The following is a 282,323-nucleotide window of genomic DNA, read 5'->3' as shown; positions in this document are numbered from 1 at the left end:
TTTATGGATGCCATGCCCTTAACAGGTTATTAAAAGATGTCTTTCAAGTTACACTGCTGATTGTTGAGGTTAACAGCAAGGAAATGCTAGCTGTTGTTAAATAAATCCCAACTATTAATAGTTTAACACCAAAAGACATGTGTCTCACCCCTATAACAGACCAGTATGAGTGTTCACAGTTGGTGGGAGGTGTTCCTCCATGCAGTGATTCAGGGACCATAGCCTTTCCATCTTTTGGCTCCACTACCCTCTAAGGCTTCATCATCATCACCTGCCTCCATCATGGAAAGGGAGAGGATGAAGAAAGAATATTTATTTCTTAACTGCATTGGCTTGGAACTGGCATACAGTACTTCTCACACTCCATTGGCAAGAACTGTTCATATTGCCTCACCAGGGACAAGGACAACTTGGAAACTTAGTCCCTGGTTGGGTAGCCACTTCCTGGCAACACATCTATGCCATTGAGAGGAAGAGCATGCCTTTTGGTAGATAGCTGTCTTTGTCTCCTCCAGACATCTTAGTGCCACTTTAAAAAATAATCCCCTACATAGAAAACTGGAAAATGAAAATATGTGTGGGATGCAGGTAGAAGTGAAGCTGAAAGGGAAATATATAGCATGAAGTGCTTACATTTGAAAAGAGGAATGTCTCAAATCAATAACCTAAATTCCTACCTCAAGAAACTAGAAAAAAGACAAGATAAACCCAAAGCAAGCAGAAGGAAAGAAATGATAAAGAGTAGAAATCAATGAAGTTGAAAACAAAACAGAAAGTCAATGAAACAAAAACAGGTTCTTTGAAAAAAAAAAACCTCTAGAAAGACTGACAAGGTAAAAAGAGAGAATACACAAATCACCAATATCAGGAATGACACAAGGATATCACCACAGATCCTACAGCCATTAAAAGGATAATAAAGGAATACTATAAACAACTTTACACTTATAAATTGATAATTTAGATGAAACAGACCAATTCCTTGAAAATCACAGACTACCAAAACTCAAGCAAGATGAGATACATAATCTGAAAAGACCTATAACCATTAAAGAAATTGAAGTCATAATTTTAAATCTCCCATAAAAAACCCTCTAGGTCCAGGTGGGTTCAATAGAGAATTCTACCAAGCATTTAATGAAAAATTAACACCAATATTATGATGCCATCTCTTCCTGAAATAGTTGAGAAGAGAATACTTCTCAAATCATTTTATGAGGCCAGTATTGCCCTGATATAAAAACCAAAGGCAGCATGAAAAAAAGAAAACTACAGACCAATATATTTCACAAACATAGAGAAATCCTCATCAAAATGTTAACAAATCAAATTTATAACAAATATAAAAAAGAATTATATACCACAATCAAGCAGAAAACATTCTACGTATGCAAGGCTGTCTCAATATTCAAAAATCAATTAATGTAACCCACCATATCAATAGGCTGGAGAAGAAAAATTATACGATCATATCAATCAATGCAGAAAAAGCATTTGACAAAATCCAACATCCATTCATGATTTTAAAATAGCCCAGGACTTCCCTGGTGGTCCAGTGGTTAAGAATCCACCTTCCAACACAGGGTACCTGGGTTCGATCCCTGATCGGGGAACTAAGATCCCACACACCACAGGGCAACTAAGCCCGAGTGCCACCACTACTGAGCCTGCACGCTTCAACTAAGACCTGACACAGCCAAAAACAAACAAACAAAGTAATAAATAAATAATTTTAAAAAATAAAATAAAATAACCGAAAACTCTCAGCAAACTGGGAATAGACGGGAATTTCTTCAACTTGATAAAGAGCATCCGCAAAATATCTATAGCTAATAGTCCCACAAATTTTGATATGTTGTGTTTTCTTTTTTAGTCAGTTCAAAATACTTTCAAATTTCTGTTTTGACTTCTTTTTTGACCCATGGGTTATTTAGAAGTGTGTTATTTTCCAAATACTTGGACATTTTCAGAGATCTTCCTGTTATCAATTTCTAATTTAATTCCACTCTGATAAGAGAGCATACTTTGTGTGACTTCAGTCCTTTTAAATGCAACGAGACTTTTTTAATGACCCAGAATATTGTCTATCTTGGTAAATGTTCTGTGTGAACTTGAGAAGGATGTGTATTCTGCTATCATTGGGAAAAGTGCTTTATAAATGTCAGGTCAAGTTAGCTGATAATGTTGTTCAACTAATTTTTGTCCAACTAATGTTGTTAGTCTTCTACGTACTTACTGATTTTTTGTCTAGTTGTTCTATCAATTATTGAAGGAAGGGTATTGAAATCTTCAACTATAGTTGTCAACTTGTCTATTTCTCTTTGTAGATCTATCAGTTTTTGCTTCAAGCATCTTGAAGCTCTGTTATTAGGTGCATAAATATTTAGGATTGTTATGTCTTCTTGATGAATTGACTCCTTTGTCATTATTATATACCTTCTTTATCCCTGGTAACATCTTTTGCTCCAAAATCTACTTTGTCTGATCTTAATATAGTCATTCCAGCTTTTAAAATTTTGATTAGTGATAGCAAGGTGTATCTTTTCCCATCCTTTTACTTTTAATCTACTTGTGTCTTTATATTTGAAATGTGTTTCTTATAGAAAGCATACAGCTGGATCTTGCTTTTTTATCCAATCTGACAATCTCTGCCATTAAATTTGGATATATAAACCATTTATATTTAAGGTGACCATTAATATGGTTAGGTTTAAATCTACCATCTTGCTATTCATTTTCTATTTGTCCTATCTGTTTTTTATTTCCCTTTTCCTCTTTTTTTTTTAAAATTTATTTTATTTTATTTTTTATTTTATTTTATTTTTGGCTGTGTTCGGTCTTCATTGCTGCACGCGGGCTTTCTCTAGTTGCGGTGAGCGGGGGCTACTCTTCGTTGCGGTGCGCAGGCTTCTCATTGCGGTGGCTTCTCTTATTGTGGAGCACGGGCTCTAGGGTGCGCGGGCTTCAGTAGTTGTGGCACGCGGGCTCAGTAGTTGTGGCTCGCGGGCTCTAGAGCGCAGGCTCAGTAGTTGTGGCGCACGGGCTTAGTTGCTCCGCGGCATGTGGGATCTTCCTGGACCAGGGCTCGAACCCGTGTCCCCTGCATTGGCAGGCGGATTCATAACCACTGCGCCACCAGGGAAGGCCCTTTTCCTCTTTTTCTGCCTTCTTTTGGCATAATTGAATATTTTTAGCATTCTATTATATCTCATTTATTGGTTTATTAGTTATAAGACTTTTATTATTTTAATGTTTGCTTTAGGGTTTGTAGTACAACTTCAATTGATTACAGTTTACCTTTAAGTGATAATATACCACTTCATGGAAAGTGTAAGAACCTTACCATAGTGTGTTTCCATTTCTCCCCTCCCATCTATTAAGACACCGTGAGTTCCCAGCATTGCCTGCAACTCCAGTCTAGTACTACAGGGCTCATTCTAGCTTTCCCACTTTCCATATTTGTATCTCCACTCTCTGGCCGAGAGAAACTGGGCTCCTGTTGTTTCATGCCCTCTGTTGGACACCAATCTCCTCTCTCTGTGGGCTGCCATTTACCTTGAGTGTGGGGCCTGACACCTCCCGCCCCACCCCCAACCTAATTAGGGTCTGCAGGCTCCCAGCAACCTACCTTGTTCACATCTGCCCAGTGGATTTGGATGAAAAAAGGAAGGAAAAATAAAGTAAGTATTGTATAAAGATGGGAAGGGAAGAGGAAGAGCCAGAGTAGTCGGTGAGACCTTTCTAGTGTGAGCAGGTATTACAGGCTCATCTTGTCCTTTCTTTTTACCCAGATTTGGAATCAAGCAAAGAGCCCTACCTCCTTTTAGTGACAAATGGTGTTTAGAGACTGCAAGCTGGGAGCTGAATACTTTGCTACTTGTTGCTTATTAGTTTCTAGGTTGTTTTAGTGGACAGACCTGGGAAATACCTTTTGTTTTAAAAATAAAATGCATAATGAGTTTATATTTATTTATATAAATATAAATGCTTATATTTCTAGCTTAAATTTAGGGTGATTGGGTTTTTACTTATCTTTTTTTGATTTTATATTTGTTTCTTTTTTCTTTCATCCTGAAAATCTTGGCTCCTAAAAACATTACCATAATTACTTATTAGTTTTATCCATATATATAATTATATGTAACATATATTTTATAATATGTATTATAATATAGAATATAGTATATTTTATTTATATTATATATTTCAGAAAAATACCAATATTATTGCTAACAATATGATTACTGGAAACAATTTAAGATTTATTTGCTCTTTTTTTTAATCTTTGCAGTATTTTTTCTGGGATGTATGGTCAAATTATTTTTTCTTGAAATAGTTCCTGAGTGGTTGAGCCATCAACTTTATACACAGTTACATCTATTTGTTTCCTTTTGCTTTATTTATTTATTTATTTATTTATTTATTTATTTTATGTATTTAGTTTTGGCTGCGTTGGGTCTCCCTTGCTGCGTGCGTGCTTTCTCTAGTTGCGGCGAGCGGGGGCTACTCTTTGTTGCGCTGCGTGGGCTTCTCATTGCGGTGGCTTCTCTTGTTGCGGAGCATGGGCTCTAGGCACACGGGCTTCAGTAGTTGTGGCACGTGGGCTCAGTAGTTGTGGCTCACGGGCTGTAGAGTGCAGGCTCAGTAGTTGTGGTACATGGGGTTAGTTGCTCCGTGGCATGTGGGAACTTCCCGGACCAGGGCTTGAACCCTTGTCGCCTGTATTGGCAGGCGGATTCTTAACCACTGTGCCACCAGGGAAGCCCATCCTTTTGCTTCTGTTTTTTTAGGGGATTCTTTCATTTCAATTTAATTTCAGTTTATAATTAAATAAGGCAGTTACATGGTTCCAGAGTCAAAACTACAAAACAAGGTATGTTTAGAGAGGTCCAGTTCTACCCCTATCCTCTCTACACTGTTCCCTCTCTCCCACTTTGTGTGATCCTATTTTTTAGGTTTTCTTTCTTTCTTTTTTTTTTTCCTAAAGAACTAGAATTTTATTTATTTATTTATTTATCTATTTATGGCTGTGTTGGGTCTTCGTTGCTGCGCACGGGCTTTCTCTAGTTGTGGCCAGCAGGGACTACTCTGTTGCGGTGCGCGGGCTTCTCATCGCCATGGCTTCTCTTGTTGTGGAGCATGGGCTCTAGGCGCATGGGCTTCAGTAGTTGTGGCACGTGGGCTCAGTAGTTGTGGCTCACGGGCTGTAGAGTGCAGGCTCAGTAGTTGTGGTACATGGGGTTAGTTGCTCCGCGGCATGTGGGATCTTCCCGTACCAGGGCTCAAACCCGTGTCCCCTGCATTGGCAGGCGGATTCTTAACCAGTGCGCCACCAGGGAAGTCCTTGGTTGTTTTCTTCTTAAGAAGGAGAAATTACAGTGTATTTGCACGTTTGTACACTGATGGAAATGACCCAACAGCAAGTGGGGAATGATGCAGGAGCCAGGGAGAATTTCCAAAGCAGCAGCTTGAGTTGGCAAGAAGGACAGGATACGGCCCCAGGAGAGGTCCCGGAGGGGCGCGGGCAGCGTAGGAGAGCAGAAACTTATTGAGTTCCTGCTATGTGCCAGGCATTGCGATAGTGCTGGGAACTCAGCAGTGGGTAAATGACAACTCACTGCTCTCGTGGAGTTCACAGTACAGTAAAGGGAGATGGACAGCAAACAAGGTAAATAAAGATAAAAAAGACACTGCAGTAGTGCCAAAGAAGAACACAGGCAGGGAGGGAGACGCAGCTTGGAGAAGGTGCCATTTTAGATGGGGTGGCCTGGAAAGACCTCCCTAGGAGGGGAACATTTTAGTGAAGCTGGGAAAACGGTGACAGGAGGGACTGTCATGGATATTGGTGGGGGGACAAGGCTCAAGGCAGAGGGATCAGCAAGTACCAAGTCTCAGAGGGGAGCGAGTTTGGCTGGAGAACCAGCAAGGAGGCCAGTGTGGCGAGTGGGTGAGCCTGAGAGAGAAGGGGAGGAGGCTGGACGGAAAGTAACAGGTGGGGCGGCAGCAGGTCCTAGAGAGCCTGTGAGGGCTCAAGGACGCTGGCTTTGACTCCGAGTGACACGAAGGGTGTGCAGGTGGGATGCGACCCGGCTTATCCCTCTGCTGCTGAGCACAAGCTGGGGAAGGACACGTAGGCAGAGACGGGCGCTTGGTGGGGAGGCTCCACGGTGAACCAGGTGGGAGACAGGGGCTCGGAGGGGCCCGGTGGCGTGGAGGGGACGTGAGGGGCTGTACTGTGGGGATACTTTCAGGTGGAGGGGTGGGGTGTGAGAGGAGGCGGGGACATGGGGACGACCCTGAGGTTTTAGTCTGAACAAGCAGAAGGATGGAGGCAAGGGATCTTGAGGGATCCTGAGTTCTTTGCTGGCCGGTTCTCCTTTTCCTCAGGAAAACACAGCAGGTGGGCGAAGCAGAGAGGGGAGGTGGGGATATTCCCCAAGGAGCGGGGGCAGGGACTGGACCAGGTGGCAGTGGGGCCCTTCGGGGTGGGCGGTTTGGATCGTGAGTGAGAGCGGTCCGCGGGCATGTGTGTCGGCCTCCAGCCACCTTGGGGAGAGTGGGCGTGTGCACAGGTGGGTGGAGGGTGGGATCTGACCAGAGCCGGGCTCTCCCCAGGCAAGTAGGATGAGGATGGAGAGGGGGGTCCAGGTGTCAGAGTGACTGTGATGCTGAGTGAGGATGGGGTGAGGGTAAGATCATGGCTCGTAGGTCCTGAGGCAGGCAAGGGTTGTTGGAAGCAGGAATCCAGAAGCAGGAAATGGGTGGTAGGAGGTGGTGACAAAGAAGTGCTGGAAATTGAGGGGCTGAAGGATCTGGGCACAGGTGCAAGGTCTAGAGCGTGCCTTGGGTCCTTGGGCTTCGACGAGGACAAAGCCATTGAAGGAGAGAAAGTGAAGGACTGAGAGGCCTAAGGACTATCGACACGGATTCTGGAATCACTGAGAAGACAGGAGCGGTTGGTGGATGGGACAGTAGGCCATGCGCTAGGATCTTCAAGGGCCGGGGGCGGCGTGACCTGGAGGTCTGGGTGCCTGCCACCAGGAGAGGTAACAGGTGACACGTAAGAAGAACTGAGGACGAGAGGCGCAGAGGGAGGCTTTGTAAGGAGGAGGGAGGAGAATAGTCCAGAAACAGCCGCGAGGAGCAAGGATGGCACAGACCCGCTTGCAGGCCCAGTAGCACCAGAACTAAACAGAGCTGCTCCCACCTCCCCACCCCGGAGGGCTGCAGCGGAACATGTGGATTATACCACAAAACTCGGGTTAGTCCCAGGGGCCGTCGCTGACCACCCTCCTCCCCGCCCTGGCCTGGTCGTTCCCAGAGAAGGGAAGCAGATCGGGAGGAGGCTGAGGTGACCGCAGCCTCAGTGTGTGCCTCAGTTGGTTGACCTTTGTCATCCCTGAGCTGCGACAGGGACCCAGATCTTCCCAGACCGTGCTCCTCTCCCCACCCCACCTCTGAGCCGGTCTGACTCAGAGGCCATTAGAAACCTGATGGGAACCTGGAACCCCACTCTCAGGTGTTACCCAAGGGAAATGGAAACTCATGGTCACACGAAAACCCAGACATGAATGCTTATAGCAATTTTATTCATAATCACTGAAATCGGGGAAGAGCCCGCATCCTTCACCTGGAGGGACCAGCCACTGCGGTCATCCACACCCGAGCACACTCGGCGGGAACCCCCCGCGATACGGGGGAAGCCACGCAACAGCTTGGACGGACCTCTGAAGCGTATGTCCAGTGAAAGAATCCAGACGCGATAGGCCACGTGCTTGCGATTCCACGTCTATGAACCTCTTTTTGGAAAAGACAAAAGGAGAACAGGCCAGTGGTTGCTGGAGTCTGACCAGTACAGCTGGGGTCTGACCACAAAGGGGCTGCAAGAGGGAATTTGGGAGGTGATGGACTGTTTTTTTTTTTAATTATCTATTTATTTTGGCTGCACGGGGTCTTAGCCGCGGCACGCGGTATCTTCGTTGCGGTGTGCGGGATCCTTTTTTTTAGTCGCGGCAGGCGGGCGCCTTAGTTGCGGCATGCATGCGGGATCTAGCTCCCTAACCAGGGATCGAACTCCGGCCCCCTGCATTGGGAACGCGGAGTCTCACCCACTGGGCCACCAGGGAAGTCCCTGGAATGTTCTTTATATTGACTATGGTAGTGGTTACACGACTGTACGCACTTGTCAAAACCCAGAGAATTATATACGCAAGAGAGTGAATTTTACTGTATGTAAACTTAAAAATAAATCTTTCTAAAAGTTAAAAAAACCCCACAAACCTTCATTGTTTCCAAATAAAGGAAGAAGAAAGTTGTGATACATCCACATTTAGGGATTTTAAAACAAACCCAATCTCATCATTTTGGAGCCTTTTATCAGAGAGGGGGAGGAACAAGTATTCAACAAGCACCTTACTAAGATTTGGTGAGTAGCCAGGCACGTGCTAGGACCTCGTGTGTATTTTCTTGTTTAATTCTAACAAAATTGGGAGGGCAGGATTATTATCCCCACTTTACAGATGAATAAACTGAGGCTCAGAGAAGTGAATTACGTTCAAGTCAAAAGGAAGATGGAACAGGGATTTGAACCCAGGTCTGTAGACTCCAAAGGGTATCATGGGATAACAGGTAAATGTGCTTTTCTATTTTCCAGACTTTTCATAGGTTATGTGGCTTTACAATAAAAGGTTACCTACTTCTCTCTTACTACTCCTTGTTGTAAAAGGGTTGCTCCCAAGTGGATTCAGAGGTGTTTAAAATCCCTTACCTGCCTCTTCTTCAGGATAGTCATCATCCTTCCTAATGATCCCTGCTTGGTTTCTTTATTCGGTGTATTCGTTTCCTGAGGCTGCTGTGACAAAGTACCACGAACTGAGTGGCTTCAGACAACAGACATTTGTTTTCCCACAGTTCTGGAGGTTAGTGCTCCAAAGTCGAGATGTCGGCGGGGTCACGCTCCTGCTGAGGGTTCCGGGGGAGAATCCTTCCTTTCCTCTCCCAGCTTCTGGTGGCCCCCAGCATCCCTTGGCTTGTAACTACATCACCCCAGTCTCTGCCTCCATCTTCGTGTGGACTTCCTTCCTGTGTCTCTGTGTGTCCCCTCCTCTTCTTACAAGGACACCAGCCATTGGATTTAGGGCCGACCCTAAATCCAAGATGATTTGATCTCGAGATGAAAGGAACTAATTATATCTGCAAAGACCCTATTTCCAAATAAAGTCACAATCACAGGGGGTTAGTCTTTGAACATATCTTTTGGGGAACACAGTTCGACCGACTACATTCAGTAAGACTGTCTCAGAGAGGGCAGAGGGAAGCTGGAGCCCCGGTGCTCGCTGGTGGCCCTGTAGCCTTCTCTGTCCTCTGCTGTCACTCCCAGACCTCGGGCTGGGGCTGCGCCTCACTCTCCCCATCTCCTCTGTCCGGCAGGCGGGGGGAGGGCAGCTAGTGTTGCCACTTAGCAGCAGAAAATCACAAAGTCACCATTCCTAATAAACCCCATTGCTTCTCCCTCCTTCCTTCTCCCAGCAATTTCCCCAGTGGTGTCTGTGGCGAAACAAGGCGACGGGGAGAAATGGGGGGGAAGGGAGTATGGATTAGAAAAAAGCCTGACGAAAACATATCCTTTTATGATGGGGGCGGTTCTGCCAGTTTTTGCTGGGCCAACATCCTCCCCTGCTCCCCCTGCCGCCCCACCCCACCCTAGGAACAGCCTTGATTGTCCTGTGGGGACTCCTGCCCTCTCCAGGTCATTTAATCGGGCAGGGCTGTCCCCACCCGCAGCTGGCTTCTTTCAGTTTCCTGCCCTCTGCCTCTTCCCCCAGGGCCAGTCCCCACAACCCCACCCCGGGCAGAGAAGATCAGCAGATCTTTGCTTTTCTGCAGCCTTGCCTGGCCCTCCCTCCTGATTTAGCTGACCGGCCAGGCGCAGGCTGGAGCTGCCCACACGGGCCTGCCCACCAGCCCGAAGCAAGACGCATTCAGGTGAAAAGGGTGAGGATGGCCCTACTGCAGTAAAAACCAACAAGCCCAGTTCCCTGGCTGTGTGTGGCTCTGTGCTTTATTTGTTTGCAGGTCAGAAGCGTGAGGAAGGTTGCAGGTGAGCCTGAGGGTGTAGACCCCTTTGGGGGAGAGGGACTGAGGGGTGGGAGGGCGGGGGTGATGAGCTTTGTCTTTATAGATCTTTGATTATTACACTTTCTGAGCTCTGATTTCACTCTGTCCCCCAGCATCCCCACTGGGTCCTTGTTTCTGCCCTGCTCTGTTCTCCCTCCTTCCTCACCCTTGGGATTTCAGAGCTTCCATCCTGAGCCCTGGTCCAAGGTCCACTGCCACCACCCACAACCCTGCCTGCCAGGCCCCTGGCTCCCTGCCCTGACGCCCGCAGCTCCCAATCAGGGTACCCCTGGCCTTTCTGTTGCTGGATCGACCTATGAGCATCCTTCACAGTAACTCGTGAACTTGCCACAGCTTCTCCGATGCCTGGCTCCCTTCTCTGAAAACTTGGGGAGCTGCTACCTTACAGGGGTCTGTGCACAAGGGAAAAAAATGGTTGAAAAAATGCTTTGTAAAACTGGGATTTGCTGTCAAATGAGAAAGCTTATTACTAAAGATGTGAGATGCAGAACACTTAACCAGCACTGAAACAATCTTTTTTTTTTTTTTTTTTTTTTTTTTGTAAGGCTGAGCAGAGGGGCCATGGAATCCAGGATGTCAGGACAGAGATGCCAACTTGTTCTATGCTACCCCAACGCCCCTCCCACCCCACCCCTCCCATCTGACGGGGGGGGGGCGGGACAGAGGATCCCCACCCAGTGAGGTTCACCGCCTCTCTGACCCTCTGCTAAGAGCATTCAGCTGACCCTCTGTCCCTCACGGTGGTCCTGGCAAAGGGGAGAGAGCCAGGGGCTGTGGGGGCCATGGCGGGGGCCCGTGAGGGATGAAGGGGCTGTCAGAGAGCAGGGCATCCATCCAGTATCAGCTTTGGGGCTTCATCAATATCTTGCCAGGGTTGCAACACGTACAGTTCTGCAAGATTCAGAATAGCCTCAAATCACCACATTTTCGGAAAACGGATTGAAAAGCTGATCAAACAGGACGTTTGATGCCAGGATGAAAGGGGAGCTGGGTCCTGCACGATCGAGTTGGAGGCAAAGTGCGGGCTGGAGTTCTCTACAGCTGGAGGAGGAGCCGTCAGTCATCCATCAGGTCTGAAAGGAAAGGGAAACGAGGCCGGAGCCTTGCTGCTGAGGTGGCCGGGTGGGCTGGTCAGAGCGCCCCAGTGTGGAGGGGCAGGCCCAGGCCAGGGCGGGAGGCTGGCGCCCCGCCTGCTGGTAAACCACAGCCTAGCGGGAACTGGTTCAGAATCCTGATCAGAGATGTCACCCCTTCTCTATGCCTGGGGAGACGAGGAGCTCCCAGAACCGGGGCTCCTGGGCCCCCCTGCAGAGCCCCAGACGGAAGGACCCCCGAACAGAAGTGAACAGCCCCACGCACATCCACGGGCTCTCACACTCACAGGCATTCCCTCTCCTTGCGGCTGTTTTCTTCTCCTCATCGGCCTCACGGAGGAGGAAGGGGAGGCTCAGGTCGGACCCTCATGACTTGCCCAAGTTCCCACAGGTAGGAGGAGGCCGGGCCGGGCCTTGCACCCAGATCTCCTGCCTCCAAGTCCAGACTCAGTTTCCTATAAGGCAGAGAGGCCACCCCTACCTGCAAGGGTTATTTCCAAGGCTGCGCCTTTTGAGAGAGACGGAAAACTAGCGGGAGTTTGGCTGCCGCATCCTCTTTGGGGCACTTTCTCTGGAACAGCCAAGGGGTGGCTTGGCTCCGCCTGGATGTACCTGCTCAGTCAGTGCCATTCAGTAAAAACACAGGCTTTGTTTCGGCCACTGAATCGCAATATGCAATTGCATTGCGTTCACATGACCATAGGTTTCTGTAAGGTTTGCAGATGTGAGACGTTTTAACCTCAGTTAGTTAAACCTCTTTCCCCTCGATTCCCTTCCCTTCTCTCTTCCAGGTGGCTGGTGCTGGACTGGCCCTGGGTTATGTGGCTCCCAGTTTCCTCCACGTGGAGGCCAGTTCTTGGGCTGTTGAGGGTCCAGATGGCTTCCAGGAATTCTCCCACCGATGAATGAAGAAGAGGGCATCCGATGAACACGATGGAATAAGGTTTAAATTTCCTGGTGATTTGACATGAAATATTGACATCAGTGAACATAACACATAACTCAAAATAGGTCCCTGCAGAGAGGACATCACAACGACACTGGGTATCGAGGGTCGTCCATCCAAGGAGCAGGATGGTCCCCGTGTGAGGAAACTGGACATGCCCTGAATTCTTCCTGCTCATCTATGAAGGAAACTTGGTCGAAGTTTATATTCTCTCGATAGAATATGACGTTCCAGAATCCTTGTCCAACAAAGAGGTGATCAGTGTACAAAATCACAGGGAATGCCTTATAGAGGTGGTCGGGCAGTTAATACAGAATATTTTATGTTACTGAGTTGCTTGATGTTTATGGTTTTGTCAGCCTTTTAGAACTTGTAACTTGTGAGTTCTGTTCTCACAAGAAGGGGAAGTTAATATTCACAGTCATACCTAAAATAAGCTTTGCAGTTGTAGGGATTTTTTTCCAGTGAAAAATCCCCTTGAAACTGTAAGCCTCAGACCCCAGTTTCCTCTGTGCTGAGAGCAGGCGGTTTACAGAGAAGAGAGGGGCTTGGTCCTACCACTGCCTCGCTCTGGATCCTGGCTGGCTGGGCTCCCCAGCTCGGTTCTTTCTCTGTCAACAGGGGGATCGTGTCCCTCCTGGGGGGCTGTGACATCACGTGTGTAAAGTGCCTGCAGGCCTCCTGCGTCCGTAACAGATGCCAGTTCTTAGCTCCTTCCCTCCGCCTTTTCCTGGTCACATCACAAAGATGGTTTCAGTTCCTCCCATGGGCCCCGCTAAGTGGGTGAGTATTATCTTTGCCTTTGCTCTGAACTTCCGCATGGAGAGTGGATCCCAAGAGCCTGAGAAAGCCTTTTTCTAAATCAAAATGACCTGTGAACCATCTCAGCCAATGATGCGAGGGGTTGGGATCAGAGTTTCGAGACAAGGAGGGGGTCTTCTGAGACAGTGCCTCTCCCTTCGGGCCGCCCTGATGGGCCTCTTCAGGGAAGGGCAGGCTTTGCCACGTGAGAGGCAGACGTTAGTCAACATCATGAGTTACTTCAAAAGAGGACCCACGTGGGGGGGTGGCTTCTGGGGCATAGAGGGGGCACAGCAGAGGGTCGACCAGCAGCTCAGGGGAAACAGGGACCCAGAAGGAGGTAGGGGATTCTCAGGAGGCATCTGTCCAGAATGTGGGCGGGGCCATGGTCCCATTGACCTCAGTCCTGGTCAGACCCCAGCTGGGCACCAGGGAGATGCAGGCTGGAGGAGCCCTCTATGGGGAAGGGTCTGGAAGCTGGGTGGGGGGAATGAACAGGACCAGGGATGTCCTGTCCTGAAGAGGGGGAGGCAGGGGACCATATCCCCCTGTCCTCACCTGTGAGAAGGAAAGAGACCTGCTCGGGAAATGGAAGAAGAAGGACCTGGAGGTGAAAACTCCAAGGGAAAGGGCTTCCCTGGTGGCGCAGTGGTTAAGAATCTGCCTGCCAGTGCAGGGGACATGGGTTTGAGCCCTGGTCTGGGAAGATCCCACATGCCGCGGAGCAACTAAACCCATGCGCCACAACTACTGAGCCTGCGCTCTAGAGCCCATGAGCCACAGCTACTGAGCCTGCATGCTGCAACTACTGAAGCTGGCGCGCCTAGAGCCCGTGCTCCACAACAAGAGAAGCCACCGCAATGAGAAGCCCGTGCACTGCAACGAAGAGTAGCCCCTGCTCGCCGCAACTAGAGAAAGCCCGTGCGCAGCAACGAAGACCCGACGCAGCCAAAAATAAATAGATTAAAAAAAAAAAAAAAAGGAGGACTTGTATCCTTCTTAAAAAAAAAAAAACTCCAAGGGAAAGACTTTTCATCCAGGGCAGGGGCGGCTCCGTGAGCCTGAGAGCCTCTCGTCATGGGCGGAACACAAGCAGAGGGAGGGGTGGGGAGGGGAGGGAGCAAAGCCACAAGGGCTCCAGGGAGAGGTGGCAGGAGCCCCAGGCCGCCTGCAGACCCCAGGAAGCCCACTGAGCCCATCCCCCCTCATCTCCTCCTCCCCCAATATGTTCCCCAAACAGCCAAGGCCTCCTGCCACCCTTCCCACCTGACCCCAAGCTCAGCTGTCCCCTCAGCTGCCCGGACCCCAGGACCATTTGTTAGTCTCCTCCCCTCCCCCTCTGGGGGGGAGGGGGCAGGATGGTGTCAGAGGGGACCCTTGCCTGGGTCCAGGCCCTGGGCCGGGTGACAAAGGGCCTCCTGCCTACTCTGAGGTCAGCTGCATCTGGCAAGGAGCCCAGCCCCGGTCCCATGGGCAGCTCAGGGATGGCCACGGCCTGCGCATGGCTCATCTTCCAGAAGGTGGTGACACAAAGATCAGCAGATAGATTCAGGGAGGGAAGAAAGGAAAAGAAATGGCCAGCAGGGCGCGGGGATGCGGTGACTCAGGCCCGGGCTCCCAGCCAGGCTGGGCCGCTGCTTAGGAATACTTTCACCCAAGTCCAATGAAAGAAGCCTGAAAGTACTTTCCTTTGGGCTCCGTGGGGGTGGGGGAATTTCCTGGGGAGGAGGTTTCCGGGTGAGTGAAATCTTTGGGCTCTCAGGCTGCTGCCCATCTGCTGTGACCTGGTGGAAATTTCACGGCGCAGCATCCAAAGGTCTAGACTCAGCTGACTTTTTCCCTTCCTTTTTCTACCTGGACGAAGGGCAGACTGTGGTCTTCTCGATCAGCACGCCCCATGAAGATTTCTGGTCCTAAAAAGCCCACAGCCTCTCCTCAGTGTTGCAGGCGGTTTTGTAAAGAACGGGATTTTCACTCCAGTGAACGCAGGAAATCTCTTTACTTCCAAATGAGCTGTCTTCTGGAGAAAGTCTTTCCACTCAGAAACCGTGTCATAAATGATGCCGGGCTTCCAGGAACAGCCAGGAATCTGCTTAACTCAGAGTGTGGCTGAAAATCTGTACATGTGAAATGAAAACAGTAGGAATCTGTACTAGTTGCAATACCAGTAATTTTTTAATAGAAAAATAAATGGTTTTATTCATCTGACTGTTGACACTGGACAGAGAAGGTAACTTCATCAGAGGATGGGGGAGAAGGGAGTCCGTCCCAGTCTGGCTCCCCTGGACCCCTCTCCTGTCTCAGCTTCTTAGCCTGGACCTGACGTCCCAGCCCCTCCTGCCAGCCCTCTCTCTTCTACTCCTGGAGCATCTTACCAAGACTCTGTGAATGCTGTGGCCTTGGTTTCCATGGCAGGCTCAGCCTGATCTGGGCTTGTGTCCCCTTCACACTGGGTTCCCACTGGGTTGTGACTTAGATGTGTGGGTGTCAAGCTCTGTCCTAGATGGAAGGTGCCCAGGACAGGGCCTGGCCCAGAGCAGCGCCCTGGAGATGTTTGCTGAATGAATGAATGAGCGAACCAAAGTTCCTTGTGGGTCATTGGAGGGACTTCTGGACTCCTGTAGGAACTAGAGGTGGTGGCCCGGGTTCTTTGCTGTCTGTGGACCTAAGGCCTTCTGATCTTGAGCTAGGTCTCCCCAGGCAGAGGGTATGAGGGAGTGGGCCTAGACACAGTTTGATGGGAAGAGAAGTGAGAGGAAAGGTACCTCTGGGCAGGGTGGAGAGGGGAGAGCAGAGCTTTCCTGAGGGGTCAGCTGGTGGGAGAGTTCCCTGCTGCTGCCCAGCCCCCTGCACCCTGCTTTGAAACCTACCAGGGGCCAGCTCGAGGACTCCAGGCTGCCTGGAAGGCCTCCCCTCCTGTTCCCACTCCCCACCCTTCCCGCGTGTCTCCCTGCTGCCCCCAGACCCGTCCCCCAGGCAGAGTTCCTCATCCATAACCGCACACCTTTGGGGGCTACACCTGCCTCATCTCCTGATGCTGGACCCTTGTTGTTCTCTGCAGAACCTGCTCCCGTCCGAGCCGCCGGCCCACCTCTTGTAAAGAGACCTACTCGAGAGAGGCTCAAAGGCTTAAGGCAAAACAGCTACTTTCAACCAACATCTCATTCTTTGCCAAGCACTCTCACCTCTGTTACCACAACTGTTCTTCATCCAATCCGTGCAAGGTGGGTATTTTACCCCCATACTGTAGGTGAGGAAACTGCCCCCACTGGCTTAGGAGGTAAGGTTGGGATGCAAATGGAGGGAGCTTGTTCCAGTTCCACCACACTGGCCTTCCAAGGGGGGAGGGAGAAGGGAGGGAGGACAAGTGGAGGAGAAGGGGGGAGAAGGAAGGAAGGAGGGACGACCCAGCCTCTTTGAAGGGCTCCTCCTGGCCAGTGGCCCCTTCAGAGCAGGCCCCCTGGAGAGCTGCCCATCACCCTGCCCACAGCCCCTTGGAAATCTGCCTTGGGAAGCACTTCGGGCAGTTTCTCAAGTGTGAGAACCAGCATCTGTTAAAACACAGGTCCTCTGGCCTCCCAAAGCCTTGTGGAGCTGGATCGCTGGGGTGGGACCAGGAATCTTCGTAACGAGTGGCTGCCACACACCCCCCTCTGCCCACAGGGAACTGAGGCCCTCTGTCCCAAAGAACCATAAAACTGTGTGAGGTGACAATGCATGAATTAGCCTCAGGGGAAGCTAATTGCTTCCTTAATTGGCTGAACTCTCTATGGGGAGCCCTGCCAGGAAAGTCCCCGGTTGTCCCTGCAAAGCCATGGACTGGTTTTCCTGGCGCCCAATAACTGGCTCCTATGAAGCTTTCCCAAGAGGAATTTCTAAGGTGTTCCCAGCCAAAGCAGCTGTTAGGACAGAGTGGGGCGGGCTCTGAAGGAGGCTCCTGTGGGTGCCCAGGAAAGGCATCAGGGAGGCAGGCGGGCTGGGGCCCTACAGCCGCATGCCCTGACCTCTGTTCCCACAGGCCCCCAGCACATGCCTGGTCCTGCCTGCCCTGTCCACCCCCTGCCCCCTGCGACTTTATCATGTGGCCTCTCAAGTCCTGCTCTGACCTTGCTGAGTAGTGGCCTCTGGGCAGCCCAAGACCCCAGAGAGGGAAGAAGCGACCTGGAGAGGAAGACGTCACAGGTGAGAGCCACATGTGCCACCAGGTGGCGCCATCAGCACAGGACAACCCAGGGGCTGTCCTCGTGGCTGGAGGGGGTGGCAGCTTGAGTACGGGACCTTCAAGCTCTGGTCCCCGCCGCCCAAGGACCTCCAGTGATTAGCCTCCTGGTCGGTGCTTGTCTCTCCTGGGGACACAGTTGTACCAAGAGCCTAAACCTAACAAGGCCTTGGCACGTGGTGAACATGGAATAAAGGTTGAAAAACGATGCCACCTTTGTTTTTCAGATCTTCAGGATTATTTTCAGTGTGGCAGGAGCTGGGGAGGGGGCACTAGCTCCTTGCTGCCTCCCCCACAACAGAGTTAGCAAGGAAAGTCTTATCTAACTCTGGGTATATGTCCAGTAGGAAAACCCTGCACTCTGGTCCCCTCTGTGACCCCCAAGCAGGCCACTTACTCTATTTTTCTCCATCACTAAATGAGGGTTGTAATACTAGCCCCCCCGGGAGAATCAAATGAATTGCAGGAGAGCATAGTGATTAAAAGCGCAGCCGAGGAGCTCAAGTCCTTGTTCCACTGCTTACCGGTTGTGTGGCCTTAGGTTACGTGGCTTACAGTCTCTGAACTTCAGTTTCCTCATCTGTAAAATAGGGGCAATAATAACACCTACTCACATGAGGTTTCTATGAGGACTGAAGTATTCAATACATGTAAAGCCTTTAGAATGGTGTCTGGCATGAAACAAATATTTCATAAACAGGCCAAAATCGGAGCAGCTTGAACTGCGAAGGGACTTTGGAGATGGGCCAGGTCAGCATTCCAGGCCAGGCAGGCATCTTCCAGCAGCGCGCAGGGTGGGTGGTTTGCACAGCTACAGTAACAGAGAGCTCATTCCCTCCCGAGAAAGTTCACAATTAGATGGGTCTCGTTCGACTGAGTTATAGCCAGTCCTCAGGCCCCCTGGGCTTGGTGGTCAGGTCCACTCTCAGAGTGAGGTCAGCGGTTGGGGGGGGGTGTCCGTCAGCACCACCCATCTGCAGGCTGCTACATGGTGCAGAAAAGGGGCCTCCAAGGCGAACATGAGTATCGCTAGGAGAGGAGGGAGGCTGCCCTCCACACCGCTGTCTCCAGTGCGGGGGTGCTTGAGGGAGAGGATGGAAGGAAACAAGGAGCCGACCCAGCTGCCTCTGGTACCCCAGGCAGTGGGGACGTGGAGGCCCGACAGAGGGGACATTCTCCATCTCGACCACCAGGCCAGTTGAGAGGGCGTTCTCAGGGGGCCCCTCCAACTGGTGGGCTCCTCCTGGTGCCGGCGTCTATACGGAGGAAGTGACTTCCTGCAGGTGGGAAAGGGAGGAGAGTGGTCCCCTCCGGCTTCCCGTGCACCCGCTGCCCACAGTGCAGCCTGGGGAGGAAACGCAGAGAAGACACGGCAGATCCTGAGCATCGGAGCCAAACGTGGCTCCAGGGGCCTCACCTCACTTGCTCACTCACTTGGGGCAGTTGGAAATCCTGTCTGGGGGTTCTGTTTTCCTCCCTAGACAGGGAGCACCATAAGGGCAAAACTATGATTTATGTTTTGTACTACCACTGCCTGGCATACAGTAGGCACTTAATATGTGTGTGGAGGCCAGCAATTGTGGTCCAGTTTGGAAAGCTTTAGTCTTTGTGTGGACAAGGCGCCTTAGGACTGCAGGGGATGTGTGTGCTCCCCCATTTCCTCTTGCTTCACAGCTGCCACCTCCTCCATGAAGTCCTCCTGGGTAGCCCCTCCTCCCTCCACCTCAAGTAGTTCACTTCTTCCCCTGCCTTCCTCTTTGCTCTGTACACACTTCTGCCATTGAGGCGGGCTGGAGCAGTGGTTAGGAGCAGAGGCTGGGGTCATCCTCATAGTCATTTCCCCTGGACACATTTCTTAGCTGTGTGACCTTGAGCAAATTTTATTTTAACCTCCTTGTGCCTCAGTGTCCTTATCCGTAAAATGGTAGTGATGATAGTACCTGCCTCGTAGAATTGCAGTGAGGATTAAATTGCTGTGTAGATTAAAATCATTTTGGATGGTGTATGGCATTGAGTAACTGCTCTGAACTGCCATGTGATTGTATAATTGTGCTGATTATAGTTCTCCCCCTGCCCGGAGACATGGGCTCCTCGAAGCTGGGGTCTTTCACTTCTGCATCCTTCTGTTGAGGCCAGTGCCTGGTGAAGAACAGGTGCTCAGCAAAATGATGGAAAAAGAGGTGGATGGATGGATGGCTGGACAGGCAGACAGATGCCTGGACAGGAGCAGGAGCTGAGCGCGCCGGCCCCGGGGCCCTCGCCTGCAGACTCAGCTGCGGAGGCCTGGCCCAAAGGCCGCGAAGCTCCTGGCTGCCCACCGGAGATGCCGACAGAGCCTCATGTCCTCTGCTCTTCCTTTCACCCACGTATTCGAAGCTCCCACCAAGGGCAGGGAGAGGAGAAGCCTGGGGACCGAAGTCCAGCAAGTTCATTGCTCAGTGGCCACTTCAGTGAGAGGAGGTGGAGAGTCCTGAAGAAAATGAGGTTTCTGAATGTGCTGTGGTTTCTCTTCCATCACCCTTGTTCCTGAGGCCCAGACAGTACAGCCTGGGCCCGCTGGCTCCCCACCCAAGGTCCATGCCTGCCTCTCCCCAGGAGACTGGGTGGCTTCAGAGCATCTAGGAAACTCAACAATGACCCAAGACCCCCAGCCACTTCTTTTCAAGTCACATCTGCCGGGGGAGGGCATGGCCCTCCTCCCGCCCCACCCTGGAGTCCAGCCATCCCACGGGGGCCTGAAGGGAGCCTACTATGTGCCAGGCTCGATGTTAGGCACCTACCTTCAGAGCAAGCCTGGGAGGGAGGCACTTTACCCCCGTCTTATGCTCATTCATCCATCATTCATGCACCAGTATTTATCGAGCACATACTAGGTGCCGGCACCGTGCTAGGCTCAGGGTGGGGTCAGAGGTAAAGAAGACAAACAGGAGGCCCCAGGCAGGCAAGAGGCCGTGGGCTGGACTTGGGCTCAGAGGTGGCAAAGCTCCTGGGGCTCCGAGCGTGCAGATCCAGAGGTGGGCTGCGCCGTTAGGGGGCCCAGGGCCTTGTGTTGGTGGCCGGGGGAAGGTAGAGCAGCCCCGGAGTGGACAGGCAAGTGTGGAGGCAGAGCCCGGGTCCGTGTTCCGAGGCTGCCTGGCGCTCGGCCGCCTCCCGATGCCGAGTCATAAAGAGACCCCAGAGGCACAGACTGATGCCTTTATAGTGCTCCCTCCGTGCGTGGAGGCATTAACATGACGTCTATCACCATGGCATCGAGGTGCTTAGACAACCTGCTCCCCCCAGGAGCTCGGAAACAGCGTGAAGCAGATTATCTGTGTCTCACCGTGACATATGCTATCATGTATCACTGTGATGGATCAACAGTCAATACCACTGGGGTCCCCGCCGCCCCCCAGCCGGTAGGAAATGTCTGGTGTTCATACGTCTTCCTCACCTGGTGGGCGGGCCCTGCTGCTCGCCATCCTCCTGGCACTCCTGGAGTTGGCGGGAAACGGCTTCTGGTTTTCATTGTTTGTGTGCTAAGTGGCTGAGGAGAAAGCACTCAGACGAAGGGCGGAAACTGGACCCCGTCCTGCCATCCCTGGGGCTGCGTCAGGCGTGGGGAGAGACGTTCCGGCTTCACACAGCTGGGCACTGAATGCCGGCCCCAGGTACCCACCCTGATCTCGGCAAGTTGCTTTGCCTCTCGGGGGCATAGTTTGTCAAATTGGGATAAAAACCTTTATCTTGAGGGTTGATGGGCACTCATGGGGAAAGGAGGGGACGTGCTCAGCTTGTGCTGAAACTCATCACCTTCAATTCAGCCAGCCTTCCTCCCGTGCCAGCTGACTCCTCCCCGCCACCCCAGACCCCTTCCCTCTGCCACTCTGGACACGCGGCAGACCTCTGTCCCCCCACGTTCGGCTCTGCCCGGTGCTGGGCTCCAGAAGGCCAGGCCGAGCGGCTCCCAGTCTGCGGGGGAAAGGGGCCCAGGCGGCAAAGAATTACCTGTGCTGGTGCCTGTGGAGGGGAGCACAGGGGCTGTTGTTCTGGCTGGATGGGGAAGAGAGTCACGTGTCTCCTGGTGGGGAAGGGGTGGCTCAAGTTCAGGGAAGCTGCAGGGAGGGACGACATCTCATTTGAGGTCGGTCAGAGGGGAGGCGTTGGCTGGGCCTCTGCAGGGGACCCAGGGTGGCCTTCGCTGGGCTAATGATGGGCTTTTTGGCCCCATGGAAGGCTGGGAACTTGTGGCGCCTGCCCTCCCCCTGACGGCCTGCCCCGTCCCATCCTCCCGACCGCTTCCACCCCCTGCTCCCACACCCAAAGCCCTACTCTTTGAGGAGCACCTCAATCCAACGGGCTCCTGGACTATTTCTGGGGGGAAGTTTCTGTGAATGGGGTTGGTTTTTTGTTTTTGTTTTAAAGAGTTTCAGACGTGAGCAGCTAAACCAGCCCTGGAAATCCCGTGGAAATCCTGTGCCCGCCTCTGTCACCAGTGTCTTCTGGACAGGCCACCAGCTGGAAAGGGGCCGAGGAGGGGAGAAGCCCACCCCTTCCGGGGGGATTGGGAGGCCTAGCCCCTCCCAGCTCTTCTCCTGGACAAGTGTGAGCCCCAGATCCTCACCTGGAGGCCGGCCACCCGGCCTGGGGCTGTTCCCACTACTTGAGTGGAAATTCTGGGGTTATTGAGAGGACAAGGGGGCCAACTGAGGCCTTGAGGAAGCGGAAGGGCGGGCGGCCAGGGAGGAGCTTCTTGGCTACGCGAAGGGGAACTGTGGTTGCCAGCAGGCTGTCCCCTCTTGTGAGCTAAAGAGGAAGGAGGGACACTGACCCGGAGGCCCCGATGGAGAGCGGGCCTCCTTGGTGGCGGGCCCCGGCGGGCCGCATCCCAGCCCCCCGGCTCCCGGGCTTGTTCCTGCTCTCCTGGACCCTGCAGCTCGCAGGCACAGGTGCGCCATCCTCCTCCTCTCACGCGCTCCTCGCTGGCTCGTGTTGCCCCGCGGCTAATTCCCGGGACCTGTCTCGGGGGATTTGCTGGTTGCGTTTGAACATTGCAGACTTCACAGGGGAAGCCTTCAGGGACCAGGAGATGTTTAGCTAAGGTCTCGCCAAGGTGGCTTTTGAAGAGGTGGGGGGGGGGGGCGGCAGGGGCAGCGTTCCCCACCCTCGCTGTTGGAGCAGCCTCCCTCCCAGCACGGCCTGACCTCCTGGCCCTTCAAAGAGGTGGGTGGGCGTTGCTGCGGCCTGGGGGCATCCAGTTGGGTGCGGGATCCCTGGGGAGGGACAGCCCACTCCCAAGGCAGCTTACAGTGGAGCCACCGCATGGGACCTGCGCAGGGGTGGCCCCTCTTAGCCGGGGGAGGAGGGAGACAGCTGCTGGCCATGGGAGCGCAGTGCCTGGGGCACAGAATTGCCGCCGTAGCCAGAAAGGGGGGCACCTCCCACGTCCTGAAATACAACCAGAGGCCACATCATTACTTTCCGGGGGCTGACACTGTGCCCCTTTCCTGGTCCCAGGTTCCCTCAGAAGCTGGGTGGCCTGGATCCAAGCCAGGCCCTGGGATGAGTGGCTTTGGGGCGAGTTCATCCAGGCCAGGGAACTCCCAGGAGCGTCCCTGGCCAGGGCTGCCCACCCCGGGGTCCCTGAGGCTCAGTCTCACCTGGGCAGTGCCGACCTTCTGGTAGCCCCAGGATTCCTCCCACCCCGCTGTGCAGGCTAGGTGCTTTCCTTCCCATTCACCTTGACTTTTATGAGCCTTCCAGGAGCTGCTCCCCACCTTTCTACTTCATCCTCTGCCTTTCGGTTATACCATAAACAATAACAGCTATTCTTATTATCATGAATTAGCCTCTTTGAGCACATAAGCTGGGCTTCACACGCGTACTCAGGCCCCCTCGAGGATCCCTTGGGGTGCTGTCCCCACTGGCACCACTTAGGAACCGGGAAATTGAGGCCCAGGGAGGCCAGGTAGCTTGCCCACGGCCTGGAGGGTAAGTAGAGGCCAGGTTCAGCCCCGAGCCAGGACCCTTGGCAGTGGGCTCTGGGGGTCCTCTTACCTTTCTTTGTAAAGAACATTCTTCACAGAAAAATCTACCCCCCTGGGGAGGCAAGACTTGACTGTGTGGTGCCTACTGCAGGCCTCGAGGCCCGGCCCCCTGTGAGGTCATCTCCTTTCATCTGGGCATCTCACACCCCCCCACTCACCCACCCATGGACAGATGCAAAGATGGCCTGAGGAAATGTGGCTTGTTGGTGACAATGTGTTGGAACTCCTACTTTTTCATTTTTAACTTAATTTCCCCCCAGTTCCCATCATTTCTCTTTGTGTGGTCCCTCCTCCCCAAAAGGGACCTGGCACATCCTAGTACCTGAGTGGAAGAGACTTTTCGGGGTGCTGCTGTGAAAAGCATTTCTGTAACTCTCTTGACTGCAAAGAAACAACAGATTTTTTTTCCCCCAGCATTGCAGCAAACGTTATACAAAAGAGAAAGTCTGCTCTTTCGCAAGAGGTGGAAACACCTTGTGGTCTCCTAGAAACTCTCTTAGTTTGGGGCAGCGCCTTGCAGCATGCGGGATCTGGGGCCTTAGTTCCTCGACCAGGGACCAAACCCATGCCCCCTGCATTGGGAGCATGGAGTCTTAACCACTGGGCCACCAGGGAAGTCCCTTCTAGAACCTCTTGGAGCAGCAGACAGCACCCCATTATTCCTGGTCCTTCCCCTCTGGGCGCCTGGCTCTGTCTCTCTGCTGTGCCACACCCCTTCCCCACCCTCTTCTCTCTGAGCTTTGAGGGTTTGGTGGAGGGAATCCTACCTCTCCCACGTCCCCCAAACCTCCCCTGACCTCACCCATCAGCCTGGTGCAAACAGCTCCACCAACTGCCAGCACCAAGACCCAGCCTGTGGCCTCAACTGTGTCCACCGGGGGCCTTGTGGAGCATTGTCCATGAAGCTTGGACTCAATGCACCGTTTCCCTGAACCGCCTGATGCAGCGTTGAGTGCAGGCCAGGGGCGTTCAGCCTGAGTTTGGGTCTGAGCTCTGCAACTCATCCTGGGCCCCTGGGCAGGTTCTTAATGTTGCTGTGCCGTGATGGCCTCATCTGTCAAGTGGGTGCGACAGTAGTGCTTGCTGGTGGCACATCCCCAGACTGAGGCTAGGGCATGTGGTTAGGGCTCAGAGAATGTCAACCACCTGCCAGCCTAGAGGAGCCAATCGAAATGCAAGATTCAGTTGGCTGGCTCTACATCTTGGGGAGCCCATGGGTTCCTTGGGGTCACTTCGACTTTTCCAGGGGTCTCCAGCACACCCTCGGATGGCATCTCAGGACCTCTGTTGCTCCCAACCCTCCTCCTCCTGCTCTCCTCTGGTCTCTTGAGCCCTCGGCAAATTCTACTTTTCTCAAAGGGTGTAGCAGCCACCTCTGGTCTCGTGGGCACCTGCTCTCCTCAGAGGTGAATCATCTGAGTCTGAGGCTCAGCTTTCCTGGGAGCAGCTGCACACCTGCTCTAGCCCTGCTTCCACCAGGCCTCAAGTCACCTCCAAGGGCTCTGAGGCCAGACAGACCATGTTCAAGTCCTGCCTTCTTATATTGACTGCTGTGTGACCTCAGGCAAGTTACTTAACCTTTCTGAGCCTCCGTGTCCTCAAAAAAGTTAGTCCTCTTTCTCTCCCTGGCCTTTCCAGAGCTCTGGGCTGTATTTATTTCTCAAATGTTCATTGAAGAGGACCAGTTCTAGGCACTGGGGGGAACCTGGTGGTGAACAAGCCACAGCCCCCACCCCAGGCCTGGTGGAGTCCGTGAGACTCACCCGCAGAACAAGACCCGAGGCCAGAGTACCGATGCAGGCTTGCCTCCCCGCCCCCTTTGTTGTCCACAGACGCTCAGGAGCCTGCTGCCTCCCTTCCCGCAGCTCTGGGCCTCTGTCAGGACTGGCCTCTGCTTCTCATCTTCGTCTAATCGCAATAAAGAGCTTTCAAGGCAGGCAGGCGAGAAGCACCTCTCTGCTGGAGGTGGGGCAGCGGGAGTGTTGGAAGGGGAGACAGGGAGGAGACAGAGCAGGTGGGTGGGTGGCAGGCGCAGCATGAATAAAGGCTGGGAGGCCAGAAGGCAGAGCCAGGGGGAGGGAATGGTGAGAGGTTCAGTTTGACTGTGGAGGGTCTCTTAGCAGAGCTGTGGGATACAACTCTCACTGGGATATGATTCCAGGTGGCTTATAAATGCTCGTCAGGGAGGGGTTCAGATGCCATTCCAGTTGGTCCTATTGTCATTGCTTTCTTTTTTAAAATTGTGAAATAGCATACATACACAATAAATACAATAAATAAAGAAACACAATAAATAAGTACAATAAATATTATAAAACAAAATCCTGTGTGTCTACCACCCAGGTCAAGAAAGAGAACATTCTAGTGCCCCAAAGCCTCTGGACACCCCCAAGACAACCCCTCTCCCCTCAGAGGCACCACGATCCTGAATTTGGGGCAATTGCTTCCTGGCATCTCTTTATACTTTTATCCTTTAGTTTGCGTCCCTAAGTAATATAGATTAGTCTGGCTCATTTTGTTTTTTTTTTAATTAATTAAATTTTTTTTTTTTTTTTTGTTTTGTTGGGTCTTCGTTTCTGTGCGAGGGCTTTCTCTAGTTGTGGCAAGCGGGGGCCACTCTTCATCGCGGTGCGCGGGCCTCTCACTATCGTGGCCTCTCTTGTTGCGGAGCACAGGCTCCAGACGCGCAGGCTCAGTAGTGGCGGTTCACGGGCCTAGTTGCTCCGCGGCATGTGGGATCTTCCCAGACCAGGGCTCGAACCCGTGTCCCCTGCATTAGCAGGCAGATTCTCAACCACTGTACCACCAGGGAAGCCCGTCTGGCTTGTTTTTGAACTTTGTATAATCAGAATGATACTGTGGGTGTTCTTTGTGACCTGCATCTTTCACTCAACATTATGTTTTTTTGTTTTGTTTTTTTAAATAATTTTATTTATTTATGTTAAATAATTAATTAATTTGGCTGCTCCAGGTCTTAGTTGCGACACGTGGATCTTCATTGCGGCGTGTGGGATCTTTAGTTGTGGCATGCGGACTTCCTAGTTGCGGCATGCGTGCAGGATCTAGTTCCCTGACCAGGGATCGAACCTGGGCCTTCTGCATTGGGAGTGTGGAGCCTTAGCCACTGGACCACCAGTGAAGTCCCTCAACATTATGTTTTTTAAGATATATCCAGTTGACGGTCTATGCCATTTTATGAACCCTATGCCATTATATTATGAAAAATAATACAGACACAGAAAAGTACAATACCTATTAAATAAATAGTCCTGTGTGTCTACCACCCAGCTCAAGAAAGAGAACATTCTAGTGTCCCAAAGCCCCTGTACCCCTCAACCTGCACAAGATACCCCCTCTCTTGAGCATCTGTGGATTTTAGTATCCATGATGGGTCCTGGAACCAATCCCCCGTGGATACCGAGTGATGACGGTATCCCCTTTTCCGTGTCCATAAGTAAAGTTTTATTGGAACAGAGCCATGCGTAGCCATTCACGGCTCATCTATGGCTGCTTTTGCCCCACAGCAGCAGAGTTGAGTAGCTGTGATAGAGACCATATGGCTCGCAAAGTGTAAAGTATTTAGTACTTGGCCCTTTACAGAACATGTTTGTCAACCCCTGCTGTGGAGCGTCCCATTGAATGAATATACTGCGATCTATTTAGTTATGATTGACGTCCCAGGTGTTCCTGTCTGTGGCTGTGAATGCTCATGTGTGGTCTCCAGGCACACGTGTATTCGGTGCCTCCAGGGGCTATATTCCCATTAAGGCTGCTTCTCTCTGCGCTGTCCGCCTCCCTGTATGGACTGAGCTTCGAGAGGGCAGAACACGTGTGGACTTACTTGGCTTCGAGTCCTTGACTCCCAGCATGGCGCCTGGCGCCCAGAGGATGCCCAGGAAATACTAACAGTAACAGGATGAATTCAACTCGCAGCCAGACAAGCCCTGGAGTTCTGAGCAGGGTGGAGGTGTGATGCCACCCGGAGAGGAGTGACAAAACCCTCCTGATTCGTGAATGAGGGAGTGGATGTCGGGGTGCTGGGTAAACATAAGCCGGGAAACAGTATTTGACCCTACACCTGATTGCTTGCTTGTTAAGGATCTAGGTGGGGCCTCACGGTAGTGGGAGTACGGGTGTCAGGCACTGGGGTGGGGGCCAAAGCCAGAGGAAGGGAAGGGGGCGATTGAAATGAGCCTGGAGAGGTGGAGGGAGAGGGAGTAGATGTGATATTGGCAGGTGCAGCACCTGGCTTCCTGGCAAGGACAGTGTGACCTACGTGGGTTTGAGTCCTGGAAGACTTTGGCCAAGTCACCTGACCACTCTGAGCTCCTATTTCCCTGTCATGGCACTCAGTACCCTCCTATGCAGGCCTCTTGCCAGTGACAAGAGGAGGGCACATCCAGGACCACCGATGGCCCCAGGGCTGGCACCTGGGACCCCTCAGGGAAGGTTCGTGGGTCTCCATTGTGGGGACAGGCTGCCTGGAGGAGGGGGTGGGCCTGGTGAGTATCTTCTCCCCCGTCAACACACACAGCCACCCCAAGCCTGCGTGGGCTGTGGTGGAGACAGGGTAGGGCCAGAGCTGGGGCCCTCTTGAGGCTCTAGGCCTGGTCCCTGCTTGCTGCTCATGGGCAGGTTGTGGGGTAGGGGTGGGGGCGGGAAGGAGGCACCAAGTGGGTGCGACCCAAGCTCAAGTGCAGGTTTGGCCTCCTCCCATCAGGCAGCCCATCCTCAGACAGTCAGGCGAGGCACTTGCTACAGCGTTGGTCATAGGGTCCAAGGGTACGTTTCCGAAGGCAAGTTCATACTTGGCAACACATACCAAAATTTAAAACATGCATACCCTTTAAATCAGAACCTCCCCTTCTCAGACCTGTCCTAAGGAGCTAGGGGCCCAGGAGAGAGTGTGTATATATAAGGATGATCACCCCTGGGTCCATGGAGCACAGCTGCAGACAACCTCATTGCCATCAGCTGGTTCTTGCTGCAGAGAATTTCGATAGAACCCTCCCCCTCCCCCCCCACCCCGGCCCTGGGCTACCCTTTCCTCCCAGGTTCCTGCCCCCCTTCGCCACACCCCACTTCGAGCCATGCTGATGACTGTCTGCCCCTGAGCTTTTGCTCCTGCTCTTCCCTTGGTCTGGAAGGTGTCCTCTCACTTGCCCACCTGGTGACTCCAACCTGTTGGTCAAGGTCAAACTCTGGTACTTTCTTACTTTCTCTGTGGTGCCCTTTCTGGTCAACTCTCCCAGTCCCTGACAAACCAGCCTTGCTCCCCAGGGTGTTCACCTGTGGTTCTGAATGTGCAGGAGCTCAGAGGTGTGGTGCATGACTGAGCTTACCGGGGGCAGGTGAGGGTACAGACAGCCAAGGAACAAGTACCCAACCTTAGGAGGTGGCTGTGTAAGAAAGAGAGAAGGGGAAGGCTGGAGAGGAAGGGGTCTATGGGGCCAGGGTCAAGGCCAGAAAGAACAGGAGCCACAGCTTAGCCGCCAGGGTCTTTGCTGACCTCCTGGGTGGAAAGCATCAGATGTTGGAAGGGGAGGGGGTGGGACAAGAGGGAAGGACCAGGCTGGCAGACTGGAGGATGTGGAAGGGGTGGGAGAGGAAGATGGAGGGCAGTTGAGTGATTTTGTGCCCGGAGGGTATAGGATCTTCGGGGAGGGGGAGATTTAAGAGAAGTCAGGATAAAAGTGTGATCTGGCGGAGGCATCCGCAGGAAGGAGTTAGTGTGTTGTCAGCCAGAAGCATTTATATTTTAAAAGGAGGCTGGAGGTGGGGGACGCCGAATCCCACAGAACGAGTCACTAACGAGAGGGTTTTAGGCGGCTGAGGAAGGCTGTTTGGAGCTCTCTAGTATTTCTCTTGTCATTTCCCTAACATCAAGTGTGATCATGTCGCTTCCCAATTTTGAGGCCCACAGAGGCTCCCCAGGTTTCCAGGACAACATTCAACCCCCCACCTCCCCCTGGCCCCCGCTCAAACCCTTTCTTTCAACTCCACCACGGCTCTGGAGTCCCCCAACTCCTTGGCCTGTTTGAAGCCTTGTAGAAGCTTCACCCAGGAGCTTTCCTGTGCTTAAACCCCCTCGCGTCGACCCTCCCGTCTAAACCTGGCCGCCTCCAATGACTCTTCCTTCAAAGCTCAGCTCGGTAAAGAGATGGGAAAGAAAGATCAAAATGCTCACAGCTGTGATGTCACGGGGGGGTGGAGAACTGCACACAAGCTTGACGTCCTTCTTGATCCTTCGCTGTGGTTTCTAGAATTTATACAGTGAGCACGCTGCGCTTTTATAATGCGGGGGGGAGGGGTGTGTGTGCCCTAAAGAGTTATAATTTAAAAAACAAAGTGCCAGCTCCAAGGGTCGCCTCTCCAGGAAGCCCCTGCCCCTTCTGTCTGGGCTGGGTCTCCTCCACTGGGCTTCTGCCATCCCTGAGACTCCCCTTTATCTCACCACTTTCAGCTTCGTCAGGCAGGTCCCTTCCTAGTAGCAGTGGGACTTTGGGGGGGACACACATTCCTTGCTGAAGGAGGTGTCCTGGTGGGGTCTATCCCCCTTGCTCCATTTCTCCCCTTTCAGAGACAAGGAGCAGGACCTCTCTCCACCCGTTGGCTCTATCATACCTCCACCCCATCCTGACCCCCTACTTTAAGGGTAAAGCCAGTTGTAAAGGGAGAAACAGAGTCCCCAGGCCACACCCTCAAACGAGCTCCAAAGTTTGAGCGATTTGCCTTGCAAAACAGGCCAAAAGGGAGGTGACTGCTATAAAAATACCAGTTAACACCGGTGAAGCTTGTGTATTTCTGGGACTAAACATTTGACATTCTGCCCTCGGTTTGTGTCTCCGTGTGGTCGCTGTGCACCCAGGGTCCAGAGTCTGGAGGCGTGAGAACCGCACGCAGGCAGGTGTGGAAATGCCCTCCCCCCCACCCCCAGGCAAGCCACATCCGTGAGCATCTTTGTCATTCGGAGGTGCTGAAAGATGTGACAGCCAGTCTGATGGCAGCGTTCCGAGGGCATCAGCGCTAAAAGCTCCAGGATACACACACTCTGTTCAAAGATTGCCTTCCAACGACTGCTCTGTGCTTCTCCCTAATCAGCTGCTTGGCCACGCACCGTCATGTTTGATGTGTGTGTCCCGAAGGACGCACCTGTTTTTCTGTGGCATCCTGGGATTCATGCTCAGGCAAATGGCCAGAGCTCTGTGATAAAACCAGCAGCCCCGCATCTGTGTCTCCCTAGCAGCCCATCAGAAGGGCCTTGACAAAAAGGCATGGCTCTGAGAGACGCCAGAATTAAATTGGAGGGCAAAACTCCATGCCTAAAATAAAGACCGTGGGAACTGCTTTCTTCTGTAGCTGGACAAAGCGTTTTCATTTAAAAATTGACCTAAGTTGGAATGGATACCTTTGATCACCACCTCTGGGCTCTCATACCCTTGGCTCGGTGCCCTAGAAGGGATTGAGTTCCAGGCAGAGGGGGAAGCTGGGGCCAGGGCCTGGCTCTGGGGTTGGTTGCTGAGAGGAGCAGTGAGTGGCCCAGGACAGCTGGAGAGACCGGGGAGGGAGGGGCGTGCGGGGGAGAGTGCCAGATTCTAGGGGCGAGAGGATGTGAGTGCCGCGGTGAGGGAGGGACTCTGGCTGGCCCTGCCACAGCACCAGTCTGTACAGGCCTCATGGGGCCACTGGCTTCTGCTCTGGGAGCCACAGGCTATCTTGAGCTGGGCAACAGTATCGGTCCCCCTAATGCTGCAGGGTTGGTCACCATCCTCAGACCCCCTTCGGGCTGTTAGATGTGTTTCCCTATTAGATGACCCAAATTTAGGGGAAAGGCCTCTGAATTTTTGTCTCCCTTTGAAAGAGGGCAGTTCTTTCATTTGAAAAGTTTTTTCTTTTGCTTGCTTTGAGACTTTAACATTGTAGCCCAGGGTAGTGGATAAGAGTGCGGGGTTATCTGCTCAAAGAGACACAGCTTAAAATCCCATTTCCTCCACTACTAACTACTGTGCCAATTGGGCAAGACTCCTCCCTTCTCTGAGCCTCAGTTTTCTCATCTGCAAAAGGGAACACGCCCGGTGGAGGTTAGTCCTTATCATCGGAGGCTTGACAGCAAAGGCTGAGGGTCTGTGCTCTACGGGCAGGGCCGTGCACCCAGGAGTGGCTCAGGGAGGAGGTGAGCGAGTCCTGCAGACTGAGAGGGTGACTCCACAGCCTGGGGAGAGGAGGGGAACAGAAGGGCATTCTGAGCAGCTGGAACAGTGTGGGCAAAGGCTCAAGAGCCTGGTAGACTTGGCGTCTGTCGGGGAGCGAGTGAGCGAGGACCGAGGGCAGCTGAGTGGGGCTGCACAGGGCCTGAGGGAATGAACTGGATCCGCCAGGACAAGGACTTAAAAAAATTTTGTTTAACAGTGGCCCAAAGTTAAGGGATGCACGTTACAGCGTGACCCTGTCTGAATCCAGTTGTAGGAATATAACAAACCAGAAGGTCACAAACAGCGTCCTTACTACCAACGAGATGCTCCATGTTCTCTTTTTTTTAATTGCGTGTCTTGACCCTGTAAATTGACTTCAGACTCCTTCCTGGGCCTCCTCTGGTGGCGCGTCCAGGCAGGGCCAGGCAGGGCAGGAGCAGGATGGCTGGTGGATCCCCCTCGAGGGCAATGCCCGGCAAGCCTGGCTGGGGAGAAGAGAAGGATGGGTGCTGGAGCTGTCAAGGTGGAAGAGGAGGCTGCTGTGCTGGGCATGGAAAGGTCTGATGGCGTGGGCACCCCTCCCACGCCCAGTCAAGCTCCTTGATTACAGATCCCTCCCCCAGAGATGCAGCATGGAGTCCCTGGGCTAGAGTGGGGAGTGAGGCACCGACTGCCAACCAGCTCCCAAACCCACAGTTCAAGCGCCCACAGATTCAAAAGAAGAACCGGAAAAGGGAGGAATCAGGCACCAGCGGGTGGTAGATAAAGTCTTTCCCAACAGGGGCGGCAGACAAGCAGGCAGGATGGGGGAGGAGCAGCAGGAGGGTGCTGGGGGGGAGGGCTCTCCCGGCTCAGAGCCCCCTGCACACACACTGCTCAGCCAGGCAGGCGAGCCTCGAGGGCCAGGCCCAGGGTCCACGCCCCACAGTGTCGCCTACCCCCTGGTATCCGGCCCGGCACAGGGCCTGAGGTGTTAGACAGGCTTGCGGCAGGAGGCAGGGAGTCCTTGGGGGTCCTGTCATGCCCGGACACCACCCTGTGCTGCAGTGCCCTGTGCTGTGGGCTTCTCACTTACATGGGCAGAAGAGTCAGGCTGGCATTTGCCTTTCCACGTTCACAGTGAGGACTTAGGACTGGTCTGGCTTCCCTGCCTCCTTGTCACTGGGGAAAGGCAGCCTGACCCTGTGGCAGGCATGCTGTGTTCTTGGACCCATTTTATCTCATGACAACTCTGCAAGTTTGGCATTGTTTTTCTCCCCTTGTTGCAGGGAAGATACCGAGGTTCAGAGAAATAAAGTCACTTGCCTAAGGTTGCACAGTTTTTTTTTTTAAATTAATTAATTTTATTTTATTTACTTTTTTGCTGCGTTGGGTCTTTGTTGCTGTGCACGGGCTTTCTCTAGTTGCTGCGAGCGGGGGCTATTCTTCGTTGTGGTGCGCGGGTTTCTCATTGCGGTGGCTTCTCTTGTTGCAGAGCAGGGCCTCTAGGTGCGTGCGCTTCAGTAGTTGTGGCTCACGGTCTCTAGAGCACAGGCTCAGTAGTTGCGGTGCACGGCCTTAGTTGCTCTGCGGCATGTGGGATCTTCCCAGACCAGGGCTAGAACCCGTGTCCCCTGCATTGGCAGGTGGATTCTTAACCACTGCGCCACCAGGGAAGCCCAGGTTGCACAGTTTTTAATGGCAGAGCCAGGATCCAAACCCAGGCCTGCTACCTCCGGAAACTGGTCTTCTCCCAGGCACCCCGCCCCCGCCCCCCACCCCTCCCCCTGCCCCCCACCCCTCCCCCCGCCATTTCTGTTCAGGCCGCAGGCTTCCCAGCAGTCCCTGGAGCTGCCAATAAGTGAGGGATGGAGGATGTACCAGCCCTGAAAACACCATCTCCTGCAAAGTAGGAGTGGGCAGGGCCTGGGGGGTAGCTGTGCTGCCCAGTGCAAGCTTCTGGGTGCTTGCAGTTGTGTGGGGCTGGGGTGGTGGCCCTGGGGAGTGGAGCCTTCCCAGACGCCCTGCTGCAACTCTCTCCCAATCCTTCTCTGGCTGCCCTGCTCCCAGCCTCCTCCCACTCGCCATGGACCTCACCCAACAGGGCTGCACCCCCTCCCGGGTCCCGTACCATCCACATTGACCCAGGCTCACAGTTCTCCCATCCAGAAAAGCTCCCCCTGGACTCGACCTTCAAATTCTCCCTGCGCCTCCCGCCCCCTCTTTTCCTTTCAGACCTGCATCGGGAAGAGCAGCCACCTCCAGCCCCTTCTCCCTCCTGCCACCAATCCATCCCTCCTGCAGAAAACACGCCAGGCTCCTTGAAGTGCTTTCCTCCCGGTGCCTGTCCGGGCCTAGGCTGCACTGGGATGCACAGAATTATCCAGAAGCAACTTTGTGATGCTCCTGCAGCCCAGATCTCTTGGTGTGAGGAGATTCCTCCGCGCCTGGAGCTGCTCCAGCCATTCTGAGCACGACAAAGCCCTGCGGTCACTTACTGTCGCACATGAGTTCTTCAAGTCTCCAAACCCGAGTCACAGCCAAGATTCAGAACTGATTGACACTGAACTCATTCCTGGGGCCATGGGGTGAGAGTAAGGGGTGAGGGCCCTCTTCCCTCTTTCTCTGCTCAGATCCCCTCTTCGAGCGTCCCCACGTGTCAACCGGGTGGAGCGGGAAGGGGCGAGAAGCCCTGCCCATCAGGTGTGGCGGACACGGGGCCTGTCTCTGGGTGCTTGCAGGGTGTGGAGTGGACTCTCTTGGGCACCTTCGTGGCCACTCAGGGGCCCCCAACCGGGCTCCTGTGGTTCTCCCTCCTGCTACAGCCTCAGGAATCCAAGGTCCACCCCGGTCCTCCACCCTGGGCCGTTTACCCCTCTTGGCAGCCCATGAATCTAAGAGAATCCTCAGGCTGGCTCACTCGGCCCTGGCCCACCTTGTCCCCTGGGAGACACACTCCCTTTGCTGAGCTAGGGACAAAGCGTGATGCAGCTGATACAGGGCCTGAGACAGACGCCAGCCAGTGTGCCATCCCTGTGGCACTCAGGGGGCACACCTTAAGCTCTGTGAGCGTCCCAAGGAAGCCCCTCTGCATCTAGGGTGAGGAGCAGGCCCCCGCAGGGCAGGTTGGGTGCCCCAGCAGCTCTGTCCAAGCCCCCTCTTCACCCACACTGTCTGGTCCGTAGTTTCCATGGGATCTTGCAGCCGTGCAGCCACCTGTCAGCCTCCAACTGTGAAAAAGTATGCCTCCTACCAGGGGTCTGACAAACCGGTCTCTTTAGCATCTGATGTCTCCTGTGCTTGGTGCCACCACGAACGCTCACAGTCCGGCACCGGTCACACTTGGCTGGGTCTGACTCCGCTGCCTGGCCTGAGTGCTGGCTTTTCTTCCTCAAGCACAGTCAGACAAACTTGGGTTCAAATCCCAACTCTACCATTTAGGAACTCTGTGGCTTTGGACCTCTAAGACTGTCTGTTTTCTTCTGCAAAATGGGGTTGCAGTCGTTGCCTCATAGAATTGTCACGGTGTTTATTTTAATTTAATTTATGTATTTATTTATTTATGGCTGCGTTGGGCCTTCGTTGATGCACTTTCTGTAGTTGCGGCGAGCGGGGGGCTCTTCTTCGTTGTGGTGTCCAGGCTTCTCATTGTGGTGGCTTCTCTTGTTGCGGAGCACAGGCTCTAGGTGCGCAGGTCTCAGTAGTTGCGGCACGCGGGCTCAGTAGTTGTGGCTCACGGGCGGCATGTGGGATCTTCCCGGACCAGGGCTCGAACCCGTGTCCCCTACATTGGCAGGCGGATTCTTAACCCCTGCGCCACCAGGGAAGTCCTGTCATGGTGTTTAGTTGACATAGGGTCTGTGTCACACCGAGCCAGAATATGTTTTCTTTGCCCTCTGTCCTTGGGCCAGTTCTGGCCTCACTGTACATGTGTGTTCCTGCTTCTAGACCCCCAGGGCATCACCACCCCTTCGTCTCCTCCCTAGTCACAATTAGTGGTTCCCTCCCCACCAGCCTTCCCACTCCAGGCTCCGTCCCGTCCCTGTTAGATTGGGGACATTGCCAGGGCAGGGAGCCCCTCTGGACCTCAAACAGGGCCTGTGATCTAACTGATACTCTTAAATGTTTGCTGGAGCTGCAAACAACTGGTAGCTGAAAAGCATCTGTGGACTCAGGAATTACCCTGAAACTGTCTGTAGCACGGAGCCTTAACTGGGGGATGCTTCTAGGTGGCAGCCAATTGGAGCAGCCTGGACCCCAGAGGGGCTTCTTGGAGGCACAGGTCCAGGAGAGGAGGTGGGAGCTGGGCTGCCATGGTCCAGGCTCTGGGGTGCTGACACCCAGTAAAAAGAAGGGCCACTGGAAGCAGTTAGCTGCATGCTCAGGTCAGAACCCAATCGCCTTTGCTGCAAGAGCAGGCCTCCCGTCCTCCTCCTTGTTTCTGGCCTGCTGTCTCCTGATTGGCTGTCCTTACTGGTCCACAGAGATGGCCTCATCCCTTCACTTTTTGGAGACAGCAGTTTCACCTGAGGTCTGAGGTTCTCTCTGTGGCAGACCTGAGCCAAGACCATACACTTCCACAATCCTGTCCCTCTGACCTTAAAATAACAAATCCCAGAAGAATACAGAACCATGGTCATCTATTTTTATAGATTTCCCCAGAAATGTAAAAGATTGGCTTAATTGCCCTAGCAGATTCCTTCATTTTCTAGAAAGATACCTCAGATGGGGATAATTTTTTAAGACAGTTGGATGAATGTCTTCCTGCCAGGACAAACAGGAAGGTGGCCTCGCCGTGCTGACAGCATGTCCAGCCTCCCCGGGCCTGGAGTGGCCTCTTAGATACGGGAGAGGAGGACAGGAGGCCCTGGGGGAGGGGGAGAGGCCTCGGCGTAGCCACTTTCCCGGTGGTTTTGGTTGGGTTCCAACCTCCCAACCCTCACGAGGAAACACCAGCCTGTTGCTGGCGCTTGACTGGCTGCCTCGCAGGGTCACCATGAGAACCAAATGAGACGAGGTACGTAAGAGTTGGCAAGCGGTTCCTGAGCTGAGTTTGGGGGGCTAGCTAGGAGTTGGCCAGGTGAGGAGGTGGCGGTCCCAGGCAGAGGGGACAGCAGAGGTGGCTGCAGAGCGGGGCGGTGGCCTGTGTGTGCAGGAAGGACACAGCATGGGCTGGCGAGCACTGCTCATCTCGCCTTCTGTCCTTCTCGGCCCACCTGGGACCTGGGGGATCGTGCACACCCCCCCTCCCGCCGGCTCTGCACCCCTACCTTGCCCCTGCCACACCTCAAACCTCAGCCCTGAATCAAGCCTCCTTGTTTTACGACAGAACGAATATATCGTTACAGCTAAACAACAACCACTACCAGCCCAGAGATCTAAAGTGCGGTGTGAAGTCCTCTCCCCACCGCTCAGCGGAGGGGAGCCCCCGGGGCTGGCTCAGTGGCGTCTCCATGCCTGAGCATCACATATGACAAAGTCAACCCACTGTGACATCCAGACACGCCAGTCGATTCCCTGGAACTGGCTTGAGTTCTTTGGGGGAGGGGGTGTCTCTTTAGTTGCTCCCCAGGAAGCTCAAAATATCAGCTTGGCCCGAGCTTGGAGGGATTAACGGGTGTGGAGGGCCGTCTCCGCCCCTGTCGCCGAGTCTCCCAGAGGGCCTGGCCTCACCTCCCTTGAGGATCCGGCCCAGGGCTGAGCTGAAAAGACCCAAGAAGAAACCAAAGAAACCGGCCTGGCCTCCCGCCAGACGCACACCGACCGCAGGTGGGAGGCCGCGCCTCACTTCCCCAGCCAGATAAATCCCGCTTCTCCCTCCGAGTGGCTCCAACGCATGATCTTCTCCTGATTAACAACCTGGCCAGCGTGTTCTTGGCTGCTCGATGCCGACCTCAGTTTAGAGCTGTCTGTTGTTCAGCTGCAGGAGAAGGAAGGTGCTGGGGGACAGGGCATGTTGAAGCTGGCGGGTGGCTTGTGCAGCTGAAGTCCGTGGTGGGGGAGGTGGCAGCTGCTGGCCCAGCACAGGGTCTGATCAGCGCCTCAGGGCCTGCGGGAGGGCGGGCCGCCCAGCCAGGCAGGCTGCTGCTTTGGGGGCTTTCAAGCTGTTTTCCTAGGTGCCTCTGATGAGAGGGGGGTGGTGCATGGGGGCGGGGGAGAAGACAGCTCCCAGAGAACTGCCTTCGTCATGCTCACGGCCAAATGGCTGCATATGGAACACCTCTGCGTTGTTGGAAAACTGCTTCTGGGGCGTTGCTTGTTATAGTCTATAAAAACTTGACAAATTCTTCTCCAAGCTCAGATTCAGGGAGAGGTTTGTCTCTCCTGATTGATGCCTGGCATGCCTCCCCCTCAGGCTGGGGAGAGCCCTGGGCAGACCTGCCTCCTTCTGTGTGTTTGTCTATGCCAGGAAGTGCTTCTTCCTGCCAGGAAGCGTTTCGTTGTTTTGTTTCCTGCCTCTTTCCTCTCTACTTCTCACCCTTCACCAGCTTCGGGTTGTCTCAGACCTGTGCTTTTATCCAACGTGGCTTCTTGACCTTTGGGAGAGAGAGTGGTTGGAAGCGTGGGGTCTGGGGTCTTCCAGCCCAGGTTGGAGGGGGGAGGAGGTGGCAACTCCGTTCCATACCTGCAGAGAAACTGAAAGCTAGCGGCTTGACCTCCCTGACCCCAGACTCTTCTTCTCTGTAAAATGGAGCTCTTACACACTTGTGCCTTGGGTGTGTTGGGAAGTATAGAGTCACAACGTGTAAAACACCTGGACACCACCTGCACACACTGAGGGCGTGGGATGTGTGTGAGCCACGGTCCTCAAGGGGAAGCAGGGGATTGAAGCTACCACTCTCTCCTTTTCCTTCCCCTGCAGGAGGGCAGTCAGTGACCCACACCGGCCTCCCCATTGTGGTCTCTCTGGCCAACAAGGCCGTTTCCTTCAGCTGCAGGATTACCTACCCATACACCCCCAAGTTCAAGGACTTCACAGTCAGCTACTTTCATGTGGACCTCCAGGGCCAGAGGAGCTCTGAGGAGAAGACCAGCTGCAAACCTGGTCCAGGCAGAGAGAACCAGACCAACACCAAAGAGTGTCAGATCACCCCCAAGCTGCCTGGCGCATCTGCCACTGGCACCTACTACTGCTCCGTCCGCTGGCCGGACTCCACGGTGACGGGCAACGGCACCTTCATCCTGGTCAGAGGTGAGCTTCCTCCGCGGCCCTTCCCAGGGCGAAGGGCCCAGAGGTTTCATCCGGCAGACTTTGGGGCACAGGAGCCGAAGTGGGGAACGTTTGCCTCGTTGCTCAGCTTTGGCAAAACAGAACAGAGCAGCCTCGGGGAGCCCCTGGCCGCACAGGTGTGCCGAGACGCCCACCTTTGTGTGGCAAAGGGCAGAGGCCTGGGGTGTGGATCTGCCCACCTCTGGCAAGCCCTTTTCTCAGGGTCCCTTTGGCACTATGAGTCGGGTGAGCACAGAATGGGGCATGTGCACGTGTGTTTGTAGAGACCTGTGAACAAAGACACGGCTCGTGTACACCTTTCTGGGGACAGATTCCTAGTTTTCATCACATTCTCAGAAGAGTAATGACTCCAAAAGGTTAAGAACAGTCTATCACTGAAGTCATGATTCTCTGAGCCACCTCTGTGACTCCCACTGGTAGGGGCCAGGGTTACAGAGTCCCACGGACCTGAGTTTGGCCCCCAGTCCTGCTGCTTGCCAGGATGTCACCTTGCACCTACTCTTCATGGCAATACCCTGCCTGGCAGAGGCTTTTCCTGGGATGAGTGAGATCCTGAATGCCAGGGCTGGCGCCCAGTAGTAGGATGTGCTAGTTAAATAACAGACGCTCATGTGCCTGGCATGTGGTTGGCACTCCGCAATTTTTGGCCAACCAGGCGGACAGAGGGGTGGACAGAGGCATGGAAGGAGAAAGGGGTGGATGAAAGGCTGGATGGCTCAAGGGAAAGGGCTGGGCTGTGCTCTCACCTACCCCTGGTGCCAGCCAGCACCTGCTAGGCCTTGTACAAACCCACCCCCTTCACCCTCACCACTCCTGCCCGTATGATCGCTACTTCACGTGTGGAGAGGAGGAGGCCCCAGGAGGCGAAATGACTCACCCAGGTCCCATAAGCACCTCTCGGTGGAGCCAAGGCACCGAGGCAGGGGCACCTAAGAAGCAAAGGATGTAGTCCTTACCCTTAACAAGAATCAAGGCAGCAAACATAGAAACATAGCCGAGGCGAGTGTGGGAAGGAGGACCTCAGCAGAGGCGGGGTCTGGGGGGTCCTGGTGGGGGAGAGTTGTAAGTAGGGTTGGGGGTGGGGTGCGTCTCTCCCAGACAACTAACGTCTCTGCTTCCCTGCCCTCCACCCAGGCACAGGGTACCGAGAGCCCCCGCAGGGCCCCCAGAAGCTCCTGCTTGTTTGCTTCATCGGCATCCTGACTGTCCTGAGCATCCTGGCCACGGCCCTGCTGCTCTGGAAGAAGGTAGGGGCTGCAGGCACACGGCAACGCTGCCCCCACCCCACTCACTGTGGCTTAGGGACGCCACCCCATGAGGGGGTGCCTGGAATAGGTGTTCCTCGTGGCCACTTGCACCAGGGCCCCCTCCCTCGCCCTGCCCTGTGCTGCCAACTCATCAGCACCAGGTCCTTTCTGATCTTGTTGCAGGAAATCAGGGCTCTTGAGCCTTTTCTGGGTCATGGGTCCCTCTGAGTGTCTGATGGAAGTCGTGAGCCCGCATGCTTACCATTTCTAGCTCTCCAGATTAGGAAACCTTATCTCAGATTTTCTGGATCCCCAGCAGCCCAGAAGGAAGGAAGAAGCATTTCCTCAGGGCCGCTGGGGGCCAGGCACCCTCCCAGGCATGCTCTGGTTCGCGTCCCAGCGTCACTCGGTGAGAGAGTTTTCTTCCCACTTTACAGCTCTGAAAAGTGAGGCTCAGAGAGGCGGTGACTGGCCCTTAATATATTTCCTCCCCACCCTGCTGTTCTTCCAAGGATGGGTACAGGCAGGACAGCTGTTGTTTGCCCTCACTGAGCAGCTCCCAGGCTGCAACCTTGGTGTGGACACAGTACCTGGGCTTCAGGCAGGGGTGCTGAGGGACTCACACTCCTTCTGTGGAACCCCCCCACTTGGCTTACTGTGTGACCACACAAATGCCTCCCGTGAAGTGTGAAGCACAGCCGGTGAGGGCAGAGCAGGGTCAGAGCAAGACCCTTGACCCTGAGCCCTCACTTCAGCCCCTGCTCTGCAAAAAGAGGATTTTAATGACTGATCTCAGTGTCCTGAGAGGCCAGGGAGACAGTGGTGCAGAGTAGGTGCTCAGTAAAGTCTTGAAGGGAGAACAGGAGAGGCTGAACCTCGAAGCCTCAGCTTGACTTCAGATCCCAGCCCCTCCTCCTGCCACACGGCCTCGGAGACTCTGCCTCCTTCGTCCCTCTCCCTCTCGCCTTCCCTCCTCACCTTCCAGGAATAGCTGTTGAGTGTCTAGTGTGTGCCAGGCACTGGGCTAAGTGCCAGACGCAGTGGAAAGCAAGACAGATGCAGCCCCTGTCCTCTTGTCAAGTTTCGACCCTCTCCGAGTCTGTTTTCTCCTCCAGAAATGGGGGTAAGGATGGATCCCCACCCTTACCCGAAAAGGGTGGAAGAGACCACATTTGCGAGTCACCAGCTGGGGCCTGACCCCTGGGGGAGCACAGTGCATGGACACTTCCTGCTGTCCCTCCCTGCACTTGCTGTGAGAACCTGGTCTTAAAGGAGAGAGAACTCAGGAGGCCAGAAGCTGCTGCTGGGTTTGTGTTGCCAAAGAAGTTCCCAGAGCTCCCCGGAGCTGGATCCAAATTCGGACGTGGCCCCTGTAGATGCTGCCCCAGAACTGGATGGCCAGCGTTTGAACCATGAGCTGAGCGCAGGAACAAAGCATGCAGTGGGAGCCCTGGCCAGAGACAGGCCTGGCAGCCAGCCGCGGGGGCCGAGAGGACAGGGCCGAGGAGGAAGAGGCATGGAGGACGCCAGGAGCACATCTGATAAACGAATCAAAGCCGGGAGCTACTGACTCAGAAGAGGCAGATGATTCCTGTCCTGAGAGCAGGTTCGAGGGCTCACGCTCAGCCTGGGGTCAAGGTTGGCTCCCCGGAGCAGGCAGCCTCCGATGCTGATCTGTCCTCATCCTCGCAGGGCATCAGACACAGCAGGTCTCCCTCCTCCATGGCACACTCCTTCCTTGGTCCTAGGATCCCCCGGTGGCCCTGTGCTGGGTCACCCACATTTTCGTGGCCTCTGAACATTGGCACCTCCCAGGCCCCTTCCTCAGAGCTCTCCTCGTCTGTCTACGCTCCTCCGTGACTGCCCCGCTCCCGGGATTACAGTCCCACCCAATGTGGCTGCCCAGAGCCCCCCACCCCCACCCCCGAGCTCCCCATCACGTCCACTCCGTGTGGGCACCCACGGGCGTCTGCACCCACCTGGTCAGGAACAGCACTCCTTAGTCTCCCCAAGTCGGTCCCAGCTCAGCACATGGCACCAGGCCCCCAGATGCTCAGGCCAGAAGGCTTGGTGCTGTGTTTGCCCCCTCCCTCCCCCGACGGCTGATCCCTCGGCAAGTCCTGCCCACAGTCTGTCCAGGATCCAGCCCCTTCTCTCCTGCCCCAACCCCCAGCCCCGGCTTCCATCACCCCTCGCCCAGAATGTGGGTCTCCCTGCTTCTCACTTGGTTCTTCTTGCTTTGCTCCCCACACCCTTGCTTCTGTGTCATTACCGTCTCCCCTACCAGAGCATAAGCCCCAGAAAGAAGGGACTTGGTGTCCCCAGTGTCTGTGGGACCCTGACACATAGTGCTTATGGAGGGAATGATGGAGTAAATGAGAGCTGAGACCTGAAAGATGAGTCAGAGGTGGCCAGGCTGTGAGGTGGGCAAGGTGATGGTATCGCTCCCATTTCACAGAGGGGGAAACAGAGGCTCTACAGGTTTCCTGAGCTGCCGATTGGTTTATTCATTTGAAAATCACAATTGGAAGGGTAAATGTTGATGGTCTGGGACAGGGCACCCAGATGGGGCAAGGCTGGCTCCAAGGAGCGTCACTACCCCAGTAATAACATTGCACTGTTTCCATGGCCTGGGACACTTCCTCAGACTCCTGTCCTATGTTCAGGGCACAAGCAAGCCCTGAGAAGTCTGCCCCAGGCCCTGGCAGACATGGACTCCTTCTCACGAACCCACAGTGGCACTTACCTCCCTGGCGGCCCCACCAGCCTCAATAGGAATGCCACGAGGCCAGGCCTGGGTCTTGCTCACCATGGGGTCCAGGAGAGCCCCTGCCCATGAGCCCACACCACCAGCCTTGGCAGTGAAGTAGGTGGTGCAGGGGAGGGGCACTAGATTTGAGAACAGAGCATCTGGGTTTGATCCAAGGGCACTCAATGACTAGCTGGACAAACCTGTTTCCCCCTCTGGCAAGTGGGAAGTCCATGCCCACCTCCTTAGGCTACTACGAGAATTAAATGACAGTAAGTCCCAGAGTTCTTTGTAAACTGTAAAGTGCTGCCCGGATGCGTGCACCGATCTGTCTGTGAGACCTACACTTTCAAACAGAACAGGGGAGTGAAAACTCCAGGTACTGTCAGATCAGCATCTTGGTGAATCACACAGACCTGGGTTCCAATCCTGCCCCTGCCACTTCTGGCTCTGTGACCTCGGGCAAGTTGTCAGCCCTCTCTGAGCCTTCACAGCCTCATGGGTGGAACAGGGATGATATGAAGACTGGTCTTGCAGGTTTGTTGAGCGGCGCAGGAGATAAGGCAAGTAATGCCTTTAGAGCTCCACCTGGCCCCCAGTGAGGCTCCAGGTAGGCCTGAGCCATTATTATGCTGTGACTGGGGTGGCGCTGGCTTCTGCCTGAGTGTTAAGTAGCTCTCGAGAGCTAATCCCAAGTAAATGGTCCGGGGATTGGCAGGAGGCTAGGGTTTTTAATTAAGTCCTGCCCCGAGATGAGGCTGTGTTGCTTCACTGCTGGCCGCGTGGTGTGCCTGAGATGAGGGGGGCGTCCGGACAGCCTCCCTCTGCCTTGGAAGGAGCTGAGCCCTCACCCTCCCGAAGGCCCACTGCCCCGGCCTCCACGACCATTAGCGCTTCACGCAGCACCCAGCGTGAGCTTTCTGAAACCACTTTCTGATCCTGGCGTCTCCTGGTTAAAGCCCTCAGATGTTTTCCACCGTCCACCCTCTTCTCGAAGCCCAGCATGGCCATCCTGACCCAACCAGGACAGGTTCGCCTCTCCGGCCACGCTGACCGTCTTTAAATTCTTCCAGACCTGCTGCCTCTGCCTCTCCTCCCTCTCTTCCAAACGAACTTCTCAGCCTTGAACATCCCTTCCTGCCAGGCGAGGCGTCTGTTCCCTCCCGTGCGCCGGAGGCTCTGTCCCTGTCGGTCAGCGCATGAACCACGCGTGGTAAAACTGCCGGTTCATTGTCCGTCTCCCCACCGGGTCTTAAGCTCCGGGAGGGCAGGGATGGTGTCCCCTTCTTCACACCGCCTGGCTAACCAGAGTGTGTGTGGTTGGCCAAGGGCCACATAAGTGGCACACGAGTGTCAAGAGTGCTTGACTTCCTCATCACCTCCCTGAATCTGTGCAGCAATCTCACAAAGGAGGGTGATGGCTGAAGAAACTGAGGTCCAGAGAGAGTAAGTGCTTGAGTGAGGCCGCAGAGCCAGTGAGGGGCAGAGAGGGACTGGACACCTGGTCTGGCCTGCGCTGGCTCACTCAGCAACACCCACAGTAATCGGCTGCAGCCGGGGACCCCGTCACACTGCTGGCACTGTGCCCTGCAGCGCCTCCCTCCCCAGAGCCAGGCACTGGGTGGTGGGCAATTGCCTCGCCGGGATCTTTATCATTTCCGGTGTCCCCGGGCAGACGAGTGGTTCGATGTAGGTCTTGCAGGTATTTGCCCCGTTTCCCTGGAGAAGTTGGATGGAAGGTGCTGAGTGATGCACTTCTGAGTGGCCTCATGACAGTCTGCCATCCTTTCCTCTGGTGGGGTCTGGTCGGGGGTGGGGAGAAGGAGAGCCTCTGGTCCCCAGCCCTGACTCCTTTCCCCACAGAGACAGATGCAGGCTCCACGGAAACACACTGCCCAGAAGTGCCCGGGCCCCAGCGCTGCCAGCAGCCGGGAGCAGCCCCCAAACGAATCCATCTACACAGTGAGTCCTCCGCCCTCTCAGGCCTGGCTCGGGGTCTGGTTCCCTGGCTCGGTCGGTGCACCAGCTGTGTGACCTCTCTGTGAGCCTCCACTTCCTCACCTGTAAACTGGGGACAAGAATTCCTGCCTGGAGGGATTTCTGTGAAGGTGAACCGAGGTTACCAGTGTGTGGCCCTGGCCCCTGGAAAGAGTGTAGGTGTGAGGTGCCACTGGGGTCCCCTCCTTGGCGTGCCCCTCCACTTCTGGAATGAGGGGCAGTGAGGGCACAGTTGGTGAGGAATGAAGAAAGGTCCTTCATCTGACCAAATGACGTTGACCCGCTCACCAATTCCTTCCTGTTTTTATTGCACAAACAACATTGGAGCAACAACAAGAATCACAAAAAGAGGAAAAAGTCAGGCAGTGTCCCATGCCCTTAACACAACAATGGTTTTCAATTCTTCACACTCGCCTTCCCCACCACACACACACACACACACACGCACACACTGTTTTATGTCCTTATGGTCAAGCAGAGACACGGCTGGGATGCTGTTCATTCCCCCCAGCCCGGCTTGCCCATCTGGTCAGCACGTGGTCACTCTGCCCGGTGGCTGGGATGGTGACAGACATTCTTTTTTCAGTTACATCTATTTTAGTTGAACAAGTAACATGTGCTCATTGTGGAGAAAGTGAAGAATAAATGCCACCCAGTGTCAGCTGGGGTCTCAACTCCACGGGGCCTCCAGCCGCCAGGTAGCGGTCTTGACTCCACACCTGGGAGGTGCACAGCCATGTCTGGGTCCTGCAGGTCCTCCAAGGGCATGCTCTGGGACCCTGCCTGTATGTGCTGTAGCTGTTCCTGTCCCCACCACCCAGACTCATACATGAAACTCAGGTCCTTCCTCAATGTCCACAAAACCCCGCACAGAGGGTGCTCAGAATATGGCCCGGTTTACTAAGGATGAGGCAGATGGGGACGAGGCAAAGGCAGCGTTCCTACAGGGCAGCGCCGATAACCCCAAATAGAACATAACACGGCCAGTTCTCATGGGGCCTTCAGCCCCTCCACCCCAGGGAATTTCCAGCAGCCACTGCTTCCCACGTGGCCCCACACTTCCCTATATTCTCTCTTCTCTCCCAGCAACTCATCGTGGTATTTTCCCTAGGAGGAATTCTGGTGTCAGCTGTTAAATAAAAACATTTCTCTCTCTCTCTCCGTACACACACACACACACGAGATCTTTCTATATATATATCAAAAAGAAGAAAATAGCCATCATCCTGAGCCTATCTTCTTCCAGTATAAATACTAGTAACATTGACCTCTATACCTTCCTGTCTTTTCTGTAAATACATACAAAGAGACTCATACACACACTCACACATACTTTTTTTAAAAAATTGGAGTAGTACAGCTATTTTTGTTCATGTTACAATATCTCATGAACATCTTTTCACATGAATAAATATCCTTCTCTAAGATTACTTTTAATGGAAGAGACTCACTTTTGCATGGAACATCTTTCTTGCCTGTGTTTAGACTTCTCTGAGGCTCAGGCTGACTTATCTGGAGTGTGAGGAAGAGGTCCAAAAGCTCTGCCAGGTTGCAGGGTGGCTTCAAAAGGTTTTAGGGCTGGAAAGGAGATGTGAAGGGAGGCCGCAGACTCTGCTAGCCCTTGAGACCAGTCCCTAGCTGCTGGGGTTGGACCTGGGCAGATAAGAATGACGTTAACAAGAGCAATGATGATGTCACGAAGTCATTTGTTGAGTACCTACTACGTGCCAGGTACCGTGGTAGGACTTTACACCTGTTATCTCATTAATACTCATAATAGGGCTTCAGGGTACAGGTGTTGTCCCCATTTTAATTTAATTTTCTTTTTTTTTAAATTTATTCATTTATTTTTGGCTGTGCTGGGTCTTAGTTGCAGCATGCAGGCTTCTTAGTTGCGGCATGTGGACTCTTCAGTTGCGGCATGAGGGCTTATTAGTTGCAACATGCATGTGAGCTCTAGTTCCCCGACTAGGGGTCGAATCTGGACCCCCTACATTAGGAGTGTGGAGTCTTACCCACTGGACCACCAGGGGAGTCCCTAATTTTATTTTCTAATTGTCTATTGCTGGAATGTAGAAATACGATTGATTTTTGTATATTGACTTTATATAGAGAGTAATCTTGCTGAATTCACTAATTAATTCTAATAGTTTCTCTGTGAATTCCTTTGGATTTTCTATGAACCCAGTCATGTCATCTATGAATAATGGAAGTTTCATTTCTTCTTTTTTAATCTTCATACCTTTTATTTCTTTTTTTCTTGTTTTATCGCACTGCCTCAGACAGTGATGGCGAACAAGACTGGTGACGGTGGACAACATCCAGGGAAGGATTTTTGTATACTTCTCCTCTACTTTCTTTGGATGGATACTTAGATCACTGATTTTCAATCTTTCTTTTTTCCTAATTTATGCACTTAAGGCTATGAACTTCCCTTTATGTATGGCTTTAGTTGTATCCCACAAGTTTTGATATGTCATAGTTTTGTTGTCTTTCAGTTTAAATTTCTCACTTGCCCCATGAGTTATTTAAAAGTCTTTTGCTTAATTTTCAAACGTTTATTTTTTAGTTATCATTCTGTTTTTTGTTTTTCACGAATTCCACTGTGATCAGAGAATACATTCGGTAGGATTTTAATCCTTCGAAGTCTTTTGAGACTTGCTTTATTGTTGGCTTGTATTTCATGTGCATTGTGCATGGCTGAGTGAGTGTTCTATATGTGTCAGTGAGGACAAGTTTATTGATTGTGTTGCTAAAGTATGCCATATCCTTATTGATTTTTTTGTCTATCAGATGTTGAGTGAATTGAGTTAAAATCTGCCCATTTGCTTGTAGATTGTATATTTCTCCTTCTGATTATGTCAATTTTTGCTTTTTATTCATGTGAAAAAATGCTCATGATATATTGTGACAGGAAAAAAAAGCTGTACTACTCCAGTTTTTTTGTGTGTGAAAAGTTGACCTATTAAGGAGCACGGATTTGGAGTAAGCCAGACAGACTGGGGTTCAAAGCCTAGTTCTTTTTTTTTTTTTAAATAAATTATTTATTTATTTATTTAATTTTTGGCTCCGTTGGGTCTTTGTTGCTGCGCGCGGGCTTTCTCTAGTTGCGGCGAGCGGGGGCTACTCTTCGTTGCGGTGCACGGGCTTCTCATTGCAGTGGCTTCTCTTGTTGCGGAGCACGGGCTTTAGGCACGTGGGCTTCAGTAGTTGTGGCTCGTGGGCTCAGTAGTTGTGGCTCGCGGGCTCTAGAGCGCAGGCTCAGTAGTTGTGGCGCATGGGCTTAGTCGCTCCGCGGCATGTAGGATCTTCCCAGACCAGGGCTCGAACCCGTGTCCCCTGCATTGGCAGGCAGATTCTTAACCACTGCGCCACCAGGGAAGTCCGAAAGCCTAGTTCTTTTCCTCATGGGTTCTACTTAAACTTTCTGAGTCTAGGTTTCATAACCTTTAATATAGGGCTAATGATACAGTATTACATTTACAGTTTGCAAACATGCTATGATTTCTTCCATTTTAAATTCCTTATCTTGAGCTCACAGCCACCTCCAGTGACCCTGTCCTTTCTCGACGACTCCTTATAACAGATCTGTCAAAATTCCCTGTCTTCAGTTTCTCTCTCTCCTTTCCGACCCACTCAGTCAGGCTTTCTGCACACCTCTTCTTTCTGCCCACCAAAGCCTTCCTTCTCAAGGTCACCGTTGACCTCCACATTGTTAAACCCAGTGGTCAGTTCCCAGTCCTCATCTTTCTTGATGAGCAGCATCTGACACCATCGAGCTCTCCCTCCTCCTGGACACACTTTCTTTACTTGCTTCCGGAACATTCCACTCTTTCCTAATGCCCCTCTGACTCACTACCATGCCTCCTCAGCCTCCATCCCTGGTTCCTTCTTAGGAACCAGAGAAATCCTGACCTCTAAACATTAGAGTCCAGGCCTGGGGCCCTTTCTCTTTGATCTTCACTCCCCTCGTTGGGAGTGAAGCAGCCTCAAGGTTTTGAGACCCTCTACACTCTGACAACTCCCGAATTTATACGTCCAGCCCAGGCACCTCCTCTGAACACCAGAAGCAACTGCATTTGGACCCCTCATCGGCTTCTCTCTCAGACCAATCTCCAGTTCTTTACCCATCGAAGTGCCTCTTCCCACGGTCCTCCTCATGCAGTGAATGGTTGCTCCATCCTTCCTGATGCTCAGGCTAAACATTTTGAAATTGCCCTTTCCTTCTCTCCTTCCATCACTGCTCATATCGGATCCATCAGCACATCTTATTTCGAACATATCCAGAATCTGACCCTTTTCACCCTCCAGGGCTGACGCTGGTGGGAGCCACCACCATTTCGTGCCTGGAGTCCTGCAATTGGTTTCTAATCAGCTGGCCCATTATTATCCTTGCCCCACAGTCTGTGCTCCACCCAGCAGGAGAGGAGCGATCCCATCCAAACGTAGATCACATCCCGCTCTGCTCAGAGCCCCTGGTGAGTCTAGGTCCCCCGAGAAGCAGACACCAAGACAGGGGTAAATGTGTGATCGTTTTATTAGGGAAACCACCTGTGAGAGAAAATGGAGAAGACTGGGAGAGCCGTCAGACTCTTGCAGATCTCATCCTGGGTAAAGGAAAGGGCGAAGGAAGGCAGAGAGGATGCACCAACCACCACACCATCTAGGGAAGCTTCAGCAGGCCATGGGGAGCCCAGTCAGAGGAGCCCCAGGTCTCCCAGGACGGGAGGCTGTGACGGCATCCCTGCCGAGCTCAGCCATTGGCTGGCGGTAGCCCACGGAGGGGTGGCCTCTGTGCACATGTAATGATGAGTTTCAGAGCCCAGCAGCTGGGACCCCGGGTCGATGCTGATCCCTGGAGCTGGAGGTCTGCGGATCACGTTCTCATGACCGCCTCTGCCGTCTAGTGAGATAGATTCTGTCTCACTCAGAGTCAACACCGGAGCCCTGACAGTGGTCTCTGAGAGCGCTGCCCACAGGCCCTCCCAGTGTCTCTCCCCTCACTCACTCGCTCCAGGCACACTGGCCTCCTTGATGTTCTCCAGATGCACCAGGCTTGCCCACCATGCCCACCCCGCAGCGGGGCCTTGGTGTTGGCTGTGCCCTCCCCTCCAGAGTGTCCTTTCTGGAGCCGTCCAGGGGCTGCTCCCTCACTCCCCAGCTCTCTGCTCAGAGGGCACCTTTGCAGGGAGGCCTTTCTGACCTCCCCACCCTCTCCATGAGCCAACATCCCCATCTTCCTTCTCTGGGTCTCTGCGTGGCCCTTACGGCCACTGACTTCTTTCTGATTGTGGTCTGCCTGGTGCCCTCTGCCGCACCAGCCCAGTACCTGGCACATAGTAGGTGCTCAGCGATCAGCTGAGTGGAGGCCTGTTCTCAGCTCCCAGCTGGCTGGGGTTCCCTGGGGCTCGGTGCTGGGCACAGAGTAGGTGCTCCATGGCGAATGTGGGGCATCAGCACTATGGTTTCACGCTCCCCGGAAGCATCTGGACACTACCCCCCCTCAGCTGTGTTCCATCCTCTGCCTGGCCCAGTGCCTCATTCTTGCTCTCAGCCCCCAGCCCTCCCGCTCCTCACGGCAGCAGGAGGGGCCTTTCCGACATACCACTGATGCTGTCGCTTCCCGCTCAGAAACCTCCAGTGGCTCCCCATTGCCAGCTCCTCAGCCTGGCACGAGAGGCCTTCATTGGAGGCCAAACCCAGCCCTGCCTCACCAGACTCCTGTCACTGCCGTGGGCTGTTTACTTCAGACACGCCAGGACCTTGACCTAGAGCAGATGTGCTCTGTCTCTCCTGAGTACCACTCCTTGCTCAACAAGGCCCCCAGATCTCACCCGTCTGCCCCGCAGAGGGCATCATGCAAATCTCAACATGCAGGTGTCCATGAGAGCACAGCTCTTGTGTTTCCTTGGTGACAGGGGTGGGTATTACAGGGGGACCAATGTCCAGGACCCTCAGATTAGGTCCTGGCTCAGGGCAGCTGATTTCAGCTCTGGCCTCAGCCCACCTGGACAAAGGCCTTGGCACGGACTTCACACCTCTGCTAGGGCTGGTGACCACTCGGCTCAGCATCACTGCCCATACTGGGCAGCAGGAGGCAAAGGGCTCAGAGGGCCTGGATCCCAGACCGGTATCCCAGTACAGCCCAGCCCAGCCCAGCCCGTTCAGAGGCCTTGCCTTCTCCCCGCAGGCATACCCTGAGGGAGGCAGTCCCCATCACCATCAAGGAAGGCCAAGAAGGTATCCTGTTGACAAGGCTGCCCTGCATTTCACAGCCTAGTGATGCAGGTCACTCCCTGCATGCAAATGCAGCCCAGCAGGTCAGGACTTGTCAGAGGCTTCACTCAGCAGCTGCTAATTGGCAGCAACTTCTGCAGCCTCCCCTGCCCTCAGCCCTGCAGCTGCTCCAACCCACAGCATGACCACCCGCAATGTGGGGCACAGGCCTGTGGGGTCCCAGGTCAGGATGCTCTTCTCTGGCTGGGAAATCACTTAGCTGTGTGCCCAGGCCAGTGGGAGCACATGGCGCGGAGGGCGGAAGGGGCTGTGTGACCTGAGACATCTCTGGGCCTCTCTGGGCTAATGCGTGGTGGGCAGCCCACGTGGACTGGACACGAGGGAGAAGGGAACCATCTGTGGGACCCGAGATCTGCTCTCCTGCTGACATGTCAGCCAGGAGGCCCTTTTTCTCCCTTCACTCTGTGACCAGAAACATCCAGCTTGGGGGGCTGTCAGGTCTGTGGATCCAGGTCTGGGTACACAGGCGGTGGAGGCCCAGGGCTGCTGAGGAGCAGATTCCCATCCCGTGTGCCAGGCCTGCCGGCAGCGGTTAGTGCTCTGGGCAGGCATGAAAGCCCAACAGGCCAGGGCAGGCCTTGGAAAATGCCTTTCACCGGAATTTGGGCTCCTCCCTGGGACAGCCTTGCCCCTGTCCCTACCCGGAGGCAGGTTGGAAGCCCCCCTTCCAAGACCCTCCCCCTTTCTTTTTTTTTTTTTTTAATTTTTCTTTATTTTTGGCTGCGTTGGGTCTTCATTGCTGCATGCGGGCATTTTCTCTAGTTGCGTTGAGCAGGGGCTACTCTTGGTTGTGGTGCGCAGGCTTCTCATTGCAGTGGCTTCTCTTGTTGCGGAGCACGGGCTCTAGGCACGCGGGCTTCAGTAGTTGTGGCACGCGGGCTCAGTAGTTGTGGCGCACAGGCTTAGTTGCTCCGCAGCATGTGGGATCTTCCCGGACCAGGGCTTGAACCCGTGTCCCCTGCACTGGCAGGCGGATTCTTAACCACTGAGCCACCACGGAAGTCCCGACCCTCCCTCTTTCTGACGCAGAGGTCCCTAGGGCAGCCTTGCCATCCCTGTGTGTGATGCCCTTGAAGTGAGGGTCTCCCAAGTGCCAAACGGCTTATTACACAGGTTTTCACGCCCCGCTGCCTCTCGGAGCCTCCTTCCCCTCACCCCACCTCCCCTCCCTTCTCTTGCCTCAGAGCACCACCTGTCTCTCCAGCCTGCCTCGGCAACCCCTGCTTGCCTGTTGCCAGGGAAACCACCTCCTTGGCAACCAGCCGGCATCCATATGACATGTACACGTGGGAAGGAAAGGTTCCTGCCTCTTGCTTAGGCTGTTGGTAGCTCTGTTCTGACATCCCCCAAGGAGCAGCATCTGCCCCTTGCCTGGGACTCCGGTGCCCATCAGGGTCTGAGGGAGGGTCCAGGCTGTGACCGCAGAGAGGGGAGGGAGGCATCAAGCCTCCCTTGATGATCATTCAACAGTTATTAAGCACCTGTGATTTGCCAGACCCTCTGTTGGGCCCTTTATGTACAATATCTCATTTAATCATCCATTGAGCCTGAAAGAGAGATACAATTATTCCCATTTTACAGATGAGGAAGCTGAGGCACAGGGAGGTTCCAGGGTTGCCCATAGCTGGCAGGTGTCAGAGCTGAGAGCTGAACCTAGGCTTGTCTGATTTCAAAGCTCTGTCTCTTTCTACCATCCTGAGGCCTCTGGTCAGGCTGTTCAGAGCTGGGCCAAGAGTGAGTGTGGCCCTAAGACACACATCTAGCTGAGCGAGAAGCCCCCTCATCATAGCTCATTTGGTGCTGTTCTCCAAGTGTGCCAACCACAGCTACAGTGACCCAGCAACAAACCAAGCACAGCTGTGGGAAAGGAGTGTGACTCCAGCGGGTACCTAGGTCATCTGTGAGCACAGGCTGGGGTGAGGGGTGAAGGGAGACCTAGAGGGGTGGATGCGTGGGTGGGACCCTCACAGGGACAGGGCTTTGGCCCAGGGGAGTGAGGGGGTGCTGCCAGGAGAGCATCCTATTGGAGCCTTGGCCATGGGAGTCACATCCGGGGGTTGCTGGCTGCACCAAAGGAACTAAGGACAGGCAGGGACGGTGGGAGGGGGCCTGGGCCCTTCCTCTTGCCAGGTAGGTGGGGGCCTGGAGAGCCCACCGGGCTGAGCACAGGCTCTACTAGAGCCTTGAGGTGATGTGAGGGGGTGGCAAGGGGCACAGAGAGGAGTGGCACTGTACCAGTGGGGAAGGGGTAAGATGCCTCTGAGAGGGAACGGCAGGTGCACAGGTGCAGCCGTGTGACTGCGAGTGGCGATGCGGGGGGCGGTGGGTGTCCCCTCACAGGTCTGCCCGGCCCCTGGGCTCCCGCAGGCAGCGGGGAGGTATAGCAGGCCGCTGCGGCCGGGGCCCTGCCCCTCTGTTCACCCTTCTCTGACCCTCCCACATCTCCTGCAGGACCTGCAGCGCCGAGAGACCGAGGTCTACGACTGCATCCAGAGTGAGGCCAGCAGCCCGCCCTCCCCCCAGGACCTGCTCTCCCAGGTACGCAGGGGCTGGGCAGCAAGCCTCCTCTTACTCCATTTGTCCTGCTCCTCATCTGGGAAATGGGGCCAATAGGACCAGAGGAGCGAGCCACCTGCTGCTGAGTCAGAGCCCTCTCTCCGAGGCAGCTGGCCTAGTGGTTAGGAGGTCTGGTAGATTTGAACCCCTGCTCCACCCCTTACCAGCTGTGCAGCCCTGGCCAAGGGGCTAACCTCTGTGCCTGCTTCTCCTCGTCTGTACACTGAGGAGCCTAACAGCACTCACCTCCTGGATTTGCCATGAGGATCAAATGCTGTACTGGGACCCCGTAGGCGCCGTGCAAGATGAGCAATCGTAACTACCACTGAGCATGGTATAGTGTCTACACTGGCCAGTAAAGCAGGGGTGTTTGGCTTCTAGCTGTCCCCAGGCTGAAGGTGGCTAAAGCTGGGAGCTGGAGTCTACACTGATGCCAGCCTGGGAGGGTCTGGACAGGGCTTCGTTATTATCACGATGGGGACTAAGGCATATCACTTGATCATGATTCTGTCTCTCTCTCTCTCTCTCTTTTTTTTTTAATACATTTATTTATTTATTTATTTATGGATGCGATGGGTCTTTGTTGCTGCACGCGGGCTTTCTCTAGTTGGGGCGAGCGGAGGCTACTCTTCATTGCAGTGCGCAGTCTTCTCACTGCGGTGGCTTCTCTTGTTGCGGAGCACGGGCTCCAGGAACGTGGGCTTCAGTAGTGTGGCACGCGGACTCAGTAGCTGTGGCTCACGGGCTTAGTTACTCCGCAGCATGTGGGATCTTCCCGGAGCAGGGCTCACACCCGTGTCCCTTGCACTGGCCGGCGGGTTCTTAACCACTAAGCCACCAGGGAAGCCCGATCATGATTCTCTCTTAAACCTCAGTCTGCTCATCTGTAAAGTGGATGAGTGACACTTTACTGAAAAATCACTGCCCCTGAATTCAAATGAGTTCCACGTTAAGTAGCATCTACACCAGAGCTTTGGACACCATCAAGTGCAAGGTTGGATTCAGGAGCTCAAGGGCTGTGGGTAGGCACCTTGGAAAAGCCATCAGGAAGTGAGGGGAGCAAGTGCTTGGCCCCGCTGGCCCAGGCTGACTCTGTTTGTTGAATCTCCTATTCTCAAAGCCCTTTCTATACTCATCCCTGAACTAGGCTCTGACTGGAGGCAGGGCTTCCCCAAGGATGTCTGGGCGGTCCCAGGCAGTGCCCACCATGTGCCAGGCCCTGAAGTCCTGGCAGGATGACTAGAAATGTTCTGGCCCTCCAGGATCCTCGGGTCTGCAGGAACAGGGTCACTGATCTTACAAACACGCAGAGACATTTGTAGCCACCTGTGAAGGGTGGACTCTGGGGAAGGACTAGCCCAGAGATGGGAAGGGGGCTCTCGGGGATGTAGAGTGAGGAGGAGGTAGCCAGGGAACAGGTAGGATGGAGGGAGCACCCCAGGCAGAGGGAAGAGCACCTGGGGAGGCCCAAGGCAGGAAAGAAGAGGTCTGTGGGGTTGGAGGGCGGAGAGCAGGCATGGGCTAGAATGATGGGAGAAGAGGCTGGTGAGGTGGGCTTGGGGACAAGGACAGGTCTCCCTGTCAAAGCTGCTTGGGAAGCCATCTGTTTGTCTGCCTCTGCCTAAAACTAAAGTTGTGCAAGTTTGTTCTTTTCCCTCCCTACTGTTTTTTATTTCTTTTTTTTTTTTCCAGGAGAAACAACATAGATTTGAGGGTGACAGTGAATTTAACCTGGTCTATGAAAATCTCTAGGACAAGCTCTGCCTGCCCATGGGTCTTGCCCTGGATCAGAGGCCCTGGGGCAGCCTCTCCCTCCAAAGGACTTGATGGGTACCAGGAGCGAGGCCCCAGGGGTGCCCCATCACCTCACACCCACATTTAAGAGGGTGCCCTCTTGCCTTGGCTGGCCCCGCCCCCCGTTCTGCAGCCCGGCCACACCCACCGGGTGTGCCACATCTCCGGACCTTTACCCAAGCTGTTCCCTCTGCCAGGCGGGCCCTCCCTCCCTCCCCAGGGGCTCTCCTGAACACCACCCAGAGCCCTTCTTACCCTCTCTAGACACACGGGCTCTCTTGCACCAGCCTGAACCACCAGGAGGTTTCAGCCAGGGACCCTTGTCAGTACTGTGTGCACAGGGGTCCCAGCGTAGATGAATAAAGGAGCAACTAGGCAAATGGCCCCCGCCTCCCCGCCCCCTGCCCAGCTAGGCCAAAGGCACAAGGCGACCACACTAAGTAGATTAGGGGGCTGGCATGGGGGGTATGGGGTGTGGGCAAGAATGAACCATGCAGAGGCTGGGCTGGGCCGGGCTCGGGGACAGAGCTGGAGGCCGGGGAGGTGGCTAAGTGGTGGTCATCATTCTGGGTGCCTGGGACTGGGAGGGCCCGGGCACACGCAGGAAGCTTTCTGCCTCCCCCAGCAAGGACCCCAAGGTTGTTTCCCATCAGCCTGGCCCCCTACACTCCGTGTGCCAACTGCTTCCTCACCACCCCCTGCTCACCACCACCTCAAACCTTCCCCAGCCTCAGGGTCTCAGCTGCTCCTCCTTCTACCCTACAGCCCTGTTCCCCAGAGTCCCCCGCCCACCTGGCCTATCTCGACCCCTCCCACCTCCTCTGTGTTTATCTGCCTTGTGCCCCAGCCCCGGCCCCTGGGGATCGAGGCCAGCCCAGCCCCTTCCCTCCTTGCCCAGGGCTGGTCCCAGCTGCCTGGAGGCCAGCCCTCTCCGTTGTGGTATAGCTGCAGGGCTCTGTTCTTGGGCCTTCCCCTGGGGTGGGCGGAGGGGCCCTGTGTGCTGCAGAAGCTCAGGCCCCACGGCCCCTCAGTGTCTGATCCTGAGCCATTTCTGCTGCTCGAGTGTTCATGTTACCCCTCATTTCACCTCACGGCAGCCCCGCACGGTAACCTATCTCACAGGCAGGCCAGGGCTAAGCGTGGGGCTCACCCAGGCTCTCAGGCTCTGAGCCCTCCCTCCCCTGCTCTCCTCCATCCCTCCCTTGCTTTCCACTATTTGGTCATTCGTGCAATGGGCAGGCCAGTCCTCCCTCCACACACCCAGTGCTGCCCCCAGAGGTCCCTCAGGTGCCCTTGCACACAAACCCCAATGTGCCCGGGAGGATGGTGGCCCGAGGCGCAGGCCCCGACCAGACCCCCGGGTGGCTTGTGGGTAGCACCTTCAGCCCTGCAGGTTGGCCCCCTCCCCACCCCGCGCCCCCGCAGGGTAAGGGCTGGGAGCGGCAGGGTGGGCCTGGGCTGACGTCAGGAAGAAGCCCCAGCCCCTCCGCTAGGGCTGTGTGGGGCCCCCTTGGGCCCACGGGACGGTTCACAGCCTCTCAGCTTGGTTCTGAGCCTGGCCTTGGAGCGCACAGCAAGGAGGGCTCTGAGTGGAATCACGGGGCTGCGGGGAGGGGCCCCCGCTCACCAGAAGGCAGTTTAAGGAACTCCCAGCTTGTTTAGGGAGGCGAAGCTGCCTGCAGCAGAGCTGCCTTCCAGGCTCCTGACTCGGTCAGCCTGAGGCAGAGGCCGGGGCTGGGGTCCGGGTGAGGGAGGCAGGCCGCTCAGCGTGCAGCGGAGCCTCTCCAGGGAAGACCAAAGGCAGCAAGACCAGGAGGAGGCCGCCTCGCTGGGCCCCGGAGCGTCCTCAGCCCCTGGCCCCAGACCCTCAGGCTGGGAATCAGCCTTTTCCGGTTGGCCCCTGGGATAGTGCGGGGAGCCTGGAGAGACTGCGCCCTCCGCCCTGGCCCAGCCCCCTGCAGTCCCCTCTCCACGAAGCAGCCAAAAGATCCTGATGAGATCTACATAGGACCATGGCCCTCCCCGTGTGCAAAACCTCCCACCGTTCCCACCTCACTTGGAACAGAATCCCAACTCTTCCCTGCGGCCTGTGAGGCCTTCAGGGTCCGACTCATCGCCCCTCTCGTGGACACAGACGTTGTCAAGTGTGGTGACCAAGCTCAGTTCAGGGCAAGGCTGGGCAGGCGCTGAGGTCTTCAATGAGCAAGGAGAGAGGCAGGGAGGAGGGTCAAGGTGGAAGGGGGGACCCTCAGGGGAGAATGTTCTGGGACACCCAGCATGGAGCCAAGAAGACTAAGCACCCCTCATTCCCCAGCCCCTGGGACCGGGAGCCTGCGGAGAGGGGCTGGTGCAGGGGTGAGGGGTGGCCGATGACTGCAGGGGGTGCAGGTGGCCACGAGGGGGGAGGAGGGGGCAGAGGGGGCCTCGAACTGAGCTCCTGGAGGGCAGGTCTGCGTGGACCCCGAGTGGGCGGAGGAGAGAAGAGAGAGGAGCCGCCCTTGGGGGTCATCCGGGGCTGGGTGGCCACTGGCCTCTCTCGAATCCCAGCTCCACCTCCCAGCAGCCATGTCCACCTGAGCCTTGGCTTCAGTGACAATCAAGACGCTGAGTGTTGCTTAGAGAGGACAGATGGGGAAGCCCCTGCTCTGCAGAGGCTCAGCGGGTGTGCGTTTCCTTCTCCACTCATCCTTCAGGAAAAACAGGCTGCCAATGGGCAGTGCAGAGGGAATCTGCTAAATGAGGGGCAGGCCTCCCTGGAGGTGGGGACCCCCCCTCTTTGGCCCCCTGCAGGGAGCACCTGGGGGTGGGGGCGAGGCAAGCAGAGAGGCGTGTGTGTGTGTGTGTGTGTGTGTGTGTGTGTGTGTGTGTGTGTGTGTGTGTGTAGTGGTCTGGGCCCAGGAGGGGCCTTGAGAGGGCCGGAGAGGGAGAGGGGCTTAGCCAGCAGGGAAGGGAGGGGAGGGGGCTGAGGAGCGACAGGTGAGACCCAGGTGAAGGGGAGCCTTAGACCAGGAGGGTGGATGGCAGCCTTCCTGAGGGTAGACCCCTGGGCCCAGAGCTTGTAGCAGAAGCCCCTGGCAGCCCCTGACGGCCAGGCCTCGGGCCCTGCTTCCTCCCGTCCGGACCCCGCCCCAGCCTCACCACAGGGGGGCGGACATGTATGTCAAGGTCTCGGCCGATGCTTCTTTCTGCCTGACCCGCCCTAGCTCTGACCTGGGATTTCCTACCATCTCTAGGTCACACCCCTGCCACCCTCTTCAAGGCCTCTGGGCATCTGAACCATCTCAACCACTGCTGACACCCTCAGCCTCCACTCGCCTCTCCAGGGTAGTGGCTCAGAAATGGCCCATTCTGCCCCCTCGGGCGGGTTTCAGCCTCCAGTCCTCCCCGCTGCTCCTGCTCCTCTCAGCACTTGGAGAAAATCATCCCTGGAAACCAAACCCAGCAATGCAAAGTGGGTGTGGGAAGCGGTTCCCCCTCCTCGGAAACAATTTCCAAAGGATTCTGCAAAGCAGAGTTTCCATGGGAACATGTGCTGGTTACACTGGAAACCTCGGTGGGGCTGGGGTCCCCTTCACAGCACATGGAAGGACCTTGGCATGGGGGCCACGGCCAGGCGCAGCCGTTGCATTTTGGCCACCGGGCCTCACTCACCAGAAATCAAGTTACAGGCAAATCTGCCTTTTTTTCCCCATTCTAATTGAAAGGCTATGCTCCGTTCTAAGGATGCCTCTGGGATTTCCAGGATGGATTTTTATGTAGTTCAATAGTTTTCTTGGCAGAACGCTCAGCCAGGAGAGGCGGGCTGTGGCCTCGGCTCAGCCAGGCTAACAGAGTGCATCCCTCCCGCACGCCAGGGGATGTCATTTGCCCACCTGAGGGGCTTCCCCAGACCTGAATCCAGACTCTAAGAGCTGCGGACAGTGGCAGGAGGCACTGAGACACCTTCCTTCCTAGGTGCCTTCCTTGACCTGCAGTCAGAATTGTGGTCTCTGAGCCTTGATGGCGCGTGGGTCAGGCTAACCGTTACTATTCTCTGCACTTGGTGTTGGCGTGTGTTTTGTATGTGTGTCTCTCCGCAGGGGACACAGGCATGTACTGCAGTAAAACACGTAGACACTACAGCAAAGCGAAATTCTCTTTGATGTTCCTGCCACCTCCCAGCCTCCATCCCAATCCCCTCCCCAGAGGCAACCCTGGGTCATTCGGGCATATTTTCTTCCGGGCTGTTTTTATTGCATCCACATACCTATATGCAAACATAAAATATATAGTGTTTGTGTGGGGTTCTGAAAAGCTTAAATGGAATCATCTGTAGGTGTTATTTGCTCTTGCTTTGTTCATGCAGTCCCACGTGGTGGGGATCTGCCGGTGACAGCACACAGGAACTGCCAGACTCTTTAATTACAGCAAAGGATTCCACAGGACTGATGGATCCTAATTCCATCAGGCCCCTGTTAATGCCCTTTTCAGTTGTTTATGATTTTCTAACCTCACAGAAGGTGCTGCAGGGAACACCCTTGGACGTGTCTGCAAAACTTTCTCTGCAGGAAATGACGAGAAGAAATCGCTGGGGCCCAGGGCGTGGACATTTACTATTTTAACGGACACTGCCAAATCGTCGTGCATGGAGGTTGTACCGGTTTCTGTTGTTCAGACTCTTTATCTGCAAGATCTCATTTACTCCTGAAAACACACTGCGAAGTGGGGGGACTTGTCTCCCCATTTTACCAAAGCAGAGACTGCGATTCAGGAAAGCTGACTGGCTAAAGGTCATGTAGCACAGAAGGGGCAGCGCTGGGCTGGTTCCAACTGTGTGCAGGCAAAGGGCAGCGGGGGGGAGGCAGAAAGAGCCATGGAGGGACTCTGTGCCCCCCAAGCTGGGGGGCCCATGAAGGGACAAATTTCCTTAAGAATATTGCTCAGAATTGTGGGGATCCGGGGGTGTCCTCCTGCCCCTTAGTGGTCTATTTCCTTGGGGAAATGAAGGCACGTCAGTAGGAGTGACAGGGCCAGGCCTGCCCAGCTGCCCACACCCACTGTGGGGCCTGGCCTCAGGCAACCTGGATGTTTGGATCCCAAGCCTCCCCTGGAAATTTCCAGGCACAGCACGCCTGGAGGTGTGAGCTGCTTCTTGGAAGCTTTATAATCTGGGGTAATGCTGCTGTAATTGGCATTGTTTTGCATTTACAATCCTCTCGTTACCTGAAAACCTACTCGCATTGGCTATATCTAGAGAGGGTTTAATTTTACCACTCTGTGGCCGTTGAGAGGCTGAGGAGCACAGGCTTTTTCTCTGTCACCCCCTTACCCGCCCCATCCTGCTTCCCCAGTGAGTGCCACAGGCCCCGGGTGGTCACATTCTGGCACAGCCCTGTACCTGGCTCCCCACCATGGGCCCCGGCTGATCTGGGGACTGCTTTTCTCCCTAGTTCCCCCTTCCTTCCTCCCTCGAGCCCACCCATCTAGTCTCCAACCCCTCCTCTTTCCAGCCCTTCCCAGTTTCTGCCACCAAATTGATCTTCCTATAGCACAGATCTGACCATGTTACTCCCCTCTCAAAACCCTGCAGTAGTTTTACATTTATGGTCAATTCGTTTCAATAAACAGGCCAAGATAATTCAATGGGGAAAAACAGTCTTTTCAACTAATAGCGCTGGGAGAAACGGACATCCACACGCGAAAGGATGAAGCAGGACCCCTACCTTACAACCCGTACAAAACCTCATAGTGGCATCCACTGTCCACAGGTTGGAGGCTTGACCCCTCAGCCCTGTATACAGGGCTCTTACAATCCCTTCATTCTTTCAACATTTGTTCAGCTCCGACTATGTGCCAGGCCCTGTGCTGGGGCTGGGATAAGAGACAGACAGTTCTGTCCTCATGGAGTCCATCAGCCTCCTTTCTGACCAGCTCCCACTGGCCCAAAGTCACCCCAAGTCCTGTCCATGCCCCAATCATGGCTGCTGTTCCCCCTGGTGCCAAACTCCCCACCTCTGAACCTGAGCAGGAATTCCTGCTCAAATGCCACCTCCTCCACGAAGCCTTCCCTAAAACTCCCTCCCCCCACCAAGCAGTTTCTTCATCTCTCTGACTGCTCTGACCTCCTTGCATTGAATCGGTTCACACACATCCCCAGGAGGGTCTGAGCTCCCTGAGCATGGCAGATACCTTACTCGTCTCTCTTTCTGCCTGACGCATAGCAGGGACCCAAGAGCCATTTGCTTAAAGAATAAATTCAACTATTCCTTTGCTGGTGATTTAGTGCTGGTTCTTGCTGGAAAAGGGAGAATGATTTTTTCCCCAGATTTCCAGGAAGCGATCTCTAATTAGTAGGTGGCCCATTTTACGTATGTGAAAATTGAGAAAGACATGTAGCTGCACCCACACCACCAGGATAGGCAAGGCAATGAAAGTGCAGGTGGTGAAAAGGCAGCCCCCTATCGCCTGATGGGAAGGGGCAAGCTCTGTGCTGGACTGTTGGAAGCCAAGCCCAGGCGCATCAGACAGGCCAGCAGCGGCCCCTCGCTTCACCTCCGGGCCGTGGAGGCTGTCAGGGGCTCCGATCAGTCGATGATGCTGATGCGGGCCCGTGGAGCGCACGTCAGGGGCCGTGAGCCCTGTTAGGGTGGTCCTGCTAACTGATCCCAGAAGCCTCTGTCACTGCCAGGGGGATGTCTCAGCCCACTCAGCAATGTCCTGCCTCAGGGGCTTGTAGGCCAGGCCAGACAGCCCTGACCATGCGGGGCCTGGGACCTTCCAAGCAGCCAGCAGGACTGAGCCCAGTGGGGAGTGTGGGGTGGGAACACTGACGAAGCCCTGTGGGTCCTAGTGTCCAGGCTAGGTCACAACCACCCTGAGAGTGGCTGGCTTGGTAAGGAAGGCTCAGGGTGCTCAGGCCCCAGAAATGGCTTCAGAGTTAGTGATCTGAACCGCTTCGCTTGGTTGCCTTCTGTGATAGGCTGAATAATGCCCCCCCCCCCCACAACAAGATGTCCACCTCCTAATTCCTGGAACCTGTGAATATTACCTTATATGGCAAAGACTTTGTACTTGTGATTAAGGATTTTAAAATGGGGAGATTATCCTGGATTATTACAATCACAAGTGTCTTTATAAGAAGGATGCAGAGGGAGATTACAGACAGAAGGCGGAAGGCAATGTGATGATGGAAGGAGAGAAAGAGATTTGAAGATGCTACCTTGCAGGCTTTGAAGCTGGACGTAGAGGCCATAAGCCAAGGAATGCAGCTCTAGAAGCTGGAAAGGGCAACAAAACAGGTTCTCCTCAAAGCCTCTGAAGTGCAATGGCCCTGCAGACACCTTGGTTTCAGCCCACTGAAACTGATTTTGGATTTCTGGCCTCCAGAACTGTAAGAGGAAAAGTGTATACTGTTTTGAGCCACCAAGCTTGTGGCAACTGGTTATAGCAACCTAGGAGTCGGATACACTTTTCCTCCTGGAAAAGCCAATTCAGCCTCCCAGGCCCGCCCCCCGGTCAGTGGCTCACTCCCACTCTGTGCTCCTTGTGATGCCTCCTCACGGCTCTGACCCTGGAGGTTGCTGCAGCCACAGCTTCTTTGCTCACCCCAGCCTTGGCCTCTCCTCTCACTCCCAGCACTGACCTTGCCAGGTTGGCGTCATCTTCCAGTTGCCCAAGGACATGCACCAGCTCTAGGGCATGGCAGAGGAGGAAACTGAGGCTCAGAGAGGGGCAGTGAATGCCTGAGGTCACTTAGCTGGCAAGGGGCAAAGCCGGATTTGAATTTGGGCCTGTCTGATAGCAGAGCTTGTGCTCCCAACAACTCCTCTCCTGGTGGACACTTGGTAAATGTCCCTGAATGAGTGACAAGACAGGCAGACACAGTAACCCCACGAAAAACACATCGTGGGAAGGGCTATGGGATCCACAAGGAGGGTGGTAACTGTGCCTGAGCAAACCAAGGAAGGCTTCCTGGAAGAGGTGCCCTTGAAGGATGAGGGCACTCCAGTAGAGAATATTATGAGCAAAGGTCTGAAGATGGAAGGAGTGAGATGGCAGGAAAGGTGAAGCACTGGGAGGAGCCTGGAGAGATGACACCAGGCCCAGGTCATGAAGGGCCTTGGATACCAGGCTGAGGCTGAGGAGCACACAGAGCTTGGGCAACAGGAGAGCGAAATCCCCTACATCGTTCTTTAGGAGGCAACTCGATTGAGTTGCTCTGGGGAGGGTGGCCTGTTCCATTTGGAGGCTGCTGCCTCCAAAAGCAAAAGCTTTGGGGCTGGGACTGAGACCGAGGAGGTAGAGGTTGGGGCAGGGAAGCAGACTCTAGAGCCACTTTGGAGAGGGGACAACAAGACCTGGTGACCTACTGGCCTCAAGGCATAAGGGTGAAAGGATGTCCATGCCCCCATCCAGTGGACAGAGGCTGGTTTCAGTAAACAGAACCAGATGTACAGCAGTAGAGAGGCAACGTGGGGGGAAATCCAGGTGGCAACCAGGGGGAGGTGTCCCGAAGGCAGCCGAGAGAATGGGTCAGGACTCAGGAGACAGGTTGAGGCTGCAGAGGATGGGGAGAAACTGGGAAGGCTGTGGTGGCCACAGTGGCAGGAGGAATGAGATAATCAGGGAAGGTGTGCTGAGAGGTGACCAGGGCACCCGTGGTGAAAGGCTCTTAAGGAAAGGTCTCTTTCCCTCCTCAGCTGCTGCTGCTGCCCCTGGGTGCCAACCCCAGCACTCATCTGGGTCCGTATGGAATTGGACCTTTCCTGGTGGGCTCCACTTTAGGGAAACCTGATAGCAAATTCCAAACCAATAAGAGCAAGTAAATGAGGGGTGATTACTGACAATAGGAGAGGGTACACCACAGGGTGCCTCCAAATAGCATCTCCTCCAGTACGTTTTAAGTGCTTTATAGGTCATTAACTACTTGACAGAGAGAGCCTGACGCTTAAAGCAAAGAATTCTGCGCCTCTGCCAGGGAAAATCAATCAGAAATGAAGATAGAGCATCACTGGCATTAAGATGTACAGGGTGGGCAAACGGGATTCGATTTACACATAATTTTAAGGTCCTCTCCATTGTGTAAAGTGAGGCAACGTGTATTTGAGGCCATTTATAAATCCCAAACTGGAGTTTAGAAATATTTAACTTCCCCGCTGCCTTTTTTTTTTTTTTTTTTTTGTTGTTGTTAATGAAATATTTCAAAGATGGGAAAGTACGGAGACAGGCTTAAACATCTAAGCCCATCACCTGATTCTGTCAAATAAAACTATAGCTATATAGCTAAGACTGAAGCTTTTAAACATTACTTGTTTTTTTAAAATGTTGTTTGTTTATGCTTCCTGGCTTTTCAAATTCTATCTTCCCGCCCCACCTCTTCAGGGAGACCTGAAGGCTGACCACCCACCCCTGCCTAAGACATCACTCCTTCCTCTGAAATCCGAGAGTAATTACTGCCTCTTTAATTAACTTGGCAATTAATCACCACCTGCTTGTGAAACAGCTTTTATTGTCCTTGTCCATCTTGCATGTGGGATGCGGGTGGGGGTGGGGACCAGGCAGGCAGGGGGAGGAGGGAAGGCAGGCTGGGCTCTCCTCAGGGTCCCAGGCTGAGCAGGGTCTGCTGGAAGGAGAGGCTTGATATCCAGGGGGTCAGCTCCCTCCTGGCTCTGTTTAGGCAGCTGCCACGTACCAGGAACTGAGATGAGCTGGAGAGAAGCCCCAAAAGAGCAGTGGGCAGCTAGGAGGGTAACCTACCCTGTGCAGCTTCAGGGCCCCTGCTCTTCTTGCTGCTCCCTTCTGACCAGAATGGTCTTTCCATATTGGGTCTGGTTGTGGGTTGCATTGTGACCCAAAAAAAGATACGTTGGAACCCTAACCACCAGTACCCGTGAATGTAACCTGATTTGGAAATAGGGTCTTTGCTGATGTAATGACGTTAAGATGAGGTCATACTGGATTAGAGTGGGCCCTAAATCCAATGACTGGCATCCTTATAAGAAGGGCATGTGAAGACAGAGACACAGGGAGAACTCACTGTGCCACCAAGCTGGCTCCTCTGCACACCTGCATCTGACTGCCCAGGATCTCAGCATTTCTTTGGTCGATTAACCCTCCCCCACCCAACTCCAGGAGCAGCTCCTACATCCTCCTCTGTCAGAGGAAGCTCTCTCCCCTATCCCATATCAGAGACCACCCTGCAATCAAAACGACTCTCTTGGGAGGTGGAAGTTCCCAAGAACTGCCCTCCCCCCAGAACAGCATGCCTGCTCAAGTCAGTTTACTTAATGATAACCCCTGGGGCTCCCCCAGGAAAATCCTCCCACATGCCCGCAAACCCTCAGAAGTGGGCAAGGTACACTGGTTTGAGCAGAGTGCTTTTAACTTCTGCTGTGATTGCGGGGAGGGTGGGGGGGAGTGGTCAGAGAGGGAGAGGGCGCTGCAGGCTACCAGGATTTTAACACGAAGGCAGGGCTGTCTCACTCATACTGCCAAACACAGCGCTCGGTGCAGCCTGTTCATTGAAACGATTCACCTTCTAACCCATCTGCTCTAATCCACTCCCTTTTGATAGATGGGAAACTCAGGCCCGGACACTCCACAGGGCATCGCTGTGTAGGGATCTGAGGTCCAGTGATGTAAGCATGTCCCAAGTGACAGCGTTTCTCTGCACCTCAGTCTCCCCATTCTAGAAGGAGAATAGTAATACCACCCTCTAGGGATGTTACCAGCCTTAAAGATAGCTCTAAAAATCTATATGTACATTTTCCATGAATTCAATCAACATCTTTTGAGCACTTCCTGAGTGCCAGGTCCTGGGGATACAGCAGTGAGCGGCACAAACCCGGTGTCCTGACTTCAAGGTGCTACCTATTTGGTAGAAAAAGACAAAGAAACGCATTACCCTCGAGGTAGTTAAGTGTTATGATGAGGTGTACAGAAGCAGTGAGGAAAAGGATACAGATCTCAGGAGGACCCAAAAGAGTAGTGGCGGACACAGGGGGAAAAAAAAGTCAAAGAATGGATGCCGCAACCCCACACCCCCACTGTCTGAACCCCTTCTTTGCCTTAGCCAATCAGGCGCCAGCATCGCCGGCCTGCCGACTAATCAGCAGCCGGAACAGGAGCTCTAGTCGCAGACCAAGGCTTCCCCAGGGAGGGCGGCCGGAGCCCGCGTGCCCCGCCCCTCCCGGCCCCGCCCCTCCCGGCCCCGCCCACTCCCCGCCTAAGGCCCGCCCCACCACGGTCAGCCGCGCCTGCCCGGAGTTCCCTGGCCGGCGGCCGGCCGCTGGGGCCCAGTATTGTCTTAAGGGCCGAAAAAAGAGGAAAGGGGGGAGGGTGGGGAACTGCCAAGTGACCGGCAGAGGATATATAACATTTTCTTTCACCATCGACAATCTTGCACAATGTATGAAACAGACGGTATCGCCTGGACAGGAGCGTGAGGCCGCGGGCAAGGTAAGCAGCACCCGGCGGGCGTCTCCGGGCGTGGGGGACACCCAGAGAAGATCGGGGCACCACCTCCCATGCTGAGCGGCTGTCGCGGGGTCTGTGTCCCGGTCCGCGCTCTGAAGGGTCTCGTGAGCCTTGAGCAGTGTGGACGCGGCCCCAGAGATGAGGCATCTCCGAGGCGGTGTGGACGCGGCCTCTGAACTGAGACGTGTTCAGTGACTTGGGGGCTGCCGAGGTGGTGTAGACGAGCGCAGGGGAGCGGGCTGAGGCGCCCCCGAAATCCCGAGGTAGTGGAGACTGATCCCTAAGGCTGGGGTTGACGGTCCTCGTAACTCGCGGCGGGTGAGACTGGAGACTCGGACTATAACTGAGGCACCTTCCAGCGACCCGGGGGCAGGTGAGGCTGTGTGGACCCGCACCGCAGAACCACGAGCAGGTGTACACGCGGGCGGGTGGCACACGCGGAAAGTTTGCTGGAGCGCGCGGCGCGGACTCAGGGTCCGCGCGCCGACGGAGGCGCCGCGCTGGGGCTGGGACCCCGCTCACCGCCGCTGGCCTCAGCCGCTTCCCCGGGCCAGAGGCGCCCTGGGGGAACCCCAAACCCCAGCCTCAGCTTCTGTAGCTGAGGCGGAAAAGGGAGCTGGGGAGGCAGTAACTGAACTGAGCCCTAGAGGAAAACCAGAGATTGATTTCGAGCCTCTCAGGCAGGTCCACCCAGCACCTGCTCTGTCCCCGCTGAAGCCTGGGGCATCTCCATTTCACCTGTGAGGGGCAGAGCCAGCTTGGTGTCCACGCGCTGGTCATCAGCTGAGGGGACTCCAACTCGGTCTGGTCCAAGCCCGGAGCCCTGCTCCTTCTCTCCTTCCACTTCTGCGCCAGGATGTTGGGGGGGAGTGCAGATGGAACCTGGGGGTGGGGTGTCAGGAGGCCCTGGATCGGGACCCCCGGATCTGCCTCCCCCTGCCCCTTTGTGTCTCCCGGTGGCCTCACAGCATCAGGCAAGGGAATGAATGGAGGAGGGAAGAAGGGGGTGGGGGGAGAGTATGGGACAGGTGATGCTAGCGCTCACCTACCTCGACCCAGGGGAGCTGTGTCTGGCGCAGATCAAGTGGGGCAGGGTAGCTATGTGACACTCTTCTGTAGGAGAAGACACCCAACCCCAGTCTCTGCCACAGGGGAAAGGCAGAAGGGGGCCCAGAGGCTGGAGGGACACCTACAGGTCCAGGGTGGTTCTCGGGGTGGCTCCACCTCTCTGTGTCTTTTGTCCCCATTCTTACTCTCACACACCCTCCTAGTCTCTGTGATTCCTCACAGGTTCTTTGCACATGTTATTTATTTTTCTGATCAACAAGTAGTCATCAAACATCGACTGTGTCCCAGGCACAGGCAACTCGGTGGTGAACAAGACAAACCCCGTCTCTGCCCTCACAGGACTTCCAGACCAGTGCAGGGACATAGCTGGTGAACAACAGTCAGGAAAGGAATGGGGACAGGAGGCAACCTTGAGTGGGCATGAGGAAAGGCTTCTCTGCAGAGGTGACAGTGAGTCAGAAGGGTTAATGCCTCATCATCAGTTACCTCCTCCAGGAAGCCTTCCCTGACCTCCCTGACCTGACACTTTCCCTATGCCAGGCTCTCATAGCCCGGGAACCACTCCCTCCGTGGACATTTTTATGTCATTATTGGGTTGATGTTTGTCTCCTCCCTTCAACTGTAAGAGGCATGAGGGCCGGACCTGAATCTCTTCTGGGTAGATGGTAGGCCAAGCGAATAAAGGATGAGTAGAATTTCCCCAGAAAAACAGGAGCTGCTCAGCCAGGTCAGGCATCCTGACAGCAGAAATTTTTCTTTCCCCGTCCCTGGCCTGAGTCCTGGGCTCCACACCCCATTTGCTGTTCAGAGATACAAAGTAAAAGAAAGCAGCAGGCCCGGTGAGGAAGAGAGCAGGGAAAGGCCTGGCACAGATGGCCCGCTGGAGTGCCGAGCCTGTCCCTCGGGAAGGGAAGAGACCCTTCTGGGGGGAGGCCTGGGGACAGGTGACTGTCCTGTTCTCTGAGTTCAGATCAGCCTACTCCTCATTTTTCTGTCCCAGCTCTGGGAGGCTTGGTTTCCTTCAAATGCCGCTCTGGGAGAAGGTGGTGGCCAGCAGGGTCCCCAGGATGGCCAGGGTACAGGGCCACAGTAACTCCCCTCCTCCCCCCACATCTTGGACAGACAGGACTCAGGGCAGTGCCTCTCTGACCCAGAGTCAGGCCTCTGGGCCACAAATAGCAGCGCAAGTGATCTGCAGTTCATTTAAACTCCTGGCTGGAAAGTAGGAATCAGGCTTAGAGGGGCAACTCTTATTTTCATTTTTCATAGTTTTATACTCAGTGAATTTCTCCCTCCCCTGGCTCTGACAGACCTGTGCGCCTGGCAGCTTTCCTGTGGCAGATTATGCTCTCACAGATGCCTGACAAAGCTTTTAGTGCCCCTCCATCCTCCCCACTTCAGGGGATTGAGCGGCCTCCACGCACAGCTAGAGAGTGTCTGCATGCTTTATTCAGGCTCTGGCAGGGACGGAATAAAAACGGCCTCCCCACCCAGCCCCCCAGCCAGCCCTCCTGCCTGGAATTGCTTTAAAAAATTAACTTGCAGATATGGAGATATAGGTATATGTATAGCTGATTCACTATGTTATAAAGCAGAAACTAACACACCATTGTAAAGCAATTATACTCCAATAAAGATGTTAAAAAATAAAAATAAAAATAAATTAATTTGCAATGATTCACTCCCTTTTGTTCTAGGGGGATCACCAGCATTTTAAAGATGTATTTAAATCAGATTCACTGCTCCCAGTTAAACCTTAACTGCCTCCCCCCACCCAGCAGAAAGAGCACTGGATTTGGAGTCGGGCAGCGACTCAGCGGTTCACGCCAAGTTCTGCTAATGATGAGCTGTGTGACCTTGGGCAAATTACTTAACCTCTCTGCGCCTCCATTGGCTCCTCTGGAAACTGAGGTTAATGATAATCCTTCCCTCCCAGGGTGTTGTGAGGATTAAATTAGATAACGTTCAGGGAAGAGCCATGCAATGCCACGCCTGTGTTTTCTGTTCCCCAGTACTGGCTGTCCCTCTAATTAGCCTGGTGACCTTGGGTGGGCCACTCAGCCACTCTCGGCCCTCAATTTCTGCATCTGAAAAGCACAGGGGTTGTTCTAGGATATGATGCCACTGAGCCCCCCACCTCCAGCCCTGAGCCCCCCCTCACCTCCTCCTGCCCTCTGCCAGACACCTTCCCTTGTCCACCCCTTTCCTCGTTATCCAAGCACTCATCTCTAATTGGAGGTGGTCCCCCTCCCCAGCTGCCTCTCCTCCTGGCTCCCTGTGAAGTCTGCAGGGTTGGGCCCCAGGGGCCTGCCGTTTTTGGCTCATTTTCAGGAGCAATTAGCCACAGGCCTTGGAGGTGGCCTCAGTGGGCGTGTGGCCAGGCCACTGGAAGCCAGGACTCTGCTCCGTCTGTGGCCTGCGGCGCTCCCACAGGCCCGGGGGTCCCCATTGCCAGTGGTGGGGAGGCAGATTCCCAGGCAAAGCCATTTCCATTTCTGTACTTTATGACTCCTTGAAGCCTCGAGTCTGAGTGTAAATTAGTTCTACCCTGTGCTTTTGTTGGCAACTGTCTGCTCCTTGGAAGCGAGGGGCTTTGTCAGGAAGAACAAAGCTGTTTGGTGTTTTTCTGATTTGGGGGAAGCGTGCTCCTGTGGGAGGGCTCATCGCTTCTCAGTGTCAGTTCCGAGTCCTTGGTTCTCAGACTCGCTGGTTTTGTTTTGGGTTTTTAACTCCTATGGCTTAAGAGTCACATATGTTTGTGTGTGTGTTGGCTGAGGGATTTTTTTTTCCCTCCTTTTTGGCTTGCATAGTGTATTCCGTGGAAGCTAATTCCAGGGACTGAACTTTTCAAATCACTGCTTCAACAGCTTTTAAAAATCTGGACGTAGTTACTCCTGTCATCCATGTGTAAAGATTTAGAAAAAATTCCCAACCCGAGGGTGGGCAACCTCAAGGATGTACAGCTCCTGGCAGCCCGCACTCGCTGGAGACCTGAGGTCAAAGCCGAAATGTCGAGCTCCTCTTGGGACGCGAGGGGGCGGGAGGAGCGTGGTCTGCTCGGTGTCAGACATCTGGATATTTAGAAAACATCTGGGTGGCTGGATTTTTCAGGTTTCTGCCTGACATTTAATATCACAAACATTGAGCCTGCCTCCCGTCCCCCGCCTCCCAAACACACCCAGCCCCTTCCCTCCCCTTCCTGACGGGTAAGAAACATCCATTCTTTCCAATTCCCCAGCGTTTCCCCCCTACCGGAAATCTGATGGGCTTATGACATCATGGCTGGCTGCTGAGCGATGAAGTGGATGCCACAAAGAAATCCGACATATCAGATGGATTCTGAAATCAGTTTCCCTCTGGCTGTAGTAACAGGCGTGAAGTCAGGAGAATATGAGCTTTGTTTAAAAAACAAAAAATAAAACTAGGACCCGACCTGTATTAAATACAATATTTTAAAGCAAACAGACCTTTTGGACATCATCCTATTTTAATAGAAAATGCTGGTTTTTATGAAACGAAAGCGGCTAATAAATCAGACCTCAAGCTGCATGTGAACATTCCATTTCTGTTGAGTTTTGTGTGTCCTTATTCACTAATAAAGGAGGAACTGGGAATGGTTTCTCTCCCTTCGTTATTCAAATGGGATAGCTTTTTTTTTTTTTTTTTGAGCCAATAAAATTCATTGGGTAAATTGCTGGTTTATGTTTTTCTAGGAATCCATTTTTATGGAGTGACCTTGGACCTGACCCGGTCTGCAAACATTGTATTTCCCTCTGCTGGTTTTTCTGGCTGTGAAACTGCTAAGAGGATGCAGTTAAGCCTGATTTTCAGTCTCCTCTCTGCAGGGCAGGGCCGGGACCTGGTGAGCCAGGTCGGTTCTTGGGATGAAAACCACTTTGAAAGGATAAAGGAGGAGAACAGACAGTGAAGGGGCCTGCGATACGAGCCCCAGGGCAGCCTGGGAGGACGGATCCACTGTCTTCCCCATCCTCCCAAAGGGGAGCGAGGACCTCAGAAACAGCTCCAGGCTGAGGGCGCTCACCCCTGATGCAGGCTCAGGTTAGAGGAAGCTCTGGGTTCCAGGTGTTGTGCCTGCCAGGTCCCTAGTGCGGGCATGTGGAGTCTAAGAGACCGGGATTGGAGTCCTAGCTCCTCCGTGGACAAGCTGTGGGGCCCTTCACCTTGCAGCCTCTGCCCCTGGGAGTGGGCATAACGACACCACCTTGCTTGCTGGGAGAAGCTTAGTGCTGGATGCTCCACACGATGCCCGGCCACTTCAAAGGGCTCTGGGGTCTGTCTCAGAGCCGGGAGAGGCTGGGGGAGATTCTGGAGCTGAGTCCACTGCCTCGGTTTGTTTGTGTCCCGGCTCTGCCAGCCACCATCTGCGTGACCACATTGATCTGTGTGACGTTGTCTGTGCCTTGGTTTCCTCATTCGTCAAACCATAATAATAATCGGACAAACTTCACACACGGGGCAGTGGAGAGAACTAATGTAGTAAGCGCTCACCAAGCGTTAGCTCTTACGTGAGACGTGCCCCTGAGCCCAGCAGGTGGGTTGCTGGGTAGGACTGTTGGGCCTGGGATGGGAGGGGGTGTGTCAAGCTGAGCACAGGTAGAGGATAATCGAGGACTGAATAGAGCACCCCTCCTCTCTCTGCACAGAACATTCCGTGGCTCCCCATTGCTCAAAGGGAATAAAGTTCCCCTCCTTAACTGGGCCCCAGGTACCTCACACTTGGACCTCATGCACTGTTCTCTCCCCTCATTTCTCTCTCGTCCTCCCAGCTGGAGCACACCGCCTTCTCTGGACTCAGTACTAATGGGTAGGTCACATTTTCGAGAACCTGCCATCAGGTTGGATCAAATGGATTAACTCATTTGATCCTCACACCAACCCATGCAGGGGATATGGTTATCATTCCTATTTTAGAGACAAAGACGAGACTTCAGGGGTTAAGTATCTTGCCTCAGGTACCAGAGCCTGGATTGGAGCCAGGGGTTGGGCTCCTGCACCATCCGCTTAATCCCAGCCCCACTGGCTCCACTGGGCCTTCCCCCTCCTGTTTCCCACCTCATCCCTAAAGCCAGAGCACCTGCCTTCTCAGAATGCCCGCCCCATCTCTGTCTGCCAAGATTCTTATTGCCACTTTGGCCAAGAGGCCTTCCCAGACCACCCTCCAGTCATGTCATCCAAGGAATGCTGGCGGGGCCCATTGTGCCCCCCTCAGGATGCGGCTCTCCGTGGTTGGCCCTCGGGACCCTGGTCCACCTTACCTACAGGTCAGGAGCTGTGCTGTGGCCAGCTTTGTGTCCCTCACAAGGCACTCACTGACGACCTACTATGTGCAACACGTGGGGACGCATACGGCAGGTGCCCACACCCAGCCTGGTCTTCTCTCCCAAACTCCAGGCCTGTCCAACCGATGCCTTTTGCCTGCCACAGCTCCATTTGGATGGCCAGAGGGCAGCTTCACCTCAGCAATCATAAACCGAGCTCTTGAAATTCATCTCCACAACCTTCCCCATCTCAGGTAATGGCACCTTCATTTTCCACTCAGTTCCTCGGGCCAAAAAACCTTGGGATCATCTTTGACTCCTGTCTCTTTCTCTCTTTCATAATCTCAAGCTCTCTTTCTCTCCACCCCACCCTCACCCCCCATTCACCCTCAGCAAATACCATTGGTTCTACTTTCAAAGTATACCAGCAGTTTGACCCCTTCTCCACCTGAACTGCCCACCTGTATGAGTGCAGCAGCCTCCTCATGGTTCTCCTGCTTCCCCCTCGGCCCCCTGGAATTCATTCTCTATGCAGCAGCCAGAATGACCCTGTTAGAACTTAGGCCAGATCCTGCACTTCTCTGCCCAAAACCCAGCAATGGCTCCCAGCTCATTCAGGGTCAAAGCAGAGTCCTGCCTGGGGCCCCCGCTTGCTCCCTCTCTGCCCTCAGCTCCTGCCACCCCCCATCTTGCTCACTGACCTCCATCATACCATGTGTATTCCCACCTCAGGGCCTTTGCACTTGCTGTTCCTTCTCCCCAGTATCTACTTCCTTCTGGTATTTACATTGATCAAATGTCACCTGCTCAGAGAGACTTTCCCTTACCTCCCTGCCCCATCCTTTCCCCACTGTGGTGTTCTTTCCCTGCTCTGTTGCTCCTCAGCAACTATTCCCACTTGACCTTATGTTATACATGTATGTGTCTGTTACTAGAACGTAACCTGCACTAGGGCAGAGCCCCGCCTGTCTTCTCACTGCTGTATCCCTGATGCTCAATAAACATTTGTTGAATGAAAAGCTAGATGGATGGATTCCATGAAGGGACAGCAAGTACTAAACACCTGGTCTGTATCAGGTTCTGTGCTGGGTGCTGAGGCAACACATGTGAACAAGACCTCCTGTCCCACCCACAGAACCCTAGTCTGAGGAGGGAGACAGACGCCAAGCAAGAAATCACGGAGCAGGTGGAATGGGGTGGTGTCCGGGAATGAGCTCAGAGGAGGAATTGGTCCAGCCCGTCCAAGGGAGCTTCCTGAAGGAGGGGGCATACGCAGGGCGACCTGGAAGGTGAATAGGAATTGGGCAGGGAGGAGGGTCAGGCAGACAGGTGGGCAGTGTGCTCCAGGGGCTGAGGACCGGCCTGGTGGGCAGGTAACCTCATATTAAGGTCAATAGGGGTTAGGTGGGTGGAGAGAAGGGCAAGTTTTCCAGGTTGGGGTCACCACGTGGGGAAAGGCCCCGAGGCGGGAATGAGTGTGGGCAGCGTGGCTGGCGGGGATGGACTGAGGAAGGTCTTAAGTGCTGCCTGGAGAGGCGTTAGGAGGAGCGGCAGAGCCTGGGCTGGAATCCTGGCTCTTCCCCTCCAACGGTGTGATCCTGGATGCATCACTTCTCTTTTCTGCAGCTCAGTTTTCCCATCAGTGGACTCCTGACTATGTGCCTTTTCTGCTGCATGTCCTGCCTCACAGAGAGGGTGAGACTTAAACCTGGAGGGAGGGATCCAGGGTAGAGAGGAGAATGCCAGGAAGAGCATGGTGAGCAGGGGGAACAGAATATGCGAAGACATGGGGCCTTTCTTCTGGATGTGTTTCTCCAGTCGCTCCCTCGGGGAGCAGCGAGGCAGAGAAGACAATGAAAGGGGCAGCTTGCCTGTCCCCAATGGGGGCCAGCCCTGGAGCATGCCTGGTTCTCCACTTGAGGGGCCACCCAACTTTGGCCTCACTCTCGGCTGAGCACCACAGCCCTGAGGCAGGCCCTCGAAGCTGAGGGAGCCAAGGCTCAGAGCAGAGGTGACTGGCAGCCACGTTACCACATGGCTGGTAAGTGGCAGACAAGGGACTTGAATCCAGACCTACCTGGCCCCACTCCCTGCTGTCCTTTTGCAAGACTGAGCCACAACCTGTGGGTGGGCCAGGTCTCGGGGAGCCAGGATCGCACAGGTGAGAACCTGCTCATGCGAGGCTCTGAGACTGAGTCCCATGCCCCCACCGCAGGGCTGCCCTGATCAAGGCCACTTCCTCCTTTGGGGGAGGTGAGTCAGGCCTCTGGAAACCCTCTAAGCCTCTCCCCTTGGCTGGAACTTCTCTGAAGACTCTGGAAGCTCCTGGAATATTCCAGGATTATTGACTCCCTGGAGCCTCCCAACCACCCCTCGAACAGGGGCTGTTTTTATCCCCATTTGACAGGTCGGGAAACTGAGGCTCGGAGAGGAGCAGTTACCCAGGGAAGGCACATAGGTTAAATGGGGAGGTCCTGCTGGGTTCATTCTCTGAGGCTGCTTTAGGGACAGAGGGCCTAGCTCCATGTACAGCTGAGAGCTGGTGCTGGGGCCTAAAGCGGGAGTTTCACAGGGCTAATTTCAGCCTACATTAAGAACTTTCTTCCAGGTATGCCCAAGATGGACACTTTGCAGGAGTTTCAACAACCTCTGCAAGTGGAGGGAGGGGAGATTAAAGTCATGTTGGATTGAGCAGTCCAAGTTTCTTTGACCTCTCCAAGCTTCAGTTTCCTTATCTGTGAAATGGGGATATTAATACCTAGCTGTCAGAGGCATTAGGAGTCAAGGAGCCCACAAAAGGTGTCCAGTAAGTGCCACTGTCCCCTCCTGGGGCTCCCAAGCTTCCCCTATAACAGCCAAGCTTAGAGGGTAGAGTGGCAAAGGGGCCACCTCCAACAGCCCTGTCCCCGTGGAGCAGCCCCGCAGACCCTGGTGCTTCCCTGACATGGGGAGCTGGGGGGGTAGGTCAGGCTAGGGGTCCCAGACAACTGCCTCCTGGTCTCATGTGTCAGCTGGGCCATGGGGTACCTTGAGTAACGGGAAGGCCCCACAATGACTTCTTTCTTTTTTTTTTCTTTTTCACTGCACCGCGCAGCTTAGTTCCCCGGACAGAGATCGAACCTGGGCCCCCTGCAGTGGAATCGTGGAGTCCTAACCACTGGACTGCCAGGGAAGTCCCCCCCTACAATGACTTTTTGAAAAGCACAGCTTTGAGGGCAGACACAGGCCTCTTGCCACCACTGACACTGGCCTCCAGGAGGCAGGGCTCACATCTCATCTTCGTAATAGCCTCACTGCTCTAAATCACAGCCCCACCCAGGCTTCGCCCAGAGCCTCCCTGCCCTCCAGAGCTTCCTGCCTCCCTGGTTAGGAAATGGCTCAATGCCAGGACCCAGAGAGCTGGCGAAATCTCACTCCAATGGGTTCTGTCACGGTGCTCCAGGCAGTTGGTATTTATAGAGCACCTACTCTGTGCTAGAGACTTTCCTTACCTTTGCTCAAATAATTCTTGAGGTGGGCCTACCATCTCACGTCACAGGAGAGAAAGCCAAGGCTCAGGGAGAAGCAGCATCTGGGCTAAACAACATCAGAGCTGGGCTTCTATCCCCAGGGGTGAGCGTTCTCTGCATCCTGCGTCCCCCGGGCAGGGCAGTGGAAGGAGCACTGGCTTTGCAGCCCTGGAGCATGGTGGGTGGTGGTGGGGACTCTGGGCTTTGCAGGAGGACAGATCCAGGCCCAGTCCTGACTCTGCCCTCGTGTTTTTGCACATTCTGTTCCCTCTGCTCACTATGCTTTTCCTGGCAGACTCCTCTCTACCCTGGATCTCTCTTGGCTTAAGTCTCACCCTTTCTGTGAAGCAAGGCAGTGTAGCCAGGGATCCACAGGCTTGTTTTCAAATCCTGCCCCCACCGAACTTGGAAGGGAGAAGAATAAGGGACACAGCATGCAAACAGGGAACAGCATGGGCAGAGGCAAGAGGTTGTGAGTAGGCCCTTGAGAGCCGCATCAGCTGGGAGGGTGGAGCCAGGCAGAAGGGAGGAGGCCTGGGTTGGGTTGCCCTGTCACCATTCTGGGCCTTTGCCCAGGCTGTCTTCCCTGCCCGGCCTACCCTTCCCCTTCTCCTGTCCAAGCCATCATGCCTTTAAGTCCCTGGGCAGTGGAGTTCCCTGTCCGTCTCTTCCTGAGCCACCCCTCTCCACATCCTCCTTCCCCAGTGTTCCCACGGCCCCAAGTGCCACCTTGATGTGAGCAGTCAGTGTCTCAGGTCACGCAGGTTTGTGTCCTGCCTGTGCGTGGTAGCAAGGTCCTTGACTCAAATCTTGGCTCTGCCCCTCGCCCACTGGGTGACCAGGGACAAGCTACTTCACTTCTCTGTTTTTTCCTCTGTAGGATGACAGCAGCTGCCCCCAACTCACAGGGTTCTCTAGGGGATTAAATGAGGTTGTGCTTATAAAGCAGCAAACCACACCGCCTCCGAAAGTCAGCCAGCTGGGACATACACGTTCATGCACATCATTATTAGTATTTGTGAGTCTCTTGAGGGTAAGGCCTTGTGTCTGGTGTCCTGCTCACTGCAAGGCAGAAGCGGGGGGCTTGGCGATCGCTTCCAGAACAAATGGGCAGCCTGTTCTCCTGTGCAAATGTGAGCTCTAATAAAACTACCAGTAACCTAAATAGTTATCGTGTATTGAATGCCTACGTCATCTTGTTTAATCCTGACTAACCTTCAACGTGGGAATTGTTAGACCCAATTGGCAGATAATATAATTGAGGCTTAGAGAGCTTAGGCCTGAAACGCAGAGAATGAGCAGCTGAGTTGGGTTTCGCACCTGTGTCTGGCTGTGTGTTGGTTAGGACTCTGTCCTGTTATGCCCTTTGCTGGATAGTCCAGACGCCCCCTTCTCTCCCTCGTGGGTGCCCTTCCCCATCGCCAGGCCACCCCTTGGAGTCACTGGGGTGAGGGGATGTAGACTTCGGGACCCATGGTGATCTGTCTGTTCGTGAGTCCTGTGCCCTGTGGCACACGCACACACATGTGCATGCAGTGCACATACATGCGCACACATACACTTGACCTCCGCGGCCAACAAGCTCCCCTCACCGGTCTCCAGAGCCACGTCTCCGCCACGTCTCTGCAACCGCAACGGCGTGAAGTCTGTGTGAAACATTTGAGTCGAGCTGTCACTGCTGATCGATTTGTTGGCCTCAGTCCCCAAGCTGATTTCACTGGAGTTCCTGTTGGCTCATCGTGCATGGGCCCCACTGCCCGCAAGGGAGGAGCCAGCACCCTCCATCCAGTCCCGTCCAGCCCAGCACCAGGGAAGCCCGGGCCCTTGCTGGGGGCCCTGGGCAGATCACATGACCTCTCTGAGCTCCAGTTTCCTCATTTGTTCAGTGGACCCCATCCACTCTGTCTACCAGGTCAGGCTGGATTTGTGGCTCAAGTCGGACAATGAACGTGGAGGATTAAAGGGGGAAGAACAGGAGAATGTAAAGTGGTGGCTGGGGGTGGTATTCAGGGGAGTCCCAGCTCCTGGGGTCCACCTGGGCCCGCTGGGGAAGGTGCTGCATAAACCGTAAGTGGTTCTGAACCAAGTGGGGCGTGGGCCAGCCCTGGATCATCTTCCCTTGAACTCAGCTCTGGGAGCCACCGGTACCTGCACCCATCCCAGCAGCCTCTGAGAGGGTGTGGGCAGCCCTCAGGCAGGGGAGGGGCTTTGTGACTCTTCAAAGTGGCCGCATGGTGGGCCAGAGTTGCCAGTGGCCAGGGGATAAGGGCAGTGATGGGGCTGGGAGGGCCTGCATGGGCGCTGAGCCTAGGGCAGGCCAGCTCAGGGAGGAGAAAGCCTGGACCCTGGAGAGGTTCACTCATTCCTTCCTTCATTCTGCACGTGTTTGTTGAGCACCTCATTTGTGCCATGCAGACCCCATGCTCAGTGTTGGGTACAGGGCAGTGGACAAGACCCCTGCCCTCATGGAGATCACTTTCTGATGGAGGAACACAGACAAAAAAAAAATAATAAGGAAGTAAAATATATTGTGGTCCAGAGTGATAAGTGCTAAGAAGAAAAATAAAACAGTGAAGGGAAACAAGGGGTGGATGGTTTTTTTTCTTTCATTTCTAAATAAGGTGTCCAAGGAAGGTCTAATTGAGAAAGTGACATTTGAGCAAAGACGGCAAGGAGGTGAGGGGCTGAGTCAGATGGATCTCTGGGGGAAGAGTATTCCAGCCAGAGGGATCAGCCAGGGCGACGGCCTGGAGCGGGGAGCGTGCCTGACACGGTCAAGGAATAGCAAGGAGGCCCGCATGGCTGGAGGGGAGCGAGGGAGGGGGAGGCAGTAGCAGATGAGCTCAGAGAGGAAATGGGGGCCAGATGGTGAGGCCTCCTGGACGCACCATTTAAAAGGATCCCTCTGGCTGCTGAGTGGAGAAGAAACTGGGGGAGGGGCAAGGGCAGCACCAGGGAGACGGATAGGAGGCTGCTGAAAATAATCTAACAGGATTTGCTGATGGATTGGATGTGGGAGAGAGAGAGAGAGAGAGACAGGGAACGCGTGAGCAAGCAGAGGTGTCAAGGATGGCTCCAGAGAGTTCTGGTCAAACTGCTGGAAAGGCTGGCTGAGCCTAGAGGCTCAGCAGAGACCCTGAGGGAGGCCAGGGATGCTGTGAAGGGTGGGGGCTGGCTGAGCCCCAAACAAGCAGATGCCATGGCCAAGAGGGCTCTCCAGCTTGGCAGCCCCTGGTGGATTAGAAAGCTGGGGCTTTCTGTGCCCACGGGGGCTACGCGGGCCCCAGCCCAGCCCCGGGAAGGGTCACCCTCTCTGTGCTCTGGACTGGGGGCTGGGCTTAAAGTGGTCCATGGCCGATATGAACCCTCTCCACACATCCTTCCTACCCATCCACTCATCCATCCACTTACCCACCCACCCTCCTCCCACCCATCCAGCCCCACCTCAGCACCCCAACTACCCGGGTGCTGTCCCAGACACTGGGCCTGTGTCCATGAACTCAGCAGACAAATCTCTGCTCTCGTGGACGGACATCTCGTGTCCAGGCCTGAAGCAACTTCTCCACGGGGCAGAATAAGACCAAAGGATAGTCTTGCTTCTTTCCAGTTTAAGGTCACTCAACAAGTTTGTGACTACATGTGATCTCATTGTTGAACATTTCTAAGTCATTTCAAACAAAGTCTCCATCACTAAAAATCTTTGGTCAGGTCATGTCACCTGGTTTGGGTTCCAGGAAAGACTGGCAGAATTGAGGGCTCCATGCTGCCAAGACTCAGGGAGGCAGGGATGGGGGGGGGTCCCGAGGAGGTGGTCTTTATACCCGGACACAGAGGGGGAGAGAGCGTTTGGGGTGGAAGCATGGCATACCCAAAGGCACAGGGTGCATGAGGGTGGGGGGATTCTGCAAAGCCAGGTGGGCTGACCACGGAGGGTCTCATAGGCCCTGATGGATCATCTGGTCTTTGTTCTGAGGGCAGTGGGAAGCCTTTGAAGGTTTCTGAGCTGGGGGAATGACCCACCCTGTGGCGGCACCACGGAGGATGAATGAGAAAAGGCAAATTGTTTTGAGATGGTAGACCAGTGAGGAGGCTGTGGCCTTGATCAGTAGGGATGCTGAGACCTGACCCAGGAGAATGAGGGGTCAAGGGGGATGGATATGGGATCGGGGGTAACTGTATAGATCTGGTAAGTGGGGTGGGGGCACCACTTGCTGAGGTCCCACAATTGGCCACTTCGGATAACCTCACACCAGACGTGGTCCTACTGCAGTGTACCCACCTTGGAAATGTCCCTATCCACACCTGGCCCTCTGTACCACCAGTACTTGGCGCCATCCTGGACCCACTCTCCCCTACATTGGTGCCATCTCCAAGTCACTTTGATTTTGGCTCCCAAATGCTTCCCAGTGTATCCCTCCCCTGTGCCTGTGCAGTCGCAGGCTGGGCCCTGCTTCTCCAGGCTTGGACCAAAGCCATGGCCTCCTCCTGGCCTTATGCCTCCAACCTCGTACTGCTGCCCCATCCCCTGCAGAATAGCCAAAGAGATCTTTCTTGAACCTGAGTCTGGCGTGCCACCCTCCTCATTCTCATGGTGTCCCATTGCCCTGAGGAAAGCCCACTCAGCACAGACCCTCCTCGGCCTGCCTGCTCCCTTCTGCAGCCCATGCTTCCCAACACGTTCAGCCTCAGACTGAACTTCTTGTTCCTGCTTCACTCGTTTGGCTAAGGTTTACTGTGCACGTACTCTGTGCTGGCACCACGCTTGCACCGAAGGTTGGGAACTGTGTGAGGGTAGAGAGACTCGGTCATGGGGTCTGGGAACAGGTAAGGCCTTTCTAAGGACCAGACATCTGAGCTGAGATCCAGAGGATGAGCAGAAGGTGGTGAGGGGGAGAGTGTTTCAGGAAGAAGGAATAGCTAGAGCAAAAGGCCTGAGGCAGACACCAGTGGGACTCATTGCAGGGTCCTGTGCACATAGCAAGGCCTCCACTACCTGGTACCCCACCTTTGTCCAAAGTTGGCAGCTTGGGAGCATCAGGGGCCAAGCCTGGGCAGGTGGCAGGGCCAACTCCTGTGGGCCTGTGGGGTAGACTGAGGTATGGGACCTTTTCTCATTTAAAAATTAGCTTAATTGAGATATTTATCATTTTATCATTTTTTAAAAAAAAGCTTTATTTCGATATAACTCACATACTATAAAATTCATCCTTTTAAAGTGTATAATTTGGGCTTCCCTGGTGGCGCAGTGGTTAAGAATCCGCCTGCCAATGCAGGGGACATGGGTTTGAGCCCTGGTCTGGGAAGATCCCACATGCCACAGAGCAACTAAGCCCGTGCGCCACAACTACTGAGCCTGTGCCCTAGAGCCTTCGAGCCACAGCTACTGAAGCCTGCGCGCCTAGAGCCTGTGCTCCGCAACAAGAGAAGCCACCGCAATGAAAAGCCCGCGCACAGCAACGAAGACCCAACGCAGCCAAAAATAAATATATGTTTTTTAAAGTGTTTAATTCACTAGTTTTTAGCATATTTATAGAGTTGTGCGACCATCACCGCTATCTAATTCCAGAACACCTTCCTCATCCCCCAAAGAAACTCTGTCCCCGTTAGTAATCCCTCCTCATTTCTCCCTACTCCCAGGGCTGAGTAACCACTAATCTACTTTCTGTCCCTATGGATTTGCCAATTCTGGACATTTCACATAAATGGAATCAGACAATATGTGAACTTTCTTGTCTGGCTTCTTTCACTTAGCATAATTTTTTTTTTTTTAGGATTCATTCATGTTGTATCATGAATCAGTACGTCATTCCTCTTTATGGCCAAATAATATTCCATTGAATGGATAGACCACATTTCCACATTTTATTCATCCATTTATCAGATCGGTTTTTTCCATTTGGGCCCTATTATGAACAATGCTGCTATAAACATTCCGTACAAATTGTTGTATGGATGTGTGTTTTCATTTCTCTTGAGTGGATACCTAGAGGTGGAATTGCTGGGTTATATAGTAACTCTTTTTTTTTTTTTTTTTAACTTTCTGGCTGTGCCATATGGCATGTAGGATCTTAGTTCCCCAACCAGGGATCGAACCCGTGGCCCCTGCAGTGGAAGTGCAGAGTCTTAACCACTGGACCGCCAGGGAAGTCCCTGTATAGTAACTCTTTGTTTAACCTTTCAACAAGTGGCTAGACTGTTTTGCACAGTGGCTGCACCATTTTACATTCCTACCAGCTGTGTATGAGGGTCCCAATTTCTCCACATCCTCTCAGCAACACTTGTTATTGCCTGTCTTTTGATTACAGCCATCCCAGTGAGTGAGAAATGATATCTCATTGTGGTTTTGACTAATGACTGATGATGTTGGGCATCTTTTCATGTGCTTCTTGGCCATTTACACATCTTCTTTAGAGAATGTCTGTTCATATTCCTTGCCCATTTTAAAATTGGGTTATTTGTCCTTTTATTGTTTTTTGTTTGTTTGTTTTTTGGCTGTGCCACGCGGCTTGCAGGATCTTAGTTCCCCAACCGGGGATTGAACTCAGGCCACGTGAGTGAAAGTGCCGAGTCCTGACCACTGGACCGACAGGGAATTCCTGTCCTTTTATTGTTGGGTTGTAAGAGGTCTTTATATTTCTGGATACAAATCCCTCATCAGGGAAAAGGAGTTGGGACACCAGGCTGAGGAGCCAGGCCCTGGGCTTCCCTGAGCTCCGCACTCCCAGTCCTGGGTGCCGTCTCCGAGGTCTCAGAGAGGGACTCCAGCGTCACCTTCCGCCTCCAGCTCCCTCGCGTCCACTGCCTTGACCCACTTGAGACACCGCATGATGAACACTTCACAGGAACTACGGTGTCTCCACCCACCGGGGCCCGGGCCCAGCAGCTGGTTTTCATATCAAGGAAAAGGGAAAACGCCGATCCTTTCAGAGGTGACCGCAGAGAAGCTGCCACCTGTTCCACGCCCTCTGCAACACAGCCACAATCTCAGCTGCGACAGATCAGCCGCCTCTGCATCCCAGAGGTCAAGCCCGCAGCCTGCCCGGGCACCCGCCTGATGGGCAGGCAGCAGGGGGAAGACACAGGCTTGTCTGCGGGAGGGACGCCTGCCAGGGCAGCCGCAGGCCCCTCGGGCCAGGCCCTCCCTCGCCCTGCTTATTTAAACTTTCCTGAACCTTCCACAGTTTGTAAGCTGAGCTCCTATAACGTTGAGAATCAAGGCAAATGGTAAAAAAAACAAAACCCAACCACGGCTGCTGGCTGATTTGGCTCAGACGTTGGGGAGTTCCTTTTCGGTGGCTGCCTAGAACTGGGTGCTGGGCTGAGAACACAGGAGCAGTGCTGGCTGGGCCTGTCATGTGGGGGGTCTCACCTCCCTCTACAACCATCTGGTCTGGCGTGTTTGGCCAGCCAGCAGCCCCCGGCCTCATGCCATTGCTTGTGACTCAGTGTGTGTCGGGGGGAAGGGGGGGTGGGGAGGGAGGTTGGCTCTGGACCACCGCAAAGCTGCTGCCCTCAGGGGCACAAGGTACGAAGAGGGAAAGGGGCCTGACAATTCAAGGAGAGGGGTCCCAGGCACAGCTGAGGTCTGAGGTGCAGCCTCCGGAAGCTAGGGAGGGAGCTACAGGTGGGAGAGTTCTGAACTGTCCTTCAAGGAGGGTTAGGATGTCAAAAAGGCAGCAAAGGCATTCAGGCAGAGGACAGCAAGCACGGAGTCCTGGCACACTGGGGAACTAACTGGTCAGGGCTGTAATCTCAGGGGTGGAGAGAAGCAGGTGAAAAGCCGGATGAGGCTGCCCGTCCCTGGGCCCCTGGTGCCTCGCCATGGGCCCAGCTGCCCCGTGAGGCTCCTAAGTGCTAAGGAACCCTCCTGTCCCCTCCCTAGCTTTCGCCCCGCCCCTCAGTGTGGTTCCCAGACCTCTCCCCTCCAGCCCTGCCGGCTGCTCTCCCAGACAGCGTTTTTCTTCTTTGCAGGATTGGGCCTCGGGCTCGCTCCTCGCTCCCGCAGCGCCCCAGCTGGGCCTGCCACCCACCACCTGCTACCCGCCCACGTGGAACCCCCTCTGCCCCTGCTGGTGTCGGCTTTGGCAGGCTCTGGGCCCTGAGGCCCCTCTGCTTGCTGATTGCTGATTACGCAGCAGCCGGTGGGCTTGGGAGCCAGAGAGAGAGATTTATTGTGGTTTTTAGGGGGCGTTTAGGAGCCGATGTGATAATGTCTGTGAACGCACTTTGTAAACTGTAACGGGGGAGTGCCATGCACACGTGAGGGGACTGTGGCTGGGGAGGGGGTGGTAGCCCAGCCCCCAAATGACATCCTGGGACTCAGCCTGGAAACCCCTCCAGTTCCGGGGGTGGAGAAGCCCTGCCGGGCTCTAGGGCAGGAGTCCCAGGCTGCATCTGCTGGAACGGGGCCTTCCTGAGCCTGTGGGCCCGTCTGTGTCAGCAGGCAGCTCTGAAATGAGCTGTGAGCCAGAAGGTTGCCTGGGTCCCTCCGTCACCCAAGAGGCCCAGTTGCACAGCAGTGACAGTGACATGCTTCCTGGCTGCAGAGTGGCGAGGACTCTGGCCCCCCGACCCCCGCTGTGGGGGACTGAGCTAACAAGGGGGCAGCAGCTGGGCTGGGTTGTCTTCTGGGAAGGGGAGCTCTGCCATCCCACCCATCTGGCTAAATGTTATCATCTGATCATTCTTTTCTAGTGGCAAATGTTTGTTGAGCACCTACTATGTGCTTGGCTCTGACTCAGATATGACAAGGATCAAGACAGACAAAAATTTCCGTCCTCACAGAGCTTATATGGAGGGAGGGCAAAGACAGACAGACCATCCACAGGTGAATAAAGACGATTTAAAATACTGATCGTTACTACAGAGACAGTAAGATGGGACAATCGGGAAGTACTGAAGTTAAGGGGTCAGGAAAGGCCTCTGTAAGGGTCCCTCGCCCCTCTGTCCAGGTGGGCCTCTCTCTGGACAGGACTGCCTCCAGGACAATCCTGGACCCTGAGGGACTCAGCTAGTCCTCCCTCCCCACTGCCAATCACTGCTACCAAGGCCTCTAGGCTGGCAGCCTTGGGGCTCCCCGGCCTGCGGTCAAGGGACTGTCCTGGGTCCTTGAGCTTGGGACTGGCTGCCTTTACTAATCTTGAGAGTAATGAGCAGTGAGCTAATGCTGTCTAAGTGTTCCTGGTGCCAGGCACTGTTCTAAATATTGGACCTGAGTTGTCTAATTTAATCTACAGCACAACCAGATGGTGTGGGAACTGTCATTAATATTCCTATTTTAAAGACAAGGAAACTGAGGCCCAGCAAGTTTGTGTAACTTGCCTAAGACCACACAGCTGGTTCAGTAGAGCTAGGATGTGAACCCTCCAGGGCCCATGCTTTTCACTATTGCTGGTCAAGGTCATAAGCCTTGAACCTTATGACTGCCAGGCTGTGCTGAGTGGTTCTACGCGCACTGTCCCACGTCAGCCTCATTACAGTCTCTGAAGTCAGTTGATCATCTTATGATCTGCTGCTACACTTTTTACAGAGAAGGAAACTGAGGCCCCAAGTGGGTGAGTCACAGCTGAGAGGTTGGGAAGTCAGGATTCAAACTCAGACCAGCTCAGGGGGTATAGATCAGGGGTAGAGCATTTGACTGCAAACTCAGACCAGCTCACCTCAGAACCTAAGCACTTAACCTCCTGACTCTCCCTCCTCCTTATCTGCTGTCGTGTTTGTGCCCCCGAAAGCCCATAGAGGCTGGGTTGTTCCCTTATGTTGCAGATGGGCACACCAAAGCCCAGGAAGGTGTTTTTGACTTGTTCATGGTTGCTGGCTGTTGAGCCAGGCCTGCTTCCTGGCCCCTGCACTGAAAGGGCACCTGGTTGGGCCACTGTGGCCAGGTGTTGAGGAGATGGGGACAGGGTCCTGAGACGTTTGCTCAGGTGCGCAAGGCTCTGCGAGGGAGGCCTGCCCAGAACCAGCTCTGGGGTCGAGGTGCCTGCATCTCCTCCATTACAGACCAGTCCCACCTCCTAGACTTAGCTTTGGATACAGCCCTGAGGGGGTCTCACTTTGCTACGGGGCAGGGACACTCTGGAGGGCCACAAAGGCTCCTGGCTTAGTGCCCTACAGTCTGTGACCTTAGCAAGGTCACCCTCTCTCAACTTGTTTCTTCTCTGTAAGACGGGATCCTGGTATCTGGCTGGATTTGTGACACAGCTTTCTAGAAAACTCTGTGGTGTATCTGGTAGCTGGAGAGGGGTGGCTCTTGCCTGGCGCCCCCTTGTCTTCTGCTCAGGAAGCAGTAGGATGAAGGGGTACCAGAGACACTTGCCCGGGGGAGTCATCACAGCTGCACCAGCCCAGGACGGCTCTCTGGGCTACTCTGTTCCCCCATGGGCACTGGCCAGCTTCTGACCTCAGATCTGTGGCCCTGAAGCCTGCTGTGACCTCACAAGGGTGAGGGAGGCACAGTTGGGCCCTCCCTGAGCCTCCTGGACACTCCCCAGGTGGACTGCACCTTCAGGGAGGGATTTGATGCCAGTCTGAGGGCAGCAGCAGCAGAGGCCCTGAAACCTTGGCAGTGGGATTAAGGTGGAGAAAAATGAAGCGTGGAAATCATTAGTTTCCTTGGTTGGCAAGAGCCGCCCGGAATGAACATTTGGGGTTTTTAAAATGAACATCAGCTGCAGGGACTCGTGCCCTGTGCCCGCCACGGCCCAGGCCGCCTTGTGGAATCCCAGACCGGCTGTTCCTCTTTGGTTGCCGCTCAGCCAGCACTTACTGAGTGCCTACTGTGGGCCAGGCCCAGAGCCAGGATGGGAGGGAGAATCCAGCCAGAGAGCAGCAGCCCTGTGGCGAGGGCGCAGCCACAGAGGCCACAGTGCCAGCCAGCAAGGAATCAGGCAGGACAGGGCAGGCGCCACCACCTCCTGGGGGGCTGTGAGAGCAGGGAGGGGCTGGGTGGCCACCGGCTGTGGGTGTGGAGGTCGTGGAGGCTTCCCAGGAGAGGGCCTCAAGGGGTGGGGGTGGGTATCCTATGGAAAGGGACCTGCAAAGGCACTGGGCGGGGTCCGGTGTGTGAAAGGCCAGGTGCCAGTGTGACAAGGAACAGGCCTCCAGGGCGAGGCAGGCGGGCCTGGTGGGGACTGGGGCGAGCTGCAGGCCAGTGTTCTGGCAAGGCTGCTGCCAAGCGGCAATGCAAGGGGAGAGGCTTCCGCCTGAGCCTCCTCTTTTCCGAACTAATCTGGAAATGGAGATTTGTCTGTGAAAACTACCGACTTTTAAATGATGGGAATCAATTTTAATTCAAAATAAAAATTACTATGAGGTCAAAGCAAGCACGGCTTTGGCTGGATCGGGCCCGTGGGCCAAGAGTTTCTGACCTCCGGTGGTGGTGGTGATGGGCAGGGGGCGAGGAGGTGGAGCCGGCTGCTTAGAAGTTAGGGGGGCTGTGAAGGGCTGGGCCGGTTGGACGGTGGGGGATTTGTGAATGGGGAGGTTGGGCTGAGGTGGGCCGGTTGAGTGGGCGCTGGCTTAACCCCACCAGCGGCGCCAGTGCTTGCGGGGAACTGGGCGCGGGTGGGCTGGGGCTGCAGGCAAGGGTCCCCCCCACCACCCCCGCCGGGCGCGCCGCGGCCGCCCGCCGCCTCCATCCGGGCCTCTCCCCACCTCCCGCCCGCCCCCGCCCGCGCCCCTCCCCCGCCGGCGCGCACGCCTCCCGCCGCCCCTCCTCCGCCCGCCCGCCCGCCCGCCCTCCGCGCGCTCTCCCCGGCTCCCTCCCGGTCTCTCTTAAGTGCCATCGAGGGGCGCCGGGAATTGCAGCCAGTAAATCGTGTCCCACCACTCAGCAGCGGGGCCACCGCAGCGGCGCCGCCCGCGCCCGCCGGGAACCCGCGCCGCCCGGGCGCCTCTCCAGGGCCCGCGAGGCCCGCCCCCACCCGGCGCGGCGCTGCGCAGGGCCTGCCCCCGGGCCGGCCGGGGCGCGCGGGGCCCGCGCTGGAGGCGAGGACGCGGCGGCCGCGGGGCGCACGGCCCGGAGCGCGCGGCCCGCGCCCCCGCGCGCCCTGCCCGCGCCCGCGCCCTGCGCTCCGGAGCCCGGCCCAGCTGCCCGGGCTCTCCTGCGGGACCGATGCCGGCCCTCCGGCCGCCAGGGTAAGCGGGCTGCGCGGACGCGGCGGGGTGAGGCAGAAGGGTGGGTGGGCGCCCGCCCGGGGGACCCGGTGCCCGCCCAGCACCAGCGTCTGGCACGTGGGGGCGTCTCAAGTTCCCTCTGGAGGCCGGGCAGGTGGCGAGAACGCGGGGGAGTGATGCTCTAAGGCTGGCACTTACTGCGTGCCTACTGTGCGCCGGGTGTGACCGGCTCGTCTGAAGTAGGGTTTTTTTGTCCCCATTGTACAGATGAGAAAGCAGAGGCCAGGAGAGGGCAAATAGCTTGCTCAGGGTCCCCAGCTAGGAAGTGGCCAAGCCCGAATTTGACCCCCCCAGCTGTTTGACGCCAAAGCTGGAGCTCTCCCCACTAGGGCACGCACAGCCACAGAGTGAGGGTATGAATATTTCATTGTAGAAGAGAAGGAAAAAATCAGCCATTGTCCCACCACCATAATGCAGCCACTGTAAGCGTTTAGGTTCTTTATTTCAGCCTTGTTCTTTTTTCCCCCTTTCTTTAAGAATGTGTGCTTTGGGGTCATTTAGGCCCTGGTTCCATCTTGACTCTAGCACCTGAAAGCTGAGAGGCTTTGAGCAGATCCCTTAGCTCTCTGGGCCTGGGCCTCCAGCTTAGGAAAATGGAAGACACTCCCAGGGTTGCTGAGGGGATTAGATGAGACCTGGTGGGTTGCCTTGAGGGGGGGTGGGGTGGGGAGGGGCAGGGCCTGAAAGAAAGGGGAGTCCCTTCAGCAGGGACTCATGGAGCACCTATTAAGTGCAGAACCAGCACTGGGCTCCGGCACTGGGGGAGGTGGGGGCAGCCCGGCCCATATATGCTTCTTGTGGGAGGGCTCTGTCCAGCACTGTGGGACTGACTGCCTGCCTTCACACTCTACCTTTGCCAGGCCCCTGCTTCCTCCTGGAGTGCCTGGGAGGGGGGATAGTCCCCTGGCTTCACCTTTGCCAAGGAAATGAATTGCATCGGGCGGAGTCCAGCGCTGCTCAGAATTTTGCCCCCCAGGGCCAACATTTGGGTCCTGGCTTCTCCCAAGCCCAGGCCTGGGTTTTTGCTCCTTCTGGGACCTTCCAGACTCACAAGTTTAGCATCAGGCCCAGTTCCTTATCCTACCCCAGACCAATGACATCGCCTCCATCAGCACCCAAAGTGGAGACCCCCAGGCCTATGGCCTCCGGCCACTTTAACTGTCCATCCATCTAATCAACCACAGGGTTCCGCTGGTTCTACCCCACAAGCATCTCTCCCTCCTTTTACCCTCTGGCCCGGACATTCCCACCTCTCTTCCCCAGCCTCCACCATTGCTCTGGGACACCATAGCCAAAGCTGTCTTTCTAAAAGCAGCTCTGAGCTTCTGAACTCCTCAGCTGTCCACAAACCTAAACTAGGCCAAACTCCTGAGCCGTCTCTTGAGGCTGGGCTTCTCTGTGGTCTGCCCTGCCCCCCTCTGCAGCCTCACTCCTGTGAGCCGGATGTCCTTTGGTTGCAGAGCCCCTGAGCACTGGGTCACCCCTGAGACTGAGATGGTCTCATCCCCAAACAGCCCCTCCTCCGTGTCTTCTGGCCTGTTGAACTCCTGCTCATCCTCAGGGCCTAGCTGTGTCCTCTCCTCCCCATGGTCCTCCTAGACCCCGACCTCTCTTGGGTGGGTGCCGTCAATGCTCCTTCCCCTGGGCACCCCCAGCTCTTGGTGAGTCCCTCCATATGGCTCTCAGCACGGTTCGGCAGGGGGCAACATGCTTCCACGTCGGCCTCCCCCACCAGACTGCAAGCTCTGGCCAGCTCAGTGATCTTTGAGGAATGAACGCCGGGGAGTCTGTCAGAAGCAGATGAACCGTAGCTCCTTAGAGGGGCTCTCCTAACCCCATGGGAATCTGTGAGGAGTGGGAAATCACAAGCCTCCTGCCTCCTTGGGGTCTCCTGCTGGTGAGCAGCATTCCTTGGATTGAAGCGCTGAGGACCAGATTTGCTCCCGGGTACCTGCAGGACTTGACCCTCAGCCATTGCGTTCAGGGGCCAAGGTCCCACCTGGATTTGTTGGGGCAATGATGGTGGACACTCAAGTGGAGGGGCCTCCCTACCCTGTCCCTGGGGCCCCTAGCCCCCTCTGCCCCATCAAGCCCACCCGCACCGTCCTCCTGGGGAACAGGGAGAGTTATGTCAGGCCCTCTGGCCAAGTGCCAGGTCTCCCCATGGAACTATAAATTGACCTGTCGGGAGAGGGAAGAGATTAATGTCGGCCATCTTCATTAGCGTGTCCCCCGGGGTGACGGCGTCTGCCCTGAGCTGGCTGATTGGAGAGGGTGTGAGTGAGTGAGGGGATTGGGGGGTTTGCACTCCCCGCAGAAAGGCAAGGTGCAGGGGCCAGGGCCTGCCAGAGAGCTGTGGCCTCCTCCTACTGTTAGAGGGGCCGTCCCTCTGGCCTCTGCTCCTGGCAGCAGGCGTGCGCTTTGATGGAGGACCTGTGTGCTAATTGGGAGCAGAGATGCGCGCCCTGCAGCTCCGCGGGGCCCCCAGGCTGACACCACCAGCTCAGCAGCATCCGTGGGGCCTTCATTAGAGGCCTTTCCCCTGACCAGAAAGGAGCCCGCTGGGGGGAACGGGGGGGACCTTCCCGCCTCACCCCCTTCCTCTCCCCCTCCCCTTCTCCTTCTTTACTGTGTTGGTGATGGGCAAGGAGGCAGCTTTGGAGCGTGGAATGGATGATGAGAATGGGAAGATCAGAGGGATTTGAGACCTGTGCAACCTGATGAACATGTGACCTTGGGTTAGGCCCTCTACTGCTCTGCACCCGAGTGTCCTCATCCATGGGATGGGCATGGTCGTGCCCCCTGGGGTGGGTGGGGTCAGACAAGGGAGCATGTGTGGATTTGTCTTTAGAAATGAGGACAAGTCAGAGCCTGCGGCTGAGGCACAAACTGAAGTCCAGGTTTCTGGGTCCTAATCCTTGCGCTCCCGCCTCCCGTGAGGCCCTGGGCTCTCCGAAGCTCATTTTCCTTGTCTGGCAATGGTTGAGGGCCAGGGCTGGTCTCGGGAGGCGGGAGTCTCTTTGTGCGGACAGAAACAGAGCCTCCTCCCTGGGTGGAGGCTGCTGTGGGAAGTGACTGCAGTGGCAGGTCAGGAGGCATGGGCTTGTCCCATCATTCATTCACTACTCGTTCATTCATTCATTCAGGACACGCCTCCTGCACTGCCGTCTTGTACTCACAGGGGGGTTGAGAAGTGGCTTCACCCTCTGGAGGCCTCCCTGGGGAAACAAACCCAGGAGCAGATGAGCTGCTAGAACCCCTAGAAAGGAGTCTCCCCAAGCCTGGGGATATCTGGAAGGCTCCAAGGGGACACCTGTGAGGTAGAGATGGTGCAGTCTTTCCTTGCAGGCCTCGTCTGCACTAGACTCTGATATGGGGCATCCAGCTAGGCACCAAGTTCCTGGTCTCCTGAGTCCCCCAACTAGGCTGTTGACCAGCGTGGGAGCAGGGGATGCTTTGCTCGGTGTGCAGGGACCTAGACCCTCTCTTCACACCCACTCCTGTCGCCCAACCTTTCTTGTGCATCTAGGGGTGGGGGGAGGGGGGGGTGGGCCCGACTTGGTTCCTGGTATCACTGGCCTCCAGTCTGTATCTGGGACTGGGTTCCAAGAGCAGCTGGCTGGCTAAGTGCCTGCTTGAGGCTGGGGGTAGGCAGCAGTTGGGTCAGGGCTACCCCATGGAATTGTTGAATGGTTCGGTCTGTGTCACTCACTAGCTGGGGGTCACTGTGTAAAGCATTTGACTTCACTCCTCCAAGCCTGTTTCCTCATTTGTACAATGGGGATGGCACTTTGCTATGTGCTGGGCGCACACCTGGCTCAGAGTGGAGCACACTGAGTGCTGTTGCGTGGTCATTTCTGCCTCAGGCAGCTGCCCCAACTTCTGTTTGCTCCCCAGAGAACCCTGATTAAGTGGAGTGTGGGCTTCTCTGAGGCCCCAAATCTCTCTGTCAACCGCCCAGGGGGTACCAAGTACCCACTGTGCACCATGGAATGTTTGAACAAAAAGCACATGGTTTTGGAGTCAAAAACCCCAGCTCTGAGTCTTTGCTCTGTAGCCAACCAGCTGTGGGGACTTGGGCACATCACGTAACCTCTCTGTGCCTTCGTTTTCTCACCTGGAGCTGAAATGAGATGTAAACTGAAAACCACAGTGCAGATTGCATTGCTAAATAAGCGCCCACCTAGTGTGGAGGATGGAGCGCTGGACCGAGAGCCTGAGCCCGGGGTGGTGCTCTGGCCCTCTTGGCCTTGCATTGTGACTTTGGGCAAGACTCTTGGACACATCTGTTAAGGGGAGCCGTGGCATCTGCCTGCGTCACAGAGCTCTTCTGAGAATGAAAAGCCGTGTGGGGTCTGGGCAAAGGGGCTGCTCACAGGAGGGCTAAAAGGGCTGGATGCTTTCTTGGAATGACCCTGTTTCCCCAGAGGTGGATGACCTCCTGGGGCCCTCATTTCCTGGCTGGAAAATGGGAGCAGACACCCTGCTCACCGTGGCCCTTAGATCGCTGTGATGCTGTGTTTAATCAGAATTTTAGCCATTCTGTTTGTAATGGATCTGCACGGGCTCCAGCCCGACGTAATATGAGATGTGTTGAAATATACTGTCATCCGACTTCAGTATATTAAGATTGCCCTTTGAAAGTCGCATGTTGAGAGGCAGATGATGAAGAGGTGCCTATTGTTGCCGCCTCGCCGTGCCCAGCCCGTCCCGCCTGGCAGACTCAGTCGCGGGAGCTGGCAACATGGCTGTCTGCCTCCGCCTTCCCAAGCAGGCAGGAATCACTAACGCGTTAGCAGTTTCATTAAGCCTCTCTCCAGCCTCCCCGCCTCCCTCCCGGGCCTCCTCAGTAATTATTTTCCCAGCCCTTCCACTCGCAGCCCCTTAGCCAGCTCTTCGGGATTGGCCGAGTGGCCTCCGCAGGCTGGGGCTGCTGGGACTGGGCTCCGCAGGGCACCCCCGCCACCCCCGCTGTGGGCACCCCCCTTCAGACCTTCTGCATTGCCATTTAAAGCTTTGTGTCCCCCTGAGGCCTCCGTGGAAATGCAGATCTGCTGCCTGCCAGGGGTGACGGTTAACCCGTTATTACGCACCCGGCACGTGTAGACTCCTCTGTGCAGCCAACCTCCGTTCATTCAGGCAAAAAGTTTCGCAGGCTGCCCTCTGGGGCTGTCACTGAGTAGGCACCAGGGAACCAGCTGTGAGGGACATAGGATTCCTTGTCCTGCGAAGCTGTGAGCATCCAGGGACCTGGCTGGGTAGACAGAACCCACAGCACAGGGATGTATGGAGACTGAGGGGGAGGTGTGTCCAGAGTGGGACCGGGGCCTGAGAGGCTTGTCTTCCTGACACCCACAGGTCGTGGGACCCACAGCCTTCCACCGCCCGGGGTGAGCCCAACACCCCATCCTCCTGGTCACAATGATTGGTTGAGAAATGAGCACATGGCCCATCTGAGCCTATCAGAGGCTTTCCTGGAACTTTGACTTACAGCCTGTGGGGGAGATTGATTTGGCTATGGTTGCTGAACCCAGAGGGTGTGCATATGGGACCTCTGGCTGCCCTCTTGCATGACCATATCTAGGGTGGGGACTCTCCAATAAGGTCATCACATGGAGGGAAGGAAAGCTGAGATGAAAGTATATATTACTTCATTTGGGCCTCTGGATTCAGCTATGCCTGAAACCACCCCTGGAGTTTTCAGTTACATAAACAGACGTGTCCCCTTTTTGGCTCAAGCTATCTTGAGTTGATTTCTTTCTCTTACAACCAAAAGAATCCTGATGGATGGGAAAAAACAGGCAGGATTTTACAAAAGAGGTGACATTTTGAGTTGGGTCTTGAAGGATGAGTAGGAGTTTGTGCAGCAGAGAAGAGCACTTAGGCCGAGGGAACAGCAGGGGTCAAAGGCATGGAGATGTGAAAGTGCAGGATGTGGGGGACGCTAAGTACTGCCTGTGGCACCAGGGCTTGTAAGCACAAAGGACAGGAAAGGAGGTGAGGGATGGAAGCCGATGCGAGGCAGTGAATGAGGAGGGGTGTAGAATGAAGGTGCTGAGGACTGTGGAAGAGATGGTCAGGAGCAGGAGGCATGGGCTTGGGCAGGTCAGAGAAGGTGCTGTGGAGAGGATAAGTAGGACTTTGCTGGCAGAGAAGGGTCAGGGAGGGCATCCTGGCACAGTGTGAGTCTGGGAATCAGAGTGAGAGGAGGAGCCCCAGAGGCAAGGCTGGAGAATTAGGCAGAGGCCAGATCACATGGGCCTTGGACATGAGGCCACAGCATCCAGAGGGTCCCGGGAGCCCCTGATGTGGTTAGGTCCAGCTGTACCATGGAGACTGACTGACAGTTGATGGACTAATTTGTTGAACAGATGTATGGAGTACCTACTATATGCCAGGCTCTGAGGACACAGCAAGTGACCATTCAGACACAGCCACAGAGTCAAGCACCTCCTAGGCTGATGGGGAGACAGACAATGAGCCAGGAAGTAGGTACATGAGAATGTGAAAGAGTGAAGTGATGGTGACTGGAGTGTGGGTGCCATTGGCCAGGGTCCTCTGGGGGAGGCCTCTCTAAGAAGAGACATTTGAGCTGAGACCTGAAGGACGAGGAGGGCCAGTCATGGGGAGATCAGGGGGAAGAGCATCCCAGGCAGAGGCAGGTGCAAAGGCCCTGTGGCAGATCTGAGTTTGGCCTTTCAAGGGGCAGAAAGGAAGGGGCTTGGACTTTATTCTCCCTGTGATGGGGAATCTTTAGAGGGTCTCAGAAGCAGGGCTGGAGGCAGAGACAGAGGAAGGAGGGAGATGGCAGTGGGACTGGAGCTGAGAGAGTCCATGTGGTTTGAGGAGGTGGGAGAGAGGAGGCCAGGAGAAGGCACCAGTTTCTGGACTGAATACCTGGGGGCGGGGGTGGAGATTTGCGGAGATGAGATGCCTGGAGCAGGCCTAAGTTGGGGAACATCTAGGTGAAGGGGTCCAGGGGCAGCTAGAGCTGGTGGTGGTTAAAGCTGAAGTTGTCCGAGGGGAGGGGAGGTGGGCGCCAAGGCCTGGCCTGGGCCTGGAGAGAGGGAGGGCGTCTGGAGTGGCTTTTCGCACGTGACCACCCCGCTGTGCCAGGGTGTGCTGGTATGGGATGTGAGAGCTGTCTGGTGGCCTGAACACAGCCAGTTCTTGCTGCCACCACTGCCACCACCACCTGCCCGCCTCCCGTAGGTCCTGGCCACAGCACATGAGTGACATAGCCTGCTGTCCATAGCTGTGCCACCCTCTGCAGTGAGAAGCTCACCCAAGCTGCTCTGTCTCTTGGTGCCAACTCGTTTGCTCTGCTGGAGGAGGCCATGCTAATGGGGCCACGGTCACGGGTGGTCGACAGCTCCCTGACCCAGAGGCGGGCACCCAGGACTGTGCTCTGGGTGCCTGTGGGCTGGGGTGTCAGGCTGGCCTAGGCAGGGCTGGTACGTTATCTGGATGCTGGGAGACCCCTGCCCCAGAGCTGGAGCCCTGCAAAGAGCCCCCTGGCACCCTCTCCGGGACCCTGCTGGCCTCCCAGTCTCACACTCTGTGTTCCTCTCATGCTCAGTGACTGCACCTAGAGATCCCCAGAGCCCAGGTCTTTCTTGCCATCAGGCTCTTGCCTTTGCTGTGCCTTCTGCCTGAAACACTTCCCCATTCCCTCCTCCCCCGACTCAGATCGGGGGTAACATGCCCCTGCTGTGTTCTCACAACCCCTGGGCTTTTCCCTCTGCGTCATTGATTCAGCAAATTGATTCACTTAATAAGGATATTGAGGCCCTACTATGCACAAGATACTGTGTTGGGGGGTGAGGTGTGGGGAGTGATGCACTTGTGAATAAAACAGACCAGGTCCCCACCCTCACAATATGGCAGGAAAGACAGTCACCTAGTAAACGAGCAAAAACATGTCTGGTGCCAGATTGTGGGCAGAGCTATGTAGGAGAGCTGAGGGATGCCGGGGAGGCTGTGTGGGGGGCGGGGGAGGGCACTAATGGAGGCAGAGTGGTCAGGGAGGCTTTTATCCGAGACCTCAGGGAAGAGAAGTGGCCAGCCATGGGAGGTGTAGGGGGAGAGCATTCCAGGCGGGGCTGTCTGCTTTTCTGTGTCTCCCTTACTCCACATGCTTCATGGGAGCCAGCGCAGAGCCGCGGTCTTCACTGGGGCTAAGCTGATTTGCATAGGGTTCCCAGGATCAGGGGTGGTGTGTGGTGGCCCTGTGGAGCCCAGATCCCGGGAACGTAGGCAGAGGCCAAAGCCAGGTTCGGGTGTGGGCCTGGGAGCGTGCAGCTGGGTTGTGCACCCGTCCAGGGCCTGAGTGTGAGCACGGGATGGGCACGGACTCCTCTGAGATAATGCCTGTGAAGGGCTTGACAGACAGACAGGAATGAGGAGCCTGCAAGCCTGGGATTAGACCCTGCTCCCCTTAGAGGCTGTGAGACCAGCCTCAGGCAGTCACTGAATTTGAGCCTCCGTATCCTCATCTGTAAAATGGGCATGACAATGCCGCCTCCTTCATGAGGCTGTGGATTAAATTAGATAATACTTAGTGCAGCCCTCGGCACAGGACAGGTACCGGGTGTATTGCCCTTACCGCTGTGCTTATTCTTGGCATTTGCTGAGTGAGTAACAGACAGAGCTGTTGTTAATTTGGAATCTGTGTCGCAGCAGCTTTGTTCAGCATTCTACCTCCAACTCCTAGAACAGTGCTTGTGACACACAGTGGGTTCTTAGTTGGTGTTTGTTGACTGACTGCCTGACTGAATGAAATAACCATGAGTGAGCAGCCCCCAGGTAGCGGGGAAGACAGGGCACAAACTACACTGGCTTCCCCTTCTGGGAGCTTGGGCTGTGCCTGGTAGGCTGACCACTGGGATCCTAGCCATCTGGATAGTCCTGGAACACCACACCTCTCCAGGCCTCAGTTTCCTCCTCTGAGAAATGGAGCTGAAGGTGATCCTGAACCCTGTGACCCATCCTCGGTCGTTGGCAGACTCATGAGAAAACGATACTAAAAGGGCCCTGAGCCCACAGGAAGGTGGGCAATGACACCATCTGATTTCCCAAGGCTGCCCAAGGTCTCTGGGGGGCCAGTGAGACGTTCAAACTCCAGACAGGGAGCCAGGCCTCTCCCTACCTCCAGAGGCCCCTCCGATGTCAAGGGTGATGTTACATTGAATCAGCTTTGTTCAGGGCCTCACAGAGCCCATTCCACAGGAATCTGTCCTAAGCTCCAGCTCCAGGCAGGGGCCCGCCCCTCAGCCTGGGTTCCCACTGCCCCCGTGCCCATTGTCCTGAATCCTAGTGGGCTCTGGAGGAGCCACCATGGTGGGCTGGCTTTCCTGCTGGAGGGGAGGCCCCAGGCTGGGCCTGGCACATTGAAAGTAGGTGCCCAGAAAGGGCCTACTCTCTGCCTGTAAGGGTGGGTAACTGGAGGTCTGGGCTTGGCCTCAGTCCTGCTGTGTGTGGCCTTGGGCACTAGGTTGCTGGTTCAGTACCTACTGTGTGCAGAGCTGGCAGAGACGCCTGAGAACCATGGGTGCCACCCTCTGAATTATTCTTAGGCTTGTGGCTGGGAGGAGGGGAACTCAAAGGAGCCTGGGTATGAGGGTTTTTACCCCTTTTTCTCTGTTGCCCCTGAGCCAGATGGAGATACTGGCCCCTTGCAGATGGGGAAACTGAGGCCCTCAGAGGGCCAAGGTGTAGGGGAAGCCTGTATGTGTCTCTGCTTGGGCGTGCCCTGTGTTCTCGGTGCACTGGCTGTCGGCCAGGCTTGCGCACAGCCGAGGTACACACCATCCTCTTCAACCCTCTGTGCAGCGAGGCGGGTCCTGTCACTCTCCCTGTTTCACAGAGGCACAAACAGACTGAGAGAGGCAGAGCGGCAGAGCCAGGATTTGTTCTTATTTACTTTGTTTTTGGAGGTATAACTTAATACAGGAAAGTGCACCAATCCTAGGTGTACAGAGGGATAGATTTTCACATACACGTGTAGCCTTGTAACCCCCATCCAGGTCCAGACCTAGAACTTTCCCAGCACCCCAGGAGGCTCCTTCGCACCCCCTTCCAGTCATCGCCCACCTGGCGTTAACAGTGGAGGCTGGCTTTGTCCGTCTCTGCTCTTCACATAAACAGGATCGCACGGTGTGCCCCCGTCTGGTGTCTGCCTTTTGGTTCAGCGTGACGTCTGGGCGAGTTGTCCGTGCTGTTGATCTTGCAGAAGTTGGCAGAACTGGGATTTGAACCCTCCCAGTGACTCTGCCCACGGCACCGAGAGAACACTCCTGCCCACAACCCTCCAGTGGCTCGTCATCGCCCTTGGAGGAAAGACCCAAATCCTCCCCCAGGCCCTGCTCGTGTCGGCTCCTGCGCCTGTCACTGCCCCCCAGGCTCATAGACGGGTGGGCCTTTCGTCCTCAAAAACCCTAAGCTCCTTCCTACCTCAGTGCCTTTTCACATGCTGTTCCTTCCTCCTGTCCACCCTCAGCTTCCTTCCAGTGGCCACCTGGAGCATCACCTCCTCCAGCTTGCCTGCCTGGACTTTCCCCGACCAGGCTGGGCCCTCCTGCTGGATGTCACGAGGCTAGTTCAGCTTTTTCTTCACTGCCCGTGTCAATTGTAATTAATTGTCTGTTAAGCACCTGCTTCTCCCACTAGACAGTAAACTCCAGGAGGCAGGGATGGTGTCCGTTGGGTTCACGGCTGTGTCCCCGGCGCCATTCATTGATTCATTCACCTATCCTTCTCATCATCTGTTCGTTCATTCAGCAAATACGGAGTGCCTGCCATGCTGCAGCCTCTTAGCTAGTATTTGTTGAAGGAGTGAATGGGTGGATGAATGAATGAATGAATATCCATCTGCCTCCAAAGCCCATACTCTTTCCACTACATTCCATCATCTCTGTTACTGCCTCTGTGGGGCTCAGTTTCCCCTGTTGTCAGATGAAGGCACCAGGCCTACCCCTTCTAGCCACGTCCTGATTTTGAGGCTGTAGGGCAGATGGGCTGGCTTTGATTGGCAGATGCCCGGGGGGGCAGCCCAGCTGAGCAGGGAGGTGACTGCAGGCTAGAGGACAGATTCTGCCCCAGACAGCAATGCCTGCTCAAGTGCTGGCCCCAGCGCTTGGCATGGTGCTTTCCACACCTGTGTCACCAGAGCCTGTGATGTCCCTACTGGGGCTCAGGGCTCAAGGCTCAGGGCCATCAAGGGGCTTGCCAAGGCCGTGTGGCCAACCCAACCTCTGAGCTCCAGGCTTGGCCTGCTAGGCCTGGAAGGGAAGGAAAAAGTAGGGTTGGCTGGGCATGGGAGGCAGTGGGAACGAGTGATGGGGGCCTGGGTTTGAGCGTGGCTGCACCCCCTTACAGCTGGATGGCTTCCCTTCATGAGCTTAGTTTCCCCAGCTGTAAGAAGTGGGAGTGACAGTCACAGTCGTCCCACCCTGATGGGGCCTCTGAGGTTCACAAGATCTTGGGGAGCATAGGGTAGGTCTCTGTGAGGCTGGCCTTCTCCAGGGCCCAGCCGGACCGGGCCTCGGCTGGGAGCCGTGTGGGAGATGTGCAGCGCGAGGTGGCTCAGCGGCTTAGCGGCTTGTCAGCCAGGCGGGCGGGTGTCCTGGGGCCGGGTTTGATTAGTTCAGGTTGACAGTCGCGCTCCGCGGCGCTGCCAGGAGGGGAGCCCGTGATTACCCTAATGAAGCTTGAACGCAGTTTGTCATCCAAACAGCTGGTTCAGAGCTGCGCTGCTGCCAGCTGCCCAACTCAGCCGTGCAAATGCACGCCCAGCGCCACGCGAGCCCCGAGTGGCCCTGCCACCGGGGTGACCAGGAGAGGAGGCAGTGGCCCTGGGTGGGCTGTGGAGCAGTCCCAGGGGAATGGGATGGGCCACCCAGGGGTGGGGGACTGTCAGAGCCTTGGACAATGGAGCAGGGCAGCTTCTCAGGACACTTAGAGGGCAACCCCCTGACTCTAGGCCTCAGTTTCCCCATCTGTAAAGTGGGTGTTCCTTGCAGCTTTAAGTATCGAGAGTTCAGACTGATGAGTCTCGTCCTCTGGGAATCCTTCTCAGACCCTGCAGACTGAGTCAGAGGCCTTGACAGATACCTCCAGCCCTCAAGACAGGCCCCATGGGACTTCCCTGGTGGCGCAGTGGATAAGACTCAGCACTCGCAATGCAGGGGGCCCGGGTTCGATCCCTGGTCAGGGAGCTAGATCCCACATGCATGCTGCAACTAAGAGTTCACATGCTGCAACTAAGGAGCCTGCGAGGTGCAACTAAGGAGCCCACCTGCCACTACTAAAACCCGGTGCAACCAAAATAAATAAATAAATAAATATTAAAAAAAAAAAAAAAGACAGGCTCCATTACCCCTATGGCCCTGTGTTGTCACTGAAGATCTGGACGGTTGTCCTTGTGTCTCATTCATTCATTCAGCAAATATTTATGAGAACACACATCCGTGGGCAAGCCAATCACCATCCTGCCTTCATGGAGTTTGCATTCTAGTGGGAGAGACTCATGGGACTTGGATCTCATCTGGGGAGCCGGGGAGGGCTTCCTGGAGGAGGTGGCAACTGAGCCCAGAACAACCAGAGGAGAGAGCGACACAGGGAAGAGTGTTCCAGGCAGAGGAATAGCATGTGCAAAGGCCCTGAGGTAGAAGGGAGAGAGCGTGGTGCTGGGGAGGAATGTGAGTCATCTGGAAACATGCTGAAGGTGTCAGTGCTTCCCAGGGAAAGGACTTAGTTCATGCCCTGTTCTGGGCAAGTTCACCTTTCATTTAATCTTTCTGACAGCCCTGGAAGGAAGGATCATGGTCCTATGCTGCATATGGGGTAACTGAGGCCCACAGCATGGGAGTGTGGTACCCTGCAGGCCTCTGTAGCCTCAGGTCTACTTGGGGCCCCCCTGAGAGGCCCCGGACCAGGATTGGTGAGCTCAGTGTGGGTTAAGTCCACATGGGCACTCAGATGAGGAGGGGGCTGAGCTGGGGCCTGGGACCCTGTCCAGGGCTTAAGCCTTGCACAGCAGAGGAGGGCAGGGAGATGGACCAGCAGGCAGCCTGGGGCCTCTACTGAACGGTGAATGGGTCTCCTGTTACTCTGGGCCAGGACCTGTATGAACCTAGTGGCTCCTGAGCCCACACTTTCTCTACCACCCAGGGCAGGGAGATGGACCAGCAGGCAGCCTGGGGCCTCTACTGAACGGTGAATGGGTCTCCTGTTACTCTGGGCCAGGACCTGTATGAACCTAGTGGCTCCTGAGCCCACACTTTCTCTACCATCCAAGTAGCTTGAGGCTACCCTTTGCTGAGGGCTTGGCTTGGATCTTGGATCAGAGAAGGCTGGGGGAGTGGGTGCGAGTGGGGGAGGGTACCGGCCTCCCCCATGGCCAACCCTTGGCTGCTTCGCAGTTTTCTCTGCTGGCATCTACAGCCAGGCCTTATCTCTACCCTCCTGTATCCCTGCAGTAGTCTCCTGGGTGGCTTTCCAGCGTGTGTCCACTGTGCCCATCCTTCCCCACTTTCTGTCCTGACACTCTCTGCCCCCCATACTGTCCATGGCTCCCTGCTGCCACAGCACAAAGCCCACATTCTGGTCCAGCATTTATGGCCTCCCAGCCTCCTCCCCCATTCCTCTCCTTACTTAGCCCCCTTGCTCTCCTTATTGTGCCCTGAATGACCACAGCCTCTTCCTCCTGGAGAGGGGAGTGTGGGGCCCTGGGTCCTGCGAGGCCATCCGTCCTGTGTGTGCCACTCTCGGAGCAGGTGTGTGCCAGGCTCGACAGGCGCTCACCTCCACTGCAGGGCAGACGTGAGCAACCCTCAGCAGCCTGAGGGCTGGGATGAAGGACGGGTTTATGGCCTCACTGCAGGGAGGGAGGAATTCCCACCACTCTGCTCCCTCCTTATCACTGCTGCGTGGTGTGACTGCTGCCATTGCTGCTGCCTGTCTGGGGAGGTGGTGGCTCTGGAAGAGAACTAGTTTATCAGATTCACCCGCCTCTCGCCTCTGGAAGACCCCACCAGCTTTCTGCACTGGCTCAGAGGGAGATGGAGGGAGGTGAGGCTGCCAAAGGGAGGATGTGGAGTGAGCCCGGGGTGGGGGGTGGCTGGTGGGATGCACGTATGGACGGAGCGGGCCCCAGCTTTCCCTGGGCTGGAGGTCAAGTGCTACAGGCGTCTCAGGCCTCACGAATGGTGGGCAGGGAGGCGTGGGCTGGCAAAGAGCACCAGAAAACTGAACTCGTGATTCCTTGTCCCCGAGCCTGTGCTCATGTTCCTTCTCCCACCTGCTATGCCCTTCCCTGGCCGAGGCCTGTGTCAGGCGCTTCCTCCGTCTTCGGGAACAGGGCACAGCAAATGAATTCAGCGAGAATGAACAGTGACGCTCCCAAAGGTGTGTCAGGCCCTTGCCACGTGCTGGGCCCACGTTAAGCATTTCACATATATCATACCCTTGACCCCAGCCCACAATCAGGTAAGGGAGTATGGTCCCTCTCCCCATTTTACACATGAGGAAACAGGCCCAGAGAGGTTAAGTGACTCGCCCAGGGTCACACAGCCAGGGGGTAAGCTGGGTTTCATCCTGGGCAGTCTGAAGCTAAGGACTGGGCTTGTAACCAAAAGACGGGGGGTAAGTAAGGGGGCTGGACAGGTGATCAGGCTCAGGGTGGGTTGTAGCGTGGGAGCTGTGCTTGAGAACGGGCCTGAGCCCTGTGGGTTGAGTGCTTCTGGGGTCTTGGGACCGAGTTGCCTCCACACACACCCTTGGTGAGGACCGGGCCTCAGGGCCATCAGGCACCCGGATCCTGAAGGCACCTGTTCTGTCCTGTCTCAGAAGCCCTCCAAGTCACCCCTCAGGGAGGCCAGGGCTTCAGGATACCCTGGTAATTTGCTGTTTATCAGCAAATTACCAGGTTCTGGAGAGCTGGGCTCTGCAGGGGGGTTCTTCAGCCTGGCTGGAGGGAACAGGTGGGCAGAGCAGGCAGAGAGGTGCGGAGATGTGGTCTTACTGCGGAGAGAGCAGCTCACAGCCTCTCCAGGCCAGGCCAGAGAGGGTGTTTGGAGAGGATGCATGAGTTCATCCTCTAATCTAAGAGAAGATAGAGCATGACCCAACAACAGTAATGGCAGGTTAGATGCTCTCAGCTACAAAGATAACACTGCAGCAGAGACAAGGGCTGCAAAGACTGAGGGAGATCAGGGAGGCTTCCTGGAGCGGGGGGCCCAGAGCTATGATGGGAGAGATAGGAACTAAATGGGTAGAAGCAGGGGCCAGTGTGTCAAGCTGAAGGAAATCCTGTGCAAAGGCCCTGTGGTAGGGAGTGCCATATATCTGAGGACGTGAAAGGCATGTGTGGCAGGAACAAGAAGATCTAGGGGCACGGATGTGGTGCCTTATGGAGCAGGACCCCCAGGGGGTTGGTTTAGGCTGAGGAGTGATCAAATCAGATGTCACACATGCACCTTTAGATTCTGTGGACCCAGGGAATCCTCATAGCTCCAAGCCTGGAAATCTCAGGGTTTATGGCCCAGCTCCACCATTTCCTCAGTGTGTTTTCATTTTGTTTTGTTTTTTTTAAAATAAATTTATTTAATTTTTATTTATTTTTGGCTGTGTTGGGTCCTCGTTGCTGCGTGCAGGCTTTCTCTAGTTGCGGTGAGTGGGGACTACTCTTCGTTGTAGTGTGCAGGCTTCTCATTGTGGTGGCTTCTCTTGTTGCGGAGCACAGGTTCTAGGCGCGTGGGCTTCAGTAGTTGTGGCGTGCGGGCTCAGTAGTTGTGGCACACGGGCTTAGTTGCTCCGCGGCATGTGGGATCTTCCTGGACCAGGGCTCGAACCCGTGTCCCCTGCATTGGCAGGTGGATTCTTAACCACTGCGTGACCAGGGAAGGCCTGTGTGTTTTCTTGGGTAAGGAAGGTACCTCTGTTTCCCCATCTATAACATGGGCTCACTGCCCCCATCAAAGCCTAGATGTGAGGACTCTGTCCGTATGGGAAGGTGTGTGAAATGCCTGTGTGAGGTGCCCCCACCCCAGCCCTGAAGGTACCACCCATGATATGAGCGAGCCCTCCTCCCTCCCCCATTTCCCAGGATTCCCACTCACCCTCTGAAGGTTGGTGGGGAGGCCTGTGCCCCCCGCCTTTGGCTTCCGTCTCATTGGCAGGTTGGGAAAGGATGAGTTCATGGCCAAGGTCAGAGGTTCCCTGCCTCGGGATGGGTCTTCTGAGGGCCGTGGCAGGTGCCCACCACTCCCCCCTTCTGTTCCTTCAGCACAAGGCATCTCTGTACCTGGAGACGTTGTCAGGAGAGGTTGCGTCCAGCAGTGTTCTCATTCGCTGTGCCCCCAGCTTCCCTGCGGCCCCACCGCAGCAGTGCCGACCTTGGAGGCAGATGTGGGGTGAACCCTGGCTTGGCTCTGTGACCGCTCTGTCCCTCCGCCCCTCCCCTCTAAGTTGAGATAGTGCCACTTGCCTCATGCAGCTGTCATGAGGGTTGGAGTCCATTGGGGACATGCCTGGCATACAGTAGTCATTTAATACACATTAATTTCTTTCCCCTTCCTGATATGAGGCCATGGGGATTCGTTTCAGGCTGTGGAGAAAGGTGTGCACTTTCCTCACCAGAAAAGACACTTGGTAAGTGCTCGTTAAAGGACGGACTGAATGGCTGAGTGGCCACTAGTAGAACAGGGCCGGCTGTGCCTGGAGCTGCAGTTCTGGGGTCCCCTGGCTGTGTGATTTTGGGCAGGTCACGTGCTTTCTCTGGGCTCCTCTGTGGAAGGTGAGCAAGGCTGACAAGGTCTGGTAAAGCCACCGGAGAGGGTGAATGTGGCAGTTCTCTGCCAACTTAAAAGCTTGGTCCCAACCACAATGGTGGTCTCACAGATGAGGAAACGGGGGCCCAGAGGGGTGAAGTGCTGGCCTGGGACAGCCCAGCTGAGGATGCTGCCTGCTCCACGAGGCCCTGAATCCAGTGCTCCTTCACCGGCCTGTGCTGGGGGTGCTCTCGGTGATGTCCCCTCTCCTCACCCAGAACCTGGCATCGGCCAGCAGGGCATCAGCACACATCCCAGCCAAGAGCAGCGCGTTTGATGTGCGTCGCGAGGTCTGTCCCAAGTGAGACTGCAGAATAACCTATGGCAAAGGTGCCGTGTTTCATGTCTGCTGGGAATTGGCTGCACGGCCTTGGGCCCCGGCAAGGTGGGAGGGGACGTTGTCACAGTTCGGCTTCGCCAGAAACAGACTCCAGGGTATCCGCGCGGGAGGCTTACTGGGGAGCGCTCGTGGAACAGTGCTTGTTGGGGGCATGGGATGCATTTGGGCTGCGATGCAGTCACAGCAGAGACCTCAGGACCCCATGCGCACTCCAGAGCCGGGGTGGTCCTGCAGGGCTGCATTGACTGATCCCTGGTGCAGCTGTTCCCGGGGAGAGGGCGTGCCTCGCTGGGGGGGCCTCCCTTCTAATGAGGCACGTGGCTGTGAGTCCCTGGCACCCAACATCCCTGGCAGCTGGGGAAGCCCTCACATTGGCCCTAAAGGGAGTCTGGGTGGTGCACTACGACAGGCGTTCTGTGGCATCACCAGCCAGGCACCAAGCGGCTTAATCTCCTCAAGGATGGCAGTAACAGCCCCTGGCCCTTCTGTGCCTCTGACCACAGGAACCCTGCGAGGTAGGACTCCTGATTGCCACTTTCAACCTGAGAGACTGAAGCCCACAGAGGTGCACAGGCCCCCCAGGCAGCAAGTGGCAGAATTGGGGCTCTGAACGTGGCACCCTGCACCCCACGGCCTCCACTTCCCAGCACACCACACGCCGTCAGATCCCGGCCTGGGCTCCTGCCGTCCCTTCTGCCAGGAGTGCCCTCTTCTCTCTCTGTTCAAGGCTGTCTTGGCTCCGTCACAGCTTCTCCTCGAAGCCCTGGCAGGTGAACGTTTTGGGTCCTTCTAGCTTCGAGGCCCTTTCCTCTGGTGCAAGCCCTCGCCGAGGTCACTCGTGCCCAGCTTTGACCCTGGTCTGGAGTCCGAGCTCCCTGAGGGCAAGACCGTGGTGTCCTGCCCACCCAAGACTCCTGACGCAATGCCCAGGCCCGTGGCGCTGCACAAACACCAGCAGAGCTGCATGAAATCTGCAGCCCCCCTTTGGCACCCCCCAGCCCAGCCAGCGTGACTTGCTGCCACAAATGGTCAAGGCTGGTGCCAGCCCCTGTCTCTTGGTGGTGCCCACGGAGGGGAGGCAGGGTTTGCTGGGTAGGAAACAGTGGTGTTGCTGGGACAGGCAGGCGGCCTGGCCCCAGGGGCCCCGTTTGGTGAGGTGAGAGAGAGGAGTTTGACGAGAGGCCAGTAGGCAGGAGGGGACACCTTGGGGGCCTTTTTCCCTCCCAAGGCCAGCCCGGGAGTGGCTGCTGCTCTTCTGGGCTCCTGGGGGAAGAACATCCCCTTGCCTGGTCCTGTCCCTGGAACAGCAAGGGGAACCCAGTGATGGGGGATACTGTCCCTGGTACCTTTTGGTGGCTTTGTTGAAGTGTCCTTGTGCCCGGTGGGAAGGAGAAGCAGAACTCTGGTCAGGGAGGGCCAGCTGAGAGGCCTGAAAGCTGGAAGAAGTGCCTGGAACAGGGGCTGCCAGTGTGAGATCTGACTCATGTTTGCTTGACATTTGTTCATTCATTCATTCATTCAGCAGTTGTTCCTGAGCCCAGACCTGTGCAGAGCGTGGGGCAAAGGACCAGGCTGGGATTCTTCTGGTCTCACCTCGTCCACAGACATGCTGGTGACCTTGAACCAGCCTTTTGGCTTCTCTAGCCCTTGGTGTCCTCACCTGAAAAATGGGGACAATAGTACTCTCTGGGTGGCCGGGAGATCACACAAGCCAATGGCTGTGAAAGGACATTAGCAAACCATACAATTCAGAACAAATGGTGATTATTTTCTCAATTGTAGATTATTTTCTGTTATCACTACTGTTTGTCTTCTAGCTTCCATTTTTCTCAGCTCCTTATCAGGCCTAGTGAAATTAATTAATGTTTACTTGTTATTGTTGCTGGCTAATTTGTCCTCCTCCCTCCTATGTCCTCATTTCCCTTGGTCCCTGCCCCTTCATATAATAATAATAACAGTAACAATAACAGCACCTCCCGCAGAGTCTGCTCTGGAGCACATTGACTCAATCCTCACGTCAGCCTCCTGAAGTTGGTACAGTTGTCATCCCCATTTTACAGGTGAGGAAACCGAGGCTCAGAGCTGGATTTAAACCCAGACCCTGGCTCCAGGGTCTGTGCTCTGAACCATGGTGCCCGCTGTTTTTCAGCTTCGCCTGCGTTCCTGCCTCAATGAAGAAAACGTGGCTGCACTTGGCCGGTCGGCTGGAGCAGGAGACCTGGTGCTGGTCTCGCCCCCTGCTCACCTCACCTGCCTCTTTCCTGTTTCTCCGTCCCGTCGGGCTTGTCCCTGCCTCTTGGTCTTTGTGCTCGCAGGATCCCCTGCCTGGAAGGCTCTCACTCCAGATCTGTGCATGATTCAGCTCAGCCATCACCTCCCCAGGTCACCCCTGACTGACCAAGCGTCCTCAGAACCCAGCAGCTCTTGTCTGAGTGGCCCCCCGTGTGCTGGCCCCCTCCTCTCCTGGCTGTGGGAGGGGCTGCCACCCCAGCCTTCTACGACACTCCCGTACTTGGGTCCTGGAACTCAAATGTCCTTGGTTGGGTTGTCCAATGGGGGCCTCAGCCTCTGAACTAGAGGTCAAAGAGAACTGAGCTGGATGAGTGATCCGAATCTGGACTCATTCACCTGCATTCACTCATTCATTCATTCATTCACCCATTCATTTATTCACCCATTCATTCATTCACTCCACACTAACATATTAGGAATCTTTCTGCTGCCCACATGCTCTGTGCTGAACGAATGCTTCTCCAGTGAAGGAATGAATGTCCGTCCTTACCTCTCCCCAGCCTTTCCTGTCTCTTCCACTGGAAGTCCCTCCCCGCGTCCTCCCCAGGGAGACCCTGGACCCTCCCTGCTGACATTTGATGTCGTGATCAAGCAAAGGGCTTGCTGTCGCTCTGATACCTTCCAGCGCCCCTCCTCTTCCTCCCTCTGTGTGATGGATGCTGGGGCGCCCCGAGCCAGATCTGCAGCAGCCTCTGGAGGAGCTTATGCTGTGTGTTGGGACTCACTTCCCCCAGGGTCATCTCGTTTATCTTCTGAGTGTTCACAGCTGCCCCTCAGTGCCCAGAATGCGGCCCGACACACACTTAGCCCTCAATCAGTCTTTTGTTTTGTTTTTTTTTTTTGAAGTAGAGTTGATTTACAGTGCTGTGCCAATCTCTGCTGTACAGCAAAGTGACTCAGTTATACACATAGAGACATTCTTTTTTTTAATATACATTTCCATTACGGTTTAATCCCAGGATATTGTATATAGTTCCCTGTGCTATACAGTAGGACCTTGTTGTTTAATCCATCCTATATATAATAGTTTACATGTGCTAATCCCAAACTCCTGGTCCATCCCTCTCCCTACCCCTCTCCCCCTTGGCAACCACAAGTCTCTTCTCGATGTCTGTGAGTCTGTTTCTGTTTTGTAGATAGGTTCATTTGTGCCATATTTTAGATTCCACATGTAAGTGATATCATATGGTATTTGTCTTTCTGTTTCTGACTTACTTCACCTAGTATGATAATCTCTAGTTGCATCCATGTTGCTGCAAATGGCATTATTTCATTCTTTTTTTTTTTTTTTTTTAAATACGTGCATTTATTTATTTGTTTGTTTGTTTGTTTTTGGCTGTGTTGGGTCTTCGTTTCTGTGCGAGGGCTTTCTCCAGTTGCGGCAAGCGGGGGCCACTCTTCATTGCGGTGCGCGGGCCTCTCACTATCACGGCCTCTCTTGTTGCGGAGCACAGGCTCCAGACGCGCAGGCTCAGTAGTTGTGGCTCACGGGCCTAGTTGCTCTGCGGCATGTGGGATCTTCCCAGACCAGGGCTCGAACCCGCGTTCCTTGCATTGGCAGGCAGATTCTCAACCACTGTGCCACCAGGGAAGCCCTTTCATTCTTTTTTTATGGCTGAGTAGTATTCCATTGTACGTATGTACCACATCTTCTTTATGCATTCATCTGTCGATGGACATTTAGGTTGTTTCCATGTCTTGGCTATTGTGAATAGTGCTGCTATGAACATAGGGGTGCATGTATCTTTTTGAATTATAATTGTGTCCGGGTATATGCCCAGGAGTGGGATTGCTGGATCATATGGTAATTCTATTTTTAGTTTTCTGAGGAACCTCCACAGTTTTCCATAGTGGCTGCCCTCAATCAGTCTTCACTAAGTGGATGAATGAATTCTTTACTCCATTTCCCTCACTTAGGTGCCACTGTCTGTGTTTTGCAATTCCTCAGATTCTTTTTGAATTGGAAAGGACAACGATAAGATAGCAATAATAATTGCTTATATTACCGAGCACTTGCTACATGCTGGCCATTGTTCTGAATATTTTACGTGTGTGAATTCATCCAGCTGTCCCAGTCCTGTGAGGCAGGTATTAGTGCCCCCATTCATGTGAGGTAGCAGGTACACTGAACCAGCCACTTGCCCACGGTCACAGGCCTCCGAAGTAGGGGGTTGGGATGTAAACCCAGCAGGGCCCCAGAGCCTGTGTTCTTGAGTCAGTCATTACAGGCAGGAATCTGTTTTGCTGAAGAGGGCACAGGAGGCCTGGGAAGCTGCCCTGTGGCACTTGCCTCTGCAGACAGAGAGGACGCGAGTGTCAGGCTGCATGTGGGTCCTGAGTCCTGACTTAGAGTGAGCTGCTCTTAGAAGCCAGGGCGGGGGATGTGGGTGCATCAGAGATGGGGGAGACGGGGAGCCCAGCTCATAGGGCCGTGGCGTCTTCCTTTCAGCCCCTGCTGGTGCCTCCCTTGATCCCCAAAGGGGCCGTGTCCAGTGAGCCACGTGGCCTGAGTTGCGTGTCCCTGGTGCCCGGTGCTCCCTTGTGCCCTGAAGAACCGTCTGTGTGAAGCCTCTGTCCGTCACCTTCAGGTCAGGGCACAGCAGCCCCCGGGTCTGCCTCTGAACGAGAAGGCCTTAAATCCATTCCCAGCCCTCACTCCTGAATTGCCTGTGCGATTTTTACAGTTGCTTGGGGAACTGTAAGTCTGCGCTGCCTGACTCCTGTGTATTTAAATTCTCAGCCATAATGTTATATTAACTCATTTTTTGCAGTTTCCTGGGAGGCCGTGTGTACATCACTGGGGCGGTGGGGGAGTGGGAACGGCCGTGCACGTGGACAAGCACAGCTGTGAGTGTGCCTGGTCCTGGGGGCCGACCGGGGGCGAGTGGACGGGCGCCTCTGTGAGCGCCCGCAAGAGGCGTTCTCTGCCAGCCAGGCGCTCACGGTCCAGAGTCCACCCCGAAGCTGCGGAGGCCGCCGTGTGGCTGGTGAACTCAGGATCCCGCTTAGGGATCGCTCCGGAGCCCGGGTGAGGCTGTGGGTCACGTGTGCCTCATCCTTTATGTCCCAGTGTGTCCATCCCCTCATCCATCCCCAGACACATGCTGAGCATCTGTTGTGCACCCAGCCTGGAGACACAGCACGCACAGAGCTGACCGTCCTGTCTTCCCGAGATGGTGTTCTGGGCGATGGAGATTGACCTGACAGGCGGATGGTGCCGGGGACTGGGACGGCCTTGAGAGGAAAGGAGAGCTGGGTAGGGGGATGGGAGTAGGGCCTGAGGTGGGGGGAGGTCAGTTGGGAGCCTGGGGAGAAAGGCAGAGACACGAAGGAGGTCGGGAACCAGCCGAGTGGCTCTAAGGTGGTCGTGGTAGCAGTAGCTGATTGTGCCTGACCAAGGCCCTGCTCTGCACGTGTTAACTCATCCAACCTGCACAACAAGGCCATGGGGGTCATCGTGCCCATTTTGCAGACGGTACCCAAGGTCAACAACTGCTAAGTAGCAAGGCTGGCATCAAACATAGTCCTTCTGGCTCCATCGTCCGTGTTCTCACTGCTCTATTCCACAGCTCTCTGGGGAAAAAAGGCCTTTCAAATGGGTGGAACAGTACATGCAAAGAAAGGCCCAGGGGCCAGAACGTGGTTGGTGAATTTGAGGAGCAGTCAGAAGGCTAGTGTGGCTGGAACAGAGTGACTGTGGGTGAGAGTGGAAGAAGGAAGGGTGGAGAAGTTGAGGGGCTTGATCTTGAGGAACTGGGGGCTCACTGTGCTCCCTTTTCTGATTCTTGAATCAAGGCAGCAGTGGGGCAGAGCAGGGATGGTAAACAGAAGAGGGCAGAACTGTGCCGTAGGGCAGGATCTAGGGGTTCCTGTGGGGCAGGATGAGCAGCAGGGAAATTCCTGGAAGGAGCAGGGCTGGGAGAGCCCAGGGGCTGGGGTGGGAGGGAGAGGGAGGCTTCCCGGGAAAGACCCATTTGGGGGATCCCGGTTGCTCAGCCGCAGTGCAGCCCTGCTCTGGGGATCAGAAAACCAGGACTTCTCAGGGACTTCCCTGGCGGTCCAGTGGTTAAGACTTCGCCTTCCAATGCAGGGGGTGCGGGTTCCATCCCCTGTTGGGGAGCTAAGATCCCACATGCCTCATGGCCAAAGAACCAAAACATAAAACAGAAGCAATATTGTAACAAATTCAATAAAGACTTAAAAAAGAAAAAAAAAAACAGGACTTCTCAGCAGGCTCCCTTGCCTGCCCACCGGGAAACATAGGCCTCTGCCTGGTGTGAGGAAGGGCCCTCAGAGCTCAGCCCTGATGCTTTATTTCGTTGTCCACTCCCTGCCTCAGTTTCTTCATCCAGAAAATGGGAATCCTGATACTCGTGAGAATTAGATATAATGGTTGTAATGTTCTGGTGCTGCTTATTGACCACCTCCTGTCTCATTCGGTTCTCTGGGCTCAAATAATGACCCCATTTTTTTGTGTGTGTGAGTCTGTTTCTTTTTTGTTATATTCACTAGTTTGTTTATCTTTTAGATTCCACATATAAGTGATATCACACAGTATTTGTCTTTCTCTGGCTTATTTCACTCAGCATAATACCCTCCAAGTCCATCCATGTTGTTGCAAATGGCAAAATTTCATTCTTTTTTTGTGGCTGAGTAGTATTCCATTGTGTATATCTACCATGTCTTCTTTATCCATTCATCTGTCGGTGGACACTTAGGTTGCATCCTTATCTTGGCTATTGGGAATAATGCTGCTATGAACAATTGGGGTGCATGAAGTTTCCCCATTTTATGGGGAGGAAACTGAAGGTCAGAAAGGGAGTGACTTGCTCAGAGCCCCTCTGGGTCCTAATGTGGCCAAGCCCAAAGGGCTATGGAGTGTGGAGGAGAGAGAAAGACCTGGAATTAGGCCCCTGTGTCTCCCTCCACACACGTACAGTGAGGCCGCATGGCTTTCCATGTCTGCCCAAGCAGGAGCGGTCTGGGGTAACTCGAGCTTGGAGCACTGCAGCCTTCAGGTCTCCCTGCCTGTGGGGCACAAGGGCAGGACCATAGGAACACCTGTGATGGTCTTCATTCATGCTGTGCTTGCTGCCTGGAATGCCCTCCCCCCCCCGCCCCCCAGCCAAGTCCTCACTCTTTTAAGTCTTAGCTCAGGCCAGCACCTCCTCCAGGAAGCCTTCTCTGACTTTGTCCCCAAAGGTCACACACCACCTTGGTGCCCCCATAGTCCTGTGCTCATGTCACTCAGCGTAGACCTTGTTGGTGCTAGGATCTGTCCTCCTCCACCCAGCCTGGGGTGTCCCTGCTTGTGGGGCTGTGTCCCAGCCCTCCCGCACCCCCAGTGTCCCTCACAGGGCATGGCATGGAGCTGATGTCAGTGAATGCCTGTAGAACAGAGCTGGCTGGACCTCAGGCCAGGGGAATGCAAGGGCCCTAAACCTTGTTGGGCAAGTGCCGCCCCTGGCTGACTCCATGGCACCAGGCCCCAGCTGGCTAGGCAAGGATCGGGGGTATCCTGACACTCAGGCCTGGAGGTGGCCAATGCCCCTTTCTTGGGATAGCTTCTGAACAGCAGGCCCTGGCAACACCCGAGAGAGCAGTGCACTGCCAAGCCCTGGGGTCTCACAGAGTGAAGCTGGTCACCTGCAGCCTGATGGCTCAGCCTGGAGTCATTCCTCGCTGGAGGCCCCTGATGAAGGCTTGGCCAAGCAGTGCTGGGGTCGCTGGGTAGAGGCCCCATCGTGCCCCCTTCACCAGGGCTGAGCCCACTCTCTGGAATCATCCCTAAATGCCAGCCTCTGTTTTTCCTCTTAATGAGGAAAGCATTTCTCTCCTCTCTGCCATCCCCCCTTCCAGAATGGATTTACCGTTCTGCTGTGCCACATGGCCCCCTCCTCCTTCCCTTTCCTCTCCCCTCACAGGCCAAGGAAAGTGGAGGGTGTTATTGTATATTTTAGCCGATTGTTCCCTGTACGCCCCAGTCTCTTTGGGGTGGGGCTGGGGGGATGGGGGAGTAAGTAAATTATATATTGAACTCCTAACTGGAGCTGAGGCCTTGTGGTTTCCATGGCAACCAGGCTGGAAATAGCTCTGCGTGACATCAGCACGGTACAGGTATAGCCGGATCCAGCCGTTCCCCAAACAAGCTGGCAAGGGGAGCAAGGGATGTGCAGCTAATTAGCATATGCAAATAAGGCCTGGTGAGCAGGGTGGGGCCTGGGCTGCCCCAGCAGGGCCTGTGGCCATGGCCTGGGCCTCTGACAGGTAAGCGGGCTGGGGCTGGTGGTGGGGTCAGGGCCCAAGCCCCGCCTGGCACATCCCTGTGCGGGGCTGGTAGGGGCCTCCAGTGTGGGGCCCAGGCTGCCCGGGCCTGCCTGCCCCGTGGGGCTCTGGGAGCATGGCCAACGGGGCTGCCAGGGGATGGGCGGGCATGCATGGCGTGGAGCCGGGATGGTTCCCTGCCCGGGCTCTAGTGGAATCTGGCTCCTCTTGGCTTATGGGTGTCTTTGAAGCCAGATACTTAATTGGGCCCTGCTGGCTTGCTGCCGTTTTTCTCTTCAGGTCTGTGAGGGAGGGGTCACCCCGTGCCCACCTTGGCTCCCCCCTCCACCTCCAGGCCGTGGGAAAGGCCCACAGACTCCCGCCCAGGTGCTCCACTGCTGCATCCAACACGCCCTTTCCTGCCTAGACCCAATAGCGGGGAGAGAGCAGAGCCTTTCATTTGTGGCTTCATACTACCCACTGGTCTCTTGGCCTCTCTGAGCCTCAGTTTCCACCTCAGTGAAATGGGGGTATTGTTTCCCTGCCCACCTACCTCACAGGGTGGTGAGGGGCTAATGAGGTGACACTGGGGAAGGGCCTGGGTGAGCTTTATGGGCCGGACACACTTGGAGGAGGAGGAGATTTTCTGTCATCTCAGTTTAAATTGAAGCTCGGTCACCTGGCACTGCCCCTTCCCCCCAACATACACACACACACACACACACACACACACACACACACAAACACGCACATTCTGGTGAGACTTGAGAACTTACAGTAAATTTCTGGGCGAGGTGAAATACTGCCACCTTCATTGTGGTGATTTCCACACGAGGGCTCTTGGCTGAACTGCCAACATTTGAGCTGGGCGTGCTCTGTGGCTAAATGAGATAATTCATTCATTTCAGCAAATGCTGAGGGTGTGCCGAGTGAGGGAGGGGTGGGTCAGGCCGGGCCAGGCATGAGGAGCGCTCAGTGGGCTCAGGAGACAGACAGATGGTCTCGCCGGTGCTCCCTGGGACTGGGGGCGTCTGGGAAGATTGTTGAGGGGTGGGACCTTTGATGCCTTAAGGGTGAGTCAGAGTCCCCTTGGCAGTGAAGGCGGGGGGTGGGGGGGTGGGGGACATTCCAGGGAGAGAAGCGGGTGGGCACAGAGGCTCAGAGGTGGGAAAGGACACCCAGCATTTGGGGGAGGGGCGATACTTGGCTGTGACTGGGGAGGTTGATGGAGATGCCACTAGCAAGTTCAGGTGCCAGCCCCAGAGGGGCTGGAAGCCAAGGAGTCGGGATGCGGTCCTGGAGGCAGTGGGAGCCATTGATGGCACTTGAGCAGGGGACCGATGTGATCAGATCCTGGTTTCAGAAAGAAAAGATGGGCTGAAGAGGGCTGAGTGTGAGGCGGAAATAGTCATGGATGGTTCCGGTCCCTCTGGGAGCCCCTGTAGCCAAGAGTTGCTGTTTCCATGGGCAAAGGACCAGGAAAGATGATCTGTCTTTGGGCCTCAGTTTCCTCATCTGACCATTGCGGGCAACGTGTCCTAGGCTGTGGAGCCTGTGTTAGCACAGCAGATGTGAGCATTTGTTCTCCTGGGCCCCGGGATCAGTGGGGAGCAGTGGAAGGGAAAGGCCACTGCCCCAAATATTCTGGAAGGAGGGGACAGCAGAGATGGGCAGGGTTGCTGACTTCGTGCTGGGACCGAGGTTTTCACGGGTTGTGTTCGGGCCGTGGCACAGGTGCAGCTTTGTGTATTTGGCGGGAGGGAATTCTGCCTGGGCCGCCCCTGAGGCTGCTGGCAGCCAGTGAGGAGGATTCCCGGGCAAGGGGGTCCCTGTGTTCATCACCTCTCCCTTCCCCTCCACAAACCTCGTTTCCCCTCATCTCATAGTTTCAGAGCCCTTGCTAAGTGTCAGGGTTGGACAGGGCCCTGGGCACCTGTGATGGCCAGATGTAGGGCTCACCAGTGGAGCTGGAGGTGTACAGATGAATAATGACCCCACCCAGGGGATCAGTGCTGGGGTGGGCTCAGCAGCGAGGGCCAGAGGAGGCTGGCACCCAGCCCTGAGGTCAAGGGAGGCTTCCTGGAGGAGGGGACGTTTGGGCGTCTTGAGGGAAGAGTTGCCCAGACAGGAAGAGATGTCATTCCAGGCAGAGGGCACAGCCGCAGCAAAGGCACCGATCTGGGAGCAGGTGTGGTTTGGCTGGGCCAGGGCACAGGTGGGGAGCCTCTGCTTGCCTCACCCTTCCAGGCTCCTCTGATCCTCCCGGCACCAACAGGTTAATCTGTGGGTCAGTCTGTGTTTACTGAGTGGCCGCAGTGTCCCCCGGCTGGGAGATGGCCCTGGGGGTGGGTGAAATGCAGGCCCCATGAGCCCAGAGGTCTGAGCTGAGGTGAGACTCCCCACACTCGTGCACTTCTGGGTGTCACATTTTCACAGGGTCAGCATTTGGGAGCCTCCTCGGGGCACCTCCTCGTCACCACCCTGACCCTAGAAACCTGCATGTCACTTTGCAGCCTCTGTCCTATTTCTACTCTGTGACCTTTCTGGTCTAGCATGCGAATGTGGCCCGGTCACTCCCATCCCAGAACCTGCCCGGGTCCCCTGCTACTCGGATAAATGATAAAAGTCTGAGCCCGTCTCTTTATGCGATCTCTTGTCTTCGTATTTTTGCTTGCATGGTTCCCTCTGCTTGGACACCCTTACTGTCCCCTCTGCCTGGACACCTCTGGTATGAGCTGCAGACTTTGTGTCAGGAGGGCTGGGAGGTGGGTTCTGGCCCAGGGTGGACCGCGGTGGGGGGTCTCATTCTGCCGTTTCCCGCCATGCAGTCTCTCCCTCCCTCACTGGGTCCGTGCGTGGATGGGCAGGCACGGGGTGGCCAGACTCCCATGCCCTTTGCTCTCCTTGTCGATTTGGCAAATCTCCTCTCTAGATGCTGGTGTGGTATCCTCTGAAGCTTTTTAGAATTGTCATTTATTTGCTCATTTATTCAACAAGCATTCTCTGGGTGCTTGCACTGGGCCAGGCTCTGCGCTGGGCTTGGATGCACAGAGTGAATAAAAGGGGTGCGGGCAGGAGCCCCCGCTCTCACCGCGGGGAGGCAGGGCTCCCGGGGTGCGGGCCTCCCGGGCGTGGGCCCTGCTGGCTCCTCTTCTCGCCTGAGAACTGCGGGCTCCCCGGCCCTGGGAAACAGCTGGGCCAGGTGCAGGCGCCTGTCTGGCTGCCTGCCTGGCCGCCCGCCCACCCGCCCCGGGAGGCATCACTGCCTGGGATTTGAGTTCCTCCTAGGCCTTGCGTCGGGCCACGGGGAAATCATTTTCTGACAACGGTCATCAATTTTGCTGAGAGCCCATCGGCGCTCCAGCAGCCTGTCCCCGGCAACGGCAGCTGGTCCGTGTCAAGCCCCTCTGTGTCCTGATGACAGAAACAATTCACATTAGGCGTCTGCCCCAGAGCACACATCCAGAAGGGATGGGTTCCGGCCAGTTTCAGATATGTACCACGTCACCTCCAAGTCTGTCTTTAGGCCCTTGGGTTAGTGGACATGTCTCCCCCCACGTTGGGGTGGCCCTGCGGGGCCCTCAGTGGAACCAGCCCCAGCGGGAGCCTGGGGCCCCTCAGGAGGGGAACATCCCTGCTTCCCTGTATCCACCTCGCTGCAGACACTGTTCTAGGTGCAAAGGGTACAGCTTTGAACACAACAGACAGAGCCCCTGCTTTTGCCTGGGGGAGTGACATTTTAGCTGAGAGGTAAAGGTCAGGAAGGAGATTGCCATGCGTAGGTCTCGGGGAAGAGCATTTCGGGAAGAGGGAACAGCATGTGGAAAGGCCCTGGGGTGAGACTAAGCTTGCTGTGTTTACAGAACAGAATTCTGTTTAGGCTGCTGTGAACCTCAGGTGCCCAGGAATTATCCAGGGTTAGAGCTAGGGTCCTAACAGTGCCCTGGAGGTGTCCAAGGAAGCAAGAAGAATTCTGGCGGATGATCAAGAAGACCCCTGGGGGGGATGGTGTTGGGCGTAAGCCATGAAGGGCAGCAGGATTTGGCCGGGTGGAGTAAGATATGAGGAGGGGCCTTGCGGGAGGCAGGAGCAGCATGACTGAGGCCCAGACGGTGAGAAGGAGAATGCCTGCTGGGCAGGGCTCTGTTTGCAGCCGTGGGCTCCTCTCTGACATGGGGAGACGATGCCATATTGGACTGAGTGATTGCGGGCCACCTCGGGCTCTCAGAAGCCTTGGTAAGCGCACCTGGTCAGCCGCATACCATCGGCCCCAGGGCCTCGGCAGCAGTGGGGTTGGAGTCGGGCCATGCACTAGGAAGCCCAGCCACATCCCAGCAGCCACCTCTACTCATCGCAGGCCTACCAAGTGCCAGGCACTGAAGGTGCTCTGGACACCACCCACAGGGGGGCATTATCACCTGCACTCCCAGGTGCGGAAGCTGAGGCCCAGAGAAGTTAAGCGGCTTGTCCAGGGGCCATATGTGGTGGTGGTGTGAGCCAGGCAGGGGAGCCAGGAAGTTTGCAAGAACCTGGTTTTCCTGAACATTCCTGGACAGGGACTGATGACGCACACCTGACACCTGTCCCCAAATCCAGCTGTCCTCTGGGCACCTTTCCCCTGAGCTATGTGGACTTGTGCTCGGAGGCCTGGGCGTTGGGATGTGGGGCAGGGGTATGGGGAGGTTGGAGGCCAGGAGCTGGGCACCCCATGCCCTCACCTCCTGCTCAGACACGGGGAGGGGAAGGAGATGCTCCGTGAGCTTCCGGGGTTCTGTGGCCTCCTGGCTTTTCATGGCCGGGGTGACCATTTACATCTTGCAGATGAGGAGCCCGAGGCTCAGAGCAGGGATGGGAGGAGTGGGGCTTCACAGCAATGATGGCTGAGCCAGGGCGGCCATGGGCTGTCTGTCCCCATGGGGTACAGTGGGGGATGGTAATGAGGATGGTGGTGGCCGTGAACGTGGGCTGTCATCTTGGGCTTTGGTCTTGACACTTGTTTTGCCAGGGCAAGGAGAGAGGATTCCAGAATTGAAGGTCCCTCAACCCCGGGTCCCCTGCGCCCACCTTCACAGCTCCCTTCATGGATTCTTCTAAGGCCTGGGGCCCCACTTTGCCTGGCTTTGTCAGACCCCCATTTATAAGGTCAAATCCAGCCAAGGGATTCGCCTCTTCTGCTGCGCCCATTAGGATCCCATTCCCAGCAAGTTTGGCCAGAGCAGGCAGGGCCATGGCTGAGTGTGCTGTCCTGGTGCCAGGCAGGCAGCCTACTGACCAGCAGGAAACAGCCAGTGGTAGAGTCCTTGATGCTTTAACCCCCAGTCACCTGCTTATTCATTCATTCATGATGGGCACCTCCTAGACATCTGAGATTCTCCATTTTCTCTATGGCCCCTGTGCCTGGTATGTTGCCAGCCATATAGTGCGTACCCTGTAAATTACTGCCCATATCTACGAGGTGATTTCAAAATCCTAGGAAGGTCTTTCCCCAGCCTTCAGTGTCTTCCTCCCTTGTCTGTGCCAGTTGGCAGAAATTTTACCGTTAATGATTCATCCCTTTGGCATAACTATTGCCCTGTCCAAGTTCCTCTTCTAAAAGGCAAACCCTCAGTACCCACTTCAGGGAGGAGACCCTTTTGAGTCCCAGTTTCTGGGTAACCCACGTGCCTAGGAGGCTAACACTGTCTTGACTGTACAGGGCTGCGGCTCAGGGGGTTACAAGAGAAGCAGGGAAAAGAGGCAGAGTCAGGAGGACAAGTGGCAGGTTCTGTGCGCCTGCATTGTGCCTGGGATTACCTCTCCTTGCTCTTATTTGACACCACAGCCCTGGGCTGAAGGTGTTTTTGTTCCTGTTGTGCAGGGGAGGAGGCTGAGGCCCCCTGCAGGTTCCTCAGCTGGACTCGGGTCCGTGTGGCTCCCCTCCACGCCCTTTACTGCGCCTCCCTCCTGCCCAAGACATTGTGGGGCACTGGCAGGGCACCACGGGCAGCTCCTCTGGGCTCGCGGCTGCCGAAGGAGGGCCCGATCCTCGTAGCCTCGTAGTGAAAGGCAGTCACTCCAGAATCTGGTCTGAGCCTTGCAGCCACCCTCTGAGGCAGAAACATTCCCATTTGTCTGATGAGGAAACAGGCACGCAGAGGCCCGGGGCCTCAGGCGTGGCCCTCCAGCGACGGAGTGTGAGAGCCAGAGCACCCATTCGTACACAACACCACCCGCTGCCTGCATAGGGGGGTGAGGGGCTGAGGGCTGGTGATGGTGCCAGGAGATGAAGCATTCAGACAGCCCCCTTGGGTCTCCCTGACCACAGCCCCAGTTGCTGTCCCTGCGGGGCCTCCGGCGTGGCGCCAGCGGCAGGTCGGGGAGCCGGCAGCACAGCCCGACCACCTTCCCCGCTGCTCCCCCTCTTCTCGCTCTCCACGTCCACCTTCCTGAGGGGGGCGGTCCACGGACGCTGCTCTGGCCGGCCCTTGGTCAGCGGTGCAGCTCCTAACTGGTCCACCCTCCAGCCTGTATTTCCTCAAGTATTGATGAGCCCCTGTCACCCAGGACACAGCCGGAGCTGAGCTAAACTCAAGACGGAGCGGGTCTCCACCCCATCAATCTGCCTGTGGCCACTCTGCTGGGGAGGAGAGGGCGGGCCTGTGGGCTGGGCTATGGGAGGTTCCGGGCTCCCGGCGTGGTCTTCTCAAACCACAAATCTACCTGTTGGGGCTGATTCATTGCTCCCTGTCCAGGAATTTGCAGGGTAACCAGGACCTGGCAATCTTCCATTCTCAGGCTCCCAGGCTGGCTACCCATTGCCTGAGGGATAAAATCCAAGCTGCTCACCTCAGCCCCCAGGCCCTGCCCCTCCAGACCCCATTGCCACCCGGTGCCGCATTGTCGTGTTCCAGCCATGCAGGCCACCACTTCCTCCCGCAGGCCACACTCCTTCCCACCCCAGGACCTTGCCCGTGCTGTTCACTCTGCCTAGGATGTTCTCTTCACGCTCTGTCCCCTCCTGTCTCTGCTAACGCCCTGTTGTTAAGGTCTGGCTGAAATACCACTTCCTCAGAGCTCCCGCCTACACCAGGCTGGATTCCTGTTAATTGTCAGTGGTCTTATAGCACCACTTACCTCTCCAGCTGAACCCTCCAGACAGCTGGAATCACTCAATTATTTATGAGAATCCCTGTTACTGTCTTGTCTTCCTCCACTGGAGCATCAGCTCTGTGGCCCCAGGACCACATTCATCTTGTTTTCCAAAGTATCCCCAGTACCTGGTACGTAGTAAGCCCTCAGCAAGTGTTTCGTGAATGAATATCAGGTGACTGCCATAGCCCTACTTAAAAAATTTGTTTCCTACGGCCGGTAGGATAAAGTCCACACTCCTCAGTGTGGCATTTGAGGCCTGTGGGCTCCAGCTGAAGCAGTTCTCTCTGCCTGGAGTTTTCTCCTTGTCTGTACCCTTCTTGGAAAACTCCTGTGCATCCTTCAAAACCTCAATAGGTACTATTTTTTCTATGAAGCCTTCCTGGCTGCTCCAGGCAGAGTGGTTCTGCCCTTTGATCCAGCAGCAGCTGGGCACAGGTCCTGTGCAGGGCACTGGGGAGACAGGGCCGGGAGGGATGGAGATTAGGATCAGTGAGGAGTTAGCTCTATGGACTGCAGCCTCAGAGCATCCTGATGGTGATAAAAGCCAGGCACTATTCCAAGCAATTGTCTTATGCTTTTCTTATTTCATCTTCACCACCACACTGTGAGGTGCCAGTATTACCCCATTTTACAGATGAGGACAACAAGGCTCAGAGAGGTGACGGAACTTGCGGCTAATTCATGAAAAGTTGGACTTGAACTGAAAGCTGCATTCCTTGTCACTTGCTGCTCTGCTTCCACTGAGGGGAATGTGAAGGGCTGTAAGAATGTAGAGGAGCCCCCTCCTCCCGTGTCTGTGGGCCAGGGGCGGGGTCACACGGAAGGTTTCACAGAGGAAAAACTGTCTATGGTGAGACTAGAAGGAAGAGCACACGTTCTTCCAGGCAAAGAGGGCACTGCAGGCAAAGGTGTAGAGGGACAGGGGTAGGGTTAGGGCTGTACCGGAGGTGTAGGAGTGGGAACTCCTGAACGTGGGGAGGCTCGGGAGCTTGGGGGCTGCTGGGAGCAGGGAGAAGGGGAATGATAAGGAAGGAGGCTGGGGAAGTGGGCAGGCCAGAGCAGGGAGGACCAGGACCCGGGTGCTTGCAGAGGGCCTGGGTGATGGATCGGAGCTCCTGGCATGTGGTCTGTTGCTGTGGTCCCGGCATGTGGCCACTGTGGGCTCTGGTTTCTGGCAGCTTCCAGGCTTACAGTCCTTTGTTTCTGCTTGTCCAGCTTCTACCCTGTTCCCTCCAGGCTGACAGGGCAGGTGGGGGCCCCTGGGGATTGTTTGCTGTCTATACATCCTTGGGAGAGAACAGGAGAAGGAGCCCAGTGACTGTCACGCAGCATTTGCCGGGTCCCCCTTTACCTGTCTTCTCATTTACGTAATGGTCATGTGCTACCTGCTCCCCCAAGTCCAGTCTTGGGCTACCTCTCTGAGACCCATGGTCCATGCTTCTGACATGGCCTCCCATGCCAGTGGTCTGGGCCAGCTGGCCTCTCCGGTGTGTCCTGTCAGTCCTCTACCCAGGCTGCAGGCACCAGTGTCCACCCTAGGTACAAGTGGGCAGTCCCAGCCCATTTCATCCTCACCTCTGCCCAGCAAGGCAGGTGTTACCGCTCCATTTTCACAGAGCTGGAAACTGAGGCTCAGAGAGGTTAAATAACAGTGTGTGAGCACCCAGCCAGTGAGGTGGAGCCAGGATTTGGACCCAGGTCTGACTGGCTCCACGGTCCTGCTTCTTCCCGAGTGGCCCTGCCCAGGGGAGCCCTCCCCCAGCCCCACCTCATCTCTGCTCACCCAAATCCAACCGTCCTTCAAGGCCTTGCTTGGAAGGACCAGACTCAGTTCTGGCCTGTGGCTGAGGTTCAGTGTTCTTCCCTCCATTCTCTCCTTCATTCATTCCCGGATGCTATGTGCCCGCCCTCCACTTCAGGCACCCTCTGGGCACTGGGGGTCCTACATAGAGGTCAAAGCCCAGACTCTGGTTAGATTTCATGGCTTCGTTTTGGGACCTCTAATAAATCACCCCTCTGAACATCAGTTTCTTCATCTGTGAAATGGGGTGACATTAGTGCTCACCCCCTGGGTTGTTGGTAGGATTGAGTCTCTGTGTGTAAAGTGCTGAGAACAGTACCTGGCACATAGCAGACCCTCTGTCCACGTTACGTGTTGCTATCTCCAATCCCAGTTTTCATGGGCCCCCTCCTCCAGGAAGCATCCCTATATCCTCCAGGTTGGTGAGCACCTCCTTCCTTTGAGCTCTGGCTCACTCGCTTCATGTCCCAGTTGAGATGAGATCTGAGGGTCAGGTGGGTCCCCTGCCTGACTGTAGGCACCTTGGGGGCTGGGGCTGCCGGCAGCATAGCCCCCTCACCCCACCCCAGCTACCAGACCAGGGTTCTGCACATAATAGACACTTAATACATGTTTATGGAATTGAATTAACGATAAAACGAGATAATGGCCTGGAAGGAGCCTGAGTTGTTAGGAGGGAATACACAGCATAAAAACCAGGCATATTTTTTTAAGCAGATTAATCTGGTCTTAACTCATTCTAATAGCCTGCACCCCTATTGGCCAAGGCCATTATAATAATATACGGCCAGGGCCATGGAGCTGGGAGATAGTGCCTCAAAGTTTGCCTTCTGAAGGATATCACAGCAGGCTGCCTCCTGGCCCTCAGAGCTGGAGCCCAGGGAGGCTGAGGGACTTGCCTGGAGTCACACGGTTGGAGATGGGAGAATGAGAGGAGATTCAGGCTCAGAGAGGTCATGGGGCTTACCCTAAGATGCACAGCCAAAGAGGATGAGCTGGCAGAGGAGTCCTGGTCTTCCTCTGGGGTGGTTGCATTCTGTTGTGTTTGATGCTTGGTGCCAGGATTGGAGCTCCCAGGTTCTCATCCCAGGGGTCTCTTCACCCATGTGAACCATCGTCCTCACAGTTAGGAAGTCAAGTTTAGTGCCTCCAAATGCATAAACCCTAGAGGAGGGGAGATGAAGCTCATATCAGTCATTCACACCTTAGTCTGAATTCATATGCTGATGAGGGCTGAGATCTGAGGGAGATCTGTGGGCTGTTGGAAGGGAGAAATGGTCTGGCTCCTGTCAGATTAGGTGGGGCAGTGGGACCTAGAGCAGTGGCTCTGAAGTCACCCTTCTGAGTTGTCCACTGCCCTAGCCCTGGATACAGAAAGCAGGCCAGGATCAGGGAACTTGGCTTGATTATGGAAGGAGAAGCTCGGGGTGGTGACCAGGCAGGGAGGGAGGACGGCCGTGATTTGACAATTCAGTGCCGCTCGTCAGATGCAAGTCATGGCGACTGCAGTGGGTGTCCTGTCCAACTGTCCTCCCTCGGCTCATCTCAGGAGCTGCCCTCTGCTGTCAACAGAGTCCCACTGTTGCCACCAAGTGGCTTGGGTTGGCACCCAGCCCTGGCTCTCCCTTGTCCTCAGCCTTGGACAAGTGCTGGTCTCTGAGCCTCCATTTCCTGGTCTGTGAAATGGCCACAATAGCTTCATCCCAGTGGCATTATGGACTCAGTAGATGGAGGCACCCAGCACAGCCCCAGGCATGGGTGAAGCCCCATCAGCGCCATTTCCCTAATTCTCCCACTGGCCTACGAAGAACCCAGCACCCGGGGGTGGAGAGGGGGGTGTACTTTTAATCCATGGGGCTCCATGGGTCACAACAGAGGCCCACCGACTGCCTGTTGATAAAGGGGGCAAGGAAGTTTCTCTCAGCTGGAGGTTTCCCCAGTTTGGAGGTTCCCAGGGGGGGCTGTATAAGCCTGAGGTCCCCTAGCAATCCACCCCCCATTGCTTCCCACCTGCCTCCTAGCAGGCAGACAAGGTCCTCAGCTGCTGGCCCAGCCGGGCAGGGCGGCTGCTGCTTTAATCAGCCATTGCGCCACTTTCCTTGGAAGGAGAAATTGCAGGTGGCAACTCGTAATTTCCCAGGCTTCTCCCTTTCATTAATTTCTCCCTGCAAAATGGAGGCTTTCCGCTGAGCCGGGGAATTGGCAGCCGTGCGCAGCATCTCCTGACCAGCCGAGCTCTCTGCTCGAGGTGGGGGTGGCTGTAGGGACCGCAGCAGCCACTGCGCTCACGTTGTTCGCTCTGCCGCCTCGCAGAGACCAGAGGTTTGTCCCATGTTCAGACTGTCTTGCCGAGCCCCACTAGGTCTGGAAAATTGCTTGGTTCGCCCTGCGCTAGCTGCTCCATCGCCAGTGGGGAAGGGGGGTGGAGGCCGGGATCTGAGGGATCTGAGTGGACCGTGAGGGGGCAGAGGTCCCTGAGCCCCCAGGGGCACCCCTGCCTCTGCGTTTGATTCCTGATGGGATGAGCGTGGGGCAGCCAGCGCCTCGAGCATCCCTCCTGAGAGGCTCTTCCTGCCCTCCAGCATCTGAGTGCCTCTGAGGGCCAGGCCCGGGCGGGGTGGGCGTGGGGAGGCAGATGAAGGGCAGACATCACCTGGTCCTCGGAGAGCTCCCGCCATGGGGAGGCAGATGACATGCCAGCGATGACACCTGGCCAAGGGTCATTGTCAGACCAAAGGGATGAAGACCAGAGAATGGGGAGCCCAGGGTCTGGAAGGATGGATGGGTGGGGGGGCGGGGCGGAGACAGGACAGAGATTCCCCAGTTCTGGAACAACATGTGCCGAGGAACTGGACTTCATCCATCCTTTCATCCCAGAGATGTCAGTTAAACAGCTGCTGGGGAAATAATGACATGGACTTAAGGGCAAGCCAGGTGTCCATCCCGGGCAAGGAGTTTGGTCTCTCCTGGGAGCTGGGGGAGGCTTGGTTTGATGTACAGTGTAGAGAGACTGATGGGGTGGCCAGTGTGGAGAGTGTCCGGGAGGGGGACATAGGAAGACCAGGGAGAATGCTGTGGGTTGAGGGGGTGGGGTGCCCCAGGTAGATGACAGTGCCGTTTCTTTTTTTTTTTTTTTTTTTAATCTATTCATTTGTTTATTTATTTTTGGCTGTGTTGGGTCTTTGTTGCTGCGCGCGGGCTTTCTCTAGTTGCGGCGAGCGGGGGCTACTCTTTGTTGCGGTGCACGGGCTTCTCACTGCGGTGGCTTCTCTTGTTGCGGAGCACGGGCTCTAGGCACGTGGGCTTCATTAGTTGTGGCACGTGGGCTCAGTAGTTGTGGCTCGCGGGCTCTAGAGCGCAGGCTCCGTAGTTGTGGCGCACGGGCTTAGTTGCTCCGCAGCATGTGGGATCGTCCCAGACCAGGGCTCAAACCCGTGTCCCCTGCATTGGCAAGCGGATTCTTAACCACTGCACCAGCAGGGAAGTCCTGACAGTGGTCAGGACTTCTCCTGGAGAAAGAGGCAGGGAGATACAGGGGAGGGAGGAGGGGTGTGGACCTCATCAGGAGGAAGGGGTCAGCCACTACCTAGTATGAATTAGGGAACTGGCCCAGCTCATTAACTAAAACTCACCCACAGCCTTAGGGCCCAGGAGACAGCGCTGGAGGAGCAGAGCTGATATTTGCTCCAGTTGTGTTTTAGGACCCAGAGGGTGTGCCGTAAAGGTCCTGCTCTCTCTCCCTCCCTACTGGCTGACCAGGGAAAGGGTTTATTGTGTGCCCAGAGTTCCCCAGGGGCTGTGCATCTTCTGTAGGCCTCTGGACCTCTCTGAACTTATTTCCTTGGTTTGGAAAGGGCACAAGCCATGGAGACAAACCCTAGGGCATGGGGCCGCTGGTAGAAGCTGTCCAGGTTAGCTGGAGACTCCGGGGACTCAGCCTGGAAGAGGGTCCAGTGCCTGCCCCCACTGTATAGGACATGGTGTCAGCTCCTCTGGGGAGACTGACACCTGGTTCACATCCCACCAAGACCACCCTGAAGTGAGGGTGTTCCTCAGTGGAAGTCTTTTGCCTCGATATGGAAGAATGGACACTGGGCAGCCCAAACCTGCAGCTGCTTGCCACCCTGGGCAAGTCACCCAAGTCCTGTGCCTCAGTTTCCCCAGCTATGAGATGCTTCTGCCCACCTCACAGCATTGCTATGACACTGAAATGTTCATCCAAGTGCCTACCTGGCATAGGCCTGGCCCACAGCCGGCCTGAGCTGTGATGTGCTGATTACAATAGATACAGGTTGATCTGTAGCTGTCATTCGCCCCCAGCACTTGCAGTGGGGCCAGGGGAGATCTCAGAGGGCATCATGGACATAAAGGCAACCAGCTTTGTGAGCCAAGGGGACGGTGAGAAGGGAGGGCTCGGGGGAGCATTGTGGGTGGTGCTGGCCAGGTAGGCACCCAGGACCCAGGGTGAGATGTGACCCTCCCCACCCCAAGTCCAGGCCTCTCTCCCTGCCAAGCTCCTGAGCCAGCCACCCCAGCACCCACCTGGAAGCCTGGTGCCACCTGCACCTGCCCAGCCTCCCCACTTTCTGGAGGCATCACTGCGTTGGACTCTACCTGCCTCTCCCCCAGCCTGTGTTCTGGTTACGGAATTCCTGGGCGGGAATCTAGCACAGCTTTGATCTTTTCCGAGGGAGGGAGGAATGGGCAGCTGAGGCCAGCAGGAGCTGACTGTATATTTTCTTCCGTAATGGGGTATTAAGTAGACAATCCAGATGGGGATCTTGGGCAGGAGGGGGTGGGTGCAGCCTGCTTTGTATCAGCCTGAAATATGGCCCCATCTCTGCCAAACCTCAAAGGACGCTACCTTGGGGCTGGCTGGGAACCAGCTTTGATGTACTAGCGGCAGGGGGACTGGGCAGATCTTCCCTGGCACAGAGGGGGCTGGGGCCTTGGTCCCAGTTGGGCTGGAATGTGGCCCGTGAGGGAGAGGGGCCCCCTCCTCACTTTCTTCTCTCTTCCTTCCCACCCCCTCTGCTTCCCCTTTGTCCTTTTCCCCTCCTCCCTCACCCCTTTTCCCTTCTCTTTCCTCTCCCTCCCCCTCTGCTTTCCCTCACGCCCTCCTCCCCCTCCTCTTCCTCTTCCTCCCCCTCCTCTTCCTCCTCCTCCTCCTCCTCTTCCTCCTCCTCCTCCTTCTCTTCCTCCTCCTCCCTTTGGCCTGAGCCAGTTCGGACCTGTGCACACCTCCCATCCACAGGCCAACCCCCTGGCATCCATGAGGGTCCCCTCAGTGAATGTGTGGAAATGGCACAGGCCTCGGAGACCAGGCAGGATGCGAGTCCCGCTTCCTCCCTCACCAGGAGGCTGATAAGGGGAGAAGGTGGTTGAAGGTGTGGACTGGGGCCACACAGCCTGGGATTGAACCCCAGTGCTCTTGCTTGTCAGGCAAGTTCCCTAAATTCTCTGTGCATCCAGGTCCTCGTCTGGAAAATGGGGACACAGTAATAGCTGCCTAAGCGGTTGTGGTGAAAGTGACGTGAGTAAAAATGCAAGGTGCTTGGGTCTCTGCTGTGCGTTGGCTGTAAGTCACTGCTTCTCTGTGACTGAGGGGAGTGGCTGGACCTTTCTGGGCCTCAGTTTCCTCCTCTGTACAATGGTATGAATAACATACTCCCCACCCACTCCCTCATAGGATGGGGTGGTGAGGATAAAAAGGATCATGTGTTACAGGACTTAGCACATGGTGGTTTCCACGAATAATTCATCCCAGTGTTTAGGAACCTCCTACTGTGTGCAGGGCTGGAGGCTGGGGTTAAGCCAAGTGGGGCCTCAGCCCTGGAGCAGGAGGGCTTCTACCCAGTGAAGAAGTCATTCCAGAGCTGCCGGGCAGGAGGGGGCTGTGTGCTCTGTAGGTTGAGGATGGTGGAGAGGTGCCCTGGGAGAGGCTGTCTGGGCCAGGACCACCAGCACGGCCAATTTCTTTCCTTTTCCCTTTCCTTTCCTTTCCCCTTTTCCTTTCCTTTCCTTTCCTTTTTCCTTTCCTTTCCTTCTTCACGCTCCCACCCCCACCATGAGACATCCAGGAATCCCACTAATGAAGGATCAAGGAACAGAGGGTTGGCACCTGGTTCTGCCTCTCATTGGCTGGTGACCTTGGTAAAGCATCCTCTCCTTGCCTTGGTTTCTTCATCTGTAAAAGAGGGGTCGTTGGTGGCTGGCAGGTGGGGTGGGAGCTCTTTGAGTATAGAGATTGGTCTCCTGAGCTCCACCTTCCCCGGGGCTGGGCACATCGTGGACGAATGGAAGTACCAGTAAGGAAGGCAGGCCGCCCAGGTGGTCTTCCCTTCCACCCCCTCAGTCCCCACTCTCAGCCATCCGTAGATTGTCCAGGATTGAGGAGAAAGCTGCCCACCCTCTGGATGCTTTGTTAGGCTTTGTCCCAGAGCAGCCCCTCTGCTGGGGCCCTTCTGCCCTGTCCTTGTTCCTTCCAGAGACCCTGACTGTGGTCTCTACCAGCCTCAGTGCCTGTCCTAACTCTGGTGTGGGAGCCCCACCTCAGTTTCCCCATTTGGAGAACAGGGCTCATAACACCTTGTAGTGTTGTTATTGGTGGCGTCAAGGCTCCTGCTCAGTGAGGGGTACCCTCCAACTCCCCCCAAGCACTGACCCCTTTCCCCACTGTCCCCTTAGCTGCCCCTCTGATGCCGGCTCCGGGGTCAGGGGTCAGTGCCATGCTAGGTCCATTGTAGGGGTTCTCTCGAGCCCCCCAGTAGCTCCTCTCCTGGGGTTCAGGTTGAGGGACCCGCCGGAAGTCATCCCGCTGTCTGGGCCCGGACTTTGGGCCTGTCAGTCTGAGTCTTGCTCACACCAGCCCGTGTGGCTGCCCAGCCAAAAGGCTCTGTGCTCTGGAAAGTTTTCTTTTTTTTTAAAAAATTTATTTATTATTTATTTTTGGCTGTGTTGGGTCTTCGTTTCTGTGCGAGGGCTTTCTCTAGTTGCGGCAAGCGGGGGCCACTCTTCATCGTGATGCGCGGACCTCTCACTATCGCGGCCTCTCTTGTTGCGGAGCACAGGCTCCAGACGCGCAGGGTCAGTAGTTGTGGCTCACGGGCCTAGTTGCTCCGCGGCATGTGGGATCTTCCCAGACCAGAGCTCGAACCCGTGTCCCCTGCATTGGCAGGCAGATTCTCAACCACTGCGCCACCAGGGAAGCCCAGAAAGTTTTCTTAACTGGAAATGAAGTCTGCCTGCAGGAACAGCTGCCCGTCTGCTCGGGTTCTACAGATAGAAAGGGAGTCCTCCCTCCAACCCCGTGATGGCCTTCAGAGGGCCAAGGCATGCAGCCAGGTCCCCTCACCCTGCAAGCATCAGTTGTCTCGCTCCCTCCCTCACTCCCCCCATTGCCCTTGGGATAAAGTCAGGAAGCCGTGTCACCTCAGCCTGCTGAGCCGCATCTACTACTGACACTTGGAAAAGCCCTGCTTCGTCTCATCTCTGGGTCAGTGCACCTGCCGCTCCCTCGGCCCTCAGCTTGCAGGTGGGCTCCTACGCAGAGGGACCAGGCCAGCTCAGTCCCAGTCGACTGCCTGCCCAGTCCAGGCCTCACCACAGCCCTCTCACCCTGCAGTGGTGTCTGTGGTGTTCACACGGCTTCCCCCACCACCTGAGGGCCGGCACCCGTTTGACTGCCTCTCCTCCGTCCGCCTGGGGCCTGGCACAGAGTCAGTGCGCGGTGAATACCTGTGGAAGGAACAAATAGAGGAACGAAGGACTTCCACGGCAGCGAAGATCTGAGCTGACCTCCCTGCTGCTCAGACACCTCCAGGGGCTCCCAGTGTCCTCAAGAGAGACCTCCTAAGCTTCTGAGTGTGGTTTCTGAGGCTCCCACATCCACCTCCCACCCAGCCTTACCTCTAGACGCCCGCAGCCCTTTACACTCAGCCCCCATCATCTTCTGCCTGGAGTTCTCAGTCCCCGGCCCTGGACCTTCCTTTGGAGAGACACCCCCCACCCCAGTCACCACTCCACAGAGGTAGCTGCCGCCTCCTTGGAAGCCCAGCCTCTCTGTCCCAACCATAGTCCCCCGTCCTGGCCTTATTTGTGGGGTGGGAGGGGACAGCAGAATGAATAACTGAGTGAATTAATAACAATGCAGCTGAGCCTGGGGCCTCAGGGAGTGAAGGAGTTAGCCGATGGGTCAGGACGGAATGTGAGAAGTGGGCAGGGAGAGCAGGCCGAGTGGAGGCCGAGGGGCAGGTCTGGGGGAGATGAGTGGTGGGCGCATTGGCCCCCGGCTGGACGTGGAGGGGGCGCGGTTCTGACACCATCCCCTGCCCAAGCTTTTCCCTATCAGCCACAGCCCTGCGCGCCCCTTGCGCTCCGGGACCCTCGCTTGTCTGCCTGACCTGGAGGCTCCAACCTGACCTTGAGCAAAAGCCCCTTCTTCTCTCCGGGCCTCAGTGTCCTCACCTGTGATACAAGTGGTTTGGAGCCCAGCAGACTGGGGTCCTGGACCCAGGTTGGCACTTGCTCTATCTGGCCCATGTGGTGTTCGTTCTTTCTTTCTCTTTCTCTCTCTCTCTCTCTCTCCAGTATTAAAAAGAGGAAGCCTTCACCTAAAACTCCAGATTTCCGGCTTCTCTGGATAACTGGGCTGGCCCTGCCGCGGGCCTCCCACCAGCGGGCTCGGAGTCGCTGGGTGGCCCTGGCCCTCGGCCACCTGCCCAGCGGCTGACCAGAGGCCCCTCCTGCCCTGACAGCCTCCTTGGAGGGAAAGCTTTCAAAACCTGCCTTGAGACAAAGCTCTCGGACTGCACCCCCCCACCCCCCAATATTCCAGGCAATCTGCCTCGTTTTAAAATTCCTTCAGCAGCCCCAGGCCCAGCGGCTTCTCCCAGCGAAGGAACGAGGCCGAGCACGTGACTGAGCTCTGCGGCTGGGAAGGCTTTGATGTTGCGGGATTTCAGGCGCCCCTCCCCCCTCCCCCTCCCCAACCCTCCCCTCCTCCTCCTCGCCCCTTCCCCTCCTTCCCCTCCATTCTCTCCTCCCCTCCCCCTCCCTTCTCCCCCTCCCCCTCCACTTTTCCCTCCTACCCCTTTCTCTCTTCTCCCCTCCTCCCTCCTCCCCTACTTCCTCCCCCCCTTTCTCTACTCCCCTTCCTCCCTTCTTCTCCCTCCTCCCCCTTCCCCTCCACTTCCTCTTCTCTACCGTTCTCTCTTCCCCACTCCTCCTCCCCCTCCAGGTGCCTACTAATTGCTTTCCTTTCCTGACATTACAGACCTGGCCAGGTCACCCCAGAAGGTTGAAGTTTTGGGGAGGGGGCTGCCTTGCCGGGGAGAGGTGCGGGGGGATTGGTGAGTTGCTGGCTGGGGAAAGAGAGAAGAACTCCTGACCAGTGAGGGTTGTGTCCACTGTGGAGGAGTGACCCGCCTCCTCCTGTGCCCCAGTCCTACCTGTTCCTGAGTGACCCACCACTGCCAGCATCTTTTATTCATGAGGTCTTGAGGCCAAGGCTGCCCAGTTCAGGGCTGCAGCCTTTTTGTCCTGGCGGGAAACTGGGGCCTGGGGCATTGGAGGCCCACTGTCAGGAGGGAGGGGAGAGGGGAGAGAGTGGACTGCCAGGGAGTGATTTGGGGGGGGTGGAAATAAGCAATATAGGAGTGCGCAGTGCAGAGAGCAGATGGGGTGCAGGTGGGAGGCGGGTGTGAGAGGCAATCAGGGAAGGCTGTGAACGCCCAGAGGGGGCTGGAGGGAGGGGAGGGGCAGAGCTGGGAAGGAGCCCTCCGTCCCCTCCTGCCTGCCCTCTCCTGCCCAGTGGATGCTCTCTGGGATCCCCAGTTGGTTGCCATCTGCCCACCACCCCTGCCTGTCTCCCCAAGCCTTCTAAAGGCTGACTCCCCAGGGCCCATATCCAGATTTGTCTGGTGGCCTCATAGAGCCTCCATTTTTCTCCCCATCCACAGAGGGCAGGGGTGGCTGCGATTCCACCCCACCCCATCCTGGGTCATTCACTGCCCAGTGCGCTGGGCCGCAGTCACTGAGGCTGAGGACACATGAGCGGGGGCCTTCTCTAGGCCGGCTGGCAACAGGGATGAAGTCCAGGGTGCTGGGCTGGCTGCTTCCAGACTGGCCTGAGGAGGGTGATCTGTGCTGGGGGGAGGGACATCCACCAGCTGGCCCCCAGGCTTTGGCCTGTCCCTGCTCTACTTTCTGTGGTTAAATTTGTCCTCCTGGCAGGCGTGTCCGTGAAAGGCAAGTGCAGAGACTAAGCAATTAGGGCAAAAACTGTAATTGTGCCAGCAGGCCGGTAGGCCTACTGTGTGCCCAGTGCGTCCCAGAGGCAGTGAGGGGGTCGTGTGTCCTGCTCCAGCACTGCACAGTTGAGGAGCCCAGGCTCAGAGAGGTGCCAAGACTTGCACAGTCACACAGCCGAGCCGGAGACCAGACCCTCATCTGCCATCCCCACCCCCATCCCGGATCAGGGTGCCTCCTGCTGCCCGGGTGTCTGGCAGGAGGGCACAGAGCAGGCTTCTGTGATGCCACTGGGACCTTGGGCATTTCTCACCAGCTCTCCCACTGGAGTCACCAGGAGGGCTCCTGGCATCTGCCGGGTTTCCCTCCTCGAAGCCTCAGTCAGTGATGCTGGGGCTGGCTCCTGCCTCTGGGTGCCCACTGGGTGCCCCCGGCCACAGTCAGCTTGTCAGGGTGACTGCCCGTGTGCCGATCCTCACCTACCCTCTCTCCAGAGGACCTCTACCCACCCAGAGGGTCATCCTTTGCAGTCCTTCCTCTGCTCCCCTCAGCCTCTCGGAGGAGTTGCTCTGGGAGCTGAGCAGTGGCTCTGAGCAGAAGGGCGTGGCCCTCCCTGGGTTAGGGTATCTGGTGATAGGTGTGCCAGGTTTGCACCCTGATTAGCTGTGTGGCCTAGGGTAAGGCACTGTCCCTCTCTGGGCATGTAGGAAATGGGGACGATGGCAATATCGTCTTTCCCATGGGCTTGTTTTGAATTGAACAAGAAGAGAGATGGTAAAAAAAAAAAAAAAAAAGCCCCCAGCACTTTGTACAGATGTGAGCAGCTGGGCTGAGTGGTTGCCTTTGCACCCTCAGTGCCCAGCCCTGAACCTGGCACACACTCACCACTGACTGCTCTGTGTCCTTCCTATGAGACCTTGAACCAGGAATGGTGGGCCCTACTTGATGGTCCCCAGCTGCTGGGGGGACAGAGAATCTGGGCCGAGAGACCAGAGAGATCACACAAGATGTGTCTGCACATGTTTGTCTAAATCTGTTGGCCTGTTATTCTCTGGCCAGTTTTTCCCAAGTTTACCTTCTTGGGGTGGGGAGAGGCAGTTATGAAGGGGCAGGTCCTGGGGCTGATCCTCAGGGCCCTGGCTTGGTGGATTTTCACAGTTGGCCCTGGGAACTGCCCCTCCCCAGCGCCCATTCCCTCTAGCCAACCGTGGCCGTGGAGGGTGCCCTGGAGGCTGGTGGGGGGAGATGGAGGCAGGTTGGCAGAGACTCTGATGAGATGGGTCTCCTCATCCTGGGGCTCACTCCTCGTTCTGTTGCTCGATGAATGTGACCAACCCCCAGGCTGTATTTAGGGAACACGTCCTCTGCCCAGTCCTGATTTTCTATCTTCAGCCCCTGGTCAACTGTACAGAGTGGTCCTCTCTGATGGTGCCCATTTCACAGATGGGTGGCTTCCTTGCCAAAGGTCACCCAGCTGGACTGTCCAGTGTGGGCACCTAGGCCTGCCTGAGCCAGTGGAGTGGAAGTGTTGGGGCACGGGTTCTGGAGCCTGAGTTCAAATTCTGAGTACACCCCCAGCTTGCTGTGTGGTTCTGGGTGAGTTGCTGCACCTCTCTGAGCTCAGTTGCCATGTCGGCAGAGGGGATAATAATAGCATCTCCCTTTGGGAGGAGTCAGTGCAGTCACACATAAAACACCTGGCACGGAGTAAGTGCTTGCTAAATGTCAGCTGTAGTTGTTGCTGTTTTTATTATTATTTGACTTGAAAATTCCCTCTGCTCCACGTGCTACTCCCACAATAGTGAAAAGCTGAGCTGAGTAAATGCAGATGAGTCCTCCTGGGTCCCCACCCGGAGACATGACGTCCCGAGCCCTGCTTGGGGCTGGCAGCCACAGGGCCCCCTTGTAGCTGTGGCAGTGAGAAGCTTGGCCCTGTCCCGGTAGCCTGGCCAGGGCCCCGTTCAGGGGCGGGGGTCTCGGCCCTGCCTGGCCTGCCTCCTGGCTGACAGCTCGGGTACTGTGAGCTGGCTGCCAGCCAAGCTGCCTCCTCTCCCGGCTGGCTGGCGGCCCGGGCCTGATGCCAGGGGGCCGGCTGGTGGGCAGCAGCTCGAACGCCGCAGGGCTGTGATCCCAGCCAGGAGGCTCCAGGCAGGGCTGGGTGTTGGGGCCTCCAGCCACTGCACACAGCCCTCGGGAGCCAGGCACAGCTGCGGCGGCTCTCAGCACCGCCCCCGAAGTTGGTGCCTCCGAAGAGCTGAGAAGAGCCGATTCACAGAAGCAGCAGTGAAAAGAGCACAGCCGGGCGGTGGGTTCACAGAACAGCGGTAGGCCTCTCTGGCAACCTCCACTTCCTCATCTAGAAAAAGGAGCCAGTTGTACCTCCATGGCCTGTCTCACAGGGTCAGTCAGCTAACAAGCACTCACTGATGCGCACATGTCTAGGGCTTGTGCCGGGGCCAAAGGATACAGCATCCAGTTAGCTGAGGCCTGGCGGGGGGAGGATGGGCTGATGGTGATGGTGATGATGATTCTAGGCAATGCCGCGCACTTACCAGGCACCAAGTCCTCTACAAATAGAGGACTTACCCACCCACCCCCGACTCCCACCTTTTATAGATGAGGAAACAGATTCAGAGACGTTCATACAGCTAGTAAGTGACTGAAGCAGGATTTGAACCCCAGCAAGAGGGCTTCAGAGTCAACCTCTCAAGGATGCCTAGGGTCTGAGTGTGGAGGGAGGCCTGTACCGCGTGGGGAGCCGGTCACTCTGCCTGGGTCATGGGAAGGCTGCCCAGAGGAGGGGATAGATGCGGGGCTGGGGCCGGAGGCTGCACAACATTTCTTCCGGCAGCTGCTCAGGGCCTTTGACAGAGAAGGACGAGGTAGGGAGTTCAAGGAAGGTTTATCCGAGGAGGGGACCTTTGGGCTGTGACCTGAATGACATGAGCCAGTTGTGTAAAAATGTAAGGGGAGACCGTCCCAGGGAGTGGGAACAGGCTCGGCAAGTCAGAAGGAGCAGAAGTAAGGCCCCTGGCTTGGGAGTGTGGAGTGGGCAGGAGCCGCAGAGGGCAGGGCAGGGAGGGGTTTGGAGTTGTGCTGGGACAGAGGCAGCCGTGCAGGTCCCTTCAGGTGTTATTATCAGAGGGGGAGTGCTCAGGCCAGGGGTGGGAGGCTTGGCTTGGGTACTAGGCTGTGCCACACCCTCGCCTTTCCCTCTCTTCATCATCTCCCTTGGTGGCAGCGGGGGTTCATCATGGGGGTCCCTGAGCCCCCTTGCCCCGTAACTGGTGATGTTCTTCTCCCGCCTTTAGGTTCTGCATGGGTCCCCCTGGGAAGCCTCTAGCCAGCCAGCTCCTGGCTTTGCTGTGTCCATGGCCCAGCCCATCTTACTGCACAGAAGCCACTGCGCACCGTTAGACCTTTCCTAAGGATCAGCCCTGTGCCCCCAGACCCTCCAACCACATCCCTGGCTTGTGTTTCCTTCCGCAGGCAGCCAGGCACTCTGCCTGTCGCCAAGTATAGCTGGACAGTCCAGGCTTGGCTGTGTGACCACGGCACGCCACGGTCCCTCTCTGAGCTTCCTTGTCCTCATCTGTGGCTACCCTGTGGTTGGCTGTGAGGCTTAAACGAGATAATCTTCGTCAGGTCCCTGCCAGGAAACTAGCCTTGCCTCCATCAGTGGCCGCTGTTGCAGAGATGAATCCTAAATCCTTGTGACCGCCAGACCCAGCACCCTGGACAGCAGCGGCCTGGCCCTGCCCTCTCCCTGGGTTGGAAGGGAAGCTGCTTCCCTGCCTCCGCCTCTCCGACCTCCATCAGCCTCCCCTGGCCTCCCTCCCGCTCCCGGAGTCTTCAGTCTTCGGCACAGTCTGGTAATTAAAAACCTTCAAGGGGGACTTTATTGAGTTAGCATTAGTTATTTTGTCAGGCTGGGAGAGCGAGAGAATTATCTGTCCTCCGGGAGAGGGGGCTGGGGCGGGGGCCGTGGGCTGAGATTGGCAGGTGCCTGCCTGTGCCGTGAGCACACTGCTTGTGCCCCCTTAATGCGCTGCACTGCAGGCTCCGCGGGCAGGAGGCTGGCAGCGGTGATTCCCCACCAGGAAGCTCATCCTGCGGGGATGTTCCCACTTCCCAGCCCCTTCCTCACTTCCATGCTAGGGCTGATAGGCTCCTGGCTTTCAAAACAAGCCCCCGCCAGAGCCCAGGCTGGCCGCAGGCCTGGGGGTGCAGGCGGTGCGGGCTCTTTTCTTCCTGAGCTGGGGTTTGGGGCCAAGCTAAGCCTTTTGCCTCCCTAGCCTGGCCCTCAGGCTGGGGTTGGCCAGTGGGCTGGTTTTTGGCGCCTCAGGCCTCCCTGCCACCCCTTTGCAAAGCCTGAAAGCGCCCACTTAGAGAATCAGGCAAGGAACACCTGGGACTTGGAGCTCCGTGACGTTGGGCAAGCCCCCTCACCTGCCTGCCCTCAGTTTCCCACCTGTAAAATTAGAATAGTAGTTCCTCCCTCTCCAGGCTGTCACGAACCATAAAGGAGGTCAATGTGAATTCCCTTGTCCAGGAGAGGACCTGTTTTTATTTCCCTGGGTCTCTTTAAATGCTCAGCCCTAGGGAAGGAGCCAACACTTACCCCCTCTGTTTGTCATTCACTTTCAGACAACTAATCACTCGGAATCTTCACAATAACTTTGCAAGATAGGTGTGGCCGGTCCATGTTTCAGATGAACAAACTAAGGCTTAGAGCCAAGAGGTGGTTTTCTCAGAGTCTCAGCCAGGAGTGGGGAGGCTGGGCCTGGACCCGGGTCTTTCCCTGGTTGGAGGGGCCCGGAGCCAACACTTGATACTGTTGAATCTCTTGGGGGTTGGTGCCCAGGAAGGACACTTGTCAGCCTCCTCCAGGGACTTCGGTCTGACCAGGAGGCCTCCTGTGGGGGGACTGGGCCCCTGGTTCACCCAGGCTTCGTGCCCTATCCCCTGCCTTGCTTTAGGGCTGAATCTAGGGAAAGCCCAGAGCCTGACTCCCTGGTCCATCTGCCCTGCCTGCAAGGGCCCAGCACCTGAGACCCAGGCCCTGCCACTCCTGGCGGTCAGTGCCAAGTGGGAGGTGGTATGTGGAACTGGAGCCCAGGGGCACGCCAAGCACATGTCTGTGCCACTGTGGTCATATTGGTCATTCCGTTGTACTTTCCTGGGACTGGGCCTTCACTGGGTTTGGCCACAGGCATAAGGTACCCTGGAGGCAGAAGGTAGGGATGCAGAGAATGGGGAGGGGCTGGCCTGGAATGGGCTTGGGAGGGAGGTGAGGGCTGAGAGTTGAACCTGGGCCCAGTCTCCCTCGAAGTCATGGGGCCCTGTGTCTCACGTGTATGGAGCTTTGGAGCTCACACAGGCTTCCTTGCCCTCTAGGTTGCTGCCAAATGCCCTCTTCTCCAGGAAGCTTTCTGGGATTTTCCCAGGGTAACTTGCTGCCCACCTTCCCGGGGTCCCATGGTCCACCTTGGTTACAGTTAACAGGCTGGGATGTTACCTCCTTGAGGGCAGGGCTGGGCCCTGGCTTGCCCCCAAGTCTCGGAGTATCTGCTGGGTCCCAGCTAAGCCCATCCCTGCCTTGGATTTCTCAAAAGTGAGTCCAAGGCGTGGGACTGGTGCTTGGGGACTGTAAGGGCAGGAGCCGGGCAGGAAGCTGTCCTTTTACTGCAGCCTGGCCTCTGTGTGCATGTTCTGATCGGAAACAGCGGGGCCTGGGGGACAGGACAGTGAACACACAGGCCCAAACGTAAGAGCCATAAAAAGCTGCCTCCTGCTGCCTGTGGGACCTGAGTGAGCTCCCTCCTCATAATCCCACCCTGTGAGATTATGGGCAGAGAGCCCGGCATGTGGGAGGGCCCCGAGTGTTCATTTCCATCCGTGCTTTCTCTCCCAGCCTCATTTCCTTATCTGAGAAATGGGTGAGAGACCCCTTGGTTCTCTAATGCTCATGAGGCTTATGCGAGGGGTAGTGTGTGAGGGGTGCCGGGCACCTGCCCAGGTCAGGCACCTCGTGTTCACAGGGGGCGGGGGGTGACTGGTGGCCCTCAGGCTGGACAGGAGCTGGCTGCTGTGGGGGAGGCCCGGGGCTTGAACTCCATCCCTCACCTCTGTGTTTTTCTGTTCTTTTGTTTTTAATATTTATTTATTTATTTTTTGGCCACACCATGTGGCCTACACGATCCTAGCTCCCTGACCAGGGATTGAGCCTGGGTGTGGAGTCCCAACCACTGGACTAATAGGGAATTCCCACCTCTGTGGTTTAAACCTTGATTCTCTTAACCTGTCTGGGTCAGAAAGGAATTGGGTTGAGCCCCAAACCCTCACGTAGGCCCCTTTTGCTCACTTTCTTAGGCTGGACCCCCCTTTTTGGGTATTCTTACAGGCCCTGCCTCCCAGTCAGATCACTGGACCAGGAGTCAGGAGACCCAGGTTCAAGAGGCCCCTTCCTCAGCCCTCCATGGCCCAGGGCCCTGCCCTTGCCTGGCCTGGGCCAGCCTAGGCAACCTAGCCAGGTACTGGCTCAGCCCACCTGGATCCACGCTGGGCCTGGGGCCCTGCCCAGCCCAGCACACCATCCCACCGACAGCCACACCCTTCCTGCTCTCATCTGATTCCTCACACACAGGCAGCTTTCACTGTACCACTCTCAGCCCGATCTGTCCACTCTGGTCCAGACTCCAGTGCAGGGATCCCTTCCCCACCCACTTTCTCCTCAATGATTGCCTCCTCTGGGAAGCCCTCTCTAACCCCAAGGCCATGGGGGAAGGCCCCTTCCCCTGCGGTTCAGACTGGAGTGTGGTCACTGGTTTACTTTTCTTTCCTCCCACCAGACTGTGAACTCCTTGAGCAACACAACCTTGTACATTTCTGGATCCTTGGGCCTGGTATAGAGGAGGTGCTCAGTAAATGCTTTTGCTTGTTGGCCAGGACGTGGGAGCAGGAAGGACCTTAAAGATCATTTCAGAAAAGAGGAGATGGAGCCCTGGAGAGGGGAGGGACGGGGGTGTGGAGGGAGTCTGTGCCCTGGAGAGGAGAGGGCACTGGTTTTGAATTCTGACAGCTGGGGGACCCATCTGGCTGGGCCATTGACTTCACCTCTCCGTGCCTCAGGTTCCTTAGTTGTGAACTGGCTTATTAAAGTTGCTTCCCATGGTTGTACTCAGTTTGAACCAGGATAAGGTAAGAGGGGTGTTTTGCAAAGGCCCTGAGGATGCGACTCTTCCCAGCGGTGTTCTAGGGGTCAGGGTGGGCAGGAGGCGTGCTCCCAGGGCCTGTGTTCAGGGGAGCTCTTGTTTTTCTTGAATTGCTGGGCGCTCCCTGAAGACAGGCCAGTGTCTCTGTCCCCAGACCCAGCAGCATACGCTTCGACCAGAGCCAGTGGGCTTGGGACAGAGGTGTGATCCGTCTCCTCAGGGACCCTCCAGAAGCTAGAAGCTGTCCCCACCAGCCTTTCCTGGGCTCCTCTTATTAGTGGCCACACTATGGGGAGAGGGTCCCCTCCTTGTGCTAGGCAAGGGTCAGGTATTGCCAGCAGCAGAGGCCTGCCCCCTCCAGGCCAGGACAGGCCCACAGCAGAGCCCAACTTCCTTCACCTGAGTCCCTTCCACCACCCACGGTTTTATATTTTGAGCAGATGAAAGACTTTCATTCCTTTTTGTGTGTGTTCTTCTGTTTTTTTTTTTTTTTTGGCTGGGATTAGCTGGTCCCTAGCTGCCTGTTTCCTCAAAGCTCTGTTGTGTTGAGAGGACATCAGCGGACTCATGCTTTGTGGCTTCTCAGGGGACCTGAGCTTCCTGCAGGTCCTGGGGCAGGGGGCTTGGGGGCAAAACTGGGAGAAGAGACAGGGTGAGCGGGGCGACCCTCATTGCAGGCATGAGCCACCTGCAGCCCTGCGGTGGCACAGGTTAAAATGTAAGCCAGGCCTTGGGGCCACCGCTTAGCACCGGGCAGGCCCCAGCCCCCAGGGAGGGTTTCTGACCTGGGCACTGCCTCCTGCTGGCCCCCTGTCCCCCTGCCCAGCCCCCTGATCCCCGAACAGCAGCCGGCCATGCAGGGGGCGCATGCGTGCGGCGAGAGTGAGCCGGCGGTGGAGAATTAATATTCCTGGAACATCGCCCCGGCCGCCTGCACACGCCGAGGAGAATATTATGGCGATTAGCGGTGGGAGTTCGGCCTGCACGCAGTATCTGGATGGAGAATTCGGTGTGATTAATCTGGCGCTAAGTAGCAGCCTCCGGGGTCCGCGGGGCTCTGGCATGTTTGGAATGGGAAAAAAGCTCAGGAGTGCAGAGATTCTTTGGGTGGCTCTTTGGGGGTCTGCCAGGGTGGCAGCTGTGCCCAGAGCAGGCTGCAGGCCCCTGATGGCCCCCGGGCAGGCAAGTCACCCTTCATTTGTGGCCATCAGCAGACTACCAGCAGATAAAAGTGTGCTTGGTTCAGAATCTCAGGCCACCCCAGACGTTTCTTTCCTTTTAGCCTCCTGCGTTGTGTCACAGACCCATGTTCGAGTTGTGGCTTCAGTGCACTTAACACCACCTTTCTGGGCCTCGGTTTCTTCATCTGCAAAATGGGATGCATGATTCTTGTCCTGCCATCTCAGGGAAGAATAATCACTATTATTCCCGTCTTATGGAAGAGGAAAGTGAGGCTGTGAGCCTTTGCACAGCCAGGAGGTGGCTATTATGCAGATGTTGGGGATTATTATTAATAATTCTACTAATAACCTGATTTCAGTAGCCACCCAGTTCCTCTCGCTTTGTCTCTGCTTTCGGGCAATGGCAGATGATGTTCAGAACCTCTCAGTGTGTTGGGGGAGGCAGTGGCAGAGAGAGAGTACTTCCATTATAGATTGGACTCTATAGCCCCATCTGTAGAATGGGTATTAAAATACCTCGCCTCCCTGAAGTGGATTTCTGTTTTAAGATATGTTGTTCTGGGGCTGTTGGCTACTAGTGGAGGTGAGATGAAGGTGGTGGTGGTGGTGTGGGTTGGGGGAACGTCTGCTGGCCCTTCTTCCTGTCCTTGGCACCAATCTTGCAGCCTTGTCAGATGGACGCACCGAAGGCCAGGGCTGGAAGGGAGCTCCTGCTCTTGTTTCCCAGTGTCTTCACTTTAAGGAAGAGGAAACTGGAGGATCAGAGAAGGCACAAGGCCTGCCCAAGGCTGCACTGAAGTGGCAATGTTGAGGGCGGACCACAGTCTTTGGAACCAGCCAGGCCTGGTTTCTGTTGACTTTGGGAAAGTCTTCCTTCTTCTGAGTCTGTTTCCGCCTCTGGGGAGTGGGACAGTCATGCCAGCCTTTGGGGCAGAACAGTGTAGTGGGCCTGGAGCAGAGCAGGCAGTCTGCTATTAGCAGGAGAAGGTCTGGGTCTTCTGGGAGCCCCGAAGCCTATCTGAAAGGGTGCCCAGTGCATGCGACTGGGCTGCGTCCTCCTTGCCCAGGGGGTTGGACTTGTTGAAAGCTCTTGTGGTGGCAAAACTCAACCATTAAACTTTTTCGCTCGACTGCTTCAAGCCCCGTGTACTATTTCCAAATCTGATGTGCAGGATTTTTTTTTTTTTTTTCCCCTGGGCCAGTGAGGCCTCTGACATCCATGCAATTCACCATTCTACCCAGAAATTGATACTGGATCAATCGTCTTCACTCCCACTTTCCTAAGCAAGCGACATAATGGCTTTTAAAAGGGGGTTGGTTTGTGGTTTCCCAGCAATAGAGCGGTCTGTGGTCTTGAGCAGCTAAATTTGAGACCAGGCTTTTCAGGAGGACGGTTTTTAGTGAGCTCTGAGTTGGCTGGGCACAGTACAAGGCAGCATGGGTCACAGAGAGGCGGACAGGGCTCCGTGGGGTTGGCTGTGCATTCACTGCTGATTCTTGAGTGCCTGGAACAGTAGGAGCTCAAATAAATACTGCTTGAATGAATGCATGCATGCCTGATTGGGTGGATGGATGCATGCTATGATGAGAGCAGTCGGGTGTATCGGTTAAGTGCCCAGATTCTGGGGCTGGATACCCTGGGGTTGAATCCTGGCTCCGTTCTTTATTGGCGGTGTGATTTTGGGCAACTCAGTTGAGCTCCCTAGGCCTCAGTTTGCTCATCTGTAAAATGGGAGTAATGGTAGACCCTCACCAGAGGGTTGTTGTGGGGCTCAAATGAGTTCATCTTCCTAAGAAGCTAAGACACAGGTGCACACAATAAGCACTACGTAAGTACCATTAACTTGTCTTTGCCGTTACCATTAAAAGAATTCTGACCTAGGGGTTGTGAGCCTAAGTGTAGGCAGGTAGGTCCCTGCCACTGAACTACCATGTGACCTTGGTCAAGTCCCTTCTTCTCTCTGGGCCTCAGTTTCCCCATCTGTAGAGTGATTGGGGCAGATGATTCCAGCATCCCACCCAGCTCAGTTATTCTGGTCTCTGTGTTGTTGACCTGTATCCATGACAACATGCCCAGCACAAAAGCTTGGTGCTCATGGAGCCCTCCAGCTCAGCCACTGTGCTACCAAAACCCCATGTTCCCAAACAGAGGCGACAGTGCCCCCTCTACCCTCTGAGTTGCTGTTTTGGAATGTGCTTTGCCTTTGGGGGGTTGGGTCTTCTGTCCATGCACTTACTCCCTCCTCCCTTCCCCTGAACCTTCCTGAACCAGCTCACACACCTCCTTCTCCAGGAAGCCTGTCCTGGTGCCTCCCCCAGCTGCCGTCCCTTCTAAGCCTCTTCTCTGCATCTGTTGCTCCCCACTCGGTGATCCCACCTCACCCACGTTGAGATGTTTGTGAAAAGTTACTGAATAACTGTCCATGTGTGTCCATAGTTTGAGGGGACTGAAGGGAACTCGTATTTATTCTGTATCTACTAAGTGCCCGGCTCTGTGGTAGGCTCATTCATATTCCTTGTCTGCAGTTACCCACTCAAAAACTCAGCGAAGTAAGGAGCGTTAGTTACATTCCTTCAAGAGTGGGAAGTTGAGGCTCACTGAGGTTGTGTCAGAGCCCGGTCTGTGTTCTTCCAAAGTCCGCTTCCTTCCCACTTGCACCACATCTCTCTCAGACTCCCCTCTGTCCTCTGTGGCACCTCGCAGGCCCAGATCACGTAAGGTAATGATGGCATCTAACACGGATCTGGCTCCTGCTACGAGTCTGCACTGGTCTAAGCATTTTGCATCCCTTCCTCATGTAATCTCACAACAACCTTATAAGGCAGGTTCTGTTCTTATACCCATTTTACAGGTGGAGCATATGAGCCTCAGAGAAGTTAAGTAACTTGCCCACAGTCCCACAGGAAGGAAGTGGTGGAGCCAAGACTTAAAACCAGGTGCCTGCCGAACTGAATTAAAGTTCTCCAATCCACTGTGTCAACCAACCTTGTCTGGTTTCCTCGGTGCATATTTCTTGAATCCCCACTGTGTGCAGGCCCTGTGCCAGGGGTCAGAAGACAAAGCAGACCCGTCTCCTTGGCTGGTTGAGCAGCCTGGCTGGGGAGGCAGGCAGGTGAACAGGCAGGCACAGTTCTGCTGGATCTGGTGAGGGTCTGCACTGTGCTGAGACCCTCTCAACAGCACTGCTGTTCTTGCGCACACTTCACAAAGGAGGAAACAGACTTAGAGGGGTCAGGTGGCTTGTCCAGGGTCACACGGTGAGTGAGTTGGGAAGCCGGGATTTGAACCCGAGCAGTCTGCCTTGGAGCCCCCATCCCTTTCCACCACTTCCTGCTGCCTCCCGGGACACTCAGTAGGAGCTATGATGGGGGATAAACATGGAAAGCCGCATCTCACTTGGACCTGGGGGTCAGGAGATGCTTCTCGGAGGAAGTGATGTTTCAGTTGAGACCCTCATGTAGCCAGGGAACGGGTGACAGTGGGGTGAGGTGTTCCAAGCAGCAGAACAGCAGGTGCGAAGGCCTGGAGACCAGAGGGAGCGTGGTTTGTTTAGGGAACTGAATGGAGGTGTTTCTTCTGGGTTTCCTCGCTGGTGTTTGCGCCTGTGCGCACATCTTTTGTGAGTAGGGTCAATTTACTACAAGGTTTTACTGAGTGCCTGGTGTGGATTTTGCACCATGTCAGGTCCTGGTGGGGGAAGGACCGGTGCAAAGCATGGCCGGAGTCCTGAGAACTGAGGTGGGAACGTTAGCTTCAGGCTTTGGGGAAAGCCTGGGAGAAAGGGAAGTACTTTCCAGACCCTGGGAGCAGCCCGGTCTCCTGGCCTCTAACCCTGACATCCTGGATGTGGGAAGGGTGAAATGAGATAGCTGGAGTCTGGCGCTTAGTAGGCCCTCACCCAATGCCAGGCCCAGGAGCTCAGATGAAATTGTGAGCCGAATTAGGGGCAGCCAATGTTCAGCAGCCCAGGTGCTCCGTGGTGCCAGGGAAGAGGGTGCTGTGGTGGGATTGCCACACTGGGGCCTGGCGGGGCCTGGGCTGGGCTGGGGTCTTGAGCTAAAGGGAACACAGCAGAGCAGGTTGCGTGGTGTCTCATCTGAGGGCAGAGGCTAGAGCGCTCATGGTTTACTTAAAGCAAGTGGGCATCGGGGATGGTCTGTGCAGCTGTAGAGTAGGAGGCTCAGGCCGAGGGCACTGCAGGGCCAAGGATCTGGCCGTGGTCTGGAGTCCAGGCACTGGACACCTGGGTCTCTGTTTTGTCCCACCATGTATTGGGCCTCAGTTTCCCCACCTTGACATGGGGCTTTGGTGCCTACCTCTCAGGCATTGCCACGGAGTAAGAGGGGGAGCATGAATGCCTGGTGCTGGGACTGCGCGTAGTAGTAGGTGCTCAGCCCACTGAACTGGTGCTGCTAGCCACACGCTGAGGGCAGGCTGCCTGCTGCTGCCACCCCTGGAGATGGGATTTGGGGTGATGGGGACTGCTGCATTCTGCCTGCCCCTACTGAAGCCCAGCTTTGCTGGGGGGTGGCCTAGGCTGAGTAATCAAATCCAAGGCCTTGATCCTGCAGCCGGTGAAAGGCTTCAAAAAGCCCCGAAGCCGCCTGGCTGGCCCTTTCCCACCCTCTTTGCCACGTGCCTCAAATCCCAGCTCATCTTCCTTCTGCACCGCCTTGGGGAGGCCCTTCCTTCTCTGAGTCACACCGGGTGTTTGCGATCACCGCCCAAGATGCTGGGTGCGAGTTCCCGCACACAGTAGGTGCTCCACGACCTGTCACGCTGGCCTTGACCCACTGGGCTCCAAGAACAGCGGTGAGCTGTGATTCTTGCCTGTGGTGGGCGTTTGGCCCTTTTAAGCCATTCACTCGGGGGCCAGTTATAGACACATAATCGCCCCTATCTATAGAGATACAACATATTCTTCAGAGATGAGCCACCCGCCCCTCCCCTGCCCGCCGCCCCCCCCCCCACGCTGGCACGCGCTCTCCGCATTTGAGGGTGATGGAGGAATCTGTGCTCCCCTCCCTCCTCCATCCATCCCCTCCTCCCCGCTGCTCCTCCATCTCCACCCTGCAGAGGTGAGATCTGGCAGGGGCCGTGATGTCAGAGGCTCGGCTGATGTCACCGCCCCGGCCCTGTGACTTCACTTGCCGGCTCGGGCAGGAGGAGCCGCGAGGAGGCTGAGAGACGAGAAACTGCCCCCTTTCCTTTTCCTTCTCCTTGTTCCCTTTCCCCTCCTCCCTAGCCTCACTCGGGAGTTGTCTTCCTCCGGCTGCTCGCCCTGGGCTGTTGGAGGGGTCTGGAGCAAGTGCCAGGAAGGATGCTGCTGCAAAGGTAACGCAGCATGCGCCGTGTGTCTCCCTCCGGTCACGAAAGTTTGCTCTGGCGTGCGAGGCGTGCCGGCTGGGCGCTCCGCCGCGCCACGCTGCCGGGCCCGAGGCTCCCGGGGAGGGGCGGGCGGGGGCGGGCAGGGGCCTCCCGGGCGGCCTTCACTGCCTTGTCCCCATCAAAGGCCGCAGCTGCTCGAGCGGCGGCTGCAGCTTTGAAACTGCCATAAAGAGCCATGGAGGGAGGGGAGCGCGGGGGATGTTCAGAGCGGTGCCCGGGAGGGTGGCCGGGAGAGGAGGGGGGAGAGACGGCTGCTCTGGGAGCGTGGCGGCCCGGGCGTGAAGGGCAGGGCTCCGGGTCAGAGTCCAAGGGGCTGAGTCACTCTCGCTGCGCACTCCCCCTGCCCCGCCGCCCCGTCCCCTGAGGTCCAGCCAGCTTCCGTGGCTGGGACCCTGGCAGTGAGGGTGCAGAGGCGGCCGGGGGTGGGCCGGGGCTGGCTTCTCCCCCCACCGTTATTTCCAGGCTTATTCTTCCACCTCCAGCAGGCCATTTGTCAGCGGTGATTCGGGACAAAGGAGGGGGCTGTGGGTGGTCTGCTGCAAGTTGGGCGAGGGGCACGGAGCGCGGGCCGGAGAGAAACGCCAGCAATTAAGAGGCAGATCGAGGGCTTTGCTCATTCAGGCTGTCGAGGGAGCCGTCATTTTGTGTTAGCGTGCGTGTCTGAGGTGGGAGGAGGAAGAGAGGGGAGAGTGACAGGAGAAGGATTATGACATTGTGTTGTCTCTGTTTGTGGTAAATGCAAATTTGGCACCAGCAGCTTCCCGGGAAAAGCAGCAGCAAGTAACCCAGGCCAAGGCCTTGGCCCAAACCCGCTGAGGGAGCCCATGTGGGGCGGTTTGGGGTTTTGTTTTGTTTTTTTTCCTCCCTTTTTTCTGTCTGGTGTGTGCTTTTTCCATTTATTTTTACAGTGAAGTGCTGGAGACAGACAGGCCAGCATGGCGGGGAGGAGCTGGTCCTCCTTCCTCTCTGGCACACCAGCCCCCTCCTCACTCCGCAGGAAGCCCAGGCTGCTCTCCTGACCCCCAGCCGTTGCCCCATCTTGGCTGCCTCCCTGCAAGGTCTCTCTGTCCCCAGCCAGGGTCACGGTCCTGTCATTCTCTTAGCCTGGGCAGCCTGAGGTCTCAGAAGGCTACTTCTGCCCACAGCTGCTTCCCAAGGGTAACCAGAGACAGAGAGCCAGGGACTGAGGCTCGGATGGGGTTCGAAGATACAAGGCCAGAGATGGGTCTGCCCCTGGCTGCAGGAGGGTGGCAACGGGTTCTGTGGCCGGGCTGGTGTTGGCAAGGTGTCCCAGGACCTTGTCTCCTCTGACAGGCACATGAGGGCAGAGAGCTTGAGCCTGACCTGGGCTGGGAAGCAACCACAGCTCTAGGCTCTGGGCTGCAGCAGGGCTCAGGCAGGAGCAGTGGCATGTACAGAGGTGGTCAGTCTCTAGAGGAGGTCTCCAGAGAACACAGAGAGTGGGGCTTTAGTAGGGCCAGGCCATAGCTCAGGCCCCAGCAGGGATGGAGACATCTGAGCTGAGAAGCCGAGGCAGGAGCCCACCTCAGATGGAGGGTCAGGGGAAGGCCCTCTGGGTCCAGCCTGTCACACACTAGGCCTCAGGCTGTAGCCCTCATTCTATCCCTCCTTCCCCAGGAGCTGGTTCCTCACCTGGACCTCACTGCCTCTTTTGCCTGGTCAAGTCCTTTTGGATTCAGTTAGCCTCCTCCAGGAAGCCTTCCCTGCCCTCAACCTGGATGGTCTGGGGGCCTGCGCCCTGCCCATCCCCATGCCCCCTCTCACAGTGCTGTGAGAGGTGTGGCCACTGTCAGGCTCTTGGATACAGGATTTTTAAGGCATCCTCTCAGTGTTCCCAGCACCCGCCCAGAGCTGAGCACAGAGTGGGTGTGTGCCTGGAAGCCAGGGGAGCAGATCCAGACCCGCTGATACCCCAGGAAGGTGGGCCACCAGGATAGAACAGTCACCCTGCCTCACACCCTGGAAGGGGTGATGGGCTCACTCCCTTTGGGCAAACCCACCGGAAGGGGATTTTTCCCCACGGAGCCTGACATGTGGGGACAAGCCACAGCTATGCCTGTGACCGGGACATCTGCCCCAAGCAGGAGAGCCTCATGTGGCTAATGTCCTTTTGGAAACTGCTGGCGGGCTCACTCATCTACCCCAGCATTTCCTTCAGGTCCTGGGCCCACAAGCCAACCTGCATAGAGGAGCCAGGGAGCTGTGTGTGAGGAGCACCTCGCCTTCGCCTGCGGGGCTCTGGTGCCCCACGGAGCCTCCTTTGTCAGATGGAGAAGGAAGGAACAGTGGATAGACTCTCCTCAAGGCCAGGATGCTGGGTCCGTTCCAGGCCTGGGCTCGAGACCCTTCTCTCAGAGGTGCTGGGAGTACCAGTCGAGGTTCCAACTGGCTGGTCAGCTCATTTCACCCAGCCCAGGCTCACAGAGCCTGCCCACTTGGAGCCGTATGCCCACCCTCCTGGCATATATAGATGGAAGAAGAACAGCAAGCCCCTTCCCTCTGTATGCCCCCAACTTGATGGACCCCAGGAGCTTTGGAGTCAGCCCTGAGTTGCAGTCTTCCCTGGCCACTTTCTAGCTATATGACCATAGGCAAGTTACTTAATCTCTCAGAGATGCAGTTCTAAAAGGCAGTGACCTGGTAGTAGTAAACTCTACCTGCAGGCTTGTTGTAGGGATTAAGGCGACTGCAGGTGCAGCACCTGTATACAGCAGGTGCTCAATTAATGGCAGCTGTGATTATGAGGGAGCTGGCTATGCCAGCACCCTAGAGGCACAACAAAAAAAGTTTTCCCTGGGGTACCCTTGTGAATTCTGACAGGTCAATCAAGAGGGGCTTCAGAGAGGAGGTGGCATTTGAACGTCTTGGAGGATGAGTAAGAGTTTGCCAGGCTAAGGCAGGGGAGGATGTACCACCAGAAGGAAGGGTAAGAGCAGAGAGCTGCAGGTGTAACAGGCCAGTCACCTTGAGTGGCTGAAGCCCAGGAAGGGGAAGGGGAAGGGGGAGAGGGAACACTTTCTCTCGGCAGTGAGAGCCAGTTCTGGAAGAAGGGAGAGCCTGACTTGATGAGAGTGGGCAGGATGCACACAAAGCTGGCTTGTTCTAGCTTCTCTCAGGGTGGCCTTGTGGTGTTGGGATTCCTGGACAGCCTGGGAATTTAAGTACCAGCCTGGGTCTCCTTTTAATTTGGAGTCTCAGGACTTCTGGCAGCCAGGCCCAGCCCAGGCCCCACTCTGAGCCGGGGCCAACATTGCTGGGGAATCAGAGTAGATGCCTGGTCCCCAGCTTGGGTGAGGGTTCCTGGAGCAGCTTCTCTTGCCTGGGACCCTGACGTGACTGGAAACTCCTGCAAGAGATCAGGGCCGCAACTCCCCCCAGTTCATAGCGGGATCCAGGCTGCCTGGGTTCAACCCTGGCTGTGCCATTTACCAGCTGTGTTGCCTCAGGCAACTCACCTGCCCTCTCTGAGCCTTGGTTTCCTGGGGTAATAACAGTACCTAAGTCACAGGGCTGTGGTGAAGATTAGGCGAGATAACTCTCACAAAGCAGTGGGCCCAGAGCCTGGCTCCCAGAAAGCACTCAACAACTGTTAGCTCAAAGAAAAGTCAGCGCAGGAGAGTGAAGGCTCTAGCATCTAGTGTCTGTGGGCCAGGATAATCGTGCCTAGTAATAATAGCTAACATTGGGAACTCCCTGGTGGTCCAGTGGCTAGGACTCGGTGCTTTCACTGCCGAGGGCCCCGGGTTCGATCCCTGGTTGAGGAACGAAGATCCCACAAGCCGCCTGGTGCGGCCAAAAAAAAAAAAAAAATGCTAACATTTATGAGCACTTACTGCGAGTCAGGCAGGCTCTGTTCTAATTGCACAACTATGTAGTAGCTTATTGAATACAGTCTTCCCTCACTCTGCCTAACATGTGAGGGTGGGGGGGTGGGGGGTAGAGCACCCCAGAAGCCAAAAGCATGCAGGGAAGAGCCTCAGAGATTTGGTGTTTTCTGCGCGAGGCTAAACGGACACCCTTGGTAATGTGGGCAAGACCAGAGGGAATTGGACGACGGCTGGGCTGTGAGGCATGAGGACCACGAGGGCCCGCCCACCACTGCAAATGGGCCACCTGGGACTGGACACCCCTCACACGTGGCAGAGCCTCAGACATACCGTGGGGCCCTGGACCAGTCACGGCCCCACCCTGGGCCTCAGTTTTCCTATCTGTCTGATGGGGGATTGGGCTCGCTCACCTCTCTCAGCTGCTGTAAGGGGTGGCAATTCTCTCGTCTCTTTGATTTTCTTGGATGGCTTCCATGTAGGCTGTGACTTCGGCGGTCACATCTGTCCATTGATTTTTCCGGAAAGGATGCTTTCTTCCCTTTTATTCTGCAGTCAGCCCACAGTTGAACAACTTCGATGTCTGGCCTTCCCACTGCTCCTCCTGTCCCCACCAGCACACCTCACCTGGGCTGGGGAAGGGGGCTGAGAGGGTCCAGCAAGATAGTGGCTCCCAGGAGGGCACAGGACTCCCCCAACACCACTCGATGTGCACCATTTGGGGAGAGCCTTGGGAGTGGGCGGATACAGGACTCGGGAGCCAAACCCAGCCCACACCTGGCAGTGTGACGCTGAGTTGCGTGGAAGACCCAAATGTTTCATTTACCCTCCCTCCTCTCCTCCACTCACGCTTCAGAGTCAGACAGACCGCTCATTCCTTGTTCCACTGTGCTGTGCTGGGTGATCGATGCTGGGTGACCGTGGGCACCGTATTTCCCTGAGCCTGCCTGCTCACGGGACGAGTGATTCCCCCTCAAGGGGTATCTGAGGCCAGAATAATTGGAACCAGCACTTAGGTGTGAGGTCATGGATTAAGCACTTGTGTGGATGCTGCCCTCTGTGGCGGGCGATGTTAATGTACCCATTCTGCAGGTGAAAAAGCTGAGGCTCCAGAGCTTACGGAGCCTTCTCAAGGTAGCATCGCCCTCTGCCCTCCCTTTCTTTTGTACACCCCACCTACTACCAAAAAGGAACTGGGGCGGGAGCCCATAGGTGGCAGGATAGGTAAAGGGAGCCCAGAGACCACGGGGCGAGGGCAGGGGAGGCTGGGGAGATGAGGTAGTTACCATGCCAGCTTGTCACTGCTCGCCCACACAGGATATATGGGGAATGGGAATAACGGTCATCAAGCGTGTGGAGGAGGGGCACCCCACATGGTCACAGTCCTTGAGGATGCACAGGTTTCTGCCCACCTTCACTCAGCCAGGGCATGGGGTTGCTTAAAGGGTTCAAATCCCAGCTCTGCCACTCACTGGCTGTGTGATCACAGGCTAATGAGCTATTGCTCTGAGCCTCAGTTTCCACACCTATAAATAGGGATAAGTTGGCGTACTCACCTCATAGCCTTGTTGTGAGGGTGACCGGAGTTAATGCGGGTAACTCACTTAGCATGGTTCCTGGCACACGTGAGAGCCGTGGGAGTGTTCTCTATTGTTATCCCTCAAATCAGCTCAGGTTCCCCTGGAGAACACTCAAGAGTCTCCTGAGCACCTGCTTTGTGCCAGCACCAAGCCCAGGGAGCCAAGGATTCATCACTCAGGCCCCTCCCGTGCCCTGGGCTAAGCCACCAGCCTCAGGGCCTGGGGCTGAGTGTGCAGATTTGACATGCAGGGGGAACGGCCTGTGAGAATTGGTGTGTTGGCTCCCACTGCTGGCTGACAGACATCCTGATGAAATATGTCACTTTAAAACATTTTTTTAAAAAATTTCCAGAAAGCTCTCTTAACCCCATGGGAGCCATAAGTAGCCTGAGCTGTTGTCAGGTTCTAGTCTTGGCTTTGAGATGACTTGCCAGAGACCCTCCCGTGTCTGGGCCTCAGTTTCCTCATCTGTAAAACAGGGCAGCAACTGTATCCACCCGAGAGGGTTGACCCTGGGTGAGGCTGCTTGTGAAATGTGCTTTGTAAACTCGAAAGCACCTTAACAGCTGCTGGGATCTTTTGGTTCTGTTTCTGGTCATTCATGACACGGTCACGGGCAGATGCCTGTGCGGTGTCATGCTGGCCCTGGGCGTGGGCATCTATGGGATGCCGGCTGTGCTATCAAGGGCTCCCTGAGTAGTGACCTCACTAAAACCCTTGAATTTTGTGATTTCCAGAGAACGTGGAAGGCCCCCCAGGCAGCCTGGCCTCTTCCGGGGGAAATGCTGGTAAGTGTCTTGTCTTATCTGTTAGTTCGTTCCACAAATGTTTTTGGAGTAGCTCCACGTGCTGAGGATGACGCGGGAGAACCGGAGGTCAGCCCTGCCCTCGAGAGCTCAGTCCAGGAGGAGGGGTTTGAAAACTTCACTCCCAAACAACCAGACAGCCAAGGTTCAGGGGTGGCCGGACGCAAAGCCTAGGCTTTTCAGGAGACACTCAGCCACGGGGCAGGATCATTTATAAATGAATGTTGACTATTTTCTCTGCTCAGAATCCTTCAGTGGTTCCCCCTTTTGCCTTTGGGATAAAGTCCCCAAGCCTTTCGTGGTCTGCACTGTCTCGCTCCAACTGCATCACCAGCTTACTCATTTCATTGAAATCACACTGGCCTCCTTTCCATTCCTGGAAATCTACTCGCTCCCTCCTGCCTTAGGGCTTTTGCCTGTGCTGTGCCCACTGCCTGGAGCTCTCTTCCAACCTCATCACGTGGCAACTTCCTATCTGTCCTTCAGGTCTCAGCTCAAATATCCTGGATCCTCAAGACTCAGGGTCCCATTATACACCCTCTGTGCACCTGCCCACTTTCTTACTAATGTGTTTCATGGCTGTTACCAAATGATTATTTATGTTATCATTTGTTTGCTCTAATGGTCCTATGGCACTGTAAGCTCCATGAAAACAGGGACCCTTGGGCTCAATGCCTGGCATATGGTAGGGGCTCAATCAATGTTTGTGGAGTGAATTTATGATGAGTATTAAGGTAAGGCTTCGTGGAGGCGGTGGCATTTGAGTAAGACTTGAAAGAGGGTATAATTTCACTCTGTAGGGAAGAGAGAAGGGCTTCCTGCTTCGGGTAGCAGACAGGCACATGGTAGGGACACAACCCATTTGGTCTGGCAAAGAAGCAGAAAGGGACGTGTGAGAGAAGCTTGGAGAGGTGGCTGGGGCCAGGCGAGGGCTTTGTGTTCCAGGTGGATGAGAATTTACTTGAATTCTGAAGTTCCTTGGGGCCCACCAACAACCTCTGAGCCAGGGGTAGTAGGGTCAAAGGCTTCTGGCTTCCGGAAACTGTAATGAGTTTGCTGCAGGGATGGGTGGGCCGGGAAAAGAGGCTGCAATCAACAAGACCAGTTGGGAGTTGGAGAATCCATTGACTCTGCTGCTTTCTGTTTCCCCGGAATCACACATGTGCCTTGGAGTTATCCTGTGAGCTCCCGGGGAGATGCAGGGCAGTGATGAGGAACCTCACAGGGCATGACCGCTTCCGGAAGACAATCACCTTGGTGGCAGGGGAGCCATTCTTGAATCACTGGAGGGAGAGATGGAGTGGAGGGGACATTGATGTCCACACTTCTCACACCTGTGTCCTGGTGCTTTCCCTGTGGCCCAGGGATTGTGACACTGAGGGACCAGCCTGTGGCGGAAGATGAGCAGCAGCATTTCCCTCAAAGCCCAGCAAACAAGACCCACCTCCACGTACCCCATGGGGGTGCAGCTGTTGTGGTCAGAAGAGCCAGGATTCTCAAGAAGGACCTGGGGACAAGTCTCAGATCTACTACTTAGCAGCTGTGTGCCTCTGGGCATCTTGTTAGCAATTCTGGGCTTCAGTTTCTTTAGCTGTGAAGCGGGGGCTACTTGGGTGTTGTGAAGGTTAAGTGTGAGGACACACACGGAGCCCCAAGCTCAGGGAACACTGGAGGCGCAGGAAGTAGTGGCTGTATCATGGCCACATTTTTCTCCACGGTTTGAATTCTTCACAGGAAGCTGGGGTTTCAGGCTTAAAATGAAGAGCATGTCAACAAAGCAGGATGGAACAAAGTCTTTTCCCAGCATGCCTCAGCATGCGGCACTGCCTTCCCGTGGAGCCCAACAGTGATGGGGCTAAAAGTCTTGAGCTTTCAAGCAGAAATAATCCCAATGGAAAGGAGCCTCCCTATTGTTCTCTTGTGATAAAGCGATGCAGGGGCTCTGCAGCCTGACCTGCCTGGTTTCAGATTCCAACTCTGCCTAGCTGTTCGGTGACTCAGTTTCCTCATCTGCAGAATGAGGTAATAATAGTACCCACCTTGGAGAGCTGTTGTAAGAATTAAGCAAGTTAGCGCAGGTGAAGTGCTTAGACGTGGCTTTGTCACTGCTATTGTTAGATCATTCCATCTTCACTTTAACACTCTGCAGTGCTGTAAGTGACTCAGCGGGGGCTCGGGGGCCAGAAGGCTGAGTTCAAACCAGCTCTGCTGCTTGCTAGCTGTGTGACCTCCGGCAAGTCTCTTAACCTCTCTGTGTGTCCATTTCCTGCTCTGCACAATGAAGATGACAATCCCTGCCTCCCACTGTTGTTGGGAGCAGTGAACGGGGTCAGCCAGGTAAGGGACCCGACTTCCTGGAGGCAGGCAGGCCACTTGGCCCCTCCTCCCGCGCATTCCAATTTCCAGATGAAGAAATCGAGACACAGAGCCATTGGATGATGTGCTAAAGGACACAGATCAGTGAGACCAGGCTACACCCCCAGCTCCGTGACCTGTGCTGGGCCACCATGCCAGGGCCTTCCCAGGGAGACTCGAGGCACTAGTGGCAGGAGTGTCGAGTGGGCTGAAGGGTGATCTTCTGTGAGGCCAGCCAGCAGGGGCCTCCCGTTGCTCAGCTGCGTCTCCTCCAGTGTCCCGAGTGTGCTGATGCACGGCTCCTGCTGCTTGTCGGTTAGGCCTGGGTCTTCCAGGCATGGGGTCTGAGGGTCCAACGCCTGCAAACTGCCCAGTCTCCAGGGCTTTACCATGTTACTTGTGGGGAGAGACTGGTGCTGACCCTGCTGTCCCCTCAAGTCTGTTTCCCTATCCGCCTGCAAACTTTGGGACCCACCAACCGTCTGTGTCCATCTGTCCTTCCAGTGTTTACCCAGTGCTGGGAAACATGGTGGTTAAGAGTGCAACCTCTAAAGACCTGGGTTCAAATCCCAGCTTGGCCTCTTCCATGCTGTGTGACTTGAGACAAGTTGTTCAACTCTCTGCCCCTTAGTCGTCCTGTTTGTAAAGTGGGGATGAGATCAGTACCAACCTCATCATGTCGCTACAGACACACAGGGCCTGTTCCCAGTAAGCTTGGATTCCTCTGGGCTGTATCGTCATTATTAATGTTATCATTTTTATGGTTATGGTGCCTTACCCTGCAGAGGATGCCAGAGACCCGAGGGAAGCAGAGGTGTCTGCCCTGTGAATGCTCACGGTCCTGTGGGAGAGGCAGACACAGGCACAGACAGCCCAGTGTGATCAGTGAGAGCTGAGGAGGAGGGAGCCACAACTTGGGCCCTGGAGGAATGAGGTGGAAGGCGGGGTTGAGGGGCAAATCTTCTGAGCAGAGGTCACTGTGAGACCCTGTGGAACCAGTTCATGCCAAGTGGGTCACAGATACAAGGCCCTGTAGGACCCCACCCCTGCCCACCTCTGCAGCCTCATCTCTCGCTCCCCTAGCCCTGCGCTGCATACAACCCTCCTGGGACCTGCAGTGGCTGTCCCCACGTGGCTAAGGCTTGGTATTCCCGGACTCTCTGTTTGGAGCCTTCCCCACCCCCTTAGCCTTAGAGCCTGCCCTGCCCTTGCCCCAGAAAGACTTATTCTGAGGCCCTATGTTCCCTCCATCAGGGTTTACAACCCAGCACACAGCAGGTGCTCTGTGTGGAATGAAGGCCACCCTTATGTTTGTGCTTTGCGTGGGAAAAGTGCCTGGCTTGGGACAGGCTCTGCCGGACGCTTTGGGGGGGTTCCCCACTCTGTTAACCAGAGGCTTTTTTTGGTAAGTTGTCTCCTGGAGGACTGAGCAGGAGTTCCGGGAGGCCTCCCTCTTGGCGTGCTAGAGTTAGCGGGAGGCCCCTCCCAAGAGGAAGGAGAGCTGGGGCCCACTGAAGGATAAAGGTGAGGGCGGTACTTGTGCTCAAGAGAGCCAGCGAGTGAGAGGAAGGACATCCGCCTGCCGCTGAAGGCACCGACAGCCCAGCTCACTTCGCACAAGTCACTGATCTGCCGAGCAGGGCCAGTCTCCTCAATCAATCCGTGCTGACAGATGGTAGCGGAATCAGTGACCTAGAGGCAGAAGGCTCCATTTGTAATCCCGGAGTGGCCCAGGCGCCTGGAGGAGGGCAGAGGAGTTTGTAATAAAGGGAGTGACACAGGGTTTCCAAAAGCCATCTCGGAGCTGGAGGAGGAAGGAAAGGATTAATTTTGCTTCTGGAATTGAAAACACTGATTCAATTCAATATGTATTTTTTGAGTGGACTGGGCTAGAAGAGAGAGAAAAAAAACAAAAACAAAAAAATCCCCCAACTAATCTACTGTCCTTTCCTTAAACTGTGGTAGGAAAAACAGGATTCTCTTGGGATTGACATATATACACTAACATGTATAAAATGGATAACTAATAAGAACCTGCTGTATTAAAAAATAAAATTGTAAAATTCAAAAAAAAAAAACAGGATTCTCACAGATGAGACAGTGAGAGAACAATAGAAGACACTAATGTGATCAAAGAGGAGGGAGCTCCCGGTTATTGTGCTCTGGCCACTATGGGATCTTGAGCAGTGCCTTAACCTCTCTGAACCTCAGTCTGCTTGTATGTCCACATCATAGAACTGTAGCTATTGCTAATGTGTGCCTGATACTGTACTGAATTTTTTATGCATTTCTCTTAAGATTCCCATAATACCTTATGAGTGAGGTCATATTATCCCCATTTTACAGCTGAGGAAACCAAGGTTCAGAGAGGTGAAGTGACTAGTCCAGGGCCACACAGCCCAAGCGTAACTCAAATCTATCTGTTGGTCATAATGCCCACACATGTTCTTTTTCCAAATGGTACTGAAAGGGAAAGTGGCTGTTAGGGGTGAAGAGGTCCAGGCTGGCCTAGCCCTAGGACTGGGGAAGTTTCCAGGTGGAGGTTAACTAGCCATTGTTCCGGCAGGGTCCAAAGGGGTGGGGAGGGGGCTGTAGGGTCAGTCTCAGGACAGGAGGCAGGAACAAACAAGAGCCTGGACTTCAGTTATCTGTCTGCATTCCTTCCCTTCTGCATGAGGCTTTGCATAGCTTGTCACCATCCATTTCACGTTGTGGTCCCCGAGTCTGAGACCCGAATGAGCTGAGGAAGAAGGGAAAGGAAGGGAAGAACGATGGGGCAGGAGACTCTAAGGAAATGGGCTTCCTTCCCTTTTCTTCATGAAGTCTCTCAAGAAATTGAGGGTGCTCCCAACACCAAGTGGAAGCTCTCATGCATCTTTCTGTGTTTGTCCAGAAAACATGGGTCTGTGCTGAGAGTTCCCTCTTTCCCTCTGTAGCTCTGACTCAAGCAGAAGCCAGCACTGGCCTTTTGAGTCTTGGTGCCAGAGAATTTGAAAATGAAACTCATAGAACAATGGGAACAGCCAGAGGGCAGGGCTTGGCGGCCTGTTCAGCTCTGCCCCCGGAAGAGACCGGCACCCTGCCTGGCATGCAGGAGGTGCTGGGGAATCAAGTCTCCAAGAATAGCCCTGACCCACATTGGAGCCGGCCCCCACTTTGTGTGATTGGACAGAAGCCAGGAGAAATCACTGCCTTCCCCAGCCATATCCTCCTGGGGTGCCAGAACCAACTCAGGCCCTGCCTTAGATCCCTTTGCTGGGGGCAGGTGCTGCCACAGCCAGGACCCTCTTTGCATGGCCCAAGGCAAGGCAAAGCGTTAATGTCTCTGTCTAGGTGGGGTGAGAGGTGAAAGGGTAGAGCCAGGCCCTGGGGAGTTATGGACCTCAGATATACTGAAACTGGGCCCCCAGGCCACACCTGGTTCCTATCAGCCTCCACCTGCTACCCTCTTCTTCCAATTCCAATTTACTTTCAAGTTGGGTTGCTTCAGGAAAGGAAGCCACATACTCCCTTAACATCTAGGGCAGATGGGGTCTAATTTAGAATCGGCAATTTCAGTCAACGTTAGGGACATCCAATCCACACTCTTCTCCTTCCCATTGTACCAACGGGAAACTGAGGCCCAGAGTGGGGAGAGAATTTGGCCAGGTCTCTGGGTGAGCCAGAGGGAGGGTCACAAACACTCCAAGCACAACCTAGCCTCACTGGTCTTCTCACTTTTGATAGCAGTGGGTCAGGCGGCACAAACATCTCTGGCTGTTTTACAACCGAGATTTTCTTTAAAAAAAAAAAAAAAAGAAAAAAAATGACAACCATTCCTTTGCTCCATAAAACATACATGAGATTTGCAAAAGAAGGCTGGGAACGGCCCGAGGCCTTGGCACCGCAAATCCTCCACCTTATCTCCAAATTAATTCTGGACCCTGGGTCCAGTCAGCCAGGCATGGCAGCTTTTTAATGCCGCCTCAGGCGAAGGCGGCTGGCGTTTGGTGAGCATCTATTTTACATGTGAGGTTGGTGGGCCTCCCCACTCCTTGCTTGTATTGCGGAGGAAACTGAGTCCCAAGAGGGCCCAAGTCATTCATCCAAGGACACGCGGCGCCAAGGGGCGGAGGCGTTTAGAGCACTAGGCCTGAGGGCTGGGAGGGCGCTAGGCGGGCAGGAGCCGGCACCACTAAGCGGGTTACGGGGAGGAGAGTGGGCCCTCGCCCGCGGACTCCCCAAGGCTGACAGAGGCGATTCTGGCTTTGGCGGCTCCAGGGAACTCCAGAAATCCTAAGGAGAGATTCAGGGCCACCAACTCCCCAGAAAGTTGGCTCGCAGCCACTCCCAGGACGGCCGGGAGCTACGGGCCAAGATGGCACTGATCGAGCGGCGAGACGCGCGCGACGCACCCCACGGCCGCCGAGGGGACACCCGCGCGACCCCGGCCGCAGGGCAGATGTCTCCTGCGGCCCGGCGCGCACAGGCCTCGGCGCCGCCGCACGCGGGTGGGCACGCGCGCGCCCGCCGGCCCCGCCCCCTGCCGCCCCGCCCCCGCCGCGCGCCCTCCCTCCCGCCCGCCCGCGCGCCGCGGCCCGGAGCTTCTCGATTGGCCGCGAACCGTCACCTGACGCTCTGTTATTTCCTGTGTGTTGGGAGAATGGAGAGAAAAAACCCCGAGCCGAGCCGCTTTCGGCCCCTGCGAGGCGGCCGCGGCCTCCGCCAGGAGAGTCCGCCCTGAGGCGCGCCTGACCGGGGAGCGAGCGCGCGGGCCGGAGCGAGCCTCCAGGGGCCGCGGCCCCGGCCCGCCCCGCCGCCGGCCCCGGCGCCCGAGCTGGAGGCGGCGGAGGTCCCCCACCCCCACCCCGCGCAGCTCCGTGCGCCGCCGCTCCCTCCCCTCCCGCCCCCGGCCAAAGCCGAGGGACCGGGCGGGGGGCTCCCGCAGGTAACCGCTGCCCGGGCCTGGGGGGGAGGGGCAGAGGTCAGGGTTGAGGAGCTAGGGCCAGGCCGGGTGTCTGGCCTCTGGGGCTGGGGTCAGAGGTCTTTGCCCGGCCCGACCTGGGAGTGCTGAGCCCCAGGACTCCGAGGCCGGGACTCGGGTTGCTGAGGCGACTGTCCCTGCCCGGCCCGACCCGGGAGTGCAGAGAGGAGCGGCCTGCCCTGGCCTCGGGGCGTTGAGGGGAAAGGCTCCGGCCTGGCCATCAGGGCGCTGAGGAGTCTCGGGCCGGCCTGGGAGTCTGGCCGGGCTTGGGCACCGGTCCTGGCCTGAGGGTACCGGGGGAAGGTACCTGCTCGTCGCGGCCTCGGGCGCAAAGGCGGCGGATGTGAGCGGGCGGCGCCCGGGGATCGGCGGGGTCAGCGCTGCCCGCCCCGGGGTCCCTGGCAGCCCCGGGTATCCCGCGGCTCTCGCCGCTTCGCTGGGGGCGAGGCGGGCGGGCTGAGGGCCGGGCTTGGGGAGGGGCCGGGCGGGCTAGCGGGCGGGAGCGGAGCTGGGGCGCCGGAGCGCGCCCCTGCCACGGGAGGGCCGGGGGCCCGTTTATTGCCATGTGAACACCTGAAGCCATGTGGACGCGGCTGCTTCTCGCCTGTTGGGGGCGGAGGGCAGGTACCGGCTGGCAGGGCGCAAGGTCCCGGCCCTGGGGGCGGGGAGTGGAGCGCGGGACACACTTCCTGCGTGGGGTTTTCTCCGCCTCCCCCGCCGCGGTGAGCAGGGCGGGGTGTTTGATCCGGTGGTCCCAGTGTGCGAGCGAACGCTCGTTTGGGGGCCCGGTGGTGCTCTAGGCTTCTGGTCCTTTTTGGGGTGGGGGAAAGTGGTGGTGGAAGGAGAGTGGCCGATGCGGCCCAGCCCGCTCTGTCAGCGGCGGGAGGTGGAACATCTCCCGTGCGCCTGGATGGGAGTGGAATTTACTGAGTTGCGGGGGGCGGGCGGTGCAGAGGAGGGGCCGCCTTCCTGGGCCCGTGGGTGGGGATTATTGCCTGTTTTTGTGGTTGTGGATACTAGCACTGTCTGCAACCCTTTAGTTTGCCCTTAGGGGACAGATCGAAGTTGGGATTTTTTTGTTTTTCCCCCTTTCCTCTTTGCTTTTTTTCCCCCTTGAAGATTAGATGACTCTGATAAATGCTGTAAAATGGATGGAATTTTCGAGCTATTATCTAACAGACAGATCTTTGAATGATAATTGGACCCTTATGTTAACTGCCTCAGTGAGGAGTTTTATAAAACGTCTTAAATGGGGTGGCAGCTTGGTGAAGTGGGAAACTGCACTGAAGTTCGACTTGGAGGTCCAGGAATCTACTTCCAGCTTTATCACCAAATAAACTGTAACCCTGGCCAAGTTACCTACCTCCCCAAGGCTCCAGTTTTTTCATCCATTCAGTGAAGGCTCTCCTTCAGGTCAAACATTACAGGGGTTTTAGGTAGTCCCCCCCGCCGCCCCCATCTTGTGCTTTTGTTTTAGTCATAGGCGACTTCCTGAGAAATGCAGGCTGTCCCTTACCTGGCTTTTAAAAGCCTCACTTTTTAGTTTTCAGCCTGTTCCTTCTCCAACAGAGTGTAAGACTTGGTCGGGGTGCAGTTTTTCCTCAAATCCCAGTTGCTGGTCTGTGCTTCTCAGGAATATTCTAGCCTATGCTGAATGTGCCTTGTATTTTTTCTCTTTGCAAGAAGTAGTTATCAGGAAAAACGTTTTTCAGAGAACATCTGACTACTTGGAGTTGTGGCTAATGTGTGTTTGGGTCTGTGTGTGTTGGTTGGCTCCTAGGAGTTCCAAGATCTTTCTCTGCAGGGTACTGTGGAGGGATCTTATTTAAAGTTCTTTTAAGGGGTATTTGGTGTTCGGCTAACTTTTGGAATTTCCAGCTTTAGTATTCTCAGAGTAGGGATAAAGTGGAATTCCATAATATCGCTTGTGAAGTGGTGTGCTAGTGGAGTTAACTGTCACCTCAGGGTGCACTAATTATTTGCATCCCCATCCCCAATTTATTCCTTAATGGGAGCTGGACGCTTCCTCTCAGATGCTGAGGAACCCCAGTCAGTTTCACTGATTTTATGGTGTGTGAGGGCCTTAGGCCATGCCTTTGACTGGTTAGTCCTTCTGGACCAACCTCAGATGTTGGTCTTGCTTGTCTTAAATTTCTAGTACTGGGATGCTTGAAGGACATGTGCTTAATGTGGCGTAATATGTCTTTCTTGGACCTTTTTTTTATTCATTCAGTGCAGACAGTTTCAAAAAGGGTCACAGCATTGGGAGGTATGCTCATAATGCTGACTTTGGAGACGCATTGGTAGACTTTTTCTTGTATGTTAACATCAGGCCTGTCACATAGGTAGACACTTTTATGTGGCTATAAAGATTGATTATTTGGAATTTCCAAAACTAAACAATTTATTCTATGTTGGTATTTGAATTATGACCTTGTGTTTTTTGTGGCTTTTTTAAAACCTTATAGTTACTTAAATTGTAAACAGTTACCACACGTTAATTTACATTTTTGTTGTAACTTATGCGGAAAAAGTTATAGAACTCTTAGAGAGGTAAAAGTTTGTTTGTGTTTATGTATGTGAGATAAGGTTGCCAAGGTGGTAAGATGTCAGGAGATGTGGGTTTTAGGTTCTGCAACCTTTTTTTTTTTTTTTTAACCTTCATAAAATGTAATGAATGTAGACCAAGAAATTAGATTTGGACTTCTGGTGAGTTCAACCTTCTCTTCAGAAAGAGAGGAAAGGATGCTAACATTCGTTTTAAAAAACAAAACCAGAAACACCTCAGAATGCTAGATTCTGTCCGAGGTATTTTAACTTATCTTGCAAAATCCACCCAGCAGACCTGAGAGATATATCACTTCTCCTTTTCCTAAGAGGTCATAGAGCTAATGAGAGTCAGGGTTTGATTGTGACCGTCCTCCCCTTGGCTCCAGAGTCTTTACTAGGTCTGTTATAGCTCACTGCCAGCTCAAGACACAAATCAGCCAGTGGTAGGTTGGCTTTGGAATACAGATTTCCTGCTGTGTCCCCCTTCTTTTTTTTTAAGTTATAATGAATCTGAAATCTGGACTCGGGCAAAATACTGGAAAGGATGGTTTTTGTGACTGTGCCATATAGTTTAGTGACCTCTGGGAGTTTTCTAAAATTTCACTTTCCCCGTACCTGGCCAGTTTTGCCAGTGCACCTGAGATTTAATCTGAAAACTTCTCTTTCATACCCAATTCTGCCGTTCTATCTTGAGCTGAAAACTTCTTATATCAGATCAAAGAGTGATAGAATATGTAAGGGGCTATCTCTCTTCCTGTCTGTGTTACTACTGGTTTACAATGCACAGGAATCATTATCTGGTGCCTGCTCTCAGTTTGACCAGATGCGACTCAAAAGATATATTTACAAAAGACAACCCTTTCCCCAGTATGCCTTAAGCTCTCTTCCTCATGGGGGCTTATGTTCAAGGCACCTTAGTGTTCGTTAGATCTGTCGGGCTTCTGACTCGGCTGCCTTCATTTTCTTTTTGTGGAGGTAAGAGTAACAAAATAAAGCAAAACAATAAAACCCTATTTATATTGGAGCAATACTGTACATAAAAATCATACATTTGAAATATAGTGAAATCAGGGCTTTTATAGAGCATGATTTGGTCACATTGCACTTAGACTGAATAGTTTTTTTATATTATTAGGTAGCCTTGAAAGTTCTCTTAATACTTATGGTACATGCAGTATGGATGGAAAGATTCTCTTGGCAACAAACACAATCAGTACTTTCTGCATTAGAGCTGTGTTTACTTTGTAGGTAATGTGCATGACCCAGCAGGAAGAAGAACTATAAAGTGACTTATTGGTGTATCTGTGGCTTGTTATCTGATGCTTCATTGTGGGGAGGAAAGAGAAAACATTAGCTACAGGGAAAAATATCCTTGTTGCAGTCTGCATATGTAAGCTGTTCTGTGGGAAAGGGTGGAAGTTCATTGGAACACTTGAATATCATCCTGATTGGAAGGTGGTTACCATGTTTGAACATCACGTCAGTAAACATGGATTAAGGTCCTCTGTGTTCTAATTGTCATTAACAAGCTTTTGTAGGTACTGTTCTAAACATGGGAGATGCAGTGGTGAGCAAGATAGAGAAGGAGCCTGCTTTGGAGAGGGATTGTAGACAGTAAGTAAGAGTGTCTGGCGGTGATAATAGCTATGAAGAGAATAAAAAGACAATATGATAGTGACTCGAGGGATGCTGCTTCAGAGTGGTCATGAAGATGCACCCTCTTATGAAGTGTTTTCTGCCAGCAGGGCAGTCAAACTTGATCTGTGGGATGGATGAAAATGGCATTAAACAAAGTAAATAATTTGCTTTAGTCCTGAGCATCTTGAGAAGTTAATCCAAAGAGTAGAAGTGGGTTGGTTGAAGTCTTCCCTCTGTTTATATCTATGCTTTGTGAATGGGGACCTGACTCAGAAGAACTTAAGGGGGATCATTAGTGGTACCTTATAAAGGGTAAGAAAAAAGAACGTGTCTGCTTTATTAAAATTGTTCTCATAAAAAAAAAGATGTGTAGGGAATTCCCTGGCGGTCCAGTGGTTAGGACTCCATGCTTCTACTGCAGGGGGCACCGGTTTGATCCCTGGTTGGGGAACCATGATCCCACAAAGCCACGCGTGGGACCAAAAAAAAAAAAGCCAGAGATGTGTTATTGTGTTGATGAGTGCTAGGCATTATTAGAAACATCGTTTAATTACGTTTATGTTTCTTTGTTGAGGAGTTGGATTGGGGTGTTACAATCATTGTACTTTGCTAAAGCTTCAGATGAAGCCAGCAAAAGTTAGTGATATCTGTATGCAGGACACTCTGCTAGGTATTGCTTCAGATGGAGGATCCCAGGTGACCTTGGGTTGGGGAGGGAGTTGTTGGAGGGAGCGAAGGTGGCTGAGAGTGGGGGCTCTGGCAGGAGAGGAAACAGCGCAGGTCAGACAGGCTTCGTCATCCACAGCCAGGAGGGTTCGTCCTCCGCACTTTTCCCAGCCAGCCAGTGGCATCCTACATACCTTCACCCACCCTTTCTGTGCTCTCTGGTAGAGTTATATAGAGAACTGAAAGAAACCTAAGAAATCATCTAGTCTGGCACTTTACAACTTCTTTTACAACTCAGGAAAGATGCCAAGAAGGTGGTGACCTGCCCAAAGTTATGCGGCTTTGCACTGACAGTCAAGGCTAGGACCCTGTTCTTTGCCAGCGAGGCTAGTGTTCTTTCCACCGTAGCCCCTGCTCTGACCAGAGGGTTGATAGTTAACAGTTGCTCCTGAGTAGAAAAAGAAAGGAAGCCTCTGGGTGCTAATGTATGCATTTAGGAAAAAACCTGTGTAGTTGGAATCTTAAGAAGTCAGGGAAAAGACAGTAACATCAATCTTGAAAGCAGAGTACTACTGTTACTTTTCACAGAGTTATGTAGTATTGGTTTCTTTGGACCCACTGAGATACAGCCTCACCCTGATTATGTCTTGGTCCACAATGGATGACGTGGAGAAGCTCTTTGCCACATTCAGCAATAGTTGTGAGGTTCAAATTAGGCCCTTTAGATGTAGGGAGAAATTTCTGGTATGTGCCTAAAATTGAGTTCTGGAATTCAAAAGAGGTAAGGCCCTAGCAGTCCTAAGTTTTTCACCTCTAGACCTCAAGTTTCAGGGAAGGTTTCACTTCTACATTTAGAAGCGTCCTAAGGTAAAGCATTACTTTGGGAGCCTGGAGATTATTCACTGTGCCTGACAAGAGTAGGGATTCTTGAGCAGGACTACTTCCCTGGACATTTCCCTGACTTAGTACGCTGGTGGGTGAGTTACCCGGGGATAGGTTTGTATCCCTTTGACAGTAATATGAGAGGACATTCTTGCAATAGAAAGTCCATATGATGGGAAGTTTATGGAGGCAGCAGAGCATGTGAAGGAGGATGTGTGGCCTCAGTCTGGCTCCATCACTTATTAGCAGTGAGTGACCTTGGGCATTTTGCTTGAGCCACAGTTTCCTTGTCTGTAAAATGGAGATACATCTTCCTCAGGGCCGGTGAGAGAAGGAACTAAAATAGAAAGAGTATATAGTGGAGTGCACCACCTATAGGTGACACTCAGTGAATGGTAGTGTAGTTGTCCATTAAACAAACATTCCACATAGTACTGTGTACCAAGACATTGTCTAGAGCGGGGCTGGTTCCTGACAATCCTGTCGATTTTACATCCTCCAATATCTGCTCAGTAGAGAAGGGCAATTAAACAGGGCTATTGAAAGTGCTCTGATGGGGGAGTACATGGTGCTGTACCAAGATATGTCCTCCTGACTTGAAAGGTCACAGGAGGCTTCTCAAGGGAGGACCATTCGCTTCCTCATCCAGGCGCTTGTCTCACCAATCACTTCCCACCTCTGTGCTTCGTTCCTCCCCTTCTTCTGCTTAACTGTTGGCATTCTCTGGACCCTCTTATTTCATCGCCCTCGCTCCGTGGGTGCTGTCGGATATCCCTAGGCTTTGATGATTGCCCATAAGCTGATGACCCGCGTGTTGATATCTTCAGCCAGACCTCTCCCAGCTCCTCCAACTCCTGCTTGACACTGCCATTTGAATATCTCACTAGTAACTTGAGCTTCGTAAGTCCAGAACTAACACGTATTCCTCAAACTCTCCTCCATTTGTCCCCTTCTCCATAAGTGGCTTTACCATTTACCCACTCTCTCAAATCACATTTCTCCTTTTTTCTCACCACCCTCCATATCTAATCCATCACCATGTTAATGGTGACACCAGTGCTGTTTCCATAGTACGACTTGAATCTGTCCACTCTACTGCCACAACCACTGAGCCACCATCATCTCCTACCTGGAACATTGTGATTGCCTTTTAACACAGCCTCCCCATTTCTACCCATCTGTCTGTCTCTATTCCAGTGTGCCCAGAGCAGCCAAATAGTCACCTGTCTTTCCTCCCTTACAATCGTTTAATGGTTTCTCATAGCACTTAATAGAAAATCCAAACTCCTTCCCATTTCTCCCAAGGCTCTGAGTCCCCTGGCCCCTACCCACCTCTCTGGCCACCTCTCTGCTGCTTTTGCTTGCCGTCCTTCAGACACATGGACTTTCTCTGTGTCCTCTGAAGGCTCCAAGCTCTTTCCCATCTCAGGGACTTGTTATATGCTGCTGCTTCTGCTCAGAACACTGTGGCCAACCCAGCCTTTTCTCATCTTTCAAGATATTTGTTGAATGAAAATAAATAGCATGAGACAGGCAATAAAGGGGATGGGGTAAGGAGGAAAAGTGTCCTTGGAGCGCATCTACAAAGGTCTTAAAAAAAAAAATAGAAATGTTTAAAGAGCTAAAGTAGTGTCAGTTTGGCTGTGGTGTAGGTAGTTATTCAAGTGAAACACCTGGGAGTCAGGCAGCAAGAACCCAAGTACACTGCTGATGAGGCTATAAAATGATGCCATCACTTTGGAAAACTATTTTGGAAGTTTCTTAAAAAGTTGAACGTTATGTCTACCCTGTGACCCAGCGGTTCCATTTCTAGGTATTAATCCAAGAGAAATGAAAATGTATGTCCACAAATAAGCCTTGTACAAGAATCTTCTTAGGAGCTTTTTTCATGATAGTCGAAAACTGGAAACAGTCCAGACGTCCATCCAGTGGGAGAATGGATAAACAAAACGGCATGTTCATACACTGGAAGACCACTCAACAGTGAAAAGAAACAAACTACTGACACATGTAACAAGGAAGAAGGAAGAATTTCACACAAATTATGCTGAGTGAAAAGCCAAACACAAAAAAAGTACATAATGGATGATCCCATTTATAAGACATTCTAGAATAGGCAAAAGTAGTCTGTGATACCAAAAATCAAATCAGTGTTTGCCTCTTGGGTGGAAGGGGGTTCACTGGGAAGGGGACATGAGGGAACTTTCTACAGTGATGGAAATGTTCTGTGTCTTGATAGGCATTCATCAAATCTTATTGAATGATATACTGTATGTGATTTTGCTGTATGTAAATTATACCTAAAAACAACCTACGAATTGTCCTAGATTTCGTTTTCCCCTCTCACTCTCAACATTTAATCTCCCAGCAAGTTTTGTTCATTTTATGTCCAAAATACATCGTAAACTTGTTCCTTCCCATCTCAAGCACCATCCCCTCTTATCCGGACAACTGTATTATTAGCTTCCTGACTGGTTTTCCAACTCCCAATTTTTTTTGCCCTCCCAAACCATTTTTTCTGCTTTTCAGCTAAAGTGATCTTTAAAAATTCAAATTGGGTTATGTCAGTTGTCTTCCTACAACCCTCCAGTAGCTTTCCATTGCTTTCATGGTGGCCGACAGGGGTCTCTCTGACCCCTGTCTCCCTCTGAGCCCATCTGACTTGGCCTCCTCCTTGCTCCCTTAAGTTCCAGCCTCTTTGACCTTCCTTCTGTTTCTTGAACACCTCAAGCTCATAAGCTCATTTCTACCTTAGGAACTTTGCCCTCAGCCCTTCCCTCTGCCTCCTGGAACACTCTGCTTCCCAAATCTGGGTGAGACTTGTTTCTGTTTGTCATTCTGGTTCAGTTTATCTTTTTTTTTTTTTTTTTTTGGCCACACTGCAGCACGCAGCATGGAGGATGTTAGTTCCCGGACCAGGGATTGAATCCATGCCCCGTGCATTGGAAGCACGGAGCCTTAACCACTGAACCACCAGGGAAGTCCCCAGGTTCAGTTTAAATATCTCTTTCTCTGTGAGGTTTTCTCTAGTCCTCACAGCCTAAAGTAGTGCTCCATCACATCAGCCTGCTTTATTTTATTCATAACTTTTGTCACCATCTGAAGTTGTCTCATCCTTTTATTTGTTTGCCTGTCTCCTCCCTCTAGGATTAAGCTTGGCTTGTTCACTGCTGTACACTCAATGTCAACAGCAGTATTTGACACATAGTAGGCCATATGTATTGACTAAGTGAAGATATTGAGGCTGGTGATGACGAGATGAGAGCAAGCTTACTAGGAGGTAGATTTGTGAGGGAGAAGGAACAACCAAGGAGAGTCAAGACTTCTGGCTTGGAAATTAGGTGGTGGTGATACCATTCATTGAAATAGAAAACAATGGAGAACAAGAAGATTGGGGTGGGGTAAAAGTGATGAATTTAATTTTGGACTTAAGTTTGAGATGCCTGTAAGGAAGGCATCAAGTGTTTGAGACACAGAACTGACATTTAGGAGAAGGAACTGGGCTGTAGAGTAAGACTTAGAGGTTAGCGTGTATGTTCCAGCCTGGGAGTAGATGAGATTGCTCTCGGGGGTGAACAGGGAATGTCAGTATGTGGAGAAGTGGTTCCTTCCTTTTTTCCTGCCTGAGTGATGGGTGTCTCCCTCCAGTAACAAGGACTTTACATACCTCAGCCCCTAGAAGGTTTTGTAGTTTTAGACACTCCCCACCCCCCAAGCCCATGCCCCAGTTATGTTATTGTTGCTAATAATGACAAGTGCTCAGAGGGTCAGGACAAAATTCTGAGGAATGTGAACGTTTAAGGGAGCAGGGCAGTGTTTAAAGAGCAGACAGGATGCAACCAGACAGGTTAGGAGGAAAACCCAGAGAGCATGGCATGGGGAAAGAAGGTCTCTCAAGTCAGAGGCGGTAGCTGAGGTTTATTGAAAAGGATCAGTTGGGAGGAGAGGGGATAACTAAAGCCAGGTGGTTGTGTATTGATGAGAAAGTGAGGTGAAGAAGTGGAGAGAAGTTTGGAGTCAAACCTTCCTAAAATGTGGCTGTTGAGGAAAGTAAAAAGTAGCTATAGGGAGAGTCTCAGGTCAAGCGAAGACATTTTTTAAATATAAGAGAACCTTAAGCATGTGTAAATTGAGGTGGGAAGGAGCCAGCACAGGGCTGTGTTGAAGATGCAGGAGAGTGTTGGGTTGAGGACCTTCCAGGAGAACTCAGGGCCCAGTGTGATCCAGGCGATTGGCTTTTGGTAGTAAGAGTACCCGCTTCCAGGGGAAAGCAAGGTGTGTGGGCGGGAAACAGATGGGCATGGGGGCAGGAAGGTAAGGAGTGCTTTTCTGTGAGTTCTGTGAAGGTCCTCTGTGGAGGGGCAAGAGCGAGGTGGAGAGTCGGAAGCTTGAAGAATACAGGAAAGGTCTGAAGAAACTGCTGCGGCAAGCAGATAGAGCCGGCTAAGGAAACAAGAACTGCAGGGGGAAGTAAAAAGTAGTTAAGATGAGCTTTCTGCCTCCAGGATTTTAGAGAAACTGGTCAGACCTTTACAGTTGTTTGTCTAGTTTTGGATTCCAGTGATTTAGACTCAGCTTTTCCTGCCTGGTGTCCCCATAAGCTTCTGCCATTCCCATTCATTAGACCAGTGACTTATACATTATTCCAGAGCTCTCATGCTTTATTTAACCAGTGCTTATGAAGCACTCACTGTGTTGGGTAGGTGGCAGTGTTCTCAGTGTTGTATCAAAACAGGAAAGGTGGGGGATACTCTTATCCCCTTGGACCTGAGGTACCCCAGGTGGCCTGGCTGTAGTGGAAGAAGTAAGAGTCATCCTCTTCCCAACGCCACAGCTAGAGCAACTCTCACCATCTCTCTCTTCTTATCTTGGGTATCTGTGGAAGACTATTGCTGGAAAAACTGCAAAGTATTTTCGAATACCACTGCACTAGGCTCTAAGGTCCTTGCGGTCAAGGCTGTGTTTTATTTTATAGCCCCAGCAGCTGGCACATTGCCTATCAATGCATTGAGAGTGAATGCACCATTTTGCCTCTGAGCCCCTGCCTGGAATGCCCTATCTTTCTCCTCTGTCTTTATCCATATGTTACAGTTACTATGGAATGTGTCTGTTTCACCACAAGGTTGTATTCTTATATGGTCACCATGCCTTGTTAATCTTTCTTTATGTCCCCTTCACATAGTATGTATTAAAGTAATGTTAAGTTTGGATTTGTTGTAAAAAACTTGCAAAGCATCTTTAAGAGTAACTAAAATAGTTGAAGAATAGGGGGGAAATTCAGAGAAAATATCCGCCAAAGAAACGAGTTAATTTAGCCTGATAAAGTATCCTAAGCAATGAGTTAGTGAGGGTCTTAGGGTATGTTAAAGAGTGATGGCCTGCTGTTCCTCAACTCTGAGAAGGAAAACAGCAGCAGATGAGGTAGGAGGGAGTGCTAGTGGCTTGGGTGGACAAACCAAAGAACTCCCTGCCCTGTGAGGAACTCTGGGAATTTCTCCTGGAGAGTTTTAGGCAGTAGAATAGACTCATTTATGTGCAATAATTCCTACTTGATGGCAGAGGCATGGCGAACATGCCTCCAAGATTCCAGCCAAATGACTCCTACACCCTCAACATACACAGTGTAAATGAACCTGAAGACTTACAGGCACCTGTACGTTAGTGAACAGACATAAGCAAAAAAGTACACATTGCATTGAATTTAGTGCTGCTGTTCTGTTTTGCTTTTACCTAGTGGTGGATATGTGAGTTTAAACATAACGGGAGTAGAATTTTCATCGTTTAGTTAAGAAGTCTTTGTGGAAGTGGAGTTAAGTTCTAACATATTGAATAAGAGAGGTTTGAGTTGGAGTGAAGGACATTGCAGCCTGTGTCACTTATTAAATGTCTTTTTTTTTTTTTAACTGAAATTTTGCTACATTGGTTAGCAAAGTGCTAAAAGTTGGCTGTCACTAAAGATGAGAGACAGAGGCCAAGTGAAGCCTGTGGGAATGAAACATCAGAGAAAATACAAGAAAATGTCTATTTCAATTCAGCCCAGATTGCTAAATCTATACCATGCTAGGCACAAAAAATGCAAAAGTAAATAAAATGTCTTCCCTTTCCCTGGAGTTCAGTGTCTGTGGGAGTCAGACATGGAAAATTAATATTCATAAAATCTATATAGGATCTGCAAGACTATAATAGTGGTGCAGCCAGAGTTCTAGGGGAGAACTAGGGAAGAGGTGTACCCCTGATTAAGAATGGGAAGAATATCGGAGAAGACTGAGGGGAGGGGACCTGTGAGCAGGATCTGCAAGGATCGATAGGAGAGAGCATTCCAAGGGAAGGTCCTTCAAGAAGCAAGACTTGGAAGTATGTGGCATGTTATATACATAGAGAGAGAGAGAGAGAGAGAGAGAGAGCGCAAAGTGCAGGCTCTTAGGGGGGCCTGGAGATCACAGGAAAGGGACTGTCAGAGGAAGTATGGGCCAAGGGTGAAGTGGGAATAGCTTGATGATGGACCTTGAATCTGGGCTAGAGCACTTTATTCTCACTAGTGAAACAAGGTTTTGTGAAGAGAGTTGTGATATGTGGTTGAGAGACTTGTCGATTGTGAGGAGAGGTGGAGGTGGGAAGGAGATGGGAGGGCTGGAAGCAAATGGTGAATTGATCATCTTTTCCTGTTCCTGTTCCGGAGGTTTTCCCATGGCCAAATCCCTAGTCTGAATGAGAAGGAACTAAAGCTGGTTTAAACAACATGGGCTTATAGGAAATGTTGGCATCAACCCACTTCAATTCCAAAACAGATAGGCAAGGATATTTTATTTATGAAAAACTTTGAATAAGTAATAAATAATTATGTAATTAAACACTTGAAAATATTAACCCTCATAATTCTTATAAAAATCCTATGAGGGCATACTATTATCTCCATTTTTTCAGGTGAGGAAACTGTAACAGAGACGTTGAGTGCTTTGCCCAAGGTCTCATCTAAAAAGTAGCAGAGCCAGGATTTGGAATCAGGCATCCTGACTCCACATTCTGTGCCCTTAACTTGTGCACTGTGCGATTCTGTGCTTAATTTGATGAACTGGAAAATAACTCTTGCAGAATAAGTTTGTGACACCTTTGAAGGGAAGAGTTTTGGGTTTGGATTTAGGGGGGAAAAAAATAGAGTGGAGTCCAGAATAGCCATTTTGGGCCTACTTGTTAGAACAACATCTGTGTGAGGGCGGTTCCCCATCATATCCTCGGCACCTAGAATAGTGCTTGGCGTGTAGTTAGTGCTCAGCAAATAGTTTTTGTGTGAATTAATAAATGAAGTAGAATTTTCCTGCCAGCTTTCAAAGGAATGTGCCATGGAAGCTTCAGTTTCTTTTTCCCCTTTCTGAATTAATGAGTTCCATGCGTTTATTACCTGTTTTTATTGAACTTATCTTAGTCAGCTTTCAAAGGATGCCAGCCCAGTCTACTGTTTTCTAGATTAAAAAAAATCAGCAACTTATTTTCAAAATCAAAATATTAGGTTTTAAGATTTTGGCAGAAATCTTTTTATATAAACAAGATTTCTTTTGTTGATGCTTTTTGCTTATATTTAAGATGTAAACCTCGGAAATGTTATTAAGAATTGAAATTGACTTTTTTTTTTTAGTATATTTATTTATTTATTTATTTATTTATTTTTGGCTGTGTTGGGTCTTCATTTCTGTGCGAGGGCTTTCTCTAGTTGAGGCGAGCGGGGGCCACTCTTCATCGCGGTGCGCAGGCCTCTCGCTATCGCGGCCTCTCTTGTTGCGGAGCACAGGCTCCAGACGCGCAGGCTCAGTAGTTGTGGCTCACGGGCCCAGTTGCTCTGCGGCATGTGGGATCCTCCCAGACCAGGGCTCGAACCCGTGTCCCTTGCATTGGCAGGCGGATTCTCAACCACTGCACCACCAGGGAAGCCCCTTGATTTCTAATTATAATAGTTGATTATATGTTTATTGAATCTTTTCTCAGCAGACCAAGCGTTATCTCTACTTCCCCTTTTTTGCCAATTCAGATATTCTTAATATTCGATACTGGTCCTTCTGTATCTGCTAAAGAACCTTCCTCAGTGAGTAATTCGTTAGGAAATCTCTTCCAGGAACCCAGTGATAATACAACTCAAGAGGTGTCTCTTCTAATGTAAAGTCACAACACTGACTATGTAGAAGTCACATATCTGATTTCATTAGCAAATTAATAGGTGATATAGGTTCTGAGGAGGAGAGACATGTTTTCTCTCTGCTTTAGTTCATTCTAAATTAAATCATTTGGGATAGGAAAATGGGAAATTTTGTCTTTCCATCTAGAGATACATAAAGACTTGGTTCCATAAGCCAATATATTGTTTTTCTTGTTGACTTGATTCAGCTTATTAATACTGTATTAAGAGATATACTTCGTAATATTTTATTTCCTTTTAAGAATAAGATTTAACTCTACTAAATTAAAAATTTGAAAAAAATCCTACTACTCTAACTATTTTTGTTCTGAGTTAAAATGGTCATATGAAAATAGTTACTTTTGTTGAAATAGTTATACATGGAAATAATTACATATGTTAAAGAAAAAATGTCAAGAATGTTAGCATAGTGTTTTAGTTGAAACAACTTTTAGAACTTTTTTTCTTGAAATGTATCCTTTTATTATAAAATTAGTACATGCTCTTGTTGTAAAATTCAAACAATACATAGGTGTATAACCTTATTCTCCAGAGATAACTATTGTTTACAGTTTAGTGCATATCCCGTACTTTAAAAAAAAAAAATAGGCTTTATTTTTTAGAGCAGTTTTAGATTCACAGCAAAATTAAGAGGAAGGTACAGAGATTTGCCACATACCCTCTGCCAGTGCACATACACAGCCTCCCGCATTATCAACGTCTCCCACCAAAGTGATACATTTGTTACAATTGATGAACCTACCTTGACACATTTTCACCCAAAGTCCATAGTTTATGCTCCAGTTCACTCTTGGTGTTATATTGTATATTCTGTGGTTGGGAGAAATTTATGACCTGTATCCATCATTATAGTATAATACAGAGTAGTTTCACTGCCCTAAAAATCCTCTGTGTTCTACCTGTTCATCTCTCCATCCCCCTAATCCCTGGCAACCACTGTTTTTTTTACTGTCTCCATAGTTTTGACTTTCAGAATATGATATAGTTGGAATCATACAGTATGTAGCCTTTTCAGATTGGCTTCTTTCACTTGGTAATATGCATAAGTTTCTTCCATGTCTGCTGATGGCTTGATAGCTCACTTCTTTTTAGCACCGAATAACAGAACTGCCTTTTTATTTGTAGATGAAGGTGGTTCTTAATACTGTTTTACAAAATATTCCGAGGTTTCTGTTTGCAGGTGGTTCATCTCCTGAAGACTTCTTTTTTTAAAGATTTTTTATTAATTAATTAATTAATTTATTTATTTATGGCTGCATTGGGTCTTCGTTGCTGCTCAAGCTTCAGTAGTTGTGGCTCACGGGCTCCAGAGCACAGGTTCAGCAGCTGTGGCTCACGGGCTCCGTTGCTTCATGGCATGTGGGATCCTCCTGGACCAGGGCTCGAACCCGTGTCCCTTTCACTGGCAGGTGGACTCCTAACTACTGCGCCACCAGGGAAGTCCCTCCTGAAGACTTCTTAAGTATTTGTTTCAGACAGTTGATGCTAAATTATTACCTAGTTTTTAAATATTGCAGTGCAAAATTTTTTTTCTTTGTATATTAAACGACTGATTTAATGACTAACATTTATACATCCTTTACCAAGTGCCAGGCACAGTGCACAGTATTTATTTTCACTATTTTATTTAATTCTGATGAAACATAGCTGGAACCCAACTCTGTGTGGCTCAAAACCTTTTTCTCCCTTTTAATATAAAGTGTGTACCTTGTAAAAATACATACTGCATCACTGCTTCCTTCCCCCGCATCTGAGCTTAGAAGCCCCCCTCCACACACACAGGTTTTCTCTCTCTGCGCCCCACTTTTTCTCCTCACAGCATTTAAACGACATTTTTGTCTATCTTTTTTTTCCCCCACTAAAATGTAAATTCCGTGGTTAAAAACTGTGCTTCCTTCACCTTTGCATCTCTGTTGCCTAGAGCAGTACATGGCACCCAATAGGAGCCCACATATTTGTTATGAAGAATATGTACCATAGGCTGTATCAGTCTATAAGATTTGCTTTTAATTACTTTTGTGGACAAACTATTAAATTATTTTTCTTTTTGTATAGTGATTTAAGTTAGGGAGTTGAAGGAGGGGTCTCTTGAAAAGATGCTGAGGAACCGGTTTGAGTAGGAGACAAGGCTGTTGTGGAGGTGGGGACTAGAAGTGGTTTGGACGAGCGTAGTGGGAGACCTGCCTGAGCTCTGTCAGAGCCTCTTTTTTTTTTTTTTTAATTTGTTTATTTTATTTATTTATTTTTGGCTGTGCTGGGTCTTCGTAGCTGCACGGTCTTTCTCTAGTTGCGGCGTGTGGGGGCTACTCTTCGTTGCGGTGCACGGTCTTCTTATTGCAGTGGCTTCTCTTGTTTGCACAGCATGTGCTCTAGGCACGTGAGCTTCAGTAGTTGTGGCACGTGGGCTCAGTAGTTGTGGTGCACGGGCTTAGTTGCTCCGCGGCATGTGGGATCTTCCCAGACCACGGCTCGAACCCTTGTCCCCTGCATTGGCAAACGGATTCTTAACCACTGCGCCACCAGGGAAGCCCTGTCAGAGCCTCTTGAATAGTAACTCTTCTTCCCTGGACCGTGGTTTGATCTCTTCCTAACAACTGCCAGATCTTCTATAATACACCTTTTGGGCTTCCCTGGTGGTGCAGTGGTTAAGAATCCACCTGCCAATGCAGGGGACATGGTTTCAAGCCCTGGTCCGGGAAGATCCCACATGCTGTGGAGCAACTAAGCCTGTGTGCCACCAATACTGAGCCTGTGCTCTAGAGCCCGTGAGCCACAACTACTGAGCCCACGCGCCACAACTGCTGAAGCCCATGCTCCTAGAGCCCGTGCTCCACAACAAGAGAAGCTACCGCAATGAGAAGCCCGCACACCGCAATGAAAAGTAGCCCCCGCTCACCGCAACTAGAGAAAGCCCGCACACAGCAGTGAGGACCCAACGCAGCCAAAAATAAAATAAATAAAAATTAATTAATTAATTAAAGAAATAAAAATAAAATACACCTCTTGTGCGCTGAAGTAAATGTAGATGCCTTGCTTTGTTATCCGCAGTAGGAGCCTTTCCTGCCTTTCCAGCCCCATCCCCCAGTTTCCCTACACGTATTCTCTAGTGCAGCTTCTGTGTTCCCATTTCCATGCATACATCTGTACCCTCTTTTCCCATTCTCTGTCATCTATTGGGATCACCATCTTTCAAGGCCTTTCTTAAATGCTCTTTCTTCCATGAAGCCTAACCTTCCCTTAACTGGGTGTTTCTCTCGTGGCATTTTGTAATTTTCTTGGGTACATTTAATCTTTACTTTTTATTATACCCTTCTAAACATGTTCTTGCCCTCCTTTCCCAGTCCTCTTTGAGGCCAAGGATTGTGGTTGTCAACACTCCTTATGTTTTCTGCAGTGCATTGAATATGAGAGCAGACTGTGAATAGTTTTTGAAGTAGAGAAGAACAAAAGTAGGCAAAGCACAGAATCGATGGTACAGTTGTCCCCCAGTATCTGCTGGGGATTGGTTCCAGGAGACACCACCCCACCCACCCCCACCAGGGATACCAAAATCTGCAGATGCTCAAGACCCTTATATAAAATGGCATAGGTTTTGCATATAAGTTATGCACATCCTCCCATATATTTTAAATCATCTCTAGGTTATTTATAATACCTAATACAGTGTAAATGCTAGTTAATAGTTGTCAGAGTGCAGCAAATTCAAGTTTTACTTCTTGGAACTTTCTGGAATCTTTTTTTTTCTCCCAAATATTTTCAGTCTACGGTTGGTTGAATCCGTGGATACAGAGGGCCAACTGTATTTACTTTGGGCACAGGGAAGACTTGTCCTTATCCAAGGATTGTTTTGGTGGTTAGGAACCTTTTGGAAAAGAAGTCAGGATGGAGGTAGGTAAAGAATGAAGTGTAGCAGGTCTCCTACGTTAGAATAGACGACAAGAAGCCAGAAATGACTGGGTGAGCAGCAGCAGTTGTTTTTCAGAGTTCTGGGATGAGTCCCAGCCAGCACTTGTCCTCAGGGTGTTCAGCAGTATAGTGAGGGAAGCAAGCAGGTAGATCAGTGATTATACATTATAAAAAATTTGGCCGTGGAGAAGAGAAGGTGCTAGAAGACATTTGTTGATTCTAGAGAAGTGATAGCAGTAAGAGCCAGCAATCTTAGCAAGATTGTGGTCCTGAACAGGTGGGCAGAAAGGTTGGCGTCATGCAGCAGGAGGCAGTCTTAGGGTCAAGACATCCCTTGTCCTGTCCCCCTTAAATGAGCATTGCAGAAGGTATCACAAAGATATTTTAGAACAATGTTGGTGAAAGGTTAGCTTTTAGTGTTTGAGCTCAGATCTTAAGGGAGAAGTAGGTTAGTATTAAAAGAAACAATGGTGAATTTAGTGTTTGAAACCCATATAGCAGCTTGTTCTTCAGTACTTCACGTGTTTGCAGGACTGGCGATTGAAAGTCACAGGAGTGAGCCAGGATTGAGGGAGATGAGTAAGGGTGGGGGGCACCAAGTAATGAGATTACTCACTCTTGGGTGTCCTAGGTTCAAGATACCTCCTTTGGGTTTGGTTTTATTTCCTTTTTTTAATTGATGTGAAACTCACGCAATATAAAACGAACCATTTTTAATATAATACATTATTATTAACTATACTAATCATGCTGTAAATTAAATCTCTAGAATTTATTCATTTTACACCTGAAAGTTTGTACCCTTTGACCAAAATTAACTATTTTTAAGTGAACAGTTCAACGATTCATTGGTATTCAGTACATTCACAACATTATGCACCCACAACCTCTATCTAGTTCCAAAATATTTTCATCACTTCCGAAAGAAACCCCCATACTCCTTAAGCAGATGGTTCAGTTTTCCACTTCCCCCAGCCCCTGGCAACTACCAATCTGCTTTCTGTCTGTGGATTTACCTATTTTGATTATTTCATATAAATGGAATTAAACAATATGTGATCTTTTGTGCCTGGCTTCTTTCACTTAGCATGTTTTTAGGTTCATCCACATTGTAGTATGTATCAGTACTTCTTTACTTTTTTGACTGAATAATACTCCAGTGTATGTATATATCACAATTTGTTTATCCATTTACCTATTGAAGGACATTTCTGTTGCTTACAGTTTTTGGCAGTTTACTAAGTTGCTGTAAACATTAATGTGCAAGTTTTTGTGTTTACATAAATTTCAGTTCATTTGGGTAAATAGCTAGGAACCTGGTTGCTGGATTGTATAAGACTATTTTAACTTTGTAAGGAACTGCCAAACTATTTTCCAAAATGGCTGCACGTGGGACTTCCCTGGTGGTCCAGTGGTTAAGACTCCACACTTCCATTGCAGGGGGCACAGGTTCAACGCCTTGTTGGGGAACTGAGATCCTGCATGCCGCAAGGAATGGCCAAATAAAAAAAAAAATGGCTGCACGTTAACCTCTCTTTTTTTTATTTTGGTAAAAAAAAAAAGTATATGACAAAGTTGCCATTTTAACCATCTTAATTTACTTTCTGTCTCTTTGAATTTGCCTGTTCTAGATATTTCATAAATGGAATCGTACAATATTTGTCCTCTGTGTCTGGCATATTTCGCATAGCTTAATGTTCTTAAGGTTCGTCCATGTTGTGGTACATACCAGAACTTCATTCCTTCTTATGGCTGAATAATATTCCATTGTATGTATATGCCACATTTTGTTTATCCATTCATCTGTTGATGGACACTTGGGTTGTTTCCACCTTTTAGCTATTTTGAATAGTGCTGCAGTGAACACTGGCATACAGGCATCTGTTTGTGTCTCTGTTTTCAGTTCTTCTGGGTATTTACAGGAGTGGAATTGCTGGGTCATATAGTAACTCTGTATATAATCTTTTGAGGAACTGCGGAACCGTTTTCCAAAGTGGCTGTACCATTTCACATTCCCACCAGCAATATATGAGGGTTTCAGTTTCTCTACATCCTGTCCAACACTTGTAATTTTCCCTTGTTTGATTGTAGCCATCCAAGCGGGTAGGTGGTATCTCATTGTAAGCTTATTTATTTATTTATTTTTGGTTGTGTTGGGTCTTCGTTTCTGTGCGAGGGCTTTCTCTAGTTGCGGCAAGTGGGGGCCACTCTTCATCGCGGTGCGTGGGCCTCTCACTATCCGGCCTCTCTTGTTGCAGAGCACAGGCTCCAGACGCGCAGGCTCAGTAATTGTGGCTCACGGGCCTAGTTGCTCCGCAGCATGGGGGATCTTCCCAGACCAGGGCTTGAACCTGTGTCCCCTGCATTGGCAGGCAGATTCTCAACCACTGTGCCACCAGGGAAGCCCTCATTGTGGTCTGATTTGCATTTCCCTAATAATGTTGAGCATCTTTTCAGGTGCTTGTTTGCCATTTGTATATCTTTGGAGAAATGTCTATGAAAGTCCTTTGCTTATTTTTTAATTGGGTTGTTGTCTTTATATTGTTGAGTTGTAAGAGTTCTTTATGTATTCTAGATACTAGACTCTGATCAGATATCAGATATGTGATTTACATTGTCTGAGAATTTGGGATTCTTTTTTGCTAGTAACATTTGAACAAGCTAGTTTAGACACATTGTCTTAGTTCCCTGACCAGGGATTGAACCTGGGACCTGGCAGTGAAAGCTCTTAGTCCTAACCACTGGACCACTGGAATTCCCAAGACACATTGGTTTATTTATTTTTATTTTTATTTTTTTGACACATTGGTTTAGATATGAATAAGCCTGTCTGCACATTTGAACAGTACTTGAATCCCAGAAACAGAAGAAATTTTGAATGATTTTGAAGTTTGTTTGATGTCTGTATATTTATTTAGTCATTGTATTTTTTCCTGATCTCTTTGAAGCCTGTACAGCTCAGAAGACTCATGAGATCTGGAGAAACCAAGCTTTGAGAGGCAGACCTAGTATGCATAAAATATTGTAAGCCACTTTATTCCTAAGACAGAGACATTTACAGTTATGAATTGAATCATGTCTCTGTGTTTTAGTCTGAAGGTCATATTCCAAACACAGAATCACAGGAGCGCTCCCAAGTGATGGACAGCCTATCCTGAAACTTCAGTAGCACTAGGCTTCAGAAAGGGTTTGTCTTATTTCATCAACACATTGCTCAGTGTATCACCTGCTTCTTTGCATGTCAGCTTTCTGACTTGGGAGCAGGGTTTATGCATTAATGCCAGCTCCTCTCCCACTTGATTCCCAGTACGGGGATGTACATGCTACAGAAGCTTGAGGGAAGGGCAACAACAGAAGCTGTTTCCCTCCCTGTGTTTTATCTCCTTGGATTAGAGGGTTCCCTTAGCAGTTTGAGTTTTCTAGAAGGCAAAGATCCTTGGGCTTTTTACAAGATTGATTTTCATATAGCTTGAGGATTCCATGAATTATATTTTTCACTTGTTTTTTGAAAAATGCACTTGACTTTTTCACTTGTTTCCTGATTATCTGCTACAGGTAGTCTCTGTTCCCAAATGACTGCTCTTCCCTCAGCTCCTGGTGGAACTCTCCTTCCTTTGCCTGATCTTCCAAGAGCCAGCTTCTCCATGTTGTCTCAACTAATAGAGGAAAAGATGCTCATTAGAATTATTTATGTCACCATGAATAGAGCTAAGAGCTAAGTCAGAATTGTCTGTTTAGATTTAACATTTAAAAAAATTTTTAATTAGGTAGATTGGGGAGAAGGTATGAAGAAAAGATTCTTCTTTGAATTTCCCATGCCAAGGACTTTGAGTTTAGATTGTGAGGTATGCTTAATTAGCACAGTGAACGGAATGGAAATAGCATCTAGGCCTGGAACTTGGCTAACATTGGAGGGTCCTTTTACTCCTGCAAGCGCCTTTTAGTTTATTGCCTTTAAGCTTAACCCATTTTCCTTTTAAATACTTCTCTCTAGCATTTTTTCTGCCTTTTCCTTTTCTTTTCTTCCCCCCCTTCTTTTCAGTAGTGCAAAGGTAGAGAGAGTATTAGATTATTGTGATTTTACATATCTCTTCTAAGTGATTGACTTTGAGCTCTTCACATTCTGGGAGCTTTATGTCTTTACATTCTCTATGTCTGGCCCCTAGTTAATTAGATGTGGCACTAAACTTACAGAACAGGCCATGTTATTTTTAGAAGATGTTCTAGGATAATAAAGATCACTGATTTTGTATTCACCAGGCTTCTTGAATCTGTGGCTTGATTTCTCTCCTCTGTTCTGGAGGATTCCCAGCAATTCTTTCCACATACTACTGCTTTGTCCCCATTCTTTTCTCATTCTGCGACTCCAGTTATATGGGTATGTTAGACCTTCTCACTGTTTCCTTTTGATCACTTATCCCTTCTCGTGTATTTTTTATCCTCTTTATTCTTCATTCTGGGTGGTTTCTTTTGACCTGTATTCCATTTAACCAGTTCTCTCTTTGACTAATCTGCATTTAATTGAAATTAAGAACTCAGTGGATAGGTTTATTGTATTGAAAAATGCAATAAAAACTGAAAAGTTTGGGTCCTTTCAAATTTGCTATGTTGCTTTTTATGGATTCCTGTTCCCTGCTAAATTTTTCAAGCTTGGCTTTTATTTCCTAAAACAGAGTGAATATAGTTGTTTCATAATCTCCTTTTCTCAGTTCATTTATCTGGAGTCCCTTTGGGTCTTTGACTGTTTATGATGGTTCTTACTCATGGTGTTTTGTCTATTCATGTGTTTGTGTGCTGGATGTAGTATTTGAAACATTATTTATAGAAATAATTAGAGGCCTTCATGTCTTTTTCCAAGGAAGATTTTCATTTGCTTTTTCCAGGTGCCTGAGGGCACTAGCGAACTAGGATTACTTTAATCCGGGTTGAGAGTTTGAGATCTTATCCTGGTGATTTGAAGCTGAGTCCATGAGAAGACTGGTTTACTTCTAGTTCACTCTTACTCCTAGGATGCAGCCCTTTAGGGCCTCAGTCCCCTGGTTTGGGGCTGGGCCGAGGTTACCGAGTGTCTCCCTGTGCAGGGCCTAGAAGGGCAGGCATGCCACTGGGCCCCTTGACCACCTCTGGCAGATCAGCAGTTGCCTTCAGGTCTTATTACATCTTTGGGTTTCCATTCCTTCTAGGATATTAACTTGGTAATTCCTCACTATCCTGTTAGCTTCTTGTTACTTTTTAAAAGATGTATATATATTTCATTAAGTTTTTTTCCCAAATTATTTTATTGAATGCAGAAAATGAGACCTTATTTTCATGGGCTCATGTTATTTTAACACTCACCTTGAAACAAGTGACCATAAGGTGAGAGACACTACACTGTGGTCTCGGTTACATCTCAATGTGACACTGAGTACAAGATGGCACAACTGGTCAGGAAAACCAAGCAGTGTTGGTCAGAGGATTCTCCAAGAATCAGTATCTAGAGAGGGTCTCCAAAGCCAGTTACCCGATTTTTGAATCCCAGCTCTGCCACTTATTAACAGTGTGACCTTAAGCAAATAACTATTCTGTGACTCTGTTTTCTTGTCTGAAAAATGAAACTATGAATTGTACTTACCTGTGGTTGTGCTGATTAAATTTGTTAATAACTAAAGCTTTTAGAATATTGCCTGACTCATAGTAATCACCAGATAAAGTTTAGTTACTGTTATAACCATCTAGAAAGTTTGGAAATTGCTGATTATTCAGAAGATGTTTATGTTGTTTTGACTTTTATTTTCAAAATTAGGGTTTGCAAGTGGTGATGCCTTTTCATCAGCCACCTGTTCTCTATGGACTTATTTCAAAATAACTAAAGTTGGTGTTTGCTAATTCCATGCCAGTGGTCAGGGAAGGAAGAGACGCTCCCCTGCTTGTCAGAGACTAACTGCCTCCAAGTGGGTCTTGACAGTCAAGCCACTGTCCCTCAGTGGGGAAGGTGGGGATTTGTCTTGTGGCTTGCGGCTCCTGCCTATAGAATAAGAATGTGCTCCGTTGGCATTTTGATTGTGAATTATGTGCAGTGATGAAGATTTAAATTTAACCCTGCTGTGATTTTTATGAATGGACTATAGACCCCAGGGTATGGGAGCTTTCTTAATTAGAGAATGACACAGAAATTAACTGTCACAGAGTGGTTTTCTATCAGTCATTTGTTATTTTGTTTTTTAGGGTTTTGTTGTATTTTGTTTGTTTGATTGATAGATAACTTCTCCCAGTTTTTTTCCTTGTTGCTTGTCTTTTGCCTGTTTTGTCACTGGTTCAGACTTCTACCTGGGAAAGTGAGAGATGATGGTAGTACTGATAATGATCACTTTAATTTATGTGGTACTTAGCAGTTTACAGATTTATTGTTGAGCATTCCTGTGAGGCAACAAGGTAGGTAACTCCATTTTTGCAAATGAAGAAAGTGGGACTTTCAGGTTAAGTAATTTGCCCAAGTCACAGAACAAGTGCGGCAAAACTAGTATTTAAATATAGGTTTCCTGATTCTAAATGTAGTATTTTTTCCAATGCATCACTCAGGAGAATCTATTGAAAACAGGTTTAATAGGGAAAGCAATTGTACCTTGCAAAAATAAAGTTGTATTTTTGTTCATTTGGGTTACTAAAATAAAATTCTATTTCCAGAAGGTTTTTTAAACATGTTTTTTTTGGTCTCTTTCTTCAAGACATTTGGTTTGACTCCTAGGTAAGAAAGCAAGGCTTGGTGCTCTCACTGTCCGGTAAGGGGAGAAATGGTTGTGTGCTGATTGGGCGGGGGCAGTCAAGGAGGGCTTTATGGTTATTGCTTTGCAAATCTCTCTCTTTTTTTTTAACAATAAATTTATTTATTTATTTATTTTTGGCTGCGTTGGGTCTTCATTATTGCATGCGGGCTTTCTCTCTAGTTGCTGCCAGCAGGGGCTACTCTTCATTGCGGTGCGCGGGTTTCTTATTGCCTTGGTTTCTCTTGTTGTGGAGCCGGGCTCTAGGTGCACGGGCTTTAGTAGTTGTAGCGTGCTCGTTCAGTAGTTGTGGCTCGCGGGTTTTAGAGCGCAGGCTCAGTAGTTGTGGCACACGGGCTTAGTTGCTCCATGGCATGTGGGATCTTCCCGGACCAGGACTCGAACCCTTGTCCCCTGCATTGGCAGGCGGATTCTTAACCACTGCGCCACCAGGGAAGTCCCGTTTTGCAAATCTCTAGAGAAAGACAGCAAACAGTTGTCAGGAGTAGTTTCTTTTGTCTCTCAGTGCCTGTTATTTGTACACTTGGCACTATCCTTGTTATGGTTATGGCTTGCCCTTTTTTTTTTTCCTTTTTGAAATGAAATGAGAACATAAAATACAGTCTAGAGCTAAAGCCATTCACGAAGATCCTATGCTACTGAAATGATCTGTCTTTTTATTTCTTTAAAATCCTCCAACCCCAGATCAATTTGCTGATTCTTGAGGCTCTTCTTGGAGACTTAAAGTTGACTCTTTCTCTTTAGTTTGGAGTTGGGGTTTAGAAGTTTGTTACATGTTTGAAACACTTCTTCCAGCTATTTATAGGTGTGGAATTTTTGTGGGGTTTTTTGTTTTGTTTTTTGTTTCTGTCTTTTTAAGTGGGAAGCTCAGTAATCTTTAGAAGGACACTTAGCTTATACATGCATTTAACAGGAACCAAAACGTTGTCTCTCAGTATTTTCAAGTTGTGGTGAGTTTGAGGCAATGGTGCAAGTTGTAGTGTGTGTCCACTTGGCTCACCTCAGCTCCTCTTAACTCCTGTGCTGTTTCACAGGAATCAGTCATCCAGACAGTATTCCTCCCATGCCTCCATCCCCAGCCATACGGAGAGGACCCCATAAACTGTAAAAAGGTCCATTGGCTTTTATCTGGAGTGGACTACACCCATAGAGCTCAGTTCTGCCTTTGCTTCATTTGGCAGGTTGACCAGTGGTCTTGGTACCTCCAGTAAAATCAAGTCTTAATGCTTCAGTTGACTGCATTTCTCATCGCTTTACCCAGGAAGCTAAGGACACATTAAAATCTGTTCATCCCATCCTGTATTTCCTTTCTAAGATTGCTGGGGCAGTGCTTTTGTTTTACAGTGTGTTGTTCGTTTGGCCTCAACTTCTGCTCATAAATTCAGATGTGGTCAGATGGTGCTAAAAGAGCTTTTTGCATTTTAAGCATGTCTGATTCACTGGCTCTTGTCTCTCCGTGTTTATGTGTATGTATAGTATTTTTAATATTTTTACATTTCTTTGTGCTAAACTTAAAAAATACTTTTTTTCAAAGGTCAGAGCCTTTGGGAAAAGGTAACCAATTTTCAAAACTATTTAAGATGTCTAAAAAAAAAACTTTTGATTTACACTATTTACATTTTTAAATAAGTTACGTGGTTTTTGTTCATCAGAAGTGGCGATCGATCTATAATGTTCAGCTTTTGTGGAAGAGGTGCAGAGAGGTGAGGCTGAAAGCCGGGAATGAGGGAAGGATCATAGAAACTCGTTCTCAAGATTAACTTCCCTCACAGATTAAAGCTTTTGGTTTCCATCTGTTATCTTTGCTTTTGTCAGAAGGAGAATTTACATTGTTAACTAAATTCACCCAGCCTTTGAATGCTTGCTACATGTATGGCAGTAGGAGAGCCAAAGCACTAGGTGTTGGGGAAATAGAGGGTTTAATTACTCTCAGGTAATGTCGGTAAACTCCTCTAGGGAGGAGTTAGGGGGAAAGCAGAATTTGCACTAGGCCTTAAAGGTGAATGGCATGTCAGCAAAGCTAACATTATTCAGGCAGAGGAACCAACTAGAACAAAGGAAGGATTGCTGAGGTGTATGTGGGGACACTGGGGAATGCACAGAACAGGAATAAGGACAGGAGAGGTTAAGGGCACATTCTTTTTAGACCTGGGTTTAAATCCCAGCATTTCTTCTTCACTGACTAGCTAACTAACCTTGTGAGAGTTACTTCAGCTTTCTGAGCCTCAGTCTCTCCATCTGCAGAATGGCTAATAACTACATCATAGACTTGTTAACGTTAAATGAGACTCTAATATATTGCCTAGCACATAGTGTAAGGACTCAGTAAAAATAGCTGCAGTCATTAAATTTCTTTGCTTTTTAAATTTTATTTGTTTTAAAGTTAACATGTTCATTAAACCAGTTCCTAGGTGACTGTCCCCTGCAAGCTCACTCCAAAGACAGCTGTTGTCAACAGTTTGATGAATGTCTCCTTTTTAATTTCATGTCTGTACATCTTTTTTCTTTATATTTGTTTTGATTGCCATTGTTCCAGCTTTAGAGTGTTTGGGAGGCAGGGAAGAGGAACGCTGTATGGCGTTCCTAGAAGACAAGACTGAGCTGTCTGTGTGTGGTACTAATGATTAGGAGCCAGGGAAGGTTTTAGAGGTCAGGGAGTGACATGATCAGATCTGTTTTAGTAATAATGCTGAAATGTATTCAAATTGGGCTGTAGTGGGGAAGCAAGTCTTTGCTTGGCTGTTAGAATGCCAGGCAGATGTCAAAGAGGTTTGTTACATGCTTTCAACCATGTAACCCTAGTTGGGGAAATGAGGCACTCAGCTGAGGTAGGGAAGTGAGGACCAGGCAGGGACCAGGCACTGGATAGTGGTGTGTGGACAAGAATGCTGTAGCTCTTCAGGGAAGGCAGGATCACTGAGTGTTTCCTGAAGGCTTCAGTGAGGAGGTCAGATGTGAGCCAAGCCTTGAAGAATGATGCAGATTTGGGAAACATTTTTGGGAGGGGCAAATCACAAGTCAAGAGGTAGGAGTACAGGTATTGACACTTGGTCTGGATGGAATGGTGGACTTGAGTTGGCCAGCAGTGAGCAGTGTGGTTGGAAAGGAGAATTGCCCGTGCCCTCGTCAGATCTGTTACATGCTCTGCCTTGTGGCAGTGATCTCACTGTTTGCAGTTTTCTCCTTTCCAGAGTGTAAGCTTTTTCAAAAGGGCGGAATAGTTTTAGTCATCCCTGTATTCCCAGGCCTGGTAAAGAGCCCAGCACATAGTAGGTGCTATTAAAAAAAAATAAAATTGAACGACTGAATATTTGCTGTTTATGGAAATTATAGACTGGATATCCTGTTGTCCCCTCAAAGTCAGGGTCTAAAAATCCTAATCTCGTTTCTCTCCCCTCCCCCTTTCATTCTGCCCTCAGCTGTGAGGCCTTAAACAGGTCACCCTCCCCAGTGCTTCCACAGCACTGTGTGCTTACCTCTCCATCCCATAATCATTTGTGTACACCTGTTTGGAATCACACTGCACAACCCTCACTAGCACATCTGGAGTCCAGCATGTCACACTCCCTCAGCTCGGGGGATCCCACATTGCCTTTCTTCCTCAATAGCTGTTTCTTCTCTTCACTCTCCTTTTGTGGCTTCTTTTCCTCTTTCCCAGCCTCTAAATGTTGGAGTGATTAAGGGATCAATCCTACACATAATCCCTAGACCAGTGGCTTTAAACCTTTTTTTGACCAAACTACACACCAACCTGGTATACGCACACTACATTCACTTATGCACCTAGACACTCACGCCTGAAGCAGAAGTTTCATAAGAAAGTTCTCATACTTCATCTTACTCTGAGCCATGGACTCTGTTATTTGCCATTCTGTTCTATTTCATTTTTTTAAAGTACCGTTCATGACCCACTAAATTGATTTCACAACCTTCATTTTGAAAAACTGCTGTGGGTGATCTCATCCACTCCTTTGGCTTTAAATACTATCTCTGTGCTGATGACCTTCCCATTTATATCTCCATCCCCACCTTTCCCCTGAGATCCAGACATGCCAGCTGTCTACCTGACATCTCCACTTGGACGTCACTAGGAATCTCAAAGTTAACATGTCCAGCGAAGCACTCTTGGTTTCCTTCAGTCTCTCCCCCTCCCTGCCTTGTCCCTCTCCATAAACGGTGCAGTGGTCACAGTTGCTCAGTAAGGGATGATACTGGAGTATAAGCTCCCTGGACCTGGCGCTGCCGCCTGATGAGGTTTGAGGCCTTGGGCAGTTGCTGAACCTCTCTCTGCCTCACTGTCTTCATTTTAATAAAGTGGGGTTTTCAACTATACCTTCCTCCTGGGACTGTTGTGCAGACCGAATGGACTTTTACCTGTAAAGGACATAGAGCATTGACTGGCACATGGCTGCCGGTATTTGTCATCATTGTTGGGTCCCTCACATCCAGTTCTGATCCATTAGCAATTTCCATTAGCTCTGACTTCAAAATGTATCCTCTCTTTGACCACACATCACCACCTTCATCAACACCACATCCATCTCTGCGGCCAACATCCCTTACCCAGGCGACCAAAATAGCTTCTTAACTAACTCCCCGCTTCTGCCCTTGCGCCTCCCAAAGTCTGTTTTTCACAAAACAGCCAGAGTTGCCATTTGAGAATTGAAACCAGAGTATGTTGCTCTCTAGCTCAAACCCTCCAAAGCCTTCTAATAAAATTCAACATCCTTATGTGGCCTAAAAGGCCTTTCATCTGTACTTCTCAGACTTTCGCATGTATATGACTCACTGTTGAGTGTGTTAACGTGCGGATTCTGATTCTGTAGGTTCACGAGGCCTGAGACTCTGCATCTCCAACAAGAACCCAGACGGCAGTGCTGCTGGTCTGCAGACCCCATGATAACAAGGCCTGTGTGCTCAGGGTCCTCTCCTCTGGCCGCGCCTCCCTCTGTTCTCCCTGCACTTGGCCACGTTGGCCACTTTGTTGATCCTTTCACCAAGCCCTTTCCTGCCTCACCTCTGTGCTCCTTTCCACAGGTCTCTGCACAGCCTATCCCCTCACCTCGTTCCAGTCCCACGTCACCTCCTCAAGGAGGCTTCTCTTCCTGTGTAAACCATCCTGCTTAAATCCCACCCTTTCCCCTACACCCTTCTCTCTGTCCCCTTAGCCTCCCTTACTTCTCCCTAAGCATTTCTTAGTCCCTGGCGTGTATTTCTTTGTAATTGTTTTGTCTTTATTTGCTGTTTTCATGGAAGGTCGGGACTTGAGACTTGTTCATAGCTGTATCTCCAGAACCTAGAATCAGTGCCTGGAACGTGATAATTTGCTCAAATGTGTATTGAAAGATGAATATACATATGTGTAAATGTTTCTCCTGTTAGACATGGGCCTTCCCTTGAGGGAAGGGACCTTCCTTACTCCTTTTTGCATTTTAGGTGTTTAGCCTGAATCCTCATTCTGGTCCTCTCATACCCCTCCTCACCCTCATAGCAACAGTCTTCAGTGATTGTTAGCTACTGTTTGCCAGACCGTTCTGGGGGCTTTCAATAACCTTTTTTGTCTCATAACCAAACTTTTTTTATATAAGTAACACATGACTATAGTCTTACTAAAAAAAAAAAAAATCAAACAAGTAAAAAGTTGTTCCTCCCCTAGTTAATGTTTTGGTATGTATCCTTTTCAGCCATTTTCTAGACTTATTATTTTGAAATTTATCAGTAATAAAGGAAAAGATGGGACTTGCTTCCAGTATCAGGAGAAGTCTTCTTAGTGGAATAGTGCACTGTATCTTTCACCTTATCAAGGGCAAACTCCAGGGCAGTTCTGTTCTACAGTTGAAGAAACCGAAGCTTAAGAAGTGAGTAATGTGCTCAAGATCTCACTAACAGTATGATGCAAAACCCAGTTCAGAATCTGCCTGTGTCCGGGTTCAGAGTCCATGCATGCCCTTTCTGCTACATCATGCTGCCAGGAGCTGTGGGGACAGAGACAGGAGTGGTTGACTCGCTGGAAGGAGGCTCCCGAGAAAGGGATATTTGAGCAGGTCTTCCCAGAAGCGTCTGAGTTAATCAGATGGTACAAGTGGACAGAGAACTAGCATTCTAGACATGGTAACAGCTTGGGCAAAGACCTGAGGTCTGAAGCACCTTTGGGGTATGGAGAGAAGTTTGGTGTCACTGGAGTAGGAGGTGTGAAATGAGGTCATGAAATGTGGAGCTGGAAATTCTGTTGGTGTCAGAAGCTGAAGAATCTTAAATTCCATGCTGTGAACTCTGTGGTGTTTCCTCAGACTGGTTAAGTGGGAAACCAGAATTTTGTTTATTTGCAAAATGTGTCAAACATGCAGAAAAGCACAGAGTCTAATGACACCTGTGTACCCATCACCCAGATTTAACAGATGTCACGGTTGGATCCTCCTGAGTACCTCCCTCCCTCCACTTAGAACCATATTCCCAAACACCAGGCCTTTTTCATATGTATCATTTCTGAAATTTATCTATGTTCATACATACAGAGCTAGAGAACTAGTTTGGAATTTTTCCATTGTTAATTCATCTAATATAGTAAAAGGAATAAAAGCTTGATCCTACAAAATCACAAGTACCCCCTCAGGCTGGTTTGACATGTCTCCATTCGGCTGAAAGTATATCCTGGCTTTCTGGCACGGCTGAAGTATTATAGGCTTATACCTTGTACTTTGCCCCTTGGAGGATCAGCCATTTTTCTAAGAAGCCTGGGTTCCATTTAGTGAGGAACGGCATTTATAAACTCAAAACTGAATGTCAGCTTGGTTCCCTAGGATTATTAGCGTTTTCTTCTAAAATTACAATGCCTGTGTGTGTGTGTGTGTGTGTGTGTGTGTGTGTTTAATGTTTAACTTTCTAATTCACCTGGAGTTTATTTTTATGGTTATCATGAGATGAGATCTAACACAATTATTTTTCTCACTGAAAAATTCCAGAAATGTAACATGTTATCCCAATACCCTTTAATTTATTTTAATTATAATTTAGAAAAAGTTATGATACATGGTAGGACAAATATCTTCTGACTTTTCATAGTTTCCCAAATTTTCTTGACTAGCTTCACATGTTTTCTTTAATTGAGCTTTAGAATTCATTTATCAAAGCCTCACAGAGACAGTGGAGAGTCGTGTGGTTGAGGGGGTGATGGTGAGGAGACTTGAAGGATGAGGCTTCAGAGCTTGGGAGATTAGTTATGTTGAGCAAAATAAGTAAATTGATTAAGCAATTATGTAAGTATATATTGAGGATAATGGGAGCCAGGTGTCTTAACTGTCTGAGGAGGGAATTACAAACATGGAAAGATGGGAGGTTGGAAGATCCTTGAGGGTGTTGGGTTGGAATTGGAGGTGTCAAGATGAACACGTGGTTCTTAAATGTATATACAACTGTAGATATAGAAGTACTTATAGGTGTGGGTGTTCGTGTACGTGCATAATATTTTCTAGCTAGAAACAGTGACATCCCAGTAGCAATGAACAATCCTAGCACCCAGATCCTTGTTTCTAAATATTATCCTCCTCTAAAATGAATCAAGTGTCCTTGGAGAAATGGCTAGTTCTGGGGGTGGGGAAAGTAAATGATGAGCCTAAAACATCTTGTGCCAGGAAGTAAGGGAATGCTCAAGAAATGGAATATGTCAAAAGGATACAGGAGCCAGTTTGAAGACGTCTCCAGTCGCCAAATGTGGATAGTTTGAGAATCAAATAGATGAATGAATACATGGGTGAGGAGGGAAAGTTCTGCCTGCTAATGATGGATAGAGAATCACCATTTGGTAACCATCCTAGAGGTGGTTGATTCACATGGGAGTCATCAATGAGTGGATGTTTGACAAAGAACAAGATGTTGGCATAATCTCAGGATTCTCCCATGAGATACTCATCCGGTTACAAAGGTAAAGTGGTAACTTTACAGTGGAGAAACCTGGCAGAGATGGGCTTGACCAGGCGAATGGGATTGACATCACCACCAGTGGAGGGATGGCTTGCCATCCATCCCTGATGTGATACACTGAAAAGAGCACAGCATCACGTCTCTGATACTACTGCCAAGAAAGCGGGACCTGAGCCTGGACATGCAGGTTGAGGACCATCCTACAGAATGAAAGGGCTATGCTCTGTTAAGGACATGCAAGTCAGGAAAACACTGGGGAACTATTTCAGATTGGCGAGACACTGGTGAGACATGACAACTTGTATTCCTGGATGGGATCCTGGGCCAGAAAGGAAAAAGAAACGTTGTTGGGACAGTTAACAAAATTTGAATGGACTCTGTGGATTGGATTGGTGGTGTAGTATGAATGTTGATTTCCTGGTGTGGAGGGGTTTATGCTGGTTATGTAGATGGATGTTCCTTTTTTTGGAAATGTACACTGGACTATTTAGGGGTGATGGGGCTTCATGTCTTCAGCCTACTCTCAAAGAGGTCAGGAAGAAGCTAATAGGTATTTATACAGGGTATATATAGTCATCCCTCAGTATCTGCAGGGGAGTGGTTCCAGGACTCCCTCAGACACCAAAATCTGTGGATGCTCAAGTCCCTTATATAAAATGGCATAGTATTTGCATATAAACTATGTACATCCTTCCATACATCATCTCTAGATTACTTACAATACTTAATACAATGTAAATGCTGCATTACATACACATAGTTATAAACTCAGTGTGAGTACTATATATTATAACTAGTTGCTGGGGAAGCAGATTCAAGTTGTGCTTTTTGTAACTTTCTGGAATTTTTCCCCCCTAATATATTTGATCTGTGGTTGGTTGAATCTACAGATGCAGAGCCCATAGATAACAGAGGGTTGACTGTATAGGTAATGAATATGTATAGGTAGTGGAGCAAATGATATGAAATATTAACTAAAAAATAAAATGATATTATCAGTTGGGGAATCTTGTTGAAGGGGGTATGTGAGCACTGTACTATTCTTGTACTTTCCTGTACATGTGAAATTATTTCAAAATAAATTATTTTTTAAGACCCTACTGAGATTTTGACCAGAACGTTATCAGTTTTATAAACTGATCTGTGGAGACTTGACCTCTTTATGATACTGTGTCTTTTCATCTAGATACGTTATGTGTTTCCCTGGTGGGTTGGTTTATTTTGTTTTGTTTTTGAACTCTTCTTTGGAGTCCTTTGGTAAAGTTTATTTCGACATGTAGCTTTTGCCTACTTCTACTTTGGATTAGTCCTCTGGTATCTTTTTAATTTTGTTGCTATTATAAAATGAAGCCATTTTTGCCTATAAATGGCAACACTGATTGCTTTCTGTGATCCTTTTTGCCTGTGAAGGTTTAGAAATTATGTACTCATACAACCTTTAAGTGAGAAAAAAAAATTAATAACATCTCAAAAGCCCTCAGGCTCAATAGTTAGGAAAAACCCACAGGGAGCCCCAGCTAGATCCAGAGATACCACCAGCTCTACCCCTTTTCCAAAACTATTGGCCATCCTGCCCACAGATGAGGTCATCTAGATTGATCTTGTGAATATGAGACAGGCAACTATCTAATGGGAATGGGGTTGAGCCCCTTTGGCCTGTCCAGGAGAAGTTTATGGCGTTTCCATGCAGTTACAGAAACATGTGGTGATAGGATGCTGTGGTCTCTTAGCTATTTGAGATTATGTCTAAAAATAGGGCTGCCCACTCTGGGGTGGAATTCAGCTGTTTTTAGGTCTAATTCTGAAAAATAGCTCAGAGAGCTGGTGTTTTCTGTGTACACACTCACTGGGGCACCACAGTGTATGTGTGGTGTTGGTGCCAGGTTTTCTAGAGCGAGGATTCCTGCCTGACATTGCCTTTCTCCCCCACCTGCCCCTGGGCTTGTAGGGTCTCCTCTGCCTTCCTTTTTCCCTTCTCAGTCAGGGAAGTGCTTTGCTGTCAGCAGAACAAAGATATTTTTGAGATAGTGTGAGAGGTATATTTTTAAAATAAGGTTAATGAGATTTTAAGTGATTATTTTCTATGCAGGTATTAATGTCTATAGAAATGAAAATGCATCCATAATCCTGCCACCCTGAATAATAGAAAGGTTTTCATTTTTCCATACTGTTTGGCCCTGGACCAAATGACTTCCAGATAGTTGTAACCATAGCACAGATATGGTTACTTTTCTTCATCTTAGTATATAAAATAAGTATTTCCTATGGTGCTAGAATCTTCACAGTTGTTTTCAATGAATATGTACTATTTCATTGAGTGAAAATACCATAATGTGTTTAATCATTTTCAAATGCTAAAAAGTTAGATTCTTGCCCATCTTTTCTGCTTATAGATATCACTGGAGTGAATATGTTGGTACCTTTGTTTTTGCTTGGTTGTTTTGAGATTTCCTTAGGATAGAAATCTAGTAAATATTGATAGAATTACTGGGTCAAAAGATATTAATATTTTTATTAACAAATTGCTTTTCCAAAGGGTTGTAATAATTTATGCTGCTTTTGCTATTGTTTGTACCAGCTTCACCCCAACCTCACCAGGTGTCATATCATCTCTGCTTTTTTTCTTTTTTTAATTTAATAGCTATAAATTTGTGCTCCCACTTTTTGCCAGCATGTATTTGATCGTGTTTGAAGGTGGATGTTTTTTTATAGCTTGCATGGTTAATACAAAACAGGTTTTGACCCTCAGAGCAAACTTTTTAGATCTGTAGCACTCTGGTGGGTGTCTTTTCCTCTAGACGACTGACTTGCAAATTCCGAGTTGGTTCCTTAAGCTGCTTTCTGGGCTCCCAAGCCAGGGACAGGCCAGCACCATCAGCACATTATCTTACTCTTAAGGCCTAATTGTACTGAGACACCTGTCAGCCACCAAGAAAGGTCTAGGCTCTGTTCATCTGCAAATATGATATAGAATATGAAATATCAAATCAAAACCTTGAGTAAATCTTTTTTGCCTGATCTACTTAGGAAGATTCCATGTTTGCACATACATAGAGCAAATAACAGAACTATCCAGGTATAGAAAGTCAATTCAATTCTAGAAAATTTCAAGATTGCCTTCTAAAATAACTCCCAATCTGTCAAAGTCTTGCTTCTGTTTCACGGAAGGCTTCTGTCAGAAGTACAGGTTGGATTCTGGGGTGGGCATTCCATATCCCACCTGTCTGTTTACTATGAATGTTTTGCTTATTTAATTTCTCTGAGCCTCACTTTACAAAAAGGAGTGCTAATACTTGTTAGAGCATGGTGAGGATTAAAGACATTAATATTTACATAAAGCACCTGGTACAGTGTGTGGCTTGTGTTAGAGATGCAGGAAATAGGTGATAGCTACAGTTACTGTCTAAGTGTTAGGTTTTTGTTTTTTTTTTTTTTTTTCCTGGCTGTGCTGCTAGGCATGTGGGATCTTTGTTCCCTGACCAGGGATCAAACCTGTGCCCCCTGCAGTGGAAGTGTGGAGTCTTAACCACTGGACCGCCAGGGAAGACCCAAAGTGTTAGGAATATTTAAAACCTGGATTTAAGTGCTCCTTGCTCAATTTGTGGTACAGTGAAAGAAGGGAAAGTGGGTTTTAGAACCAAAAGAATTTGAGTTATAGGATATCAGCTTCAGTTTATCCTAGAAGAGTGACTTTTGGCAAATTACATAATTTATCTGTTTTTTTTTTTCTCACCTGTAAGTTGAAATATATGTAAAACTACCCAGTGCCTGACACACAGAATAAATGGTAGCTATCATCATCAATAGCGCATACCTTTAGATAGTGGTTAAAGGCAAATGCACTTCACTAAGTTTGTTTTTACTAACAGAGAAAAGCCAACAAATGACCTGCTTTAAGGAAGACTTGTGGAAAAGGTCACATTTCAGGAGCTCTTAAGATTCTGGGAACCATATGACCTGACTCAGTAGGAAGGAATTTGTGGACCTAGGGATGTTTCAGAGATGGCTTCAAGGTGAGGGCAGGACGATGGCCCAGAGCGGACGGAGCAGGTTTGATTGAGAGGGTGGAGATGAGCAGAAATTGGGTTGGGAAGATGCCAGAGGGCTTCAAGGCATGTGGGGAGGCAATGCTGTCAAAACAGCAGGTGAAGAAAAGCTGTTCCAGGTGATCGGTTCTGGGAAGGAGACCTTCTAGAGATGTTATTCTAGTCCAAGAAAGATGAGAATGGCAGTGACAAGGCTGGAGAGGAAAAGGGCAAATCCAAGAGGTGGAAAAGTCACAGGATTAGGTAACACCATAAATACAAAGAGTTCAAGGAAGAGATGAGTTTGAGGTTGTTCTAAAGCGTCTTGCTTAGGGATATCTAAGAGGTGATCGTGGTTCTCCTTGGGGATAGGAAGTTGGGTCAATTGAGGAAAGAACATTTTTGTCCTTGAGAATGAGTTGGTGACTGCCTAAAAATGTATTTTGTCATCTTTATGGAAATTAATCCAGCCACAAGTGACACTGCCTAGAGTCTTTACATGCAAAAGTGACTGTTCTGTCTCCCCACCACCACCAAAAGAGGTCTGGAGGTCTTGTCATTAAAACCATTACCATATGGTTAATAAGTCCTGCACACCTGACCCACCCCATCCCTGGCAGTCAGAGTCCCAACCAATTTTGAATCCTGGGCGTTTCTTTCTTCCTTGCAGCTTGGCTGTGCATTTCGTCTGACGTTTATAGGTGTTTTGTTATGGGAGGATTTTTAGACCCTCCGGTATGTTGCATGAAATAGAAGTCTCTCGCTCCCCAAGTGATAATACTCTACTCTGAAATCCTAGGAATGAGAGAAGAACGATATTAGTCAGGGTCCTGGTGGAAACAGATGGCACACTCGAACTGGGTACTTTAAGGAGCATTTAATTGTTTCATTCAGGCAAAAGGAAGGTTTCTATTCCAGGTATGAAGAGTTTTGATAGAGGAATTAAGGATTTACCCAACTGTTGGAAGAACTGGGGTTGGGAAGGTCAGGGAAGCTGCTACCGATCATCTCACACTGAAACACCACAGTGAGTGGTTCTCGTGAGCTCACGGGGAAGCCGCTGTGAATCCATGTCTGCTGCAGCCACCTCCGGGAGTATTACCCTCTCCTTTTCTTCTGCCTTTCAAATCTTGCTTGTGCTCCTCTTTGTAAACTCTAACCCAGATTATGCTGGAAAAAGGGTTCTGAAAAGGTAGCTCCCAGGTTCTGATCTGCAGCGGAGAACTTAGAAAGAGGGTAGTCACAATGCTGCTGAGTTGTCCACAGTGCAGAACTGGGACGATTTACAAAGGGCAAGCAGGGACTGGGGACACCAGTGGAGAAAGTGGAGTCTCCTGGGCTAGCAGTAGCGGGAGGTGTTAGTATCCCTGGGCCTGGAAGGCAAGAGGAGGAAGCCGTTCCTCGAGCCTGGAGAAGGTGGCTGCTGAGGTTGCCCACCCGGGGCTTGGCCATTGGTGGGTCATCTCAGCCAGCCTCAGCCACTGCAGGGTGGGAGCCAGGAGTGTAAATTCCTCCTCCTCACCCTCCTCCTGCCTCTTCCAGGCAACTGGACCAGAAGCCAGAGGGGCAGTGGAGCCTCTTGACAGTCCCTATGGTGCCCCCTCCCAGAGACAGTAGGATGGAGGTGGGTGAGGAGTAAGGTTGGAGGGAAAGCAGAATAATCCACCAGACAAGGGCCATAACTAGAAGTATTTGTGTTGTTAACATCTTGAGGATTAAAGCATTTTTTCAAGGTAAGGGAGGACAATAAGCAGAAAATCAAAGATTAAACCTGAAATAAAAGAGGAAGCAGGTACTTGAAAAGATCTCTCAAGGAAACTGTCTTGAAGACAGTTTGGAAAACTTTGTGGAGAAGAGAACGGTTTGGGGAGTGGGATGATATTGGACACAAGGAGGAAGAAGGACAAAGAAGGCTAATGTTGGTTTTCTACAAGACGGCAAGGTCGTTGGCCCCTGGGGTAGGGTGGGAAGTGTGGCTGCAGGGGGAAGCAATGCTTGTAGTGAGGTCAGTGTGGACTCTGGATCATGGACCATGGAACACATAAGGCACTGCATTCTGGACTTCACCAGTGCACCTCCATAGCCCTCCCGAAACCATTCAGAAGGTTAGGAAAATGGGAGAGAACCAGGAAAGGGAGAGTTGGGGAGGGAGGCGAGTTGGTAAACCTTTTTCATATTAGGTATAGAAATTCCTTATGGGTGACTTTGCTTCCTTTTAGAGTGTCAGATTTTCTTTACTGCATCTGTACTCATTCAAATGAGGAAATTCAGGCATTTGTCACTATTAATCATGAAGCTATAAAACTGATTACACTGATGCTCTGCTTTTCTTAAATGATGGGACGTATTGGAATTATTTATTAGTAGCTTATTTTATACACTAATGCTAAAATTAGTACTTTGGGTTTACATTTTCAATTGCTGGTATACTTGGTTTTCCTAATTGCTTTACTTGGAAATACTAAAAAATGAACTTGCACCCACTTGCTGGTGATCAGATACTTCATGTGTACTGAGAGTATTTAACTTTACTAGTACCCTGCAGGAGATATCTGGCTGTGGGGTTTTTTTTTTTTTCTTTTTTCATCTAGTCCGTAAACCAGAACAATAACAATAGGGAAGAGGATGACATCATACAGGACAGGAAACCTCCGAGAAGGGCTGAGAGCACACCTCAGAAGGAACTGTACCCAAATCTGTCTCCCACTCTGGAGATGGGATTCTCTGAGGAGCCAGGCAGCCGGAGGTGGAGGCGGGAAGTGCTGATGTTACAGTGTTCTTCTTAGCAGCCCTTGTTGAGGAAAAATTTGGAGCAAGTGGCAACATTGTTTATACACTCATTTTTCAGAAGACTGATTTTATTTACAGAAGGATTAATTAAACAACATGTAAGATGTTTATTTATGGAGAGATGATCTCTCAAGGAAGCTTTTCATTAAACTGCCAGATTTAGTCTTTTTGTTCTATTTAACCCATCAGCTGCCTTTTATCATGTAGAGAAAGCCATTGGCATTAAGAGCTAGGGTAGAAGGACACCACAAACAGGAAAAATACCTGTGTGGACAGAATTGGTCTTGACAGTCTTAGTTCCTAAGGTGGTTACTAACTTACCCTGAGTGGCTTAGTGGGGAGGTCCTTGTGAGAGGGAAATAAGAGAAGCACATAACTTCAAAGTATTGTTAGTGGGGTCATCCACTTTTCAAGGCTGACCTCTGACAGGACAAGTGGCAGTTGTCACTGACTGCATATTAGATCCTCTGGGTACTGTAGTGTTAAGAACGTGGCCTGAAGGTGCAGACTGCCAGGCCAGCCTTGTGAACTCTGTGCTTCAGTTTCCTCATCTGGAAGATGAGGATACTGATTTTGTGAGGATTCAGTGAGTCAGTGCTTGTAAAGTGCTGGTACAGTATCAAGCACTACAGTAAGCCCTCCAGTAGGAGTTATCTGTTGCCCAGCAGATTCACTGGAACACAGAAAATAGCTGTCTGTTGCAAAGACATTTTGAAGAGGAAGAGAAGAGGTTTCCTTTAGATTCTGAGATTATTTGTACTTGAATGTTTAAAGGTGACTTTGGGTCATGTGATTATATAATCAAACTTAATATCCAAGTAGTAGACTCTTGTCTAGCTATTTAGACTTAAGATAGTTCAGGAAGAAGTGGGTCAAGCTTTCAGAGTTTAGAGTTACTGACCATCTTCAGCTGTGGTCCATGTTTAATTTCTGCAGTCTCCTCACAGCTCTCATGTGGACTTAAGTTGGGTTTTTTCCCTCTGGAACTGGATAATTTTACAGGCAGGATCTTAAGCATCATCTAGCTCTGCTTTCAGATCAGTCATATTCTATTTTCTCTTCCTGCTCTTCTCTCATCTCACTGCCACACCACCATCTCTGAGTATGGAAGTTCTAGCCTGGTTCTCTGAGGCTTACTTCTTGTGCATTTACTGGTTTATAGAATGCCTGCTGTGTGCTCCTTCCTGTTTTAATGACAGGAGGATTACAGCAAGGCACCAAGTCTCTGCCCTTGGAAGTTTACATTCTAGTGGGGGCAGGAACAGATAGTATAGAAGTAGCGCATATGTACCTGTTGGGAATAAATACTGGGGAGGAAACAAGGCAGGGGAATCAGGAAGGCCCAGGTGAGGGTGTGGAGTTAGCTGTTTTTTAATAGGATGGCCAGGGGAAGGCCAAACTGGTTCCTGGAAGGAAGTAAAGGGGCAAGCCATGTGCCTCTGGAGGAGGAGCGTCACGGGCACGAGCAAAGTTCCTGTGTAGAAATGCTGGTGGCCCGGCCCAGAGGCAAGGAGACAGCAGAACTAGGGCAGAGAGTGGCAGAGGAGGACGTCAGAGAAGTTAGGAGGTGGGGGGCGGGCCTCCCAGACCGGCTTCACTTGGGATGAAATGGGGAGCCACTGCAGGGCTTGGAGATACGGAATCCAGCTTACCAACTTACCTTTTAAAAGAATCACTGACTTTCCTGCCGGCAACTTCTTTTTCAGCTCCCCTGAGAGGGAATTAAAGTAGATTCATAAGCCATTGTAGGAAAACTTTGTCTTAACTTACCCTAACCCATGTGTGTTTTGTAATTTCTTTTTTGAATAATTGATTTTAAAGTCATTTGGAGCAGTTTGACCTTGTCTTATTCATCTCTGACTCTGAGGAGACAGGCCCAGGCAAAAGGTGTAAAATAGATAGCTAGTGGGAACCTGCGGTACAGCACAGGGGGCTCAGCTCGGTGCTCTGTGATGACCTAGATGGGCGGGATGGGGGGGTAGGGGTGGGAGGGAAGACCTAGAGGGAGGGGATATAGGCATACATATAGCTGATTCACTTCGTTGTACAGCAGAAAATAACACAACATTGTAAAGCAATTATACGCCAATTAAAAAAAAACAGCTCTTGATTAATTGTTTAAGAGGAGTATTATATTACATGAGAATTACATTAGCAAAGGTAATGCAAAGTGTTGACCCAATCAGATGACTTTGGGAAGAGTCTAGGTCCTAGGCTTGGTGAATTCTAATTTTCCTCTATATCTTTTGCTGTTCTCCTGTGTGACTGAATTCCCTCTTTCATAGGAATGGCCAATAATAACTTTGTGAATACTAGATTGGCAAGTCAAAAACTACATGGGGGTTAGAGATGCTAAAACTTCTTGCAAACCTCCGGAAAGAATCTGGACGAATAGTCACTGCTACTTTGGCTTATGATGCCTAGCCCTTTGTACCTGGGAGTTGAAGATGGGAGCGGGTGGTGGGGCTTGGACATACTTATGTGTCAAGAAGAGGTTAACCCCTAAGATTGTATAGCTGACTGAAGCAATAAGGAATCCATGCAGTGTTAAGAGTTGAGTGTCCCGGGGTCACCCATCATCACAGGTTGTTGGTAATTATAGTAAACCTGCAGTCACATGCATTAGGATATAAGGAGCTGACTTCTGTTCTCAGGCCAGTTCCATTTCTCAAAGTCGGGGAGGGGAGTAACTGCCTCATCATTATGTGAGACTCTCAGTTCAATAATCAGTCTAATAATACATGAAACAAACTAAATGAAAGTGTTTTTTTCTCACCCCTCCCCCACCATAACTGGAAGACTTTAAAAAAATTGTTGGGTTTTTTATTGACAATAATAATATAGCCCCATATTTAACCCAGTTGAATTTGGGGGGCTCTTTTATCTAATAGTGAGGTTTTTACTGTATTGAATTTGTATTTGCCCAGAATGTTTCTTTTCATACTACCGTAGACTTCTGCCTCACTCTTATGGATGTTTCTCTGCTTATTTGCAGCTTCAGAAATGGATAAGATAAGAAATAAAGGAGATGAAATTCAAACCAGTTAACTTCATCTGGGCATCTGAATTTTCACATCCCCTCCATCTCTAAACTTGATTTTATTTGTACTGAGGAGATGCATGTCTAATACTCGGGGTTTTTTTCTTCCGTTTCCAGGAGGGCTGTTGGCCTGCTGCGGTGCTGCTGAACAGTATGCAGTCCTTCCGGGAGCAAAGCAGTTACCACGGAAACCAGCAGAGCTACCCACAAGAGGTACACGGCTCATCCCGGATAGAAGAGTTCAGCCCTCGCCAGGCCCAGATGTTCCAGAATTTTGGGGGTGCAGGTGGCAGTAGTGGTGGCAGTGGCGGCAGCAGTGGTGGTGGACGACGAGGAACAGCGTCTGCTGCTGCAGCAGCGGCAATGGCTAGCGAAACCTCCGGCCATCAGGGCTACCAGGGTTTCAGGAAAGAGGCTGGAGACTTTTACTACATGGCAGGCAGCAAAGACCCCGTGGCAGCTGGAACCCCGCAGCCTGCTCAGCGAAGGCCTTCTGGGCCTGTGCAGAGCTATGGACCCCCCCAGGGGAGCAGCTTTGGCAATCAGTATGGGAGTGAGGGTCATGTGGGCCAGTTTCAAGCACAGCACTCTGCCCTTGGTGGCGTGTCTCATTATCAGCAGGATTACACGGGACCTTTCTCTCCAGGGAGCGCTCAGTACCAGCAGCAGCCTTCCAGCCAACAGCAGCAGCAAGTGCAGCAGTTGAGACAGCAGCTTTACCAGTCCCATCAGCCTCTGCCGCAGGCCACTGGCCAGCCAGCGTCCGGCTCATCCCACATGCAGCCGATGCAGCGGCCCTCAACTCTGCCAGCCTCTGCCACTGGTTACCAGTTAAGAGTGGGTCAGTTTGGCCAACACTACCAGTCTTCTGCCGCGACCTCCTCCTCCTCCTTCCCTTCACCACAACGTTTCAGCCAGTCTGGACAGAGCTATGACGGCAGTTACAGTGTGAATGCTGGATCCCAGTACGAAGGACATAATGTGGGTTCTAATGCACAGGCTTATGGAACGCAATCGAATTACAGCTATCAGCCTCAATCTATGAAGAATTTTGAACAGACGAAGATTCCACAAGGGACCCAGCAGGGGCAGCAGCAGCAGCAGCAGCAGCAGCAACAGCAGCAGCAGCAGCAGCAGCAGCAACAGCAACAGCAGCAGCAGCAACAGCAGCATCCCCCTCCTCCTCAGCATGTGATGCAGTATACCAACACTGCCACCAAGCTGCCGCTGCAAAGCCAGGTGGGGCAGTACAGCCAGCCCGAGGTTCCTGTGAGGTCCCCCATGCAGTTTCACCAGAACTTCAGCCCCATTTCTAACCCTTCCCCGGCTGCCTCTGTGGTTCAGTCTCCAAGCTGTAGCTCTACCCCGTCTCCTCTTATGCAGAGTGGGGAGAATCTCCAGTGTGGGCAAGGCAATGTGCCGATGGGTTCCAGAAACAGAATTCTACAGTTAATGCCTCAACTCAGCCCAACCCCATCAATGATGCCCAGTCCTAATTCTCATGCTGCAGGCTTCAAAGGGTTTGGACTAGAAGGGGTGCCAGAAAAGCGGCTGACAGATCCTGGGTTGAGTAGTTTGAGTGCCCTGAGTACGCAGGTGGCCAATCTTCCTAATACTGTTCAACACATGCTACTTTCCGATGCCCTGACACCTCAGAAGAAGACCTCCAAGAGGCCTTCTTCGTCTTCTAAGAAAGCAGACAGCTGCACAAACTCCGAAGGCTCCTCACAGGCTGAAGAACAACTGAAGTCCCCTCTGGCAGAGTCACTGGACGGAGGCTGCTCCAGCAGTTCCGAGGACCCGGGTGAGAGAGTGAGGCAGCTGAGTGGCCAGAGCACCAGTTCTGACACCACCTACAAGGGTGGAGCCTCAGAGAAGGCAGGCTCCTCACCAGCACAAGTCACTCAGAATGAAGCCCCCAGACTCAGTGCCAGTCCTGTAGCCAGAGAAGAGACCGCCTCGCCAGGTGCTAAGGACATGCCATTGTCATCTGAGGGCAACCCAAAAGTCAGTGAGAAGACAGTTGGGGTGATTGTCTCCCGGGAAGCTATGACAAGTCGGGTAGAAAAACCTGGTGGGCAAGAAAAAGGCTCCCAAGAGGATGATCCTGCAGCCACTCAAAGGCCACCCAGCACTGGCGGGGCAAAGGAAACCAGTCATGCGTCACTTCCACAGCCAGAGCCTCCGGGAGGAGGAAATAAAGGAAACAAAAATGGAGATAATAACTCCAACCACAATGGAGAAGGAAACGGCCAGAGCGGGCACTCCACAGGGGGCTCTGGTTTTATAGGCAGAACTGAGCCTAGCAAATCTCCTGGAAGCTTGCGCTATAGTTACAAAGATAGCTTTGGGCCAGCCGTGCCAAGAAATGTCAGTGGCTTTCCTCAGTTTCCTACAGGACAAGATAAGGGGGACTTCACTGGCCATGGGGAGCGAAAGGGTAGGAATGAGAAGTTCCCTAGCCTCCTGCAGGAAGTGCTTCAGGGTTACCACCACCACCCTGACAGGAGATATTCTAGGAGTACTCAGGAGCACCAGGGCATGGCTGGTGGCCTAGAAGGAGCCACAAGGCCTAATGTGTTAGTTAGTCAAACCAATGAATTAGCTAGCAGGGGCCTTTTGAACAAAAGCATTGGTTCCCTATTAGAAAATCCCCATTGGGGCCCCTGGGAAAGGAAATCAAGTGGCTCGGCTCCTGAAATGAAACAGATCAATTTGGCTGACTATCCAATTCCCAGAAAGTTTGAAATAGAGCCTCAGTCATCAGCCCATGAGCCCGGGGGTTCCCTCTCTGAAAGAAGATCAGTGATCTGTGATATTTCTCCACTAAGACAGATTGTCAGAGACCCCGGGGCTCACTCACTGGGACACATGGGTGCCGACACCAGACTTGGGAGGAATGAACGTCTCAATCCAAGTTTAAGTCAGTCGGTCATTCTTCCAGGTGGGTTGGTGTCCATGGAAACAAAGCTGAAATCGCAGAGTGGGCAGATAAAAGAGGAAGACTTTGAACAATCCAAGTCCCAAGCTAGTTTCAACAACAAGAAATCTGGAGACCACTGCCACCCTACTAGCATCAAGCATGAGTCTTACCGAGGCAACGCCAGCCCTGGAGCAGCTACCCATGATTCCATCTCAGACTATGGCCCACAGGACGGCAGACCCACGCCAATGCGGCGAGTCCCTGGCCGAGTTGGTGGTCGGGAGGGCATGAGGGGTCGTTCCCCTTCTCAGTATCATGACTTTTCAGAAAAATTGAAGATGTCTCCTGGGAGGAGCAGAGGCCCAGGGGGAGACCCTCATCACATAAACCCACATATGACCTTTTCAGAGAGGGCCAACAGGAGTTCTTTGCACACTCCCTTTTCTCCCAACTCAGAAAGCCTGGCCTCTGCTTATCACACGAACACTCGCGCTCATGCTTATGGGGACCCCAGTGCAGGTTTGAATTCTCAGCTCCATTACAAGAGACAGATGTACCAACAGCAACAAGAGGAATATAAGGACTGGAGCAGCAGTTCTGCTCAGGGAGTGATCGCTGCGGCTCAGCACAGGCAGGAAGGACCCCGCAAGAGTCCAAGGCAGCAGCAGTTTCTTGACCGAGTACGGAGCCCCCTGAAGAATGACAAAGATGGCATGATGTATGGCCCACCGATGGGGACTTACCATGACCCCAGCGGTCAGGACGGTGGGCGCTGCCTCATGTCTAGTGATGGTCTTTCTAACAAAGGCATCGAATTGAAGCACAGCTCCCAGAAGTTACAACAAGAATCTTGTTGGGATCTTTCTCGGCAAACTTCTCCAGCCAAAAGCAGCGGTCCTCCAGGAATGTCCAGTCAAAAAAGGTATGGACCACCCCATGAGACCGACGGACATGGGCTAGCTGAGTCTACACAGTCATCCAAACCTAGTAATGTTATGCTAAGGCTTCCAGGTCAAGAGGATCATTCTTCTCAAAACCCCTTAATCATGAGGAGGCGTGTCCGTTCTTTTATCTCTCCCATTCCCAGTAAGAGGCAGTCACAAGATGTGAAGAACAGTAACGCTGAAGATAAAGGGCGCCTCCTTCACCCACCAAAAGAAGGTGCTGATAAAGCCTTCAATTCCTATGCCCATCTTTCTCACAGCCAGGAGATCAAGTCCATCCCGAAGAGAGAATCCTCCAAGGACCTTCCAAGTCCAGATGGTAGAAACTGCCCTGCTGTTACCCTCACAAGTCCTGCTAAGACCAAAATACTGCCCCCACGGAAAGGACGGGGGTTGAAATTGGAAGCTATCGTTCAGAAGATCACATCCCCAAACATTAGGAGGAGTGCATCCTCGAACAGTGCAGAGGCTGGGGGAGACACGGTTACTCTCGATGACATCCTGTCTTTGAAGAGCGGCCCTCCCGAAGGCGGGAGTGGTGCTGTTCAGGATGCCGAGATGGAGAAGAGAAAAGGTGAGGTGGTGTCTGACCTAGTCTGTCCAACAAACCAGGAGTTGAGCATAGAAAAGCCTCTTGCACGGTCTTCGGAGGAGTGGCGTGGCAGTGGGGATGACAAAGTGAAGACCGAGACACACCCAGACACGGCCACTGCTGGAAAGGAACCCCCTGGTGCCATGATGTCCTCAACCTCACAGAAGCCTGGGAGTAACCAAGGGAGAACAGATGGTTCCCTGGGCGGGACAGCACCTCTAATCTTTCCTGACTCCAAGAATGTACCTCCAGCGGGCTCCTTGGCTCCTGAGGCAAACCCCAAGGCTGAAGAGAAGGAGAACGATACAGTGACGATTTCCCCCAAACAGGAGGGTTTCCCCCCAAAGGGTTATTTCCCATCAGGAAAGAAGAAGGGGAGACCCATTGGTAGTGTGAATAAGCAAAAGAAACAACAGCAGCCGCCGCCTGCACCCCCTCAGCCCCCTCAGATACCAGAAGGTTCTGCAGATGGAGAGCCAAAGCCAAAAAAGCAGAGGCAAAGGAGGGAGAGAAGGAAGCCTGGGGCGCAGCCAAGGAAGCGGAAAACCAAACAAGCAGTTCCCATCGTAGAGCCCCAAGAACCTGAGATCAAGCTGAAGTATGCCACTCAGCCACTGGATAAAACTGATGCCAAGAACAAGTCTTTTTTCCCTTATATCCATGTAGTAAATAAGTGTGAACTTGGAGCCGTTTGTACAATCATCAATGCTGAAGAAGAAGAACAGACCAAATTGGTGAGGGGTCGGAAGGGTCAGAGGTCCCTGACCCCTCCACCCAGCAGCACTGAAAGCAAGGTGCTCCCAGCTTCATCCTTTATGCTGCAGGGACCTGTCGTGACAGAGTCTTCTGTTATGGGGCACCTGGTTTGCTGTCTGTGTGGCAAGTGGGCCAGTTACCGGAACATGGGCGACCTCTTTGGACCCTTTTATCCCCAAGATTATGCAGCCACTCTCCCCAAGAATCCGCCTCCTAAGAGGGCCACGGAAATGCAGAGCAAAGTTAAGGTACGGCACAAAAGCGCTTCCAATGGCTCCAAGACGGACACTGAGGAGGAGGAAGAGCAGCAGCAGCAGAAGGAGCAGAGGAGCCTGGCCGCCCACCCCAGGTTTAAGCGGCGACACCGCTCGGAAGACTGTGGCGGAGGCCCCCGCTCCCTGTCCAGGGGGCTCCCTTGTAAAAAAGCAACCACCGAGGGCAGCAGCGAAAAGACTGTTTTGGACTCAAAGCCCTCCGTGCCCACCACTTCAGAAGGTGGCCCCGAGTTGGAGTTACAAATCCCTGAACTACCTCTTGACAGCAATGAATTTTGGGTCCATGAGGGTTGTATTCTCTGGGCCAATGGAATCTACCTGGTCTGTGGCAGGCTCTATGGCCTGCAGGAAGCGCTGGAAATAGCCAGAGAGATGGTGAGTACGAGAAATCCCTTACCAGTTGCTCTTTTTGTTACTTCTTTTTGATTCCTTTTCTTCCACCTTCACTTGTTTCAGCCGTACTTTTTATTCTTTCATATCACATGGTGATTCCTCCAAATTAAAGCCCCTAAGCTCATGTACAACACAGGGAATATAGCCAGTGCTTTATAATAACCATAAATGGAGTATAACATTTAAAAATTGTGAATCACTATGTTGTACACCTGTAACTTACATAATATGGTACATCAACTATGCTTCAATTAAAAAATAATAATAAAGCTCCTAGACCCAAATAACAGAAAATTAAGTAATTTGGACATTTGTTTCACTTTTTACTTTTATCAGCAATATGTGTTCACAGGTTACAGGGTCATGCTACTGTCCTCCAACTTATTAAAACAAACGTCCCTGTTTCACCCCTTCCCAAACCTGATTCCTCTGCCAGTTTCCTCGGTTTCTAAACGATAAGTTTATACTGCTACTTGTGTTATCTATGGATCTTTTTTCCCATTTTTCAACATCTGACTCTGTAATACTTATGAAATATATACTATGGATATAACTTCTTTCTTTTAAAACTTTTCACTTCTCTAGAATTATTAATTCATGTTTTTATTTGCTTTTTATTTTCTTGGACCACATCTTTCCAATCCAAACGGCTCCTTCCAAGGGGGTTTTTGTTCTTCAGGTCTTTTTTTTTTTTTTTTTAATTGGGGTATGGTTGTTTTACAATGTTGTGTTAGTTTCTACTGTACAACGAAGTGAAGTAGAGTTCCCTGTGCTATACGGCAGGTTCTCATTAGTTATCTACTTTATACATATTAGCGCATATATGTCAGGTCTCTTTCATAACTTTTCCTGGGGCGTTCATCATCACAATCATCATCATTTACTTCTTCCCTCTGTGGAATGCTGTTACCTTACCCATGTCTTTACCTTACTTAGTCTGGGCCCTCATTTAATGGAGTGCATCATCCTTTAGTATTTTCCTGAGAAAAAGGATGCTTGGGAGGTAAATACATTGAGATCTTATGTATCTGGACGTCTTTATCGCATCCTCACGTTTGATGGAGGGTTGGTTGGGTATAGAATCTAGTTGCCTCTCACTATCTTGGAGTCATGCTTCCTGACCTGTCCTCTACCTCCTAGTGTTGCAGTCGACAGGACTGGAACCACTCTGATTTTCTGGCCCTAATACGTGTTGAGTCTTTCTCCTCTGGAAGTTTAAGGATCTTCTCATTTCCCTAGAGTTCTGAAATCTCAAATGATAGGCCTTGAGGTTGGCCTTTTCTTGCCATCTGTAACTCATGGCTGTTAGATCAGGAAGTTTATGTGTTACTTCTTTGATAATTTCCTTCCCTCTGTTTTCTCTATTCTCTCCTTCTGGAATTCCCATTAATTAGGAATTGTACCTCCTGGATTGATCTTCTGGCTTTGTCTTTTCTTTCCTATTCTGTGTTCTTTCTCTCTTTTTGTTCTGATTTCTCCATGCTTTCTACAACTTTATCATCTAATCAACCTTTTATTTATTTTCATTTCTGATATTTTCAACAACTTTCTCTTCTCTGAATATCCCTCTGTGGGGACAGTTACCTGCTTAAACTGGGCTGAGTAAGGGACCTAACTCCTCACACAGACTTTGAGCTAATGTTCTGGTTTCCAGCCCCACCTTGTACCCCCCACTTTCTGAGACACCTGTGCTTCCCAGGCTCTGTGCCACAAGGTGGCTGGATTTCTAGTGGCTCCTCCCCTGCACTCTCCCCTCTTCTTCCCTTCAGTCTGCTGAAGCACTTGCTCTGTCTGTTTTATTTCCGGTTTCCAGAATTTAGACATCTCCTATGTGTTGTTTGTTTCCCCTCCCATTCTTCATGTCCTCATGAATTTATAAGTTTATCCCTTTATTTTTGTGGAAAGGAAACAGATGTGTAAATGTATGTTCAGTCTGTGATGTTTAATCAGATGAGAGTTTTTTGTATTGATTTGTATTTAAAACTTTCCATGCTTGACAGATGTACAGATGACTTAAAGTCATACTTTATAAGGGTTTTATCAGCCAGGGTCAAAGTATTCTTGGACACTTCATACTGTCCTCTCCTCCCCACTACATCTTCCCCACAAAGCACTGTATTTTATCATTGCATTATCCCCAGAATTTATAACAGTGTCTGATGAAAAGGAAGTGCTTGTAAACTATAGTCAAAAAAATGTAATTAATGTGAAATTTACATATATTTTAAATTAGAACATTCTAATTCAGCCACACAAGGAGTTTGCCTTTCCCTCCAAGACATTGTCCCCACCCTCCCCCCCCCACTTCCCCACAGGATCTTTTTTCTCCCTCCTTCCCTCTCTCCACCATCATTGTCACTCCTAAAGCCCCAAGTTTGAAATAGATTTGCTTCTTAGACACAGTGGCTTTTTTTTTTTTTTTTTTACCACACTGCTTGGCTTGCGGGATCTCAGTTCCCCGCCCAGGGATTGAACCCAGGCCACGGCATTGAAAGCCCAGAATCCTAACCACTAGACCACCAGGGAAGTCCCCCACAGTGGCATTTTAAAATGCAAAAGTCCTAAAGGGACATAACATTTAAGACTCTAAAGTAAACACAAAATTCTTTAGTCAGTTCTGAGAGCTCAGTAATCCATTAATCATCATCTTGCCCCAGTTGATGGCCTGCTTGCCAACTTTACTCTGAAGGTTACAATATTTGGTGGTTTGGTTTGTTTTATTTGTTACTTTTTGGTGTGTGTCCCTATCTGCCCATGTTTTCTTTATTTCAACATAGAACATTATTAACATCTCTCAGAGTAATTTTTGTGTGTAAACTTTTGAACATTCTCTAGTAATAACTGGTAACCAGTAATCAGCAGACTAAATCCTTCTCAGCAAACCACTAGATCCCATGTCTCAATTCAAGTCTAGTTTATAGAAAGTAGAAAGCACCCTAAAATGATGCGACCACCCTAAATCACAGCCCCCTCCATCCTCAAAAGGGCCAAACAGCAGGCCTGCCTTTTAAAACTCCTAGTCCGGAATCATGTCTTCAGAAAGTGACAATTTAGTCTTCTACTTGTCAGCTTTGATCCCAAAATAAAATCTGGAATGTTATAATTGGAACAAATACACGGAATATGATAAATCAGTCTCTTCAACCCATCCTTCATAGCTTTCATTGACTAAAATGGTTAAAATAACATGAAGCACATTAGGTAGAGAACATTGAAAGTAGTTTTTGATTTTTAAAATATTAATTGCAGCCTCTACTGTTTAAGTTGGAAAGTTTCATTTAAGGTAAAAGGCATAAAAACAGGTATTTTTGTCCCTACACTTCTTCTATATAGTAGAGGCTCTAAACTTAGATCTTGGGATTCTGTGATGGCACCATCAGGGCTGCAGATTCCACTCTCCTTTTTTTTTTTAACATCTTTATTGGAGTATAATTGCTTTACAATGGTGTGTTAGTTTCTGCTTTATAACAAAGTGAATCAGTTATACATATACATATGTTTCCATATCTCTTCCCTCTTGCATCTTCCACTCTCCTTTAATAACAGGTTTCAGAACAGTTGACCAACCCTTTTTTTAAAAATTGAGATATAATTGACATATAACATTATATTCGTTTCATGACCAATCTTAAATCTCATACTGCAGCTTTAAGCTTATTTTCTTATATTGTACTCATTTACTATACCAGTGCCCTTTAAGAATATTACCTTTCTCTTCCCTTGATCCCATTCTATTTTTTTTACATCCCTCTTTTAGAATAGAATGCTAGCTTTGTATATTGAATTTTTCAGTACACTGCACATCTGTTTTATTCTCACAAGCCACTCAATGAGATAGGAAGAGAGAAGACACCATTCCATTACCCTCAGAATAAAGGATGACTTGGCTTTAGTGACACATGCTCAGGTAGTATAGCCCAGTGATGTGTTGATTTTTAAAATGGTTTAAAAAGTTATGCTTCTTGGCTCTTGGAGCTGATGTTCCGCTATGACTACAAGATCCTTTTCAGTTTTATTTGCCTAGCTTTTGTTCTCCTTTTCTTAATGTACTCGAGAACAAATTACACTAACTTGCCTTCTTTTATTTAATTTGATGGATGCTGTTTCAATTTGTCAAGGTCACTTTGAGTCTAGTTTTATCTTGGGTTTTAGCAGATGCCTTCGATTTTGGTCTGCTTAATAAGCGTGCTCTCAATCCTGTCGTGTTGAGATAAGGCCACATATATTTGATTAAAGATCCATTTTGGCCTATGTATTTATCAGGTGTTTCGACAAGCACGATATTATAACAAAATAATACAAAGTCTTTGACAAACAATAGCTCCTCTCCCTGTAAGCTTCACACTCATCTAAAAATAGCTGAAAAGTAGAACATTCCTGTACAAACGGCCTTCACTGTCTTTACTTTTCTGAGTGTCCTCTTTGGTTTTGTCTAACTATGACCTCTGATTATTTACCTTGATGTAATTATATATGTGAATCCTCTGACATGGATGGTATGACAGAAGTAATTGCCTCTAAACAGACATACAAATAATTTGTTACATAAAAACCTGTTCAATATGTTTAGGAATGGGAAGGCTCTCAGGGATCTGGTGGCCATGGATCTCTGGTGTGTCCCTTGAGACTGCACATCTCAGCTTTGCCGGCCTGTGCTTGTTCCCTTCCCCTCCTCCACTACCTAGGCTGGTGGCACCCCTTCCAAATAGATTGTTTTCAATCTTGAAAAGTATATTAAAGATTATATTTAAAGGTTATTTAAAGTATTTAAAGTTTATTTTTATTACAAGTTTAAATAATGGACAATAATAATTTGCCTTCACACATCTAACAGGCTAACATCCTCCTTAATTTACTTTAAATAGTGACAAAAAACATAATTTGACAAGTGTAAAAGTACTAATACGTTGATTATGTTGTGAAGTGTGACTACGTGTTAAAATGTCAAAAACAGGTTAGTTAGTTTCTCCGGTTATTTGTAAAATAAAGGCATTGTCCCATATTCTCACTGAATTCCCATCTATGTGCTCCTTAAGTTAGCAGCCTGGCTAGCATGCTGCCACCAGCCCAGGTCCTGCAGAAGCCTTCCGTAGACTCCTGGTCTCTGCTCTTAGCTCCAGTATCCCTCTTCCCCCCATTGACTCTTTCCTTTCCCTCATCCCCGTACCCCCAGCTCATCACCCCTGCAGGCTCCTCTACTCTACCCCTCCCTCTCTCACATTCCCACACTCTCTCTCCTCATTCTCCTCTTCCATCTTCCTCACACTCCCTCCCTCCCCAGCCCCCGTCACGTGGTCTTTGTCATCACAGCTCTCATTTCTGTCACAGCCTGTCCACGTTACACATTAAGGCACCGAGGCCCATTCATCTCTCTATTCCCATGACTTTTATCATACAGCAGAAAGTTGTGTAATTATCTTATTTCCTATTTTTCTTAACGTTTACCTGTGTGATAGATATCTCTTTTTATAACACTACATGATGGCCTTGAGACTGAACCTCCAGAGAAAGGGTTAATTTTCTTTCAGAATTTGGTTTTTCTGAATTCTAGGGACTCTCCTGTGAAATTTGAAGTTTAGAATTTTATTGTTTATATTACCTTACAAATTGAAAGACTTAGTGTTCCTACAATCTATTTCTTTATTTCTTTTAGGGATGAGAGAAGCATTACACCTGATTTTTAAATAAAATTTACAAGGGGCAGACTCTTCTTTGAAAATGCTGAAGGACCATAAATAAGAATATTGACAAGTCACTGTATATTAGGCCAAATAATTCATCCCTGAGATTTTAAGCTAGTTATTGCTGATGTGTTAAAAGAGCTCACATGATCAAATAGTATGTAAAAGTAAGTATTCATTTCGATTCAACAAATATCTGAGTCCTTGTTAGAAAACCAATAGAAGTCTGAAGTTAGAATGCTGTGAGGGACCTTTGTCACTTCACAGGTGAGTGAGCCTCAGCCCCGGGCCCCAGGGCTGGTACGTGAAGAGAAGCCCTGTGTGAGGGCTCCTGGACCTTGTCAGGAAGGTTCGCTCGCTTCCTGCAGAAAGCAGTGCCTTGCCCCGCACAGCTCCTGCACGAGGGAGGCACAGCTTCCTTTACCCAGCTTTGTTAGAAAAATGGAGCTTCCGCCCCCTCATCCCAAGCCAAGGCCAGTTTTGCAGACACCTGAAGGCCACAGCTGCAGACCAGTTTCTTCCCATCTTCCCATGTATTGGAAAGAAGTCTAATAAGGGAAAGTCCAGTCAGCTTAATGGTTGCCCTCAAAGATCGTCCTCACCTTTCTGCCTTTGCCCTTCTGCTCAGCAGCTGTGTGTGTGTTGGCGGGGTAGGGGGCTAGGTCAAAGACCTGGAATCACGTTGCTTCCTGTGAATTTCCTAGCTGGTCACTTGCTCAAGTCACTAACCTCTGTACTTCACCTTCCTCATCTGTAAAATATGGAAGCTGATGGCACCCGCTGTAAAGAAGGTTGTCCTGAGCATTAAATGAGTTACTCTTTGGAAAGTACATAGAGAAATGCTTGGCATGTACTGTGGGCTGGTGTCTGCCCTAGAATGGCATCCTCACATGTTGTTTTGGCGAAGATGTGTTCCTGTTATAAGCTAGCTCAATAAGCTGTGGTTTATATCATTCCATCCTAGCACAGTTAGTGATTCGTCCCAGGAGTGTCCAGAATGTGTCCTCCTGGATAGCAAAGTTGCCCTGCATATGAAACAAACAGTTTCTCCTCATTTTTATTACTCTGGTGGGAAACTCAAGTTTGTGGGGAGCAGGGAGCATGGTGTTTAAGGTGTAATACTAATTACTGTCTCATGAAATAGCATTAGCCCACATGAACACTCTCAGGAATTAGAGTCCTCAAGGAGAGGAGGCAAAAGGAAGAGAATAAAATCTGTCTTCACATTAAGTAAAGACACTAATATTCTTGTGAGTTGGTAAATTTTTGATAATGATTATCTAAGGCCACAGTAAAGAGTCTACCTAGTAATAAAATTTTTTAAATAAACATTTTTGACAGGTCAGCACTATAAAGGAGATCCAAAATAATTAAGAATTCATGGAATGATTCGGGAGAACCACATTCCACCTCCCACCAAAAATAGTTAATATGTGTAGTATATATGGACCACAGAGGGCTCTGTTGTAGTCTTGGGATTGAGCCTTTAATTTATGGGCAGTGCGAAACCACCAGCAATTGGTGGGTTCCAAACTATTCCTGGAGGCTTTTGAGTTGTGGTTTTTAGATGAAATAAGTACTGTGGGCTGATGTTAGTCCTAGAAGGTGTCCTCACATTGTCATTTTAGTAAAAATGTGTTCCTGTCATTAAGCTTATTGGGTAGAAGTCAAACCAAAGAGAAAATTCAGCCCTATGTGACCCTGTCCCACTAATCCAGGTACAGTGGAGTGATTTTGGCTATGTGTGCTTGTGACTGACGCTTGATTTGAATATATTGGCAGCATACTGCTGTCAAGTAATGTGCCTTGTGAGAACAGAACTAAAGAGCTGCTACATAAGCAGACGCATGAGACCAAGGCCAACAAAATAACAAACTTCAAGTCTGAAGTGGTGCAGGCCCCTTCTGATGGGAGTGAGACCCAGCTGCAGTGACATCAACTTTTGTTTTTTAATTTTATTGGAGTATAGTTGATTTACAATGTTGTGTTATTTTCAGGTGTACACCAAAGTGAATCAGTTAAACATATACATATATCCACTCTTTTTTAGATTCTTTTCCCATATAGGCCATTACAGAGTATTGAGTAGAGTTCCCTGTGCTATACAGTAGGTCCTTATTAGTTATCTATTTTATATATAGTAGTGTGTATATGTCAATCCCAATCTCCAGTTTATCCCCCACCCCTTACCCCCTGGTAACTGTAAGTTTGTTTTCTACATGTGTAACTCTATTTCTGTTCTGTAGATAAGTTCACTCGTACCGTTTTTTTAGACTCCACATATAAGCGTATCATACAATATTTGCCTTTGTCTGACTTACTTCATTCAGTGTGACAATCTCTAGGTGCATCCATGTTGCTGCGAATGGCATTATTTCGTTCTTTTTTATATGGCTGAGTAATATTCCATTGTATATATGTACCACATCTTCTTTATCCATCTGTCGATGGACAATTGGGTTGCTTCCATGTCCTGGCTATTGTAAATAGTGCTGCAGTGAACATTGGGGTGCATGTACCTTTTCGAATAATGGTTTTCTCTGAATATATGCCCAGGGGTGGGATTGCTGGATCATATGGTAGTTCTATTTTTAGTTTTTTAAGGAACCTCCATACTTCTCTCCATAGTGGCTGTACCAGTTTACATTCCCACCAACAGTGTAGGAAGTTTCCCTTTTCTCCTGTGACATCACCTTTGAAGACATTTTATTTCTCACCTGTTTCACTAAGCAGCTAGTAGAAGAGTTTCTAGTAAAACGTATGTTCATTTAACAACTCTCAGGCATACTCATTGTGACTGGCTCCGTGGAGATGCCAGGTGGTTCCAGACTTTGAAAATAGTGTCTTTGAAATTTAAATCTTGGTTCAGACAGATATCAGATGTAGGTCCTTTGTTTGCTTGAGAGTTACTTTTTTTTTCATTCAAAAACTACTTAAAACTGGTTAAGATAAGCAATAGGATAATTGCCAGATGGTTCTCTTTGCTTGTTTCTAGGTAGAGTTCTCTCTGGAAAGAATCAAAATATGTTAATGCTTTGAAAAGGCAGCCCCTCAAAATATATTTGTATGCTGACACAAGACCTTGCACCTCCCAACAGGCCTGGGCATTTTAATCCACTGTTGTTCATGAAAAGCACATGGATTTTAAAAAACCAGCTCACCTGTCACCTGGTTCCCCAAGCAGCAGGTCCCCAGCACTCCCATTTTACCTGTTGCGCTACTTAGTACTGTGGCTGTCTTCCTCACCAGATTGGTTCCCCAGGGGCTAGGTCAGCCCTGGGGCGTGCTGTAGAGAATGACACAGGGCTGATCAGCACAGGGTGAACCTGTGACTTAAGAAAGACATGTAATGAGCAACGTAATATCTGGTGGAGGAAGGTGGGCCTTTGGATGTCATTTAAAGTATTTTTCGAAGCATGTAATAATTGAAGAGAAATGTTAAAGTGTGTTTTGGTAATGAGACTGAGTGACAGTTTTTTCTATATGCCACTTTATAGTTTCAGCAAAAAAATTAATGTTTGAGAGATAGTCAACCATGGTAGTGTTAATTGCTCATCCCGGTAGTTCTTTGTGAGGCACAGTATACAAGGCACTCACCAAAGGTTTTGTTGTTTGTGTGTTTTATTGTGTGCCCTTTGAGACAAAAATATGAGATCCAGAGGTCAGTCACCCAGAGTCCTAACACTGGTTTATTGTCCTAGACTGACCACCTAGAGGAGAGATTTGACTCAGAAGGGAGAGGAACAGTCCCTGTATGAGAATATGACCTAATGACACTCAGAACTCATGTTCCAAATCTGTCTATGAAGCTGCCCACTGTCCTCACTCAAAACCAGCATATGTGTGTCCCCTGCCTAGTTCTGTGCTCTCCTCTGCCCCAGCCAAAACCCTTGGAGCCATCATAGACTCCTTCCCCTGTTTCCTATTCAGACAGTCATTGTTCTTGTTTCCTAGAGAACTCAAGTCTCTCATACCTTCATTGAAACACCCCAGCCCCCACAACCATCATCTTTTCAATTAGGTACCATCTTAATCAGTCTCTCTGCTCTTTAGTTTGACCCCCTTCCATTTTCCACTCTAAAGAGATCCTTCTAAAACCCAAGTGTGGCCATGCCGTTGCTTACAACCTTGGTTTACTTACACCCTTTACTAGTTGGCATCTGATAGGTGCCAGGAACAGATTGGTGCACATAATTAAAAGAAGACAATGTGGTAGAAAGTAACCAGGTAGCTGCTTTAGATTGGGAGCCCAGGGGAAGTTCCTGGAGGTGCTGAGGTGGCAGTGGTATAACGAGCCAGCCTTTGAGATCAGAGAGGTACAGAGGGTACCAGGGGCTGCAGGGAGGAATGGAACTTGGTGGATTTGAGGATCAGGAAGAAAGCCAGTGTGGTGAGGCAGTAGCAGAAAAGAGAGGGTAATGAGGTTGGAGAGGTCGGCAGGAGCTAATCCCCATGGCCTGTGTGGGCAGGAGTGGAAACAGCAACTGGGTGAATGCGGTGCCATTTCTTTAAACAGGAAAGCCTGGAGGAGGAACAGGTTTTTGTGGGGAGATCAGGAGGTGTATCATGTCCATGTTAAGTCTAAGATGCCTCCCTTTTAGACATCCAAGTGACCATTTACGAATTAATGAATTTCTGATGGATAGTTCCTTGCAGCTAAGAGCAGCTCTAGATTAGCTTAGATCAGTACGTGTGTAAGGACTGTGAGGGTGTGGGGTCTGTGTAAACACCGAAAAGCTGCACCTAACTTGGGCGAGGGGAAAGGTGAGTCAGGAAGGCTCCGGAGGCCCGACCTGCCCAGAGTTACTGTGTGCTCGGACCAGCCCAAAGCTCAGAGTGAGTGGTGGGAAAAATAGGCCCACGTCACGATCCACACCTTCCCGCTTTCCCAAACCCTTCCATCAAGCCCTCTGAAACTCACAGTCCGCCAGGAGCACACTCTTAATTCTCTTCTCTGAACAACCCCTCCCTGGCTTTCTCAGTGTCACTACCTCTGTCCCCTTATCCCTCACAGATGGACACAAACAGTCATTAATATTTGCACCTTCACTCTGGTCCAGGTACTCTCCAAGAGTGACATGTCAGCCCAGGGGTATAGGCAAAGCACCCGCAGTAGAAACTGAGGAACAACATGCAGAGCTACCATGCGGTTGTGGGTGGCATCCTTATAAATTGCTGCTGCTGCCTCCTGGCAGGCGAGGCTTTGCAGTGCTGCAGACCTTTTCCTCATTAAAGCCAGTCACCTCCAAGGATGCTACCTCTCCAGCAAGGGAATTCCGTTCTCCCATAACCATCTACCCCACCCACACTTTGCAAAAAAGAGAATTCCATTTACATTGAATATGCCAACAAGTTCTCATTGCTCAGCTCTGGAAGACTCTCCATTCAAAACCTTCCAAATTAACTTTCAGAAGCCCAGGGAATGATCCAGCCACGCATACACACACACACTGAGACCACCAGCAAACACCAGTTGTTGCCTTTAGCTCCTTAATTTGACTTGGGAATTGTGAAACCCCATCTTCTGTTGCTTCTTTGTAATCTCACTCATGAAAGAAAACCCATATATAGTGGAACCACCTTTCATCACATAAATGCTGTGTCCTGACCAGGCTGCGCAGAGAACAGGGACCAGAAGGAGAGCAAAAGAGGCTCTTGGATTTACCCCACAGATGGTCTCCGAAGACACTAGAAGAGATTGTTGGGGAGGAGTGATGATTACAGAACGTTATAGATCTCATTTTTTCCTTCAGCCAAATATTGGTAGGGATTGACTTCTTGGAAAATTGTAATGGTAGACAAGTCACTTCAGCCTCTCCCAACCTAATTTCTTAACTTGTGAAGTGGAGATAATAACTGATCTACCCTGTCAGGTTGTAAGGGGTAAAATGAGATAATGTCGAACAGTCACTTGACATTAAAAAATTGAAGGTGGGGGAGGTAGTCGTTGAATTTAATTAATTCTGATCTTGGTCATATTATTTCCAAGTTCCCATTTTCTCCATCTGTTGAAGTGAGGATGGCCTCTTGCTGAGTATCTTCCTGCTCTTGAAATGAAGAAGAAAGTGTCCCCATCTGCGAAGGTGGATTGAGCCAATAGCTGTTAGACTTTCCTGGGGGTAAGAAACACCTGGAATGCTGCATGTTCAGTCTTTCTGGGTGGCGGCCACAACGCTTCTGGTGATGCCGGGACAGGTGACAGACTGAAATCAACTCTGAAAACTCAGTGTTTAGCTAGTCAACTAACTTTGGTATCAAAGTTTCCATTCTAGGTTTGGACCAAGTTTTTTTTTCCAGTGCAAGGTTTCTGGGAAGTCAAGGTATGGAAGGACCTGAAATGCCCTGTGAGGTGTCTCACACATTATCACCTCATTAAGTGGCCCCATAAAGCCTGCTGAGAGGGTTGGTGGGATCTGGCTCTAGGGTGTGGGGACCAGTGACCCTATGGATAGTTGAATTGGCATGGCGGTAGCTTAAATATGCCAAGATGTCCTCATTTTTTAAAGTTCCTTTCTGCTGGGACTATGTCCCCATATAAAAGTGCCTCTGCTGTCTGTCCCTTTTTAGGCTGCCCCTGTCCTTAAAGAACCTGCCACTTCCAGGAATAGGGTGGCTTTGCCTGACAAGATCTTGACTTGCAATACTCAGTTGTTCTGTTGGGAAGATGGGGGTGGGTGAGGTGGAAGCAGATCTGGTCAAGAAAGTATAAAACAAATGCAAGTAGGAAGAGAGGCAGTGAAAATAAGGAAAAAGATCTCCAAGAGTTTGGAACTTCTTTGAAGCTTTAAGTTCCAGTATAAGCTGCACAGATTTGAGATCTTGCTAAAGGAGGCCTGTTGTGGCAGCAGGTTCATCATTTCTGCCACTGAAATTGTAAACAGTTAAATATAAGCGCCTTTCTGGATGCATAGACCCAGCTCGGTGTTGGATGAGCAGTGGAGAGGAGCAGGATTATACTGAGAGTCACTTTCCTGGCAGGTGATTTCTTTTAAAAAATGCCTTTTTAACGCAGACGTAGAGAATGGACTTGAGGACATGGGGAGTGGGAAGGGTAAGCTGGGATGAGGTGAGAGAGTGGCATGGACATATATACGCTAACAAATGTAAAATAGATAGCTAGTGGGAAGCAGCCGCATAGCACAGGGAGATCAGCTCAGTGCTTTGTGACCACCTAGAGGGGTGGGATAGGGAGGGTGGGATGTAGATGCAAGAGGGCGGAGATGTGGGGATATATGTATACGTATAGCTGATTCACTTTGTTATAAAGCAGAAACTAACCGTTGTAAAGCAATTATACTCCAATAAAGATGTTTAAAAAAAAAAAAGATGCCTTTTTAGATTCAGAAAGCACAAAAGGCAGTCATTTCTCCTTGTAGGCCAATCCACTGTTTGAGCAAAGGGTAAAAAAATTAAGCTAGTATGTAGTCTTGTGTAACTTAAATTTCAGTGTTTTAAACTCTGTCTATAAGCATTTATCTGTACACAGAGAGAAAGCTGTTCTCTTTCTTCTCACAGGGTTGCCGCAGGGCTCCTCCTCCTGCTGAGCTAGCCTTTCTCAGGTTCTCAGCTGCTTTTCAGAGCAAACATGCTAATTACTGCCTTAAACCTCCTTTCTAACTTCTTAAAGGGCACACATCCCTTTTCTTCCTACCATGTGGAAACTCCCCTCAGACAAAATATATAATGTTCTCAACAGAGTTACAGCTTTCTTCTCCAGCTGTAAAAGAAAACCTCTGATTACAATTGTTTTAATGGAATATATGTACCTGTGAGTTAGATAAAATGCAAACTGTTTCAGGAAAAAACCAAAGTCTGGTTAAGCCAAAGAAACATCATTAGTGAGGCCTCTGTTGACTTTCTTGTAAGTGGAATTATGAAGAATATGTATTTACATAGCAATGTACATTTTAAGATCAAGAGAAAAATGATTAAGCCTTCTTTTATAATGCTTTAATATTCTAGAAGGGGGGCAGGGATGAAGACTGGTTTTAACTTAATTGTGGCAGGTAGATACATTTTATCTGGGAAATTGCTTTGTATTGCTTTGGTTTTGCCTCTGTAAATTTGTTATTGCTGAATCTGAAGATTATTAACCCAGGAGAATGAGAATTAGACAGGGAATTATAGAATATTTAAAACCCACAGTGAATGGCCAGCATCTGCCCACCATATCCACGTTTTTTTTTTTAATTTTTTATTTATTATTTATTTATTATTTTTATTTTTGGCTGTGTTGGGTCTTCGTTTCTGTGTGAGGGCTTTCTCCAGTTGCGGCGAGTGGGGGCCACTCTTCATCGCGGTGCGCGGGCCTCTCACTATCGCGGCCTCTCTTGTTGCGGAGCAGAGGCTCCAGATGCTCAGGCTCAGTAGTTGTGGCTCACAGGCCCAGTTGCTCCGCGGCATGTGGGATCTTCCCAGACCAGGGCTCGAACCCGTGTCCCCTGCACTGGCAGGCAGACCCTCAACCACTGCGCCACCAGGGAAGCCCCATATCCATGTTTGAAGTTCATTCCATATGTGATCATTAAAACTTTAAGCTTTGTGAGCACCTTGGTAGAAATAATTACTAGTACCTGTACTAATACATGTTTAGAGAACATTATCGTCATTTTTAAAAAGTCGTTAAATACTATCCCTGTCCTCTGAAAAAAATGCTGTTGTAATAAAAAGATAAATGTTCAAAACAAGTGCATGGAAGTGGCAACCTTGCTGGGTGTAAGCATTAGTAGTGGATTGTTTTACAAGCTAGCTCCTCCTGGATGCCTGCACTGCCATCCCCGGCTTCCTGTGTCCTTGCAGATAAGCCCAAAGGTCTCTGCTGTTCAGGAGGCCATCCTGGGACTGCTCCTAGGCCCTCATTTTCCCACTTTTTTTTTTTTTTTTTTTTAATCAGTTTTTTTTTTCCTGGCCGCGTGGCATGCGGGATCTTAGTTCCCCGACCAGGAATTGAACCCATGCCCCCTGCATTGGAAGTGCAGAGTCTTAACCACAGGACTGCCAAGGAAGTCCCATCCCTTCTGTTTTTATACAGTGTCTTAGGAATACCCTACACGTCATTTAAAAAATACTCTTCTCCTTCCCTGTCGAGCACATTCTGGGTTGATTGGGGGGATTTTTGGTTTGTTTTCCTCATTGATTTTCTTAAAAGATTCTCCACCCTCCTTCTTTTTTCCCATCTGGGTACTGTTCCCAGTTTACTGTTGAGACGAAATTGAGGCTGAAATTAATTAACTGGCCCAAGCTGGTCTAGTGGAGGAGGCAGGGCCGGACGCTGGTCTCCTGTCTCCTGTGGAGCCCCTGCTGCCGGTCCACCTCCACCGCCACTTCCCTGGACAGCTCGGCCCCAGGAAAGAACCCAGAGCCTCCTCTCCAACCCAGCTGTCTCTCCATTTTTCTCTTTTTGTGTCTTTGTCTCTTTTGAGGCTGCCTATATCTGGGGCAGGAACCAAGAAAAAGAGCCCACTGAATATAAGGCAGGCAAATCCAGGAGATGTCAGCAACGAACTGGAACATGTCTTTAACTGGATTGTTTTCTCCCCTCCACTTTAGGATAAACAAGAAAATGATAAGGAAAAAAGCTTGATAGCAGAGATTTATTTTGAAAAGCAAGTTTTAAGTTATACCTCGGAGTCACTTTGATTTAAAAAAAAAAAGCCTAGTCTCTACCTAGTATCTTACAAGAGTATTCCTAATAATAGAATCATCACTCTGAGGCAATAGAGAATAATCAGTTCAGTTCAAAATAGTGTAGACTCATGTGTTCCAGAAAGGGTTTCTAGTTTTACCTTCAGTTACCCAGAAAATGTCATTTGAAATTAAACCCTTTCCTCGTCATTCCAGTTGAGATATTGCTCAAAGTCCACAACATTCTATTAAATGGAATTTTTCTAAGAGTAAATAGCTTTTAGAGCAGGGGCCACTTGTGTCCTCTCCTCATCAGAGTCCTGCTGCACAGATGCTGGAAGGGCTCCTCTTCCACTGTGCCTGCCAAGTGAGGGTCCCTCCACTTAGGCCAGACACACCTAGGGCTCGCGAGACACATCTCAGACCCCCGTCTCAGACCCCCGTGGCTGTAGCTTATCACCAAGTCCTATTGGTTTTATCTCCAAATCTCTAAGTGCAGCCTCTTGTATGCACTTCCACCCCCAAACCCCCATACCCAAACTCTTCCATGACATGCCTAACCCAGCAACAGGCCATCTTTGACCCCACATTCCTGCTCATCAGCTCTCTGCCCCTTCAGAATCCTGCTCCACTGTGTCAGCTCTCCACACCCTGAGTGCTTGTTCCTACAAGGCAGTTTGTTCCTTCTGCCCTGACATCTGAATGCTTTCCTGACCTGCCTCACGAGGTCAGGGATACTACCTCTAAGCTCTAAAGTACTATTTACCTCTTAACACACCACAATTTTGGTGTCTTACCTACAAACCATCCCATAAGTTCCCCAATGGCAGACTTTTGTTCTTCAGTTCAGCCCCCTTGCCTGGCACATAGGCAGGTAAAATCTGTTGAATGAATAAGAAGGAAAGATGATTATGTTTCTGAAGTTGATACAGTTTAAGAAAACTTAAATATCAAGTCAAAGACCACTGAGAATCAAAGGCACTTTGATCATACGGTCTCTTACAACCTATAGAGAAACCAGGATATTAGAGGGAAAGATAAGGAATAGAGAAAACTTGAGCCGACGCAGACCAAACTAATTGGGTTCTTATTAATTTTCTTCTAGCCCATGTTTCCAGTTTCTCGACTTTGCAGTTCTATGCTGTAGACTCAGGATTGATGTGTTAATAAGGCAAATTAAAAGTCCCAAGAACAGCTCATTAGGAAGTCAAAATCCTTTCTTCATTTTCAGTAGAATAACTTGTATTTCGTGATTCTGTAAAGAAGCACCAGCCTGGCTTTTTACTGTTAGCCAGTGGTTACTCACCTTCACCTCTGATGGAGGCACAACAGATGCCTTACTTCCAGTGCACCTAACGTGTGAAAGTCCAGATTTGTAAAATAGCAACAACAAAAAAAGAGATGTGATAGAATCTTCTAGAGAAAAGACACCCTTCCCCAGCTGCATCTTAGACCTAATAGGTTTTCATTATTTGTTTGCTGAATGGTAAAGTGAACAAATCCATCGTAGAAAGGCATGTGCACTCTAAATGTATTCTTCATGTGCTCAAGGTTGTGGGTAAATTCTGGCCTCCTCTGTTTGGCAGACGAAGTACAGAAAAACAAGAAAGGACATTGTTAATGAAGAAAAAAAGTCCTTTAATCCCAAACCTTGTAGCCTAATTCAAAGCATCAAAACTTCAGTGTAAACCCATCTGCAAGTACAAAGACAGTAGGAAGGGAATTCAGGGAACAGGCTTTCCTCGTGGATCGAAACAGAGGCCAGGGATGTAGCTGGGAGACGCTGCCAGAACAGCCGCACTTAGATTTTGACCTTGGTCATGCTGTCATGCGTTTTGTTCCACTTCCAGGGCCAGTCACCCCTCAACTCCCACTCAGCCACAAAGACATTTTTTATATGTTTATAGTGTGGTTTGAAAAGCTTTCTCAAAGAAGCTAATATTTTTCAGGGTCAGCAGCAGAACCACTTTTTGACTGGGGTTTTTATGGGAGGAAAATGGGAATCTAAATGAGTAATTTTATCCCAGATTTTTATATCTAAAAGATGACAGTTGGATTAAAGAAAGTTGTGCATGTGTGTTTTGTCTCCTGGTTTTGAGGGGAAGCAGATGACTCTATCCTGGAGGCAGAGAAGATGTGCCGCTAGGGCTCTGGGTATGTTGTGAGGAGCAGTACCACCAGCTGGGTCTCAGCCCCTCATTGTGGGGGATCCAGAAGCAGAGGTGGAAATTACTGTAGATTATCCTAACGTGAGTGAGGGGTTGCATAACAAGGGTGGGGACAGGCTGGGAGAACTGTGGCTAGGAGCACGTGGCAGGTGACACTGGTGCAGAGAGCCTGAATCGGCGTCATATAACAGGCAGGGGGCAGTACCTACAGAGCACAGCAGGCCAGCCCACAGGGCCCTTTTCCTCATTCTGGTTTTGCTTAGCTTTGGACACTTTTGACCTCCTGCTAGTGTTCAATTTGTACTTGATTGTTTTATTCCTTGTTTGTTTTTATTTATTTTACTTATTTATTTTTGGCTGTGTTGGGTCTTCGTTGCTGTTCGCGGGCTTTCTCTAGTTGCGGAGAGCGGGGGCTACTCTTCATTGCGGTGTGCAGGCTTCTCATTGCGGTGGCTTCTCTTGTTGCAGAGCACGGGCTCTAGGCGCCGGGCTTCAGGAGTTGTGGTTCACGGGCTCTGGAGCGCAGGCTCAGTAGTTGTGATGCATGGGCTTAGTTGCTCCGCGGCATGTGGGATCTCCCCAGACCAGGGCTCAAACCCCGTGTCCCCTGCATTGGCAGGCAGATTCTTAACCACTGTGCCACCAGGGAAGCCCCTCCTTGTTTATTTAAAACCTTTCCTTCCAATGCAAAAGTGCTTCACAAAACATTAAAAATACTTCCCATTAATCTGTACTGTTCAAGGATAGAATTAGGAGGGGAAATAAAATGAAAGTAATAGTGAATAGTAGCTAAGAGATGCAGTGTTCAGAGATTTGGCCAAGAGCTGTCCGTACACACCCTCAGAGGTGAAATACTGTTGAAACACACACAGCAACTCAAATTACAAAAAGACTGACAGCAGATGCTCAGGACCACGCAGGGTCTGCTTGTTTCAGGCAGTATCCTAAAGGAAAAAATTAGTTCCAAAAAACAATTTTTAAACTTAGTTTGTCTTAATTTAATAGAATCTACTTGGTATGTGTTTTCTAATTTTGACATCAGTAACTGCCAAAAATATGACACATTATAGGGACTTCCTTGGCAGTCCAATGGTTACGACTCTGTGTGCTTACACTGCAGGGGGGCACGGGTTTGATCCCTGGTCATGGACCTAAGATTCTGCATTCTGCACGGTGTGGCCAAAAAAAAAAAAAAAAAGACACGTAAGTCCTAACAATTATATAACTATTTCTAGCTTATACAACACTCTCACAGTTATTTCGAACAACTTTATGAGGAAGGAAAACAAAGTTGACCCTTGAACAGCACGGGGATTAATCCGAGTATAACTGATAGCTCTCCATACCCTCTGTTCCTCCACTTTTGCAGATGCAACCAACCACAGACTGTGTACTACTGTAGTGTTTACTATTGAAAAACATCCACATATAAGACCCAGCAGTTCAAACCTGAGTTGTTCAAGGGTCAGCTGTATTGTTAGCCCCATTTTGCAGATGATAAAATTGATGTGACTTTTTTGGCTTTCACGCAAGAGCTGACACCCTCAGGTTCTCTTTCCATTGGCCCCTGTGCTGCTTCACACGAGGGTAGTATTTACATTAGACCATCCATGTTTATTCTGAAAAGCCAGTGAGACCGGGAGCTTTTGTCTTAAGGCACAGTTAGCCGTTAGCCAGTGAATGCTGCTGACATGACTGATGGCATTTAAACTAGTATCATCATAATTTTTTAAGATTTAATGGTTTTGCTGGAACAGCTATGGGACATAGATGCTACTTTAAAATATATACCTCTCGTAGTACTGAGTAAATGGATGTGGAAGGACTGGGTGTCTCTCCCCCCTGAAGGGGGCTCTGAAGCCTTAGTGGTGCTCTGGGCTGTGGTGTGGGCTCCAGAGGCTGGTGCCAATCCCTTCTTCCAGGTCTTGAGAATGGCAAACAGCAGCAGAACTTTACGGCTGGTCTCATGAGCTTTCAGGGGACATAAAGAGATTATCTAACTCTAAGGAAGCAAGAACCCAAAACATAGAGGGTTTTTATATGTATTGCTTTGGCCAACACCTTGAAGTGCTCCTGAAAGAAAATTGACAGGGTGCAGAGTTGCCTCAAAGAAAGCCGCTCCCAGGCCCTTAAAGGGCAACTCTTTACAGGTAGACTGTGTCGCTGCCACGTGGCTGGAGTAGACTGCTCGGGCAACAGAGGCTTCTGTCCTAGATATGGAAGGCGTAATTAAAAGGAAAAGGAAGATCTTGCTGGTGGCCAAAAATTAACACATACCTTGTTCCACATGTTCCACGCTCTACTAGCACCAGCTTTTTAACTCATGTTGAAGAGTATTCTCGTTAGTTATCTCCATGTTCTCAAGTGTGTCAGGCATCGCGTTCATTCCATCAGCCCACATTTACAGTTCCTACAGTGTGCCGGGCCCTGAGGATACAAGAATGAGTCTCGCAGTTTGGGGGGGTGGAGGGTGGACAGACATGAAAAAGTTAATACTGTCAGCACGAGCAGAAGTGTGTGCAATGCTGGCTAAAAGCCATCTTGGGCACAGTAGTGGCAACGTCTGTGATCTTTAAAGCTCTAACGGAACTGATCATCATCAACACTAACAATACCCTGACCCAAATGCTTCAGTGCGCTGAGGCTGCTCAGAGATGCTCGTTAAGCAGAGCGACTATTCAGGTCGCCGTTACATCTCATAGGAAAGACATTTCTGTAAATGAAGAGGCATGCAAAATTCTCCCTCAGAGCTTCCTTCGGATATGGACTAAACTGCTTTTAGGTGATTCAGCTCCAGCAATTTGCCACCTCCAGTATTTCCCAAGATTTACAGTATCAAGAAATGCAAAGTTGCTTAAAAATAACCTTTATTCCCCCCTAAATAAACGAAAGATTCACTGTTGAGATGATTGGACTGTTGCTTGTTTTTAAAAGTACTTTGATTTAGAAACCATGATTGAAAAGTCCCACTGTGTGTCTCACTTGTGTGGGCAACAGTATTGTGTGGACTTATCGCTCCTGGAGATGAATATCATTAAACTTGTAACAACAGTGGCATCAAAAACAAAGGACATTTAGCTGTACACTGACTTTATTAAATTATTTGCACTATGGGAGAGTGGTAGTATGCATAGTTTCTTCAGGTGAAAACTAAAGAACAAAAAATCCAGTTGGAAATGGTACTGGCCTGGGTATTGATTTTAGGATAGAAGGGGCGAATAGAAACAGAAGCTATTATACAGATAAGTTTTTATATTGTCTTTGGCACCTGGCATGTAGGAAGTACTTTTCAAATGTTGGATAGTTGAGTAAATGAAGGGGACTAGAAGGCAGCACGGTGTGGTATAAAGAATGGTTGAACCTTGGGATTCAGAAGAAAAGAGGCTTTAGTTCTAAGTTCTGGTACTTCTAGTTATGGGATCTTCAGCAGGTCACCTTGCTTCTAGCCTCTTTCTTGAACCAGAAAAAAAAAAGGTGTTGAAGACAGACCCAGTGTCCTTTCCAGTTCCAGTGTCACTGATCTGATGCCAGACAAGTCTGATGCCTAATGAAGAGTGAGTGAAATTGTGGGGGTTTCCATGAGGGAGAAGCTTGTTACACTGAGGGATGTAACCGGAAAATGAACGGTCACTTCTCTTACTGTGAGATTCTCGGGAAATCCCCACTTACTAGATTTCTGTCACTGCTGTAACATATTACCACAAACTCAGTGGCTGAAAACACACACTTGTTATCTTACAGTTCAGATTAAGGCATCAGCAGGGCTGTGTTCCTTTCTGGAGGCTCTAGGGAAGAATTTTTCTTGTCTTTTCCAACTTCTAAAGGCTGTCCACATTCTTGGCTCATGGCCTCTCCTCCATCTTCAAATCCAGCAGTGTTGCATCTCTCTGACCCTGCTTTCATCATTACATCTCCCTAAAGCCTACAGCTCTGATACTTCTGGGAGAGGTTCTTTACTTTATGGAACCGTGTGATTAGATTGGGCCCACCTGGATAATCTAGCTTACCCTCCTCATCTGCACAGTCCCATTGCTGTGAGGCAAAGATTCTGAGGATGAGGTTGGACATCTTTGACATCTTTGGGAGTCAGTTCTGCCTGTCATGCCCCACTGTCTACATTAGTCTGCCGGGGACAGAAGTATAATGGCGAAAGCACTAAATGGCTCCCAGGAATCCTGAAATCCTACCTCAGCCAGTCGTAGCATCTCTCTGGGTCTTTGTTTTCCTCATCTAAAAAGTTGGGGAGTTGACGGGACTTCCCTGGTGGTCCAGTGGTTAAGTCTCCACGCTCCCAATGCAGGGGGCCAGGGTTCGATGACTGGTTGGGGAACTAAGATCCCGCATACCGCAACTAAGCCCGCACACTGCAGCTAGAGAAGCCCGCGCGCCACAATGAAGAACCAGTGCAACCAAAATAAAATTAATTAATTTTTTAAAGTTGGGGAGTTGAAATTGGACCAGTGGTTCTCAAACTGTATTGGCGCATCAGAATTCCCTGGAGATTTGTTGCACATTGACATGGGGCTTGAGAATTTGGATTTCTTTATCTTTTAAATTCTTTTATTGTGCTGAAATACACTTAACATAAAATTTACCATCTTAACTGTTTTTTTGTTGTTGTTTGTTTTTTATTGAAGTATAGTTGATTTACAATATCATGTTTCAGGTGTACAGCACAGTGATTCAGTTGTACATATATATATATATATTCTTTTTCAGATTTTTTTCCCTTATAGATTATTACAAAATATTGAGTATAGTTCCCTGTGCTATACAGTAGATCCTCGTTGTTTATCTATTTTGTATATAGTAATGTGTGTATGTTAATCCCAACGTCCTTTTTTATCCCTCCCCACCCCCCCTTTCCCCTTTGGTAACTGTAAGTTCTGGAAATAAGTTCACTTTTATCTTCTTTTTTTTTTTTTTTCTTTTAAGATTCCACATATAAGCGATATCATATGATATTTGTCTCTGTCTGGTTCACTTCACTTAGTATGGTAATCTCTAGGTCCGTCCATGTTGCTGCAAATGGCATTATTTCATTCTTTTCTATGCCTGAGAATATTCCATTGTGTATACATACCACATCTTTATCAAGTCATCTGTTGATGAGCATTTAGGTTGCTTCCATGTCTTGGCTATTGTAAATAGTGCTGCAGTGAACATTGGGGTGCATGTATCTTTTTTAATTATAGTTTTCTCCAGATATATGCCCAGGAGTGGGATTGCAGGATCATATGGTAGTTCTATTTTTAGCTTTTTAAGGAATCTCCATACCATTCTCCATAGTGACTGTATCAATATATATTCCCACCAGCAGTGCAAGAGGGTTCTTTTTTCTCCACTCCCTCTCCAGCATTTATTATTTGTAGACTTTTTTATGATGGCCCTTCTGGCCAGAGTGAGGTGGTACCTCAGTGTAGTTTTGATTTGCATTTCTCTAATAATGATGTTGAGCATCTTTTCATGTGCCTGTTGACCATCTATATGTCTTCTTTGGAGAAATGTCTGTTTAGATCTTCTGCCCATTTTTTGATTGGGTTGTTTGTTTTTTTGATATTGAGCTGTATGAGCTGTTTGTATATTTTGGAAATCAATCCCTTGTCAGTCACATTGTTCGCAAATATTTTCTCCCATTCTGTAGGTTGTCTTTTCATTTTGTTTATGGTCTCCTTTGCTGTGCAAAAGCTTTTAAGTTTAATTTGGTCCCATTTGTTTATTTTTGTTTTTATTTCCATTACTCTAGGAGACAGATCCAAAAAGATACTGCTGCGATTTATGTCAAAGAGTGTTCTGCCTATGTTTTCCTCTAGTGTAGTTTTTTGTTTTTTGTTTTTTTGTTTTTTTTAAACATCTTTATTGAAGTATAATTGCTTCACAATGGTGTGTTAGTTTCTGCTTTATAGCAAAGTGAATCAGCTACACATATACACACGTTCCCATATCTCCTCCCTCCTGCATCTCCCTCCCTCCCACCCTCCCCATCCCACCCCCCCAGGCGGTCACAAAGCACTGAGCTGATCTCCCTGTGCTATGCGACTGCTTCCCACTAGCTATCTATTTTACATTTGGTAGTGTATATATGTCCATGACACTCTCTCACCCTGTCACATCTCACCCCTCCCCCTCCCCATATCCTCAAGTCCATTCTTTAGTAGGTCTGTGTCTTTATTCCCATCTTGCCACTAGGTTCTTCATGACCTTTTTTTTTTTTTTTCCCTTAGATTCCATATATATGTGTTAGCATACTGTATTTGTTTTTCTCTTTCTGACTTACTTCACTCTGTATGACAGACTCTAACTCCATCCACCTCATTACAAATACCTCCATTTCATTTCTTTTTATGGCTGAGTAATATTCCATTGTATATATGTGCCACATCTTCTTTATCCATTCATCCGATGATGGACACTTAGGTTGCTTCCATGTCCTGGCTATTGTAAATAGAGCTGCAATGAACATTTTGGTACATGACTCTTTTTGAATTATGGTTTTCTCAGGGTATATGTCCAGTAGTGGGATTGCTGGGTCATATGGTAGTTGTATTTTTAGTTTTTTAAGGAACCTCCATACTGTTCTCCATAGTGGCTGTATCAATTTACATTCCCACCAACAGTGCAAGAGTGTTCCCTTTTCTCCACACCCTCTCCAGCATTTATTGTTTGTAGATTTTTTGATGATGGCCATTCTGACCGGTGTGAGATGATACCTCATTGTAGTTTTGATTTGCATTTCTCTAATGATTAATGATGTTGAGCATTCTTTCATGTGTCTGTTGGCCATCTGTATATCTTCTTTGGAGAAATGTCTGTTTAGGTCTTCTGCCCATTTTTGGATTGGGTTGTTTGTTTTTTTGTTATTGAGCTGCATGAGCTGCTTGTAAATCTTGGAGATTAATCCTTTGTCAGTTGCTTCATTTGCAAATATTTTCTCCCATTCTGAGGGTTGTCTTTTGGTCTTGTTTATGGTTTCCTTTGCTGTGCAAAAGCTTTTAAGTTTCATTAGGTCCCATTTGTTTATTTGTGTTTTTATTTCCATTTCTCTAGGAGCTGGGTCAAAAAGGATCTTGCTGTGATTTATGTCATAGAGTGTTCTGCCTATGTTTTCCTCTAAGAGTTTGATAGTGTCTGGCTTTACACTTAGGTCTTTAATCCATTTTGAGTTTATTTTTGTGTATGGTGTCAGGGAGTGTTCTAATTTCATACTTTTACATATACCTGTCCAATTTTCCCAGCACCACTTATTGAAGAGGCTGTCTTTTCTCCACTGTATATGCTTGCCTCCTTTATCAAAGATAAGGTGACTATATGTGCGTGGGTTTATCTCTGGGCTTTCTATCCTGTTCCATTGATCTATATTTCTGTTTTTGTGCCAGTACCAAACTGTCTTGATTACTGTAGCTTTGTAATATAGTCTGAAGTCAGGGAGCCTGATTCCTCCAGCTCCATTTTTCGTTCTCAAGATTGCTTTGGCTATTCGGGGCCTTTTGTGTCTCCATACAAATTGTGAAATTTTTTGTTCTAGTTCTGTGAAAAATGCCAGTGGTAGTTTGATAGGGATTGCATTGAATCTGTAGATTGCTTTGGGTAGTAGAGTCATTTTCACAATGTTGATTCTTCCAATCCAAGAACATGGTATATCTCTCCATCTATTTGTATCATCTTTAATTTCTTTCGTCAGTGTCCTATAATTTTCTGCATACAGGTCTTTTGTCTCCTTAGGTAGGTTTATTCCTAGATAGTTTATTCTTTTTGTTGCAATGGTAAACGGGAGTGTTTTCTTAATTTCACTTATTTTTCATCATTAGTATATAGGAATGCAAGAGATTTCTGTGCATTAATTTTGTATCCTGCTACTTTACCAAATTCATTGATTAGCTCTAGTAGTTTTCTGGTGGCAGTTTTAGGATTCTCTATGTATAGTATCATGTCATCTGCAAACAGTGACAGCTTTACTTCTACTAGTGTAGTTTTATAGTATCCAGTCTTACATTTAGGTCTTTAATCCAGTTTAAGTTCATTCTTGTATATGGTGTTAGAGAATGTTCTAATTTCATTCTTTTACATGTAGCTGTCCAGTTTTCCCAGCACCACTTACTGAAGAGACTGTCTTTTTTCAATTGTATATTCTTGCCTCCTTTGTCGTAGATTAATTGGCCATAGGTGCATGGGTTTATTTCTGGGCTTTCTATCCTGTTCCATTGATCTGTATGTCTGTTTTTGGTCCAGTACAGTACTGTTTTGATTACTATAGCTTTGTAGTATAGTCTGAAGTCAGGGAGCCTGATTCCTCCAGCTCCATTTTTCTTTCTCAAGATTGCTTTGGCTGTTCAGGCTATTTGTGTTTCCATACAAATTTTAAATTTTTTTGTTCTAGTTTTGTGTAAAATGCCATTGGTAATTGGATAGGGATTGCATTGACTCTGTAGGCTGACTTGGGTAGTATAGTCATTTTAGCAATATTGATTCTTCCAATCTGAGAAAGCAGTATATCTTACCATCTGTTTGTGTCGTCTTCAGTTTCTTTCATAAGCATCTTACAGTTTTCAGAGTACAGGTCTTTTGCCTCCTTAGGTAGGCTTTTTCCTAAGTATTTTGTTCTTTTTCTTTTTTTTGGCTGTGCCATGCAGCATGTGAGATCTTATAGTTCCTTGACCAGGGATCAAACCCATGCCCCCTGAAGTGGAAACGTGGCGTGCTAACCACTGGACCGCCAGGGAATTCCCTATTTTATTCTTTTTGATGAGATGATAAATGGGATTGTTTCCTTAATTTCTCTTTCTGATCTTTTGTTGTCAATGTATAGAAATGCAGTAGATTTCTGTGTATTAATTTTGTATCCTGCAGCTTTACTGAATTCATTGATGAGCTCTCGTAGTTTTCTGTTAGCGTCTTTAGATTTTCTGTGTATAGTATATCATCTGCAAACAGTGACAGTTTTACTTTTCCAGTTTGGATTCCTTCTATTTCTTTTTCTTCTTTGATTGCTGTGGCTAGGACTTCCAAAACTATGTTGAATAAAAGTGGCAAGAGTGGGCATCCTTGTCTTGTTCCTGATCTTAGAGGAAATGCTTTCAGCTTTTCACCATTGAGTATGATGTTAGTAGCTGTAGGTTTAACCGTTTTTAAGTATTGGGTTGGCCAAAAGGTTTGTTTGTTTCTGTAAGATGGCTCTAGTAGTGCTTGGTTGTCTTTAACTTCATTCGAAACAATTTTGTTAGATTGTATCATGACAGCTGTTGCATCAGCATGCATTTAAAAAAAGACATCAAAATTGGTGAATTTTTGTGTAGCCATTTTAATATTGAAGATGGAAGAAAACAACATTTTTGGCATATTATGCTTTGTTATTTCAAGAAAGGTAAAAACACAACTGAAACGCAAAAAAAGATCTGTGCAGTGTATGGAGAGGGTGCTGTGACTGATCGAACGTGTCAAAAGTGGTTTGCAAAGTTTCGTGCTGGAGATTTCTCACTGGATGATGCTCCATGGTCAGGTAGACCAGTTGAAGTTGATAGCAATCAAGTCGAGACTTTAATTGAGAACAATCAACGTTATACCACGCAGGAGATAGCCAACATACTCAAAATATCCAAATCAAGCATTGAAAATCATTTGCACCAGCTTGATTATATTAATTGCTTTGATGTTTGGGTTCCACATAAGTTAAGTGAAAAAAACCTTCTTGACGATATTTCCGCATGCAATTTTCTATTTAAATGTAATGAAAACATTCTATTTTTAAAACAAATTGTGACAGGCGATGAAAAGTGGATATACTGTACAATAATGTGGAACGGAAGAGATCGTGGGGCAAGCAAAATGAACCACCACCAACCACACCAAAGAAGTTGTATATGGTGGGTTTGGAAGGGAGTCCTCTATTATGAGCTCCTGCCGGAAAACCAAACAATTAATTCCAACAAGTACTGCTCCTAATTAGACCAACTGAAAGCAGCACTCAACGAAAAGCATCCGGAATTAGTCAACAGAAAATGCATAATGTTCCATCAGGATAGCGCAAGACCGCATGTTTCTTTGCTGACCAGGCAAAAACTGTTACAGCTTGGCTGCGAAGTTCTGATTCATCCACTGTATTCACCAGACATTGCACCTTCAGATTTCCATTTATTTCCGTCTTTACAAAATTCTCTTAATGGAAAAAATTTCAGTTCCCTGGAAGACTGTAAAGGGCACCTGGAACAGTTCTTTGCTCAAAAAGATAAAAAGTTTTGGGAAGATGGAATTACAAAGTTGCCTGAAAAATGGCAGAAGATAGTGGAACAAAAGGGTGCCTATGTTGTTCGATAAAGTTCTTGGTGAAAATGAAAAATGTGTCTTTTATTTTTACTTAAAAACCGAAGGCACTTTTTTGCCAACCCAATACATAGTTTTTAAGTACATAGTGGTGTTAAATACCTTCACATTGTTGTGTAACCATCACCACCATACATCCCTATGACTGTTTTCATCTTGTAAAACTGAAACTCTAGGGCTTCCCTGGTGGCACAGTGGTTAAGAATCCGCCTGCCAATGCAGGGGACCACGGTTTCCAGCCCTGGTCCGGGAAGATCCCACATGCCGCGGAGCAGCTAAGCCCGTGTGCCACAACTACTGAGCCTGCACTCTAGAGCCCAGGAGCCACAACTACTGAGTCCATGTGCTACAACTACTGAAGCCTGCACGCCTAGAGCCTGTGCTCTGCAACAAGAGAAGCCACCACAATGAGAAGCCCTCGCACCGCAACGAAGAGTAGTCCCCACTTGCCGCAACTAGAGAAAGCCCGCGCACAGCAACGAAGACCCAACGCAGCCAAAAATAAATAAATAAGTTAATTTTTTAAAAAAATCTGTGTGCAGGTTTAAAAAAAAGCAAAACAAAACTGAAACTCTATACCCATTAAATAAGACTCCACACTTTCTCCTCTCTCCATACCATGGCAACCACCATTATACTATGATTAAATTATTCTAGATACCTCATATAAGTTGAGTCATATAGTATTTGTTTTTTGCTGACTAGCTTATTTCACTTAGCACAATGTCCTCAAGGTTGTAGCATGTGTCAGAATTTCCTTCCTTTTTAAGAGTGAAAAATATTCCATTGTATTCATATACCATACTTCTCTTAGCCATTCATCCATCGATGGACATTTGAGTTGCTTCCACATATTAGCTATTGTGAATAATGCTGCTGTGAACATGGGTGTACAAATATTTTTCATACTCTGCTTTCATGTTGGTGGGATAAATACGCAAAAGTGGACTTGCTGGATTATATGATAATTCTATTTTTAATTTTTTGAAGAACTACCATACTGTTTTCCATAGTGTTTGTACCATTTTACATTCCCACCAATAGTGCCCAAGTGTTCCAGTTTCTCCACATCCTCACCAACACTGTTGTTTTCTGTTTGATAGTAGTTATTTTAATGGGTGTGAAGTGGTATCTCATTTTGGTTTTGATTTGCATTTCCCTAATGATGAGTGATGTTGAGCATTTTTTCCTTTGTTTATTGGCCATTTGTATATCTCCTTTGGAGAAGTGTCTATTCAAGTCCTTTGCCCATTGTTGAAATGGGTTGGGTTTTTTGTTTTGGTTGGGGTTTTTGTTGTTGTTATTTGGTGGAGTTTTAGGTGTTCTCTATATAATCTGGATATTAATCCCTTATCAGATATATGATTTTCAAATAGTTTCTCCCATCCTGTATGTTATCTTTTTTGCATGTGGATATCCAGTTTTCCCTGCACCATTTGTTGAAAAGACTGTCCTTTCCCCATTGGATGATCTTGGCACCCTTTTCAAAAATCATTTAACCATATATGGAAGGGTTTATTTTCTGGGCTCTCTATTCTATTCCATTGGTCTATATCTCTGTTTTTATGTCAGTGCTACACTGTTGACTACTGTAGCTTTGTAGTAAGCTTTGAAATCAGAAGTATGGGTCCTCCGGCATTGTTCTTTTTCAAGATTGTTTTGGCTATTCAGGTTCCCTTAATATTCCACATGGGAATTACCTGCCGGTCCAGCAGTTAGGACTCTGAGCTTTTACTGCCAAGGGCCCAGGTTCAATCCCTAGTTGGGGAACTAAGATCCTGCAAGCTGTGCAGCGCAACCAAAAAAAAAAAAAGATTCCATATAAATTTTAGGATAGGTTTTTCTATTTTTGCAAAAAACGTCGTTGGGATTTGATAGATTGCATTGACTCTGTAGGTCACCCTGTAGATCACTTTGTAAACATTTTTAATTTATTTATATTTTATTTTTGGCTGTGTTGGGTCTTCGTTTCTGTGCGAGGGCTTTCTCTAGTTGCGGCAAGCGGGGGCCACTCTTCATCGCGGCGTGCGGGCCTCTCACTGTCGCGGCCTCTCTTGTTGCGGAGCACAAGCTCCAGACGCGCAGGCTCAGTACTTGTGGCTCACAGGCCTAGTTGCTCCGCGGCATGTGGGATCTTCCCAGACCAGGGCTCGAACCCGTGTCTCCTGCATTGGCAGGCAGATTTTCAACCGCTGCGCCACCAGGGAAGCCCCACTTTGTAAACATTTTAATAACACTAAGTTTTCTAATCCATGAGCATGGGATGTGTTGCCATTTATTCATGTCTTCTTTAATTACTTTCAGCAATGTTTTGTAGTTTTCATTGTACAAGTCTTTCACTTCCTTAGTTAATTCCTAAGTATTTTATTCTTTTTGATGCTATTGAGAATCAAATTGTTCTTGTAATTTCCTTTTCAGATTGTTCATTGTTCATTGTTCATGTACAGAAATGCAACTGATTTTTCTGTGTTGACTTTGTATCCTGCTACTTTGCTGAATTCATTTATTCTAGCAGGGTTTTTGTTTTTTGTTTCTTTGTGATCTCTAGGGTTTTCTACATATAAGATCATATCTTCAAACAGAGATAATTTTACCTTTTTCTTTCCAGTTTGGACCCCTTTTATTTCTTTTTCTTTCTTAATTGTTATGGCTAGAGTTTCCAGTACTATGGTGAATAGAAGTGGTGAAAACAAGTGTCCTTGTTTGTTGCTCATCTTAAAAGAAACGCCACTGGTCTTTCACCATTGAGTATGATAATCCTTGTCGGTTTTTCATATACATCTTTTGTTTCCTTCTATTCCTAGTTTGTTGAGTGTTTTTATCGTAAAAGGTGTTAAATTTTGTCAAATGTTTTTTCTGCATATAATGAGGTGATCATGCATGTAGTTATTTCCCTCATGCTGTTGACATAACGTATTACATTGATTTCTGTGTGTTGTACCATCCTTGCATTCCAGGAGTGAATCCCACTTGGTCATGGTGTATAACCCTTTTAATGTGCTGTTGGATTCTGTTTGTTAGTGTTTTGTTGGAGATTTTTGCATCAATGTTCATAAAAGATATTGGTCTGTAGGGTTTTTGTGTCTGTGTATGTTTGCATCTGTGTGTGTGCGCGCACCTTTTTCTGGCTTTGGTATCGGGTGATGCTGGCCTCAGTAGAATGATTTTGAAAATGTCCCCTTCTCTTCAATTTTTGGGAAAAGTTTCCCAAGGACTGGTATTAGTTCCTTCTTAAATGTTTGGTAGAATTTACCAGTGAAGCCATCATCGGGTCCAAGGCTTTTCTTTTTCGGGAGCTTTTTGACTACTGATTCGATCTCCTTACTAATTATAGATCTATTCAAATCTTTATTTCTTTGTGATTTAATCTTGGTAGGTTTTGTGTTGCTGGAAATTTGTGCATTTCATCTAGATTATCCAATTTGCTAGTGTACAGTTGCTCATAGTACTCTCTTATAATCCTTTTTATTTCTGTAGAATCAATAGTAATGTCCCCGCTTGGGTTTTTCTCTACTATTCTCTGTCTGTTCTCTGTTTCATTTATTTTTGTTCTAATCCTTATTATTTCCTTCCTTCTGCTAGCTTTGGCTTTAGTTTGTTCTTCTTTTCATAGTTCCTTAACTTGTATAGTTAGGTTGCCTGCCACTTGGCTGGGAGTGGGAGATGGGCAGAATTAACTGCTGTTTATCATCCACATCTCCCCTGGAAGTTGCAGGTCTTCAACAGACTCCAGAGCTCCAGAGCAGTTACATCAGACAGATTCTGCCAGTGCAGTTATTTTCCAGGTGTGGGGACAGATTCCCAGTGCTACTACTCTACAGTCTTCCCAGAATCCCAAAATTTGCATTTCGAACAAGTTCCCAGCTGATGCTGATGCTGATGCTGATGCTGCTGGTCCAGGGACCATACTTTGAGAACCACTGACCTAAACTCTTTAAGGTCCTTTCTCTAAGGCCCTACCTAATAGGTCATGCAGGGTCTTTCTCCTCTGGAAGTAATATAGTAAATTAATTGTGCTTTTTTAAGTGAAAGAAGCACGCATCATTTTATTGATGTGATTTCCTGGTGAGGGATGGGTTTGCTTTCTTTATGAGAAAAATGGGGCCTGTGGGCTGGTTCAGGGCAAGAAGCTTTGAGAAGCCCTGCTGGGGGCAGAGGGGTGTGTGTTGAGGTAGGAAGGAAACGGACAGTGTTCGGATCCGAGGGTGATGACAGGGCTACTCCACAGGTGGCTGTTTGTCAGTCTGTGTCGTGTGTCTGGCACATGGTCATCTTGGGTCACATTTACTGAGCGCTTTTGATCAGCCACTGTTGTAAGCCTGGATTAACACATTTAACCCTCACAATATGTCTGTGAGGTAGCTTGTATTACCAGGTCCACGTTTGCAGCTTGAAGAAACAAAGTTTAGGACTTTGGCCAAGAACAACACAAAGATGGTCAGTGGTGGAATCACTTACCAGGGAGTTATTTAGGTTCCAGAGCCCACATCCTTAACCTTATACAGCAGGGCCTCAAGTACTAGGTCCCTTTCTGTATCAATCAGGATATTCTGACTGCAAGTTACAAAATTAAACTAAAAAGTGATTTGTTTGTTTTCTTTTTTTTAAGAAAAGTGTCCTCCCCCTTAACAAGTCTGGAGATGGGATGGTCCTGGGGTTGGTTACTTTAGTGCTTAATCATGTCACAGAAATCCAGGTTCTTTCCATCCTGTCACTCTGCAGCCCTCAGCTGGTTGGGCTCTGTCTTCAGAGCTGTCCCCTTGTGGTGACAAGGTGGTTGCTACAGATCTCACTATCCCCTTCTCACAGAGGTCGAGCGAGAAGATGGCCTGTTCCTGCCTTTCTGTCTTGTGTCCTTGTTAAGAGTGCGAAACTTTCCCAGAAGTCCCTTTCCCTGCAGACTTCACTACCAGAAATGCTTGACACACCCATTCCTAAATGGCCACCACTGAGATTCACCCCCCAGGGGGGTGGGGAGGGCCTGGAGCATGAGTCCTCTGGATGGCTGACCGTCCGGGGCTCCTTTAGGAAGAAGGGGTGTAATGGGAATGGCTGTGGGTGACCACTGAGAAATTAGCCATGTTCATTCCCTCTGGTTGATGGTGAGACCTTTGTACTGAAGGTGCCCTGTGGCACTGAGAAAAGCAGATAAAGTCTAGGGCTGCCCGAGAAGCTGCCAACTGTCCTTGGTTTACTCTGGGCCAAGTAGTCTTCTGTTTCTTGGCAAGGGTGTGAGGGCACATGATAAACATTTACTGATTGTCAGCACCCAGAAGAATATTGGTCTTCTAGGGCTGTCTTACGGCCCTGTTCCTGCCGCATTTGCCTCTGGAGGATGCCAGGCATGGTCAGCTGGGATCAGCTCTGACCTGGAGCAGGTTACTTCCCCTTATGGTGGTTTAGGAACCTCATCTGTAGAGTGGGGATGTCACAGGGTAGCTATGAGGCCCAAATGAGCCGCATCATTCGGGTGATGCGTGACGCATGATTCAGGGTGAGCACTGGACTGTGCTGTTGCCGGCATCTGTGTGGTTTTCCATCAGCATCAGCGTTAGGGAAGCTTGATCCAGCTCCCTGTCACCCTGCTCCTGCTGCTGTGAGTTGGAGGTGTTCATTCCATGGCACCGTCCAGGGGGGCTTCACTTCACTAGGTGAGGCATTCCTGACTGCTGCAGGCCTGCAAGCCACACAGACCCTGATAGGCTGACATCCCAGACAAAAGAGAAAAGAGGGAAGGGCGCCCTTTGGTCACTTTGTCCCAGGAAGGGTGCAGTATGTGTTGGGGAGTCATTTTCCACAAGTGTAACTGCTTATGGAGCACTTTTATTTTCCCTAGAATCAGGAACAAGTGTCTGTATCATTCAGGTAGCCTTAGCTGTGTGTCCTCGGCCACCAGAAGGGTCTGCATCTTTCCTCAGTAGGGCCAGTGTGGTTTTTCCAAGTATGATTATTGTTGACAGGACACAGGACTGAGCGCTCATGGCAGCCGCATCACATGATAGAGATGTGCCCCACTTTACGAAAACCTGACTGAAGAAGGAGGAGCATCTCAATTACAGAATAATGTCTCAGCCAGAAATTCATGGCAGGTTTCCTAGTGCCTTTAAAATAGGATTTGTGTGTAAAAATACCGTTTGCACACAGGAGCCCATATTTTCTGAAAGGAGAAATATACTTGTATTGGGCATTTGGGATAAGCAGAATAAAAATAAAATCTTCTTATGAAAATAAAAACTAGAAACCAAATTCCACTTTTAATTCTAAAAGGTTTATATATAACTCTACTATCGTACCCTCTTCTCCTACCCCAGACTTCCACAGCAGAAATAGATGGGCAAGATCTGTAGGCAGTTCACCGTAATGGTGAGGACTGAGGAAAGGACAGGCAGGCTCGCAGGCGGGTGGACAATGGGCACACCAAGGGCAGGGCTGGGTGCTGTTTGATTTATCTGTGAACATTTGTAAGGCCTGGCCTAAAACATTACTGCTGGATCCCTTGCATGGTGTGGTCAGTGAGTGGTGGTTAGAAATTGACAGCCCGTCCTGCTGCCAGACTCCTGTAACCACAGAGACATGCGCTGAGGTCTGACCCATGGGGTCTGGGGAAGGCCTGGGGGAGAGGGGTGAGGTTGGGATGCTGACATGCCTGACTTCTTCCTTCCTTTCAGAAATGTTCCCACTGCCAGGAGGCGGGCGCCACCTTGGGCTGCTACAACAAAGGCTGCTCCTTCCGATACCATTACCCGTGTGCCATTGACGCAGGTAAGATGGGACCACAGACCCTTGTTCAGAGCATCTGAAGGGTAGGAAATAACATTTTGATTCTCTCTTTATAGTTCTTTTTGTCTCTTCTGACCTTGTTCTGTTTGTAAATTCTGAAGGAATGCAGAGAAGATAATAAAAAGGAATTAAATGGGGTGATATTTTTTATAAATTTTATAATTCACAAAAGATTTACCTATTTAAGTGTACAATTAAATGATTTTTACCATTATATTCACAGAGTTGTGCAAGCACAATCACGATTAATTTTAGAGCATTTTCATCATGTCTTAAACTACTACCTGTTGGTGGTCTCTCTCTCACCCCCAGCCCCTGGCAACTACTAATCTACTTTCTATCTCTGTGGATTTGCCTTTTCTGGCCATTTCATGTAAATGGCATCACACAATATGTGGTCTTTGTAATGGGTTTCGTGTGACTTATCTTCCTGTTTCTCTGGTTTATCCACATCGCAGCATGTGTGAGTACTTCATTGGTTTTATTTTCTAACAATATTTTATTGTAAGGATACACCATATTTTATCATTCTTCAGTTGATGCACGTTTAGGTTTTCCACTTTTGTATTATTATACAATAATAATACAAAATAATGCTGTTGTGAACATTCACAGACAAGTCCTTGTGTGGACTAAATGTTTTCATTTCTCTTGGGTATAAACCTAGGAGTGGAATTACTGGGTCATATGGTAACTCTATGTGTAACCATTTGAGGAACTGTCAGACTGTCTTCCAAAGTGGCTGCACCATTTTACATCCCTCCAGCAGTGTGTGAGGGTTCCAGTTTCTCCACATCATCACCAACACTTGTTTTTATGTCTTTTTTATTATGGCCATCCCAGTGGGCAAGAAGTGGTATCTCATTGTGATTTGGGTTTGCACTTCCCTGTCAGCTAATGATATTGAGCATCTTTGGTGAAGTTCAGTTTATCTGTTTTTCTTTTGCCATTTATGCTCTTTGTTGCTTGTTGCTTTTCTTATATTTAAGAAGCCATTGCATAATCCAAAATCACAAAGATTTATGCCTATGTTTTCTCCTAAGAGTTTTATAGTTTTAGCCCTTACACAGGTCTTTGATCCATTTTGAGTTAATTTTTGTATGTGGTGTGAAGTAGGGGTCCAGTTCATTTCTTTCCATATGGATTCCAGTTGTCCCAGCACCATTTGTAGAAAAGACTGCTCTTTTCTCATTCGATGACCTTTGTCGAAAACCAGTTGACCATAGATGTATGGACCTATTTCTGGACTCTCTCCAGTACCACACCGTCTTGTTTACTGTAGCTTTGTAGTAGATTTTGAAATTGGGAAGTGTGAATCCTCCGACTTTGTTCCTTTTTTTTTCAAGATTGTTTTGGCTATTCTGGGTCCTTTGCTGTTCTATATGAATTTTAGGATCAGCTTATCCATTTCTGAGGGGGGTGGGATTGCATTGAATCTGCAGATCAGGTTAGGAGTTGTCACCATCTTATAAAAAAAAAAATAGTGTATCCTCCAACCCATGATCATGGGGTGTCTGTCTTTCCATTTACTTCAGTTTTTAATTTCTTTCAAGAGTGTTTTGTAATTTTCACAGTACACATTTTGCACCTTTTTTGTTAAATTTATTCCTAAGTATTTTATTATTTTTGGTGTGGTTATAAATGGAATTGTTTTGTTAATTCAATTTTCAGATTGTTCACTGTGAGTGTATAGAAATATAATTGATTTTGGTGTATTGATCTTGTATTCTGGAACTTTGCTCCACTCACTGATTAGTTCTAATAGTTATTTAGTGGACTTCTATATACAAGATGTGTCATCTGTGAGTAGATTGTTTTACTTCTTCCTTTCCAATCAGATGCCTTTTCTTTTCTTTGCCTAGTTGCCTGGCTAGACCTTCTAGATAATGTTGGATAGAAGTGGCAAGAGCTGGGACTTCCCTGGCAGTCCAGTGGTTAAGACTTCGCCTTCCAGTGCAGGGGGTGCGGTTCGATCCCTGATCAGGGAACTAGGATCCCACATGCCTCGAGGCCAAAAAAATAAAACATAAAACAGAAGCAATATTGTAACAAATTCAATAAAGACTTTAAGAATGGTCCACAGCCAAAAAAAAAAAAAAGAAGAAGAAGAAGTGGCAAGAGCTGACATCCTTGTCTTGTTTCTGACCTATTACGATGATAGCTGTGGGCTTTTCATAGATGTTCTTGATGCAACTGAAGAGGTTCCTTTCTGTTCCTAGTTTGTTGTGTGTTTTTATCGTGAACTGGTGTTGGGTTTTATCAAACCTTTTTTCCAGGTCTCTGGAGATGATCAGAGCAGTGTTTTGCAGTGTGATAACTGTTGAAAGAAGGACACCTTTTGTCTGAGAAGTGCCATCCAATGAGCAGTGCAGAAGACTGGAGTTCTGATTCAGAGCTTCAAGCAGCCTGGGAAATCCTCTTTCTTCCTCCTGACTTTTGGCTTTTTGTTGATTGTTTTCACCAGTTACTTTCTGAGCATCAGATGGGTCTGAGACCTTCACCTAGCAGGTTCTCATGCTTTCAGTCAGGATGGAGGAAGAGAAAATGGGAAGACAAACGAGAGTGCTCAAATGGCCTGGTGGCTGACCAGGTGATGGGAGCAGGTACAGAGGCGTAAAGCACATGGAGTCGGATCCAATAGGCCTGGGAGGAATCTGAGTTCCTCTCGACCACCCTTCCTCCCAGCGCTCCTGACGTTTGCTTAAGCGCGTCCCCCTGCCTTTCACATTGCCCCTCCTTTCCTCCTCCCTCTTTTCTTTCCAGGTTTCTGTAGGGGGTGCAGCTAAAAAAAACAAGAAAGGGAATTCCCTGGTGGTCCAGTGATTAGGATTCCAGGCTTTCACTGCTGGGGGCCTGGATTTGATCCCTGGTCAGGAACTAAGATCCTGCCAAGCCACACAGTGTGGCGAAAAAAAAAGAAAGGTACAGAAAGATAATGCTTATGCCAAAGTTAGATTCTCATGAAAGTTTGTTTGCATGTGCTGAAGGGCAGCTGGTGGCCAGGGTGCCGTGTGACCAGAGGGATAAGTGGGCAGTAAGAAGAGAGCCTTGAGGGCTTCCCTGGTGGCGCAGTGGTTAAGAATCCGCCTGCCAATGCAGGGGACACGGGTTCGAGCCCTGGTCCGGGAAGATCCCACATACCACGGAGCAACTAAGCCTGTGCGCCACAACTACTGAGGCTGTGCTCTAGAGCCCGCGAGCCACAACTACTGAGTCCACGTGCTACAACTACTGAAGCCCATGCGCCTAGAGCCCATGCTCCACAACAAGAGAAGCCACCGCAATGAGAAGCCCGCGCACCACAACGAAGAGTAGCCCCCGCTCACCGCAGCTAGAGAAAGCCCGCGCGCAGCAACGAAGACCCAACACAGCCATAAATAAATAAATAAATAAATTTATTAAATTTAAAAAAAAAAAGCCTTGAAATGTCAGTTCAGGGAGTTTGGGTTTCAGTCTGTCCCTTCCATCCTCTGTCCTCCTCTACATGTTTACTTGTTGAGTCTGAGCTGTAATTCACCCTGGGTCGTGGTCTGGCATGTTCTATAGAACAGCCGTTAAATCCTTCTCTCTCAGAAGCCCAACCACTGTCTTTTCTCATTTTCATGATACCACCCAGGGTTACATCAGAACGTTTTGTTTCTTTCTCTAGTTTAAGCTTCGTGGTTTTTAATGAAGATGTTCAAGTTCTGGGTTTTCGGCAGTTGTGCGTAAGTCTTTTGTGGGGAATGCTGCAAGCATTGGCTTTCCCCGTCGGTGGGCGGTGAGAGGTGGTCTCCTGCACGGAGGCTCTGCCCGGCAGCCTCAGGTGAGCAGCAGGCAGGTGCCTCGTCCCCCCCGCGAGCGTGCTCCCTGTGTGCACACGGGGCACCTGCCTTCAGGTACAGTTTCTCCAGGGGTTGAGTGGAGTCGCTCGGTAGAACTTGCTGCGGTGAGGGAATGTTCTAGATCTGTACTCTCCAATACAGTAGCCACAAGCCATGTGTGACCACTGAGTGCTTTGGAAGGTGGCTAGTGGGAATGAGGGACTGAGCTTTTTCTTTCGTTTAGACTCCCATGGCCATGTGCAGCTGGCAGATGGAACGCCCTGCTCTAGCCCAGGCGCTGGGGGTTCTTCGGGACAGGCACCGGGCTCTCCTCCCTCAAGTGGAGGCCCTCCAGCGCGCACCGCCAGCAGGGAAGCAGGGCCTGCTCTACCAGCTGAGTGTTAGGAAGCAAAGGACTTCCTTGTCACTCTGTTTGAGCCTGCCTTGCGTGGCCTGCCCAGATAAGTTGGTAACGTCTCTGTTTGGCAGAAGTTGGTGGCCGAGTATCCAGGGAGAGGGAGGCTGTCTGGGTCGGGGCCTTGGCCCTCTGGCTTTGCTGTCCCAGCTGCTGCAAACTGCTCCTCCATGCGGAGCTGGGACCAAAGAAGCAGCTTAACAAGGTGACCGTGTCTTGGGCATTTGTTGGTCTCTTGGATGACCTGAGTCACAGTGACCCAGAGCCTGCACTGCTCTGTGTAGCTTGCTGCTTGTATTTATCCCACACAGTCTTCTCAGGAATTCTGTTCTATATGTAATGGATCTTTGTATCCAGGAAAGGCATTCATTGATTGACTTTCTTTCTAGTTACAATAAAAATAAGTCCCTGAGTTTGAGTCCCCCATCTCTGTATGGAGTAAGGAACAGTTTGGCATTTTCATCTGTGCCTTGCTGCCAGCTGCCCAAACCTTAGAGAGCTGTTCATAACGAAGGGAAAACTTTTATCACCAGGGACATCTCCATGGAAACATGAGGATCTGTGGCTCCTGCAGCGTTTCCCCTTCCTAATAGTGATTGCACATTTGTGACATCACAGTTTGCTCTGTTGTGCTGCTTGTTATGTCACAGGCACAGGATTTGTCTCCAGGTGGGAGAATGCAGTAATAAGAACATGAGCGCTGTTTAAAAAAAAAAAAAAAAAAAAAAAAGATTTAATGTATTTAAATGCAATGAGCCACAACAATTAATACCAAAGGAAAAAAGAGCTGTGGTAGCTCATTTATAATCCCACTGTGCATATAGAATCTTGCCTAGAGGGGCTTTTTCTTTTACCCTCATGAGGAAACACAGCTGGGAATTTCACTTCTGTAGCCACCCTTCCAGCAGCATTTTAAAGCTGCTCTCTCCGCTGCTGACTTTGATCTTGCGGCAGTGGGTTCAGAGCCCCAGATGGGTCATATGAAAGAACTGGTGGTCTGGCCTCTCCCTGGAGAGGAGCTCTCTGCATCACAGGGCCTTGCTCCTGCCCTCTTTTTCCCCTCCTTCGGCCCCAGGAGCTGAGGCTGCCTCTCAGCGAGGTGGGGTGAGGCTGGCGGGTCCCTGAGTCCCAGCCTGGATTTTGCCATTATGAGTACTAAGCGTAGCTCTGAGGAGATTGTAGCTGAGTTGGAGACTGTCGGGGCTTGGCAGATCCAAAGGACGCTAGACATCCTTTCGTTTTCTCCCTTCCTGGGCTCACCATCCTCAGCATGGGGTATATATGGGTGCATGTGGGTATCTGAAGCTCCACATAGCTTGTTATGAGGAGCTCAGCAGAGTCCTCTGCCTTTAAGCCTAAAGAGAGGACTCAAAGTGGAACACTGTTCTGGGGTGCTGATGTTTGTGCCTGGAAGCCACCCTGCCGACTAGACAAGCTGGTGAGTCTGTTCCAGCCTGCATGATGATCCAGCCGTTGACTCTGACCTCACTGTGGGGAAGTGCTGACCAGGCCCTCTGCACAGCGCGGGATGTTGCCAGGGGCTTAAAGGAATCAAACGAGAGGCTGGCGGGCCGGCAGTGTGGGGCCAGGCGCCTGTCCAGAGCCCTCAGGAGAGCTTTTACTGCACTTCCTGCCACTCTTGGCTCTTCCCCAGCAGAGCCTGGCTGGAGGCAGCCCAGGAGAGGCTCCCCGGCCCCTTGCAGGTGTCTAAGCCCTCCAGCTGGGGTTCTCACCCTGCCAGGAGCAGGAAGTGCAGTTCCTGATGCCCGGTGGGCATGACGAGAACGGGGACAGCCCCTGCCTGCTCGGGAGGCCTAGCCAAAAGGTGCACCCCGTCTCGTAGATTTGTTTCGGAGACTTCCATTCCCAGGAGTACCTGGCATTAGTTCCAAGTTGCCTGTAGTGTTTACTTACATTGTTTTATTTCTTCTTTTTAACTTTGAGGGAACATGTTTCCTAGCTTTAAGCATGTTTTACTAATGGTCCATCACAGCTGGTCACTGTTCCGTGGCAGTGAGGGGACCTGAGCCACCTCTGCCTTTCTGATGGCATCTTTTCCAGCTAACACGGCCCCCCTCCTTATTTCTGTAAACCCCTGTGGTGTAAGGGTGGCCTTTCCCCCCGCCCCCGTGGCCTGTGCTGTTTCTCTTTGGCCCAAACTATAGACTCTGCCAGCATGCTCTGCTGCCACAGCCCAGGTAAGGAGAAGGTGCTTCCCTCGAGCTCCAGCTGTCCGTCTCCTGCTGTTCGTGAGCTCTCTGGCAGATTGGAGCAGCAGGAGCCTCGGTCACACCATGTACTTGTGGGTTTTAAATTAACACATTTCATTTACTGCTGTGCTGTTTGCTTGGAGTGGGGAGGGGATGGGGATGCAAAGGTTAGCAGGACTTGCTGTTTCTCATGCCCCGAGGCTTGCCCCAGGCTTGCCCCGGGAACTGTGAAGACTAAACCCATCCGACCCTAGAGATTCTAGGACTCCAGAAGGGGAGGTGGCTTAGCCAAATTATGAAAGGGTCTTTATTTATTTAAGATTATAGAAGACCTCAAAAGTTTCCATTTGTGTGCTCCCTTGCTTATTACTGTTTCACTTGAAATCTGTGGGTACACAGGCCGCTAATCTGGACCTCACTTTAAACCTGAGTTAAATTGTAAATTTAACAAGACTAAGTACCACGGCCGCCTCCCGCCTTGGTGCCTGGGAGCTCTCTGAGAATGTGTGATCAATATTTATTAACATTCTGCCACTGCATCTCGCACCAGCGACCTGGCTGTCGGTCTTCGGGAACTGTGGTGTGCAGAGTGAGCTCGTTAATTCGGTTTCCTCGCCCTGCTCCGCGCACGATGCTTGTGCCGCAGAGCACAACGCCCCTGGAGGCAGGTGCGCGTCCTTGCCGTCATGGAGGATGTGTCACCGTGTTACCAGTTGGAATGAGTGATTTTCCTCCAAGGATTAATTGCCCCCTCATGGGATTTCACATCCTCTGAAGCGTTTAGCAGGGATTATGGAGCTTCTGCAGTGTGTCCATGGGTTGTGTGTGGGGCAAGGGTGGAAGCGGGGCTCGCGGGCCTGGCCTCCTTGCTGTCTCTGACCTGTGACTCTCCACAGAGGAGAAAAGATGCCTCCAGATTCAGAGTGTTTTCACAAGGAAGCTTTGGCGTGGGCCTGTGGAATGGCCTTAGCCTAAGATAAGGAATTTTAAAAATAATATTTATTGGAGATTGTTTCTGATGATTAGAATAATAGGATATGATCATGGACATACAGAAAAAATAAAGAAAATTAAAATCACCTATAATCTTACTATCCAAAGAGAACCACTGTCATATTTTGGTAGATTTCCTTTGTCCTTTTTTATGCATATAAAATATTTTGGTAAAATTGGTATTGTACTTGTACATTTATGTATCCTGGTTTTTTGAGCAATTTGCATTGTGTTCACTATTCTGAAACATTTAACGTTGGACTGACATTCCACCATGTTGAGGTGCCATAGCTTATTTGGGGGTGTCTTGCGTGTTTTCCTATTAGAAATCATAGTGTGGAGACCTCTTATCTCCATGTGTCACCCTGTCTGTCCTGGCCAGCGTGGCCCCATGCCCCTCAGGCTGTGCCGCACGCCAGGCTCCTCCTAACTGTCCCCTTCTGTCTTGCAGATTGTTTGCTCCATGAGGAGAACTTCTCGGTGAGATGCCCCAAGCACAAGGTGAGTCAGAGCCTGCAGAGCCTGTGCTCCCCGCAGGACTTGGGGGTGGCGGCGGGGCTCCTCCTGAAAGACCTGGAGACCAGACATTGCAGAGTCACGGCCGCACCGCCAGGGCCCAGGCTGCCAGGCTGCCGGGCTGCCGAGCACTCCTGGCCCCGGAAGTGCCGAGATGCACATGGGAGGGAGCCCCGTGGCGTGGGGTCGGCACCCATGGGGTGGCGCAGCTGGGGAGAAAGATGTTTGTCTGTTAAGAAAAATTGGAAGAGAAACACACACAGCTCCTGGTTTCCCCCGCAGTTGAGTGAAACCCCAGATCACAGATTGGCGTGAGGTGAGATTGGTTGTAGGTCTAGGTACATAAGCACAGGTGTCTTCCCAGACTAAAGAGAGTTGACTCCAGGCTTTTGGGGAAACTCACAGTCTCCTCCAGGTTTTACTTCAGCTGAAGCAGGTGGTGTCTGCAGCTGATTGAGGAGATGGTCACTTGGTCACCTCTTAAATTTAGGAAAGGAACGAAGATGGGGGCGGGGGTGTGTGTGAATGGCCTGTTTCCAAGACACCACATGCGAGTGTGGAGACGGGAGGGCATGGAAAAAGGGACCCGAGGGAAGGACTGGGATGGTGGAGACCCGCCACCTGGCAGTCCCTGCAGCGGCGACTCTCCTCCAGCTGAGGTCACACTGACCCCTGGTGGCCACTGGTGCTCACAGTCTTCAGTCTCTAAGTGGGGCCAGAAAGTACTAGAAAGAGGTCGTCCTGACAGCTCTGCCCTCAAAATGCTTCTGAAAGATGCTTACTTATGCTTTTCTTTAACAATTATTTCCCAGTATGGATCATAGGATCTTACAATTTTCTCTCCATTTTTTACTTAATTTACATGTTTTTATTTTAAAAAACTTTCCTTTTTTAATGGTCACATTTTACCTCAGAAGACCCTGTCTGAGTATCTCCTGTTTGTCACTCAGCACTGACTCTGCTTTTTCTTTCCTTTTCTGTGTGCGTTCCTCTCCTCACCTCCGCCTGCCCCGACCCCCACGCTCGTTCTCTGTCCCTCCTGTCCTGTCTCCTTGGCTTTGCCGACGTCAGCCTCCCCTCCCGTGCCCTCTCCCCCACTTGCAGAACAAGACAGCGAAAGGCAGCCTCAGCACAGAGCAGTCGGAGCGGGGGTGAGGGGGGCAGTGTGCTCGTGGGAATGGAAAGTACAGCAAGCACAGGTGAGTCGGGGCCGCCACCGCTGCTGGACTCCGAGTGGGTGTCGGGGCCTCTGCCTCCTGCTCGCCCCAGGCCAGGCTGCCCCACCGGCATTTCATCGCATGGACTCCAGCACCAGGTGGATTCAGTGTCTTTCCATCTGTTGCTCAGCTCCCCAGAATACGTGTGGAAAGGTGGCGTGGGGCTTTAAAATGGTCCCATCCTCCGCTGGGGTTCAGGCCTTGTGTGTGGAGTCCCCGGGGGCAGAACGCAGCTGGCTTCCGGGACGGAGCTTCTGGGGTGTGGGGGCTCTCGTGCCGGCAGCCCTTGCTCTTTCCCTGTCTCAGAAAGGCTTCTCGCCAGAGGCCTCTTCTTAATTTACTTAATATCTCTAAAGCTTATGATGGGTTCTCCTTTGAAAAACCAAAAATATCCCAGGTTTTGTCATTTGAAATCTTTTTTTTCCCCCAGGTCTATGAAGGATTCCTTTTCCTAGAAGTACAAAGGGAAGGAAAATCCCCTCAACGATTTAGTAGACTTTAGCATCCCATTTAACTTTACTTTTTAAAATCTCAGGAGGTTGAGTTGTGCTTTTTGTGAGTGTGTCGGGGGGCTCGTGGTCCGGGCTGGCAGCGTGTGCCTGTGAGAGCAGGATTATGGGACTTGGGCCTCTAGAAGCAGCAGGCCTGCGGTGCTCCCACTGCCTTCCTCACCTGCCCCGTCCTCACTGAGCAAAACAGATCATGAGAAGAAAAACCAAAATGTAACTTGGGGCACTTGCTTCTACAGGATGGGGTAGGGGGCTGGTTGTCTCAGACCTGTTTGTTAAGGGATTGTTTCTCTGCAAGTGAGGGCATCTGTGTTTACTCCAGGCGTCTGAGACCCACACAGGAGTGCTAGGCCTGCCTCTCTGGGGCAGCACCGTGTGCCTGAGTCTCTGTGGAATGTTCCCTCCCCCTTGTTACAAGTTGGGGTGGGGGGTGTCTGCCTTTCTCTGGAATACCCAACAGTAATTTGAGGAAGAAACAGAATTCACCTCAGAATGTGGCAGTTTTCATCTGGGAAGTCACCTGTTTCTTAGGTGGGTCCCGGTACTGACCTCCAGAGAAGGCCCCTGCGCTGAGTGATGAGTCTCTGGGGCCAGTGGGGGTTACAGTGCTTCCTTGAGGGGCTGTCGAGTGAGGACTTTGCACTCACACTTTTCTGTCTTGCTCTTCCAGGGAGTAGGGCTGGGAGTGGAGGGAGCAGAGCAGGGCGGGAGGGTGGGTCGTCACATGGAGCCCCGTGCACTTCTAGAACCCGCGGGGTCCACTGACCCTCAGGGCAAGCAGCAGTCTGGGTGGTTTTCAAGAAGGTTTCTGTTGGCCCTTCTACTGTGTCTAGGCGGCTCTGCCACCTTCCCGGCTCAGGTGGTTAGGGCTAGGTTGTATAGGAGGCCACGTGGAATGTTCCTGGAAGTGTCCAGGAAGAGCCAGTTAGGGAGAGAACCAACCGTTGGTTACTCAGTGCCTTTTGTTCCTGTCCTGGAATCCCAGCCCGTGTTTGAGAAAAAGAAGAACTCGGGGCCCTGGGCCTGGTGGGCAAATCTCCTCTTGGAAATTTTAATTTTGTTCATCATCGCTTTTCTCTCTGCTCATTCTTGGGCTCTGCCAGCTGACAGAGCCCTCGGCTCTCGTGGGACAGTAAGCTTCATAGTTCATTCCTCAGAAGCTTGGTGTTATTGTTCCTGTTTATACAGAAGAAATGAGGCGCTGAGTGATTAAGTGGCGTGTCCCTCGGTTTGGGGTCGTTTCGAGTCTGTTGAGGTCAGACCTTCGCCTCTTGGAGGGAAGGAACGGACATGCGCCTCTGGTCTTGTCCACCTTAACTGCTTGTCATCGAGTGCTTCCCCGCGAGGCTGGACCCGTCGTCCTGGGTTCGCGGTTCAGCAGTCACATTGCAGGGCTTTGCTGTCAGCCCTCCGCAGACTGTGCGGAAGCCCCAGTGATTGGGGACAGAGACGCAGCCCCCCACCTCAAGGAGCATTCGTCTCGGGGTCCGTGCTGAGGACACAGAGCCACCATCGTTGGGTCTCCCGACAAGGCAGGGAAGGGACAGTGATTGTACATGTGCGTTCCGGTTCGTGGCGCCCCACTTTCTCACCCAGAGCGGTGTGCAAAGTGCTGTGTGACCAGGCTCAGGCCACTTAATGTCTCTGTGCTTCAGTTTTCCTTCTGTGAAAGGAGGGATAGCAATGGCCAGCCTTGTGAGGATTCAGTTGAGAAATGCTTCCACCGTGCCCAGTGCAGCCTGGCCTGGGGTGCGGCGTCAGCAGGTGCTGGGCGCACTGCCCTCTCAGCCGTGCACAGGAGGAGCAGGAGGGTCAGAGCCGCAATCGGACCCTGCAGCTGCCCTGTCTGGCAGAAAACCCCAGGGCTGGGGCAAGGAGATGTGAGTTCTAATCTCCCGCCACCACGTGAGGCACCTGGCGCTTGTCCCTCACCAGGCCAGCAGTGCCGCAGAGGACAGGTCCTCGGGCAGCCGTCCGTGGGCCGCCTCCTCCCGGCTCTGGATGAGGGAGCCGTGTGGCTGGCCTCTGCCGCCCTCTCCCCATGCTGAAGCCTCCCTGGCTCAGGGCAGCGAGTGGGCAGGGCTCTGACCGCGGAACCCCTCCCCCCGTCTTCCATTCTCATCTAAGTAAACAAGGAGACCCCACCCCCCAGGTCTCCCGATCCAGTGGGCAGGAAGTAGTAACCTCCGTCCATCTGCTGCCTTGTCCTGGGTGCCAGGGGGTGCCAGCTGCACACAGCAGCCTCCCTGCCCTGGAGCTGGGCCTTCCCGAGCAGCTTCTGTGGTCGGAACGTCACACAGCGGCCCGCGTGTGAACAGCGTCATGTCCCGGGGCTCCCCTTCCCTCCCACCCCAGCTCCGGCAGCCCCTCATTGCCTCCCACAACTGCAGCTCCGCTCAACTTCAGAGGTTCCCGTCCCCGGTAGGATTAAGTCCAGACTGCTCAGCACGCCTCTGAGGGCCCGTTGGAGTCTCCGGTGAGGCTCCTTCGGCTCCTCTGAGCTTCCTCCCGCGGAGCCCTGGTGCTCGCGCTTAGCTCCCTGCGCTGGAACACTGTGCCTCCGTCTCTTCTCAGCTTCTGTGTCACTTCCTCACGGCAGCCTGCCAAGTCCCCTTGTCCCCACTCTGCAGCCTTCCTGGCATCACCACAATCTCGAGTCATTTGTGTGTTCACGTATTGTCTGCATCTCCACTAGACTGTCTGCCCAGTCCTCAGGGACCGCTGTCTCTGTCCCGTCGTGCACTGGCCGGAGGGGGCACACGGCAGTCCCTGTTCTCGCAGGGCGGACAGCCGTGTTAAACAGAGGAGCACCTGCAGCCCAGGGAGGAGAGTGCTGACCTGACGGCGCCCGGGTGGGTACAGGTTGAGGACGAGGCCGCCCTCCACACCCTGGCCAGGTCCCGTGGGGCTGAGGGGGTGCCGCCTAGCCGCGGGTGGAGAGGGCAGCTTGGCCTCAGACGCGGGAGGATTTGGAGGACAGACTGACCCGGCCCAGGTTCAGGCCACGGAGGTGAAGCTGAAGGGCAGCAGGAAGGAGGGTGACGAGGGCGGGGGTGTTGGAAGGCTTTGGCCCAGCGTGAAGTCCCGTTCGCCGGCAGCTGAACGTGCAGATGCCCTTTTACAGAGAAGAGTGCAGGTCCTCAGCACAGAGGGCCGCCCGCTCGTTCACTGGCGCAGCGGCTCCACGCCTGCTCCGTGGCTCTGCCTGGGGTGCTGCCTTCTCAGCCACGTCCTGTGCGTTTGGATGGGGCCCACAACAATGGAGGCTCGAAGGCAGAGTCCCTGGGGCCCAAGCAGAGGAGCTTTGCTGGATGTGAGCCCCAGTCCCACTTCTAACCAGCCACGTGGCCTTGGGCCACGTGTGTCACCTCCCTCAGCTGCCTCATCTCCAAGATATGGGGGTCAGGCCTTTCAGTGTTACTGTGAAATAATGTCTATAAAGCTCCTAGCATAGTGCCTGGCCCCTACTAGGTGCTTAAAGAATTTTCTTCCCATTCTCCCTACTGAAGGAACAGTTTTGAGGAGCAACTGAGAAGTTAGGATCCCATTACATTTCAGGGTATCATGTGTTTGGGCCAGTCTAGTATCAGACCCTGGGGAAGGTCCCTGCTGGGAAGGCTGGAAGACAAAGCCCCAGACGGGAGGTGCAGAAGGGCCGAGGCTGCCTGGACCACCAGGTCCCCCTGTGCCACCAGGGGAGGAGCCCACGGTCAGCAGCCTGCACAGCCCGCCGGCCAGGCAGACCCTGGTGCCGAGACAGCCTTCATTCTGAGGATGGGCGCTGGGCTGGGGCCTGCTGTTGTGAGTAATGAGCAGGGTAGGAGTGCAGGCCCAAGACTGTGCCAAGCACTGGGGAGAGGGCACACCCTGCCCTGTCCCTCCCTCCACCAGCAGAGCTTTGCAGGATATGCATGGCACCTGTCCTCTGTCCTCGCCTGAGAAGGCTGCTTCTCCCCCCTTTCCTGGCAGCCTTAGCCTCAGGAAACCAGAGTGAGGAGTGGAGAGTGTCCGTGCTGGGGGAGGGGGAAGCATGGACCACATAGGTGGGGCCAGAGCCACCATCAGTGCTGGGGAAGCCACACTGTGGCCGGGGATGTCCTGAGGATGGCTCAGCCGCTGGCCCACGTCCCCAGGGCCTCCAGCTGGAGTCCCGGGGTTTGCTTTTACCTGAGGGTGGCGACATTGTCCTGCTGTCTCTGTGAGTCTCTTCCTGTTTATTCATGTTTTCTGTCGTGCAGTTAGGAATCTCTTTATGGCTCGTGCACACAGACCGGTCTAAACTATTTTGCGTATTAGTAAGTTTTGTGGAAACAGAAAAGGGGATAGTGGTGTCTGGGTTTTCTTGAGGTTTATTGGTTGGAGGAGGGCACCAAAGAGGGTTTGAGGAAGAAGCAAGGTGAGCCCTCCGACACACACACACACGCACACGCACACTCACACACACACACACACACACACACACTTTCCAAGAGTGCTGTGATTGGCAGAAAGGTGAGGGTGCCACCACTCTTGGCTTCTGGCGTAATTTTTCTGGATTGAATTCCTTGGAAACTGCTGTGTCTCTCTGAGATCTTTGCACATGTAATGAATGACCCACGAAGCATTCTGAGGAGGCGCTTGGTACAACCCCACGTACCCCATGTGATCACCAGGATAGTCTTCCTGAGCCTGGAGCCTGGGCTGGAAGGAGAGACGCCAGTGGCAGGGCCTGGGGAGCCTCAGAGGATGAGCTGAGACCTGCCTTCCGTCAGAGCTCCTGGGAGGAGTGTTCGCTGTCAGATGTAAAGAGTTGCCTGCGACTGGAGGCAGCTATCGCGCGGTCCTGAGCCGGCTCTTCCACAGACTGGCTGGGTGCTCAGCCACCTCTGTGAGGGCTGGTCCCTGCCACCAAGTGCCGAGCCCGCCTGCAGGCCCCAGATGGCGGGGTCCTGAGCAAGGGGTCGCCCCGAGAGCTGCCCCCCTCCAGGGCGGCCCCACCTGGCGGATCAGAGGATCTCTCCTGGTCTCGGTTCCTTCCACACACCCGGGCCAGGGCACTCAAGAGTCCCATCCTCCTGGCACAGCTGGCCGGGTCATTGCTGCCTTTACCCTGTTCCAGGCCCAGAGCCACACGGCTGGCTCCGCCATTGGTCTTGGGTGTCTGCAGTGTGAGCAGCGTGTTCACAGGGGTTCTGCAGCCACTGGACCCTGCAGAGTCCCCCACCCCGGCGCTGCCACGGAGCAGGGGCTGTTGGCTGCAGCACCACACGGGGGTTCCCAGCACCCAGTGTCTGCTTGTCTTGCAGGTGAGACTGTGGAGATGAGAAGGTGGTGGACCCTTGTGATGGAATGGAAATGGTCCTCCTGTGCAGCCACACCCCACCCCGCCCCACCCCGCGTGCCTGCCCGTGCCAGCACTTCCTTCCTAAGTTCTTACATCACTCTCAGACTGGTGACACCACAGGAAAGAAAGACCCAAGAAGTTGGAATGGCTGTTTCCATGGACACAATCTCCATAGTGACAATGTGGGGGGAGGGGGGAGGGGGGATGATGGGAAAGGGTGGGGGGAATTAAAAAAGGGAGGGATAAAAATATATATATATAAATCTATTTTTAGTCTGGAAAGACTTTGTTTAAATGAAAGGTGCGCTATCCCTTTTGATTCTATTTTAAAATTATCTAGCTTAAGAACTCCAAATTTGTTCCAATGACAGTGAAATTTAAATGTGAAATTGAACTGAACAAACTCTCATCTCACAAGGACAGGGGTGACTTAGATCCTTAGCCCAACTTACACAATTCAGAGATTCTAGACCCAGGGTTGGAAGAGCAAACAAACCACACCAAACTATTCTTTTGTCAGTAATTTGTCTCAAAGTGGGAAGGTCAAGGGGGAGGGAAGTGGGGATGGTCCGTGTTTTCAAGAGTGGGAGAATGATGTTTAAACACAAAAATAAATTTTTTCATTTCCAGAAACACTATTTATTTATTACTTTTAAGATTTTTATCTTTTGGGGGGGGGTGAAATTGGCACATGCCCCAAGGTCACAGCTGCATCCTGGGTCACTGTGGCTGGTGAGAGCCCCGAGCGTCCCACTAAGTGGCTCAGCTGGCAGGGTCAAGGGATGGCCGCCTCTGGGCATGTTTCAGGCAGCTGTGCCCTGAACCCCAGGACAGACGGGACGGAAACCTAAGCTGTAAGAGTGGACACAGGGAGGGACAGTGTCAGGTATGATCGTGTGAGGTAAGCTGACCAGGAACACCCACTCCACCCTTTTTTCTTTTGCTTTCATTTTTATAAAGGAAAAGGGGGCCTGTCAGTTGAGCAGCCCCATGCTACATGATTCTTTATGTTGTATTGTTTTGTTTTGTTTTGTAAATTGTACAATTTTTAAATATCTGAGTTTTAAAAAAAGAAAAAAGTACAAAAAAAATCTTAAGGCCTTAAGAAGGGGTTAGTGCATCTTTCAGGGGTCACTCTGCCGTGGGGATAAAATAGCTGTTTCACAAACAGTTTTATTTAAAAAACAAAACAAAAAAATCAAAAAAAAAATAAACTTCATTTTAACCTTGTTTCCTTTTTTGTTTAAAGCAAATGCGTCTCTTTCTCCTCCCATCCCAGTCCCCAGGGTGGCTCTGGTTCTGCTGCAGGGGCGGCTGCCAGCTCACTGGTCCAGCTGTCCTGGCCTCCCGAAGGCCCAGCAGCCCTTGCAGCAGAGCCTGGAATGAAACAAACCGAGGACTCCTGCCACTTGCCCTCGAGGGTGGAACTCACCCATGTATGGAAGATGGCCGGATTGCTTAAGTTGATACGAGGACATATTTCCAATCAACATTAATTTTAAAGGTTATTAAAAAATAATGCAATGTTAACGGACTTTATTTTAGAGAACAGTAATACTGGAAGGAATGTTGTGAAGTAGAAATAAGCAATTATAAATGAGTTCTTGTGTGCTCATCAATTTGAGGCTGCAGAAATGGCAGATTAATTTTGTTGTAATAGCTACATCAAGCAGTGCGGTCCACTTATAATTTTGCTCGGCCAGGATGGAGCTGTGTGGGTGGGTGTGCTGTGTGGGCCACGGAACCTGCATAGAAATGACGGCTTTTTGAGCTCCTTGGCTTCCCATCTGGTCTTGACTTGGCATTAACACAGTTCAAATGAAACTGATAGATTTCAGGTGTTGAGAACTAAACCACAAAACTTGGAAGATATGCATCTTAAGGAAAATATTTTCCTGACAGCAGATGGTTCTTCATCATTTTGCCTTTTGTTCTTCTGTCCTCTTTTGACTTGCTGATGATACTGAGTAAGGCACTTTTGATGGTTCCTCAAACTGGCTACTGAAATGACCGTTAACTGGGGAGTGGCCCTGTTCCAGGCTCCACTCCTGACTCTAGCTTTCCCGGTTCTGCAGGAAGCCTCAGCTGTTCATGTGCATTTCAACTCCTGCCACTTTTGAGCTCTATGTATTTTTTAACAGACTTTATTTTCTAGAGCAGCTTGAGGTTCATAGCAGTGTTAAGCAAAAGGTACGGCGGTTTCCCTCGTATGCTCTGCCCCCACACACGTGCACAGCCTCCCCCAGTATCAGCGTTCCCCACCAAAGTGGTGGTTTTTCTTTATGACTGGTGAACTTACATTGACACATCATTGTCACCCAGAGCCCATAGTTTACGTTAGGGTTCACTCTTGGTGGTGTACATTCTGTGGGTTTGGACAAACGTTTAATGACATGTATCCACCATTATAGTATGCAGAGTAGTTTCACTGCCCTAAAAATTCTCTGTGCTCCCCCTCTTCATCCCTCCCTCCCCTGAGCCCTGGCAACCACTGACTGTTCAGTCTGCATAGTTTTTGCCTTTTCCAGAATGTCATATAGTTGGAGTTACACAGTATGTAGCCTTTTCAGATTGGTTTCTTTCATTTGGTAATAGGCCTTTAAGGTTCCTCCTCCATGAAAGGTTCCTCTTTTCATGGCTTGATAGCTCATTTCTTTTTTAGTGCTGAAGAATATTCTATTGCCTGGACATACCACAGTTTATCCATTCACCTACTGAAAGACATCTTGGTTTCTCCAAGTTTTGGCAATTATGAATAAAACTGCTATAAACGTCAGTGTACAGGTTTTTTTGTAAGGAACGGCCCAACTGTCTTCCACAGTGGCTGTACCATTTTCCATTCTCCCCTGCAGGGAATGAGACTCCCTGCTGCTCCACATCCTGGTCAGCATTCGGTGTTCTCAGTGTTCTGGATGTTGACCACTCTAGTAGGTGTGCAGTGGTGATGTACTTTTTTAAAGTAATTTTTACGCCGTGGTTTAAAAACATAGCAAAACTACCATCTTAACCGGTAAGTGTACTGTTCAGTAGTGTGAGGCATATTCATATTGTTGCGCAGCCGAGCTCCAGAACTTTTTCATCTTGTCCAGCCAAAGTCCTGTTGCCGGAGAACTACCGGAGGGGCCGGCCATGCCCCACCTCCGCCCGCTCGCTCGCTTGCCCGCTGCCCGCCCGTGGCGCTCCCCGGCCACGCCCCCCCACCCCACCCCACCCCGGCGGCTGCCGGGCCGGCCCTCCACCTGGATCCCAGCGGGGCCCGGGTGGCCGTACCGCGAGTCAGATACCGGCTCCCAGTTTTGTCCCCGGGGAGGAGCGGAAATTGAGGGGTTTCTTCCGCGGGCTTGGCCATGCCGCGGGGGAGGGGGAAGGGAGCGAGTAAAATGCCACCAACTTTCCAGCGCCCTCTCTGGGCGCTGCAGCTCCGTACCTGCTTTCTAGAGCTCTCTCCAAGGGGTTTGCTCCGCATCGCGTTGGGGTCCCAGGGCTGGGTCTCCGTGCTTGGGGGCCCAAGGGCCTGGCACTTTCTGGTCCGTCATCTTGCTGACGTCACCCCGGGCTCAGTCTCAGGTCGCAGTGTCCAGTTGGGCCTTCCCTGCGCGGGCGAACACCTGTGACACGGAGACTGGGGGAGGGGAGGGAATGGGGGGCTCATCCCTCTAGCACCAGCAGCTTCACCAGAGCGGAAGCCAGCAAGGGCAGGCTGAGTATGTTTCTAAAATAATAAATTTCAGTAACTTAAATGCTGGCCCTCATAGAAGTTTGTCCACTGTAGAGCAGTAGCTCAGAGCATGAGTTTTGAGATAGACCCTAATGGTGCTCTGTGACTTTGACCCCGTGATCCCTGAGACTCCATGCCTTGGGGACCATAAAGCCACCTACCTTACAGGGTGTGGAGAGGATGGGGAGTGAACAGCAGTGCCCGGCATGTGAGTGTGCACAATGATTGAAAAAGGCCATTGGCCTCACGATCACAGGTTTTCCTCAAGTCCTGTCCTGGACAATAGGCCCCCAGTAACGGGAGGGCACTGCCTGAATTACAGGCATGTCTGTCACTGCCCTTCACATGTCCATTAGAGTGACTGGGGAGGGCATGACACATACAAAACACAGGGTAGATGCAATTTATCGAGGGCCACTGTGACAAACCTGTGATGGACCATCCCGCCAGCCCGACTAACACCACCTGATTCTCTGGCTGTCTGAGCCCCGATGAAAGACCACAGGCTGGATCTGAGAAGTCCCCAGGGTGCCCATGGGTCTTACCCTCTCAGTCTTTTGAGTGGCCTCAAAACTGGTCTCCCCGCCTCTTTGAGGCCCAAGAACCCCAGTTTCCCACAATCCAGTCCTCTGCCAGACTTGCAAAGCCCCAGCCTCAAGTTGCCCCCGTCCTGCTGCTTTGCATTGGTGCTTTAGTCCCACTGCCAGGTCACCTTGGCTTGCAGAGCCAAGCCAGCAGAAGTCCTCTGGGAAGTTTTCCCGGAAAGTGTGCTCCAGCCTGGGGCAATGTCCCCACAACCCTCAACGCAGTCCCTGCACTGCTGGCCTGGTGTGTCAGCTCTCTGGCTCCCACTCCTCTTGGTCATGAGCACCTTGAAGCAGGGGCCCACCGTCGCCTTCCCGCCATGCTGCCAGTGCCCAGCCCAGCACCCAGCACAGGGTGCATCCAGATAGGGTGGGACAGAACCCAAGCCTTGGCCAAGGCAAGATGCAGGAAAGGCCAGATAAACTGAGTAAGGCCCAGTCGGGCCCCAGCCAGCTACACCCTCTGGCCCTGGGCCTGGCAGGAGAGTGGAGATGTGAGAATTTGGAAGGGGAGGAGCAGCTTTCACAAACCAAGCAGGGATTGCAAATGTTGAAAGCCAATACCTGAAGACCACAAGCACTCTGTGTTGTCCTGCACCCCGAGAAGAACCTGGTCCTCTCCCCATTGGGGAGTGAGATGGGAGGGAGGGAATGGGGGTGTCGGGGTACGGGAGTGGGGAGTGCCTCCTCCAGGCTCTCCTTAAGCTAGGGGCGAGCACCTCCAGGACCCTGGAATACTCCAGCTGTTTTCAGAGAGGTTGCCTCACATACCCCTGGGACGGGTGAGGGGGCTTGACCCCTACCCAGGAAATGCCACAATTCCAGCCTGGAGGTGGCACACACCGGTGCAGGGCGGTACCAAGGTTTGCACATTTCGTTGAGGACTGGAGCCACTGAAGGGGACCAGAGAGTCAGGATTGGAAGGTGTGGTGCTGGAGCCAGGGCGGACTGGGCCCATGGAGAGGGAGGAGGCGGGCGAAGGCAGAGGCCTGAGAATCCATTCTTTGTAGTGCTCAGCAGGCCTGTGAGGGTGTAAAGAAATTACATCCCCATCTGGTATCCATGCCCTTGTCTTCTAGAGTTTGAACAGCTGACGTTCAAGGACAAATCAAGGAGGAGGAGGCAGGCCCACTCCTCTGAGGACAGTCACAGCCTATGCTAAGCCACCCTAGTACCCTGAGCTTACTGGCAGTCCAGTCAGCAAGGTAAAGTGCCCACCTCACATGTCTCCAAGTTAGGAAATGGGCACAGACAGGAAGGAGATTCATCACCTGGGTGGCCACAAGAGCTAGAAGGTCCAAGGACCAATTTGTGACAAACTTAGGAAAGGGTCTCTGGGCCATCAGACCAGCTGGTCATGTGACTAGGGAGCTCTGAAGACAATCCTGCCGCCTCCCCACCCCCAGATTCAAACTTGTCATGGCCACAACCAGGCGGAAATGGGTAGAAACCAAGGAAGCTGAGCCAGCAGCCAGCCAGGTGAAGGCCCCCAGCATCACTGCGAGCAGCCTCGAGGTGGGAGGAGGTGGGTTGGGTCCAGGCAACCACTGAGAACTACAAGGACTTGGTGCTGGGTCTCTGTGCAAGCGTGTAAGTGGTACATATGTGTTAATGTGTCTGGCTTTGTGGGTGTGTAAATATGCATGTGAGCATGTGAGCAGGCAGTATGTGAATGTGTGTAAGTGTGGTTTATGAGTGTGTGATTCTGTGTGTGTGTTGAGCATACTAGTGTGAAGTGAGGGGACACCAAGGACTTTATCCCCCTACAGTGGTCCCTCTGATCATTAGGACCTCCCTCCAGCACTGGGCAAGGGCCAGTAACAAACTTGGGAGGTGAAGGCCACTCAGGAGGAGGCAGGTGATACATGGGAGGACAAGGACATGTTCTAGGGGTGAGGCTGTGAGCACATTAGAGAGTGTGAGCCTAAAGTGACAGGTGGGTGGCAGGATCAAGTCTGAAGACCCCTGATTCTTCCTCAGAATCTTTACAGAGCTGGGGAGTCTGGCTAGGGGGAGGGGAGGACTTCTTGTGTCCTCGCCCTACCCTCCATAAGCACGTGGAGAGGGCAGGAGGGACAGTGGCCATCTGTGCACCTCACTTTCCCTGACCCCTCCCTGCACCCTCTGGCAGCACACTCTCCCTGGCAGGTTGGCTCAGGGCAGAGTGCAAAGGCCAGTCTCAGCTCCTTTTATAAAGAAGACCCAGACTGGTTGAGCCCTGGAGGTGCAGTGAGAGTGCCCTGCCTGGCCTAGTCCTAGGTGTCTGATGTGGTGAGGAGCCCTGTGCACACTGAGGCAGCCATGCTGCTGACTGGGGATACACTGGTGACCCTGGCCGTGGCCGTGGCCGTCTTCCTGCTCTTGGTGGACCAGATGCACCGGCACTCACGTTGGGCCGCACGCTACCCGCCAGGTCCCATGCCACTGCCTGGGCTGGGTAACCTGCTGCAGGTGAACTTCCAGGACCCGCTTCTCAGCTTTAGCCAGGTGAGGAAGGTGGGGGTGGGAAGTGGGCAGAGGTGGTCCTGGGGACCCCACCTAGCAGCAGACAGTGGGTGGTGGGTGAAGTCACAGGCCAAGAGGAGGAGGCAGATTTGAGAGGCTTCCTGAGGGAGGGCATTTGTTCAGGGCCCGAGAACAGTTTGGATTTTCCCAACAGAGGTCCAAGAGGGCAAAGGCCAGGGAGTGGGGGAGTACGACTTGGCAACAGGCTGGGGATTCAGCTGGCCAGCTCTTACATTATGTGAGCCTGAGTCCCTTATGATTACATCAGGAGGAAAGGTCTCGAGAATGGAGGAGAGGAGTCTGGTCTTGAGCCCTATTTAAATCAGGTAGTTGAGGTTGAGAGAGGTACAGTGATCTGGTTCAAATCTTTTGCCACCGTGAGACCTTGGACCTCACTGCTTACCTCTATGAATCTGTTTCTTCACCTGTAAACTGGGATGCTAACGTGGTCTATTGACAACTTTGGTGACCTCTGCACAGTCATAGCTGGGTGGTCTGATCCAACTTGAGGTCCTCGACCGTGGTGGATGTAATTAACCCCCAGGCTCACAAGACTGGATAAAATCTTTGCACCCCCTCGCTCCTGGTGGGGGCCCAGGGTTCCCGCAGGGCTCACGCCATGAGGCTGGGCCCGCAGCCTGGCGGGGCTTGGGCTTGACAAACGCCCTCGACCTTCGGACTGCAGCTGCGGCGCCGCTTCGGGGACGTGTTCAGCCTGCAGCAGGTCTGGACTCCCGTCGTCGTGCTCAACGGGCTGGCGGCTGTGCGAGAGGCGCTGGTGTACCGCAGCCAGGATACCTCCGACCGCCCATCTGCGACAGTCTACGAGCACCTGGGTTACGGGCCGCGCTCGGAAGGCAAGAGGAGGAGGGGGCAGACCGCGTCCCGACGGACACTGGGCCAGCAGTGACCCGATACCGGCAGGGCCAAGCGGAGGCAGGGTCGCGGACATTCGGTGCAGGGAAGAGCCAGAGAATTTGAAGGGGCAGCAGGAGGAGAAAGGAGTCTGTGCCAAGGGTCGGGGGAGGAGGAATGCGGGCGAGGCAGGGGGCGGGGCCTTACGGAGAGAGGGCGGCCCAGGGCCATCGCGGGCACGAAGGGGAGGTCAGGGTGGGCAGGAATGAGGACAAGGTCAGAGTGGGCGGGGCAGGGCCGGGCCAGGACCTTCCCCGAAGGGAAAAGGGGGTCCCGGTGGGCAAAGTAAAAATTGGAGCCAAGACCTGACCCTAGCAGGGGAGAGTAGGCGAGCAATGCGGGCGGGCAGAGAGTGGGACCGGTCCCCAGCTGGAAGGGGGTGTCAAAGTGGGCGGGGCTGTGTGAGCAGAACACCGGGAGGGGCGGGCCGAGGAGGACCGGCGAGCCCGCCAGCGCTGTGGGCGAGCAGAAGGCGGGGCCGGGACACACCCGAGCCACGCCCACGTGCCCGCTCCGCCCCCAGGAGTGATTCTGGCGCGCTATGGGAAAGCCTGGCGCGAGCAGCGACGCTTCTCCTTGTCCACCCTGCGCAACTTTGGCCTGGGCAAGAAGTCGCTGGAGCAGTGGGTGACCGAGGAGGCCTCGTGCCTCTGTGCCGCCTTCGCCGATCAGGCCGGTGGGTGCTGAGGGACAGGGAACAGGTTTGGAGAGGCTGGGGAAGAGGAGATGGAGGCGACGCCCTGACTTGAACCGTTCCCTCCCAGGACGTCCCTTTAGCCCCAACGCCCTCCTGAATAAAGCGGTGAGCAACGTGATCGCCTCCCTGACCTTCGGCAGCCGCTTCGAGTACAACGACCTTCGCATCCTCAAGCTATTGGACATATTGGAGGATGGACTGAAGGAGGAGGTTGGCTTCGTGCGCCAGGTGCGGGAAGGGAGCTGCATAGAGGAGGCCTCCGTCCTGCAAAGGGCCTCCCCGGAGGAGGATTTGCGTAGAGGGCCAGAGGAGGAAAGGGCATTCCGGGAGAGGAAACTGCAAGGGAAAAGGCCTGGAAGTGGGGAAATGACAGACAACACAGATGGGAGAGGCGGGGCGAGGGTCAGCGGGCTTAGGGGAGGGAGGGTTCCTTCATTGAAAGGCACCGGCACCCATGAGATGCAGACTTTAGGTTTGTCTTTCTGGGCCCAGAGCCAGGAGAGAGGGGCGAGGCCTGCACTTAGGGAGGAACAAGGTCAATGGTGGGGACATCCTGGAGGAGGCTAGGACCTGACTGGTCCAGGTGAAAGCCTGAGCACCACGAGGTCCCAGGGCCCCAAAGCTGTGACCCCCCCACAGGTGCTGGAAGCAATCCCCGTGCTCCTGCGTATCCCAGGGCTGGCTGCCAAGGTCTTCCCGGCGCAGAGGGCCTTCATGGCCCTGATTGATGAGCTGGTCACCGAGCACAGGATGACCCGGGACCGGGCCCAGCCACCCCGAGACCTGACTGACGCCTTCTTGGACGAGGTGGAGAAGGTGAGGTGGGTTGAGGGTTGAGGGCCCCGTGAGGCAAGCGCAGGCCTGTGTATCACCCAGTGATCAGACACCTGGACTGACAGGAGCAGAGTGGGAGGCCATTTGGAGGCTTCCTCCCTCTGTCCCTGAGCTTACCTTCTCTGCATGGCCCAGGCCAAGGGGAACCCCGAGAGCAGCTTCAATGATGAGAACCTGCGCCTGGTGGTGTCTGACCTCTTCTCTGCCGGGATGATCACCACCTCGACCACGCTGGCCTGGGCCCTCCTCCTCATGATCCTGCACCCAGACGTGCAGCGTGAGCCTAGCCCGAGGGGCCAGGTGGCATGGGTGAGGGAGGAGAGGGACAGCCTGAGGCCCCTGAGCTTGGTGGGTTTGGCCACCAGCAGCAGCTCTCTGCAGAGGTCACAGTGCCCTCCTCCTCCGAGTGGGCACAGCCCTACACAGGAGTCAGGAGGAGGTCAGAGCCCAGCCCTTGGGTCTGACCACTGTGAGGATGCTTGTTTTTCCAGGACGTGTCCAACAGGAAATCGATGAGGTGATAGGGCAGGTGAGGCCACCAGAGATGGCGGATCAGGCCCTCATGCCCTTCACCATGGCCGTGGTCCATGAGGTGCAGCGCTTTGGGGACATCATCCCACTGGGCCTGCCCCACATGACATCCCGTGACATCGAAGTTCAGGGCTTCCTCATCCCAAAGGTAGGCCTGCGGCTCTCCTCACCCCAGCTCAGCACCACCTGCCACCTGGTAGCCCCAACGTGGGCATTGCCAGGTGGGGTCAGGACTGGAATCCAAGCCACCCAATCCTCAGGCACTGAATGTCCTAGGCTGGCTGGGTGTGGGGATGAGAGCAGAGGCTGGGCTGGCCCTGTCCATTCAGAGCCCGTAGTCGGGTAGGGAAGACAAACTAAAGCGTGTCACAGAGTGTTGGAGGAGCCCGTTCACCAAGGGACAGGTGGCAGTAAGGGCACCCATGGGAGGCAAGTCACTCACCCTGCCATGGGGACAGGGAGGGTGCCGAGAAGCTTCTTGGGCTGAGGGTTACTTGAAGAGTCCAGGTGTGTGCCAGGCAGAGGGTGTGTGCCCATGTGTGTTTGGTCGCAGGGGTCCAGGCACCCCCCAGTCCAAACCCCACCCATGCCAGACATTTCCTGCCAGGGGACGACGCTCATCACCAACCTGTCATCAGTGCTGAAGGACGAGACCATCTGGAAGAAGCCCTTCCACTTCCACCCGGAGCACTTCCTGGATGCCCAGGGCCGCTTCGTCAAGCAGGAGGCCTTCATACCCTTCTCAGCAGGTACCTGTGGGGTACCCGGTTTGCTTACCTGTCCTGAGGGAGTCTTGGAGGGGTGGAGCCCAGGCCCCCAGGCTCACAGACCCCCCATGCCCACCCACAGGCCGCCGCTCGTGCCTTGGGGAGCCCCTCGCCCGCATGGAGCTCTTCCTCTTCTTCACCAGCCTCCTGCAGCACTTCAGCTTCTCAGTGCCCGCTGGGCAGCCCCGCCCCAGTGGCCACGGTGTCTTTGCCTTCCTGGTGACCCCATCCCCCTACCAGCTCTGTGCTCTGCCCCGCTAGAGGTGGGCACCAAGCCCCCAACCCACTCCTCAGCAGTAGCCCTGATGTACAATAAACCAGTCTGGTGGCTCCAACCTGCCTTGAGTCCCACCCGGGGCCCCTGACCAGCCCCTTGGTGGTCATGGGGCCTCAGCAGCCTCCCCAGATCCAGCCCCTACCCCTGCCTCATCCATCCTTACCTGGCATTTGACCCCATTTGAGAGATGGGTATACCGAGGCTCAGAAGGTGACACCTTACCCCCTAGTCACCCTTGGAGACCCAATACTGGTTACTTGGGTTAGTGACAAAGTCTATAAATAGGTCCTGGCTTCTGCCGGAAGGAACTAGAATAGGCTGGTGAGAGATTTCAGGCCCCAGTGGGGATGAGGAGGGCCCCACTCAACCTGGATGCCCACATTTCAGGCCCAGCCACACTCAGCTTGCACCACAGGCCAGCAGCTCAGCCAGCACCATCAAGTCTGCTGCCCCAAAAGGTGGCGAACTCAGGGATGGCTGGGAAGCAATGTGCTGGGTTAGCACCTGCAGCTCGGTCTTCAGATGCCAGAGCTCTCCCTGGGAAGCCTGATGGCAGCCCAGGAGTGAGCCACCTCCCTGGGCCTCTTAGTCACCCCAAGATAGGATGGGCCCCCTTTCCCTGCCCCTTAGGGATGCTCATCTCCCAGCCCCTGCCCAATAGGAGTTGCCACTCATGGCCACGCTGGAGTGGGAGGACACTCATCTAGGCTCCAACCCGGGGCTCCGTCCTCTGAGTGGCCCGGTCAGGCCAGGCACTCAGGAGGCTTGGCAGGGGCAGGGAATGAGCCCCTGTGGGCCACAGGCATGCCCTAGGGACAGGGGTCAACCTTGGGCCCATGTGACAATGGGGTGGCCAGGGCAGAAGGAGGCCAGGTGCGGAGCTCAGAGGAGGACACCCTGGCTCCAGTCCTCGCTCTGCTACGACACTGTGTGACCTCAAGCTTCTATTTCCCCTTCAGCCAATGAGAAGTTTGCACCAGATGGCTGCTGGGGCCTGTCTTCCTGCTCTGACTCTGGGGCTGGGACCTCATTAGCCTGCAGCCCTAGCTGAGGGCGGGGACTGCCACCCTCTACCTGTGCCCACCACCCTGACAGTTTGTTCTGGACTCTAAGCATGCACAGGCACCACCCAGGGGCTTCTGATGACTGTCTGCTTACCTGAGTCGTAAGCAGACTTCCTGGTACATTTAGGTTAACAGCTCGGGGACCACAGACACCCAAGGCAGAAGCACCGCCCCCAGCCAGGCCACTTTCGCCTTCATGACAGTGAGCTCCACAGCTCTTAGCATTAAGGGAACTTGGCCTCTCCCTTGGCACTGAGTCAGAAGACCAGCCAGGGCCCCGTTCAGTCTCCAGCGTATCCCCTGTCGTGGGCTTAGTGGCAGGAGGTGGTGTTCCTGCAGCTTATTGGAACAGGGAGCGTGGATGAAACCACACTGAGGTTGTGGAAACTTGAGGCCCCTGAAAGGAAGCAGCCAGGCCTGCAGAAGCAGCAACTGTGGATTTATTGGATGTTGTGTCATTCGTGGCTCTGAGTCTTGGGGATGTCAGAGGCTGGGAACCAGCCCAGCCAGAGCTTCCTCAGGAGCTGGGGGACCCAGCCCCCAGGGCTTTCCTCCATGATGTCCACCTCAGAAGCCTCTAAAAAGCACAAACAGACATGCCCTGTGGGTTCCTTGCTGGGAGGAACCTTTCCCCAGGGCCAGGGTACCCTCTGGTGCCAGGGGAGCAGGTCAGCGTTGATATAAGGCTAGGCATTCCTCCAGCTCAAGCGCAGTGGCCTCAAGTCCTGCCAACCCAAGAAGGAAGCAGGAGGCAGGGGGACTCATCAGGAAAGACAGGGCATCTGGCTACCTGGATTTCTTCCCTCCCCTCCCTGGGGCAGGAGGGTCAGGGAGGAGCTCGGCTGTCTGTGACCTCTGCAGGGTCACTGAGATTAGAGAGGAGGGCAGTCCTGCTACAGCAGGGTGGGGTCAGTTGTTTTACCAGAAGTATATGCAGCAATCTCCTTTCGGACCTTTTTATTTTCCTGGGAAGGAAGAAGGGGGACGGTGGTGGGATGAGACAGGTTCTACGTTGAGCAGATGGGGAAATAGGCCTCACTTCACAAGAAGTCAGGGGAGGCCAGGATTCAGATCCACTTTCTGCTCAGGCCATGTCTACTCCTCTCAGCTCCTCACAGAGCTGTTGCTCGACTGAGATGGCAGTTAGGCTCAGTCATCTTGGGGGTGCCCCAGCCCCCGCCCCCCATTGCCCTCCTTCCCCAGGGCCTCTCCACTCCACCCTGCAGTGCCCTGGGGCTTCTCAGTAGGACCCATGCTGGGATGTTCCAGTCGAGGCACCAGGCTTCCTTACCTCCCAGCCTGGGGTCCCTGCCGCCTCCTCCTCCTCAGATACCTCCTTCCCAGCAGGAATGGGGGAAGGAATGGGGCTGCCTGCCTCCTCTCCTGGGGACCTCATCTCCCCCTCATCCGAAGATAAGCTATCAGTCTCCTCCTTGGGGGCAGCATCATTCGGTCCTCCTGTTGCCTTGGGGGTCATGGCCTGCAGGGAGGGACACGAGGGCAGAATATGGGCAGAAAGGCCCACTGATCCCCTAACCCCTCTCCCTGTTCTCCACACCTGGAGTGTGCGTAGTTCTTTGTTTTTCCAGGGAAGCCCCTCCCTTCTCAGCTCGCGCTGTGGTAGGGTTGTAAGTTTCCTAGACGGGCCCTGCCACTCTCCCTGGGACCCCTGGCCATGAGCTGGGGCATCCCTGAGTCTCAGGGAGCGCTGACAGGAGACAGCCCCGGCCCCGGGCCCTTCCAGGGCAGGCCTCACTTACCTCAGAGTCTTGCTTCTCCCCACTCTTGACTCTGTGTCTCTACAGAGGGAAACAGGGGAAGTGATATTCAGCTATGAGTGTCTGGGAGGCCTTCCCTGCCTGGCCCATCCTCTTATTGTGTGTGCCTACCAAGGGTGCCCAGGACAGCCACCCCACCCCAGGGGAGGAGGAGTCCCCAGCCCTTACCCACCTGAGTGGTCACAGGGTAGCATTTATCCATCAGTCCCCACACTGGCCTTAAGGTCTCCCCTAAGGGCTGCACGACAAGGAGAAAGAGAGAGAGAAGGAAGGCTGAGGTGACATATTAAGGGCTCAGCTATGTACTAGTCCACTGTCAATGCCTGCTGCGAAGACACCTAAAGACTACCAAGGATTTAAGGAAAACTTCACACAAACAATAATTGATGGCTTTAGAAAGATGAACTTTGCATTTACAAAACAAGTATAGGCGCTAAAATAGGAATGTTCAAACAACAATCTCTAATTCTTTAAAAACAAATATGACATTATAATAGGAATTAAAAATTAAGAATTAAAAATCCAGTCAAACTGTAGAAGGTAAAGAATAGAGAGAAGAGAGTGGGAGGTCCAACAGCTAAATCATCATAGATCTTTCTGAAAGAGGGAACAGAGACAACAAACTGGGGTGGCAGGGAGAGATGTCAAATAAATATGTTCATTTTTTACCAAGACAATTTCCCAAAGATGAGCGACATGATTTTCCAGAAGAGAAGGAATCGCCAAGTGTCCAGGACAATGGATGAAGGAGACCCACCCCAGATTATGCCATCAATAAATTTCAAGACACTGAGGATGAAAAGAACCTAAAAACTTCCAGAGATATGAAGAAAAAGTCTGTTTTAGGAATTCAACTTTCATCAGACTTTTCAACACCAACCCTTTGAAGCCAGAAGAAAATGAGGAGCTTCAAAATCTGTCAGAAAATTATTTCTCGTCTAGAATTCTATACCTAGCCAAACTTAGTTAAATATGAATTAAGACCTTTTCAGATATGTAGTGTCTCAAGACTACCCCTCAGGAAGCAACCGGAGGTTGTGCTCCCCCCAAATAAAGAGTAACATCTGGGGCTTCCCTGGTGGCGCAGTGGTTAAGACTCCGCCTGCCAATGCAGGGGACACGGGTTCGAGCCCTGGTCCGGGAAGATCCCACATGCCGTGGAGCAACTAAGCCCGTGCGCCACAACTACTGAGCCTGCGCTCTAGAGCCTGTGAGCCACGACTACTGAAGCCCGTGCGCCTAGAGCCCGTGCTCCACAACAAGAGAAGCCACTGCAGTGAGAAGCCCCCACACTGCAACAAAGAGTAGCCCCCGCTCGCCGCAACTAGAGAAAGCCCGTGCGCAGCAACAAAGACCCAATGCAGCCAAAAATTAACTAATTAATAAAAAAATAAATAAACACAATGTAAATCCTCAATATTGATCTAAATAAAATTACAATACAAGCCTATTAGAATGACTAAAAAAAAGGTAAATGCTGGAAATGATATGGAACAAATGGACCCTCTCATTCATTGCCAGTGAGAATGCAAAATGGGTGCCAGCCATTTTGGAAACGTTTTACAGTTTCCTACAAAACTAAATATACGCTTGCCGCATGACCCCACAATCCCACTGCTAGGTATTTACCTAAGTAAAAGGAAAACCTATGTTCACACAAAACTTGTACATGAACATTTATAGTGGTTTTATCTGTAACTGCCAAAAAACTAGAAACAATCCAAATGTTTCTCACTTGGTGAATGGACAAACCGTGGTACCTCCATGCAATGGACAACTACTCAGCAATAAGAAGGAACAAACACTGCTACACACAACTGGGTGGACCTCAAATGCCTTGTGCTAAGTGAAAGAAACCAGGCTCAAAAGACTACATACTGGGGAATTCCCTGGAGGTCCAGTGGTTAGGACTCTGTGCTTCCACTGGAGGGGCCTCTGGTTCAATCCCTGGTCAGGGAACTAAGATCCCACAATCCTGCTGCACAGCCAAATAAATAAATAAAAGACTACATACTGGATGTTTTTTTGTTGTTGTTTATTTATTTATTAATTTATTTTACTTTTGGCTGTGCTGGGTCTTTGTTGCAGCGCATGGGCTCAGTACTTGCCCCATGGCATGTGGAATCTTAGTTCCCCGACCAGGATCGAACCCACGTTCCCTGCATTGGAAGGCGGATTCTTAACCACTGGACCACCAGGGAAGTCCTTGGATGTTTCCATTTATATGACCATCTTGCAAAGGCAAAACTATGGGAACAGAAAACTGCTCACTGGATGCCAGGGGCTGGGAGTGGGGGAAAGGTTGACTATAAATGAGTATGGGGGAATTTTTTGAAATGATGAAACTCTTCTGTATCCTGGTTGTGGTGGCAATTATACAATTGCATACATTTGTCAAAACTCACAGAACTGCACACTAAAAAGGATGGATTTCACTCTGTATAAATAATACCTTAATTATTAAAAAATGAGTGAAAAGAGCCCACTGTGTGGGAGAGGGACTTAAAAGCCAAAATGAGGACTTCCCTGGTGGTTCGGTGGTTAAGAATCTGCCTGCCAATGCAGGGGACACGGGTTCGAGCCCTGGTCCGGGAAGATCCCACATGCCGCGGAGCAACTAGCCCATGTGCCACAACAACTGAAGTCCGCGCGCCTAGAGCCTGTGCTCGGCAACAAGAGAAGCCACCGCAATGAGAAGCCCGCACACCACAACAAAGGGTAGCCCCCTCTCGACGCACCTAGAGAAAGCCCGCGCGCAGCAGCGAAGACCCAACACAGCCATAAATAAATAAATAAATAATAAAAATTAATTAATTATTTTTTAAAAAGCCAAAATGATATAAAAGTCAGCAAAAAAGCAAAAATGATACTTAAAATTTTTTAACAACTGAAGATGTCATTACTCAGAATAAAACATTTACAATGCCAAAAACTAGGATATAACTATACTGGAAGACTAGAGAAAGGTGAGATGTATGCTGGAGGTGGCAGTAAGTGTGCAGCTGTTACGAGAGCTAAATTCTCATCTTTCGTTGTAGGAATTCATTGGATAATGTTTAAATCTGAAAAATTGAGACAAAGCAGGATAAACATCCTATTTAGAACCATGGAGGCAAAATCAAAGGCTTCAGCTAGAAAATTGGAAGCTGGAAAGACTCCCACCCTGGGTTGTGGGAATCATGGGTGAAGAGGATTGGGACAAAAGATAGCTAGTTTTTTGTTTCAAGTCTGAAAACTTTGACTCCTTGAACTATGTATATGTATATCTTTGATGACAATAAAACTTTTAAAATGAAAATTTGGTTAATTAAAAAAAAAAAAAGGAAGCAACATAGGACTCTGTCTCTAAGGCACCTGCCAACATGGGCCTTCTTAGGGGCTCTCCAACCTCTGAATAGTCCCTCCCTAAATATGTAGCGCACACTTCTCAGTGTTGCTGGGTCACAGATAAGCTCATCCCCACGAAAGGCCTCTCTTGCCAATAGCACTAGATGGAGAGCAGGAGGCCTCCAGAGAGCAGGTACGTGGCTCTGTCCCGTCACCTTGGGCAGCCTGGGTCTAGTCACCGTTCCTCTGGGAGCCTACGTTTCCTCCTCTATAAAGTGGGAGCTGCTGGCTTGCTGCGAGGTTTCAATAGACGGGCAACACCTAATCCAGCACGTGGCCCTTAGTGGGCATCCAGTGTCCATTTGTGTTTTCCTGACAGAGGGCTGGGAGTAGGGGCTTCTGCCATAGGTTCCTGGACCTGGGACATTAAAGAGGGTATGTAACCCCAGGCAGGTGTCCTGCTCACCACCACCCCATTCACATATCAGTGTAGAACCATATTCCAGGGCTACTCACATGCATTAGGGGTCATCTGTTCCTTTAGGTTTGTCTAGGTCACTGCTACGGAGCCCTGAGGTGACCATACAGCCAGCCCATGGGGGGTGGGACCTCTGTTTGACACTTTGCCAGGAACACAGGGAATTTCTCCAGAGCCCTCACATTCTCACACACACATACACACACACACACACACACACACACACACACACACACACACGGTTGACCATTTGAGATCAAGGAGTATGACCTCTTTTTTTGCTACAGTGAGACGGTCCCTCTAAACTCTGACAGAGGTCCCTACCTGTGATGATTCCCCAGCAATCTCATGGTCAGGGGCTGTTTTCCCCACACACCCCTGAAAATAGTAGTACACCACTCCTGCAGGTAGATGAAGAAAGACTAGTTAAAACATTTAAAAGAGTGATGTAATTATTTCAAAATGTATTTACAATATGCCAGAAATTATATCCTTTTAAATTATTTTAATGTGTGATGAAAGATATTAGATATTAACTTACAATGTGTGAAGGGATAGTTTTTCAAAAGGTATGCAAGCAAAAATTTGCAGATCACTGCTGTAGGACATTATTTGGTTGTATGCGTTTTTTGGTTTGTTTCCGGGTTTTGTGGGGTATGCCTGGGTTTTAGAGTGAGATATGGGTTCAAATCCCAGACTCACCATGAAGGTGCAGAGGGAAGAAAGGGAGAAAGAAGACTAGCCTTGGCTCTGAGCAGTGTGACAAGCCCTGGGGAGCCAGGTACATGGCAGTCGCAGGAGGGGGCCTCTGGGAATCCCGGTGAGTAGATGGAGACTGGGGTGGCTTTGAGACAAGAACCCATTCCTTGGGTCCTGCCATCATCCCCAAATTACCCCAGCACCCAGACCCTTACCTGCAAGAATGAAGATGTGTACCACATACAGGAACTTGTATAGCCTGGAAGGGAAGCAGAGCTGAGTGTGAGGCTGGGGCCTCGTGCCCTCACCAGTGGGTGCTGGTTTTCCTCCCCAGTCCAAGCCCCAGGACCTATCCCACCAGCACTCGTCCAATCAATACTTGTGGATGAATGAATCCATCAGCTGTAACAGGGCTCAGCCTGGGCTCCCTGCTGACTGGCCGGCATGACTCTGTGCCTCTGCCTACTGCTGAGAAAGCCAGACTTGGCGCCTGGAACCCACAAGGACCCCCTGACCCACTCCCTTCTCCTTTCCTTCTTTACTTGTTTACACAGGCCCATCTTGCCTCTCCAGCCAGAAGGCAGGGACTTAGCCTTGGCTGGACATTCATAGTTGTTCATTCAAGTGCTGGATTAGCTCTTCCCCCCAAAGCCCTCCCTACTCTGGACTGACAGATCCCACAACCTGGATTAGAAATAATATCTCATTGTCCATCCTCCTCTTCTAGGAGCCCTCCCTTGGGACAAACAGAGCATCTTTTTTTTTTTTTTTTTTTGGCTGTGCTGCGCTGCATGCAGGATGGTTCCTCGACCTGGGCCTCCACAGTGAGAGCACCAAATCCTAACCACTAGACCACCAGGGAACTCCCTCAAACAGAGCATCTTGGCACTGCCAGGATGATGGCTCCCTGCCTACACACACACACACACACACACACACAAAGGCATGTCCCACCTGTCAGTACCAGGCCCTCCACTCTGACCCTGAGTCCCAGAGACACTATAACAGTCAGGGAAAAGGGAATATAGAACCCTATTTTCCCGTCCTTGTGGCACCAAGTGAAGGGTCCCCTTTCCTGGTCTTTTGGGGCATGGTAACAGGGCCCACCTAAACTTTACCTCTCTCTCTGGCAGCACAGACCAAACACCATTTTCAGTCTAAGAAGAAAAGATGGCAACAGTCAATGCATCACATAGACCCAGGGTCCTGGTGTTCCTTTACTCCGTGGCTTGCAGGGATTGCAATGGGCTAGAGGCAGTTGGGGGGATGGCAGGACCTCCACAAGCAGGGTTCATCCAGGGGAGAGCCTGCTGGTCACAGCTGGAGGCTAAACTCAGGATGGAGTGGGCTAGCACTAGGAGCTTGGAAAATGCTCAGTAATTTCTCCCGAGACCGCAGAGCCCCAAACAAAAGCTGGTTTCAATGTCCTCAGAGCTGGAAAGGTAGGTCCCAGGGAATCAGGATGGGAAAAGCGGGGTTGGGAGAGGATTAGGAAAAAGGTATAGCTCTATTAAACATTCGTGTAAAATGACCCCAGGTGTAGGTGGCTAATTATAATAGTAAATAAAAATGATTAAAAACTACCAACAGTTTAAAGTATTTTCTGTGTTATGCGGCATTTTTGGAATAATCTTGGGAGTACTGGGGGAGATTCCCTAGCCTCCTCAGAAATTCCCTGTCTAGAATCCCACCTTCAGTGTCAAACTGCATATAAACTGACACCGTGGTACAGTCAAGGTCTCCAGGGTGAGGTGGACCTCAGTGTGGCCTGGTGAGCCTCTGTTTCCCAAGTGAGTTCCCCATTCTCCACAGGGACTATTTCTGAATCTCTCTTTAAACCTCCAGCCCCTCCTCTGCCTTCCTCACTTTCACCAGGGAACACAGGCACTATCCGATGGGTGTTCCCTCGACTTTCTGCCGCCAACTCACCCATTCTCTGCTTCTCACAGGTCACTTCCTCTTCAGGGGAGGAGGCTGCGCCCCCCTCTCTGGGGCTAGCCCCCTCGTGTACTCCATTCATCTGGGCTTCTCATGACCTGGGTGTTTGGGGGTCCCCTCTCTCACTTGTATATTCATCCTTTCCTTTTCTGGCTCCTTCCCATCAGTATTTAAACATATCACTCATCTCTTCCACTAAAAAAAGAAAGGCCTTCCCCCTTGAACCCATATCCCTTCTCCAGATACCGTCCTTATTGTCCCCTACCCTTCACACCAGGCGCCTTGAGAGAGCCGACTGCAGTACGTGTCTTTACCCCCTTCACCTCTCCCTCACTCCACAGCCCACTTCAATCTGTTTCTGTCCCCATCAACCTCTGAAGCCTGTCTCACCAAGGTCACCAATATGCTCCTAGTCACCAAATCCAGTGGGCCTTTTTCGGGCCTCAGCTCACTTCACCTCTCTGCAGGGAACTACAGCACCTCTCTTCATACTGAATTACCCTCTCTGAGAATACTGCTAGCAGTATACTCAACAGTAAGCTTTTTAGTTATTTATAAGTTGGTGTGAGCAAAGTTATCAGGCTTTTTCTGAGGGAAGATTTGGAGGAGAGAAAATGAGTCCTGAGTGAGAGAAGAAGAGGGGGAAAGGGGGAACGTCAAGTAGAAAGGGATGCAGAAAAGGCAGGCTAGTAGTCGTAAAGACAATTTTCACCTGCTTGGGTGGTTTATTGAGGGCAACCTTTTGAAACTGCTTACCAAATCTACCGATCCTGATGACGTTAGTGATTTGCAGAGTATCCTTTGACCATATCAGTGTACAGGCAACCTATTCACCTCCCCTCAGGCTCCAGGACCGAGACTGAGAAGGGCACTGGAGCTCTGGCAGTCCAGTGCACAGCCCCTCCCTTTCACAGGAGAGCACTGTCTGTGTGTGACATCATGTCTTAGGGGGCTTTATGACAGGACAACCTCTCCAACCTTGGCCAGAGTAGCTTGTCATTGCCTCAGGGTGGCTTTAAATCCCAACCAGTCAGAGAAAGCACCTTTGTAGGTATCTCTTTTGTTCCATTCAATGCCATCAATGCTGCTTGAGCACCTGCAATGTGCCAAGCTCTATGCAAAGTCCTGTAGGGACACAAAGACACAAAGGTGTATAAGACTCAGTCTTGTCACATAACACAATAATCTTGTTTTTAAAATGAAAAACAAGAACACAGCCTGACCATTTCTAAGTGTAATCCATTTATTCTGCCAGTGTCTGCTGAGCTTTCATTCTGGTCCAGGAAAAATGCTGAGGGGATAGAAAGGTAAACAGGACACACAGACTGCCCTCAAGGTGCTTGAAGAAGTCAAATAGACATCTTCTGATTCAAGACAATAGCTTTTATACCCTCCCCCAAATTACTATAAATGTAACTAAATAATAATTACAAAACTATGGTGGTTAAAACTGAAGAATGCCTTAGTTTCACATACACATGAAATATTTATTCCCTGGCGGTCTAGTGGTTAGAACTCTGTGCTCACTGCCGAGGGCCTGGGTTCAATCCCTGGTCAGGGAACTAAGATCCCACAGGATTTGCGGTGCAGCTAAAATATATATATATGTGTGTGTGTGTGTGTGTGTGTGTATATACATATATATATATATGTATATATATGAAATAAAAAATCAAAAGGAAAGTTAGAAAGCATTTTAAACTGAAAGAAAAGAAAAAATATCAAAATTTGTGGGATGCAGCTAAAGCAGTACATAGAGGGAAATTTATAGCACTAAAACACCTATATTAGAAAATAAGAAATGTCTCTAGAAAACAAGCTTACGGTTACCAAAGGGGAAAGAGGGTGGGGGAGGGATAAGTTAGGAGTTTGGGGTTAGCAGATACAAACCACTATATATAAAATAGATAAACATGGGACTTCCCTGGCAGTCCAGTGGTTAAGGCTCTGCACTTTCACTGCAGGGGGTGTGGGTTTCACTGCAGGGGGCGTGGGGGCATCAGGGAACTAAGATCCTGCATGCCACGTGGCACAGCCAAAAAGTAAAAAAAATAAAAAAACAAGGTCCTACTGTATAGCACTGGGAACTATAATTCAACATCCTGTAATAAACTGTAATGGAAAAGAATATAAAAAAGAATATGTATAACTGAATCACTTTGCTCTACACTGGAAACTAACACAACATTGTAAATCAACTATACTTCAATAAATAATTAAAAAAGAAAATAAGAAACGTCTCAAATCAATGACCTCAGTTTCTACTTTAAGAAACTAGAAATGGGACTTCCCTGGTGGCACAGTGGTTAAGAATCTGCCTGCCAATGCAGGGGACATGGGTTCGAGCCCTGGTCCGGGAAGATCCCACATGCTGCGGAGCAACTAAGCCCGTGTGCCACAACTACTGAGCCTGTGTTCTAGAGCTCATGAGCCACAACTACTGAGCCCGCATGCCACAACTACTGAAGCCCGTGTGCCTAGAGCCCATGCTCTGCAACAAGAGAAGCCACCGCAATGAGAAGCCCGCGCACTGCAATGAAGAGTAGCCCCCGCTCACCGCAACTAGAGAAAGCCCTCGCGCAGCAACAAAGACCCAATGCAGCCAAAAATAAATAAATAAAAATAAATTTATATTAAAAAAAAGAAACTAGAAATGGAAGAGCAAATAAAAGCCAACGTAAGCACAGGAAATTTTAAAAGTCAGAGTGAAAAGAAATGAAATAGAAAACAAAGAAAAGAAAAAAGTCAATAAAACCAAAAGCTCAACAAAGTGTACAATCCTCTAGGTAGAATAGATCAGGAAAAAATGAATAAGATGCAAATTATCAATATCAAGAATGATAAAGGTGACTGATGCAGAGTCTATAGATACTAAAATAAGGGAACATTATGAACAATGCTATGAGGATAAGTTTGACAACGTAGATGACATGGACAAAATCTTTAAAAGACACAAAGTACCAAAGCTCATGCAAGAAGAAATATATAACCTGAATAACTCTATATCTATTAAAGACATTGAATTTATTTAACTTTCCCACAAAGAAAACTTCAGGTCCACATGGCTTTACTAGTAAATTCTACCAAACTTCTGAGGAAGAAATAATACCAGTTCTACACAAACTCTTCCAGAAAAAAAGGAGGAAATACTTCCCATCTTGTTTCATGAGGGCAGCATTATCTGATGTCAAAACCAGACAAAGATGACATGAGAAAACTACAAAACAACATCCCTCATAAACATTGATGCAAATATTATTTACAAAATCTTAGCAAATTGAAACCAACAACATATAAAAAGATAATACATCATTACCAAAAGAGTTTACCCTCGGGAATGCAAGGTTGATTCAACATTCAAAAACCAATCACTATAATTCACCATATTAATAGACTAAAAAACAAAAATCAT

The 282,323-nt window shown here is 51.3% G+C and overlaps 4 protein-coding genes and 2 long non-coding RNA genes across 9 annotated transcripts; 5 read left to right on the top strand and 1 right to left on the bottom strand.

Moving 5' to 3' along the window:
• Positions 1 to 10,966: 10,966 nt before the first annotated feature.
• LOC118902246 lies at positions 10,967 to 17,153 on the top strand. Its single transcript, XR_005021531.1, has 5 exons — positions 10,967 to 11,208; positions 12,023 to 12,431; positions 12,799 to 12,960; positions 16,040 to 16,202; positions 16,997 to 17,153. It is a non-coding gene; the product is annotated as an uncharacterized LOC118902246 (long non-coding RNA).
• A 4,866-nt stretch (positions 17,154 to 22,019) lies between these two features.
• NFAM1 (NFAT activating protein with ITAM motif 1) lies at positions 22,020 to 55,548 on the top strand. Its single transcript, XM_036867484.1, has 6 exons — positions 22,020 to 22,125; positions 38,257 to 38,586; positions 39,760 to 39,872; positions 44,485 to 44,583; positions 53,368 to 53,454; positions 55,165 to 55,548. Exons 1-6 carry the CDS (start codon positions 22,020 to 22,022, stop codon positions 55,222 to 55,224), a joined length of 795 nt encoding a protein of 264 aa, XP_036723379.1. The 3' UTR covers positions 55,225 to 55,548.
• A 10,982-nt stretch (positions 55,549 to 66,530) lies between these two features.
• LOC118902593 lies at positions 66,531 to 77,713 on the top strand. The gene is made up of 3 exons (XR_005021581.1): positions 66,531 to 66,702; positions 73,201 to 73,321; positions 77,457 to 77,713. It is a non-coding gene; the product is annotated as an uncharacterized LOC118902593 (long non-coding RNA).
• A 10,883-nt stretch (positions 77,714 to 88,596) lies between these two features.
• Positions 88,597 to 258,982, top strand: TCF20 (transcription factor 20). Of its 3 annotated transcripts, XM_036865623.1 has the most exons (7): positions 147,349 to 147,388; positions 153,605 to 153,655; positions 203,478 to 209,225; positions 243,702 to 243,795; positions 251,686 to 251,735; positions 252,822 to 252,949; positions 258,762 to 258,982. In XM_036865623.1, exons 2-6 carry the CDS (start codon positions 153,650 to 153,652, stop codon positions 252,903 to 252,905), a joined length of 5,982 nt encoding a protein of 1,993 aa, XP_036721518.1. In that variant the 5' UTR covers positions 147,349 to 147,388; positions 153,605 to 153,649; the 3' UTR covers positions 252,906 to 252,949; positions 258,762 to 258,982. The 3 variants fall into 3 exon arrangements, with proteins under 3 accessions (XP_036721519.1, XP_036721521.1, XP_036721518.1); XM_036865624.1 differs by lacking the exons at positions 147,349 to 147,388; positions 153,605 to 153,655 and adding an exon at positions 88,597 to 88,714; XM_036865626.1 differs by lacking the exons at positions 147,349 to 147,388; positions 252,822 to 252,949 and adding an exon at positions 88,598 to 88,714.
• Positions 258,983 to 265,178: 6,196 nt separating this feature from the next.
• Positions 265,179 to 269,685, top strand: LOC118902635 (cytochrome P450 2D14). Of its 2 annotated transcripts, none has more exons than XM_036867206.1 (9): positions 265,179 to 265,588; positions 266,292 to 266,463; positions 267,045 to 267,197; positions 267,286 to 267,446; positions 267,858 to 268,034; positions 268,188 to 268,329; positions 268,544 to 268,731; positions 269,191 to 269,332; positions 269,433 to 269,685. In XM_036867206.1, exons 1-9 carry the CDS (start codon positions 265,403 to 265,405, stop codon positions 269,609 to 269,611), a joined length of 1,500 nt encoding a protein of 499 aa, XP_036723101.1. In that variant the 5' UTR covers positions 265,179 to 265,402; the 3' UTR covers positions 269,612 to 269,685. The 2 variants fall into 2 exon arrangements, with proteins under 2 accessions (XP_036723101.1, XP_036723102.1); XM_036867207.1 differs by having other exon boundaries at positions 265,303 to 265,588; positions 267,286 to 267,428.
• Positions 269,686 to 269,770: 85 nt separating this feature from the next.
• LOC118902636 lies at positions 269,771 to 280,284 on the bottom strand. The gene is made up of 9 exons (XM_036867208.1): positions 279,955 to 280,284; positions 278,092 to 278,130; positions 277,189 to 277,232; positions 276,599 to 276,675; positions 272,642 to 272,707; positions 272,452 to 272,490; positions 271,983 to 272,171; positions 271,614 to 271,656; positions 269,771 to 271,268 (listed from the first exon to the last, which is right to left on the bottom strand). Exons 1-9 carry the CDS (start codon positions 279,978 to 279,980, stop codon positions 271,147 to 271,149), a joined length of 645 nt encoding a protein of 214 aa, XP_036723103.1. The 5' UTR covers positions 279,981 to 280,284; the 3' UTR covers positions 269,771 to 271,146.
• Between the last annotated feature and the right edge of the window lie 2,039 nt (positions 280,285 to 282,323).

This window comes from Balaenoptera musculus, chromosome 10 (assembly GCF_009873245.2).
Source record: "Balaenoptera musculus isolate JJ_BM4_2016_0621 chromosome 10, mBalMus1.pri.v3, whole genome shotgun sequence".
Lineage (NCBI taxonomy): Eukaryota > Metazoa > Chordata > Mammalia > Artiodactyla > Balaenopteridae > Balaenoptera > Balaenoptera musculus.
Note: the sequence above shows the minus strand (reverse complement) of the source record. Positions and strands in the feature narration are given on the sequence as shown.

Excerpts from the sequence above, each read along its gene's own strand:
- NFAM1 (XM_036867484.1), top strand. The coding sequence starts at position 22,020 with ATGGAGAGCGGGCCTCCTTGGTGGCGGGCCCCGGCGGGCCGCATCCCA. Across the intron at positions 38,587-39,759 it reads CACCTTCATCCTGGTCAGAG|GCACAGGGTACCGAGAGCCC; the intron begins GTGAGCTTCCTC and ends CCCTCCACCCAG. Across the intron at positions 39,873-44,484 it reads CCCTGCTGCTCTGGAAGAAG|AGACAGATGCAGGCTCCACG; the intron begins GTAGGGGCTGCA and ends CTTTCCCCACAG.
- TCF20 (XM_036865623.1), top strand. Across the intron at positions 243,796-251,685 it reads CCCGTGTGCCATTGACGCAG|ATTGTTTGCTCCATGAGGAG; the intron begins GTAAGATGGGAC and ends TCTGTCTTGCAG. Across the intron at positions 251,736-252,821 it reads TGAGATGCCCCAAGCACAAG|CCTCCCCTCCCGTGCCCTCT; the intron begins GTGAGTCAGAGC and ends TGCCGACGTCAG.
- LOC118902635 (XM_036867206.1), top strand. The coding sequence starts at position 265,403 with ATGCTGCTGACTGGGGATACACTGGTGACCCTGGCCGTGGCCGTGGCC. Across the intron at positions 268,732-269,190 it reads AGGGCTTCCTCATCCCAAAG|GGGACGACGCTCATCACCAA; the intron begins GTAGGCCTGCGG and ends ATTTCCTGCCAG. Across the intron at positions 269,333-269,432 it reads CTTCATACCCTTCTCAGCAG|GCCGCCGCTCGTGCCTTGGG; the intron begins GTACCTGTGGGG and ends GCCCACCCACAG.
- LOC118902636 (XM_036867208.1), bottom strand. The coding sequence starts at position 279,980 with ATGGAACAAAAGAGATACCTACAAAG. Across the intron at positions 272,491-272,641 it reads GCTACCCTGTGACCACTCAG|AGACACAGAGTCAAGAGTGG; the intron begins GTGGGTAAGGGC and ends TTCCCTCTGTAG. Across the intron at positions 271,657-271,982 it reads CAGGGACCCCAGGCTGGGAG|GAAAATAAAAAGGTCCGAAA; the intron begins GTAAGGAAGCCT and ends CTTCCTTCCCAG.